This window comes from Hyaena hyaena, unplaced genomic scaffold (assembly GCF_003009895.1).
Source record: "Hyaena hyaena isolate Hyena2069 unplaced genomic scaffold, ASM300989v1 scaffold_238, whole genome shotgun sequence".
Classification (NCBI taxonomy): domain Eukaryota; kingdom Metazoa; phylum Chordata; class Mammalia; order Carnivora; family Hyaenidae; genus Hyaena; species Hyaena hyaena.
This window is the reverse complement of record NW_024080870.1, coordinates 488,955-762,617: the sequence shown is the minus strand read 5'-3', so window position 1 is coordinate 762,617 and position 273,663 is coordinate 488,955. Positions and strand designations below refer to the sequence as shown.

General features: G+C 53.2%; 7 protein-coding genes and 2 non-coding genes across 28 annotated transcripts; 4 read left to right on the top strand and 5 right to left on the bottom strand.

Moving 5' to 3' along the window:
* Positions 1-33,537: 33,537 nt before the first annotated feature.
* TRNAQ-UUG lies at positions 33,538-33,622 on the top strand. The gene has a single exon. It is a non-coding gene; the product is annotated as a tRNA-Gln (tRNA).
* An 8,328-nt stretch (positions 33,623-41,950) lies between these two features.
* On the bottom strand, positions 41,951-42,881 carry LOC120239825 (spidroin-2-like). Its single transcript, XM_039244337.1, has 2 exons — positions 42,827-42,881; positions 41,951-42,624 (listed from the first exon to the last, which is right to left on the bottom strand). The coding sequence occupies exons 1-2, from the start codon at positions 42,879-42,881 to the stop codon at positions 41,951-41,953; spliced, it is 729 nt and encodes a 242-aa protein (XP_039100268.1).
* USP7 (ubiquitin specific peptidase 7) lies at positions 42,830-104,166 on the top strand. 3 transcript variants are annotated; one of them, XM_039244340.1, is made up of 31 exons: positions 42,830-42,964; positions 73,909-74,013; positions 79,473-79,671; positions 81,502-81,640; positions 82,528-82,616; positions 84,569-84,677; positions 85,509-85,639; positions 86,029-86,083; positions 87,123-87,203; positions 87,304-87,394; positions 89,861-89,943; positions 92,139-92,248; positions 93,181-93,337; positions 94,318-94,462; positions 94,655-94,785; positions 95,451-95,585; positions 95,994-96,095; positions 96,245-96,350; positions 97,066-97,158; positions 97,256-97,323; positions 97,611-97,711; positions 98,371-98,524; positions 99,258-99,325; positions 99,775-99,883; positions 99,973-100,050; positions 100,763-100,863; positions 101,889-101,988; positions 102,401-102,520; positions 102,627-102,698; positions 102,846-102,936; positions 103,233-104,166. In XM_039244340.1, the coding sequence occupies exons 1-31, from the start codon at positions 42,880-42,882 to the stop codon at positions 103,337-103,339; spliced, it is 3,315 nt and encodes a 1,104-aa protein (XP_039100271.1). In that variant the 5' UTR covers positions 42,830-42,879; the 3' UTR covers positions 103,340-104,166. The 3 variants fall into 3 exon arrangements, with proteins under 3 accessions (XP_039100271.1, XP_039100270.1, XP_039100272.1); XM_039244339.1 differs by lacking the exon at positions 42,830-42,964 and adding an exon at positions 69,195-69,266; XM_039244341.1 differs by lacking the exon at positions 42,830-42,964 and adding an exon at positions 74,774-74,949 and having other exon boundaries at positions 73,963-74,013.
* A 4,016-nt stretch (positions 104,167-108,182) lies between these two features.
* On the bottom strand, positions 108,183-112,680 carry LITAFD (LITAF domain containing). Of its 6 annotated transcripts, none has more exons than XM_039244374.1 (5): positions 112,326-112,680; positions 112,082-112,126; positions 110,661-110,750; positions 109,534-109,678; positions 108,183-109,448 (listed from the first exon to the last, which is right to left on the bottom strand). In XM_039244374.1, exons 1-5 carry the CDS (start codon positions 112,507-112,509, stop codon positions 109,103-109,105), a joined length of 810 nt encoding a protein of 269 aa, XP_039100305.1. In that variant the 5' UTR covers positions 112,510-112,680; the 3' UTR covers positions 108,183-109,102. The 6 variants fall into 6 exon arrangements, 5 of the variants coding, with proteins under 5 accessions (XP_039100305.1, XP_039100306.1, XP_039100308.1 ...); XR_005530523.1 differs by adding an exon at positions 109,967-110,163 and having other exon boundaries at positions 109,303-109,441; positions 112,082-112,672; XM_039244378.1 differs by having other exon boundaries at positions 109,303-109,441; positions 112,326-112,669.
* A 9,524-nt stretch (positions 112,681-122,204) lies between these two features.
* CARHSP1 (calcium regulated heat stable protein 1) lies at positions 122,205-132,326 on the top strand. Of its 3 annotated transcripts, none has more exons than XM_039244371.1 (4): positions 122,205-122,255; positions 129,425-129,589; positions 130,277-130,399; positions 131,910-132,326. In XM_039244371.1, the coding sequence occupies exons 2-4, from the start codon at positions 129,432-129,434 to the stop codon at positions 132,070-132,072; spliced, it is 444 nt and encodes a 147-aa protein (XP_039100302.1). In that variant the 5' UTR covers positions 122,205-122,255; positions 129,425-129,431; the 3' UTR covers positions 132,073-132,326. The 3 variants fall into 3 exon arrangements, with proteins under 3 accessions (XP_039100302.1, XP_039100301.1, XP_039100303.1); XM_039244370.1 differs by lacking the exon at positions 122,205-122,255 and adding an exon at positions 127,949-127,987; XM_039244372.1 differs by lacking the exon at positions 122,205-122,255 and adding an exon at positions 127,993-128,043.
* Positions 132,327-135,633: 3,307 nt separating this feature from the next.
* Positions 135,634-165,704, bottom strand: PMM2 (phosphomannomutase 2). Of its 3 annotated transcripts, none has more exons than XR_005530517.1 (9): positions 165,590-165,704; positions 158,624-158,735; positions 155,748-155,824; positions 154,978-155,069; positions 151,939-152,038; positions 151,734-151,809; positions 150,529-150,644; positions 139,485-139,754; positions 136,725-136,809 (listed from the first exon to the last, which is right to left on the bottom strand). XR_005530517.1 is itself a non-coding variant. In XM_039244324.1 (9 exons), the coding sequence occupies exons 1-8, from the start codon at positions 165,653-165,655 to the stop codon at positions 146,549-146,551; spliced, it is 723 nt and encodes a 240-aa protein (XP_039100255.1). In that variant the 5' UTR covers positions 165,656-165,704; the 3' UTR covers positions 146,386-146,514; positions 146,547-146,548. The 3 variants fall into 3 exon arrangements, 2 of the variants coding, with proteins under 2 accessions (XP_039100254.1, XP_039100255.1); XM_039244324.1 differs by lacking the exons at positions 136,725-136,809; positions 139,485-139,754 and adding exons at positions 146,386-146,514; positions 146,547-146,632; XM_039244323.1 differs by lacking the exon at positions 139,485-139,754 and having other exon boundaries at positions 135,634-136,809.
* Positions 165,705-165,838: 134 nt separating this feature from the next.
* TMEM186 (transmembrane protein 186) lies at positions 165,839-171,968 on the top strand. 9 transcript variants are annotated; one of them, XM_039244363.1, is made up of 5 exons: positions 165,839-165,924; positions 166,207-166,492; positions 168,233-168,462; positions 169,105-169,234; positions 169,685-171,968. In XM_039244363.1, exons 4-5 carry the CDS (start codon positions 169,220-169,222, stop codon positions 170,348-170,350), a joined length of 681 nt encoding a protein of 226 aa, XP_039100294.1. In that variant the 5' UTR covers positions 165,839-165,924; positions 166,207-166,492; positions 168,233-168,462; positions 169,105-169,219; the 3' UTR covers positions 170,351-171,968. The 9 variants fall into 9 exon arrangements, 8 of the variants coding, with proteins under 8 accessions (XP_039100294.1, XP_039100299.1, XP_039100297.1 ...); XM_039244369.1 differs by lacking the exon at positions 165,839-165,924 and having other exon boundaries at positions 165,932-166,492; positions 169,685-170,296; positions 171,215-171,968; XM_039244365.1 differs by lacking the exon at positions 166,207-166,492 and having other exon boundaries at positions 165,910-165,924.
* A 6,113-nt stretch (positions 171,969-178,081) lies between these two features.
* Positions 178,082-265,141, bottom strand: ABAT (4-aminobutyrate aminotransferase). Its single transcript, XM_039244352.1, has 16 exons — positions 265,023-265,141; positions 219,846-219,958; positions 209,799-209,896; positions 207,437-207,466; positions 205,777-205,894; positions 202,447-202,496; positions 194,699-194,779; positions 193,987-194,079; positions 193,464-193,526; positions 190,848-190,911; positions 190,269-190,417; positions 188,441-188,578; positions 187,506-187,673; positions 186,141-186,287; positions 182,083-182,194; positions 178,082-181,012 (listed from the first exon to the last, which is right to left on the bottom strand). Exons 2-16 carry the CDS (start codon positions 219,913-219,915, stop codon positions 180,891-180,893), a joined length of 1,503 nt encoding a protein of 500 aa, XP_039100283.1. The 5' UTR covers positions 219,916-219,958; positions 265,023-265,141; the 3' UTR covers positions 178,082-180,890.
* On the bottom strand, positions 197,746-197,830 carry TRNAK-UUU. The gene is given in 2 exon segments: positions 197,746-197,782; positions 197,794-197,830. It is a non-coding gene; the product is annotated as a tRNA-Lys (tRNA).
* Positions 265,142-273,663: the final 8,522 nt, after the last annotated feature.

Sequence of the window (273,663 nt, the reverse complement as noted above, 5' to 3'; positions counted from 1 at the left end):
AAAAAAAAAAAAAAAAGACTGTGTATACCTCCACCCCTACACACATACACACAACTTTTGAAATAGCAGGTTGGAATGGGATCTGTCCTTTGCAACCAGAAGAGTGCTCATCATTATAGTGTATGATAGTTACCAAAATTCATCCTTTTTTACCCGCTCTGTGAAAATGGATCTGGGCCCTTTAAAACTTTTCTTCCTGGGGCGCCTGGGGAGGTCAGCCTCTTAAGCGTCCACATCTGATCAGGTCATGATCCCGGTTTGTGAGTTCCAGCCCCACGTCTGGTTCTTTGCTGTCAGCGCAGAGCCCACTTCTGATCTTCTATGCGCCCTCCCCCACCCCCACCCCCTCTCCGTTCTCTCTCTCAAAAATAAATAAACATTAAAAAAAAAAAAAAGAAGGAAAAAAAGAAACCTTTTTTCCTGTGCCGGCAGGCACTGAAGCTTTGTCAGTAGAGGGCGCCAGAGAGAGACGGTTCAGGAGGAAAGCGCTTTCCTTCCTGGCGCCTTGTGCTTACCTGGCAGGCGCTTGGAGTGGGTCTAGACGTTTCTCCAGGGCCCCCGCTCCCCCAGTGCCTGCCTCCTGCTGCACATGCAGCGTTACCCCAGAGTCCACTTCCTTCGGTGCGGGCCGTTCTCCAGGCCCGTGCGGTGCAGGGTGGGCAGCAGTGCCTGGAGGCGGCCAGCTTCCCCCTGACTCCTTCCCCCGCGCCCCGCAGATGGTTTCGTAGAGCATCCCAGGGAGCAGATTTCCAGCAAGTTCCAGAGGCGACACCTCGCCAACGAGGTCTGGGTGCTGCTGACTCTGGCGGCAGAGGGACTCTTCTTTGGAAATTCAGTCTCATCCCCAGCGTCCAACCCATCCTTACACCAGTCGCCCATGGCAGTTATTAATTCTTTATATCACACTTTCACTGTTTAATTGCCTAATGGCTTCCCTGTCCTGGTTGGGCCGGGACTTACACACACCTCAAGTGGCAAGAGAGAGGTGGGTTTTTTTGTTTTTTTTTTAACCTTCTAATTCAAACACTGTTATGGTGATTGCATTTTTAGATCATTTTATTTTATTATTTTTTAATGTTTTTATTTATTTTTGAGATAGAGCACAAGCGGGGGAGGGGCAGAGAGAGAGGGAGACACAGAATCCGAAGCAGGCTCCAGGCCCTGAGCTGCCAGCACAGAGACCAACTTGAGGCTCAGACCCCCGAACTGCAAGGTCATGACCTGAGCCAAAGTCAGGCACTTAAGGAACCAAGCCATTCAGGCACCCCTATTTTATTTTATTATTTTATTTTATTTTATTTTATTTTTTTAATGTTTTATTTATTTCTAGGAGACAGATAGAGAGACAGCGTGAGCAGGGGAGGGTCAGAGAGATAGGGAGTTACAGACTGAAACAGGCTCCAGGCTCTGAGCTGGCAGTCAGCACAGAGCCCGACGTGGGGCTTGAACCCACGAACTGCGAGATCATGACCTAAGTGAAAGTCAGACGCCTAACCAACTAAGCACCCAGGCGCCCCTATTTTACTTTATTTTATTTTATCTTATCTTATCTTATTTTATCTTATCTTATTTTATTTTATTTTATTTTATTTTATGTTTATTGATTCATTGAGAGAGAGAGCACGCGCATGCACGAGCAGGGGAGAGAAAGAGGGAGAGAGACAGAATCCCAAATGGGCTCCACACTGTCAGCACAGAGCTTGACGTGGGGCTTTAAGTCATGAACTGTGAAATAATGACCTAAGCCGAAACCAAGAGCCTAACGCTCAACCGGCTGAGCCACCCAGGTGCCCCTCCCCTTTGCCATTTTGAAGGCTGTTAGGTGGCACTGGTTAAGAGTGCAGGCTGTGGACTGGGAAGCATGTGATTTGTCTCAGCTCTGCCACTTACCGTGTGTGTGATCAGGGACAAGCCACTTAACCTCTGAAGACCCTGGTTCTCTCACCTGCACAATGACGGTGCTAAGAGCCCCCGTTTCCCAGAGGTGTTGCTCACGCATGCAAAGCCCTCAAAAAATGTTAGTTGCTATTATATGTTCTAATGCAAATTGGGATGGGGGGTTGAAGAAGTCCAATGGGAAGGGTGCAGGGAATGTGGGGGTAGCAGTCCAAGGGAGGTGATGAGTAGCTGACCTTGGGATAAGGAGGGGCAGAGAAAGGGAGACCTCAGTGGGCTGGGATAACGGAATAGGGCAGCATGGAGGAGGTGACGCTCAGGCTGGGCCAGGAAGGAGAAGAGAGACTGGGAGAGAGCTCACCAGAATGGACAAAGAGACAGGCTCAGAGAGAGGTGACCAGTTGTGGCTGAGATCTCGCATTGGAGACTTAGTGGACAGTCTCACATAGCCTCTGTATAAAAACTATCAAAATTTTATTTCCTCTTAATGCTAAGGTTTTGAAATCCAGTGTGGATTGAATGTTCACAGCACACCTCAGTTTGGACTGGCCCCCGCCCCTCTTCAAGTTCTCAGTGGCCGTATGTGACTGGTAGCTTTCATGTTGGACAGCCCCACTCTGGACGATGACAGAGCCAGTGAGAAAGGCCGCAAAGAGCATTTTAAGCTGTGGAAATCAGACTGAGGACAAAGGGTCAGGTTGAAAAAGATTGGGTCTGAGTTAATATAATTCTTTGTTAGACAGAATCTTCACCAAACATAGGATTGGCCGGGGGGTGGAGGGGTGGCATGCTTTAATATTTCGAAAGTTCTCTGATGCCATACAGATAGCCATTTCCCCCCTAGTAAGCTCAATGCCAACGGCCACCATAATCAGACTTTCTACATCCAAGTCTTTGTTCTGTTTTGCATTGCTGTGTGGCCTTGGCAAATCACTTAATTTCTCTGTTTCAGGTTGTTTTTTTTTTCCATCCCTAAAGGGTAGAAGATAACAATAGAACAATTCAGAGGTTGTTTCAAGGAGCATTAATGTTAGGCACTCAGAACCCTGCTGGGCCTATGGTAAGTACCCTTGCACCCTGGCTATAGACTTAAAACTGTTTTCAGCTCCTACGTTACTGACCTGCGAGAAGAAACAAGTTGGAGATGAGCCTGTCTCCAGCCGGGTTTACTGAGCTTCAGACAGGAGAGGGGAGAGGGAGGTGAATGTTCCAAGACTGTACTTCATTTAAAGTCATAACATAAGGAAGTGGGTGGCAGTGCCAATAGAAAAGCAGACTGGAAAAAGGTAGCCAACAAGTAAAATAAATCAGGAGATAAATGGATATAGAAAAAGAACGGCCATTACTTTTTGCTGCCCTGCTGCGCCCCAAGGTTTGGAAACTCTGTGTCTCCAGGAGCGAGGCTGGTTTTGCAAAGAAGTGAGGCAGCCTGAGCGTGACCGTAGGGTGTTGGTGAGGTCTGTGGCAGCAAGTTTCTCAGCTCGGCCTACTGAAGTCGGTACTAAAATGCGTTACTTACTTTCTTTAACCTCGTGGGTAAGAGCATGTATCTCACGTGATTCCACTTGGGAACTGGGGCGGATTGCTTAAACCCCCTGTGCTTCAGTTTCCTCATCTGTTAAATGGGGATACTAGTAACAGTTTACAAAGGTGAATCACTTCGGACAATAGCTGACACCTAGGCGTTCAACAAGTATTGGCTACCATTATTATTGTCGTTGATGATGTCATTGGTGCAGAAACGGGGGCATTGGAGCAGGATGTTCAAGCTAATCTTCAAACTGGTATGATGAAAGGCATTAGTATGGAAATCAGACAGACCCAGGTCTCCAACTGACTAGTGGAGTGATTCATTTGCGTTGCATAATATCTCTGAGTGCACCTTCCTCACATATAAAACGAAGGTAAGTCAACCAGATGTTTTGAGGGGAAAGAACACAAATTTGAATCGACGGCAAGAAAATGCATCATTTCACATAGCAAAGAGCGCAGTGGTGGGGTGTCCTCGAGGCGTGGCTAATCCAAAAACTGAATCTGATTCTCAAAAACCCAGAAGCTTTCCTTACCTATCCAGACATCGCCTTCAGACTGGGTTGAGTTTCTTTTGTGGTCACTAGGTGGCCTCTGGCGTCTTGTGGTAATTGAGGGAATATGCCTTGAGGGTAATTGAGGGACTACTGAGCAATGGATAGCCCCCCACTCCCACCTCCGTAATGGAATACAATTCCTTCTTTTCACTGTAATTGGTCTCATACCTACCCCTTGACTGAGAATCCCTTCAATTGGGAAGTGCCTGAAACTGATTGGCTTAGGCCTGGATTCCTGAACCAATCACAGGCAGGGAAATAGGATTTCCAAGTTTAGACCAATCAGAGTCCACCTCTGGAGATGGGGGCGAGGCTTCAGTCACCTGGGCTGCAGGCAGTTCTGGATTTCAAGAAAATCAAGACTGGCTGTAGAGTAGGTAATCAGCAGTAAACCCCCTCCCCTCCCAACCTCCCAGGATTATCAAGATTAAATAAGGAAAGGTCTTTACAGCACTAAGCATAGTGCCTCACACTTACTATTAAGCTTATCTGTGTTGTTAGTGGGAGCTGAGTTGAGTGCACAGAACTGCTAAGTTGGTTTCCAAGAGAGAGAACAGAGAGAGTACAGGCAGGATTGATTTCTATACTTATATATCAATCTCTCTTTATATCAATCTATCTAAATCTATATATAACTATATAGTTAAAAGAGAAAGAGCATAAATATTCTTAGCCATTTGCCAGCTGTCAAGTGCCCCGTAGACAGACAGAGACGAATGCAGTGATGAGGCAGGTCTTGCACGTGATCTGGAATAACATCGGGGGAAAGAAGTGACAGGTACAGACAGATTAAAGGACTGATCCTCAGTGGATGAAAACAGGTGCCTTGATGTGAGGTTCATGAAACATGAGTTTTGGGGCACTTGTTTATGTCCTAGTAAATTTTTTTTGTTTCAAAGGTTTTGCTCACATGTCTTTCATTAGATCAAGGGTCAGCAAACTATAGCTCTTGGGGAAAGTCTGGCTTGCTGTTCATTTCCTAGTGGTTTTATAGTCATAGTTAAACTGTATTTTCCTTCCTTCCTTCCTTTCCTTCGTTCTTTCTTAACTTCTACACTCAGCATGGGACTTGAACTCACAACCCTGAGATAAAGAGTCAAGTGCTCTACTGACTGAGCCAGCCAGGCACTCCTAACCTGTTTTTTCCGTAAGGAGGACCTCTCCAAAATCACATCAACTAGATCCCCCACAAAATGTAACTTTCTCCTTTGAGTGCAAACCCAAACCCAAAGATCTTAGCTAGAAGGCAAGCTGATGGGTGAAAGTCACGTGGAATTTTAGAGATGGCTAAGTGATTTTCCTCTCTCTTTCTCTCTCTGTTCTGTGAGTTGCTGCCCGGCTTTATTTTGCGAGGATATTCTCTCCATGTAGCGGAAATGATGACCTGTGGTGGCTTCAGACTCTCAGGTTGGCAGCCTTTCAGAAGGAGAACTTTTGCTTCCCAATATGTTCGGATCAGGCTTAGAGAAGGGGCGCCTGGCTGGCTCAGTTGGAAGAGCATGTGACTCTTGATCTCTGGGTGATGGGTTCGAGCTCCACACTGAGTGTAGCATTTACTTTAAAACTAAATAAATATTGGGTGCCTGGGTGGTGCAGTTGGTTGAGTGTCCGACTTCAGCTTAGTTCATGATCTCACAGTCCGTGAGTTCAAGCCCCGTGTCAGGCTCTGTGCTGACAGCTCAGAGCCTGGAGCCTGCTTGGGATTCTGTGTCTCCCTCTCTCTCTGACCCTCCCCTGCTCATGCTGTCTCTCTCTCTGAAATAAATAAACATTAAAAATATAAATATAAATAAATAAAATCTGAGGAAAAAAATCCCAGAGAAGTTTCTGATTGGCCCAGCATGGGTCACATGCCTACGTTGTGAGCCAATCCAGTGGCCAGGGGAATGGGCTCCTCTGGCCATCCCAGGATCACATGAAGTTCTCTGAGAGGAGCTTGGAGGAAGGGAACGTTAGATTTACACGAAGTAACCTTGTATTTGCACAGTAGATCAATCAGTTCTATGAAATCACAGGCCTGATATAAAATAATCACACCCCACACGCCCGGGCGTTTTACAGGTGGAGGGAGAAAGCACCGTGTTTCCCGTGATGCCCGATGGGACTCATCGTCCTGGGCTCTGTGACCCGGCACAAATGGGAAGGACCTGGTGTCAGACTGTTTAGCAGACTCTCTGGGGGCTCCTCAAAAGCATTTTGTTTAACATACCCACGGAGGCTTCTCCTTGCGGAAGCTACTACCTTCCCGGCTGCCAGAGCCGCTTTCCGAGAATAGCTACGGTTCAGGGGGTGGAGGTGGCTAAATCCTCATCCGTCGTCTGCAAAGAATCAAACGTCACTTTCTATCACGACCTCCAGGGGCGCTGGCGCCCCCTTTGTACCCCGAGTATAGTCTGAACCTCATCTCCCGGGGGTGTTTGGCCAAAGAGTCTCTGGGTCAACCCAGGAGAATGTCAGCCATAACCACAAGGTTCCTCCTTTGTTAGAAGTCTGCTGGGGCTGGAATGCAGGAGCTGAAGAAAAGCCGGGGGTGGGGGGGGGTGGTTCTTACTATAAAGATACGGAGCATCTTGCAGAACGTCACGGCCCCAGGAGGGTCCAGAAATGGAAACCCATCAGAAATGCAGACTGGATTTGCATTTCAGGGAGCCTCTTGGCTCTGTTTCTCACTGCAGGTTGGATTTATTTTTCTTCCTCTCTCCATCCTCACTTCCTCTGCTCCTAGACCACTCCAGGGGCTGTGGCAGCTCTGAGCTCAGTCCTGGCCACATGGCGTCTTTCTCTTTCTCTCCTTCTCTGTGGACTTGTAAAACATACAGGGTGGCCATGGATGGTTAAGCAGGTTCTGCACTATACAAGGACCCCTGAGCTAGGAGGCCCTCCTCTACATGTCAAGCCATGTGCACAGGGCTCCAGGGCACATCCACCCACAGGGAAGTCCTTCCTCTAGCCCAGTAAAGTTGTCGTATGGGTTCGTGGCACCCAGAGTGAACTGTGGACTCCTCCTCCAACCACAGCCCTTGACCCCCTTGCTCTCTCCCAGCTCCTTGCAGCTTGGTTAGGATTGGCGATCAAGGTGTCAAAGGGTAAGGGTTGCTGGAGCCAGATCTTGCTTGGAATCTGAGTCTTGGGGCCTTACTTGCCCAGCAGTGGTGGCTGCAGAGACTGATCGTGCCTCCTGGATCCTGAAGGCCGCCCTGATCCCTGCTGAGGTCTGCGTTGTTCACCTTTTTCTCTGATTGTCTGATGTCTCATTTCTCCTTCCAACAAATGCCTATTTTTTGCTTCAGATCTTCACAGTAAAGTCGTATGCTGCTTATAACCAAAGAATCACAACCTGTAACACCAACGACAACAGACAGATTTGAGCCCTTTCTGTGTGCCAGGCACCCTTCAAAGGCTTTTTGTGTAGATTCCTTACAACAACCCCGTGAGGCAGGTACTACTGTAATCATCCCCATTTCACAGCTGGGAAAGCCGAGGCTGAGCACAGTGCTCAAAGGGATCACCCAAGTATTAAGGAGCAGAGCTTGGAGTCTGATGTGCAGTCAAATGAGTCAGATGTACAACCCTAGTCCAGTGAGTGGGACAGGGGGCAGACCACCCAAACACAGCTGCCAGAGACTCTTTGCTAAGCGTGAGGGGCGTCGTGAGATGAGCCCCTAGTGATGTTCCCAGTTCCCTCTTTCTGGGCACAGTGGGATGGCACTCGCTGCCCCTTGCTGCACTGCACGTGTAAGGCTCTGTGATTAGGCTGGCCAGGGAGTCGTGTGTGAAAGTGACCGTGTTCTCTCCCGTTCTCTCTGGCACCGCATCCCACCATGTTAGCCTGAGTCACCACGAGGAACAGAGTCTCTGACACCTAGCAATGGACGTGTCACAGGAGCAAGAAGTAAACTTTTGTTGTCTGAGGCCATTGGGTCATTGGGCCTGAGGGTCATTTGTTACTGCAGTGGAAGTCAACCAATCCTGACTGATACAGTTCAAGGAGTCACCTTCAATATATATATATAATATATATATATATATAATTTTTAAAAGTTTATTTATTTTGAGAGAGAGAGAGTGTGAGGGGGGAGAAGAGAGAGAGTGAGCAAGCACACACACAAGCAGGAGAGGGTCAGAGAGAAAGGGAATCCCAAGCAGGTTCCGCGTTGTCAATGCAGAGCCCGACGTGGGGCTCGATCTCACCAACTTAGAGATTTTGACCTGAGCTAAGAGTCAGACGTTTAACCAACTGAGCCACCAGGCGCCCCATGTTTTCTGTTTTCTACGGCCACTGTAGCGCATTGCCAAAAACATCACGGCTTAAACAACTCAAAATCATTACAGGACAGCTCCGCGGTTGCAAGTCTGTGTGGGCCTCGTAAGATGAAGTTGTCAGCAGGGCTGTGTGCCTTTCCAGAGGCTCCAGAGAATCTCTTTTCTTGCCCTCCTCAGCTTCTCTAAGACGCTACCATATTCCTTAGCCCCTGGCCTCCTTCCGCCTTTCGGCAAAGTCAGCCACAGCTGCCCAAGTGGCTTCCACCACATCCATCCTTGGGTCTGGTCCTCTGCCTCCATCTTCCTTCTAATGTTTTATTTATTTATTTATTTATTTATTTATTTATTTATTTTTTTTTTTTGAGAGAGAGAGAGAGAGAGAGGCAGCATGAACAGGGGAGGGTCAGAGAGAGAGGGAGACACAGAATCCGAAGCAGGCTCCAGGTTCTGAGCTGGCTGTCTTCACAGAGCCCGATGTGGGGCTCGAACCCATAAGCAGTGAGATCATGACCTGAGCTGAAGTCAGACGCTCAAAGGACTGAGCCACCCAGGCACCCCTCCACCTTCCTTCTAAGAACTGAGACTGCATTGGTCTCACCCAGGTCATTCAGGTCTCTAATCCTCATTTTGTTTTATTGTTATTATTTTTTTTTACCTAGGTTCCACACCCAATGTGAGGCTAGAACTCATGACCATGAGATCTACAGTAGCATGCTTGACGACTGAGCCAGCCAGGTGCCCCCTAATCCCTAATTTTAAAAAATTTGTTAACGTTTATTTATTTTTGAAAGACAGAGCCTGAGCAGGGGAGGGGCAAAGAGAGAGGGAGACACAGAATCAGAAGCAGGTTCCAGGCTCCGAGCTGTCAGCACAGAGCCTGATGCAGGGCTCAAACTCAGGAATTTCGAGATCATGACCTGAACTGAAGTCAGATGCTTAACTGACTGAGCCACCCAGGTGCCATGTCCATCCCTGTTTCTTTTTTCTTTCTTTCTTTTTAATTTATTTCTAGGAGAGAGAGAGAGAGACAGCGTGAGCAGGGGAGGGTCAGAGAGAGAGGGAGTCACAAACTCTGAAACAGGCTCCAGACTCTGAGCTGGCAGTCAGCACAGAGCCCAACACGGGGCCCGAACCCACGAACCGCGAGACCATGACCTGAGCGAAAGTCGGACGCTTAACCGACTAAGCCACCCAGGCGCCCCATCCCTGTTTCAGTCATCAGATTAGGAGCTTCAATTCCCCGTCCCATGTAAAGGAGCATATTTGCAGGTTCCGTCCTGGGGATAAAGATATGGACCCCTTTGAGGGCTCACGATCCTGCTCACCACGGCCCCTTGTGAGAAAGTCACTAGCTGCGACCACTGTGCCTCAGGTGTCCTCGTTTCTATCAGTGTTGGGGAGACCGGACTCTGTTGATGGCCCGAGCTGCCCTGCCCACAGAAGGCGTGTGGCTTTCCCAAACTGGAAGCCAGGAAAACAAGTGTCTCTCTGAGATGCCTCTGACCTCTGACTGGGCCACCAGCCCGCCATCCCGGGGTCTCCACTCTCTTCCAACTCAGGCCAACGGGACCTCCGTGTCTGAGCGTTTACGGCAATAAAACCCACCTTATTCCGGGTGGCACCGTGCTGGAGACAAACCGAGTGCTTTTTGGATCCAAACTGTGGCCCCGGCCACCCCAGCCCCGCACAGAGACTTTGCAGCCTGTTCCTTTGCTGCTGTGGCCTTGGGATTGAAGGGACGTCTGACAGATGCTTCTGTCGCCACAGGAGAGTAAGACAAGTGGGGTCTCGGCGCCAGCCCTCTGCCCTGAGAAACGTCTCCCTGGGGGTGCCCGCACTTCCTGTGAGTGGTGCACGCTGGGAGCTGCCACCGCTCAGGGCGCCTAGGCCCTCAGACAGCCCAGAGTTCAAACCCTCCCTCTGCCTCTTACTAGCCGGGGTGACTTTGCTTAGCTTATTTTATTTCCTCCTCTCAAAAAACGGAGATGATAATTATAGCACGTCTCCGGGAGTGTTGCGAGGGTAAAAATGCAAATGTGGATGCAAATGACATGTAGATTTGCCTAGTAGATCCTGAATAAATGTTTGCTCTTGCTTTTACTATTATCTCGATAGGAGCCCATGCATTCTCTAGACCCAGGCGATCCCGTCGGCTGGTGTAAACATGAATAAAGACGGAGGAAGTTTAGAGCTTGTTTAGTTATCTCTATTCAAAATAAAAATGCCAAAAAAAAATACAATAAAAATCTGCACCGTTTTCCTACGTTTCCCTAGCCGTGGTCCAAAAACCACATCTGTCAGCGTCATTGTGTGCATGTCTGTGTGTGTGTGTCTGGCTGGGGTGGGGACCGGTGGAAATGGCAAGTGCCCAGGCCTCAGCCCAGCCTGACCAAACATGGGACCTAGGAATCTGCATTAAAAGGAAAAAAAAAAACCGCCCAGGGACGGCTGGGGTCTCAGTCAGTTAGGCAGCTGACTCTTGGTTTCTGCGCAAGTCACGATCCCGCGGTTTGTGAGATCGAGCCCCACAGCGGGCTCTGTGCTGACAGCTCAGAGCCTGCTTGGGATTCTCTCTCTCTCCTTCTCTCTCTCTCTCTCTCTCTGCCCCTCCTCCTCTCTCTCTCTCAAAAGAAATAAACTTAAAAAAAAAAAAAAAGAACTAGGCTCTTCTTAAATGCCTCTTCAAAAAAAACACAAACTGCCCAGACATTCTCAGGCTTACTAAATTGAAACACTGCTCTCTCTTCGCAGAGAACCTCAGTGGGGGGAGGAGAGTTACAGCTCATCGCCTGGGATGTCACGAGCGGCTGGGGAACTGGACACACCTGCTCCTTCCTCAGGACGCTGCTGCCCCGGCCGCTCCGGTGACAGGCGTGCAGGGGGACGCCGAGCCCCCCCACCCCCTGCCTGCCCGCGTCAGGACTGAACAGGGGCTTCCCGGCTTGCACTCCAGCAGCTCAGCGTGGCGGGGTCACAGCCGGCCCCTCAGGGTCCCGGGGAAAAGGCCCTGTGACCTGTCACCACCCTAACAAGGTGACGGCTGCGGTGTAAGAGCCCAGGCCAAGGGAAGGCAGGAGAAGGGAGGAGGCACCTGTCCATCCACCTGGCTTCCGGCGAGCAGGGCTGAATCACCTCCAGGTGGCACCTGGACCGAGCAGAAACCACTGCTTCTCCCCCGCCCCGCCGTTTTCACTTGGGAAACTTTAATTCCTTGCCCTTCCCTGCATCTGGGAAAACACCTGAGGCCCTGGCTTGGCCTGAGCTTGGCACTGCACGGAGCTCAGGAGTGGCGATACTGCAGCCAGGATCAACCCCTGGCTCTGCTGTGTGACCTTAGGCAAGTTAACGCACCGCTCTGTTTCCTTGATTTCTTCGTCTGTAAAATGGGGATCATGGAGCCTACCCCACTGGGTTGGGGTGAGGATTGAATGAGTTAATGAGTGTGAATGTCAAGTGCTTGCTGCCGGTGATTCAGCAAGTGAGAAGTAAGTGTTCTTGGTACCCTTGTCAGTACTGCTAATAATAAGTATGTGTTTCTGTTTTGTTTTGTTTTTTCGGGGTTTGTTTGTTTGTTTTGAGAGAGAGAGCACACGTGCGCAAGCAGGGGAGAGGGCCGAGAGGGTAGTAAGCGTGTTTGAAGAGCACTTCTCCACCCCCTGAGCCTGTGCGGAAAGCTTTAGGTACATGACACGATCTGTATAAAGACCCAATAGGTTCTGGGGGCGCCGGCCGGCTCAGTCCATAGACCATGTGACCCATGATCTCAGGGTTGTGAATTTGAGCCCCATGTTGACTGTAGAGATTAGTTACACATACACAGGGGCATCTGGGTGACTCAGAAGGTTAAGCATACGACTCTTGGACTCTTGACTTCAGCTCAGATCATGATCTCGCAGTTTGTGGGTTCAAGCCCCAAGGCAGGCTCTGTGCTGATGGTGCAGAGCCTGCTTGGGATTCTCTGTCTCCCTCTCATTCTCAAAATAAATAAATTTAAAAAAAAGAAAAACCTGGGGCGCCTGGGTGGCTCAGTCGGTGAAGCGTCCGACTTCGGCTCAGGTAGTGAGCCCGCGGTTTGTGGGTTTGAGCCCCACATCGGGCTCTGTGCTGACAGCTTGGAGCCTGGAGCCTGCTTCGGATTCTGTGTCTCCCTCTCTCTTGCCCCTTCCTCACTTGTGCATGTGCTCTCTCTCTCAAAAAGAAACACTTAAAAACTTTTTTAAAAACTTAAGAAACCGTAACAATAAATTCGGGAAATGCCCAACAGTGGTGATGGGTGCACAACATTGTGAAAGTTTTCGTTGCCACCAGATAGTGACTTGTGCTCTTGAAATGATTAAAATGATAAATCCGATGTTATGTCTCCTTTGCCACATAGGCACACGCACTGGGCATGAGGCAGACAGGGAAACTAGACGTGCGCGCTCGTTGTCCTCGGGGCCTTTGTGATAACACCCACATTGCCAATGAGAGAAACTGAGGCTCAGAGACACGTGTGCTGGCCCAGGCTCGCAGAGCTGAGAATGGCTCAGGCTGCCTCGTACTCCAGTGCACCTGACACTGTCAAGCCCCCTCATTCAATCTGTTCGTCATTGTGTTCTTTTCTTCAAGAAACACAAGCTGCCCCCTGCTGTGGGCCAGGTCCTGTCCCCGGTGCAGCAGACAGTAAGAGACAGATGTGGAACACTCACACACATGCGTGTACATTTCCAACCCAGACAAGTGCTGAGAAGGAGGGGTGATACCCAATTCCAGTTGGTCACGTGACTTTGGAGTTTGGGGACAGCACTCCGGACGAAGTGACAGTCAGGACCTGAGACTGGAGTAGGAGTCCCGGAGCAGAGGTCGGAAGGGAACATTCTTGGTGGAGGAAGCAGCCACTCGTGCAAAGGCCCTGTGTCCTCTGTGGCCAGGACAGGGTGGAGGAGATGGAAGAAGCCAGGGGTGTGAGGAATGCAGAGGCCAGGTGACACATGCAGGCTGTCCCCTGGGAAGTCTTGCCTTTGTCCTAAAGAGTAACAGAAGCTTTTAAAAGGGTTTGAAACCAGGGAACATCATGACCCAGTTCGCCCCTGGAAAGCCCACCTTTCCCCAGCCTGGACACCCCACTGGAAGCAACGAGGGATCCCAGCAGTCTGCCGGCTCCCGACAAGACCCCACACACACCCTCACCCCCAGCACACACACTGCCTCCCCCTCCCCTGTACCCCTCTCCAGAGACTCCTGCTCCCTCGGGAAGCCACGGATCTCCCTCTCAGCTTCCCTCTCTCCACCTACCGGAATGCAAGCTCCTCAAAGCCGAGGACATTTCTGTCCACAGTGTCCCCAGCACACAAAACAGGGCCTGGCGTCTGGTAGGCGCTCAATAAACAGACACTCAGTTGTTGGCTGAAGTCCTAACGTCACCCTGCAGATCGGAGGGTACGGGCACGTCTGGCGGGGGGGGGGGGGCAGCTGGGAATCTACCGGAGTCGACTGGGAGTCTGGAGGGGTGATGCTGCTCGGACCCTGAGCTGCAGAGACTCAGGAACATTCAGATATGACTGGGAGCTTCCCTAGGAGGCTTCCGAGGGTCACGGTGGTCAGGAAGAGAAGAGCACGTTTCCTTCTTGGAGGAAAGACGGCCCAAGGTCAAGCTGGGTGTGGGGGCGGCCCTGATTAGAAACCTAGTCCAAGCTCTGCTCTGAGACCCCGTCCTGGCCCTGCCCCTGCTAGTGCTTCTTGGGGTCTTCCGTGCCTTCTCTGTCGAGCTGCAAAGCACAGCTTATAAGTCAAGCCCTCAAAGAAGTTATTTATTTTTTGAGAGCGAGAGAAAGAGAGAGAGAGAGTGTATGTGGGGTAGGGCAGAGAGAGAGGGAGACACAGAATCTGAAACAGGCTCCAGGCTCTGAACTATTAGCACCGTGCCTGATGTGGGGCTCGAACCCATGAGCTGAAGTCAGACACTTAACTGACTGAGCCACCCAGGTGCCCCGTGTTTATTTATTTTTGAGAGAGAGCAGGAGTTGGGGAGGGGTAGAGACACACACAGGGAATGTGAATCAGCCTCGAGGCTCTGAGCTGTCAGCACTGAGCCCCAGGCGGGGCTCGAACTCACAAACAGCAAGATCATGCCCTGAGCCCAAGTCAGACTCTTAACCGACTGAGCCCCCCAGGTGCCCTTCACGAGTGTTGAAGTGCACAACACTATGCCTTTAACTACAGCAGATCTCCAGAACTTGCTTGTAGTTCGAGCCAAGTTCAAGGTGGGAATAATGGATTCTTCGGTGGGGGCGAGGGCAGGGCGTCGTCACTGGGGAGGGCTTCAGGAGAGGGGTGGTTTAGAACAAGACCCTGGAAAGTGACTGGGATTTTTCTTCATGCCAGTGATGGGGAGACTGTCAGAAGAGAGGTGGGGTGCGGCGGACAGCAGAGGACCTGCGGGGGCCCCGGGCAGCAGCGTGGGGGGGGTGGGGTTCACAGGGAACAGCAGTCTGTCTCAGCAGCGGGTCCTTATTATACTTATTATAATAAGTACAATGGAGTACTTACTACTCCAGTGGCTACATATGTAACTTATGGTGATGCCTGCGACAGCTGTCACACATCCACATGAGAAGGGTTTTATTTTTTAACTTTATGGAGACGTCATTTACATACCATGAAACCAAGTTCAATCGTTTTTCAGTATGTTTACACAATGGTGCGGCCATTGCTACGGTTAGAACCTTCCCCTCACTCTGAAATGATCCTTGGGGCCCTTGCGCAGTGAGTCCCGTTCCGTCCAGCAGCCCCGGCAACCTTGTGCCCAAGTTCCGTCTCTGTGCATTCCCACATGCTGGACATTTCGTACACACGGACTCCTACAACCCTGGTGTCCTGCGTCTGGCTTCCATCACTAAGGATCATGTTTTCAAGATTCATCCGTATTGTGTCGAGTATGGGTACTCAGTTCCTTTTTAGGGCTGTATAATATTCCACTGTACGGGTGGGCTATGGTTGTTTTTTAAGTTTTTTGGTTTTTTTTTTACAAGTAGTTTATTCTTAAGTTGGTTTCCGTATAAATTTTTTAAGTTTATTTATTTATTTTTGAGAGAGAGAGAGAGAGAGAGAGCTGAAGAGGGGCAGAGAGAAAGAGAGGGAGAGAAAATATCCCAAGCAGCCTCTGTGCTGTCAGCGTAAAGCCTGGTGTGGGGCTTGAACCCACGAGCAGTGAGATCATGGCATGAGCCAAAACCAAGAGTCAGATGCTTAACCGACCGGGCCACCCAGGCGCCCCTGGATGGACTGTGTGTTATTTATTCATTCACCAGCCCATGTACATTTAATTACTTCCGGGGTTTGGCCATTGGAAATAGCGCTGTGAGAGCTAGTTCCCTGTACTCTGTGTCACCGTATGTTTTCACTGCTTTTGTGTTTAAAAAAATTTTTTTTAACTGTTTATTTATTTTTGAGAGACAGAGACAGAGCACAAGTGGGGGAGGGGCAGAGACAGGGAGACACAGAATCTGAAGCAGGCTCCAGGCTCTGAGCTGTCAGCACAGAGCCCGACGCGGGGCTCGAACCCATGAACTGCGAGATCATGACCTGAGCCGAAGTCAGACGCTTAGCCAACCGAGCCACCCAGGAGCCCATTTTCATTTCTTTTGGGTAGATACCTAGGAGTGGAATGGCTGGTTGTATGGTAAAGTAACACTTGTTATTTAAATATCCAACTCGTGATCTCGGCTCAGGTCATGGGGCTCTGTGTGGACAGTGCAGAGCCTGCTCGGGATTTTCTCTTTCTGCCCCTCCCCTATGCTCTCTCTCTTTCTCTCTCTTTCTCTCTCTCTCTCTCTCTCAAAATAAATTTAAAAAACAGTAAAAAAGAAAAGAAAAAAGTAGAAACTGCCCATACTGTTTGAGAAGGGCCTTTTTTAAAATAAGCCCTATGTGAGACTTGTACTCATGACCCTGAGATCAAGAGTCACATGCTTACTGACTGAGCCAGCCAGGCACACAGAGAAGTGTTTCTTTAAGAAGGTGCAGAGTGTCGGGGCGCCTGGGTTAAGTGTCCGACTTCGGCTCAGGTCATGACCTCACAGTTTGTGGGTTCGAGCCCCGTGTCGGGCTCTGTGCTGACAGCTCAGAGCCTGGAGCCTGCTTCAGATTCTGTGTCTCCCCTCTCTCTCTGACCCTCCCCTGCTCACGCTGCCTCTCTCTCTCTCTCAGAAATAAATAAAACATTAAAAAAAAAATAGTCTAGGGGTGCCTGTGTGTTGCAGTCAGTTAAGCGTCTGACTCTTGATCTCAGCTCAAGTCACGACCTCACAGTTTGTGGGTTCGAGCCCCGCATCGGGCTCTGTGCTGAGGTTGCAGAGCCAGCTTGGGATTCTGTCTCTCCTTCTTCTGACCCTCCCCCGCTTGTGCTCTCTCTCTCTCAAAATAAATAAAATAAATTAAAAAAAAAAAAGAATAGTCTCAGGAACCATTGAGAAAAGTGATCAACGTTTGCAAAAAGCCTCCTCTGCAGTGTTCTCTTGTGCGGAAATCGGGTTTCTGAGTTGTGAGGGGGCACACCCTACACCCTACCACGCGCACACCTTGCTCAGCCTGTACGTTTGCTGTTTAACATGTACGAGCATTTTTCATGTTTTGCATGGAATATATAAGTTGGTCAGAAGGGATTTTTTTTTCCCCCTGGATTGGTAGTTTGGACTGAAATGGGGTAATCGTGACAATTTCTCTCTGCCCCTCACCCCACCCTGTCTATTAATGGAACGATTATTAACACAGAGGCATTGGTGTTGTCCACACACATACAATTACGGTGGCAGCTAGCCAAGCTGGGTGGCGGCTGAGAGCTTCTCGAGTCTGTACCCACGGTAATTAATTATTGCAGGTCCTGATTTTGGTAGGTGCCCAGAAAGTGTCTGTAGAATGACTGTATGACTGTGACAAGTGTGGGAATTTAGCCCTTCAGAGTGCTGATGTTCAACATTCGCTGAAACCACCCTGTGTATCAGGCACTGTGCTCGCTCCCAGGGGACCCCCCCAAGCTAGTGGGGAGCAGACAAGGCCTTGTGTTCAAAAATCATTAAGAATTTCAAGATGGCGGGGCACCTGGGTGGCTTGGTCAACTGAGCGTCTGACTCTTGATCTCGGCTCAGGTCATGATCTCACGGTTTGTGGGTTTGAGCCCGACATTGAGCACTGTGCTGACAGTGTGGAGCCTGCTTTGGATTCTCTCTCTCCCTCTCTCTCTCCGCCTACCCCACCTCCGCTTGCTCGCTCTGTCTTAAAATAAATAAACAAGGCACTTGGGTGGCTCAGTCGGTTAAGCATCTGACTGTTGGTTTTCAGTTTGGGTCATGAGCTCACAGTTGATGAGATGGAGCCCAGGTGGGCTCTTTGCTGATGGGGCGGAGCCTGCTTGGGATTCTCTCTCTCTGCCCCTCCCTCACTGGGTTCTCTCTCAAAATAAATAAACATTAAAAAAAAAAAATTCAAGATAGCAACGGCAGAGCATTAACCCAGAGTGAAGCTCTTGTGAGCGCAAACGCATGTGCAGACTGTAAGCCCAGAAGGCAGCCTTGCACGGAGATGTATATATGCATGGCAAATTTTCTCAAAGGATACACCAAATATTGTTAATACTGTGTGAAAGGGGTCAGATGATATTACTTCTGTGTGCAAAAGTTTGGGGTTGATATGATGCGTTACTCAGAGTCATAGCCAATGTCCTGACCACAGTCTGTAAACCTCCCATAATCCCTAGCTCTTTTTTTTAATGTGTTTTTTATTTATTTCTGAGAGAGAGAGACAGCATGAGCAGGGGAGGGTCAGAGAGAGAGGGAGAACACAGGATCTGAAATAAGCTCCAGGCTCTGAGCTGTCAGCACAGAGGCCAATGCGGGGCTCGAACCCACGAACCATGAGATCATGACCTGAGCCAAAGTCGGACGCTCAACCGACCGAACCACACAGGCGCCCCCCATAATCCCTAGCTCTTGACTCTCACCTGCTCTTCTCCTCCTTGCCCTCTCCACTCATCTGCTATGCTTCCTTGTTGTTTTTTTCCAGTTAACCTTCCATAATCCTGCCTCAGGGCCTTTGCACTTGCTATCCTTCTCCCCGTAGCCTGCTGACTAACTCTCTTTGTGCAAAGGTCACCTCCACAAAAGCATTTCCTACCTGGTCTGGTTAAAGCTGCCATTTCCTCCAAAAACTGCACGTAACCCTCAAACTCCCTAGACCCCTAATTTCCTTTCTTTTTTCTCCATAGACCTATTACCTTCTAATAGACTTAATAATTGACTTGTATAATTGCCCCCCACTTGACATGAGGGCAGGGATTTGTAAGAGTATTTGTCTTTTTAAAATCTCTACTATAGCCCAAGTGCCTATAAGAGCACCTGGCGTATAACAGGTGCTCAATAACTGTTCAGTGAGGGAAGGAAGACAGACTTCCTCTGTACAGGCAGGCAGGTTAGGCCTTTGAGTTAAATGCCATGACTGGTCCCTGTTTTACATGTGAAGAGACGGAGGCTTATCAGGGAGGGCACTGTGAGGGCAGCTCTGTTAATCACCATTTGTATGTATTGGGTATAACCTTGGGCCTGTAAGGGAAGCTTTCGTTTTCCTTTCTGTACTCTCTCAATTTGGATTTTTCACCATGGTCCATGTTTTTTCTATTTAAGAGGGGGAAAAGTACTATGATTATGTCGAGGAGTCGTACTCAAGACTGTGTTTTTGATTTTCAAGAACTGCCATTGATTTTATAGGGCAGTGTCTTGGCACGCAGGAGGTGCCCAATAAGTGTTTGTAATATGGATGGGGATATATTGGAAGGTCCACAGAGGGAGAAGATGAGACGAGACATCTTTATTTTATTTTATTTTATTTAGAAAAATTTTAATGTTTATTTTTTCTTGAGAGAGGGGGAGAGAGAGTGAGCAGGGGAGGGGCAGAGAGAGAGGGAGAGACACAGAATCTGAAGCAGGCTCCAGGCTCTGAGCTGTCAGCGCAGAGCCCGATGCAGGGCTCGAACTTACCAGCAGGGAGATCACGACCTGAGCCCAAGTCAGATGCTTAACCGACTGAGCCACCCAGGCGCCCCGAGAGATCTTTAAGAACAGCATTGGAGGGGCACCTGGTTGGCGCAGTCGGTTGAGCGTCTGACTTGATTTTGGCTCAGATTATGAGCTCACGGTTGGTGAGTTTGAGCCCCGCCTTGGGCTCTGCACTGATGGCTCAGACTGCTTCAGATTCTGTCTCTCCTCCTCTCTGCCCCTCCCCAGCTGGTGCTCTCTCTCTCAAAATAAACTTAAAAAAAAAAAAAAAAAGAACAGCGCTGGCAACGAATGAAGTCTATTCTTGAACATGCATTGGATAACAGCACGTACAAACGTAGCCTGTCCTCATTATTTGTGGATTCTGTAGTTGTGCCTTCGCTCACTGAAATTAGTAACCTCCCAAATCCATGCTCACGTGCTTTTGGGAGGCCATCCCTGGACAGGGCAGGGCCGCAAAGTAACAGAGTCGCCCCAGAGGCACGTTTAGAGCTGATGTTGAACGAGGCTGTGACATTGTGCCCCCTGCTTCCGCCGTTGTGGTCGTCACGTGTCCTTTCCGTGGTCTGTTTAGCACCACTGTTTTTGCGTTTTTGTGCTTCTTGTTGACTCTTGCACTTTCTGTGGATTTTGCTATGGAGAACGGCCCGCAGCACGGAGGGGCTGCCCGGGTGCTGCTAAGCGCAAGGAGGCTGTGATGTGCCTCACAGAGAAAATTCGGGTGTCACGTAAGCTCCGCTCAGCCACAGGTCGCAGGGCCGCTGCCCCTGAATACGATGTTCACGACTCTGCAATGTGTGTAAGTAAGGTGTCCTTGAACACAAACACACATAACACAAGGTTGTGTACTGATTGGGAAACGTGACCCAAGGCTTGCGGGAACCAGCTCCTCTGTTTTCCCTCGGAGCAACTGTTCAGCCTTCATTAGCCCAGTGTCCGTGGTGACCTTATAGAACGCGGCTACGGGGGACCCGGAGAATGACTTTACACGCAGTACAGTGTGCTGACCGGAAGGGTACTGACTGATGGCCTTGACCTATGGACGCATCCTCTAAGCACCGAGCAGACCAACACCGACTAACAGAACTTTCCCAGCCCCCCCGCAAAGCTTCCCCCGTGGCCTCCCCAGGTACCACCTATTCCCCATCCATGGGAACTGTATACCAAGCTTGCCACGGATTAGTTTTCCCTCTTCTTGGATTCCACGTAAATAGAGTCTCATGCGCTTGTGAGAGTCATTCATGTTTTTGTGTGTCTCAGGGACTTATTCTTTTTCATTGCTGTAGGGTATTCCATTGTATGACTGTGGTATAGCCAATGTAACCATTCCTCTGTCGATGTCCCTTGGGTCGTTTCTAGTTTTGTTATTATTAGGATATCTTGTTATTTAAAAAAGAATAATGTGGGGCGCCGGGGGGGCTCAGTTGGTTAAGTCTCCAACTCTTGGTTTCAGCTCAGGTCATGATGTCACTGGTTCATGGGTTTGAGACCCTCGTCAGGCTTTGCACTGATAATGCAGAACCTGCTTGGGATTCTCTCTCTCCCTCTCTCTCTGCCCTTCCCTAGCTTGTGGGCACGCTGTCTCTCTCTCAACATAAATAAATAAACTTAAAAAAAAAATAAAAAAGAATGATGCATTCATAGATAATATGTTCCCAAAACATATTGCTAAAACATTCCTAAATGTTCATGTAACAACCTACTAAGGATTTCTGCAAAATAGAAAGCATTTACAATCAGCTGATTATTACTTAAAAAAAAAATGGAGCGACTGGCTGGCTCACTGTGAGTAGAGCATGTGACTCTTGATCTTGGGGTTGTGAGTTCAAGCCGCATATTGAGTGTGGAGCCTACTTAAAAAAATAAAAATAAAAATAAACAAAATCACTGCATTAATGCACATTAATGAACTCAGTGGAGTGATGTGATGTATGCACGGATATTATACAGCACGTGTGACATGCAATCACGTTATGATGTTATGTTAAATTATGTTTCCTTCAACCATGCAGAGAACCTGTACTGTAATGCAATTAAACAATGGAAAAATATGTTAAAGGTTATAAAGATATTATCTAAATGGGCATGATTCATTAGCCCTAAGGTACATGGCCAAAGTCAATACTTGGACCCGTTAAGGGCTAAGTCTGCAGGGAAAAAATGGATAAGGTGAAGCATAGAATATTTATTTATTTATTATTATTTTTTTAAAGTCAAGTTTCTTTTTTTTTTAATGTTTTTTATTTATTTCTGAGAGAGAGAGAGGCAGTGTGAGCAGGCGAGGGTCAGAGAGAGAGGGAGACACAGAATCTGAAGCAGGCTCCAGGCTCTGAGCTGTCAGCACAGAGTCCGACGTGGGGCTTGAACCCACAAACTGTGAGATCATGACCTGAGCTGAAGTCGGACGCTTAACTGACTGAGCCACCCGGGCGCCCCTTATCTATTTATTTTTATAATTTTTTTAATGTTTAATTTATTCTTAAGAGAGAGAGAGACAGAGCAGGAGTGGGTGAGGGGCAGAGCGAGGGGCGGACACAGAATCTGAAGCAGGCTCCAGGCTCTGACCTGTCAGCACAGAGCCCGATGTGGGGCTCAGACTCACAAGCCGCGAGATCATGACCTGAGCGGAAGTCGGATGCTTAACCGACTGAGCCACCCAGGCACCCAAATCTATTTATTTAGTTTTAAAGTAGGCTCCAAGCTCAGCATAGAGCTCAATGTGGGGTTTAAACTCCCCACCCTGAGATCTAGAAACAAACAATGTTTAAATGTCAGGCAATTATTTGCAGCACAGCCAAATTCATTCATTCTATCCATCCGTCCATTCATCTAACAAAGTGCTCTAGTGAATGCAGTAGCTCCCCCTTATTTGTGATTTCACTTTTCGCGATCGTTGACCTATGGTCAACCTTGGTCCTGAAACAGATGATCCTACTTCTTTTTTTTTCTCTCTTTCTTTCTCTCTCTCTCTCTTTCTTTCTTTCTTTCTTTTTTACAAATAGTTTGTCAAATTAGTTTCCACATAACACTCAGTGCTCATCCCCACAAGTGCCCTCCTCCATGCCCATCCCCCCCTCCCCCCCCACTACATCAGTCCTCAGTTTTTGTCAGCATTCAAGAGTCTCTCATGGTTTGCCTCTCTCCCTTTCCCCCACCATTTCCTCCCTTCTTCTCCCCCTTGTTCCTCCGTCAAGTTCCTCCTAATCCTCCTATACGTGCAAACATATGATATTTGTCCTTCTCTGCCTGACTTATTTCGCTCAGCATAACACCCTCAAGGTCCATCCATGTGATTACACATGGCCAGATGTCATTGTTTCTCATTGCCATGGAGTATTCCATGGTATAGATAAACCACATCTTCTTGATCCATTCATCTGTTGATGGACACTTAGGCTCTTTCCATGTTTTAGCTATTGTGGAGAGTGCTGCTATGAACATTGGGGTACATGTGCTCCTATGCCTCAGCATTTCTGTATCCCTTGGGTAAATTCCTAGCAGTGCTATTGCTGGGTCATAGGGGAGTTCTATTGTTAGTTTCCTGAGGAACCTCCACACTGTTTTCCAGAGGGGCTGTACCAGTTTACATTCCCACCAACAGTGTAGGAGGGTGCCCGTTTCTCCACATCCTCGCCAGCATCTAGAGTTCTCTGATTTGCTCATTTTAGCCACTCTGACTGGCGTGAGGTGGTATCTCAGTGTGGTTTTGATTTGTATTTCCCTGATGAGGAGGGATGCTGAGCATCGTTTCATGTGTCTGTTGGCCATCTGGATGTCCTCTTTGGAGAAGTGTCTGTTCATGTCTTCTGCCCATTTCTTCACTGGGTTGTTTGTTTTTCGGGCGTGTAGTTTGGTGAGTTCCTTATAGATTCTGGATATTAACCCTTTATCTGATATGTCATTTGCAACTATCTTTTCCCATTCCGTTGGTTGCCTATTAGTTTTCTGGGTTGTTTCCTTGGCTGTGCAGAAGCTTTTAATCTTGATGAGGTCCCAATCGTTTATTTTTGCTCTTGATTCCCTTGCTTTGGGGGATGTGTCAAGTAAGAAGTTGCTGCGGTGGAGGTCAAGGAGGTTGTTTCCTGCTTTCTCCTCTAGGGTGTTGATAGTTTCCTGTCTCACGTTCAGGTCCTTGATCCATTTTGAGTTTATTTTTGTGCATGGTGTGAGAAAATGATCTAGTTTCATTCTTCTGCATGTTGCTGTCCAGTTCTCCCAGCACCCAGATGATCCTACTTCTAAAGTAGGGTCAAAAGTCCACAGTAGCTAACACCACATCACGGCGCCTACCTCCTTCACCTCACTTCATCTCCTCACGTAGGCTTTTTATCATCTCACACATCAGCACAAGATGGGAGTGTACAATGAGGTATTTTGAAAGAGAGAGAGAGATTACACTCACATAGCTTTTATTACAATATTTAGCATATTATTATAACTATTCTTTTTTATCATTGTTGTTGTTAATCTCTGCCTGTGCCTAATTTAGAAATTAAAATATTTTCTAGGGGCGCCTGGGTGTCTTAGCCAGTTAAGCATCCGACTTCGGCTCAGGTCATGATCTTACAGTTCGTGGGTTCGAGCCCCGCGTTGGGCTCTGTGCTGATAGTTCAGAGCCTGGAGCCTGTTTCAGATTCTGTGTCTCCCTCTCTCTCTGACCCTCCCCTGCTCACGCTGTCTCTCTCTCTTTCTCAGAAATAAATATAACATTTAAAAAATAAATAAATAAAATCTTTTCTAAATTTTATTTATTTATTTTGAGAGAGCACTGGGGAGGGGCTGAGAGAGGGAGACAGAGAGAGAGAGAATCCCATGCAGGCTCTGCACTGTCAGCACAGAACCCCACACAGGGCTCAAACCCGTAACCAGGAGATCATGACCTGAGCCGAAATCAAGAGTTGGACGCTTAACCGACAGAGGCACCTAGGCATCCCTATAATTTTTTTTTAATATTTATTTATTTTTGTGTGTGTGAGAGAGAGAGAGAGAGCACAGCAGGGCGAGGAGGTTCGGAAAGAGGGGGACAGAGGATCTGAAGCAGGCTCTGTGCTAACAGCAGAGAGCCCCAGGGGGCTGGCACTCAAAAATCGCAATGACCTGGGCCAAAGTCGGATGCTCAGCCGACTGAGCCACCCAGGTGCACCTAAATTAAGTTTTATCATGGGTATTGTGGGGGCCCCTGGCTAGCTCAGTCTTGAAGCATGAGACTTTTGAACTTGGGGTCTTGAGTTCAAACCCCATCTTTGCATAGAGATTACTTAAAAATACAATGTTAAAAGTTAAGCATACCATAGGTATGTGTGTATAGGAAAAAATAGTGTAAGATTCCGGATGATCCACATTCCAGGCATCCACTGGGGGGGATCTTGGGATCTGTCCCCCTGCATAAGGGGGAGCAGGCGCCACTCTATTTGGAATGAAAAGTCCTAACATGAGGGGGTTTCCACTTTGTTTCAAGAAGAGGTGAAAGGGCGCCTGGCTGGCTCAGAGGATGGCCTTCAATTCTCGATCTCCAGGTTCGAGCCCCACTTTGCCGGTAGGGATTATTTAAGTGAACACATCTTAAAAAGAAACGGCGGAGCCTTCTCAATTACTTTAGAATAGGAAGCTCGTTGGTTCTGGAACTACGCCTTAGGGAAACCTTTAGGTTATGCAAATGAAGCAAGGATTCCGGCCCCTGCCTTTAGACCTGCCTGTGGGGGAGGGGAGGGGGTCGCTGGGAGCGGGGCTATAAAAGACTGGAGATTGGGCAGAAGAGGATCAGATCTCTTTTCCTTCTGAGTTGGGTCCTCGTCAGTGGGCGCAGAACGGTAAGCGGGGCCCCAGAGCCCCAGGCCTCAAGAGATCCAGCAAGCAGTCAAGGCCACGTCGGAAGCCGATGCCTGCGCAGGGCTGTAAGCCTGGCGGGAGGCGCAGAGCCGGGTCTCTCCCACGGTGGTCCCTCCCCAGATGCCTGCGGGAGCTCCCTCCTCACGTCCCCAGCACCAGCTTCCAATGCAGGTTGTTCCTGACTAGCTTTAGCTGGAGGGAAAACAGCAGAAAACAAGGTATGTGTTTTGTTTCTGTTTGGCTTCAGAATCCTGTTTTCCAACTCTGTTGCTGGTCCCTGAGAAAAAGCTGTAGATTTCAGGGGCGCGGAGTAGGGTCTTGCCGTTGGGTGGCTTTGCCTTCCTTAGCCGGTTCCTCTCTTCTGCGGAGGGTTTGAGGCATGCAAGCCTGTGATTTGCAAATGCACGTTTGACCTCTCCCTTTGCAGTTTGAGCCTGAGTTCCCTTCTCGTGCCTTTGGCGTCGCTCCTTTGGAAGCTGATTGGATTGACCAAAAAGGAGTTGCGACCTTCAGTAACTAGCAGAAGGATGGATTGGGGGCAGAGGCCAGAGGCCGGGTGGAGACCAAAGAAGGGGAAGCCGTTAATAAGGTCGAACCAGAAAAATTGGCGACAGGGCTCCTACAAGAACCCACGCTCCACCTCGGCGCAGATGCACAAGCGTAGTCGTCATTTCCCCTGAAAATCCCTTAAGTCACCTTTGTCATCTTTTAAAATCCAATTCTCTTCTAGAGTAGGAACGGATCACCCTTACAAGTACTGCTCAACTGACCATTGTATTTAGAAATGTCATGACATCCCTCCCTTCCGAAAACAGCCCCCCCAACAATAAAACCCTTCAAATCTGGGAATCACATCAGCCCAGAAGTGGAACTTTGTAAGTTAGCATTAAAATGTTGGACATTTGTTCTGGCTCCATTGACTTGCAAGGTGCTTTCCCTCCCCCTCCCCTTACCCCCTGTTCCTTTGCGGTTGAGAGCTTCCTGCTACTTAGGTTTTTGCGGTTCCCTGTGCAGAGGATGCCCTTGCTTGCTCGGAGCTGCCGGAGCACCCCCACCCTTGGGCAGCGCATGGATCCGGAGAGGCTTGGGTGCGCCTCCAGGGCGTGCGGGGCGCTAGGCGGCCGGGAGCAGGGGGCGTGGCGGCCGGGAGCAGGGGGCGTGGCGCCCCGGAGCAGGGGGCGTGGCTTCGCCAGCATGGGTGGGCTGCGGCCCGCCGCCGCAGTGTCTGACGTTCAGGCTCCCAGAAACCTGCTAATGAAATGCATCGGTTTCTTCCTTCGGGCGATATTTGAGTCTTTCTTGCGGATTCTACTTGGAACCGATAAGGGCAGTTCCTACCTCTTGGAGGATACATTTCTATGGAGCAGACAGACATTTTTTTTTTTTTTTAAATCTACATTAAGGAAACATTTCAACTCAGTACACTTATTGAGCACCTATGTGTGCTTGGCCCTGGAGATAGGGGACAGATGAAGCAAATGGGGCCCTGCTGGTTTGAGAAATTCACATTGAGCAGAAGAAAGACATTAAGCACACAATAACACATGTTAACTCATCAACGCTTTTAATCAGAACGGCCATACACAGATGGCTACCTTTGCAGCTTTGGGGAAGGAGCGGTGTGAGGGGCAGTGGTGGGGGGCGAGCGGGATCCCTCAGAAAGTGGAGGGATCCACGTGGGGCAAAAGTTGTTAGAAGGAAGAGAATGGCATTTGGGGGCAAGGCATGGAGGCCAGAGGCAGTTCCAGATTCTAGAGGTGGAAAGGCAGGCGGGGAGGGGCCAGAACAAACAAGGCCAGATCTAGAAAGTGCTTAAGAAAGGGAATTACTCCGTCAAATTCCATTTTTAAAGGATGACTCTGGCTGCCGCTGCGGAGGAATGGGAGCATCAGGGCAGGCCAGGGGGTGCCCTCAGGAAACTTGCCCTCACCCATCAAGGATGGAGGGGACGGTATTTGTTCAGTTAGGAGTTATTAGGAGGTAGAAGAGAGTTACTACTGGGAAGGGAGAGGGGTGCCTGGGTGGCTCAGTCAGTTGGGCGTCCGACTTCGGCTCAGGTCAAGATTTCAGGGTTCGTGGGTTCCAGCCCCGCATTGGGCTCTGTGCTGACTGGTCAGAGCTTAGAGCCTGCTTCGAATTCTGTGTCTCCCTCTCTCTCTGACCCTCCCCTACTCATGCTGTCTCTCTCTCTCTCTCTCTCTCAAAAATAAATAAAACATTAAAAAAAAAACAAAAAACAAGTGGGAAGGGAGAGGGAAAAAACATGATGACAGTCTTGGGCCTTGTCCAGCCTGGAAGAATGGGCTTCATAGAGGAGGCAGCCACGAAATAAGGACATGGTATCGAGTACTGAGAACTGGGCAGGCACAGTGCTGATCACTCAATTCCCATAAGTCTCACAGGGACCCTCTTCTAAGACAGGGATGCTAAGGAACTTTTAGTGATGATGGAAATGATCTTTTTATTATTGTTATTGTTAAAGTCAGCTCTAGGCCCAACATGGGGCTCGAACTAAGGGCCGTGTCTCATTCTCCATCAACTGAACCAGGAAGACACCCCTGGAAACAGTCTTTACCTGGGCGTCCCCAAGCAGGAGCCACCACCCCACTTGTAGCTGGGTCTTTGAAATGTAAATAGTGTTATCCAGGAATTGAACTTCTAATTTAATTTACTTTTAATTAATTTAAGTTAAAAAATATTGATGCTTGATTTTGTTACTGGAAAACTTGTAAGTGCATTTGGAACAATTTGGATAGCGGCTCTACTTTTTGAAAAACTTCTAGGGGCACCTGGCTGGCCCAGTCAGTAGAGCATCGACTTTTGATCTCAGGGTCATGAGATCAAGCCCCACATTGGGCATGGAGCCTACTTAAACATTTTTATTTTTTATTATTATTACTTTCTATAATTTATTTATTTTTTATAATTTACATCCACATTAGTTAGCACAATGACTTCAGGAGTAGATTTGTTAAGCCTCTTACCCATTTAGCCCATACTCCCCCCCCCCAACCCCTCCATAACTCTCTCTTCTCCATATTTAAGAATCTCTTAAGTTTTGTTCCCCTCCCTGTTTTTATATTATTTTTGCTTCCCTTCCCTTATGTTCATTTGTTCTGTGTCTTAAAGTCCTCATATGAATGAAGTCATAGGATATTTGTCTTTCTCCGTCTAATTTATATGCTTAGCATGATGCCCTCTAGTTCCATTCACGTAGTTGCAAATGGCAAGATTACATTCTTTTTGATGGCTGAGTGATACTTCTCTGTATATATACACCACATCTTCTTTATCCATTCATCCATCGATGGACACTTAGGCTCTTTCCATACTTTGGCTATTGTTGATAGCACTGCTGTGACCATTGAGGTGCATGTGTCCCTGTGAAACAGCACACCTGTATCCCTTGGATAAATACCTAGTAGTGCAATTGCTGGGTTATAGGATAGCTCTATCTTTAATTTTTTGAGGAACCTCCATACTGTTTTCCAGAGCAGCTGCACCAGTTTGCATTCCCACCAGAGGTGCAAAAGAGATCCTCTTTCCCGCATCCTTACCAACATACGTTGTTGCCTGAGTTGTTAATGTTAGCCATCCTGACAGGTGTGAGGTGGTATCTCATTGTGGTTTTGATTTGATTTCCCTGATGATGAGTGAGGTTGAGCATCGTTTCATGTGTCTGTTGGCCATCTGGATGTCTTCCTTGGAGAAGTGTCTTTTCCTATCTTCTGCTCATTTCTTCACTGGATTATTTGTGTTTTGGGTGTTGAGTTTGATAAGTTCTCTATAGATTTTGGATTCTAAACCTTTATCTGATATGTCATTCACAAATATCTTCTCCCATTCCGTCAGTTGCCTTTTAGTTTTGCTGATTGTTTCCTTTGCTGTGCAGGAGCTTTTTATTTTGATGAGGTCCCAGTAGTTCATTTCTGCTTTGGTTTCTCTTGCCTCCAGAAACGTGTTGAGTAAGAAGCTGCTGCAGCCAAGGTCAAAAAGGTTTTTGCCTGCTTTCTCCTCTAGGATTTTGATGGCTTCCTGTCTTACATTTAGGTCTTTCATCCATTTTGAGTTTATCTTTGTGTATGGTGTAAGAAAGTGGTTCAGGTTCCTTTTTCTGCATGCTGCTGTCCAGTTTTCCCAGCACCACTTACTGAAGAGACTTTCTTAATTCCATTGGATACTCTCTCCTGCTTTGTCAAAGATGAGTTGGCCATATGTTTGTGGGTCCATTTCTGGTTTCTATTCTGTTCCATTGATCTGAGTGCCTGTTTCTGTGCCATATTTTTTATTTTTTTAATGTTTATTTATTTATTTTATTATTATTATTATTTTAATGTTTTACTTATTTCTAGGAGAGAGAGAGACAGCGTGAGCAGGGGAGGGTCGGAGAGAGACGGAGTCACAGACTGAAACAGGCTCCAGGCTCCGAGCTGGCAGTCAGCACAGAGCCCGACGCGGGGCTCGAACCCACGAACCGCGAGATCATGACCTAAGTGAAAGTCGGACGCTTAACTGACTAAGCCACCCAGGCACCCCAGTTTATTTATTTTTGAGAGAGAGAGAGAGAGAACATGAGCGGGGGAGGGGCAGAGAGGGAGACACAGAATCCGAAGCAGGCTCCAGGGTCTAAGCTGTCAGTACAGAGCAAGATGTGGGGCTCAAACTAATGAATGGGCCGAGAGATCATGACCTGGGCCGAAATCGAATGTTTAATCGACTGAACCATCCAGGCATCCCCTTTCAAAATATTTTGTAATAAAAAATTTACATATTGTCTTCAAAAGGATTTGAAAAATTTATTGACGCTATTTAAATAGCTCGTGATGACATTTCGACTCTACTTTTTCAAAAGTAAGTTTGATGAAATCTAGATGCAGATCAAATACTTCCAAAGACATGTAACATCTATGTTGAGATATGCTGTGAGTGTGAAATATATACCAGATTTCAGAGACTTAGAAAAAAATAAGGGGCACTTGGCTGGCTGAGAGGATTATGTGACTCTTGATTTCTTGGGTATAGAGATTACTTAAATTAATAAGACTTTAAAAAAGAAAAAAATGAGGGGTACCTGGGTAGCTCAGTGGGTTAAGCGTCTGACTCTTGATTTCAGCTCAGGTCATGATTTCACGGTTCATGAGATGGAGTGACCTGCATCCAGCTCCATTTAGGGTGTGGAGCCTGCTTGAGAGTCTCTTCCTTTCTCTCTCTCTCTGCCCCTCCTCCACTTGTGCTCTGAATCTCTCAAAAAGAAAAATTTAAAAAAAGGTAACATAAAATGTCTCATTGATAACTTTTTATATCAAGTACCTATTGAAATGATAATATTTGGGATATAGCTAGGTTAAATTAGGGTATATTATTAAATTAATATCACCAGTTCTATTTTTACATATATTTTTTTTTAAGATTTTATTTTTAAGTACTTTCTACAGTCAATGTAGAAAATTGAGGAAAAAAAGAAAAAGCCCAACTCACTTTCCACCTTCACTGCCTTGAATATAATGACATACAAAGATGTGGTGTTGAATTGCTAAAACAAGTCAGAGTTGAGAAGTTAACGAAGATGTTCTGTCATAAATGGTTATGTTTGGGTTAATGACCAACTTAATAGGTGTTCCAAAAATATTTACTGCATTACTTGATTTAAAATACTCCGTGGTGCCTGGCTGGCTCAGTCGGTAGAGTATCTGACTTTGGATCCAGTCATGATCTTGCCGGTCCTGAGTTTGAGCCTCAAGTCGGGCTCTGTGCTGACAGCTCAGAGCCCGGAGCCTGCTTCAGAGTCTGTGTGTGTGTGTGTGTGTGTATCTCTGCCCCTCCCCCACTCACACTCTGTGTTTCTCTCTCAAAAATAAACACTGAAACGTTTTTTTTTTAATAAAAAAATAAAATAAAATCCTCCAGAATTGGGGCTCCTGGCTGGCTTAGTAGGTAGAGCGTGTGCTACTCTTGATCTCGAGCCGCACATTGGGAATGAGCCTACTTAGAAACAAAACCCAAACCTCCGGAATTAACAGTCACTCTCCTCAGGAATCAGGACAGTTCCATTTATTTATTTATTTATTTATTTGCGAAGTTTTTTAAAAAAAGTTTATTTATTTTGAGAGAGAGGGAGAGCATGGAAAGGGCAGAGAGAAGCGGGGGGAGAGAGAGACAGAGAGAGAGAGAGAGAGAAAGAGAGAAGAGAAAGGGAGAATTTCGAATCTCCAGCAAGCACTGCACCATCAGCCCGGAGCCCTATTTGGGCCTCAAATCCACGAACCATGAAATCATGACCTGAGCCAAAGTCCAACGCCTAACCGACTGAACCAGCAGGTGTCCCTTCAAGTTTTATTTATTTTAAGAGAGAGAGAGAGCAGGGGGAAGGGCAGAGAGAGGGAGAGAGAGTGAATCCCAAGCAGGCTCTGTGCTGATGGTGCACAGAGCCTGACGCGGGCCGCTGGGGCTCACAGGGCTTAATCCCACGAACTGTAAGATCATAACTAGAGCCAAAATCAAGAGCTGGACATTTTTTTTTTTAATATTTTTATTTATTTCTAGAAGAGAGAGAGAGACAGCGTGAGCAGGGGAGGTTTAGAGAGAGAGGGAGTCACAGACTGAAATAGGCTCCAGGCTCTGAGCTGTCAGCACAGAGCCCGACGCGGGGCTCGAACCCACGAACCGCGAGATCATGACCCAAGCGAAAGTCGGACGCTTAACCGACTAAGCCACCCAGGCGCCCCTCAAGAGCTGGACATTTAAACGACTGAGCCACCCAGGTACCCCAGGGCAGTATCATTTATATTTGGCCCAGTGAATTAGGGGCATCTCGCCGGTTCAGTCGTTAGTCCCGGGGATTCTTGACCTTAGGGGTTGTGAGTTCGAGCCCCACATTGGGCTTAGAGATTCCTTAAAAATAAAATCTTTAAAAAAATTAAAAATGAGTAAAAAAAAATTAAAAAAGAGTAAAGAAATAAACTTAACAGTAGATTGAATGCAAAATCTGAAGCAGAGCAAGAGTGACAATGCAGATTAATTAATACATATTTGTATTCTTTTTCCTCTTCTCTTGAGTCTACTCTTAGAAATATCTAAGAATGTAATTCCATAGTGTTAGTTTTATTTTACCACTGCTTTCTTTTTGTTTTGTTACTTCAAGCTAATAGCAGCATTAACCTCTGAATAAATAAGTAAACAAAGTGGTTACACTGGGGCTCCGCTAAAAGGTCACTCTTTTTAGGACCTCAGTTTTTCTAACGTTTATTTTTGAGAGAGAGTACGTGGAGGAAGGGCAGAGAGAGAGGGAGACAGGATTCAAAGCTGTCTGCACTGAAAGCAAAGAGCGGGGGGCGCCTGGGTGGCTTAGTCGGTTAAGTGTCTGACTTTCGCTTAGGTCATGATCTCGCGGTTCGTGGGTTCGAGCCCCGCGTCGGGCTCTGTGCTGACTGCCAGCTCGGAGCCTGGAGCCTGTTTCAGTCTGTGACTCCCTCTCTCTCCGACCCTCCCCTGCTCACGCTGTCTCTCTCTCTCCTAGAAACTAAAAAAAAAAAAAAAAAATTAGTTGAAAGCAAAGAGCGGGATGCAGGGCTCAAACTTACTAACTGTGAGATCATGACCTGAGCTGAATTCAGATGCTTAATGGACTGAGTCACCCATGCGCCCCATACTGCCTCAGTTTTTCTTATTGTGAGAAAAAGTATCTAAATAACACCCAATCCTGGGGCCTTTGGATGGTTCAGTCTGTAAAGCGTGTGACTTTTTTTCTTAAGTATTTTTTATGTTTATTTCTTTTTGAGAGAGTGAGAGGGGGAGGAGCAGAGAGAGGGGGACAGGGGAGCCAAAGTGGGCTCTGTGCTGACTGCAGAGAGCCTGATGCCGGGCTCGAACTCCCGAACCACCAGATCACCACCTGAACCAAAGTTGGATGCTTAACTGACTCAGCCACCCAGGTGTCCCTAGAGCATGTGACTCTTGACCTCAGGGTTATGAGTTCAAGCCCCATGTCGGGAGTGGAGCCTACTTAAAAAATAATAAACTAAAATCCTGAAAAATAGGGCTGCACGACTTCGGATCAGGTCACGATCTCAACAGTTCGTGGGTTCGAGCCCCACGTCGGGCTCTGTGCTGACAGCTAGCTCAGAGACTGGAGACTGCTTCAGATTCTGTGTCTCCCTCTCTCTCTGACTGTCCCCTGCTCACGCTGTCTCTGTCTCTCTCAAAAATAAAGCATTTAAAATAAAATAAAATAAAATAAAGTCCTGAAATATAAATTACACCCAATCCTAAAACACATTGTTCTTTGACATTTAAAAATGTTGTTGCTTCTAAAAGAAACTCAAAAGGCTCTCACAAATTGCAGATAATTGAATTACAGACAAGAATTCCGTTGATACTTTGGTAGACATGGTGAGGAGCGGCAGATTTTTTGTGAACAAAAATTACTTTCTAGGGGTGCCTGGGTGGCTCAGTCGGTTAGGCATCTGACTTTGGCTCAGGTCATGATCTCAACGTTCGTGGGTTCGAGCCCCACCTCGGGCTCTCTGCTGACAGCTCAGAGCCTAGAGCCTGTCTTCGGATTCTGTGTCTCCCTCTCTCTCTGACCCTCCCCTGCTCACACTGTCTCTCTGACTCAAAATAAATAAATAAATAAATAAATAAATAGAATTACTTTCTAAAGAAATGTGTCAATTTGTAAGAAATTGGCATGGGGTATTGTCTTTCTGTATTAAGTCGTTTGGGGTTCTGGGTTATTAAAACAAGAAAGCCAGGGAAAACACTCAACAGTGTGCCTGGCACCCAGTAAGTGCTTAATAAATGTCCTCTGTTCCTTGTGTGTAATTTTCTTTCCTGCAAAGGGATCTGGATGTTTTCAAGCCTGTTGGTTGCCCTTAGAACCCGAGACTGAAACTCTTTCCCTATCAACTGTGATATCAAATGCCATTATTTTAATTAATTTAAATTCCCTGAGTCCCCATCTGGTAGATAAAACCCAGTTGCTGTTTGCAGCAGTCACCGAACTCTTCCTGTGGTACAAGAAGTCGGCCTGGAAGGGGTTGCCGGCACGCGCACTGCTCAACTTGGAAAACTCTACGAAACGAACAGCAGTGCGGCCGGGTCCTCTATGCTGGTTAAGTGTCCAGAGAAACGGGAGGAAGGGTTCCAGGGAAGGCCCTTCCGGCTGGAAGGAGGAGCCCCAGTCTCCCGGGACAAGGGACCCACCTTGCTTTCTTGTGGCAACATTTCTTTTTTCGTTTTTAAATGTTTTTTTCGGGGCGCCTGGGTGGCTTAGTCGGTTGGGCGTCCGACTTTCGCTTAGGTCATGGTCTCGCGGTTCGTGGGTTCGAGCCCCGCGTCGGGCTCTGTGCTGACTGCCGGCTCGGAGCCTGGAGCCTGTTTCGGTCTGTGACTCCCTCTCTCTCTGACCCTCCTCTGCTCACACTGTCTCTCTCTCTCTCCTAGAAATAAATAAAAACATTTAAAAAAAAAATAAATGTTTTTTTCATCTTTTGAGAGACAGGGAGACAGAGAGACTGTGAGCGGGGGAGGGGCAGACAGAGAGGGAGAATCCGAAGCAGGCTCCAGGCTCTGAGGCTCGAACCCATGAAAGGGAGATCATGACCTGAGCGGAAGTCAGATGCTCAACCGACTGAGCCCCCGGGCCCCATAATGTGTGTTTACTTTTGAGAGCAAGGGAAGGTGCGACCCAGGGAGGGCCAGAGAGAGAGGGAGACAAGGATCTGAAGCCGGCTCTGTGCTGATAGTAACGAGCCAGACATGCGGCTCGAACTCACAAACTCTGAGACCATGACCTGAGCGGAAGTCAGACACTCAACCGAGCGAGGCACCCTGGCGCCCCAGTGCATTTTACTGTGAACACGTAGATATTCTCCACCCTCATTTCCAAATGTCTTTGTGAAAAATAACTTAATTTTCCAGGTCAGCAATTTATTTTTAGAGTTATTAGTAGAAACGTGCATTGAGTCACTGACTAACGCAGTGGCAATGCCGGAGGCGTTTTTGGCTGTCACAGAACGGGCTGGAGACGCTTCTGGCACCTTTGCAGCCGGCAGGGCTGTTGGAGTCTCTTTCCACCTCCTCATAGCAATGCCTCAGTTTCCTCTTCCGTACAGTGAAAACATTCATGCTTTCTACCAGAAACCAAGGCATGGCATATTGGTTAGACATAAGCTCTGGAATGAGAGAATACCCTACTTCAAATCTTATTATTTTGTGTAGTGGAGTAAAATACGTATAGCAAAACTTACCACTGGTGGCATTGGGTACATTCAAGTTATGTAATTATTACTACTCAGTTTCCGGGACATTTTTATTACTCTGAAAGGAAACCCTATAGCCATGAAGCAGCCATGCCCCCCTCCCCCCTCCCCAGCCTCTGTCACCTGCTAATCTGTTTTCTGGCTCTATGGATTTTTCTACTCCGGGTATTTCACACAGATGGAATGATGGAGAATGTGGCCTTTCGTGTAAGATTTTATTTGATTTGATTTAATAATGATTTATTTTTGAGAGAGAGCGCGCAAGCAGGGGAGAGGCAGAGAGAGAGGGGACAGAAGATCTGAAGCTGGCTCTGCTCTGAAAGCAGCGAGCCCAATGCAGGGCTCGAACTCACAAACTGTGAGATCATGACCTGAGCCACAGTCGGATGCTCAACCCACTGAGCCACCCGGGCGCGCCAAGATTTTATTTTATTATTATTATTTTTTAAATATTTTTATTTATTTCTAGGAGAGAGAGAGACAGCGTGAGCAGGGGAGGGTCAGAGAGAGAGGGAGTCACAGACTGAAACAGGCTCCAGGCTCTGAGCTGGCAGTCAGCACAGAGCCCGACGCGGGGCTCGAACCCACGAACCGCGAGATCATGACCTAAGCGAAAGTCGGACGCTCAACCGACTAAGCCACCCAGGCGCCCATTTTTATTTTATTTTTCAGAGAGAGAGAGAGACAGAGCACAACCTGGGGAGGGGCAGAGAGAGAGGGAGACAAGGATCTGAAGCCGGCTCTGTGCTGATAGTAACGAGCCAGACATGCGGCTCGAACTCACAAACTGTGAGATCATGACCTGAGCCACAGTCGGATGCTCAACCCACTGAGCCACCCGGGCGCGCCAAGATTTTATTTTATTATTATTATTTTTTAAATATTTTTATTTATTTCTAGGAGAGAGAGAGACAGCGTGAGCAGGGGAGGGTCAGAGAGAGAGGGAGTCACAGACTGAAACAGGCTCCAGGCTCTGAGCTGGCAGTCAGCACAGAGCCCGACGCGGGGCTCGAACCCACGAACCGCGAGATCATGACCTAAGCGAAAGTCGGACGCTCAACCGACTAAGCCACCCAGGCGCCCCGCCAAGATTTTATTTTTAAATAATCTCTACGGGTAACGTGGGCCTCAAAGTTACAACTGCGGGGGCGCCTGGGTGGCTCAGTCGGTTAAACATCAGACTTCAGCTCAGGTCATGATCTCGCAGTTAGTGGGTTTGAGCCCCATGTCGGGCTGTGTGCTGACAGCTCAGAGCCTGGGGCCTGCTTTGGATTCTGTGTCTCCCTCTCTCTCTGCCCACACTCTCTCTTTCTCTCTCTGAAAAATAAACAGTAAATATTAGCAATGATTATTGCTCTTACCTGGTTGTGAGGGTTAAGTAAGAGAGTTAAGTTAGAGCGAGTTCCCTGGCTCTGTGAGGAGGTAGATATTTGGTTTACAATCAGAGGTGAGACAACTCCGTCAAGAATGTATCTAATGTGATGAACCTGTAGATTAGTATTGGCCAAATGAAAACCCAGAGGGCCACCTAGGTGGCTTAATCGGTCAAGCATCTGACTTCGGCTCAGGTCATGATCTCGCTGTTTGTGAGTTCGAGCCTCGAGTTGGGCTCTGTGCTGACAGCTCAGAGCCTGGAGCCTGCTTCAGATACTGTGTCTCCCTCTCTCTCTGCCCACACTCTCTCTGAAAAATAAACATTAAAAAGAAAAAGAAAACAGAGCCGTTGCCTTTTAAAAGCAAAGGATTTTCTTGTCTCTTGAGTGGCTCAAGCAGTTAAGCGTCCAACTCTTGATTTTGGCTCAGGTCATGGTTCAAGCCCCGAGGCAGGCTCTGTGAATTAGGCTGCTTGAGATTTTCTCTGCCTTTCCTTCTCTCTTTCTCACTCTCAAAATGAATAAACAATTAAAAAAAAAAAACAAAAAAACAAGGAAAAGAAACTGACTGAAGATTTTGCATGATTCTAAACCAGTTTGGGGGAAAGATGGCCCGTGTCTGTTTTCCAGCTGATGTGGATAAGAAAGTGTAATGTGGATAAGAAAGTGTAAATGCACTTATGAGGTTAAGGGGTCCATGATTACATTTGGGGATTTACATCAGGGATATAAAGTCAGTCTCTTATTAATATTTTTCTCTTTGGTCGTATGGAGCCAGATTGCTTGGGTTCACATTTGGCCTTCCCTTTCACTAGCAGTGTGACCTTGAGCTCGTTACTTAATCTGGAAACTACCTCAGTGACCACAGCTGTAAAATAGGGGTACGGCACCTGCCTTATATAGGGTTGATGTGACAGTAGAACGGTTAACATGTGGGATGCTTTTTAAACAGTTTCTGGCTCACAGTAAGTGCTCTTTATTTTATTTTTAAATTTTTGTTTATTTATTTTTTGAGAGAGAGAGAGAGAGGGAGGGAGGGAGGCCCCCCACTGTCACCGCAGAGCCTGATGCGGGGCTCAAACCCATGAACTGTGAGATCATGAGCCAAAGTCAGGAGTCGGATGCTTAAAATTCTGAGCCACCCAAGTGCCCCAGTAAGTATTCTTTAACTGAGTTTGTTTTTTCTCCCCCCAGGTCACCTATTTGAAAATGTCTCTTTATTCCATATTCTTACCCTTTTAAGAGAGTCTGACCAACAGGAGAAGTTAACAGTTTGATTAATTTTCCTACAGACAGATGAACCAATGAAATACAAATTTAAGAAAAGGAAAAGAAAGAACCGATGTTTGCTCAGGCTCTCACCGCCTCTTATCACTGGGGCGTTGTTTGGAGTCAGCCTGTCATACTGAAGCCAAAACATCTGTGGGAGCTCTTTTTCAAAAAATAAAAACAAGACCCTAAAATCTACATGCACACGTGCCCAGCTTGTTATCAGCACTCACTCTAGCAAAGAGCTTGCATTATTAACATTTTGCCTCGGCCCAGGGAAGCCTTGGTCACCTGACTGTTTTAGGCAGCCCAGTCTCGGGCACACAGTAGGTAGTCAGCCTATCCAGTTTGGAGTGAAAGCTGGGTGGAGAACGGGGGGGCTGGGGTCTCATGTCTGCCCTTGCCCTTCTAATAACTCTCTCGCCACCTTTGGACCATGAAGTGTTTAAGTAAGGTTTTCTTATTTCGTTTGATTTCCAAAGGCCCCTTTAGGTAGAAACTGTCTTCCTTATCTCCCTGGTAAGAACGCTGAGTTCAAAGAGGTCAAGGCATCTAGCTTCCCAAGTTCAACTTTGCAGAACCTCTCCTGTGGAACCTAGGTCATTTGATTCTGACTCTCTAAAGCCCCTCACCCTCCCAAATGCCTCCTAGCTTTAGGACCTTGGCTTTCTCTCTCTCTTTTTTAATGTTTTTATTTTATTTTATTAAATATTTTTATTTATTTCTAGGAGAGAGAGAGAGAGAGAGAGACAGCGTGAGCAGGGGAGGGTCAGAGAGAGAGGGAGACACAGACTCTGAAATAGGCTCCAGGCTCTGAGCTGGCAGTCAGCACAGAGCCTGACGCGGGGCTCGAACCCACGAACCGCGAGATCATGACCTAAGCGAAAGTCGGACGCTTAACCGACTAAGCCACCCAGGCGCCCATTTTTATTTTATTTTTCAGAGAGAGAGAGAGACAGAGCACAACCTGGGGAGGGGCAGAGAGAGGGAGAGAGTTAGAGACACAGAATTTGACGTGGGGCTCAAACTCACGATCTGCGAGATCATGACCTGGGCCGAAGTCCTACACTCAACCGCTCAACCCTCAACCTCAACTCTCAGCCGACTGAGCCACCCAGGCGTCCCCGGCCTTATCCCTTTTAAGCTCAGACCCTCCTCACTAACCCTGTGGCTATGGGGTTATATCATCTTTCCAGACAGGATCATCTAAGAATTTAGTGATCCTGAAAAATTAAAAGCTCCTGTTAATCCCTTTTTTTCCCCCCTCTGACACTTCCATCAAATCATTTTAGACCCTGGCCCACGTAGCTGCCAGGTAGATAAATATTTCAGTTGGTAAGAAGAAAAACCAACCGGCTGTTTATGCCAAGTCATGGCTCTGGCCCTGGGAGGAGCAAAAATATGTTTTGCTCCGAGAGTAATGATAGGACGGCCCTGCCCTGCACCTTCTGACTCTACCTAGTGACAAGTCAGCTGCTCCAGCAGTTCCTGTCTCCCGGTTTGTCGTCTTTCTTAGGTCCCCGGTTTCCGAACCAGGGTATGGAGGGGGGTGGGAAATGAAAACTGGCAATGATTAGAAATGGCGCCCTCATAAGTCACATTGCCCTTTGCTGCTCTAGGTCCCTCGGAGGCATCTTGGCATTCAACCTCCCGGGAAGCAGGCATCACTCAGCCGAGTGGTGTCTTCTGCAGTCTGCTCTCCACGCCCCTTCTGTGAGCAAATGGGCTTTACAGCTAATGCAGACATGCTTCCACCAGGCCTAGACGCAAACAGGCTAGCAGCGGCCCTGGAGCAACTGAGTCTGGGCCTTCGCAGGCCTCACAGGGCACTCGTATGGCTTTTATGAGCAGCTGAGGCGGCCCAGAAGTGAGCCCACCCCCGCCCCCCACCGTTGCTACTCCTAGGTGAAAGGTAAGGGCAAGGCGGGAAAGAGCAAAGAAGTTCAGGAATTGAATCCGGACAAAAAGCCTTTAAAGCAAGTAGGCAGTCTTTTGTATCCCAGACAAACCCTTGGTCCTGGCAATTAGTAAACAAGAGCTGAGGTGATACCATTCAGTCAGTCTTTATCAAGCATCTACTATGTACCAGGCACCGGGCTAGGTGCGGAGGATACAGCTGTGAAGTTTCTTCCCTTCGAGATGCTTCTGGGACTGGCGAGGCAGATATTATTTGTATGCATTCATGTTTATTAGCGTATCATACATGACCACAAACTCAGAGGCTTAAAACAACATCCCTTCCCCTCCCAGCCAATTGCAGCCTATCAGCCAGTCCAGCCAGTTCAACCTGTCCACACAAGTTCACCTGTTCTTTTCTCTTTCTCTCCGGGTCCACTAGACCTGTCCAGCTCATCTCCATCTCTCCTCTAGACTGTGATCAGCCTCCATTCTGGTGTTCCTTAAAAATTTTTTTTTAGTTTTACCGCCATATGATTTGTGTTATCATACAATTCACCCACTTAGAGTGTACAATTCAGTAGTTTTTAGCGTATTCGCACCATTAGCACAATCAAATTTTAGGATATTTTCAGAACCTCCCAAAAGAACCCCCTCGCCCAGGAGCCATCACTGCTCAAAGCCGGAACCCCTCGGTCCCTAATCTACCTTCTGTCTCTATAGATTGATTTGCCTGCTCTGGACGTGTCATGTAACGGGAATCATCCACTCTGTGGTCTTCTGTGTCTGGCTTCTTTCACTCAGCGCAGTGTTTTTAAGGTGTATCCACGTGGCAGCGCATTTCAGTGCCTCATTCTTTTTAATTGCCAACTAGTATTTCATGGGGGTGGGTATACGACGTTTATTCGCCATTTACTCCTCATTTATTTCCCAGGTTGGTTGTGAACCCGGCCCTAAAGATAAGGTTGGGTGGTGTGGAACCAGGTAGGCACTGTGCATAGCTCTCTGCCATCCCCCCTGCCCCCTCCCCCCAGGTCCTTTCTGCCCTCCCCCAAGGCTGTGGAGAGCTGGAGGGGAGGATTCCTTTGCATCTGAGAACGAATCATTAGCATTTGTGAGAATTTGTGTGAATAACAACACCTCTTGGGGATGGGGTGGGGGGAGACCCAGGGACTGGGACCGATTCTTGCTGAAGTCACTCCTTCCTTCTCATTTGCTGCCTTCCTTGGTCTAGCGAGAAATTCCGCTGGTGGGAAACCTTGGAGTATATGAAATGCTTGGGGGGGGGGGAGTCACATGTGAATCATGCATCCATTTAACAAATATTTATTGAGTCCTTGCAATGTCCCACACACGTGGGACACCACAGAGAACAAAACGTTCTTTTAGGACCACAACTAAACTGGAGAAAACTGGAGAAAAATGCAGGGAAAGGAGACAGGGAGCTGGAAAGTGGGGCGGGAATCACAATTTCCTGGCCATTTTAGGGCAAAATTATATTCTCCCTTGAGACGGTCACTTAGATGGGGACAGATGTGTACAGATGGATGTCCTTTTTGACTACTGTTCACCTGCGCTGTCTCGGTTACCGTAGAAAGGCCGAGACGCTACTCACCAGTCTGGGCTGATGTGAGGCGAACGGGTTAATGCCAAATGAAGGGCTCTTTGGGTCAGTTTCTGAGGGGCCAGACTTTCCTGGTTTGCCTACAGTGAGAAGGGAAGTTCTCCCACGTAGGGTACGGGTGCGTATACGACAGCTCGGTTAAGGGTGGGGGGTAATCCTACTACTACTACTACTACTACTACTACTACTGCTACTACTACTACTGACCACAGGCACTGGTGGTTCGCGTCGCCCCCGGCTCTGTCCCGGGCCCTGTTTTAAGCAGCCCGGTCAGCTACACGCCCAAGGTCACACGGCTCGGCCGAGGGCCCCAGGGTCTTGGGGGTGGGGGTGGGGGTGGGGGCAGGCCCCCGCGCTGGGCCGGGCTCCGGGCTCTCACCCCTCAGGGTCGGGGAGCCGTGGGGACCGCACCGGCGCGCCCCGGGACTCAGGGGCAGGCACCCGGGCCAGGGCCGGCTGGCGCTGGGGACGTGGGGGACACGCGGGCCGCGGTGCGGCCGGAGCGGGAGCCGGAGCCCGGCGGGCGGGCCGAGGCGGCGGCGGCGGCGGCGGCGGCGGGCGGGCCGCTCCCTGCTCCGCCCCCTCTGCTCCGCCCTCCTGCTCCCGCTCCGCCCTCCTGCTCGGCGCCCGCCCGCCCGCTCCCTGCGCCTCCCGCCCGCTCTCCGCTCTCTCGCTCGCTCGCTCTCGGGCCCCCCATGCGGATGTGACATTTCACGCCGCCGCCATTTTGAGAGCGAGCCGAGCCGAGCCGCCGGGCGCCGCGTCCGCTGCCGGAGCCCCGACGACGACGCCGAGGAGGCGGAGGCCGCAGCGCCCCGAGCGCGGCCGGCCAGTCGCCCGCCCGCGCCGCCGCCGCTCCCGCCGGCTCCAGGCTCCGGAGGCCCGCCGCGGCCGGCCAGGCCTCCCGCCCGCCGCGCCCGGCCCGAGGCGGGGCTGACTCCGCGGCCCCCGCCCGGCCGCCCTCCGCCCCCGGCCGGCCCGCGGCCCCGCAGCCCCGGCCCCGGCTCCGGCGGCGGGAGGCGGGCCCCGCGGCGGCGGCGGCGGCGGCGGCCGCAGCGAGCGACGAGGCCGCCCGGCCCGGCCCGCCGGCCGCCCGCCCGCCTCGGCGCCGAGATTGGGCGAATCGCGAGCAAGTACGTGCGCGTCTCCCTGCCGCCGCCGCCGCCGCCGCCGCCGCCCGCCGCGGGCCGCCCCGGGGCCGCCGCCGCCGCCGACGACGCGCGGGAGGAGGAGGAGGAGGCCGCCCCGCCGCCGCCGCCGCCGCCGCCGCCCCGGCTCGCCGCCGCCGCCGCCGCCCGCCCGCCGGGCCCGCAGCCCGGGCTCCCGGCCGCAGGCGAGGCCCAGGCCGCGGCCGACATGAACCACCAGCAGCAGCAGCAGCAGCAGCAGCAGAAAGCGGGCGAGCAGCAGCTGAGCGAGCCCGAGGACATGGAGATGGAAGGTGAGGCCCGCGGGCCGGCCGCGGCGGGGCCGGGGGCCGCCTTCCATTGTGGCCGGGGGGGAGCCGCGGGAGCCACGCGAGGGGCTCGCCATCTTTAAGCAGGCCCCGGCGGCCGCGGGCCTGGGCCTGGCCGGGCCGGGCGAGGCTGCACCGTCATGCCGGGCCCGTGCGCGCGGGGGGCGGCCGGCGGCCCCCTGCCCGGCTCATTGTCCGGGGCGCCTCCTGGCACAAAGCGCCCGGGGCCCGGGCTTGTGAATGCGGGCGCCCCGGCCGCCCGAGGGACGCAGGCGTGCTCCGGGCTGCTGGCGGCCAAAGGGTCGGGAGCCGGGCTCCGGGGGCCCGCCTCGCCCGGCCCGGTTCCGGCCGGCGAGCTCTGGGAGCGCCCGCACCTGCTCGCGTGCGCTCCCCCGGAGCGCCCACCGGGGCTGCGAGGCGCTCCCCGGGATCGCGCCAAGTCGGCCCTTCCTAGCGCCGGGCTTCATTTTGGAACACCTGCGAGGGAGGCACATGGTCTCCGCCTTTGGACCGGCCCCGAGTTCTGAGGCGGGCGTTCTTCGTTTCTACTTACCTGTTTGGGCGGCGGGTGGGGGTGGGGAGAGTTTGGTTACCTGACTGTGTGCGGTGCAGCCAGCATCCGGCCAGGTGTGTGTTTGCAGCCGCGCCACGGCCCCGCCGCACATGGCTACCTACAGCCGAACCAAACCCGACTTCAGGAGGAACTTAATTTTCCGCCCTTCTGGCAGCGGTTTCCCCCAGGTACTTCGAGATACGGGGTCTTGGTCGTAAAGGTTTGATGTCAGGAGCCTTTGGCTTACAGAGCTGGACCGAGTTGGCCATTGGAAGGCATCTCTTAAGTTCTCGTGGCCCCAAGTACTTCAAAGGGCAAAGTCAAAGTAGTCTGAAAAGGCAGCTTTCTTAACCTGCCTTGAAGGGGTCAGAGCGTCAGGAGCCAAGAAGGGGTACCTGAATGAACGGAGCACCGAACGTTCTTATTTTGCTTTTAGCTGGCCGTCTCGGATTGCGTAAATGAATGGAACCTTGCTCAGGAAGCTGAGGCAAAGCCCCGCGTTTGTCCTGTGGGGTGGCCACATGTGTGGGGCGCTGCATGCCACCCTGGTTGGTGGGAACACTTACCCATGGCTGGTAGTCCCCAGTGAATAACTTACTGCCCGTAATTGGATGTTCACTGAAAAAAATGGCTTGCCAGATTGCAAAAGGCAAGGCTGTGGAAATGCCTGCAGAGAGCACTTCCCAGGGGCCCTTAACAATGGGCAGTCATGGGGGACAGGAGAGCACAGTCCACGCCAAGGACCGGCCTACGTATTTCCTTTAGCCTCAGCAAGGGGGTAGCTTCACGAAGCTTTTGGCACGTGTGGTTAAACCAGCTAGCTGCAGGAAAGTGTCGCTGAGACAATTTTGGGTATTCCTTTTATGCCACATAACAAAAAGGGTTGCACTTCGGTCCCCTCCCCTTTTTTGGGGGGGGGGGATAGTACTCCATGAAGCCAAAAATCCCAACAGTGCTAGCATACTGATTTCCCGTATATGTCGTCTTACCACTCGTCAAGTGTTTTTAAATACCAGTGAGAAGCAATAAAGATAGACATCACCAAAGGGCCTATTTATGATACAGAACGATGTCTTTGGGGAAATAATCAGGCCCTGAGTTCCAAGGACTTTTCTGTAAGATTGGAGAGTGGTGGGAGAATTTTCAGGAATCCACGCGTCCTTCCCGGACTACTTCCTTTTCTCAGGGAGTTTTATTTTCATATCAAAGTTTGCCTTGGAAAGGTCACCCCTAAAATCGTTACTCTGTGAATTCACTGGAATCTCAAAATTGGATGGCGAAGGTTGTGGTTATTAAGGCTGATACCTTAAACTTAAGAAACTTGTTTCTTTTGAGTGGGCCTCTGTCCCAGATTCATTATCCGGAAGGTACCTCCTCTCTTGGGATTGTCAACTCCTTGTGAGCACCCCCAGGTGTGTGGTTTAGAAATCTGCCTGCGTCTTCGGCATTTTATCTCAGCCTATATTAGCCATCCCACTCCTTAAAATGTGATGCTGGGTGTAGATAGTGTAGTGTAGGATCAGGAAGACTGAAAGAACGCTTTCTACTAAAAAGCCAGCAGGGTGGGATTTAGTGACTCTCATCTCCAGCTGGCTTCAGGCACAAGGTTGTGAGAGTGCCTTGAACGTGCTTAGTGCCTTTGACCTGAGTCCAGTAGAGTAGGCAGCTGGTAGCTGTCAGGGTTCTGATCAGCGAGAGGAAGGGAACGCTTTGTCAATGGGGAGCATCTTACTCGCCCTTCCTGGGCAGGGAGGTTTCGAAGGAGCTTGGGAGACTGGTTTGGTTGGTTGGTCTTTACTATCAACAGGTCAGTGTTCGTTTGCTCTCTTTCTCGCTCCACTTTATTGGGATTGCATTTGCTTGTGACGGAACTCTGCGCGGTCCTTGCATATCCGCTGGAGAGTAATAATGCTCAGGAGTCGTTATTTTAAAAATGACTTGGCCCTGAGCAGTTGGGAAAGTTCAGTAGGGTAGAGGGCAGAGATGGGGGACATGCCGGCAGGTCGCTGGGGTCGCACCACATGCCTCCTGGAAGGCCCGAAGCAGTTGATCACACGCGTTTCAAGGGGGGAGGCACCCACAGTGGCGTTATTAGGTCTGGCCAGGAAGGAATTTGCTTAGCAGTTTATTCATTGTCTAACTCAGAGGCCATGTGGGCGGGGGCTGCTGAGGAAGGGGTGACTCGCACAGGCCTCTGCCCCCGGAGTGCTTGGACAGGTGATGATCTGCTCTGTGTTATGCCTTGTCCGGTCAACAGGAAGTTTCCCCAAGGCCCTTGCTTCTGCCCCATAGACGGCCAGCACAAACGTAAATACCCTGCTGTTTATTCCCTGGTTTCTCTGCCCCCGTGAGCAGTCTCTGTTGCAGAGTGTGATCTCTGAGACTAACGGGGGCAGACAGTTCTGTTTGACTTGTGTACAGCACTCAGACCACTGCCATCGGGACACCAAGCTGGGAACAAATCGACGAGTCATCTGCAGTTTTTGCAAAAAATTGATTGATCATTGACTTCTGTGGTTTTTTTTGGGGTGGGGGGCGCAGCCCTGGTGGATTTCTTTTTCTTTCAGACTTGCTTGGGGAGGTGGAGTTTCGAGTTACTCTTGCACTAAGGCAGGTTTGGGAGTGGAAAGGGAGTTTTCCTTGCACACACACACCCAGATAAACCAAATGTGCACATTTTCTTCTATCTACAATGCAAGTTGCCTTTTCAGATAGCACTGTAACAAGACAAAAGTCATGGGAAATGGTAGTTTTCCCTCGCATTAGCCTTGGTTGGTAAAAGAACTGCGAAGCTACAAAATGAAAATCAACTTAAAGAACCCAGAAGAAATATAGAGAAAAATTAGGCCAAACGTGGAAATGTCTGACTCTGAGCCTGGCAGGTTTTATGGGATCAGAAGTGCCTCCTCCCCACCGGCATCGGCCCTCCTGATTTTCTCAGGCTGCTGATCTTGATGATCTGGGAACAAGTAAAAGATCGATAACAGCAAATGTGGGAAGAAAGTGAGTACTTTCCTCCTTGGTTTATATATTTTTTTGTACCCGGTTTGGTGGAACAGGAGAAAGGGGCCCCTGAGTTCCAGCCCCTCGTGGTGGGCAGTGCGGTGGCCTGAGCACAGGCTTCCGGCCAGGCCTGAGTTTGAGTGTGGACTTTGCCATTTAATTGTTGTGTGACCTCAGACACATTGCTTAAGCTCTGGTGCCTCAGTTTTCCTGCACCCTCGGAAAGGAGGTCAGTCCTATCCCGCGAGGTAATGGTGATGGTGGAGGCACGAAGCACTTGTAAAGTGCCGCGCAGGGAACTGGGCATGTGGATGTTCGGTCCGTGGGCTTCCCGTGACGGCCGAGCCTTGCACGGGAGGAAGTGATCGACTGAGGACCAGAACGCGGTCCTGCGGGGATTCTGTCCTAACGTGGACTGGGAAGAAAACATGACCAGCCTCGATCTAAGCGTTATGGAAGGCTGGGCTTGACATGCCTAAAAAGGTACTTAAGGCTAATGGTATGATATTTTAAGAGATATTAAGTGGATAATAGGGGACATGAGTGGACCCAGGGCTGAGACACGGGCACTGAAGTGTGCTCGGCTCGGTAGCCCTCTGATAAGAGTATTCTTCTGGTTCTGGGAAAAGTTTTAGAGCATCTGATGATGAATTCGAGGTTGAGAGTCAGGTCACCGAGTCTCCAGACTTTGGGAGTTGGCCTTGAATTCTTCTCTCCGGACCCCCACATCCTGTTACCACGCCCTTCTGGTTGCCCAGCCGCCACCCTAAACGAGGCCCCTGTTGCCTCATGCTGGGGCTTTGCAACAGCCTTCTTGCCTGCCTCCACTGCCGGCCTTCCCGAACCTGACACGGCTCATGCAGCTCTGGAAATAGGCTGCCCGCAGGACTGCTCGGCCCCATCGCTGCCCTGCTTAAGGGGGTGCAGGTGTGCTGCCTTCCCTGTCTCTGGGAAGTCGCACCATTCGGTCTTGGCCCTCAGGGTCCTCAGGATTGGCCTTAGTCTCCTTTGTGCTTTGGGGTCCGAGCACACATAGGCTGGCGCTTCCTGGGGTGCAGCCTGGCTTTGGGGCCTTGCCTAGACAGCGATGGCTTCTCCTTCTGGAATGCACACGGAACAGGTACCCCAGGACAGTGGTTCAGCACCTGTTTCCACGCCACCTTCTCCCTAAACCTTTCTGCTTGCCTCGGCCGTCTGGCTTGCACTGGAGTCTGGCGGACCGTGTGGTCGGCCCTGGCGTACCCCTCTCTTCCTCGATGCTGGATTGTTTGTGTGGAAGGTGACCCTCTTCTGTTCCTTTCTTGTGAAATGGACTTGTGGGGGCTACTCGTTCAGGAAATGGCCATTCTAAGGCTAAATGGCGGAACAGGAGACGGTGGCTGGCTGGCAAGGTGGTGTGTGAAAGAGAAAGCCGCAGCCATAAACCCGTGTTGCTTTGATAGCTGCTAATTCAGTTTTATTGCTTGTAACGTAAGTTGTTTCTAATGGCATTTTTGATCCTTTTGGAAGGAGGAGCTCATTTCTGTTTTCCAGACCAGGGCGTTGATGGACCTTTATAAATGACTGACGGTTTCTTCTGAGTATTTTATAATGTGTTTTTGTTATTCTTTCTGGGTTTTTGGATGAGTAGTATGTACCTGGGTATTTCTGTGTGATTTCCAGGGCAAAGGGAATCTTACTCTGGAGACCAAGAATTGTAACGAGGTATTTCTTGACACGTACTCTGACAGAGTTGACTGTTCAATGTCACCTGATTCGTGAACTTGTCCTGAACTAATTTGGACTTAAGAAAGTTGGAGGAAGCAGGACTTTAAGTGTCATGCGCAGGCAAGAAAGTCAGTTATGCCATTTTTCTAGTAAGTTAACACATGCCTTGGCTAAGGAGAGGTCAGACGTGTTGAAATTCTCTTGAAGAGAAGCAGGTCTCCTGAGGGTTGGTGAATTAGACCTTGGAAGTTGGGGATGGGGGTAATGAGAAAGTCAGGAAATACAGGGACCTGGGCAAGAGCTGAATGCTTCTAGAACTTGGGGACAACGGGGCTGAGTGGAAGTTGAGCAGGAGACGGGGGAGGGAGAGGCCGAGGGCTGCGCCCTGAGAAGTGGTGTCACCGCACGCACGTTGTTGGGGTGATGAGCTGGGGATGGAAGACCTCCAGGGCCTTCCCTCGCCCCTGTGCTTGTAGCCAGCTCGATAGGGACAGAGATGCCCGTGTCCCGTAGCGGAGACCAGGTTACGGGAGACCAGGTTACGTGACTGAGGGAGCTTTAGCTCCCCCAGTGTTGGAAACGTGAGTCGGGAGCATGGAGTTGGAGTCTCAAGGTGGTGGTCAATCCTTTTTTTTTTGGTCGTGTGTGGGGGAGGGGGGTCATCAAGAGCATAAAAGCTGTGGAGAAGGAGTTTCCCTTGTGTGACCACACGGTTCTGTGTGCTTCTGCCTGGCATAGAACGTTCAGAGCCTGGGTCCTCTGGTTTTGATTCCTTGCCAGTGACTAAATTGGTTTCCCTGACATCCTGCTACTGGCGGGGCAGTGTGTGGTACGGGGTGCTGGTCCTCAGCATGCATCCACCTGGGGAAGGCCTTGCTCGCACAGTAAGTTGCCAAACTGGCCTCTGGTTTGGAAATCGGTTGTATGAGTTTATGAGGTTGACCTGTATTGCAGAGTGTGATACGCCCCAGGGCGTAGCCGCAGGTGTCTCGGTGGAACTGTAAGCTTTCCTGGCCACCCCCCTGCCACTCGATTCATGGTACTTTCAGAAGGAATTGACGGGGGCTTTTCCAAGGGAAACCGTGTGCTGCGGCTCTGATGTGCCGGCCGAGCAAACCTGTCACGGCAGGGTCCCTTAGAAAAAGGCTTTTGGGCCACGTACCTGGAGTTGCAAGTATATTTCATCAATGCGACTTTGGGGAATACGTTCTATTTCAAGGCTCTTAATTGACCCTGTGCAGTGGCTGTCGTAAAACAAGTACGTGTAACACTTAACTGTTCGTGTGGTTATGCAGCCTCGCTTCTCTTAGTGTCGGGTAGGTAATTGTGAAGTGCCTAGTTTAGATCACCTTGGAGGAGACATGATTCAAAGAAACTGTAAGTGAAGTGGTTAAAAACATTCCTCAGTCCATAGTGCTGTTTTGTCACCATCATGGACACTGGTCAGAATTGTCCCCAAGGATTCTCAGCCTTTCTGTCTTCTGTGTTGAGTGTGTAAATATTAAGAGGGCGCATAAATAGGGTGGAAATGCCTGACTTGCAGAGCCCTCGGCAGCAGCCGGGGGAGGCTGCTGTGGCCCCTCTGTTGAGCCCCCAGCCTTTGGGCTGACTCTCCCACCCAGCGCTGGGAGCGGTGGTGGCTCAGGGGCCGCGTGTCCTGGGCTGGGTTGGAGCGGTGCGCTGCCCTGGCCGGGATTCCTCATTTCTCTGAGGCACTCCAGGTCACCCGCCGGTTCTCGTGAACACAGGGAGGCCGTGCTCCTGCTTTAGTTTAGACCCGTCTGTCTCCAGAAATGCACTTGTTTCCACATGGGTGGAGAGGGAGATGCCCCGTGGGTGTAAGGACCTGTGCATTACGGTGGCCACAAGCCCTGCGATTTTAGGTTTAAAATAAAGTTGGGGTGGCTGGCAGGAACAGTTAGTGGAGTATGCAGCTCTTGATCTAGGGGTCTTGAGTTCGAGCTCCACATTGGGTGTAAAGTTTACAGTAAGAAAATGAGGGGCGTCTGGGTGGCTCACTTGGCTGAGTGACTTCGGCTCAGGCTGTGATCTCAAAGTTTGTGGGTTCAAGCCCTGCGTCAGGCTCTATGCTGACAGTTCATAGCCTGGAGCCTGCTTTGGATTCTGTGTCTCCTTCTGCATCTACCCCTCCCCTGCTTGTGCTTGCTTTCTCTCAAAAATAAACAAATGTTAAAAAATGGAAAAAAATTTAAATTAATCCCATTCCTTAACTGACTAGCCACATTAAACATATTTTTAATTAGAAAACATTAAAAAAATACTTTTTAATTAAAAAAAAAAAAGAAGGCCACCCAGGTACCCTTGACTAGCCCCATGTCAAATGTTGAGTAGCCACCCATGGCTGGTGGCCCCCATGTTGGCACCGCACGTACAGGGCACTTCTGGCAGTGGCAGAAAGTGTCGGTGGCCAGCGCTGGCCTAAATGATCTGGTTGGATCCTCGGCTGGTGGTGCTCTGGAAGCACTGGTTTCACAGAGAATGCTGGGAAACTGCAGTGTGTCCTGGGGAAGCTCAGTGAAAATGAATAAAATAGTTCTTGGGCAACACTGTAGAGCCAGCGTCCCCAGTTACTTGTGGTGAAGAACCACGTATTTTTCTTTAATTTCTAGTCCATTGTGGACAATTTCTAGACTGCATACTGTAGACATACAGCGCAGACAAGCTGTTTCAGTGAAATACAGTAAACCTACAAAATACAAGCCTGAGTTTATCATTATATTCAACAATTACAGTTAACTGTTGAAATCGGTCATTAGAACAAACATGCATACGAAGAAAAAATTTCAGAAACTGTTTATGTTCATTGAAAGCGGGTGTAGAGACCATTAGTGTAAAGAAACCCTATTTCATTTGTAACTCTGCCGTTCCGCTGTGGCGACCACACACAATTTTGTGTGAAATAGCAATTCCCCACGTCCACAGCCTCCGTGCACACTTGGAGGAATGCACGAGTAGTTTTTAAAGTAACAAATGAGTGGGGCGCCTGGGTGGCTTAGTCAGTTAAGCGTCCGACTTTCGCTTAGGTCATGATCTCGCGGTTCGTGGGTTCAGGCCCCGCGTCGGGCTCTGTGCTGACAGCCAGCTCAGAGTCTGGAGCCTGTTTCCAAATCTGTGTCTCCCTCTCTCTCTGACCCTCCCCTGCTCACGCTGTCTCTCTCTCTCTCTCTCTCCTAGAAATAAATAAAACATTAAAAAAAAATAAAGTAACAAATGATCTCGCTTCTGCTGCTCACGGATCCCGACCATTTCTCTCTTTTGCTAACACTCCTGGAGTCCAGTGCTGCAGAGGTACACTGATGAGAATGGGGGAGATGTTTTTTAATGTTTATTTTTGAGATAGAGGGTGAGAGGGACAGTGAGAACGGAAGACACAGAATCCGAAGCAGGCTCCAGGCTCTGCACTGTCGGCACAGAGCCCGATGTGGGGCTTGAACTCCCAAACCGTGAGATCATGACCTGAGCTGAAGTCAGATGCTTAACTGGCTGAGCCTCTCAGGGGCCCCAAGAATGGGGGAGATTTTTGAAGTGATTTACTACAATTTATCTGTGGATGGCTTCAGCTGTCCGCTGTAAGCTCAGACTAAATTCTCTTTCGTTCAAAGAAGTAGAGTGGGGGCTATATCTCCTTTGGGGTTGCAGTGAACAAATGAGCTCTGAAATCTCACAGGGTGTGACTGGTCCCGTGTGACAGGCCTCGCCAGCCTGACAGCAGCTGGACTGGCCCATGCTTGCGTGCTGAGGGGAGGTCACATCGCTGGAAAGTTCCTGTGCTCGTTAGGTCCGCACAGGGGCTCCTGTTGGCCGGCTCTGCGCAGGGCTTCTCATTTGTCGCCCTGTCCTCTCTGCCTTCTTGTGTGGCTTCCACAGGGACCAGGGATTGAGGCTGCACCCTTGTGGCGGCAGAGCCGACCCGCTGTGGCGCTCACAGCCTGGTGTGCGGCGCTTCCGTTCACCAGACGTTTCGGAGCCCCGCCCATCTGCGGCGGCCCCCACGGCCCGAGTGCAGGTGCCTGGTGCCCACGGCCGGGGGCGCCGTGAGCGGCTCTGTGGGGGCAGTGGAGGAGGGGCCGCGCCTCGTTGTGGGGGTGGGTCAGCCGAGGCTTTCCCGAGGGGGCGCACGGCCGGCCTTGAGAAGGGGCACTGGTGGTCGGAGGCGGATGTCCACTAGCAGGGCAGGGTTGGTTGGACCCCGGCCTTCGAGTCTGTGTCAGAGGTTTAGGGTCTGTGGCCGGTGGAACAGTGGCCCCCAGAGATGTCCATGTCCTAATTCCCGGAGCCAGAGACTGTTACCACCTTATACGGCAAAGGTGAGTAAGGGTCCCTGATGGGGACAGTAACCACTGCTACCCAGGTGGGCCCGGTGTATCCGCAAGGGTCCTGAGGTGGCCATGCGGGCAGTGTGAGGTGGGAAGGCCATTGCTGGTTCTGAGGACCGAAAGGGGAGCCAAGGAATGGGGGAGGTCTCTAGAAGCTGGAAGAGGCAAGAAAATTGATTTCTCGGGGCACCTGGGTGGCTCAGTTGGTTAAGCGTCTGATTTCAGCTCAGGTCATGATCTCATGGTCTGTGACTCCCGAGCCCTGCGTCTGGCACTGTGCTGACAGCTCAGAGCCTCTGACCTGCTTCAGATTCTGTGTCTCCCTCTCTCCTTCTCTCACCCCGTCACGCTCTGTCTCTGAAAAATGAATAAACTTTAAAAAAAAAATAATAGATTTCTCTCCTGGAGCCCTGCCGACACCTTGGTTTTAGCCCAAGGAGCCTCGTCTTCAGACTTGTAATGTGCAGACCGGTCAGAGGATGAGTGTGCCGTTAGCCACTAGGTTTGTAGTGATCTGTCCGGCAGCCGCAGAAAACCATCGCGGACCCAGGGAAGTGGGGGAGAAGCAGCTGTGTGCCCGGGGTTTGTAGCTGGCATCGAACCTGTAGAGGGGTTGGAGAAGCTCGGTGAGTGCAGGGCTGCCCACCCTCCCTGAGGACCCCTCGCTGTGCTGGAGGCCACAGGATGGGAGGGCTCTCCGAGATGGCTGTGTCGTCACCGCTGCTTCATAGCACAGCAGAGCAAGGCACTGAGTTGCTCCGGGTCGGTGATGGGATTTGAACCCATGCAGTATGGCTTCACAGCTGTGTGCGATTTGTGCGATTCAACCCCGTTGATCATAAAAGACGTGGCTACTGCTTCTTAGCTGAGACGCCTCGGCTGCCTTCTCCCACGTGTCTTGCCCCGCAACCCTAAGTGGTGTGTTGCAGCCGGTCTTCCCGGCTGAAGGTTTTGTGTGGTTCACCACACGCTTTGAATATAGAAAGTAGCTCACTGCCAGAATTGGCTGGGGTCACACATACAGTTCAGCAAGTGGCTGTGGAGCCTGAGAGCACGCAGAGCAGAATAGCATGTGCGTTTAAAGGCAGCTGCCTCTCTCCTTGTGAGAATGAGGAGCAGAATCGCCGAGAAGTAACTGAATCAGGTACTCCGTTCCACGGTAGGCTGAGACCCCTAGCTGGAGTGAGTCATCCCTGCAGCAAACCATCTGGGACTCTGGGCATATGGGGGGATGAGAGGCTGAGAAGGCAGGGGCTTAGGACGTAAACATACTGCATTTCTGTCTCTGATTCTGTGGAGCTGGGTCCCAGAGCCCCAGATTGCTTTTCCTTTTTTTTTTTTTTTTTTAGTGATTTCTTAAAAGTTTTTTGTTCTTTATTTTTGTTTAAAAATTTTTTTTAATGTTTTTTTTTTCTTCTTCTAATGTTTTATTTACTTCTGGGGGAGAGAGAGACAGCATGAACAGGAGAGGGTCAGAGAAAGAGGGAGACACAGAATTGGAAACAGGCTCTAGGCTCTGAGCCAGCTGTCAGCACAGAGCCCGATGCAGGGCTCGAACCCATGAACTGTGAGATCGTGACCTGAGCCGAAGTCGGATGCTTAACCGACTGAGTCACCCAAGCGCCCCTTTCATTTATTATTGAGAGAGAGAGAGAGGACAAGCTGGGGAGAGGCAGAGAGAGGGAGACACAGAATCTGAGGCTGACTCCAGGCTCTGAGCTGTTAGCACAGGGCCACACGCTGGACTCAAACCCACAGACTGATGAGGGATCGTGACCTGAACCAAAGTCAGACACTTAACCAACAGAGCCACCCAGGTGCCCCCCACTTTAATGTTTAGTTAGTTTTGAGATGCAGAGTGCCAGCAGAGAGAGAGAGAGGGAGAGGGAGACAGAGGATCTGAAGTAGACTCTGTGCTGACAGCAGTGAGCCCAGTGTGGGGCTCGAACTCATGAACTGTGAGATCATGATCTGAGCTGATGTCAGACACTCAACCAGGTGAGCCACCCAGGCACCCCAGAGCCCCAGATTCCTTAACAAGGCTGGGGCTGAAAGAAACAGGGTGACCTAAGAGGCCACCCGCCTTGCCTCATTAGCTGCCAGCTAGCCGTGTGGCATTGTTTTTGTTGCATATTTTGAATATTTTCCTTTTGAGTCTCTTCCCCTGACAGGGAATTTGAAGAAAAAAAAAGTACACACACGCACACACACATATATATATTAGGCAGCTTTGGGGATCATGTTTAGTTTGGAAAGTGATTGTAGGAGTCAGCAACTATAGAAACCCTTATGCAGCTTGATGCTAGCCTTTGCCTATTAAGTAACTAATTGAGGAGAGCTTACATCTGCTCACACAGCGCAGCACAGAACGTTGCATTGTGTGAGCACAGGATCTTTCATTCCTATAATTTCCTCAAAGCATTTTTGGACCTCACATCAGATGGGATGATGTTATTCATTGCGCACAGCATAGATTTAGGATATTTCTTGGTCATCATTTGCACTTGAGTTTCTGCAAGGAAGAAGTAGGAAGACAGAGATACGAGTTCTGGCCTCAGGGGAGGTGGATGGCCCTTGAGGTGACTAGTTGAGCGTCACGGTGTGTGGTGCCGGCCTCACAGCCTCCGAATCTCAGACACAGCAGTGCACGCTAACCACCCACGGGTGGTCATCTTGCTGGCAAGCTGGGCTCCAGGTCCGTGGGGTGATGTGAGAAGCATGGTCCCTGCTGCTTTAAGTCTTCAAGATGGTTCAGTTGGTTGTTAATTACCTGGGAGTGAATATGGGCAAGTGGAGACCTGGTACTGCAAATCCCAACGCTTTAGGGCTGTTATTTAAAATCTAATGCCTGGGGGCATCTGGGGGCTCAGTCGATTGAACATCCGACTTCCGCTCAGGTCATGATCTCACGGTCTGTGGGTTGGAGCCCTGCGTCGGGCTCTGTGCTGACAGCTCAGAGCTGGGAGCCTGCTTCAGATTCTGTGTCTCCCTCTCTCTTCTCCTCCCTTCCTTGTGCTCTGTCTCTCACTGCTTCTCAAAAATAAATAAACATTAAAAAAATTTTTTTTAATCTGATGCCTGTTTTGATGAAGTTAGGTCCAGTCATTTTTTTGAATTGAAGTTTATTTATTTTTGAGAGAGCGTGAAGCTGAATAACTTGAGTTGAAGTTGGGTGCTTAACAAACTGAGCCACCCAGGTGCCCTGGTCCAGTCTTTTTTGAAGGCTTATTTTTCTTGAAATACCGTTTTCGTTTGGGGACTGTTCTCAGAAGGCATTAGGTCGTGTAATTGTGCTTTAGAGCAGAAAGTGTCTGTCATGCCCCCGCTCTACCAAGGGGTGAAGAGATCTAGATATGCGCTGACCAGTGTTGTAGCCAGTAGTCACTCATGGCCGAGTAGATTTACGCTAAAAAAAAATTAAGTTAAATTAAACATTCAGTTCCTTAGTCTCACTAGCTGTCTTTCAAGGGCTTCATAGCCACCTCGCATGGGCCATGGCTTTGGTTTTGGACAGCCCAGATATCTATGGAGCCCCTCCACTGGCGCGGAAAATTCCCTTGGATGCTCTAGACCCAGCTTGCAGACTGGGTTTTAGCTCTGCCTCTCGAGCGCGCGCTGCCTTGAACTGGATTGGCTAGAATAATGGAAAGCCGAGCATTTTCTTCTGTAATGACTTAGGAAGAGGGTTCCCCAAACCGGCCCAGCATAGTGCACGCTTGCTGGTAACCTTGCAGTCACTGTGCAGGCAAGGTGGGTGGGGGTGGTTTCTCAAAGGTGAAGAGGCGCTAAGACATCTTTGCCTAAGGAGAGTCTGCGGGATGTGGATAGGCCCTGTGAGCACAGAATTCGTGCAGGATGGAAATGCCACAAGAGGTGAGGAGATAGGGCTCTGGAGGCGGAGAAGGGAAGGGTTACATCTACATCATGCGGGGAAGCAGTGAGGTCTGGTGCAGTGGTGTGGAGAGTGGGCTGTGATGGGTGGCTTTTAGGGTTTGAGTTCCAGGGGATTTGATGTGAGAGCCAGAGGCAAGGCTTCAAGTAGATGAAAAAAGAGGCACCTTTGTGCTTCCCAGATATGTTCTTTGTGGTATAATTAACACGCCTTGTGGTGTTTCTTTGCTTTTCTCCCCATCAGACTTGAGTTCAGAGGAGCAGGGAAGAGCCTGGGTCATTTTCTGCGCCTCCACCTGCAGTTTCTCTCCCATGAAGTACAGATAATCAGGTGCACTGCGTTTTTGTATTTTAGTTTCAGTCAGATGGGAACACGGCACAATGTTTAATGCTAACTCTTAATTTCCCCTGCTTTGGTAACAGTTATAGAGGGTTAGATTTGCACCTGCACTTTTGTAAGTCTGTTTGATAAAACATGTTAGTCACCGTGATTTGAACAAAATTTTAATGTTTGTTTATTTTTGAGAGAGAGAGAGAGAACTAGCAGGGGAGGGGCAGAGAGAGGGAGATACAGTCAGCTCAGGTCATGATCTTGCAACGTATGGTGACATGTAATCCACATACATCGCAGTTCACTCATTTAAAACGTACAGTTCAGTAGGTTTTAGTATATTCTCAGTTTTGTAACCCTCAACACAATCAAATTTGAAGTTAATTTTGAAAGACAGAGACAGCGAGCGAGGGAGGGGCAGAGAGAGAGAGAGAGGGAGAGAGATAATCCCAAGCAGGCTCCACGCTGTCAGCACAGAGGCGGATGTGGGGCTTGAACTCCCAAACCGTGTGATCATGACCTGAGCTGAAGGTGGATCCCCAGCTGAGGGAGACACTCCAGCACCCCCAGATTTGGAACATTTTCATGACTCCGAAACGAAGTCCTGTACTCATTAGGGACACTCCCCGTCTCCCTACACTAGGCAGCCATCTGGCCCCTCGGTCTTCACATTTGCCCCTTCTGAGCATTTCGTATAAATGGAATCCTGCAGCGTGTGTGGGCTTTTGTGTGCAGCCTCTTGCACCGTGTATCTCATCTTCAAGGCTTCTTCATATGGTAGACGACCAGTGCTCTGTCGATGGGACCTCACAGCAATTTCTGTTGGGTCAGGAGGGTGTGTGGGCTCCCGTGTGTGATCCTGTCACCTGTGGTCGGTTTTATTCAGTATGTTTAAAAACTTTTTTTTCTTTTAGTGTTTGCTTATTTTTGAGTGTGCGTGGGCGAGAGAGAGAGAGAGAGAGAGAGAGAGACTGTATGATCAGGGGAGGGGCAGGGAGAGGGAGACAGAATCTGGAGCAGGCTCCAGGCCCCGAGCTGTCACCGCAGAGCCTGACACAAGGCTTGAGCCCACGAACTGTAAGATCATGACCTGAGCCGAATTCTGACGCTTAATCAACTGAGCCACCTGGGCGCCCTTCCTCAGTGTGTTTTAAAGGGACTTGGAACCTTTTCGGGCTTATGCATGTGCTTCCCTACTAAACCCAACGAACTGGGCGGTGCAGGGTGGGCTTGTCTGTCATCTGAGGGTGCGGTTAGAGCAGCAGTGTTGCTGAGGGCTGGATTGCATTTTCCCGTGGGCAGCTGTGGGCGCTGCTGACAGTCTGGCGACGTGGATCAGGCTGGAGTCCATCGGCCGAGGGAGGTTGAGTGGGAAGCGGGGTGAACGGGGCCGAGCTGGACCCATACTCCCGTGGGCCTCTCACCGTGTCCAGGTGCCGGAAAGGCCTGGAAGGCGGAGAAACCCCCAGGCAGCAAGTAGTGTGGCTCCCTGACTGCCGCCTTCCAAGCTGGGGGAGCCGTGGCTCCTGGGTGGGAGCTCTGCACAGTAGGGCCACCGCGCACCGCACAGGTCCACCCCTCGCTCTGCTCTGCAGTCTGTCAAACTCATGCTGTCAGGATCCTGTGACACTTTTAAAATTGACGAGAACCCACGAGAGCTTTAAGTAGGTGGGTTGTGTCTGTCATTATTTGCCATATTAGAAATGAAACCTACGATCCGTCTTCGTACTCATTTAAGAAGAATAAACCAGTACGTGGTAACATGAACAACATGTGTTTTACAGGAAATAAATATTTTCCCAAACAAAAAAATTTAATGAGGAATGGCATTATTTTTATATTTTTACAAATGTCCTTATTGTCTGGCTTAATAGAAGACAGCTGGGTTCTGCATCCTCCCTGTTGTCTCGGCTTCTGCTTTCTGTCCCTTGCAGTGTACCATGGCGGAAACAAAACCCAGGCCCACAGAGGCTCTCGTTAATACAGGGGACAGTAGGTTAACAGCCTGTTTAGATAATCGTGCCAGTTCTTTGATACGGCACCAAATTTGGTAGCTTCGTGAAGTTGATTGCAGTATGCCAGTTTGAACTCCTACGAGTCGCTTTTCTCTTACATTAAAATTCACTGGTCTGTCTTGTACTTTGAATGGACCTGTTCTTTACCATTCGGCGCTCATTTGGAAAATACTGATTCACGGAGTTGTCCAGATCTTCTAAATGTTGACACATCTCATTGTGCAGCTTCATTTTAAAACATTGAGTGTAGGGGGCGCCTGGGTGGCTAAGTTGGTTAGGTGGCTAACGTTGGTTCGGGTTATGATCTTGCAGTTTGTGGGTACGAGCCCCGCGTAGGGCTCTGTGCTGACAGCTCAGAGCCTGGAGCCTGCTTCAGATTCTGTGTCTCCCTCTCTCTCTGCCCCTCCCCTGCTCATGCTCTATCTCTCTCTCTCAAAAATAAAAAAAACCCAAAACATTAAAAAATATTAATTAAACATTAAGTGTAAACGCATAAAACGTCACATTCATGTTTTATGCCCTTGTGCCCTGCTGTCACCTAATTGGGAAGAGGGTTGTCCTTACGGTTCTAGAAAGCTCACCCAGACCAAGAAGGCAGGGACTTCTGCTGGGTATGAAAAGTCTTAATACTTTGTGGCAGGGTGGGTGAGGAAGGTGGGGCGGTAACTAGGACAGTGGGGTGGCTGCCTCGTGTCCATGAGCTAATGCCGTGGGGCCGGAGCAGGCAGGGCCGGCGCTGTTGGGGGTGGGCCCCCCTGCAATGAAGAAGCACCGGGACTGGGGAGTGAACCCCAGAACTGCTTTCCCCCCACTTAAAGGTGTGTACAGGATGATCCTGTTAAGATAAACAGCAGATTTCCTGGGAGTTCAAGGAGGTAGCACTTAAGCCAAAAATAACTTGTGATCTTGGTTATTTTCTTTCCTAATCATAATGGCCACTATTCCACTTGTTAATATTTATTGTTTTACATTGTCCAATAGCTTGTGTGGAACAGTTGGAACTCTGGGAAGCAGTCTGGATTTAAACATTGCTTGTAAAGCCATACACCTTGCAGACCTTGTTAATGTGCTTCGATTTATTGGCGTGCAGTTTGTGCGAGTTACTAACCCAGTGTTTGAGTAGATAGATGCTTTCTTTCAGTTCCCTCTGACCCCCCCTCTTCCCTGGCTCCTTCCCATCTGCAGCTCCCTCTCCCCCTAGAAGAACAGTTTTGATGCAGACATTTGTGTCCTGCTGTGTACAAGACCATCTGAAGGTCTTGGGGGAAAGAAGATTCAGACCCTCCATCTTCTCTGTAAAGTCTTTTAGTTCTCTTTTCCCTAAGAGCTCAAAGATCTGAAACCGTATATCAAGGGAGAATTTAGAGAGTCAGTAAATTATTTCTTCTCTCTGCCCTATCAGTGATTTTTTTTCCTTTTTTTAAATTACTATAAAGTAAAATTGACTGTGTGTGTGTGTGTGTGTGTGTGTGTGTGTGTAGGGAGGGTTCTGCGAATTGAACACCTGTATAGATTTGTGTCACCACCGCCCCAGTCAGCATGCAGAATCGTTCCCTCATTCCACGACCCCACTCTGGTTTTTCCTGTGTAGTCACATCTTCCACCTGATGGGACCCCTGGCCACCACTGTTGTGTCCTCAGTCCCGTACTGGCTTGTCATTTTGCAGATGTCATGTAAATGGAATCACACAGCATGTAACCTTTCAGACAGCTTCTTTCTTCAGTGTAGCATCCAGGTCGGGTGTGTCAGCGCTTCATTTCTTTCAGTTGCCGAGCAGTTTTCCCGGTGTGGACGAACCACACCGCTCTCCCCCTGCAGGACACCTGGATGCCTCCAGCGTTTGGCGGTTATGAATGAAGCCACTCTAAATACTAGTGGCGGGTATCATGTGGACTGCGGTTGTCCTCTCTAGAGTAAGACACAGTTGTTGGGCCTCGTGGCACAGTGTGCGTAACCTCGCAGGAAGCTCTTACCCACACTGCTGTGCGTTCTGCGTCCCAACGCCAGTGTGCGGCGAGCCGGCTGACCCACGTCCTTGCCGGCACTTGGAACTGTCAGTGTTTTAGGTTTTAGCCATCCTAATGGGGCACAGTAGTATCTCATCGTGGCTTTAATTTGCCGGCGCCTACGAGCCGACGGTCAAACAACTTTCCGTGTGTTTATTTGCCATCCCTGCATCCTTTTGGAAGTGTGTGTTCAAGTACGGGTTGTTTACTGCTGGCGAATGTTGAGAGCTCTTTATGTATTTGGGACACAAGTCCTTTGTCAAAAAGGCAACTTGCACACACATTTTCTCCTAATCTGTTGTCTTTTCTCTTCGTGGCATCTTTCTGGAGCAAAACCTTTTAGTTTTATTGAAGTCTTATTTGTCAAAATGTTCTTTTATGAATTCTTTGCCGCACACTATGTGTTTTCTTCTCAGAGTCTTACAGTATTAAACTCTATATTTAAGGTCCATTATGAGTTAAGTTTTGTGTAAGGTGTGGGGTTGAGGTTCCTTGTTTTAGCCTGCGGATGTCCAGTTGTTCCCTTTACCGTTCGTTGTAAAGACTGTCCCTCTTCCGTTGACACCTTTCTCAAAAATAGTAACATTTGTGTGGGGGTCTCTTTCTGGGCTCTCCAGTTCCATCCATCTGTGCCCGCATCTCTTTGCTAATACAACACTATGATTACTTTGGTTGTCATGTTGATTGCTGAACATAGAGATGGGTTTGTGGAGAACTGACATCTTGAGTAGGAGTCTTTCAGTCCATGGACATGGTATGCCTCCAGTTCCAATGACCTAACTTCTTGAATATTCAGGTTTCACAGGGCATGTTGCTTGTGCATAGCAGATGGTCATGGTCTCTACTGGTTTGTAGACTGAAGTGCCACCCTCCTTTTTTTTAAAACAAAACCAGATTTTCTTTGTTATTCTCTGAGAAACTAGTCTTCCTCCCAGGAACTTGTTTATCTATTTATTTAGTTGAGAGAGAGAGGGTTGGGGAGGGGTAGAGAGTCAGGGAGACGGAATCCCAAGCAGGCTCTGCTCTGGATTAACCTGATGAACCGTGAGATCATGACCCGAGCCGAAATTAGGAGTCAGTTGCTTGGGCGCCTGGGTGGCTCAGTCGGTTAAGCGGCTGACTTCGGTTAAGCGTCTGACTTCTCCTCAGGTAATGATCTCACAGTTTATGGGTTCAAGCCCCACGTCGGGCTCAGTGCTGACACCTCAGAGCCTGGAGCCTGCTTCAGATTCTGTGTCCCCCTCGCTCTCTGACCCTCCCCTGCTCACCCTGTCTCTCTCGCTCAGAAATAAATTTTTTAAAAAAATTAAGAGTCAGATGCTTAACCACCTGAGCCATCCAGGTGTCCCCCTCCCCAGAAATTAAACAATTTCTGTGGCCACTAGTGTTTTAAAGGGTCTTGAACGTGGCTGTTCCTTGATAGCCCTGGTGGGACCCCTCAAAAGGAAGATGAAGATGTGATAAGTGGTGGTCTGCCTGCACCAACTTGTAAAAGAAATCAAACAATTTAGTCTTTCTGTTCTATGTTGTTATTAATTTATTATTATTTTTTAAGTTCGCTGTACACTTAACATGGGGCTTAAATTAATGACCCCAAGATGAAGAGTTGCATGCTTAACCAAGCGACCCAGCCAGGTGCCCTTCTAAGTTGCTGTTGGTGGTTTTATTCAAATAAATGAACCCATTTGACATTGGTTGTGTTTGACTGCTTTTTAAAGTTTTAAATAGCACAATTAGGAGTTTGCTTAAAGTCTCTCCTCTATGTCTGAACAGCCCCAGCCCCTAGACTGCCTTCGTTTTTTTTAACCAGTTCTTAAGGAAAACCCAGACGATGCTTAAGAAGATGCTGCCATTCGCCAAGGTGTAAACAACATCCGGGACTCCATTCCCTCCTGACTCCAGATGCACGATTGGTGCATCGTCTTTTTCCTTCTCTGGTGCATCTTCCAAGGACTCTTGGACTGGTGTCCTGCCTTAGGAAGTATTTGAGCTGTACCTTTTGCATCATGGTTTGCTTGGCTGTGTGCGTGTGCCTCTTGTGTTTTTACTTTTGTGATGAGGTAATACTTACTCTCGGAACCACTCAGACAACACGGATGCAGGGAAAAGGGGCTCCGTTCCTTTTGAAGTGAACGTGTACATAATGTAGGTGGGTCTCCGTCCCAGGTAACGCACACGCAGCCTTGCTCATTCTGTAAGGACGTCTGGTGACTCAGTGATTCCACCTGACGGGCATCCCCCTCACGACGGTTTTACTGTCTTTAAAACTACATGACTGCAGAGTGGACTTCACGCACCAGTCAGTTTTGTAGATCATTGAACATTTAAAACACCAAAATGTTGAATATTCTTTTTAGAGGGATCCTGCAGAAAGCGGAACAGTTCTGCTCCAGCTGGTGTGACTCAGTGGTCCAGTGTGCACACCGCTGACTGTGCAGAGCCCTCCGAGACCGTTGTGATTTGTGGAGCTGTTTTGTCTCCGCGCACAGTGGCCCGTTTCTGTTCATTTCTTGTCTGTCTTTTTATATCCGGCTTTATTGAGCTCTGATTCGCCTTGCAAGTCACTCATTTACACTGTGCAGTTCAGTGGCTCTTAGTGGATTTACAGCTGTGCACCATCACTTCACTCGGTTTGGGAAGATTCTTTCGCCACAGAGAAGCCCCCTTGCTCTTAAGCTGAGACCCCTCCAACCTTCCCATCGGCCCAGCTCCAGGCAGACACTGAGCAGCGTTCTATAGATTTGCCCTTTCTGGACACCTCGTATAAATAGAGCCGCACGCTGTGTGGTCCTTGGTAGTAATGACATTTCTGTCGCTTTTAACGTCCCTGTGGAAAATGGTGCTTGGGTGTAAAACAGTCGCTGAGGAGATCTGCGGGCATGGATGCTGGTTTTTTTGGGAATAGATTCCTAGGAGTGACATTTGACTCAAAGGGTATTTGGCGTTTTGGTTTTAATAAATACAACCTTTGGGTTGGACAGTCAGCTATTCATTTGACACCACTCGCTTTGTGAGACCCATGACACCGAGGGGCATTTCTGGTATTTTCCACCGAGACACTGGTAGATGGAAAATGGTATCGTGTTAGTGAGGGAAGTCAAACGTGTGTATTAGCGTTTGTGTTTTTTATGAATTTCTTCTCTGTGGTAGCTGGATTGTTTCTTCTGACTTTTAGAAACCGTGTGTATTCTGGATTTTACTCCTTTGGCTGTTGTGTGAGGCAAATACTTCCTGCCGCCCCTGCCCTGTGGCCTCCAGGCAGCGCGGCCTCTGCCGGGACCTCCTTTTCTTTCTGCGGGTGGCCTGCGCTATACCCATTGGCAGATCATGCTGTTCCTTGCTTTCTGTGGGACAAGACCGTGCGTGTGACAGCAACACAGGCGTAATTCTGAGCCGCTCGGCGATGCAGATCGCAGGCCCCTCCCAGTGCCAGCCAGCACTCCCCGGTCAGCAGAGTGTGGGACCGGATTGGCAGTTAGGGCCACACTCTAGGGAACGGGTGGTTTTTACATAATCAAACTAACCTGCGAGTCCCAAAAGAATATTTCTATTTAAGGCACACCAATTTATATGTGGCCCTCTTTGGGGCTTTTATTTTCAGACAGCTAATTTAAATCAGGATTAGTCCAGAGTGTGGAGCTGACGGTCAGCTCTCAACATGGTGAGTGGTCACTCTTAACCTTCAGGCTCGGCGACTTAGAAGCTGTGTGGGCACTGGTCGTGGCCCGGCAACGGCAGAGGACCAGAGAAGGCCCTGGTCAGTAGGCCAGGACTGCCGTCTGGAAGTGGGCTCCCAGCCAGCCTCCTGGGGGCTGGGTACAGCCACACTGTGTATAAAAGCAGAGCGCTTTGCAGTTGGGGGTATTGATGAAGCCGCAGTTTCATTGTTAACAGTACCGCCCGCCCGGCGGGCCAGCCCCGAGGGGCAAGCTAGTAAAAACCAGCAAGCAAACCTGACCACCTCATCCGCGTCCTCGGTGGCGGCGTGGCACAGGAGCTTCTGATGGAACCCCCCTGCCTGTGGTGGGACTGACAGGCTCAACCTCCAGGCAGCAGCGCTGGCCTGAGCACCGGGCCAAGCACTGGGTTGAGTGGCGGGAACCGTCTGGTGATGTCGCAGGGGCCTGCCCAGCCGAGAACATTTGTGAAAGATTCAGAATCCTTATCAGAGCCTTCGGGGCCCTCCTTGGCCTTGGCCCTGCCTTCCTCCCTTGCGTACTGCCGTTGTCCCTGTTTGCTCTATCCAGAGTGTGCTGCTCTGGGAGGTCTGACAGCCCGGCTCCTTTTTCCATGTGTGGTCTCGACACATGTCGCCCCTTCCTGGAGGGCTGGTGGTCCTGCGGCTTCGTCGCTGTACTCGGGTCCCCCCTGTTGGAATTCTCCCGTCTTGTCTGTTCCTTCAGGAAAGTGGGGGTCGCCTGAGTGGCTCAGTCGGTTAAGCGTCTGACTTCGGCTCAGGTCATGATCTCACCGTTTGTGGGTTCGGGCCCCACGTCAGGCTCTGCGCTGACAGCTAGCTCAGAGCCTGTTTCGGATTCTGTGTCTCCCTCTCTCTCTGACCCTCCCCTTCTCATGCTGTCTCTCTCTCAGAAATAAATAAAACATTTAAAAAAAAAGTGAGCACCAGGAGCCCGGGGGCTTATCTCTATGCTCCCTCCTGAAGCCCACGGCCCTGCCCGCGCTTGGCACTGTGAGACACTTGATAAGCAGGTGGGCTCACTGGCTGCTGGTTCCGCCCAGCCCCGCGGGAAATGCATGCCTTTACCTCCCCAGCTCTTCCCACGTTCAGCAAAGAAATAATTAAAATTTGGTCTTAGTTAGTAGTTACTGTAATTGCAGGCATACAGGGCCAGAAACTGCTTCTGAGAGGCTTCCCTCAGGCACAGAGAGCCACAGGAAAGCCTCTGTTTCCTCACAGCCCCCAGGCGTGTGGTCTTTGTAAGCGGGGAGGTGAGCCTGGAAAACAGGCAGGCAGTGTTCCTGGTCAGTACCCACTTCGTCCGCTCTGGCTCTGAGTCCTGGAAGAGAGGAGGCTGGTTGCGGCTGCAGAGTTATGGGGAGCTACCATCCTCACCTTATTGTCTCCTTGGGAGATCGTCAACCCCTGTGGCCTTCAGGTTGTGTTCACGGCCTGGAGATGGTCCGTGGTCCTGCCTGATGCCCAGCCTTGTCTTAGAAGAATCTTCCACAGAGCTTGGCGTTCACTCCATGGCGGCCAAGGCCTTCTGCCGTGCTGTGTGTTTGCCAGGACCCTTTCCCAGCTCTCAGGGGTTCTGGTTTCTTAGGGAGTAAGCCATCTCACCACCTGGAGTCCTGGATGTCCTTGGAGCACCAGCCTCCCCAGTACCTACATAGGGGGCTGGTCAGAACTGCCCACCTCCACCTCCACTTGCTGGGTCCCACAGAGCAGTCAGCGGCTCCGGCTCCTGGACTGCCCCCGTGCATAGCCAGCCTCAGCAGCTGCACTCTGTCTCTTTTGTGCTGAGCGCATCCTGTGTCTCACTGTTCGGTTATCAGCTGTCATTTTGCTCCTCCGGGTGAGCTTAGAGCTAGGTCCTGTACATTAGGATTTAGGCTGTGGACCAGGACATCGAGACATCAATTGTGGGTGAATTCTGCAAAGCAAGAGTGAAGGAGCCACGTCTCAGAGTTGGAAGAGCCCTCGGGAACAGCGCGTGGACGTTGTGGAGGATGCGGGTCATCTGATCTATTGCTGGGCATTACTTGGCAGTGTGTGGGTCTTAGTGTGTCTATGTGCCTGGTGGTCACGTAGACCTATGCCTTCAAGGGAGCGGGACTGGGATGAATGTGTTGCTAATAGCCATTGGAAAGTGCTTGGCTTCTGACTTGGGGGGAGGAATCCGGCAAGTTTGAGAAAGATGACCTGGTGATAAAATCTCAGCCCAGCAAAAATCATAGTACAGACTGGAGGCAGTCCTTGTCGCGAGTGGTTGGATAAATCAGGACACGGTGTGGTGCTATTGGGAATTAAATTCACATGCCTATTTACGTTTACTGACTTGGGGCGGCTCTAGTTCATTCATGTCATGTGAGTACAATTTTGTGTTCATGAGAAAAAGTTCATGCACATTGTTGCACATGCATGTATGGGGACATTGAGGAAGGGGACGCACAGGACACTGGCTTCCTTCATGTTAGGAGAGGAGTGGAGGGGGTGCCTGGGGGGCTCAGTTGGCTAAACCGCCAACTTCAGCGCAGGTCATGATCTCCCCGTTCATGGGTTCGAGCCCCATGTCAGGCTCTGTGCTGCCAGCTCAGAGCCTGGAGCCTGCTTCAGATTCTGTGTCTCCCCCTCTCTCTGACCCTGCCCTGCTCACAGTCTCTCTCTCTCTCTCTCTCTCTCTCTCTCTCTCTCTCTCCTCTCTCTCAAAAATAAACAAACATTAAGAAACAAAATTAGGAGGGGAGTGGAGGAATCCTTACTTGCCCATATTCGTCTCTACTGCTTGCCTTGCTCCTGCTGGCATTTCATTGTTTCAAATCCAAAAGTAAAAATAAATCATAGAACGAGGACCTGCACAGAAGTGCTTATAGCAGCTTTATTTCTAATAGCCTCAAATTGGAAACAGCCCAGCTGTTTGCAGGTCAGATGGTACGTCCCTGCCGTGTAGTCCTACTTGGTAATAGAGAAACCAGTTATTGACCTGAGCCTCCAGGGAATTACGCTGAGCGCTGAGCGGCAAAAGGTGTTCAGAAGCCTGCGTGCCACGCCCATTCATATCACATTCCTGAAATGATACAGTTATGGGGCGGAGGGTCGTTCTTGCTGGGGGTTACCGGAAGGGCGTGGCCATAAAAGGGCAACCCAAGGGTCCATGTGTCAGAACTGTTCAGTGGAAGTGGATCTCTATTATTTCTTTTTTATTAAAAATTTTTTGGATGTTTATTTTTGAGAGAGAGAGAGGGAGGGAGGGAGAGAGACAGTGTGAGTGGAGGAGGGGCAGAGAGAGAGAGAGGATTGGAAGAGGGCTCCCTTGCTGACAGCAGAGAGCCCAGTGCGGGGCTTGACCTCATGAACCATGAGATCATAATCTGAGTCAAAATTGGCCATTTAAATGACTGAGCCACCCAGTCCCCCCGGATCTTTATTACTTTTTATAGTAATTGTGACTCTATAATCTCACAGTATGTTTAATAAAGAATGAAATCAGCCTGATCTAATAGAAATTTGCAGGAATACAGGTCATGTTGAGAGTAGCATATAAAGCATATAAAGAAATTCAGCCTTCCCATAGCGTTGGGTCTTGCGTCACTCAGGACCTCTTCCTTCTTTATTTCTTCCTGTCTGGTGCCTCTGGGCTCATGTTGGGGCTCCATTGAACTTGTACTTTGTCTAAGGGGTGAGCATTTCTCCTTGAGGATAGACCATGTGGGCAGACCTCGTCTTGTGGAGGAAAAGCAGAGAATGTGGACAGGGCTCCCTGGTGGTGGTGCCCCTCACATCCAGCTGTAACCCTAAGCTGGTGGGTCCATCGTTAGAGGGGACTTGTGGTCATCACCTGAGAATATTTTCTCTGGGCCCAGCAGTCAGTAGGGGGCCAGGAAATGGGAGTTACAGATTCATGAAACACTTGAGGCCGCCTTTATTTTTATTTGTTTTTTAAAAGTTTATTTCTTTTGAGAGACAGAGTGTGCATGTGCAGGCGTGGGAGAGGGGGAGAGAGAATCCCAAGCAGGCTCCAGTTTGAGCGAGGAGCCCAACTTGGTGCACGATCCCACCATGACCATGACTTGAGCTAAGTCAGGAGTCGGGTGCTCAACCCACAGAGCCACCCATGTGCCCTCGAAGCAAACTTCAGATCCCGTTTCCTCTACTGGTCCTGCCCCAGCGCTGACCCACGCTCTCTTTCAGGCTGCCTTTTTCTATAATTGTGTGAGAATCGTAGCTATGCTGGTGTGGGTGCTTCATGCTGAAATTTCCCACATAACGTGTTTACTCTCAGTTATATTCCTTGCTTCTTAGGTTTAAAGGTCTTCTGTTTGGTCTGTTTTTGAGTAAACGTTTACTTTTGCATTAATTGTAGATTTACAGAAAAGCTGTAGTTTGTGTCCTGTGTGCCCATATTCCCCTCAGCCAGTTCCCCCCACTGTTAGTAACTCACACCAGCACCTAAAGAACTAGGAACCAAACTCCTGACTTCCTTCTTCCCATTAACACCGTCTTTCTGTTTCTGGGTCTCGTTACATTTTGGAAGTGATTATCTAAATTGATGAGGTTGCCCGAGCATGTTCCTTGCCCTAAACCCAAGAATGGGGGTGGGGGGGGAGGGGCTTTGAAAAAAAAGAATGTTGAGGTGGAGCTCCTAGAGATTCTATGCAGTCACTCTGATGTGGACAGGAGAGCCCGCCCCGCTCCAGCCCCAGCGGACTCTGCTGCTGGGTCATGCGGACATGGCGGGGAACCACAAGCTGGGACCAGAAGGTGACTTGGGAGCTCAGATGGGGGTCTTGAGAGGCTGATGGAGTTCTAGAACCAGGATCAGCGTTTCTAAACTGTCCTTCTGAAATACATTTGGGATTGCTGGTTAAGAAATGAGTGTGCAGGGGCACCTGGGTGGCCCAGTCGGTTGAGTGTCTGACTTCAGCTCAGGTCATGATCTCGCGGTTTGTGGGTTTGAGCCCCACATCCGATTCTGTGTAGGCAGCTCAGAGCCTGGAGCCTATTTCAGATTCTGTGTCTCCCTCTCTCTCTCTCTGCCCCTCCCCCACTCATGCTCTGTCTCTCTCTCTCTTTCAAAAATAAATAAAAACTATGTAAAAAAGAAATGAGTATGCAGAAAGATACCAGTGTTCTAATTTACCATGGTAACCTCTGCTTCATCTAATATTCTTTAAAATGAGTTCAGTGTCAGGAGAGGAGATGAGGGGAGGTGGCTTTTGGCTTGGAATTTCAGGTGAACCGGTGGAGTTGGGAGTTGAGACCGTGTAGCACTCCTTATATTCTGGCCTTGTAACTGCGCTTTGGTTTTGCTCAGTGGGTTGTATCACTAGTGGGGAAGTTTGAGAAGGACTTCGGGCCTGAGTGGAGACTGGATCTGAGGTGTGGCTCCATCCTTGTGGCCCACGCACCACGTGTGGGCAGTATACACCTCTTAGTTGGCAGGCTGTGAGGTCTTACTGTGGTGCACGCCCCCGCCCCCTCTGGCCTTTTTGGGAGAGGTTTGAGTAATTTTTGTGAAGTTACAGAAAATGTCAAAGACAACACATTGAAATTCTGCTTTGTTATTTCATCCAGGAGTAAGATTCAGGTGCTGAGTTAGCACCGCGTCATTTCCATAGCAATTGGCCAGTGTTCTTTGTTGAGCCTTTCTGTGTTATGACCTCACAAGTGGTAGTCTATGGGAAGGGAAGCTGAGGACAAGCACGGCCTCCTCAGGAGGAGGGGGAGATACATAGGCTTCATAACCAGCCAGGCGAGGCTTTTGCGTGTTTCTAGTTTCGAGAAAAGGCATTTTGTGTCCCTTCATCTCTATATACGTATATATCAAAATCGTGCCTTGGGTGCTTACCACAGGGTTTCGCCTCACAAGTAATGGAAATGATCTTTGGCTGTACTTGAGTTTCATAAATGCATTTTGGAATGATAACTTCTCCCCACAGATACTTGGCACATTTGGGACATTTTGTCTATTTGAGGCATTACGTATTGTCATCGGTGCTTGCCACATGTCCCAATCTTATTTGAGACCATTGTAATGAGAGTTGACACATATGGGAAAATGCCAACTCGATGGGACGTAAAGTTCAGGAACAGGATCACTTTATATGCAGCCATACATAGATACAACACCCCAATCTTTTTTTTTTTTTTTTAAATATTTTTATCTATTTATTTCTAGGAGAGAGAGAGACAGTGTGAGCAGGGGAGGGTCAGAGAGAGAGGGAGACACAGACTCGGAAACAGGCTCCAGGCTCTGAGCTGGCAGTCAGCACAAAGCCCGACACGGGGATCGAACCCACGAACTGCGAGATCATGACCTAAGCGAAAGTCGGACGCTTAACCGACTAAGCCACCCAGGCGCCCCCACAACACCCCAATCTTAAACTGCTTTGATGATAACGAAGGCAGACTTACTACTATTTAAGATATTTCTGGAAGCCTAATACAGAGTTTTTGTGGGCTTCAGGTGCTTTCACCATTGAATTCAGGTCCAGGGATTTACTGTGTCTTAATTAAATTTTTAATCCTCTTGTTGAACTCACTCATTTATGAGGAGCTTTTTTTAACTGGATATTCAGTCCCTTAGGAGCTAGACTTGAGTTGCCAACTTTTTCGACCAAGGCCCAGTGGCAGTTGTTTGGGAGCTTTATGGGGCCTGTTGTTGGTCAAATTTGTCATGTACGTGGTGGACCAACCAGGGACTAGCCACTGGCCTAGACCAGCACCTCCATGCTTGTGGAGGGTGGAAAGGAGCAAATGAGTCAGCCCAGCACACACGTGTAACTTGGTGTGCGAAACGGTGAGGTACTGCTCAGGAGAGCCTGGTTCCAAAGTCGAACTCTGTTTACTTTGCCTTTAGGGTCCTATGGCAGAGAAATCCCATCATATTAACACTAGGGTCCCTCGTTTATAAATTACTAGCCTTTTGTCATTGGTTGCATTGTGGTTAATCTTGCTTCTGCAAAACTGTGACCCGGATTATTTATTTTCCCGTCTTACACAGTAAAGTACTGTGGAGGTGAGCCATGGATTTTTTGACTTGATCTTGATTTTCATTATTCCAGTAACTTGTGGTGAGAAAGTATTCTAAATCAAGTCACCAAAATCCTTAAAGATACCTTGTTTCAGCTATAATCTGAATTTGGTTGGAGCTCAGAAGCTTTGGGTTATGAATCAGTTTTTGAATTCTGTGACCTGCAGTAGTGCAGGCTGCTTACATTTACATGCCATTCTGGTTTTCAGGTGTGATGCTCTGTTTTGTATACAGAGATTATTTATTTTTGCTTTCATGCATTAAAAATCATCTTTTAGGGGTGCCTGGGTGGCTCAGTTGGTGAAGAGTCCGACTTTGGCTGAGGTCACAATCTCACAGTTCATGGGTTCAAGCCCCACGTCAGGCTCTGTGCTGACAGCGCGGAGCCTGCTTCAGATTCTGTCTCCCTCCCTCTCTGTCTGCCCCTCCTGCTTGTGCTATGTCTGTCTGTCTGTCTGACTCTCTCTCGCTCTAAAATAAGTAAATATTTAAAAAACCCATATTATAAGGCCATTGTAGTAAGTTAAAATAGCAGGCATATGTGGAGCTAATTATTGTAGGATTGATAGCGCGTTTGTGTGGTGAGTGTGTGTGTGTGTACAGCCCGCTGCTGCTGCTCCTGCAGGGCCTCTGCTTTGTGTGTCCCTCCAGTGTTTGTCATGGGAGGGGAATGAGAGTTTATCTGTTCTTGTTCCAGCAGACTGTCTCTTTTATAACTGAGGCTGTGTGTGATGATACCTACTGCTTGGCATCTTTAATTTTTTTTAGCTTAACATAGCTTAGAGAACTTTCCATTTAGGTACATTGAGAACCTTTAAAAGAAAACTGCATAATGTTTCTATCAGTGGGATGTGCTAGAATTTATTTCATAGGCCTTCATAGGGGTTTTTCCTCAAAGTATTTTTAATGGCGGTTTGATGTTAATTTAGGAGGATAAATGTGGGATGAAAGACTTTTCAAAGTACCTGGTTTTTCGTGTTGCTTTTTAAGCACATATGTTTTAAGAGTTTATTAGACTTTGAGCTAAGTAAGCAAGAGCAAAAAGAATTTGTCCTTCTCCCCCACCTGCCCCAGGTTTTTGTCAGGGTGTGGTGGACGAGACCAGTTTAAAAATGTATATATGTTTGTTTTAAAAAATACCTTTAGCACAATTGTTAATTGTGTGTGCTGATAGTTAATAAAAGAGTATCAGGATTGAAGTGATAATAAATTTGGGTGGTAACATGTGTTTCCTGGCCTCCCAGGATTCCGAAGGTGTGTTTTGTGATGTGTAAGGGGAGAAGCATCGTTTATATTCCGGGATTATTTGAGATATGTTATCGGATACTTGGGGGTTTGGGAGAGTGTCTGGAGGGGACGGCGAGGGTGCTGTCCATGGTGCTGAATCATACTGCCCGCTGATCCGAATGGGGGAGATGTGTCGCCGGACTAGGACACAATTAAGTAGCTCTTTTCAAAACCACACCTCCTGTTTGTAGCTAAGACTGCTGATTTTGATAAGAATGTGTACAGCAACATAGGGCAGCCCGCGGTAGTTGCATTGGGCCGTTCTGACATGTGAAAGAGGGAGAGGGTTTGCATGTGAAGTATGACCCTTTTGGCCAGTGGAGGCTATTTAAATCCCACATCTTGACATAGTGGTTTTTCCTTTTAAGTCAAGGGCCTATATCAAAGTAAGAAGATTGTTTTTCAGTGGTGATGAGAATGTTACATTTGGCATTTACACCTTATATTTGCCACTACTTGCTTCAAAGTCATGCATCCATGCCTTCCTTTGGTTATGTGTAGATGTTTGTCAAGCCAGATTTCAGCAAGCATTCAGAATGACAAACGTTTTTATGTGTTTCTCAATCCCTTCCAGACTCTTTACGAACGCCAGTCCTTCTAAGGACCCCCTTTCACACTCCCTCCCCCCCACTCCCCCAACTTCCAGTTCCTCCACTTGTGGTTTTTGTGTGGACTTATAGTTTAATTGTTACAGTAACTGGCTAATGACACTCTGAGGCCCACAATTTGATGTTTCAAAGAATTGACATGTGGTAGAACATTCCAGTGCGCACTGCTGTGTATATATTTAGCAAGCTCAACAGTGTTTTCTCTGGGGTTGAGTTTTAATGAGTGGGAAGCCTATTTCAAAATACTGCAGATGGAACAAATGTGGGGTAGTGAACGCATCCCATTTAGCATTTTGAAAGCACCGAAAGTTCATATGTATTTAGTAAACATACAAGTAAATACCTTTTGGGTTAGAGCATGTTTATTATGATAGATTTGGAACATATTAGTGACTGGCAAATGTGTACAATATGTTTTTATTTAATCCAAGATTTGAGGGTAAAACCCATGGAATTTCTTTTGTTTTCTTTAAAGCTGGAGATACAGATGATCCACCAAGAATTACTCAAAACCCGGTAATCAACGGGAATGTAGCCATGAGCGATGGGCACAACAACACAGAGGAGGACATGGAGGATGGTGAGTACATGTGGTTCGTTTGCTTGCGTTGGACAGGAACGGTCAGAAACACAAGTGGATGTGCTGAGCAGGTCTTCCTTGAGTACTTCTGAGTTTCTTAGGAGTAGCTAGTTTTCAGGAGGTTTGTATCTGAGGAAGATTGAGGAGCCTGTTTTGGTTTTGAATTTTAAGATTGCCTACAAATTTCAGGGTAAGTTGGTTCTCCTCAGCCTAGGTGAGAAGGTTGAAATACAGAAGTTTGTAATAGATGGGTATTTACTGAGGCCTGCCATTCCCCGCCACTGTTAGTGTTCAGAGAAAGTGTATCTTAGCGTACTTTACTCTCCTTTCCTTTTCGTTTGCAGCAAGATACTTCTAGACATTGGAACTTGGCTTTCCATTGCACTCTCACTGTAGTGTGTAGATCAGTTGTCTGTAGCTGATAATCCCTCCCTGCTCCCAGTAGGTGTGAAAGCAGAATCAAGCTTTGGGCTTCAGTCTCCCACACTAACTTTCGGTCTGTATCTTCTATGCAAAAAGTGTGTGCATATGTGTATGCATGGACATTTTGTGCCCGGGAAATCCATTTCTTGCGAGGCTATTTCTTTTTTATAATGGATCAGATATGTGACCTGTACATTTACTCGCAAGGTCGAAATTGTGAGACGGTAGCAGCCAGTGTCCCTGTATGCAGAGTCCCCGGGATCTTGCAGTGTAATATGAAACCATGTTCTGTCAAAAGCATGTCCATCAATCCTCATGAGGGTTGTGTCCTTCCCAGGGGAGTAACGGGGCAGTTGAAAGAAACCGTCAGTCACGGGCTGCACCACCAGAAGGACTGCTGTTCAGACCTCCTGCCAAAAGTTCAGCCTCCATGAGAAACTGCAGCCGTAGTTGAGAGTTCTCTCACAGTGCGGTTTACCCCCTGGCAGCTGGCTGAGGCAATATCTGAGGAAGGTAAAGAGGCGTGGTCTGAACCCCGCTGCTTTGTTACCTGTGGAGTGCGCTTTCCACCGTAGATCAAGGGCAACGGTGTGGGTGTGGTCTCTTCGGTTGCTGGGCTCTTGGTTTAATTTCAGACACTTGAGAGGCCGAAAGTGCTCCAGCAAGTGCAGTTGGGAAGGTGTGTCCAGGCCCGATGTGCCAGGTGTGAGTTAGAGACAGAAGCAGAGCAGTAACCGGTTCGCCCCAGGCGAACAGCTCCCCAGCTAGTTCCACAGGACAATTCTAAATGAGTATTTCCGTGCGTGTTTTTTGGGGAGGGTTTGGGAGGAGGTGCAGATGTAGATAAAGGGCAGGGTTTCTCGACCTTGGTACTGGTGCCTTTTTGAGCGGATCATTCTTAGTTGTGGGGGCGATCCTCCGTGTGACAGGATGTCACTGCCATCCCACCCTTAATCCTCGCTCCTCATAGCCCCAACAACCAGAAGTGTGTCTGCGTTGCTAGATGTCTCCGGGGGTCCAGAAGGCCTCGTTGGAGAACGATTGTTAGGAGATCGTAATGCACATGAAACCCCTTTTCCTTTTGAGGCAAATTTTACTAAATTAGTTAGTAGTAAAAATAATGGTGCCAAACCATGGAAACCAAGAGTGGAAATACTCCTGTGGCGAGTTACCGAGAGGGAACATTGCAGGAGAAAGCAGAGTGGCCTTCAGTAGCGCTGTCTTCCCGGTTGGGTATTCGAGGTGTCTTTTGAAAGGTCCAGGATAAGAGGGTGAAAAGATTGTGTGGCTTTAACGGTAAAGGGAGGGAGGGAGATGGTTCTGGTTCTAGTAGCAGAGGCCTTAGTGTGGGGCAGCATTTCCGCAGTCGTGATGTGTCGTGAAACCCTCTTCTGCAGGATATTAGCATGTGGTGAGAGGTGCCGAGTCCAGGAAGTTCCAGGGGTGCTGGGCCGAGCAAAGGCCTGTGTCGCAGAGCCCCTCTGGGCTGTTAGCACCCTGACCCCTTTGTCCAGAAGAGTTGTTTTGTTAATGATTCCCCAGGACTGAACTTTAGCACCCCCTTTCCTGAATCTCCTAACATCGTACAGTGGGGCACACAGTCTGGGAAATGCTGGAGTAGAGTAACCTCCTGGGCAGAGGGCCTTCTCGGGAAGGGAGTTCATTGGCTGACGGCACAGATGGACAGGTGTTTGGTTAGGACAGAGAGCATTTAAAAATCCTGTTAGGGGCGCCTGGCCGGCTTAGCAGAATGTTCAACACTCGATCTCGGGGTTGTGGGTTCAAGCCCCACGTTGGCTGCAGAGATTACTTCAAAAGTAAATCTTAAAAAAATCCTGTTAACGTGGAATTATGAACCATAATTAGAATCATGTTCTGGTTGCACCTCCCTGCTGTACTTTGATTTTAGTTTCTTACTCCGGTTTCCTTAGATGACCACGGGACGTTTGAGAACAAATGCAGCCCCTGCAGGTAGAGATTGTTGGTACCCGTGAAACAGAAGTAATTTCTGGGTATTCACTGGGACTTGGCAAAGAATGAAAAGTTGAGGTTTGATAAAATGACCACAAGGGTGCCATTCGGGGACTCTGTGGGCCAGGCTTCTGATTTAAACAGAGCAGAACGCAGTGCTCCTCTACCTTTCTCATGCAGTTGCACCCCAGGCCTCTGCCTGTGAAGATAAGCTTGGGGTGTGAAGGGGTGTGGCCAGCTTCGGTGCTAGCCAGTGCTGCTCTGTGCTCTGTGAGGCGCGGGCGGAGGCGATGGCCTCCCCGGGTTTCGGGCCCAGGAGGTGTGGTGACGCAGGGGGCAGGGGCGCTGAGGCAGGTCCCAGAGTCCCAGATGAAACCTGAATTCTGCAGGATGTGGGCCCCCCTCCAGATTCCAAAGTATACTGCTTTGCACGTGTTTTTAATTGTGAAGCGACTATAGACCCAGGAAGGTTGGGAGAATAGGCTGTCTGAGTACCTTTCACCTGTCTTGTCGGCGAGGACATTTATGTCGCTGTAATTGCTCATGGGACTGTCAGCAGGCCAGGCCTTCCTGCCCAAGACAGGTTTCCAGTCTGTTCTGCTTTTCTGTAGACCCTCCTGCCCTGCCCTTTTGGCCTAGAGTGTAATTTTTCAATTATTCAATTGGTTATGAAGGGTTGAGAACCACAGGGCAACCTTTTTATCCTCCTGAAGTTTCCTAGCACATTTCAGAAGCGAGTCTGTCCTAAGGGGTTGCCTTCACTGTGAGGCGGACTCTCCTCGCATCTGGGGTATAAATGCACGCGTGAGCTGTGCTCCGTGAGGCCGGCCGGGCCCCTGGCCGCTCTGCCCCTGAAGGAAGGGCTTGCCATCTTGCAGTCTCAGTGCTGCGTGGAGTTCTGGGTGGTTCTGTTTCCTATTTAAGATCAATTTTATAATTGGGCAAAAGTTTGGGACAGAAAAAGCATTTAAGATATATTTCAATTTTGTATAAAAATCGAATCCTACAATGAGTTGAATTGTTTCTGAAAACAAATAAGTGAGTTAGAAGAGAGGCAGGACTTTGTGACGTTGAACTCCTTAGGTCCCCTGAGTGAGTGCCCTGTGGTGACTTTTATTTGGTTGATTGCACTTCTTTGGTCCCCGTAAAGTGGCCAGTTTTATTGGGCTCTGCCTCGGGGGGCAGTGTTAAACTTGAGGATGTGGCATTTTACAGACCAGGGGCAAGGTCACCGTTGCGGGCACATAGGTCGTGGGTACCGAAACCAGCTGTGGTTGTTCTGCCAGACACCTCAGATAAGAAAAACCACATAACCCAGAGAGCCCGTTTTCCTCATCTGTGAGGTGGGACTTCTAGAACGCCTGCCCTTGCTTACCTCACAGGATTTAAATGCTGCTCATTTGAGGCTATGAAATAGTGGCCCACTCTTTCCCTAAGCCATTAGAACACACTCCTTGGCTTTTTGGTACTTTGGTCTTCGAGAAAGGATTAAGGTTATACCTGCTACTTGAAGAAGCCGGAGGAAATACTGCATCTCTCAGACGCCCCCCCCCCCCCCGCCCCACAGCCGCCCTTCCTCCTGGAGGGCCTCTTCGGTCTGCCAAGCAGGGCTGTGTGTAGCAGAACAGGTGTAGATGAAGAGTGTCACAAGAAGGTATCAGTGCTATAAGTGTCGCACTTCCTCTCGGTTCTTATTCTTTGGTAAAGAATACTACCCTCTCATGCGGATTGATGGACATGTTTTCTTAAGAACACGTGCAGACAGTCACAAACGCAAGCAGTCTGTGTCCCCTGAGCACTCGGTTGTCCTAGAGGCCTGGAGATGGAAGGATGGAGGAAGGTGGCGTGTCATCCTTCCCAACATGCTCTTCCCCGGGCCTGAGAGTCTCCTCTGGTGCGTCAGAAGCCTGGGGGACAGGGACTCCAAAGCAGCCCCCAAGGCCAAACCAGAAAAAGCCTTCTATACACCTTTGACTGCCCTGTAGACCAGCAGTGGCTCTTCAGAGTGTGGCCCTGGGCCCCCTGCCAGTCTGTGAACTGCGCCCCGTCTCCAGCCAGACAGGCACTCGTTCAGCAGTGTGGCTTTGCTGTGGCAGCTTTCTGAGGTTCATTCAAAGTGCCCGGCAGTGAGGGTGACGGGGCAGCGTTAGGGGGGGCTGCCTCCCACGAGTTTGAGAAGCCCGATATGGACACCGTGGGTGGGGTGTGTGTGTGTGTGTGTGTGTGTGTGTGTGTGTGTCAGAGCTCATCAGCAGCCTGAGTCCCTTGTAAATGAACCCTTGGCAAAAGGTGGAATTCTAAAGTGTGACTTGTAATTGAAGGGTCTGCTATGAGGCACTCTTATCGATACATTGCTCTCTATTGGAGGAAACCTTAGTTTCTCACATGGGCCTTCAAGTCTTGTTGAGTAAATGTAATAATTTTTACCATTCATGTTGAGAATACCCAGTGTCTTTCTCTATAAATTATTCCCCTTAGGGAGTCCAGAATGGTATTTCACAAAAGTTTGTGAGCTGATGACGTTAACGTTTATTTTGGGGCTAACTTCTTAGCAGTCTTGTCTCTCAACACAGCTGGAGTGGCTGTTCGTGAGCCTGCAGGTGCAACGCCCCTCCCCCTCCTTTCTCCAGACCAGACCAGACCAGACCCGCCCGAGGCCGCCCTCCTCTTTTCCTCCACTCGCCCTGACCTTGAGCAGGTGTCCCCCGGCCGCCCCGGGCCTTCTCTGCAGAGCCTGTCCACTCACCAGGGAGGACTTGGGAATTTTGAGTCGAGAGTAGAGTAGACGTCCTCACAGGCCCGGCTCTGGAATCTAGGAGGGCAGGCAGGCGCGTGGCGGTGGCCCCCTGGGACTTGCAGTTCACTTGCACACAAATGGTGTGTCCCCTCCCGATTCTAGGCGCCATGCCCTCATTTTCCCAGGAGTTAGGCTCTAGCAGTTAGATCGCGGGTGTGCGGACGGCTCCCCCACGTGGTCGGTTGTCCCGCGCGGGTCCCACGGTTGTTGGCTGTCGTGTGTTCTCACGACGCCTGAGCCCTGTGACTGACATGGCCTTTTCTTGCAGACACGAGTTGGCGCTCCGAGGCAACCTTTCAGTTCACTGTCGAGCGCTTCAGCAGACTGAGTGAGTCGGTCCTTAGCCCTCCGTGTTTTGTGCGAAATCTGCCATGGAAGATTATGGTGATGCCACGCTTTTATCCAGACAGACCACACCAAAAAAGCGTAGGATTCTTTCTCCAGTGCAATGCTGAATCTGACTCCACGTAAGACAGTTTAAATGATGCGATTACGAACCCACAAATAGTTATGCTCCGCGATTGGAGGCCCAATCTGATCGGCCTCTTTGAATTTAAAATTTTGAATTTCCTTGCTACCTCTACAGAGCCCTCTGATTTGACATTACACGAAATACATTTCTCTCTTTAAAACTCACTGGTAGGTACTCTGTCCAAGCTAGAAAAGGTGTATGTTTTTCTTGTGAACAAGAACCTGATGTTCACGTGTTAGACTCTCCCCACCCAGGGAACACGGAGTCAGGGCCCACCTGGACTAGCTGACCACTGGATTACCGGGGCTTAATATCGGCCAGTAAGTGCCTGAGGGGAGAATGGTGCTTCAGGAACATTCCTCGGTCCTGAGGCCTCGGCACTGTTGTGTTGGCAGCTCCCGTGTGTTACTCAGACAGTTTGAATTAAAACATTCTTTGAGGGTTTTACCACAGGGGCCTCCAGCTTATTTTAGGGAAACTGTTTTGTTCTTACAATTTTTAAAAAGAAACTTGTAATGAAATGTCTTCAAGTTAAGAAAGGTCTTTATGGTCCCTTTATTCACATGAAACCAAAGATGAGAGGCTTCACATTTTCTACCTGTTGATTCATCCTCAAAAGTTTGGTTCTTCCCTTAATTAAAAACGGTCACCATTCAGCGTGTATCAGAAGTGTAGTTGACATTGTGTGAAAGGGTCCTGGATCGCTTGGTCACGGTGTCCTTCTCCCCTGTCAAGGAGTCCATGAGAAGGCTGCTTCCTTGGCCCACGTCTGTCCAGGCTCCCTGCCACCCCCGCATTGTGGCCCATTAGACCTCTTCCGGGAAAGCTGGTCCCCAGAGGGCCCTGGCCTTGGCTGTCCAGTCCGGGTTCCAGGGAACACAATCCGTTACATTTTTCTCTTTTACTTGAATGTTTAAGAAGCTCCAGGCCAGTTCTGTGCTGCAGCCCAGGCCCATGTGTAGGCTAGATTTTTGCTTCCCGTGTTCACATTCTGATGTGATTTCTGGTGAGTATGGGGGCGACATGCTAGCCTAGCATACGGCTGTGGCCTGGCAGTAGTTTGGGAGTGCGATGTGCCGCCCGTGCCCAGCACAGGCAGCCTGGGCAGAAGCGCTGGTGCCGACCAAGCCTCTGGAGACGCTGCTCTGAGTGGCTGTCATGCCGCTCCGGGCCCCCAGTGGCCCTCGAAGGGGTGGCGTTCTTCGGTTTTCATACACGGATCCAGAGGTCCTTTTGTGATCTGCCCCCCACATGCCTGCAGCCGGACAGTTGGGCTGGGGCTGGGCGCCCCTCCTCCGCGCTCCTGGGGGTCCCGGGAAGGGGGGGGGGTACCACCTCATTCCCCGCTTGCCTAGTGCCCTTCACACAGCACCCAACCTAGACCCACAGCTTGTCTCCTGCAGACTCTAAAGGCCAGTATCTAAAGTTCAGAAACTATATTCTGTTGTTGATACCAATTGAAAAATAAAACTGACTTAAAAAAAAACTTTTAAAAATTAAAATGAATAAAAGCATGGGTCGGGGCGCCTGGGTGGCTCAGTCGATTGTCCGACCCTTCATCTCCGTTTGGGTCTTGATCTCATGAGTTCAAGCCCTGCTTTGGGCTCTGCATGGAGCTTGATGCCTACTTAAAAAAGACAGCAACCTATGGGTCAAATCATAACACACCGCATGGGGGGCTCCCTGACCCCTTTTAGCTTCCTTCTCCCCACTTCCCCAAATAGAAGAAAGGGGAAAATGTGGGAATTTTCGTGTGCTGGGTTTTGAAACAATGTGTAAACGTCAGTTAAGTGGGTCACCTAAGGCTTAGGTTTTCTTTGACCAGGTCGTGGTCTTGCCACGCACAGGCCGTGCTGAAGATAATAAATTACAGAGATGACGAGAAGTCCTTCAGTCGACGCATCAGCCACTTGTTCTTCCACAAAGAGAATGACTGGGGATTCTCCAACTTTATGGCCTGGAGCGTAAGTAACCGTGTGTTTGCACTGGCTGTCCTGAGCATCGTTCCTTGCTCCCAAGTTCTTCCACTCTGCACACCCTTCTGTTCACAGAACGTTTGCACTATCAGGTGGACAGGCGTCTGTGAAAATGAGTTCTCTCCAGTTGGCAAGGTTGAGGTTTTTTTAAGCAGCTGACAGGGCTCGGGGCTAAGCTCCCTGTTAGACGTCCTTAAGGTGCTTCCTAGCTTTCCTGACAGGCTGAACGGCCTTTAAACGGAGGCCCTTCCTTCCCTGAGCCACGCATGGCTTTGTGAACCCTCATCAGTTCTCCACTTAGTTTACCTTGGGTGCTTTTTGATTAAAAATTATTTTCCAATGTTTATTTTTGAGAGAGAGAGAGAGTGCACGCGAGCCAGCAGGCAGGGGAGGGGGGAGGGGAGACACAGAATCTGAAGCAGGCTCCAGGCTCCAAGCTGTCAGCACAGAGCCCAACACAGGGCTCGAACCCACAAACCTCGAGGTCTTGACCTGAGTTGACATTAGACACTTAACCGACTGAGCCACCCAAGCGCCCCTTTGCTGTTTTTCCAGAAGGTGGAAACCGAGGCACCTTCTCAGGGACGTCCTGCAGGGCGCTCGAGGGCTCTGACGAGCAGGCGCCCACTCCTTCCAGCCTGTGCCCTGGCGCGGCGCTTCCCAGGTGTCCCTGGGAGGAACCAAGCTTCTGCTGGTTTTGTTCAGAGGACCCTATTTAAAACCATTCAAAACACTGCAAAACCAGAAGCACGATTTGGGTATTTGAAAAAGTACTCTTTTCCTCTAATAAGCAGAGCGTGCTGGGTTAATTGTCTCTTTGGAGCAAAGTGAGCTTTCGTGTTCTTATGCAAGTTGGATATTCTTATGTTTTATAGGAAGTGACTGATCCTGAGAAAGGATTTATAGATGATGACAAAGTTACCTTTGAAGTCTTCGTACAGGCGGATGCTCCCCATGGAGTTGCGTAAGTTTTCTTCAGTTGGGTGCTCTTAAGAAATGCCTTTTGTGCTGTAGCGAAAGGAGCATAGCCTGTTGACAGATGCATGTGTGTAACTGATAAGCACCCCCGCCGCCTGTGCCCCTGGCACACACGGGAATTCCGGCCACGTTCCCAGCTTCACGTTGTCCCCTTCACTTGGCACAAGTATTGAGCGTTTTCTGTATGCCGGGCCCTGCTGTGCCCTGGGAGTGTGATTCTGGGTGGCAGGAGGGGGCGGTTGTGGGGGGCGGGTCGTACCAGTTCATAAATAACTGTGGGGGTTGGGGGGGTGCCCTGCCTTTATTGCGAAGAGGGCAGGGGCAAGAGTGGTCTGTGAGGGGCGGCAGGTTGGAGGGTCCGGGGGGTGGAGCCAAGCTGGGAGGACCCGCAGGAGATGTGATCCCTCGGCGCTGGGAGGGCTGTGTGCACAAGCTCGGCCTTGCAGAAAGCATGGGGTTGGGGTGTGAGGAGGTTAAGGGGTTGGGGCAGGGAGGCCGTCAGTAGAGACACGGGCGTGGGGGGCGCCTCCAGAAGGTGTGGGGCCAGAGGGGGTCAGCGGGGCCGCGGGCACCTGGGGCGGGCTTAGCGCAGTCTGGGTAGGACGGGCAGGGGCGCGGGGCGGCCAGGCCCTGGCCCTTCTTGGGCAGCCCGTCAGAGCTTGAGTTGTATTCAGGTATCAAGAGTCAGGGCAAAAACAAGAACTCAGCCTTTTGCATTTATTTTCTTTTCCCATTTTGAAAACCTTCCCCTATGTTTATGGTCAGCTCTTTTTTTTTTAATGTTTTATTTATTTCTACGAGAGAGAGAGAGAGAGAGAGAGAGAGAGCGTGAGCAGGGGAGGGTCAGAGAGAGAGGGAGTCACAGACTGAAACAGGCTCCAGGCTCCGAGCTGGCAGTCAGCACAGAGCCCGACGCGGGGCTCGAACCCACGAACCGCGAGATCATGACCCAAGCGAAAGTTGGACGCTTCACCGACTAAGCCACCCAGGCGCCCCAATGATCAGCTCTTCTTGACTAAAATAGTGGGTTGGGATTTTCAGCCTTAACCGGTCTTGACCTATAGTCTTCCTTATCAAACCCTCCTCAGGCACCACCACCTAAATCCTTATGATTATAGTTGGTGAGATAGCCCAGTATAATTTAGGATTCTTGTGTTTTCTTGCCAATTTTTAACATGATCCACAGACACACACATACTTTGACCAGGCTGTTTGGCACCCAGGAGGTGTGAGCAAGGCCCTGGACTAAGCGTTCATGCCATCCCACGGTGGACAGACAGGATGGGCCGTGGTGGCTTGACTGGCGTTCCCTCGAGCTTCCGGTCCCTGTGGGCAGGGCAAGGGGTGTGCAGTGGGGACCGCTAACTGAGAAAATAGGCACTTTCTCCTCCGAGAAAACCACCAGTGTAGCAGAGTAAAAGGAGAACTAGTTGAGAGGTGTGAGCTAAGTGTGCCCCCGTCCACATGCCTGTCTGCTTGTGTGTGAGTCTGCAGAAAGGGGGGTTTCAGCTGTTTCCCTTTCTTGCTGATTCTGCGTGTGACTTACTGCAAATGCGGGGGACCACACGGGGGTCGGTCTGGTAGAATCCAGCCAGTATCTGTATCTGTACATACAGTAGAGCCGTGGCCGGGGTAGGTGACGGCAGTGCTGCAGTTGGCGGCGTTAAGCTGTGTCTCCGGCGCTGGGTTTGTGCAGCTGGGCGAACCGAGCTCGCGACCGTGCTCAGAACTCCGGGCTCCAGTGCCCCCAGTGGTGCGGGCCTGGCGGCGAGGGCTGTGTGGCCATCGCCCCCTGTGTCAGGATGGCGGGAGACAGTGGTGCACAGCAGTGCAGCAGCCACTCGCCGGCATCTGGCCCAGGTGCTCCGCACACACTGGCAGAAGCAGGGGGCGGGGTGTCCTGTGCGGTTTTCCTTCAACCTCGAACTGATCTTGTAGGTGGGATTCGAAGAAGCACACGGGCTATGTCGGTTTAAAGAATCAGGGAGCGACTTGTTACATGAACAGCCTGCTGCAGACTCTCTTTTTCACAAATCAACTACGAAAGGTAAACGGACGGCACTTCTCTCCCTCGGCCTTCCGCCCCCCCTTGTTCTCCGGGTTGAGGAGGTGATGCAGGTCCTGCGTGCGGACTCTGGCGTGCCTCCCCCGTGCCACAGCGCTGTCCCCGGACAGCTGGTGTGCTTGTGCATATCTTTACGCCCCGGCGTTCAGGCACTTGGGAGGCTAACTTGTGTGATCAGAAGCTTGCTGGCTAACTCATTTTGCTGTTGTTGTTTTTAATATGAAAGCCGTTAGCAACATTTGAAAAGTTTTTTGCATTAAAATTGCATTGCAAAGCCACTGGCTGTGAAGTTGAATTTCACATACAGGTAAAGGTCATTTTCACGAGAGTGCTAATAACAGACACCGCAGACATCCTGAGTCTGGTGTAGGCTAGTCATCGACCAGCTTGCAGGGTACAGGCCACACGGACTCCGGCTTGGGGCGGGCACTGGCCGGTCTGCCGGCTTTTCCTGTTAATGTCGGCACTGTAGTGACCCAGACAGGAAGGTGTCGTCGTGGGGGGTGGGGGCACTTACGTTTCATGACCCCTCTTGTTCACAAGGCAATGTTAAGCTAAAAAGTGTTGTCCAAGAGGGATGAAATAAGAAGTGGTTGCCTTTGAATGGCGGGTTTTAGGTACTTTTTTTAATTCTTTTTTTTTTTACTTTCTCATGCTTTTTACATTGCCTTTAAAGACTTCCATGATCTTTTAAAAAGTTTCTGGAACTATTATGATGAGATCATTAGAAGCCCTACCGAACATCTTAGCCATTGTGATATTAAAAATGATACTTTCACATAAAATTCCAATTTTATTTCTTAATTATTTTAGGCTGTGTACATGATGCCAACAGAAGGCGACGATTCGTCCAAAAGTGTCCCCTTAGCATTACAAAGAGTGTTCTACGAGTTACAGCACAGCGACAAGCCTGTAGGCACCAAAAAGCTAACAAAGTCCTTTGGGTACGTATTGTACTGCCTTCACCTTCTGCGAGGATGGGTGAGTGCGTGCTAGAAGCCTCCAGAGCGAAGTGTAGGCATTGAAGTGCGCCTGAGTGTTTTTATCATGGGGTTTGGTTTGTCCTTTGCGGATATAAAAGGCTTTGTTTTAGAATTGGGCCTGAGAAGTCATTCTCCACTTAACGCACCGCAGGATGTGACGATGTTGGTGTCCTGATAGAGTTCAGTGGATCGTTAAATTAGGGGCCCCTGAAGATAATCGCTTCAGAAGATGAATTTACAAATAATGGCCCATCCTCCAGTTTGCTTTTGAAGTCTTAAGTTGCTGAATTTACTCTCATTTGGAATTTGGAAGTGTAAATAAATACAAATGTTCCCTTTCTCTTTCCAAGGTGGGAAACGTTAGATAGCTTCATGCAGCACGACGTTCAAGAGCTGTGCCGAGTGGTAAGTTCCGCGCGGTAACCGCACCCTCCTTCACGTTCACTGCTGCGCAGCCCTGTCGGAAGGGTGGCAAGTAAAACCCCAGAGTCCGTCATGCCAGTGCGACTCTGACGCGCCCACTGCTGTTCAGGACAGAGCCAGGCCAGGAAGGAGAGGCAGCGTCTGTCTAGGTTACGAGCCAGGGAGAATGAGAACAACATTGTCCTTGGAGAGGGCAGCGTGAGGGGACACCTGAATTTTGTTAGCAGCAGGTAGTGTGGTTTCCCTCTGTCACATCAGTGCAGCCGCCCAAGTCACTGATCCGAGGAAGCGCAGGTCGGCTTGCGCAGGTCGGCTTGCACATCTCTCCTGGCTGCCCTGTTTCGCTGTAGACTTGTGACTCCTGTCATTGCTCCGCAGCGCCCAGACTCGTCCTTTGCACAGAATTTCTAATTGAGGCAGTTCTCTGTGCGGGTGATTCTCCCCCAAATTCACTGAGTCACTAGTGAATTCCCATCCTTCCAGTCGTGACCAAAGGCGCACAGACACACACTCACAGACAGACAGACAGACAGACACGCACACACACAACATGAAACGACTATTCAAGGTGATTGGCTGGGCAAGGTGTGTTTTCTGTTTTGCAGCACTAGCTGGATTGAATCCAGTTCATTAAATATCCATGGACAAACCAGTCAATCCTGTTGACAGGCTCAACCTCATTAATCTCTTGGTGTGGACCAATACGAGTTAAGTTTAGTGCTCAATTTACATGCTTTTCCACAGAGGTAAAATGAATATAAAAAATGCTTCTAAAGGCACTACAGATTACTAATTCATTCCAAAGGCTGTATAGAGGTTAATCTCAACTGTTGCATGTAGATGTTTTTGTAAATATCCAACCGAGGAAGAAGATTTTGTATGTTTTCATAATTGCATGCCGAAGGTCATAATATTTATAGTCTAGAACTTCTTTGACCATTGAAATTTCCTAGTCAAGTTTCAAATTACTGTCTATTAATGAAGTATAACATTTTCTTAAAGTCCAAACTTTCTTTTCCAGTTGCTTGATAATGTGGAAAATAAGATGAAGGGCACGTGTGTGGAAGGCACCATACCTAAACTGTTCAGAGGCAAAATGGTGGTATGTGGTTACCAGCTTTAAAGAATGATTTTCATACGATTTAAGAATGCTAAAATGTTGACAATGAACACTTAAGCTCTCCTGTCTTCCTTATTTGTAGTCCTATATCCAGTGTAAAGAAGTAGACTATCGATCCGACAGAAGAGAAGATTATTATGATATCCAGCTAAGTATAAAAGGAAAGAAAAATAGTAAGTTCTGTGTACATAATGGTGTTGCCTTTTGCTAATTTGTTTTGGTTTCATGCTTCACTGACCCAGGCGATTTTGACTGAAATCTAGCACAGATAGAGACACTTCCCCGTGAACACAGGCTCATGGCCCCACACGGGTCAAGCATCCCTACACCTGCCGCCCAGATGTTGGTCCTTCCCAATCACGGCCTCCCCTTCTCAAAAGAGAACCACTGTTTGGTCTTTTAACAACCCCCACCCCCACCCCCCACCCCCGGTTATCTTGCCTGTTTTAAGTATTTATAGAGATGGGATCATGTAGGCCACTCAGGCTCTGCTTCTCTCCTTTGGCTCATCGTCACATCTGCCCGTCCTGTGTCGTGAGAACTCGATGCTTTCCATTGCTTTACCGTCCCCCGCGTGAGGAGTGTGCCGCAGGTGTTTGGAAACCGTTCTTTCCTTGAGAGGTCTGGGTTTTTAGTGCCCGGCGCTGGGCGTAAGGCTTCCTCCGCCCCGGTGCTGTGCCCCGCTCCGGTACGGACACCTGGGCGTGCACGGTGAGTGTAAAAGGCTCCAGGGTAGGCGTACGTTCAGTGGAGGAGGCTGGCGAGGTTCCCCGAGCAGGCTGTTGCTGTCAGCCCCCCAGCCGTGTGTGACTGTGGCCATTGCCCCGCGTCCACGGCGGGACCCCCGCCAGCAGTTTGGGCGTGCTGCGGGGAGAGCGGGGCCAGCTCGGTGTCTGTGGGTACTTCCCTGGAGGCCAGCGACATGGTCACCTTTCCGGCTGGCAATTTGGCTTTCTTCTGAGCATTCGGGATGGAGTCATAGTAACTTGGGGTCCTTGTTACCAGTTCTGACCCCTGCTAGCTCCAGATCTGTCCCTTGTTGGTTTACTTTGTGCTTCCTTGGGGCTGTTTCCCAGCGTCCTCGCACATCCTGGTGGACACACATCCTGGTGGACGTGTCCCTTCTGATTTCTGTCTTGTTGGGTGTGGACCTTCTTCACCTGTGTTCCGGGGCGCGTTGAAGTTGCTTGAGCACGGGTGGTTCTTGGGAGGCTTGTTTTTGTGCCCTGTCCAGGGGGAGCACAGCCGTGTGTAGGTAGTGCTCCTTGGGTCTAGAAGCGAGGCTGCGCCATTCCAGCGCCGCGGCTGGAGTGAGCACAGGCGTTCCCAGGCTGCCGTGCGCCCTGGGGACTGTATCCCATCCATCAGGCGGTTCTTGCCCCGCCCCCGGGTAAGTCTTCCCCTCAGCCTGCCTGTCACTCCTGGAGGCTCCGGAGCAGCTGCTTCCCTCCTGGGCACTCTGGCTGCGGACGCCTGCCGCCCTGGGCCCTGACTCACAGTGAGCGGGGTTGGTTGAAGGGCTTTTTCACCATCATGGTCGTACGCTGCCTGTTTCCTGGGCCCGAAACCTTCTTTCGGACAGTCTTGGGTCCTTGGTGCAGGAGAGTGTAGCCGGTGCCTGTCCGTCCCGAGGGAGCCAAGGCAGGAGCGGTTCTGAATGCTCTGGGCACCGGCCTGCCCCGTCTCTGAGCTGCTCCCCACTGAGGGGCTCTCCTGTCTTCACTCTGCTGAAGTTGCCACGTGTTTAATGGAATTGCTGAATTTTAGTGAAATCACCGGATTGTTCTTAGCTTTTTGTGTCCTAAGAACATCTGTCCTGAATCCATAAGATAGTCTTTGATCCATTCCGTGTGGACCCTGTGTCTCCAGTGTGCCCGCAGTGGTGGTTCGCAGGTGGTGGGACGTCAGACCGGCGCCCCCCCCTCCCCCACCCCCCGCTGGGTCGCTCGGCACCTTTGTCAGCAGCCAGTTACTCATATTTGTGTGGATGTTTTTCGATTCTTATTTCTGGTCCACTGAGTCTCTCTGGGCAAATTCTACACCCCCCGCCCCCAGGTAGAGTACTCAAAGTGTACATGGTGATTGCTGTGGCCACACCGTGAAAGGAGTGCTCTATCCCAGCGACTGTCTTTGTCACGTCCCTCCTTCATCTGTGTGTGTGCGTGTGCGCGTGTGTTTGTGTGTGTGTCGGCGGGGGGGGAACATTCAGGTGCTGCACTCTTGGCAAACCTCAGTTAGCACGATGTTAGGAGTCCTCATCACTGCGTTCTGCATTAGATTCTTAGTCCTTCCCCTCTGACGGCTGGAAATTTGCACCCTTTGACATTGACCCCACATTCTGCTGTTTCTACATGGTCTTGTAGCTTTTTAAGTCTTTGGGGCAGAGTTTGTACTTTAATGGTACTTGATTTTGGTGAAGCTTTTAAAACATTTTTGACTCCGTGTCATAGCTTGAAATCCCCTGAAGAAGCCATGTTAGTGTTGTTAGGGGTCCAGGCTTTCGGGGAGCGGCGGGGGCTTGGTGGTTGGCCCGGGGCAGGGGCTGGAGCCACCGCTGGCGTCCTCCCTGGCGAGCCTGCACCGTCACCAAGGCCTTAGCGAGGTCATTGGCTGACTTCTCTCTCTATGTCTCCCTCAAGTATTTGAATCATTTGTGGACTACGTGGCTGTGGAGCAGCTAGACGGCGACAATAAATACGATGCCGGGGAGCACGGCTTGCAGGTAATGTGGGAGCGGAAGTCACTGTACCTTCACATCAGCGGCTCGTGTGCAGCCCTCAGAGGATGGAATCCCGAGTGCAGACGTTACATTTGGGAGCTCCGATCGCACGGCTGGTGGGGCTGAGGCGGCGGGTGGCAGGGGGTAGAGGGGCCAGGCTGCCTCTCAGGTATCCTGGCGCCCATTGTTTCCTCACCGCATCCATCCCATACACCCCGCCCCCCCTGCCCCCCATCCGCATGGAGCTTTTCTGCAGCTTCTCCCAGCCGCAGTGGACTTGGTCGCTCAGACTCTGCTTTGGGGGAGGGGGGTGAAGCTCGTTTTGGAAAGGATCAAGACTTGTAGGATGAGGAGTGCATCTCCATCCTTGTTCTGGGAGCACATGCCGTCCCTGCTGGTCTCCCCCAAGGCCCCGCAGGGACCGAAGTTCCTTAGGGACCAGGGACCGGTCAGTCTGAAGTCTGGTGGACAGGCACGGCCTGGGGCGTGATGGGTCGGGCTGGTGGGCGGGGCCAGCAGCGCTCCCTTGGATGCAGCCATCAGGGATCTGTGTTGCTCTCCTAACCCGGACACAGCGGCTCCGCTGGTTGCTGATTTCTCGGACCATCCTGTTTGCCAGGCTTGCTCGTTTACAGCAAGTGCCCTGGTGCCCATGGGCCCACTCTGCAGTGGCCCTCGGATCTGGCCTTCGCCTGTGCAGTCAGGCCACTCAGGGATGTCGCATTGTGGATCAGAAAGTCACGTTGCAAACACGCAACTAGATGTGCTCAGGGAGCGCTCGGTCAGCTCACAAGAATTGCCCTTGTCCACAGTGGGTGTCTTGGGGTCTGGTGATTTCAGAACCACAGTCTCAATGGCCTGTGGTCGAGGGACGTTCTTTGATTCTTTCAAGTTGCAGGAAAACCATGCCATTCCTGTGTGTGGCACAGGCTGCCAGGTTTTCCTTTTCTTCCCAAAGAAACTTTGTCCTGTAAGCGCGCTAATGCCACATCAGAGACCATTGTGGCTTGTCCCAACCGAGTCCCTCTGGGTGGACACAGCCTAGAAGCAAGGTCTGAATTGGAAGTTGAGCTGTGACGAGGGCCCTGGTGGCCTGGTGGTGGCTGAGTTTGCCGCAGTCTTATTTTCGTGAGGACACCCGAGTCAGGCCCTGGAGGGAGGGGGAGGCCTTGTTCAGGGGCGGGTGTGTCCTGCAGCACAGCTCTGCGTTGCTGGTGCCGAGGACAGTCTTGAGAAGTGGGTTGAACTAAGCACTGAGGACGCACTCTGACGCAAAGGTCCTGGAAGTCCAGGGTGACAGAGGCTGGTCTATCTAGTCCTGGTGGCCGGGACTCTGCAGAACCCCGGACCTTACAGCGTCGTGGTCCCAGCCTTCTGCCTCTGTGCAATGATGTCTGTGCTTTCCCATGTTTTCCTTCATGTTTAATGACCATGTGACCTGGCAGCATGGTTAAGCCCTCAGTTATTACCGGAACATGACCCAAAGTAAACCTCGCACACCAGCTGCTGCAGCATCGGCTCAGGTTTCGTTAAAAAGAAAATAAAAGTCTTTATTTTTTATTTTTGAGAGAGAGAGAGAGAGAGAGACAGTGTGAGCAGGGGAGGGTCGGAGAGAGAGGGAGACACAGAATCTGAAATAGGCTCCAGGCTCTGAGCTGTCAGCACAGAGCCTGATGCAGGGCTTGAACCCATGAACTGTGAGATCATGACCTGAGCTGAAGTCAGACACTCAACTGACTGAGCCACCCAGGCAGCCCTATTTTATTTTACTTTTTAATTGCAGTATGGTTGATATGCAGTATCTTATTAGCTTCAGGTGTGTCACGTGAGATTTGTGTACAGACATGAAATGTTCACGACAACATGCCTGGTGGCCATCTGTCCCCACACGGCGTTCTCAGTGTCCCTGACTATATCCCTACGTTGTACTTTGAGTCTGTGACCTATTTATTTTATAACTGGAAGTTGGTACCTCTCAGTCCCCCTCACCTATTCCGTCCCATCCCCTAATCCCTGCCCCCCGAAAACTACCCGTTCTCTACTTTGGGGTCTGTTGCTTAAACAGCATTTTAAAAGCACCCCAGGTGGATACCCGTGAACCCTCTCCTCTCCCCCCATGTCTCGCCGACTGCTGTTGCTGCCCTTGCTCCAAGGACGAAGGAGGCCCAGCTAAACTGCGTTTCTTTTTCAATGTTCAGGAAGCAGAGAAAGGTGTGAAGTTCCTAACTTTGCCGCCAGTGTTACATCTACAGCTGATGAGGTTTATGTATGACCCTCAGACGGACCAAAACATCAAGATCAATGATAGGTAATCTACAGTGGGTGTAAAGTTGAGATCGAATCATCGCCTGACTTTGGGGGTCAGTCTCCGTGCTGTGTTTGTCTTTTTATAATGTCCGTCCATCTCCGATGTAGTTAGCAGTTCCCTCGTGCCTCAGTTTCCGAGAAGCTATAATTTTAAAGGGATCAGTTCAGAGTTTCGGAGGCTGTTCCTCCTGTAGCTCCCTCTCCGGGAACCCGGGCCTTCTGTGCCGTGGCGGATGGACGTCCCGGGGGAGGTGCTTTCTGTTCCCCCCGGGGGAGCTGTTCCCTCAGGAGCGGGACTTGATGTTCCTGTACTGTTTTGTACTCTCTCTGTTGGTCTCGACTTCTGTGATGTGCTGGGATTTTCAAGAAGAGGATGTAGCTGGATGTGTGTCTTCAAAATGCCAGATAAAAAAGAATGACAGTATAATCACCCTTACCTGGTTTAGAATACAGAATTTGTGTCCTGACTGGTTTGAGCACAGGAGAGCGCGCAAAAGGGGACCCGATCTGATTAGTTGCCACCGGCTGGGTCTCTGCCCGCTCATCGTTGCCCGTGACTGAGGAGGCCTACGAGCCGCCCAGCCAGACCTCATACCCTCACACCCGGCAGTGACCCAGCCAGGAGACGCCTGGTGTGAACTTGTCCTGACGCTGGCTCCTGGGTGGCCTCCTCCGTTCAGAAACCTGTTGCGCACCTCTTGGCGTTGTGGGCATTTTCTCACCCCGCCTGAGTCTTGTGCTGCTGTGTCAATAATGTCCCAGCAGATAGGGGCGGCCACACATGGGGTCCGTAGGGCCTCCCGAGCCCGGTTGATCCCTCCGTCTCCACAGCCAGATGAGTCAGTCCGTTAAGAGCGTCTAGCAGTGAAGCCTCCCGATGAAATACATTACATGTCAGTGAAACCTGGATTTCTTTAAAAAATTTTTTTATAGGTTTGAATTCCCAGAACAGTTACCACTCGATGAATTTTTGCAAAAAACAGATCCTAAGGACCCTGCAAATTACATTCTTCATGCAGTCCTGGTTCACAGTGGAGATAATCATGGGGGACATTATGTGGTTTATCTAAACCCCAAAGGGGACGGCAAGGTAAGTGCTGGGCAGGGCCTGGGTCGGATGTCTGGGGGGTAGGACACTGACCCTGCACTCCGCCCCGCCTTTCCCTGTCGCCGCCCAGTGGCCTGGCTAGTGCAGGATCCCACCCTGGGCCCTGATTTGTCTGCGTTCCCTTGCGTGAGTTGCTGATACCTTCACGGGGAACAGGAGATAGTGCTTGCACTTGACGTGTGCGTTTCTGCCGCAGTATTGCCCGTGGGACCTTTATTGTCATATCTAGTGGGAGGCACTTGCTCTTCACTTAAGAAACCCTCATGGCCGGGCCCGGGCAGGGGCCCGTGTGGACTGCACGTTGTTCTGCATGCCTGCTTGTCCGTGCTGTGCGATGCCCCCTCCTGTCTCCCGGTCTTCCCGGGGGGGGTGAGGGTCTCCTTGGGGTCTGTCCTGGACCGTAGGGCCAGTGCAGAGCAGCGGAGGCGGGGCCTGCTACACTCCTGCAGAGGAGGCTTGGAGGGGGGTCCACACAGCAACCGATCATAGCAAAACCTTCCTCTGCAAGAGTTCACGCGATTTAAAGCGCCTCAGTCCGCAGTGAGGAGAGTGGAAGAGAAGCACCGTGTACCACTGCTGACTCCAGGCCCTCATTTGCTGTGATAACATGTCACACGATAGGACATCTGTGTCCCATTAATTTTATAACCACACTGTAAAATTCCAGTTCTACCAGCAGTCAGGTGTCCTCTGCACGATTTTCTCAAATCTGTAGAGTTTTCCTGTCGGAATATTGAATCTGATTTGAAGTGGGCCATGTGAGTCTGTGAACAGAATTGCCGAGGGACAGATGCACGGCTGCCCCAGGCTGCAGGCCCCGGACGCCGGGGTGCTGGCCACTCCCGAGAGGCTGGCCCGAGGCAGCTCCTGGCCCGGCACCTCGGCCCAGGCCACTTGCAGGAAAATGCTGCCTCGTAGGCTCTGAGCCTCTCACCTCTCTCTCTGCCGCATCTTGTTGCCAGTGGTGTAAGTTCGATGACGACGTGGTGTCCAGGTGTACGAAAGAGGAGGCCATCGAGCACAACTACGGGGGCCACGACGATGACCTCTCGGTGCGGCACTGCACCAACGCCTACATGTTGGTTTACATCAGGGAATCGAAGCTGAGTGAGTAGCGCCGCCGGTGCGGCCCCCGTCGCGACCCCCACGGGCAGGCTGGACGGGCGTGCGGTCCGGGTGCGGACTCGCGGTGCCAAGTGACCTCACTTGAACCGGATCTGCCCTGTTGACGGCAGCGCTGCACTGGGACATTCTCGGGAGGGGAACGGAGACCCTAAATGAGGGCCGTTTGTCGTGCAGGCGAGGTGTTACAAGCTGTCACCGACCACGATATCCCTCAGCAGTTGGTGGAACGACTCCAGGAGGAGAAAAGGATCGAGGCTCAGAAGCGGAAGGAGCGGCAGGAAGCGCACCTCTACATGCAAGTGCAGGTGAGCCCCCCGCCCCGGGCAGGCCCTGCGCTCGGCCTCGCCTCCCCGCCTGGGGCCGCCTCCGGGGGTGCTGTGTTCCACTTCCCTGACCGTGTGGGGTGTGTGCTCCAGCCCAGGCTGCGGGCCGGGGTCAGAAGTACTCACACCCCCAGTCGCTGGGTCAGGGGTGGGTGAGCAGCACAGAGGGGTCAGAGAGAAGGGCCTCAGGTGTGCGAGCTCTGGTGGGCGGTGGGAGGTAGCCTCCAGGCCGCAGAGAAGTGTGACTGGCGACGGGGACCGAAAGGAGGGTGGGACTGAGAGGTGAATTTCCGGGTGGCGTTGGTTCGTGGTTCGGGTGTGAACCTTTTAGAGAGTTGATGCTGGGAAAGGCGCTGGCTCACTCATCCTGGCGGGAGGGTGTCCGGAGACCGCCGCCCAGGTGGCTTTCCCGCTGGGGCTCGTGGCTGTGTGGAGATGGACGGGTGGGTCTCTGTTCTGAATAAACGCCCGATTCATCTGTCGTCGTTTTGATCCTTTTCTCCTTGGGTCTTCTGAGGAAGGCTCCTTGGAGCCAAAGACTAGCTGTTTTTAGTATTTTACTGCTTGAGCTCCATTTTGGTTGGCGTGGTCTCATGGCATTTGTGTGTCACCTGGAAACTCTGTTGTGTGGTTTCTTGTGCTTTCAGATAGTTGCAGAGGACCAGTTTTGTGGCCACCAAGGAAACGATATGTATGATGAAGAAAAAGTGAAATACACTGTGTTCAAAGTACTGAAAAACTCCTCACTGGCTGAATTTGTCCAGAACCTCTCCCAGACCATGGTGAGTGCCGGCCATCCTGGGGGTGGGTATTTCGCTCTCCCACGTTTTCCTGCCGTGCCTGGGAGCTGCATGGGGTCGGACCGGCCACCCGAGCCCTGGAATGCTAGTAGCCCTGAAGGGTGAGTCTTGTCCATGTCAGCAGGGAAAGCTGTAACTCTAATCCTAGAATCATCACATTCATTTTTATTTGAGAGAGAGGGAGCACACTTCATGAGAAGGTGGGGAGGGGGCAGGGGAATCAGTGCAGAGCCCCACACGGGACTCAAACTCAGGATCCGGGAGATCATGGCCTGAGCCAAAACCAAGAGTCGGATGCTTAACTGACTGAGCCACGCGAGTGCCCCCACGTGGAATTAACATATGAACTGATTTTGTTTTAATTAATTTAGTTTCCTTTTTCTTCCCCAGGGGTTTCCACAAGATCAAATCCGGTTATGGCCCATGCAGGCAAGAAGCAACGGAACCAAGCGGCCGGCGATGTTAGACAACGAGGCAGACGGCAACAAAACGGTAAGCGTCGTGGGTGCTGCCTGTCCTGACGGGGTGTGCGGGCGGCACGGCTTGTCTGCCTCCAGCCGCTTCGTGAGGGGCGGGCCTGTCCTTCACGCTCACGTGGCTGCTGCCGTGGCCTCAAACCATAGCATCTCTCTTGGAAATAGATGATTGAGCTCAGTGACAATGAAAACCCCTGGACGATATTCCTGGAAACCGTTGATCCCGAGCTGGCTGCCAGTGGAGCCACGTTACCCAAGTTTGACAAAGATCGTAAGTGCCTTTGGAGCGCAAAGCTGGCTCCCTGGCCTGCCTTCTGGACAGAGGGGGTCCGGCGTTCTTGCCTTGCAAAGAAAACTGGTTCCCAAAACGGCCCTTGGCCCCCTTCCGGGTTCATGTTTGTGGGCGAAGCCGGGTAGTCCCGACCGCCCGGTGGTGGCAAGAAGGCAGCGGCCGCGTTGAGTCCTTGTGACCTGCCTTTGTCTCGTGCCTGCCGGGGGCTGGGACAGCACCGAGCTCGTAGGCTCTTCCCTCCAAGGGCTGGGTCTTCAGTAGTGCAGGCTTCACGGCCCATGTGACCTGTGCCGCCCTAAAGTGGCTGCAGAGAATGCGTAGATGGGCAGTTTGGCTGTTGACACAGCGAGTGGGTCATGTTTGCACTCTCTCACTCGGCGGGGTGCTTCTGCAGGCCCTCCCCTCTCCGGCGGAGATGCTCTGTTAGCGTATTTCCTTGGCAACAATGCTCAACCAGCTAGTTATCCCTGTTGTGGAAGTGCGAGACTCCTGATGAGTTCACCGCGCTGGGTCCCAGCCGCACTGCCTCAGATTAGTGTGTCCTGGGGCGGGGGGGGGGGGGTCATCGTCCTCATGTGACATGGCTGCTTTTAGGTGCATTACTGGTCCTTTTCACTTCTCAGCTTACCGTCAATATTTTTAAAACATTGTCCCAAGTAGGAAGACCCTAACAAGCCGTGCATTAACCTTGTAGATGATGTCATGCTATTTTTGAAGATGTATGACCCCAAGACTCGGAGCTTGAATTACTGTGGGCACATCTACACGCCGATATCTTGTAAAATACGTAAGTCCTCGCGCCGACCGCGTGCCGACCGCAGAGCTGGTTTCGTCTGCACGCCGCTGTGACAGCTGCGGATTCTGTGTTTTTCTTGCTCCCGCAGGTGACTTGCTCCCGGTTATGTGTGACAGAGCAGGATTTGTCCAAGATACTAGCCTTATCCTCTATGAGGTTTGCACGGCTTGTTTCTCCGCACCCGGTGCATCCGTGGCGGCTGGGGGGCGGCTAACTGGAGTAGGAAGCATGCAGCCCCGGCGCGTCGGGTGCCGTGAAGCTGAGGGCATGTCCTCACTGACGGTCTGTGATTGCGGCGTCTTTGTGGGCATGAGCACTTCCCCCGCGTTTTCGCTTAAAGAGAATGCGGGGCTGAGGGCGTGTGCGGGAAGGACACGCGGTGCCTGGCCGCGTCGAACACGAGGCAGACGCTGAATTGAATCTGTTCATCTCTTTTTCTCTAGGAAGTTAAACCGAATTTAACAGAGAGAATTCAGGACTATGATGTGTCTCTTGACAAAGCCCTCGATGAACTCATGGACGGTGACATTATAGTGTTCCAGAAGTACGTACTCTATGAAGGGCGTCATCGTCACCGGGTACAAGTGTCCCTAAGCCCTAGAACCAGGGAACAGAATAGTGTCTAGAGCCCACATGACGTCTAGTTTGAGGCAGCTGAGGTCGTTGATGGAAGTTGAGCTTCTCTTGGGTTGCGGACGATGGGCAGCGAACCTCTGCCTCATTCACCGAGTGCTCTTATTTCTGAAGAAACCGTGCTGAGCAGGGTGACTCCTCCCGGGGTGGCAGGCGTCTCTACGGAGCCGCGCGGCAGTTCTTCCTCCCCTTAGCGCCCGAGGGTGCCCAGCGCGCCTGAGCATGAGAGTGGTGGCCTGTCCGCTCTGGTTAGAGAGGAGGCCCTGAGCCTGAGTGCCCGCCCGCGCACCCCCGCACCCCCCCCCCCCCCCCCCCCCCCCCCGTGTGGAAATGGGAGGACACTGTCATTTCTGTACTGAAGGGCGGCGAGCAGGCGCAGGGCACCCCTTCTGTGCTGTCCTGGCCGGGACCGCGGTGGCCGGTACGGGCTGCGGCATCCTTAAAATGCAGGTGGGGATTTCTGTCCACACCTGTTTGTGTCACTGAAGTTTGGGAGTGGATGCCTCCCCCCCCCAGTAGCCCTGGCCTGGACTTTGATTCAGTCTCCCCACTGTTTCTTCCTCCCACTAGGGATGACCCTGAAAATGATAACAGTGAACTGCCCACTGCAAAAGAGTATTTCAGAGACCTCTACCATCGCGTTGATGTCATTTTCTGTGATAAAACAATCCCCAACGATCCCGGATTTGTGGTTACATTATCAAATCGAATGAATTATTTTCAGGTATTTGATAAATGCTCTTTTCCCTTCGTATCCACAGCAGAAAGACCCAAGTTCTTGTTCAAACAGTGCTTGAGGCTAATGGATTTGGTTGCGGAGGGAGGTGGCAGCCCCGTTGTCACTGTTGGAGGAAGCTCCTGATTGAGGGGCCTGGCCTCGGGGCCGCGGCTGTTCTGAACTTACTGCTCACCCCTCCCTGCTCCCCTCCCCCCACAGCCACACCTCCTACACCCCTACATCCACCCACCCTGCTCCCCCACACCCTCCCTGCACCCACCTCAGCATAATTTGTTTCAGAGATGGTAGTTGTAACAGCAGCTTTGCTTCACTTACAGCACTTACTGGAAAATAAACCCGTAGACCTCACCGTTAAAAGTAAAAGACCTTGGGGGCGCCTGGCTGGCTCCGTTGGAAGGAGGAGTGGTTCTTGGTCTCGGGGTCGGGAGCATGAGCCCCGTATTGGGTGTAGACTTTACTCAGAGACATAAACTTCCAAACTAAAAAGGTGGAAAGCCCTGTGACCGCTGCCTGCACCAGTGTCTGCCGCCACGGGGCCCCTGGGGAGGACAGTTGGTGCCTGCTGGGGCAGAGTTTGAGGCCGTGTAAGTTCAGGCTGTTAGTTCATATTTAGGAACGTCAGGTAAATGGTTTCGGTGGTCAGGTTTATAAACAACTCTCAGTTCATTCCCCAAAATGAGACTTCCTTTCTCTCCTGGGGTCCCCCACCTCCTCCCAGGTTGCAAAGACAGTGGCGCAGAGGCTCAACACTGACCCCATGCTGCTCCAGTTTTTCAAGTCTCAAGGGTAAGCCGCACCCACGGGCACTCGCTCTTCAGTCTGTGCCGCGTGGCCCCCGTATCCATGTGAACATCGTGGAAGTCAGTCCCACAAGTAGCTGGCCACGGCCCCTGACATGCCATCTCCTAGTGAGAGAGAGAGAGTGCTGCCTACACGCACATGTGGCCATGCCGCTGCTGGGCGGCCTCACCCAAAGCCAGACTTGCCGTAGATCCGTCGTCGGCACGCCGCGTCCGGCCGGGGCCTTCCCAGGCAGGCCTGTGCGCTCCGCGTCCCCATAGCAGAGCGCCTGCCGGCGGGACGGCGGGGCGCAGGGGGCGTGCGGTGCTCGGGAGACGTACTGAGGGAAGCCCGCGGGCAGCGCCGCTTCCAGAGGCAGGCGGGAGGCCGCGCGCTCACGGCTCTTTGTTTCAGGCGCGTCGACAAGGCATCTGTTGACGTGCTGTTTTGTGCAGTTACAGGGACGGCCCGGGGAACCCTCTTAGACATAATTACGAAGGGACGCTACGAGATCTCCTCCAGTTTTTCAAGCCTCGACAGCCCAAGAAACTGTACTATCAGCAGGTATGAGTTCGAATTCGTGTTACGGGGGTCACGAAGAGAAGGCTTGGGTTTGGTGGAGGCGCATCTGACAGTCTGTCTTTTCTAACTAGCTGAAGATGAAGATCACAGACTTTGAAAACAGACGGAGTTTCAAGTGTATATGGTTGAACAGCCAATTTAGGGAAGAGGTACGTTTTTTTAATGGTGTGAAGCTGTACTTTTATTGGCGTTTGTTTAATGTTTCCACCCGTCTAGCCCTTGAAGACCAACAACAGAAGAAAGGCGTTGGAGGCCCTCAGTCCCCTCCTGCCACCACGGCTGGAGCGGCTCCCATCGGGCACATGTGCCTGGCCGGAGTTTTCTGGAACCCTGTGTGCCTCTGGGCCTCCTCAGGTGGGGTGGGCGCTGGAGTCCGCCGTTACTGAGGCTGGTCCCGCACAGAGGGCAGGTCCCGCCTGCTTGCAGGTGGTGGTTCTAGAGAGTCTGGCCCTGCTTGGACCCCGAGTGTTTCGCCGTTCTGGCTCCACCGGTTTCGAAGGCGCACGCGAGCCCCATGCCATCCACGCTCCTCCGGGTGGGAGTGGCAGGCTGAGGTGGCAGCTCCACCCCTGGGTCCCGTCATGTCCCTGTGCTGGGTCCAGCAGGCCAGGGGGCAGCCTTCTGTGCGTGGTTCCCTGGGGAGCTGTCGTGTGAATGGCTGCCTTTCTGCATCAGCGTCGTTTCTTAAACTCCTCTTGGGGTCGGGAGGGGGCGCTCCCGGGTTTGGGCACGTGGGCAGAATTCACACGTCGGCGATGTGGTGGAAGGTGGAGACGACAGTCAGTCTTCTGCCTTTTGGTCACGTTGTAGCTGACGCTTAGGTTTTCTTCAGAGCATTTGTTTCATCCTGCCCTTTCCTAGGAAATAACACTGTATCCCGACAAGCACGGGTGCGTCCGGGACCTGCTGGAAGAATGTAAAAAGGCTGTCGAGCTCGGGGAGAAGGCGTCGGGGAAACTTAGGCAAGTATTTCCTGAAGCCGCCGGCGGGCTGTGGGGGGCCGTGGTCTCCTGCGGCCGTGTCACCAGGCCACCGGCCCCTGGCACCCATGCTCAGGGCTGCAGCCCGTCTCCTGTGGCGGTTCACAGATCCTTTGTAATGGAGCTGCCCCCTGCCTTTTTTCTTTTGGGAGAAAGAGAGTGGAAGTGAGCGAGGGGCAGAGAGAAAGAAAGAAGTGGGGCTCACACGGGGCTCGTGCTCAACCGATGTGGGACTCGAACTCATGAACTGTGAGATCGTGACCTGAGCCACTATCAGACGATTAACAGCGGAGCCACATTTTCTTCCTTCCCTGTCTCCTGATTAGTACTGAGCTGCAGTAAAAAGTGAGATTCAGGTAGAAAGGCCACCCAGCAAGGAGAGGATGCAAGTAGAACGTCAGCCGCAGCTGCTCTGGGCTGCGTGTGAGGAGTGAGGGCGCTTCTGATCCGGTTAGCCGGTGTTGCGGCCGAAGGCGGAAGCCCCCGATTGACAGCAGTGTTTATTCTGAAATAAACAGAGGTGACCGCTCCTACCACGGGGCCTGACGGGCGCTCACAGGACAAAACAGCCCTTGGGGCTACTTGGTTCACGGAATGTTTGCTGTGTGATATTCATGAATGAATGAGATCTTTATTCTCTGAAGAGTAAGAGAGAAAAAGGGCACAAGTGCGGCCCCGTGTGGAGCCGTTGCCCCGGAGGGTGTGCCCGGTTCCGGGAGACTCCAGCCCTCCCTCTCTGTGCTCACCCGCGGCCGCGAGCCTCCGCCCGGAGGACCCGCGTCGGTCTCTTCTTGAACCACACACTCCTGGGGCCACCGGCGAGCATCCTGTCCCCTGTGCTCCCCAGGGACACCTGCTTTGTACCCCTCGAGCCTAACGAGGAAAGCCAGAGCAAATGTCGCTAGCTTCATAGTAAAGGGTTTCTCTCCAGGAAAACCGCCCATGGGCCCTGCTGGCCGCGGAGCGATGTGGCTCACGCCCCTCCCCCCCGCCCCTGTTTTGTGCAGGCTGCTAGAAATCGTAAGCTACAAGATTATCGGCGTGCACCAAGAAGACGAGCTGTTAGAATGCTTATCTCCAGCGACGAGTAGGACGTTTCGAATAGAGGTAACCGGCCCTCGCGGACGCAGGTCTGCTCAGAGGCTGCCCGCCGCCCAGGGGACAGCTCGGGCTCCGGTGTCCGGAGACCCAGAGTTCCCTCCCAGCGCCAGCGCGTGATCCCTTCCAGTCCCGGGCTCCCCTTGTTCTAAAAAAAAATTTTTTTTAATGTTTTACTTATTTCTGAGAGAGAGGGAGAGAGGGAGACACAGAATCTGAAACGCGCTCTAGGCTCTGAGCTGTCAGCACAGAGCCCACGCGGGGCTTGAACTCACATGAGATCATGACCTGAGCCGAAGTCGGACGCTCAACCGACTGAGCCACCAGGCGCCCCCGGGCTCCCCTCATTCCAGCGAGACCCACACACGGTGTGTGTCTGTGTGGACCGTGCTGTGGGCTCAGCATACCCCCCGCCCCCCAGGAAATCCCCCCGGACCAGGTGGACATAGACAAGGAAAGCGAGATGCTCGTCACGGTGGCACACTTCCACAAGGAGGTGTTCGGGACGTTTGGGATTCCGTTTCTGCTGCGGATCCACCAGGTGAGGCCGCTGGGGGCGGGCCGAGGGCCACAGCACTTGGGGCTTCGCGCCGCGGGTGGGGGCCTGCCGCGGGGGTGTGCGCACACGCGTCCTCTGCCGTCCGCAGGGCGAGCATTTCCGAGAAGTCATGAAGCGGATTCAGAGTCTGCTGGACATCCAGGAGAAGGAGTTCGAGAAGGTAGTGCGGCGGGGCATGTCCCGTGTGGGCAGCACCCCCGTCTCAGCCCTCAGCCCCCCCCCCCCCCCCCCCCCCCCCCCCCCCCGGCCGGTGGTGAGGATTGCAGGCGCCCGGGGCTCACAGGGGACGGGCCTGTCTGTCTTTCAGTTCAAATTTGCCATAGTGATGATGGGCCGACACCAGTACATCAACGAGGATGAGTATGAAGTGAACTTGAAAGACTTTGAGCCCCAACCTGGTAAGAGCCACCCCCGCTACCCCCTAGCCCCCTGGCCCGAATGGTAGGCGGTGCTGGGTTCCAGTTCCTTCTGCAGGGCAGGGAGGCCAGGAGCATGACCCAGGGGTTCCTTTAGCTGCACCTGGGGCTGACTCATCGGTGACCTCTGACGGCACGCTGGGATGGTGGAGGGGGGTGGCCTGTGGGGCTCGGAGCCCCCCTTCCCCGGGAGCCCAGCCCTGGGCTCAGTCACGGGGCCCACTGTTCCAGGGCTTCCCTGCTGTCCGGCCTCAGCCGCGTGTCTCTCTCTCCACCAGGTAACATGTCTCACCCTCGGCCTTGGCTAGGGCTTGACCACTTCAACAAAGCCCCAAAGAGGAGTCGCTACACCTACCTGGAAAAGGCCATTAAAATCCATAACTGACCTCCTCACCCGGTGCGTGCGGGGCGAGGGGCCGTGCGTGGGTGTGTGCCCCTTTTTAACAGCCTAGAACTTTGGTACACGCGCACCATCCGAAGTCTTCAGCAAGAGGATTCGCTGCTGATGTTAATTTTATTTTGTTGAGGCTGTTCCGTTTGGCTTCTCTGTATCTATTGACTGCCCTTTTTGAGCAAAATGAAGGTGTTTTTATAAAGCTTGGATGCCAATGAGAGTTATTTTATGGTAACCACAGCGCAAGGCAACCGCCAGCGTAGCGGGGGAGCAGAGGCGAGGGCCGTGTCTGGCGGGCGGAGGCCCGGGGTCGCGGCAGCAGCCTCCAGCTGGTCTCACGTTCAGGCTCGTCTGCCGTTTCCTTCAGTTCTACTTTCCATGACCTTTTGTGCATCTGTAAAGGCAAAACCGAGAAACTCACAACCTAATAAATAGTGCTCTTTCCTTCACTGCGTGTGCTGTCCCCCTTCCTCGGCCCCCCCCACCCCCACCCCCCGCTGCCTGGGTCCGTCGGCCACTACCGTCCTGCAGCCCGCACAGCCTGGACGCCCCGAGCCTGAGCTCAGTCCCGGCGGGCGGCCCGCTGCTCAGCACAGTGCGGGTGCGGCGTGCGCCGCCTGTCCGCAGGCCCACCCCTCGGGCTCCCCGGTCCGTACGAGCAGGTGAAGCATTCTCCGTAGGATCGCCTCGGAACGGAACCGACGGAACAAGGAAAGGAGAGAGCCTTTTACAAAGAGGGCATGCTCACTAGCGGTCAGTACGCTGTTGACTTTGTATAGAAAAAAAAAAAAAGAAAAAAATGAAATTGTATATTTAATGAGTGAACATGTATAATTCGCCACGGGAGGAGGTGACTTTCGGTTGGGTGCATCTGAGTGACTCCCTGATGTTGATATTCATTGTGTGTAGTTTTATTTCAGTCCCAGCCTTGTTTCCTCTTTTTTTTTTTTTTTCTTTCTTTTCTTTCTTTTTTTCTTTTTCTTTTTCTTTTTTTTTGAGCTAATGCCGGCTGCGTGTCTAGTTTTGAGTGCGGTAAAATAGAATCAGCAAATCACTCTTATTTTTCATCCTTTTCCAGGGTTTTCGTTTGTTTCTGTAGCAGCAGTGTACACCCACTCTTCCTGTATATTGCCTTTTTGCTGGAAAATGTTGTATGTTGAATAAAATTTTCTATAAAAACTCGAAGTCGGTGAGTGGCGAGGAGGTCGAGGGCGGCTTGGGCTCCCCCTGGGGGTCTGCGTGGGACTGCTGCTCTGGGATTGCTCCCGCACCGTCCTGCTGTCCGGGGTTGGGTTTCGCCTCTTCCTGGTCACGGTTAAGCTCCGGCAGCGGAAGGTTTCCCGGGAGGAAACCGGGCCCGAGTCTGAGGACCGTGATGCGGCGGAGCCTGTGGGTGGCCCTGCGGGCATGTCCCATCCAGCGCACGCTCGCGCTCCCGGACTGCCTGGGCTGGTCTCTGCCTCGGAATGGCTTTGTGTGCAGGCTTCCCCGGCCCCGTGCGTGTGTTCACCCCCCACCCCGGGACTTGCCCCCTCCTGCCCTGAGAGAGAGGGTCCGGGCAGGCCCGCGAGGACTTTGACTGTGTGTGTGCCGTGAGCCTGAGGATTGGTCTGTTTTAGGTGTGGCCGTGGGTTGGCTCTAGTCGGGTAGCTTGAACAGGGTTGTCCCTTAAGTTACAAAGTGACCGTGGGGAAGACTGAGGACATGGACCCGCCGCGCCTTTCCCTGTCCCCTCCCTCCCCACTGTAGGGCCCGGCGACTGCGCGCAGAACACTGGTTGTGGGGCACGGGTGGGACCCAGCCTTTCAGACCGCTCACTCTAAGCCCCGAGGACGTCCCCGTCTACTGACGCCGTGAGTCCCCAGAAGGAGGAGTCCCTTGGGAGCTGTAATGTAACGTGACTGAGGCGCAGGACCATCCCACGTGACCCGTCCCCGGGAGTCGTGTGCAGAGAGAAATCGGAGCGCACCAGCGTACGGGGCGTGCCGTTTTCTGAACTGCCGTTCCTGGTGGGCAGGCCTCACCTTCCCGCTGGGGACCCGTCGCCGTCCTCCAGCAGGAGGCGGTGGGTGTCTCCTGCCGCGTGTGCTGCGTGTCGCCCTAGCAGTAAAAAGCGGCGTCTGTGTGCACAGCGCTGGGAGGTGCATCTTGGGTGCGCGACAAAGGGCTGCGGTGAGGCGCCCTGCAGCGGGGTCCCTGGGGTGGGTGGCCCCGACCCGAGCTCCAGGGCCACGTGGTGGGTTCTTGTCTGGGCCTTCCCTGCGTGTCTCTGCTTGTCGGGAGGCGCGCGGTCGTGGTTGGCTCTGGGCTTGCCAAGGGGACGCGTGAGTCAGTTGGGGACGCGGCTCTGGGGCCCCGCGGTGTCGCTGCTGGAGCCTGGAGGCAGCCATGCGTCACACTTGAGCAGATGGATGCAGCCGCGCCCCAGGCACAAGCCGCCGGTCCCTGAGGTTCAGGGGAAAGGAGCCGCGGGGGGAGAAGCTGTGTGAGCACGGCCCCGGGGCCAGGCCGTTCCTGAAAACACACGGAAACCGCGGACACGCACTTCAGACGTCGGCACATCGGGACCACGGGCCCCACGGACTTGCGTGTGGGGCTCAGCCTTTCCCTCCGCCTTGACGTTTCTGTCCTGGCCCAGTCCTGTCCAGGAGCGCCTCCTGCCACGGTGGAAGGTTCTGTCTGCGCGGCCCAGAGCAGTGCTGCAGCCACACGTGGCTGCTGGGCACCCGAGATGCGCCGCAGTGGCTGAGGAAGTGGGTTCGTAATGGATTTGTCATTTTGCTGCGCTGGCCACATGTGGCCAACATCTACCACGTTGGAGGAAGCCGCCCCAAGCCAACGTTCCTCACGTCAGGGGTCGTTACCGTGATTGGCTCACTCGGAGCCTTGACTTAACCTAGAAAACACTAACTAGCAGGCTTTCCTGACCTCTTACTGGATGCGTTTACTGGATGGGAGCAAAGTTACGGACGAAGCGCTTGCCTCGTGCCCCGGCAACGGGAGCCTGTGCAGACCTGTCCTTCCCGCCTTTATCTTGAGTGAGGCTGTGAAGCCAGGCCCACGGGGGGTTTCAGAGTGGTCAGAGCGAGCTGCTCTCACCCGCCGACGGACGGCTGGACCCAGGAGCGGGCCCGTGGGTGCGTGGGTGCCGACGCCATGATCTGGCCGGAGTCGGTGTACGTTCAGATGTGGCCAGACGCCACACCCCAGCCCCCAAGGTGCTCATCTGTCCCCTCGGCCAGCACTAAAGAGCCTGTCCCTTCACTTTGCCAAGTCCACCTGCAGAAATGCGTTCAGGGCTGCATCTGCGGCCCCAGCCGCTTTCAGCCCCTGGCCTTTGGGCTCCCCACACGACCACCGCCCCTCGCCCTCCTCGCCCCTGCGCCCACAGCTCGGCTCGGCCTGGGTGCCCACGTCTTCCCATGGCAGCATGCCCCCCGCCGCACCCCAAGCGCTCCAGGCTGGCAGCAGCAGGCTCACGAAGCCCCACACCCTGCTGCCTGGTCCTGGGGTAAGGCGGGCGGCACCCTGTCCCCTCTCCGGTTGTGGCCGAGCTTGGGGGCAAAAGGAGCTGAGAGAACCGTCAGCCGCTCTTGTAACAACCATCCCCTGCTGCCTCTGGGCCGCCCTGAGTGACCAGGGAACTGCGCACCCTGGCTGGGTTCCGGGCTCCCCCAGGGGAGAGCTGGCCCCTTGACCCACACTCCCTGCTCTGCTCCCTCAGCACCCTGCTTTCCGGGGGTGTCCCAGGCCGGGGTGCCCTCTGAGCCCTGGGCCCTTCTGGCCACACTGCCCAGGTGGCCCTCCTGGAAAGCCGTGCCCTGGGAGAGTGGGGCCGCGGACCCCCCGGCCCAGCCTGACCTCCGGGGAGATCTCGGGACAGTGGGGGTGGGGGGCTCCCGTTCAGTGAGTGGCCCTGGGCCCTGGGGCCACCGGTAGGGAGAGGCGGGGCTCAGCCACACAGACCGCACGCGCTCAGCCCAGTGGTAGTGGAAGGACCACCCTAGGTTTTAACAGAGGTCGGAGAGTCTGGACTTTCGTTGAGTCTGCCAGTTTTTAAGTCCACAAATGACCTTTTCTTCCCTGGGCAGGCAGTCCCAGTCAGAAGGGACTGGGGGTCCGCGAGCCCATGGCTGGGAGCTGGCCGGCGCCGGAGCTCCAGGGTGTCCCGGGGACACCTTTAAAGACCAGTATGGGGTGTGGGGGGCGGGGTGAGCCAGGCCGATGGAGGGGCCCGAACACCGGCACCCGGACACACCGCCGGCAGAGCCTTTGCCACCAGAGGTCCCTGTCCAGGACAGACGCTCCCGTCTGGACCCACCTGGGTGTCTCCGGCAGAAGCAGCGAGGGCCCTGGTGAGCATGGACCCGGGACAGGGCCCTTGAGGCGGCTCCCGCACATGCGCCTGGTTCAGCTCACGCTGGTCTTGGCTTCCTCAGTGGACCAGGCACGCTGGTGACGGCCCCCACGTGGCCTGGGTGCCCCGCACAGGGGCTGAGCTGCCCTGAACCAGAGACTGGCTCGGTCCCGCTGAGGACTGCCCCCGGGTACCAGGGCCTCTGTGTCCCCCCGGGTTCCCCTGGTGCCCCCGCCCTGTCCTGCTATATTACAGATAAGAGACTGGCTTCTGGGTACCAGGTGCCCAGCGTGGGTCAGATTGTGGGTCAGAGGCTTTAGCTGCTTTTCTTTTTTTTTTTTAATTTTTTATTTATTTTTGAGAGAGCAACAGAGCACAAGCAGGAGAGGGGCAGAGAGAGAGGGAGACACAGAATACGAAGCAGCTCCAGGACGTGCTGTCAGCACAGAGGCTGATGCAGGGCTCGAACCCACAAACTGTGAGATCATGACCTGAGCCGGAGTTGGACACTGACCGACTGAGTCCCCAGGCGCCCGGACGCTTCAGCTTTTCACCCTCCGCACTTGCCACGAGGGTCCTTTGAGGTGTTGAAATGAAGGCCCCCTGCCCTGTAGCTTTCCCCAGTTCTCCAGGGCCTCTGGGGTGCGGGCGGGGGGCCAGCTGCCCCAGCATCTTCAGGTCCAGAGAAATCTGTCCCAGCGGGCCATGTGCAGAGGGACTGTCCCCTGACCTTGTGAGGCTTCCGAGAACTTCTCTGCCTGCTGACGACTGCTTGGTAAACTGCTCTACACACACACCCCTTCCCACCTCCTGCCTCCACTGTCTGGAGCAGAGGGGTCCCCCTGCCTGGGCTTCCACATCTATAGGATGGGGGGGGTACACACTGCCCTCCTGGGGACAGTGAGCATCGCAGCAAATTTAGTGCCTATGTATTTACTTAAGTAATCTCTGTACCCAACATGGGGCTCGAACTCACGGCCCTGAGATCAGCACTCTTCTGACCAGGCCAGCCGGGCGCCCGGTTCCCTTTCTCTTCTGTTTCATAATTGTCCTGTGTTCTTCCCCTCTTTTGTAGGAAATTCATTTTAATTGAAAAGATGGGTGAATAACATTCATCCTGTTGTGCAAAATGAAAAATCCCCCCTCGCCCCCCTTTCCTCTCCAGCAGACCCCGTGTAACCCAGGGGCCATCCTGTTCCTCACCAGCTTGGGGCCTTTTAATTTGCCAAATGCCCGTGAGTATGTGAGGCTGCAGATAATGGGGAGTAAGGGTCCCCCCCCCCCGGCCCACCCCCAGCTGGAGGTGCAGAGATGGTTTAGAGATGCTGAAGTTTGAGCTGAGGGCAACGGGCTAGGCGACAGGAGAGGAGAGGTCCTGTGCTGGGGTCCCGCAGGGGTCAGAGCAGCAGGGAGCCTGAGAGGCTGGCGGTGGGGGGACCCTCACCCCCACCCCCCCCAACTCTGCAGGATTCATTCATTTGCCCAGTGCCGGTGGAGCACCTGCTCTGCGCCCGCCCCCACCCCCGAGGGCTGAGTGGTGACCCGGCCCCTCGCTGTGCCAGGAGGTGCCCCGGCAGGACACGTGGGCAGGCGGGGGTCCCGCAGTGGACGTTTATTCGGTGGGCGTTCACAGGAGGTCGTAGCGGAAGAGCTCCTGCCGGCACACGGGGCACGAGTGCTTCACGTCCATCAAGCTCTCCATGCAGAAGGGGAAGAAGCAGCAGCCCAGGAAGCACCTGCAGCCTCGGGGGCAGCGGGGTGTGGGCCAGCGCACCCCCCCAGCAGGCCCCGCCCCACGGACGCCCTGGGCCCCTGCGAGGCCACTCACCCAAACATAAAGAGGCCGGTGCACAGCAGCCAGGTGAGGACCCCTGGGACCGGGGTGGTCACCGTGATGATGTGGTTTCCGCAGTAGGGACACACGGTCTGTACGGGGACGGCAGAGCCCATTCTGGGCATTCTGGAGAGCAGTGCTGGGGGCGGGGAGGGGGGTGCAGCTCAGACCCCGGCCCCTCCTGGCCCCCCCGCAGCCTCTCCCCCAGCTCGGCCTCCGCGCCCCCTTCCCGCCACCTCCTGCTGGACTGCAGGGCTCAGGGGCCTCCTCCGTCAGGACCCAGAGAATTTGGAAACCTCTCTGGGTTTGCGCTGGGCCCCTTCAGTTCAGCAAGCCCCCCAGAATAGCGCGTTCGTCCAGCCCGTTAGGGGTGCTCTCGGTAACAAAGCTCTGACGGCTGCTGAAGACCGAACAAGCGAGAACCTACCAGATGGCATTCGTACAGCGTTTAACCACTGAGGCCACGTCTACAGTGACGGGTGTGTGGACGTGGGGTGGGGGCGGGGGGCCGAGTATGTTGTGAAGAAAAACAGTTCCCAGGAGCTTCAGTGTCCTGGCTGAAGGCTCGGGGTCTGGTCTGCAGCGGCGAGGAGGGGCTTAGGGGCCCCGCAGGCACTGATCCCTCTGGGGTGCGGGGAGAGGGGTGCTGGGATTTGCTTCGGACGGACGGAGCCCCCCGGGGTGCGGAGTTCCTGGTTTGGCAGGGAGCCAGGAAAGCACTGTGGCGAGTCTGCCCTCCGGGAATGTGCACACAGCCGTTGTGACCCTTTGAGACTTTTCAAGCATTCTCCGCTCCTTGACAGGCTTGTGTAAAACCCCCCAGCCCAGGCCCCACCCTGGGTGGAGGCTGCCTTCCCCTTCTCTGGTTGTGGAGTCCAGCCCCTTCCCCCCCCCCCCCCCCCCCCCCCCCCCCCCCCCCCCCCCCTGAGCCCTCACTGTGGACCGGCCCCACCCCCCGCACCACTGAGGTCGTGCTGGAGGGGAGGAGGGACCGGCCAGCCGTTGGGGTCGCACAGCTGGGGGGGGGGCAGCGGAGAAGGACTTCCAGAGGACGTGCTGTGGGGCCGAGTTTGAGGAATGGTCCCTGGGAAAACCAAAGGGGAAGGGACAGAGGTACTCACGCGGGTGAATGGCCGGGGGGCCTGGCATGTATATTGTAGGAGGAGCTCTCGGAGGCGGAGGAGGAGGCGGAGGAGGAGGAAAAGGAGGCTCTTTGGGAGAGAGGAAGGAAACACACCCTTAGACCCAAAGGCTCCTGCGTGCCAGGCGCTGAGCTGACACGGTGGCCAACCTGAGGGTGTCACCCATTTTACAGGAGGGAAAGCCAAGGCCTGGAGGAGTGAATGCCAGGGGTTGTAGAGCGTAGATGGAGCAGCTGAGATTCGAGCGCAGACATTTCTGACCCCGGTTGTGTCCTCCTGTCCTAGGATGTAAGATCTTCCCGGAGGCAGTGCCAGGAAGTTGAGGTATAAAAAGAGCACGGGGCCCATGATCTCTTTAAAAACAAACAAACAAACAAACAAACCAAGCGTTTGTTAACGTGCCGAACTCGGGCGGGCCCAACGTTTTACATAGCTCGCTCCGGTGGTTCTGGTGAAAACGCCAGGGGGTGGCCGAGCGGTGTTACTCCAGTTTTGCAGAAGTGGACAGTAGGCTCAGAGAGGTTACCTACCTTCCGGGAGGTCGCCCAGCAAGCGGGTGTGGGAGCTGAGTGCCGCCCGCCCCAGCACACACCACACACGGTGCCGGCCCCCTGCCTCTGGTCAGGGCCTCTCCAGGGAGGCGGCCTTCGTCTGCTCCTTTCCAGAAGGACGGCCGGGGCCGCAGCCCACTCGCGTTCCTCCCAACCACGGTTCCCCCCTGCCCCGCGGGGGCCTGTCACACCGGGCCCACGCCCGGCCGCCCCCCCTGGAGTCAGGGGCAAGGCTGTCTGGTCGGGGAACTGTGGGATCTGGAAACCCAGCGTGTGGCCTGGGAGGGGCGGAGGAGGGCCTCGTAATCATCATGACTGTGTGGTCAGCGGATGGGCGTCCATGTGTGTCTCTATGAGGCACCGTGGGGACACTTTGCCTGGGAGCTGCCCCTCCCAGGTGCGGGGCCTCGCGGCATCATCGGGGCTGCCTGGGATCCCCCAGCCCCGCGCCTCTTCCCACGCTGGGGGCAGCCAGGGAAGAGGAAGCCCCTCTCCATTCTCTGCCCTGCAGTCTAGACTCCTGGGGACAGGAGAAGATTTCATACCATCCGGTGCCCCCGGAGGCTGATTTTTGTACCCATTTTAAGGTGAGGAAACCAAAGGCCAGAAAAGAAGCGTGTGGCCCGGGGCTGCGCACTGCCCCCCGGACACTCCTGACCCAGCCGAGTTAGCAGCCGTCGGCCCTACACCAACCGCTCTTAGTCCTCTCAGCCATTTTCCAGACGGAAAATGGGTCCAGAGAGATTGGTGACTCGGTCAAGACCTCATCAGCAGGCCCAGGACCCCCCCCCCCGACCCCCCCATCCAGTCTGGGTTGTGTCTGGCCGCTGGGGTGGGGCCAGCTCGTACCTGATCCCGGAGTCATTAGGCTTCTTCCTTGACTTCCCTTTGACACTTTAAGAGGGGATACAGGATGTCGGGAGCCCCACTTGGTCTCCATTGGGTCACACGGTCCCCAGGGGGGTGGGGGACAGCAAGACGTGACAGTGGAGGCTGAATCCAGCTGGGCAAGGGGACCCCCAGTCTCCTCCTGCTTCTCATGGGCCCCAAAGAAAACTGGTCGCCGGGATGGCGGCGGGGAGGGGGCTCTCACCCTGGGGGCGGTTCCATCTTGGTGCCCTGGACATGTTTTGTTCCAGCAACGGTATCCGGGCAGCGTCGGGTTCCAAGCTCTGAGCCGCAGAGCGCTTGCCTGGAGTCCCCATGGCGAGGCCTGGGTGCCCTCCAGCCAGAGTGCCCGCCTCCCTGGCGCCTCCTCCAGGGCCTGGAACAGCCATTGTGACGTGTGTCTTCACAGTGGCCAGGGGCGTGGGCTGTCTGCCCTCCTGCGGGGGGAGGGGGCCTTCTCTGGGCCCTACCTGGGGACCCGTGGGGACCCTTCGGAGGCAGCCCTTCTCCCCCTGTCCTCTTCGGGTCCAGCCGAAACCAGCCCTGGGTTCCCGAGGGCAGGGCCCTGGGGAGCCCTAGAAATCGGAATCGCGGCTTGGAGCGCGCCTGGGGGGCTCACTTGGTTGAACGTCAGACTTTAGCTCAGGTTATGCTCTCACGGTTCGTGGGTTCCGGCCCGCGTCGGGCTCTGTGCTGACAGCTCAGAGCCTGGAGCCCGCTTCGAATGGTGTCTTCCTCTCTCTCTGCCCCTCCCCTGCTCGCACTCTGTCTCTCTCTCAAAAATAAATAAACATTAAAAAAAAAAAAAAGAAATGGTAAGGGATGTATATAATTTCCAAGATGATATAAGGGAGCAATTTTTAAAATTCTTTTTTTTAATGTCTGTTTATTTTTGAGAGACAGAGAGGGAGAGAGAGGGAGCACAAGTTGTGGAGGGGCAGAGAGAGAGGGAGACACAGGATCCGAAGCAGCTCCAGGCTCCAGGCTCCGAGCTGTCAGCACAGAGCCCCATGCGGGGCTTGAACTCCTGAACCGTGAGATCATGACCTCAGCTGAAGTCGGACTCTTAACCGACTGAGCCACCCAGGTGCCCCAAAACAATGTTTTAGAAACTAAAGGTTGATGTTGAAGGAGATGGGGTGGAAACAATTTCTCTCTAAATAAGCCTTTATAGGTTTGACTTTGGAACCATATCATTATTTTCACTAATGTAAAAGAAAGCACGTGCAAAAGAAAAAAGCAACACCGAAAAACGGAAAGCAACGAAAACAAACAAATGTGACTGTATATCAAGAGCCATAAAGGGAAGACATGAAAGGCGGCTTCATCAAAGCACCTGCTCTTCAAAAGCCACCAGAGGGAAGAACAAAGGCTCAGCCAGAGGCAGGAAGATAGCACCGGCATACAGGGGTCCAGATGACAGAAGAGCTCCAACTCAACCGTTTTATTCTATTTTACTTTTTTCATTTTGTGTTTATTGTTGAGAGAGAGAGAGACAGAGAGAGTGAATGGGAGAAGGGCAGAGAGAGAGAGAGAGAGAGAGAGACACAGAATCCGAAGCAGGCTCCATGCTCTGAGCTGTCAGCACAGGGCCTGACGCGAGGCTCGAACCCACGAACAGTGAGATCATGACCTGAGCCGAAGTCGGATGCTTAACCCACTGAGCCACCCAGGCGCCCCATGAACTGCATGCTCTTCTGACTGAGCCAGCCAGGCTCCCCTGCAACTCACTTTTCAATTCATCAAAAGGGAAGAAGGATTGATGGGTTATTAGGTGGATAATAGGAGAAAAGTTTTGCAAAATACAAGTGCAAGATGGAGATGATGAGTATGAGGGTGTTCCCTGCACAATTTTTCAGCCTTTCTATACTTTTGAACATTTTTTTTTACAATAAAATTGGGGAGGGTGTACCAAAAAGTAATTAGATTAAAAGAAAAAAAGAAAAATCTCTAAAAACGGAAAACAAACGAACCTAGGGGCACTTGGGTGGCTCAGCCGGTAAAGTGCCCAACTCTTGATTTCAGCTCAGGTCTTGATCTCATGGTTTGTGAGTTCGAGCCCTGAGTCAGGCTCTGTGCTGGCAGCATGAAGCCACTGGAGATTTTCTCTCTCTCCCTCTCAAAATTAATAAATAAACGTTAAAAAAAATCCAAATGAGTCTAACTTGTATATATCAATTTGGTGGCAAAACTACACAGAGGCTTAGTTAAATGATGTAACCCGGCACTGTAGTATTTATGGGTGAAATTATCCTGAATTGTGCAGTCTGCCCACCCCCGGAATGGGCTGCAGCAGCCCTATATGCTATTCTCCCAGCAAGGCTGATTGAATCAGGTGGAAGCCTGAGCTGGTTTAGCCCAATCATATTTCCTTGTGTAGGACTTTGGAATCGTGGCAAAAAATAGACCGTTGGAGTTTGCTTGAACTGTGGGCATTTAAACCCAGCCGCTGTGGGAGAGCTTTAATCAGCCACGCGGCCAGACAGGTAGAACGGAGCAGGTCACCCTTCTGTGATGGGGATACAAATATACAGGATGATGGGCCTCGCAGGGGAAGATCTGGGACCTTCTAGCATAGGGAGGAATCGAGAGAAGAGTAAGTGCTCACTTAGCATCCGCTTTCTTAACAGAGACGCAAATCTAAGGAGCGCAGACCGCACCGCAGCCGGCCCTGGGCCCCCACAGCGCCACCTGCCGGCCGCAGTTACGCCAGCCGTCGAGCTGGTCGGGTAGGGAATCGGGAGGGAGATTGGGTGTGTGCTCTCAGGCGGCACATCTTCCTTCTGATCAAAATCAGCTTCCTCCGAGGCCCTCAGCACCTCTCAGGATGCCAGCTGTGAGTGTGGCAAACGGGAAATGCCGTCTTGGACGGGCTGGAGTCTGGCACGTAGGCGGGGGTGCACGGCGTTGCCAGGCGCTACTTCATGCCGCATGGACACGGCCGGTTTGCACGTTATTAAAACTGTTTTTCAGCCGATCGCGATCGCGGGGATGGGGTGGGGGGTGGGAAGGGGTCTTGAGAAGCCCCCCCTTAAGTCCCACAACGGTGATGTCTTCACGCACAGCATGTCTGCGGTGGAGGCCCCCCTCCCCCTCCCTGCCCTGCTCTCCCTCTGACCTCCTCTCTCTTGCTCGCTTACCAGTACCTGGGGCGTCCACACCGAAGATTCTTGAAGCCTCCCGTTCGGCGTTCCTGCCTAGGTACCCAGTGCCTTTTCCCCCACTTGGTGACAGCCCACCATCACCTCTTCTCTGCTCGGGGCTGGGGTTGGGGGCCTGTCCCCTGGAGCCTGCCCCCCCCCCCCCCGTATGTATCGGTGTCAGAGATTTGATGCCTGCTGCATCCCCCAGGGCCCGGCATGCAGGAGGTGCTCAATTGGTACAGGTTGAATGTGCGAATGAATGAATGAGTGAATGAATGAAGACGCTCCACCCACCCAGCCCACCCCATCTGGCTTCAGATTCCCTGGATATTCCACCCCAAGACACAGAGGCTGTGTGTGGAGTTGAGGTTGCACATCTCCGGACGGGGTGGGGACAGCCTCCTTCTCAGGAAGGGTGAGGACGGCGGGCCCCCTCACGCAGGGCTGGGATCCAGGCTGAGCGCCCGCACTGGGGCCTCCGAGGGCGAATGAATGAAGGAGCTGAGGGGCCGTGCTCTTGGGCCCCATCATTGCGGCCGCCGCCGCCAGGGGGCAGCACGAGGCTGCGCAAGTCAGCCTGGCTCTCTGGGGCCCTTTAGGGCTCGTGCGGAGCTGGGCAGGGGGAGGCTCTGTGTGTCCCCGAGACCCGGCTGGAGGGAGAGAGGAGCGTGGGGGAGGGCGTGAGGCCACGCGGCAAGGCTGTGCTGCAGCTGGCGTAGACCCGTCTCTGGCACCGAGTCGCAGGGTCCCCACGTGCGGCTCCTGGGGATCTCCCTGGGGTCAGTTCTCCGCTAGACTCAGGGCTCCCAGACGCCGGGTTTTGTTTGTCTGTTTGCCTTTAACCTTTGCATGCCCAGAATAAGGCCTAGCAGAGAGGAGGAAGTGGTTACAGTGTGGGCGCTGTCGCCGGCTGCTGTGTGGCCCTGGGCAGGCGTCTGCACCTCTCTGCAAAATGGGTCTGATAATAATCCTTGCTGCCAGAGTGTTGGGGAAAATTTCACGAGACAGTTTTCCCTTGTTGGCTGGTCCTCCGTGCGCACCTACTTTCTGTTCTGTTCCATCCTGCCCCTGGGCACTTGTGCTTGCTGTTCCTCCCCCCAAATACTCTTCCCGTGGCTTATTGACATCATGACACTCTCAGTTCACAAGCCATTCCTCATGGACCCCTTTTCAGAGCACCCCGCCACCCTCTACATAACCGCCTGGTTCCAATTTTTTTTTTAAATTTTTTAAGTTAAAAAATTATTTATTTTTAAATTTATATCCAACTTAGCATACAGTGCTCTGCTGATTTCAGAAGGAGAATCCAGGGACTCATCCCCTACGTATAACACCCAGTGCTCATCCCAACAGGTGTCATCCTTTATGCCCCTCACCTGCTTAGCCCGTCCCCCCCCCACTACACCCCCTCCAGCGACCCTCAGTGTGTTCTCTGTGTTTACGAGTCCGCCTGATTCATTTTTGGCAACAGTTACCTCGTCCGGGATTAACAGGCTCACGTATTAGTTGACTGGATCATTGTCTCTTGCTCCTAAAATGTCAGCTCTCTGAGAGCAGGGACCTCATCAATTGGGTTCACATTCATCCCCCAGAGCCTACCACGGTCCCCGGGACACAGTACATGCTTAATCGAGATTTGTTGCAGGGATAACGAATGAAAGAAAGAAGTCCGTGTGAAGCCCTTAGCTCTGTGCCTGGCGTACTGAAAGCTGGCAGTGAGCTGGCAATTAGTACTGTTAGCAAGCAAGACAGTAATACACTGAAGAAGCAGAGTCATAAAAGCCGGGGCGGGAGACAGCCATCCTGGGAGGGAGAGGGGCCTGGAGGTTTGGCAGCTGAGGGTCCTGGGAGTGCCCCTATCCCGCCCCCCTGGGGTCCTCTCCTGCTGTGTGACCCTGGGCACTTCACTGCCCGCCTCTGGGCTATGCTATCTTCTTGAGCAATATGGCGTTGCAGCTGGGCTGCTTAAAGGAAAAAGGCACTGGGACTCCCCCACCCTGCTTCCTGCTTCGTGCTCTTCCCAGAAGGGCCAGGAGGTGATGAGGTGACGCGAAAGGAATCCAGAGGAATGACTTGTAACTGTCACTCTTGTGCAAGCATGGGGTGGGGCTCTCCCCCCAGCTCTCCCTCCGCCCTGGCTCCAGAAACCCCCCTCAGCAACCCCCGTCAGCAGCCCGGAGTGCGTCAAATTGGGGTCCCCCCTCGCCTCTCTGGGCTGACTTCCCAGCTGTGCCAGGCTGGGCTCTGGAAGAGTGTGAGGTGCGCCCCAAGCCCGCTGAGCTGAGCCCCAAGCCCCGCTGCCTGCTTGGGCGAGAAAAAGGAAGCGGGGGTCCTCGTGCCCTGGGCACCCACGAAGGTCCTCTCACGGATCAGGGGGCACCCGGATGAAGGAGGGACGAGGTTCCTTCTTCCCTGGTGGCTGCCGCCCACCCCCTATCCTCAGAACTCTGGGACAGAGCTCCCCCTGGAGGCCTGCCTGGAGGAGGGGAGGGGGACTTTCTAGACGGAGAAAGCTCTCAGGGTCTGGAGGAGAGCCCCAGGAGCTGTGTCGTGGGGGGGGGGGGTGTGGTTTTGTACCCTTCCACCTGTGCGTATTTGTGTATTTGAGCTGCTGCCCTTATTTCTTCAGTGTGTGTTTACTGAGCACCTACTATGTGTCGGGTATATAAAACCACGGGAGACGGATAAGGTGCCTGCCCTGGAAACTCACATTTCAGGCAGTACCACATTTGGTTCAGGGTGGGCAGAGGTGGAATGACCAGAAAGAGGCAGCCTGGGAAGATGTGGGGGAAGACTGGTCCCAGCTGAGGGAACAGCATGTGCAAAGGCCCAGAGGTACCCAGTAGGCCTGCAGTGGAGTGAGCAGAGCGTGGGCAGGGAGTGCTGAGATCCAGTGCGTGTCCTGTGAAGCCCCTCAGGGGCTGCTGCACAGAGGGGCAGTGGCTAGAGGCAGACCAAGGACAGGGAAGTGACTCTAGAAAGTGGTGGCCCAAAAGAGACAAAGAGCACCAGACAGGAAGGAGCTGGTGCTGCCTGAGGCCAAGTTCCCATCCCTGCTCCAGCCCAGGGAGCCCCCTCCCAGAGACCCTGAGTGGGGCAACACACCCTAGGGAGGCGACTTCAGTCTAAATGACCTAGGGAATGAGCACCCTGGGGTGTGACATGGCGATGTTCAAATCTTGCCCTGTCCAGGTATTGCTGTGTGATCTCGGGTAAGTTGCATTGCTGACCTGGGCCTTCTTTCCCCACCCATAGATTGGCACAAGAGTTCTGGGCTGTGACGAGGATCACAGAAGTCAAACTGTGCCGGTCCCCAGGGCTGACACCGGTCATGGTGCCCAGTGTGCTGGGCACGTGGTAGGGGCAGAACTGGGTGGCTTTTGTCATTGCCAGTGCGACACCCGGATTTAAACAAGTAGTGTTTTAAAAAGCAAATAATAATAAAATAATAATAACAATAATTCTCTTGGGGCGCCCGGGGGGCTCAGTCAGTTGAGCGTCTGGCTCTTGCTTTTGGCTCAGGTCATGATCTTGCGGCTCATGCGATGGAGCCCCACTCTGGGCTCTGAGCTGACGGCGCTGAGCCTGTTTGGGATTTTCTCTCTTCCTCTCTCTCTGCCCCTCCCCACCCTTGCGCACTTTCTCACTCTCTCTCAAAATAAATTAACAGTTAGGGGCAACTGGGTAGCTCAGTCAGTTAAGCATCTTGATTTCAGATTAGGTGATGATCTCGTGGTGTGTGAGTTTGAGCCTCACCTTGGGCTCTGTGCTGACGGTGTTTGGGATTCTCTCTCCCTCTGCCCCTCCCCCATTCACTCTCTCTCAGAATAAACATTTACAACCAAACGTTAAAACCCAAATTCTCACAACGTGCCAGGCTGTGTGCTAAGCATTCATGCATTCTCTCACTTTAACACGGGAACCTTCTGGCGAGGGGTGCTGACGTCGTTCCCATTTTACAGATGAAAAAACCGAGGAGCCAAGCGGGGGGACCCGCTGAGGGTTAAAGCGCGTGGAGACACCCCATCCTGGGGGCCTCCAGACCTGCCGAGTCCACCCCGGACATATCCACCCCCGTCTTCTCCGTGACAGACGCGCCTCCAACTTGCTGAGCCCCTTGCTGGAGTTTCCTTACTTAAGGTCAGTCTGAAGTGCTGAGCAGAGCACATGAGTCTGGATTTCATTAAAACAGCAACAGGGAGTCACTGAAGGGTTTTGAGCAGGGGCGGGAGGCCCTGGTGGCAAAGACTCTGTGTCCCTGACCAAACTCCAGTCAGGCTCCTCTGAGCCTCTGCTCGCCTGGTGCAGACTTGAACTTCCCACCCTGTCCTTACAGACTCCATTTGGGGCAGAAATGCTGACAAGTGGGTTTAGGCAGAATCCCCTCCCCTCAGTCCTTTTTTTAAAAAATTTTTTGTTTTTAATTTCTAGGGGAGAGGGAGAGAGAGAGACAGCGTGAGCAGGGGAGGGTCAGAGAGAGAGGGAATCACAGACTCTGAAACAGGCTCCAGGCTCTGAGCCGGCAGTCAGCACAGAGCCCGACGCGGGGCTCGAACCCACGAATCGCGAGATCATGACCCAAGCGAAAGTCGGACGCTTCACCGACTAAGCCACCCAGGCGCCCCTCCCTCCCCTCAGTCCTATTAGAGGTCCTCATCCCAGCTTAGCCAGAGCCCCCCCGCCCCAGCAGCTTGGCACTCGGGACCCCTCTCTGTGGCTATGCACCCCTGCTTTTCCTCTCCGCCTTTTGAGCTGAGCTCCACCTCCCTCCCTGAATGCACAACCCCATGGTGGCGGCCCCGGAGTCTGCATACAGTCTCTTACTGCTCCGGCAAGTGTCAGAAATAATTTTTTCTTTAGCAGCAGTTGGGTTTATGATTTCAAAAGCTCATTCTGGCTGCTACGTGGAAAACATGTGAGGCTGCGGACATGAGGGGAGGCACAAGGCGTGGAGGGAAGGAATGGGGGTGGGGGGGCAGATGGGTGGACGTTTATGCTTTGGGGGGAGGCGTCTCCATGTCATCCCTGCTTTTGGACCTTACCTGGCTGCTGTCACTCTTCAAGTGAAGCTCTGTGATTGAGACCCACCCCTTTAGCCCGCTCTGGCTCCTGTGTCCTGGTCCCACCACACTCCTGCCTCAGGGCCTTTTCACATGCTCTAACCTCTCTCAGGAATATCCTTTCCTTTGTCTAGTTAATTCCTGATCTTTCAGAAGATCTCAGGTCTACCAGCACTTTCCAGGGAAGACTCTCCTGGCTTCTCCCACATGAAGGCCGTCCCTGCTGTGGACACAGCTGGACTTTAGAACAGAGCTTATGGGCAACAAATATTTGTCAGATGGCTGGCTAGATAACAGAAAAGTTAGGCCAGATCTTCTCTGCTGCTGGCTCAAGTCTGGCCACCAGGCTAGTGCCACGAGATGGGGGCACGATGGTGGGCTGAGGTCTCGGGCTGCAGGAGGCTCGAGCCACAGCAATTTGGCAGCGAGAACCCTCCACGGGACCTGTGTTCTCTGACGGGGCCAAGGATAGGGCACTCGCTGAGCCCGGGATGCTTATCCAGCCCACCACCTGACACCCCCCTTATCAAGCGGTCTGCCATCCCTCTAGGGGAGGAACCCCCCCCAGGGCGGGAACTGGGTGGGCACTTTTTACTCTGGATGTTCAGGGCCCCCAAAGAGAGCTTGGCATGGACGGCGCCACCAGCGAATGACTACAGACCACGACTGCACCAAACTCAGGTGTGCGATTCTCAGAGGCTGGGGCCCCCGCGGGGTTCAGCGGCTAAGCGTCCAGCGCTTGGTTTTGGTTCAGGTCATGATTTCACGTTCTGGAGTTCGAGCCCCGGATCTGGCTCTGCACGGACAGTGTGGAGCCGGCTTGGGATTCTCCCCGCCCCCACCCCGTCTCTCTGCCCCTCCCCCACTGGTGCTGTCTCTGTCTCTCAAATACACTTGAGAAAATTAAAAAAAAAAAAAAAAAATTCTGTGGTTAGCCGAGAAGGACAAGGCTGCTCCTGCTGCTCTAACCGAACACCAGAGTCTGGGTGGCAGACGCACTGACCTCTCTCGTTTTTGGAGCCTGGGAAGTCCAAGGTCCTGGTGGAAGACCCGCTTCCCGGCTTGGACGGCTGTATTCTTGCTGTGGCCTCAGCGGTCTGCGTGTGGAGCCGGGAAGGAGGGCGAGAGCGCGAGGGGCAAACAGGGCTGGTGGGCTCCAGGAGGGACCCACGGGCCACTTCCAGTCCAGGGACTAGAGGCTTCCCTCGCGTCCCTCGACCAACCTGCGCCAGGGTCCACTTGCAGCGACCGGGCAGGGGGCGGGGTGTGGCCACCTCTCTCTAGGCCTCGGTTTCCTCTCCTGGAAAAGGAGGGTAATGCCAATTATCTGCAGACACAGAGGACTCAGGAGGGAAGGCAAATTAAGAACAAAACAAGAGAACAAATTAACAATTTTCCCTGTTTTTTTTTATTTTTTGCTCCCCCCCCCCCCCTTTCTCTTCCTCCCTTCCGTTCTACCTGTCTTTTTATTGCTTCCCAGCGTTCCGGGAGCTCTTTTCTCCTCTGAAACGGAGGCGCCCCGGGCATTCCGGATTCTGGAGCTGAGGTCGGCAGGGGCCGGGGCGGGGCGGGCCGGGGGGGTTAGGGGAGGGACCTGAACGGGACTTTTCACGGGAGTGTTCCGACCATGAGTGCAGCCCTGGCGGGCATCCTCTCGGCTCCCGCGCGGGACGGGGGGTGGGGGGGCCGCGGGCCCCTCCCGGAGTCAGGCGACCCGCACTCCCGCCAGGGCGGCTCGCGGACACAAAGGTCCCGTCGGGGCTGCCCCTGCGCGCCCCGCCCGCTGGCAGTGCGGCGCCCGTCTCGCCGCCCCATTGGCTGGGAGCCTGTGGGGGCGGGGCCTCCGCGGGCCCGCCCCGCCGACCACGCCCCCTCCCCAGCCAGGCTCCTGCAGTCGGAGTCGAGCCGCTGGCGGATCGGATCGGGTCGCAGGTAGGGAGGTCTCCGGGCCCCCCTGGAGGGGTGTGGCGGGGTGCCCGCCTCGGGGCCCCGGGGGCCGCGGGGACGGGACCTCGGTCTCGTTGCGGCCGCGGCCCGCACTCAGCGCCCTCGTGCGGGGTCTCGCAGGCCGCCGGCAGGGGGCTCCGGGCCGGGTCCCTGGGCCCCCAGGAAATGCCCGGCCGCTGCGGCCTGTTGGGGAAGAGCAGGTTACTGGTCCCCGGGAAGGGGCGGGTGTGTCGGCCGCGGGAGGGGTTGGGGGCGGGCGGCGGGGCCGCGCTCGGGGCGTGCAGGGAAGCCTCCTCCTCGCTTTCGCCTTGGGGCAGGAGCGTGGGGGGCACCCGCGGGGCGCAGGAGGGCGCGCAGACCCCCAGCTGGGCCGCGTGGGGGGGGGCGGCGGGACCCCAGCCCGGGGGGGGGGCGGCGGGGGAGAGCCGCCCTGGCGCCGCGCAATTGGCCGCAGCTGGGGGAGGAGGAGCCGCCGGGCGCTCGGCGAGCGTTTGCGCCCCGATGGGGGGGCCTCTGGGCGGAGCCGAAGAACTTCCCCCGCGCCCACAGGCTCCCCGCTTGCCGCCCGTTTGCAGGCCGGAAGTGCAACGTCGTATTTGGATTTTTTTTTAAAAGGAAGCCCCCGGCCCCCACGTCTGCTGGGGTTGGGAGGGGGTGTGTGTGAGGGGCGGGCGGACTGGGGAGCCGCCGGTGGAGCTGTGCAAAACGGGGGGGCCTCCCGGAGCCTCAGTCTCCCCGTCTCCAGAGCGGTGGTATTAACTTTCCCCTCGTCTAACGGGGTGTGGGGAACGTCGGCTCCCGGCGTGTTTTTTACTTGGCGCTTTTGCTGTTTCTCGGTCTCCGTCTCCAGTCCTTCCCCTCCAGCCCTTTCGCCAAAGGGAACCTGTAGACCCGTCGGTTCAAACCGGCGCCCCGGCTTGAAAGCTCCCGCTCCCGGCCCTATTGTCTAAGTCCCTAACTTGCCCGCTGGGCTTTCTGTTACCTCCCGCCGCCACCTTCCCCAGGGCCTTTGCGCCTGCAAGTCCCCACGGCAGGAATGACCGAGCCCCCGCCCCATGCCTTGAAGTGACCCAGTGCAGCGCCCCCCCCCCCCCGGGCTTCGGCCAGGGCCCCCGCCACCTCCTGCGCTCCTGCTCTCGGGGCGGCCTCGGTGCTGGCCTGTCCTCCCGCCCCCCCCCCCCCAAGTGGCGCCTGACCCCTGAACTGGGTTCTGTAGCGTCGCGGAGCCGAGCCAGACCCAGCGGGTCCCTGGGGTCCTGGGGCGCCGTGGCGGGTGCGCTCCCCGGGGAGGCCGACGGGCTTCCTTTGTGCCGGGGAGTGGCAAAGTCAGGGCTTTTCGTTTGTGTCCCATCAGCAGGGACACGGATGGGAGGGATCATTCTAGATCGCCCCATGCCTGACACTTCCACCATTAGGGACTCAACTATTGTTGGCTGAGGCCTTTGTAGCTGGCACGCCCGCGGCCCGGGGTGCTGCGTGACCGTCCCGTTTGACAAATAAGGAAACTGAGGCATGGAGCGGTGAGGCCTCTCGCCAGGGGTCAGGGGAGCGAAGAGCGGAGTCAAGGCCCGAGGGGATGGGGGCCAGGATGCTCCGGGGGAATACGTGACTTGGGGGTGATGGGGTTCTGGTTAGCAGCCGGGGCGGGCGCAGGGCCCCGGGGGGCGCGGCGCTGGGGGACCTTCTCCGCTGGGCGGGGCCGGGGCTGGCCGAGGCCCTGGGGCGAGAGGGGGCTCCGGGGTGGGGGGTGCTGGGGGGGCCGCCGGTTCTCGGGTTTCCGGCCTCTTTCCGGCACTCTGGGGCCCCCCGGGGGCGGGGGCGGGAGAGCAGTTCCCGGCGGGTCACGGCCTGAGTCTCCGTGGCACCTCCCGCCTTGTTTGTGTTTGTCTCTGCAGCCAGCTCGGCTGGCTCCCTGCGCTCCCCTGCGGCCGCCCCCGTCCCGCCCCTCCCCTGCTGCTCCCTTTCCCTCCCCCTGCCTCCCCCGCCCCTCCCCTGCACCCTCTCCATCCTCTCCCTCCCCCGCGGGAGCCGCTCTCCCGAACAATGGAGGGGAAGGTGGCAGAGGCCGCCTCAGGCCCCCTCCTGGGGCCTCTCTTGCTTCCTGGGACCCCTCTGTGGGGCCTCAGCCGAGCTGACCTGTCTCTGGGGCCGCCAGCCCTCCGTTCCGCCGCGCCGGGCCCGGCTGGGCTGGAGCTCGGGAGGGGAGTCCCCCAGCCTCGGCCTCAGTTTACAAAGGAGGAACCTGGGCGCACTGGAGTTAACCTTGTGACTCATTTAGAACCTCACCCCTTTCCGCCCCCCAGGTTCCCTTTCATCACTCTTGGTTCGGGCCTGGGTCCTGCCACCCACTAGCTGTGCCCACTGGCCGTGAGGGTGGGCAGGACTCAGCCCGCCGCGCCCCTGAACCAGCAGCACCTGCCTCACGGGGGTGGGGTGGGGGGCTCAGGCCCCATCCCGGACCTTCAGGATCAGAGTCTGCATTTTACTCCCTCCCCAGAGGCTGGTGGGAACACTAAAGTGTGGGCACCCCTCTGTGACTTAGTTTCCCCACCTGTAAAATGGGGGTGGTAAAGGCACCTCCCCCTGTGGTGCGCGTGTGGGGGTGGATCTGGGTCGGGTCTGTGCGTCCTGCGGGAGCCTGATGCGGGGTCGCGCTGGTGCGCAGTGGACATCAGGTGAATAGAAGCTCAGCCTCACTGCTGTCCCCTTTCCCCTGACCGTGGCTGGTTCCCCAGTGCCCTGCCCCCGTCCCTCAGTGCCGACTAGTTCGGAGCCGTCGGGGCCCCAGCAGTGGCCTGGCCCTACAGCTGGTGTCTGCCTTCCCCTAGCCGGAAACCCACACGCGGCTCCAGACACCCCAGTTTTCAGCATCAGCTTGGCGTGGTCTGGCTTTGCCAAGAGCCACACTGTGAACGAAGCATCCCACTTGAACCCAGGTCTCCCTGGGGGCTCCCCCACACCTCCACTTTACCACCCTCAGGAGATGTGTGAAAGCTACCAAGAATGGAGCCTTGGGAAATAAACTGCAAGCTCCCTCTCACTAAAGTGTAAATGGCTGAAAACACTGCCAAGGCTCCCCTCCCTGGACTAAGACTGACTCATCCTTGATGTGGTTGGTGGGTTCTTGGGGCAGGAGGGTAGGAGGTGGGGGCTACCTGGGGGTCGGTAGAGTTGTCTGGAGACCCCAGATATGTGGGTGGGTTGAGGGGGGTTGTTGGGAAGGGCGGAGCCTGGTGCCTGGCTGAACTCTGAGACCTACGAGGAGGACTTGCGGGGCCTGTGGAAAATTCCCAGGCTATTTTGGGCTGAGGTCCCCTTCTCCACCCTTTCCTGGGATCGGGCTGTAGGCCTTGCTGACACACCCCTCCCTGAGGGCAGACCGGGTGGGCGTGGCTTCCTGGCTCCCTCACCTCTAGAACTGGATCCCCCTTCCCTGGCTGAGCTGTGTTGAGGACCTGGGGTGGGAGCTGGTGGGGGGGGAGGGGAGCGTGTCCCACCCCCTACCTCCTGAGACCACCTGCTTTGAAAATGCAGCCCCTGATTCACGCCTCCCCTCCCCTGCTTGCTTTCTTCGCCATAACATTTTCATTGTCTGACCTACTGTGTATTTCACTAGTTTACTTACCAGCCCGGGGACCCGGGCAAGTTACTTGACACTTTGTGCCTCAGTTTTCCCATCAGTGAAATGGGGATGAATGAGCTGTGATACGTGAAGTGCTGTGAACACTGCCGGGTCCAGGACACTGTTCTTGTCCTGGCAGCTATGGGTCTCCAGTCCCTGAGCCTCAGCTTCCGGGGGCAGGAAGGTGCTGTCCTGCTTTCCATTTCATGCGCAGAGCTGGGGGCCCAGTAACTGTTGGAAGGGATGCACCTTCATCCTGGTCCTCATCCTGGCCCTCGGTGCTGTAAGTGGCCCGTGTGCTCCTGGAGGGGAGGGGGCAGGCGCGGCCCTCCTGGTACACGGGTGCCGACACACAGGCCGGTGTGTGTGCGCGCAGCACAGTGGCTGTGACATGCCTTGGCTGGGGGGGACATTGGTCCGAGTTTGCTGCAGGCCGGAGGCCCATCCCAGCCTGAGCTGCGGTGCCTGTTGCACACTGCTCGGGGCTGTGGGGAGCTGAGTGTGTGGGCTGCTCGTGGAGGCGCTAGTCACAGGGCTGGCCCTGGCCCCTCCAGCCCCGGGCTGTGCTGGTGGGTGGGGCTGGGCCTGGGACCCTTCTCCCCATCTGTGTCTGGGGCGGGGGGGGGGGGGGGGGGTGCGGCAGCTGCCGGGTTGGCTCCTGGGTGACTGGCTGCCCCCTCCCCCAGCTGTTTTCCCCGTACAGCCGGACTCTGACCCCGCCTCCCCCACACAGAGGCCATTCACTGCTCAATGTGGCCGCTGGGCCCCGGGGGTGGGCTGGCTCCTGGCCGGGGCTGCTCCAGCTGCCCAGCTGCCGGCCTCCAGCTCAGATGGCCCAGCAGAGGCAGGCAGGGTGGTGGCGAAGGTCCCGGGGTCTCCCCGCGCCCCTCCATCCTGGTTTGTAACACTGCCAGGGAGTGTGACTGTCACCACCCCCGCTGGGCCATGCCAGCAGGGGCTCACCGAGGGCACCGCCAGCCGGGGCTCCTGGTTCTGGGCCTGGCTGAGAAGGGAACCCTGCTCGGGGCGCCTGGGCGGCTCAGTAGGTTAAGCATCCGACTCTTGATTTCCGCTCAGGTTGTGATCACACCGTTTGTGGGTTCCAGCCCGGCATCAGGCTCTGTGCTGACAGCATGGAGCCTGCTTGGAATTCTCTCTCCCTCTCCCTCTGCCCCTCCCCTGCTCATGCTCTCCCCTCACTTCAAAATAAGTAAAAATAACGTAAAATAAAAAAGAGTAAAAACTTAAGGATGGACCTCTGCTCTGTGTGGGCCCCAGCCCTGGGCCCTAGGGGCCTGGAGAGTCCCTGTGCGGCCCTCAGGCCCCTCACCCGCCGAGGCGAAGGGAGGCAGACACGCTCGATGTTGCTGATGTGGTCCCCCTCTCCGGTGCCCACCCCGCTGACCCCTTGCTGGCCTGCAGCCACACCTGGGCCAGCTGTTGCCAACCACAGGGCCTTTGCATAGGCTGTTCCCCCCTGCCTAGAAGAGCCTCCCTCTGCTTTTCAAATGGTTGGCTCTTCAAATGGTTGACAGCTGTTCAGGACCCAGCTGTCCCCTCAGTAGAGAATCATGTCCACCCTTGTATTCTTTATCTCCCTGTATATTTCTTACTAGGCCTTCTGCAGATGTGTATTGATCTTATTTACGGATCTATTCGCCTGCTTATTCTCTGACTCCGAACTCGGGCCCTGTGCCACTAGGGCCTGGCACCAGTTAGCTCTTTGTTGAATGACCATACGATGGCAGTTACGGCCATCCTAGCTGGCACACCCTGCGCACCTGTTCTGCATAGATAGTGTGCTGAGTGCTTAGCGCGTATTATTTCATCGCAACTTCATGGCCGTGGTGTGAGGTCAGATGTGCCTGACTCCAGAAGAGGGAAGGAGACTGGATGGGAGAAGGGAGGGCCGTTCCCTGCTTCCCTTGGTGGCCCATCTGCTGTCCTGGGAGGGCCTGGGCAGGGCGCTCCCTTCTCCAGGCCAGCACCTTTCCCAGAACCCCAAGCGCCGGAACATTCCAGGACTCTATGACCTGTCTTGGTGGGTCTGCTGGGGCCCTGACCCCGCCAGCCGAGCAGCCGGGGCCTTTATGAGGTGGGGGCTCCCCGATCCTCCCTGGCGGCGGCTGCAGCTGAGAGAAGGGTCAGGAGGTAGCTATGTCCGTTCCTCCAGGAGGCCGGCCGGCCCTCTCCCTTCCCGCAGGGCAGCAGCACTGAGGCCAGACGGGAGTGTGGGGGCTGAGGGGAGACAGTAGGGGGAGGGGCACAGGGAGAGGTCTGGCCCTTTTGGGGGGGTAACCAGGCCTGTGCTGGGGGGGAGGTTGGGTTGCCAGGGCAGACGGGGCTCTGCTGGGCGATGGAGGTGGAAAGCCCAGGGCTCTGGGGCCACAGAGCCGGTATAAACGAGGGAGGCAGGGCTGGCGATCGGGCTGGGGGCGGGGTCAAGGCTGTCAGAGCTTCGAGGGTTATTTTCCAAGAGTAGTTGGAAGGCTGGGTTGAAAAGTTTTCAGTGTGAAAACCCTGTGGGAGCCCTACCAACCCGTCGCGCTGATTCTGGCCCGCCTGGCTCGGGGTGCCCCGGGAAGTGGGCGTTCGGGGCTCCGCCGCAGCCCTGGCTCGGCCCTGAGCAGGTGCTGGGCGACGCCCACTCGGCCGCCCCACGCTGCCGATGGGGAAATTGGCCCCAGAGACGGGAAAGGACTTCCCCTGCCCCTCTGGCTCCTGAACCCTGCTCACTCCTTCTGGTGACCTTGAGCCAAGGCCGAGTTAGCGCGGGCACCCAGGCCGTCGGTCACGTGTCGGCTGCAGCAGCCACGGTCGTGCTCTGCTAGTTTTGCCATGAGCAGGGTGGCAGCCGGGCCTGACCCCACCTCCCATGCAGGTTAAGGGTCACCGGGTCTGCAGTTCCTCTCGGCCAGGGACCCATGCAGGCTGCACACCGACTGAGCGGCTGGTGGGGACACGGCCTTTGCAGTGTTCCTGCCACGTTGGGTCCCTCAGGCCTGCTGTCCTGGGTGCAAGCTTGTGACAGCCCCTGGGGGGTCCAGACCTGGGGTGGGCGCCTCTCTGGGGTGTATCCAGAGTTCCTTGGAGGAGCGCTGTGTGCTGTGCCCCCCTTGGCCCCCACCTTCCGGAACCACAGTGCCTGGCACTTGGCAGGTCAAGGCTGTTGAGTCGCTGGAGCGTGATCTAGGTAGCTGGCCGTGAAGGGTCCCTGCCCGCCTGTGCTGCCTCCCTTTCACGGGTATTGACTGTGGGCCCCGAGTGTGCTGATGGCTGTGCTGCTTGCTGGGGACATAGAGGGGACGATGGCATCCGCGAGGCCAGCGGGAGCCGAGGAGGTGCCTGACCCCGCGGGGCAAGGTGGGCCCTGTTGCTGGAGGAGGTGATTGCTGTACCAAGTGAGCCTCGCGCCTGTGTTCTCCAGCCGAGAGCAGGGGTCTCCGAGGGGAGACTCAGACACGGGGTGGGCGGCAGCCGGGGCCCCCCCTTGCAGGGCACGGGCCCCTGAGAGCCCCTGGTCTCCTCCCAGGTCAGCCATGTCATCTGAGCCACCTCCGCCGCCACAGCCCCCAACACACCAGGCTTCCGTCGGGCTGCTGGACACCCAGCGGGCCCGAGACCGGTCGCCGTCCCCTCTTCGGGGCAACGTGGTCCCCAGCCCGCTGCCCACCCGCCGGACGAGGACCTTCTCCGCGTGAGTCTCGGGCCAGCCTCCTGCCCGGGTCAGGGTCACTGTATCTGGCCATCTCTGCGACTCAGTGTCCCGGTCTGTCCTATGGGGAGGCTTGGGTTGGGGTAAGGGCTGAAGGACTGGGAAGGCACCCTGTAAACTGGAGGGCACTCCCCCAGGCCTCTTGAGCCGGTGCCAGGCTGGGGCTCTTAAGTAGGAAATCACTGAGGTCTTAAAGCATTGGGTTTTAACCACGCACAAGCGTCTTCCCTTGTGGCACCTCGACTTCCTCAGCTGTAAACTGGGCACAGCAGCAGGCTGGCCACAGTGCTGCGGAGGGCCTGCACGGTGCCTGGGAGCCGCAGATCTTGGGCCCATGTTGTAGAGGCTGTTGCAGTCATTCGTAGCTAGTCTTGGGAGGGATGCTCAGAGAGCTTTTAGTCTAACCCCCTTTCTGGATGGAGAAACTGAGGCCTGGGGTCGTCAGAGAGTCACTCTGACTCTGAGTCTGTCTGAGAGACAGTCTTTGTGAATGGCTCCCAGAGTTGTGCAGTGCACAGCCTGCATGGCTGTCCGTGGTGGCCCTGGCTACTGTCCAGGGCACAGCTTTTGTGGGGACGCTGGGATGAGCTGGGTGTGCCCCAGGGAGAGTGGGTGGCTGTTCTGGAGGGCTGGTGGGGGCCCCTCTCACACTTTCCCCTTGTCTCTCAGGACGGTGCGGGCTTCTCAAGGTCCTGTCTACAAAGGAGTCTGCAAATGCTTCTGCCGATCCAAGGGCCACGGCTTCATTACCCCGGCCGATGGCGGCCCCGACATCTTCCTGCACATTTCCGAGTGAGTCAGGGCTGGTTTGGGCGGTTTGGGGCTGGGCAAGAAGGCAGGGGGAGTGTGTGACTTTGACGGGTGCTGCGTGTGAGGGCGTGAGTTTCTGCCTGTGACCTGTGTGTGACTGTTTGGGGGCGGGCGTGTGGGAGGCTGCAGGTGACAGTGTGTGTGTGTGTGTGTGTGTGTGTGTGTGTGTGTGTGTGTGTGAGAGAGAGAGAGAGAGAGAGAGAGACACTGTTGAGAACTTGTGGATGGGTCTGGTGGACGGGGAGGGGGCGCCCCTGTGAGCTGTGGGAGCTGCATTTGACCTGGAGTCTCATTTCCTGCCCGCCTCGGGGTGGGGGGCGCTCGGTGAGGCTGGGGGCTGCCTGTCCCCTCTGCTCCAGGAAGTGTGGAGCTGGGCCCTTCCTCCTGCCCCTTGCTCGCTGACGGCCTTCCTTCCTGAGTGTCTGGAGACCCTGGGGAGGCCCGGGCGGGGCCCACACATCCGCTGCCATGGGACTGGAAGTCGTCCAGCGGCCCGGCCCCACTGCCTTCTCCAGGCCGCCTTTGGCTACGTGGGGACCGAATCTGGCACCCCCTTGCCCCTGCACCATTCTTTGACGTCTGCACCCCCCAGTCTTGCAGTCCGTGGCAGGCTGAGTCCTATGCCACACGGCAGACCAGGCAATGTATAAAAACCCCAGTTTTGGAAGTGGGGTTCTGTTGCCAATGTCTGTTGTGAGGGGAGAGTTATCCCTCCCTTACCCCTTCGCCCCCCCAGAGTCCTTACACCTCAGGCCTCGTACCGGCTCCCGTACAGGACAGACAGCGGGAAGGTGCTAACGCCATGCATGTGCTGTGTGCATGAATGCGTACGTGGCCGCGTAAAGGTGCCTGCCTCCTTCTGGAGGGATCTGTAGTGGCTTACAGGGATACTCGAGGTGCACCGTGAAAGTAGGTTAGTACAGAAACCACGGGGCTGGGGGCGTGTCAGCAAGATGGGCCTCCGGGGGTGCTGAGCTTCCTGGTGGCCAGGTGGAAGAGTGAAACACCCTTTGCTGGGTGATTCTTCACTCAAGGCAAACCAGTTCCAGGATCTGAAGGGGATTTCCCTCTTGCTGGAGGTGTCCTCAGAGTGGGCACCTCACCAGCGTGGGCGAGATGGTGACTTGTGTCCCATGGAGAGTGGGGTCACAGGGTAGGGACCCTCCTGAACTCGCGTTCAGCACAGAAGGGACTTTCGTGCAGGCCTGCTGGGTGTCTGGGAAGCTGGAGGGCAGAGAGGCACGCAGCCTGGGTTCTGGGGCTCTCCTGGGACCCGGGTGGCTCTCACCCGTGATGCCGACGCCTTGTTCTCTCTCTCTGCCCGGACCGGCTCTCCCTGCTCTGCTGTCCACGGGCCCATGGCGCCCATTTGCCGGACAGTGTGAGGCAGCGCAGGGCAGGAGGGGCAGATGCTCTGATGGTGCGGGCTGGGGTCCTGGGTGCGGCCTGGAGCTGGGCGCCAGCCACTGAGTGCTGTCTCCTTGCCCCGCAGCGTGGAGGGGGAGTACGTCCCCGTGGAAGGCGACGAGGTCACCTATAAGATGTGCTCCATCCCCCCCAAGAACGAGAAGCTGCAGGCCGTGGAGGTGGTCATCACGCATCTGGCCCCGGGCACCAAGCACGAGACTTGGTCTGGCCACGTCGTCAGTTCCTAGGACACGCCGGAAGCGCCCCTTTTCCTGGGCCCGCGGGAGACTCTGGGGTGGAGGAGGAGGCAGAACCAAACTGCAGATGACGATCCACCGCTGGAGACGGGGCTTCAAAGGGGGCAGCGCGGTCCCTTTCGAGCATCTTCCGGAGGAAGGGGTGTGGGGGGCAGGCACGGGGGTGCTCGCGGCCACCAGCACGGCCTCGGACCATTGCAACAGCCTCTCACCATCTGAAAAGCATTAAAAGCATGGAAAAAGGAGGGGCGCCCGCTGGTGGCTGAGTGGATGGTTCAACCCCAGCCTCGGGAGGATTGGGGGGTGGGGGGGTGGGTCAGGTGGCGCTTCTCCAGCCCACAGAGTCCCTCATGCCTCTCCGGGGGCTCAGAATCCCCAGATGCAGCCCGCCCTGGGGCGGATGGGAGGTGCTGCCCATTTCCTGGGGTGAATTCCACGCATACACCCACCTTCGCGTCTCTGCTTGGCCCCGGGCAGAGCAGGCTCTTTTCTCTTGGGTCTGTTCGGTTCGTTCTAGGGGAGCCAGCTTCCCCGGGCAGGGCGGTGGGGAGAGTGGGCGTCTTTGGTGCCTTTTCAGTGTGAAGAGTCCCAGCTGGGCGCCTGGGGAAAGGGGTGCCTGCTGCAGCCCTGAGCCCTCCCATCGGCCACGCCCTGCTCAGCTGAATCCTCTCTCAGGAGCCTGGTCTTCCCCTTCTGCCCTCAATTTAGCAGACATCTCACAGCCCTGGTCGTTTAGGTGGTGGGTCAGGGTCGGCGTGGGAGTGGGAGGGACTTTGTTTAAATTCAGGCCTTGGTTCAGATCCTTCCAGATCAGAGGAGTCGGTCGGTGGTGGCTCGCTTCTCGACAGCCTGGTAAAGTCAAAACTTGGAGAGAAAATGCACCCTTGGTGATGGGGTTTTTCTGAAAACTGGTGTTAAATGCTGAGGGTCTTTTTCTTTTCTTTAATAACCAAGGCTCTCCCCGGGAACCAGCCCTGTGTGCGCTTGGCCGCCGGCGTTTCGAACCTTTGTGGGTATTTTCCGTTAGCAAATGTTTAGGGTTTTCTTTGCGGTGGTTTGGTTTGGCTCTAGTTGTGATTTAAAAATAGGAATAGCTGGATAATAACGTTTGGAAATCTGTGGCTTCTGTGTACTCAAAGGTCCGTTTTGTCAAGAGTTGCAGGGAAGTGAACCTAGTAAAGCTGGCTTGGGGGTCGGGGAGCCTGGGCGGCTCAGTCGGTTAAGCATCCGACGCTTGGCTTCAGCTCAGCTTATGATTTCATGGTTTGTGGGATGGAGCCCCTCGTAGGGATCCACACTGTTGGTGCAGAGCCTGCTTGGGATGCTCTCTCTCGCACGCTCTCTCTCTCTCTCTCTGCCCGTCCCCTACTCTGTCTCTAACTCTCTCAAAAAAAAAAAAAAAAACAAAAAAACATAGCTGGCTTGGGATCCGACCGCGATGCTGCAAACGACGGCGGGGGGCCCACGGGTGCCGGAAGCGGTGAGGCCCTCACGTGTCTCGTGTGTGGAAGGGTTGAAGTCTGGGAATGGCTTCCTTTGGAGGACAGAACTATTTTGCTGACGACCGGTGGGGGCTGGCTGGGAATTTGCAGGCAGGCGTTGGCGGAGCGCGCGCGCAGCCCGGTGCAGACAGCCTTTCCCCGCCCGTGTGCCCCGCCTCCGCCTGCTGCCGGGCCCCCGGCGGCCCCCGGCCCCCAGCCTCGCGTGTTCCCAGCGGTCCTCTGTGCAGACACCGAGTCCCCATTCACAGAAGCTCTGGGAGGGCACCTGATGCCGGTGACGAGCTGGGGTGGCATCCGGGACCCCATCCCTCTCCCCCTCCCTGCGCGTCACCTCGCCCTCAATAAAGTGTGTTGTGTGCAAGGCTGGGTGTTGTGTGTGAGGGCGGAGGCAGGCTTCTCCTTTAAGCCAGCAGGTCGGGCCTCCTCCCAAATGAGGCTGACACGCTGCTTCTCTGGCTGGCTGGTGAAGAAGAGGGATCGTCCCCTCTTCCTTGACGGTCACACTCTCCAGCGCAGGCGGCCCTGCAGTAGAGGCTGGCTTCGTGGAAAGAGACGCTGCGGGCCGTGTCGGTTGTGGCTACGTGCCCTGTCAGTGCATTGGCGTGGCTCCCGCGTGAGCAGGTGCAGGCGGAGCAAGGGTGGGCCCGACCCAGGTGGTTTGGAAGCGGGAGGTGTGAAAGCCCAGGGTCTCCTGGCCCGGGAGCGTGGCGGCAGGTGCGGGGCCCGACGGACGCTGGGCTGTTCTGGGCTGGACTTGGGGTCAGGCTGGGAATCTCGTGCCCAGCCAGCGTCTGTCCCCAAGGGCGGGTGGATCATTTTTATTAGCGCAGAGGTGAATGTGTTCACTGCAGTACGGATTCTCCGAGCATTTTAGGGAAACGGACAGCAGCCCACTGGACTTGTGAAGGCAGAGTTGAAGTGGGCGCTTGTTCACGAGGAGACGTGTCGGAGCGCCACACTCGGCATGGGACGGGGGGGGGTGGGGGTGGGGGTGGGGGTGGGGGCTGGGTGGGGGCTGAGCCTGCGGAGGGCGCCCGGGCCCAGCTCCTAGTGAAGGGCTGAGCGGCGGTGCCAGGGAGCCCAGGGCCTGGCTGCTGGGCCCAGGGGCCGATGGGGCCAAGGTCAAGGAGCGGTTAGGCGGGAGGAAGCAGCGGCTGGAGAGGAAGTGATTCAGGGCCATGGCTGCTTTGCCCGGCTCTGCAAGGTGGGCCCGGCTCTGCCCAGGCGCTGCCTGCCTGCTGGCTGGAGAGACCTCGCAGGGTGCCCTGCGGGTCCTGAGACCCCGTTCCCTCCCTGGAATGCAGAGCGGGCGCCTCACTGCGGCCCCGGGGAGGAGTGGCCCCCCCTTCCCCTCCAGTGGCCCCCAAGTGGGCACTCCTGGCCCCTCCCCCTTCCCCCTCCCTCCCCCGCCCCTCTGTCTCCAGTGGCCCCCAGGTGGTCCCTCCTTGGCCCCTCTCCGTTAGTCCCGGGTGTGCCCTCCCTGGCCCCTCTCCCCCCTCCAGGGGCCCCCTGGATGGGCCCTGCCCTGGGCGCAGTGCCTGCCCTGCAGGGCTCCTGGGGGCTGAGTGAGGTGCTTGAAGTTCCCCACCTGACCGCACACAGGCTGGGGTGAACCAGTCAGTCACAGAGGGTCACAGCACAGCCAGGACTTGAGTCCGGGCAGCGAGGTGCACCCGTTGTTCTGACTTTGTGTCCCCGCTGCAGGAGGGAGGGGTGGAGGCAGTGCAGAGGGAGGTGAGACGGGTGCAGCCTGCTGGCCTCAGGGCCCCCGGGCAGGGTCTTCAGTTAGAAAAGCCAGGACGAGGGTGAGGAAGACTCCACTCCCTTTGCTGTAACAAGTCAAGGAAAGTTACGGGGAGTCGCGGCTCCCTACCCCACGGGCAGGACGGTGACGAAGGCCATGTGCCACCCGGACACACACAACCCTGTCGCGGCAGAAACCCCAGGAGCCAGAGTGTCCCAAACGGTGGCTTTCCTGCCCGAACCCGACAGGATAACACAGCCGATCGTCTGACGAAACAGAGGAGAAAAAGGTCATCCGAATGAGAAATAGGAAACAATAAAATCACTTTAATTTGCTATTTCTCTTTGTGAAAGGTCATTACAGTATCATTTGCAAAATGCAACCACAAAAGGTACGGCGGGGTGGCGGCGACCTGGGAGCCACGGACCCAGGCCTCCCTGTCTGTGGTCACACAGGCAGGCTGCCTGCCACCTGACCCCATGGAGACAGGCCTCGGGGCCCCCCGAAGGCTTGGGGGAGCCAGCTTCCGCGGAGATGAAAGCACCCAGGCGGGGCGCAGAGGCCGGGCCGTGGACTGGGGTGCATTGAGGGTCTGTGGTCCCAGCGCACCCAGATGCTAAAGTGACGTGGGTGCCGCCTCCCGGGAAGGCCCTGTGCGGCCGGGCCCGAAGCGGGGGCAGGGGTGGGGGGGATCGCAGGCCCGACCACTGTGCTGCTCCCACCCTCAAGTCACTGGGGTGGGATTGGGGTTTCGCGAGAAGATCCAGGGGGTCATGATCCAGGCTCTCCCGTGATCGCTGAGAATCTGAAGGGGAGTAAGGCCCTTGGGGAGCCGGCCAGGTGCAGGGTGGGGGGGAGTGGAACCCTCCGCCCCCCCCCCCTTCCTGCACTGGAAGGTCAGAGAAGCGGCAGCCTCCCGAGTGTAGTGAAGTCCGTCCCCTGAGTTCCACAGCAGCTGAGGTGCGAAGCCCTGGGGGTCAGGGGTCACTGAGCGGCCACCGCAGGGTTCAGAGCACCCCCAAGGTGGCCCTCGGGCAGGAGCTGCTCCCAGAGGGGACTGGAGTGGCTGTAAACATCTCGTCCTTTCTCACCACCAAATCCCCCCGCAGCACTGACACGGGCCCAGTCCGCAGGGGTCCAGTCGTTAACGCCTGTAGTCACGTTTTTCAGTCAGGAGGGGAGGTCAGGGCACCTCTGTCCTTTCTGAATCCTCCTACAACGATGGGGAAGCGTCCCCGGAAAACCGTATGTTCCGCGATTGCACATCCGGAGGGGCTGAGACTCGGGAGCTCCCGGCAGGGCCGGGGTGCGGGGGCACGGGGGGGGGGGGGGGGGAGGGCCTGTCGGCGGGACCTCCGCCCGCCCTCGGGGGAGGGGCCGCTAGGAGAACAGCTCTTCACAGATCCTGCGGGTGTCCTCGGGCGCTGCCACCGTGTAGCCCACGGTCCTCGGGTCAGTGAAGATCTCGTGGTCATTCCCGCCCTGCAAAGACACGAAGGAGATGTGGCGCCGCCCGGTGGCCCCGGGAAACGAGGGCCGGGCCGTGCTGGCGGCGGTCACGCGGGTTCCCAGGACAGCAACCGCACGAGCACCGCCCTGACCCAGAAAGGGCTTATCGCCTCCTGAACTCCGTCTAGCCTGGAACGTGCCAATCAGCCTTTGGAAGGAATCCCGACGCTCTCGGGAGGAAGGTTCGACGCCTATTTTTCCGTAAAGCAAGTTCGGGTGATGGCACACTGTCCGCCATCATTTGCCTGAACTGCGCCCAAGCCTTCCCTTGGGTCACAAGGGCGCACAGCCCACGCTGTCCCCGAGCTGACAGCAGCCACAGGTGACTGCTGAGCACTTGGTGGCACGTGGCCAGGGTGACAGAGAAACTGAGTTTATGTGATTTTGATGTGTTTACATTTCAACAGTGCCTGTGGCTGCCGTGTGAGCCAGGGCGGGGTGCAGATCCGTGGCGCCGCTGCCTCGGAGGCCGCCTGGATTGCCCCATCTGCTGGAACGGGGCGGGGCGGGCGTGCTGTCACTGGGTCAGCAGCTGCCCCGTGGCTCCTGGGGGCTCTAGGCGTCTACACACATCTTCACCTGGGGCGCCGCTAGGAGTCGAGAGCCAGGCTGCAGGGGTCCCGTGCTGTGCACGCCCCCCCCCCCCCCCCCCCCAGCAGAACAAACCAGGCTTCCAGCCGCCCCAGCCCCCACCCTGAGCTGCAGGAAAGCCCCGGCTTTTGTTGTCCTGCAAATTCCTGCATTTTCCTCACGAGATAGGATGGTCTACCTCAAAACCTTGGAAAAATCCATTAGTTTATACTGTGATGAGAATAACTGCAGAGAAAACATGGCTTTTTCTCATAAAGATTCTGTAGAGAAATGTGACATCCACTTTAAAGGACTCAGGGACGCAGAGATGCCTACCGCGCTCTTGCCCCGGAGGGGCCGCGGCGGGGCCCATGGTGCGCCAGGCGGGGGGCACGTGAGGCTAGGGGCCTGGAGCCGCCGCAGGGACGGTCCCTGCCCAGGGCCCCCAGGGACCTGTGGGGTCTAGCGCCGCCTCACACGTGTGTGTGCTGTCAAGGGCTCTGGGTCATTCTGGCCGGCGTCACAGGCAGCCCGTGCTAACCAAGCCGGTTCACGGGATTCCTAGGACTGAAGTCGGTCGGACTCCTCTCAGGACCAGGGCGGTGGGTAAAACCGAGCACAGTGACCCCAACTAATCAGGCACAGAGTCGTGCGCTACCGTCCAGAAAACCCAAACCTCTGTGGGACCCTCACCCAGGAGGAGACCCTGCTCACGCCTGAACCCAACGGGCCTGGGGGGCACAGCTGGGGGCGGGGGGGGGGGTCCAGGACGGAGGCTGCAGGGCAGGGAAAGGAGGGGAGGGGAACCGGGGTGACAGGGAGGCGCCCGGGAGCAGCGGCCTGAAGGAAGTGAGGGGATGAGCCAAGTCCGGAAGGCGGCTCTGTGGCCTGTGGCCCACCAGGCGGTGGAGACGATTTTCCGTGAAGCCCCCGGAAAGCTGCAACCCTGGGGACACGATCCTCTCGCGGAGACCGGACGGGAGATGAGGGTGCAGGCAGGGTTCGAGGGCACGCGCGGCCGCCTGAGGCAGCGGCTGCTGGAGCGGGCAGCGTTTGCAGCTGCCACGCCGGGGCCTCCCGGGAGACCACGTCCACGCAGGGAAGCACGTGTGCTTGGCAGATGCCTAATTCGGACTCTTCCAGGGCCCTGCTGGGGGGGTGGGGACGGGTCTGTGCAGCGGGAAGACGCCAGCCCCTCAGCCCGGCCGTCGTGGCTCAGCGAAGCGGCAGGAGCTTCTGCGGCACCAATTCCTCTCCTGCTGGGGGACTGGGCAGGCTCTTCTGTGAGTTGGGGCGTGGGGGGGGGGGGCACCGAGCTTGCAAACGGAGTCAGAGGGAGGTCGGGAGAAGCAGGAGGGAGACTCTGAGCTAGTGAGCTAGAATTCCTCTAGAATTAGGCGTCAGGGGCGCCTGGGTGGCACACTAGGTTAAGCGACTGACCAGCTCCTGTCATAATCTCATGGTTCATGAGTTTGAGTCCTGCATCGGGCTCTGAGCTGACAGTGTGGAGGCTGCTTGGGATTTTCTCTCCTCTCTGCCTCTCCCCCATTCATACTTTCTCTCTCTCAAAATGAGTATTAAAAAAAAAAAGGGGGGCTCCAGAGGAGGGGAAATGGCAAACGCAGGGATCTGAACCAGGTTACAGGTCACTAGGTTCCTGCTGGGGCAGCCCAGCCTCCCCCAAGCTCCAGAAGGGGGACTGTTTCTGAGAGAAGACAGAGGAACAAAGCCAGAAGCGATGAATACGATGAATAGGAGGGCAGATCGTGTTACCAGACAGCCCAAAACGGAGGTTGCATCTCCCGTGTCAACAGTCTGTTAATATTTAAATCCCGACCAGGCCAAGGTTGGAGGATGAAACAGAAAAGCAGAAGGCAGTTCTGCCCCGCCCGGTGGAGTCCAGTCTCCAAGCCCCCCAGCCCGTTTCTGCACACGCCGCTGCTGGGCGGACGTGGGGCGTCGTCGCTGGGGCCGCAGGACGGAACTAGAGCGTCCAAGGCCACGGGCCCCGGTCCGCAGGCGGCTGCGTGCGCACGCTACGTGTTCCCGTACCTCGGGTCAGTTTACCGAGCTTGTACCTGAGTTCCAGGTGCCACGGGCACAAAGGCTCTGCTCTCAGAGACCCGCGGCGGCCGTGCTCCCAGGCTGGGGTGACCGTCACTGCGGGCGCTTCACCTGTACCTCCAGGGCCGCGGGGCCGCGGCGAGGGAAGCCAGATGGACGCGAGTGCACACTCTGTGACCGGTATGTGGCTGCTTTCTCCAGGGGTGAGGATTAGCTGGGACGGGGCAGTCATAGCTTTCACGTGAACTTGAAAAAATGTACCTCAGATGACTGACTCCTTTTTCCTGCCACAGAGTCAACAGTTAAGCTTAAAAGGGAAAAAAAAAAAGCTTGGCCCCATGGTCACGGTGACTTGCAAACAATTAGGGGACTGCCACGTATGTTAGGTTGTCATCTGAGGTTTAGAACCCGGTGGCTAACCCCAGCTTGGGGTGTGGTGGGAAGCAGGCTCGCTGTGCCAACGCCCCCGGGGCGACCCTCGGGGTCCCCTCAGGGCTGCAGCACAGCCCCTCCCCCCCCAACGGGACTGACGGCTGTGCCGGGCTGGGCACAGAAGGGCCGCAGGAGGTGCGGCCTCTGCCAACCCCAGTGGCCGCATCAGGGGCCACACGCGAGGGGCCTGGTCCCGTGTCCCCTGGCCCAGAAGAGCCACAGCAGGGGCTGCTGCTCGTCCAGGGCTCACCCACCCGAGGCTCTGCTCCCAGGGGCCCCGGGACCATGGACTCTGTGGTCCAGAAGGCAGGCAGGTCAGCAGGGATCCCAACACGTCCGCACCCACGGTGCCCCCGCCCAGGGTCCTGCTTCCTGTCCTCCTCTGGGGTCCAACTGGTCAGACCTCGGGGCGCAGCGGTCTTCCTGGGGGCGCCGCCAGGAGCGAGGGGCCCTCCCCGTGCCACCCCAGGCCTGCCACAAGCCACACGGGATTTCGCACTGAAACACGAGCAGCAGGGCAGGGCTGCGCGCACCACACATCCTGTGCCCTCACCGGCCCTCCGGCATCTTGAGCGCCCTGGAGATGCCAGGCGTGGTGAGGGCGTCCAGGTCACGCCATGCTGTCCGAAGCCTGCCCAGGAACTGAGGTTCACCGGTTCGTAGGCATCACGCACCCGCAGGCCCCTGTGGCTCAGAGCAAGGTCAGGCCGGCTGGGCACCCCGCTGGCTGCCTCCTCTGCTCGGAGGCACACAGTCCCTGCCTTTCCCGAACCGCCCCGGGCGAGCCACCCTCCCTCAGAGCCTCCCTCTCCTCCCACGGGGCTTAAGGGCACCGGCTCATGGACACAGACGTGTGTGCTCACGACACGACACTGTGCAGGCAGCAGGGGCCAGACTCGGGTCCCCTGGGTTTCAAAGCCCCACCGCCTGGTCCCCCGGCTGCTTAGATCAGAGGCAGGTCTTCTGAGGCGATGCGGGAGGGGGCGAGGGAGGCTGTGGGGGGCCGCCGCTCGCCCCGCGTCCGTCCGTCCCTGCCCGGCTCCCGGAGGGATGGAGGAGAAACGTCAGTGCCCGGCCCAGGGTCTGACATGGAAAAGGGCTTTAGAAACTAACGGCAAACAAAGATTTGTTTTCTTCCTTTTCAGTTTGGTGTGTTAAAGCTTTATTTTTCGACAGCCCATCCGCGTAGCTGAGAATTTAAGAACAGCTCATGGTCACAGGGGTAAGAGCTCTCTCCTTGCCCCCGCCCCTCAGGAGGTCTGTGATCTGCGTTTCGGGGTGTCCTCTGATAGTCCCTTTAAGGGCTCAAAAGCAAATGTGGGCAGAGGGCTACCCCCTCTTCGGACAAAACTATCACACGTTACTTGCTCTGTTCTGTACTCCGCTTGGCTCCCGGTAACAATCCCAGAGAGGGGTTTACACCAGCTATTTTCACAGGGTCCCCGCACCCCCGACCCCGCCACTGCACGTGCACCCCTCAGGCGCAGACACCTAAATCACCGGGTGGACTTGCCCAGCCACAAAGGTGTAAGTATTAGAAGGTTTCCATGTTCCAAGGGCCTTGAAGCCAGGAGTTGGGAAGCCGGCCAAAGCTGTCTCACCTGGGAGTGTGGAAAGGAGGGGTGGGGGGTGGGGGCACAGCCCTGGGAAAGCCATGCAGGCCAGTGCGGGGGACCGATCTCTGGGCCCCCAGCCATCCCTTTCCCTGCGGCAAACCATGGCGCTCCAGGCTGGGCCGGGGCCTCAAGCCTGCCCTTTAGCTGCATTTTAACAGATCCTGGGTGTTGTGGCCTGTGGGCAGGAGGGCGGGCGCCCCAGGGCAGATGAGATGGGGCCAAGCAGGGGACAACATAGTCCCCCCCCCCCCCCCCCCCCCGCGGAGAGAGGCTGACAGGCGGCAGATGGCACACGCTGGGGGAGGGGGCGGTTGGCCTCGGCTCCGGGGTGCCCCCGCCGCGGGCTGCCTCTCCTAGGGGGAGGGGGCGGAGAACACCCCCCCCCCCCCCCGCCCTGGCTCTCTGGGGCCGCTCCAGGCAGGGAAGGCAGGGAGGGGGCTCTGTGGGACCCCAGCCCCCAGTGGGCGGAGGTGGCTGAGAGGCAGGCCTCCAAGCCTGTGGTGCTGGGCAGGGAGATGGCTTTGTACAGACAGCTCTCCGCTCAGGTGCCATCTCCCTAGAGGCCAGCACAAAGGTCTGCCTTAATAGAAAGCAGCTTTCAAAACCTCTGTCACAGAATTTGAGAAGTTGAGGGCCGGTACTTAGATTGCTCTGTGCCTGAAGTTTCAAGAACTGGTGCGCTGTTTAAAGGTTCAGATGCCTGACTGTCCGTGCCCATTTCCAGGAAGCCGCTGACACCGGCACAGGGCAGACAATGGGGGAGAATGTCCCCACGGCCTCGGCCACGGCAGTGGCCACAGCCCCGGTGCCTGTGCTGAGGACGGGGTAGATGAAGCACGCCTTCCTGCCAGAGGGTCACACAGCCCCCAGGGGACCGTATCCACACAGAGGAAAGGCTGGGAGGCCGGTCAGCGGGTAAGTCACAGGGACGTACACTTTATCCCTCAGCCTTCTTCATTTCTTTTTCTTTCATTTTTTTAAAATCTTCATTCACTTTTGAGCGGGGCAGAGACAGAGGGAGACAACGAATCCAAAGCAGGCTCTGAGCTGTCAGCACAGAGCCCGACAAATATCCCACAAATCGCAGGATTGTGACCTGAGCTAAAGTCAGACGATCAACTGCCTGAGCCACCCAGGCACCCTGATCTTTTGTTTTTGTTTTAAAGTTTATTTTGAAAGAAAGAAAGCGCATGTGCAAATGAGGGGGCGCGAAGAGAGAGGGATAGAGAGAATGCTAAGCAAGCTCTGTGCTGTCAGGGAGGAGACCGACAGCGTGCTTGATCCCACAAACTGTGAGATCACAACCTGAGCCTAAATCAAGGGTCAGATGCTCAACCCAGTGAGCGGCCCAGGAGCCCCCGCACTTTCTCTAATGCTCCACGGGGATGGGACGTTACGCAAGCATCCAGGGGAAGGCAGGTGAGGTGGAGCCGGCGCGCACGGCTGAGGCGTGCTCACACAGCAGCTGGCCGGACGAAGCAGCCTGCAGGAGGCGCTCTGTGCTCGCTCACGGCCCACCTTCCGGCAGCACGGCCCACATGCTGTGGGTGGCTGCTCCACAGCCGCTCGCTGCAGGGGCACCCTGCCCACCAAGACCCCAAGGGCAGTTTCAGGAGCCTGCTTTTTCTACACACGTATACTCAGGGACATTTTCAGAGCCTGCACCCAGAGCCTGTCACCAAAAGGACCAGCTGTAAGCCACGCGACGTCACTGAGAACCGGGCTGATGGGCACCATGCTGCCAGGGAGCCAGCAGAGACCCTCAGGTGCCCTGACGGAGGGACGGCTTACTGGGCTGGAAGCCACCTGCCTGAAGATCAGGAAGTCTGTTCCAGTGCCACCGGCTCTGTCACTAGCTGTGTGGCATTGGGCCAAGGCCCTTACCCTTTCTGAGTCCCAGTTTCATCATTTAGGAAGACGGACGTGTGACTGTGCGGCCCCAGAGTCCCTCACGCTGGAGGACTGGATGGGGGGCCTTGCTGAAGGCAGGTAGGTCCGTCCCAGAAAAACCTTGGCAGAGCAGCAAGGATTCTGGACCCGAGACCACAGGGATCAAACCTCCACGTGATGCACCTGCTGGGTGCGAGATGGCCAGGGCCCGGAACGGGGCCTCTGATGGCAAGGGGACTCCCATCACTGGGTGGCATTTGACAGCGTGACAGGGATTGAAGGGGAGGTGTCTGGAGAGGGCCCGGTGTGGGAAATGACCCGAGGAGTCCCCCAGGCTTATACCAACGGGTCACCAAGGCATAAAGAAGTATGAAACTACAGCATGCTCACACCCCAGTGTGGGTAAACAAGATTAGGACCCCAGGATCGAGGGGGAGGGTGCAAAGGTATAGGAGGTAAGCAAGATTAGGCACTGAGGGCGTAAAGCGCCCCCCAACTTAGTACTACAGCAGAAAGCTGCTCTCACGGGAAGGAAGGCCATTAGGTAAGCATTAGGTAAATGGGGCCACAGCCCCCTGCACTGCGCTGCGGTGCAGCCGCCCACAGAGGGGGTGATCGACAAAAGAAAAGGTGCCTTGTTAACCCTGAAGTCATTTGCCCGAACCGTCCCATCCCCTGGGCTCGCTGAGATAAACAGAGGTGGTGCCTCACGTCGGCCGTAAACACCCTTCCGCCCGGCGTCAGGATTCTATTTTGTATTAACCCAAACCCCTAAACCCCAAATATCTTCAAGACCCCCTTCCCCTCATGTCCAGCACCACGTTTGTAAGTCTCTGATCCTAATAAAAACGGGGCAAGGACCCTTATGTGGGGCTCTTGTCTTTTCCCAGACATTAGCCATGTCTCTATTTTAATCGAGTCCACGCTCTCCCTGGCCGAGAGCGAGCTTCAGACCCAGAGTCTGCAACAGCCGGTGACCCTACGTGACGGAAGGAAAGGGGACCGCAGGACGCCGCGGTGAAGGAGCTCCGGGAAGGAAACGCGCCGGGTACAGCCTCTACCTGACAAGGTAAGGGGACTCGCCGCAGCGGAACCCGTGGAGAGAAATCGCTGCAAGTTCCCTGGCTCCCTGCCCGGCCGCTGAGCAGAGCTGCCACATTCAAATTCTTCAGTCACTGGGAAGGAGACACAGCAGGGGCGACTGTGAAGTCGGAGGCTCCTCAGGTTATGGGCTGTCCTGCTGAACTGCTTTGGTTCGCAGAACAAGGAACTTAGGATCTTAACGTGTGGGATCGAGTAGAAGAAACCCGGAAGACCAGGCACTGTGAAGCGGCTAGTGTCCCCCCGTGAGGTAACCCTCCCCTGGTCCATCGTCCACACTGCCCTTGAGTTCTGACGGTGCATGTGAAGATTCAGGGTTACCTGAGGAGGAGAAACCTCAGTCCCCCTATAATCAGGCTGTGCCTCTGCTGCCTTTACAGCCAGAGGATACCCCTCCCCCTCAAAGGGTGGGATGACATCCAGCCTCAAAACCTCACCGACCGGCCCTCATGAAGTCCTCACCCCAGTGCAGAAGGACATTAAAAAAGCGCCCAAGGCCGGTGAACTGCAGCTGTGGCCTGCTGTCAGGCAGAGTGGACAGTATGTCCAGGAAAGGCGGCCCGTGCACACAGTGAAAGTACAGACAGCAGGTCAGCTCCACGGCCTTCACCGCCCTTGTGCGATGGGTGTTGGGGAAACTCTCTGTGGCACTTACTGCCCGTGTGCCCGGAACGCTGTCGCTGCGCCAGAGTTTCAGGGCGCTTGCGTGGCTCGTGCTGTGCAGGACTTGACAGCTGCCTGGCAGGGGGCAGTATTCCCAACCGCGGCCCCAACTCCTCATCGCTGTCAGTAAAACAATTCGCTAAGACCCTGCGGTGTTTTACGCAGGCCTCCCTAACAGAGGGATTCTAACGGTCTCTCCCTGTTTCTCCCTCTACCCTCCGACCATCTCTGGCTAGTGTACTCTGGGATAGAGACTTTAAGGAGTATTCCCCCAAGGAGCTGCCGAAACTCCTTTTGTTTCAGGGAACTTCCCTGTCCTCTCGGGCCGACAAAGGCTGCCTGATTCCACTAGTGGAAAACCAAACCAAACTCAAATCCGTATCTGCTCCTGCGTCTGAGCCGATGGGCTTTAGGACCACGTGAACTCTTTCTCTGTCCCCTGCGCTTCGGCCTGCCTTCAGGGGCCCCTCACCTTTCCCACCCTCCATTCCCCCTCTAGTTTCTAAGCTGCCTGGGGTGCCGCCTTCTTCTCTGGTGGCACCTGGTCCTCCTCCCCACACTGTCAAAGGTGAAGAACACCTCCTTAAACTTCCAATTCCCTCACTGGTTCCACCGGAAAACATTCAGGGGACCCACATGAACTATGACTAAGTTCTACAACTTTATTCTACTAAGGTTTACGTGTTCTCTCTGCTCCAGTCTATTAGCCAATGGCCGCCCGATGGCTGAAAGTGATGGTTAGCTCTGCCCACAGTTCACAGGCAACTGTTAAGACAGCTCTCAGGGCCTGTGGGGACCTAAAACTTGAACGTTTTGCTTAAATGATAAATTGACTTGTGTTCTTTGGACGTTCAGGCCTCTTCCGAATCAAGTGGGACCTGAAGGCTTGCTTACTAAACGCAGGCTTATGCTTCTGACTTCTTCTAAAATAAATACATAAATTAACTAAGAATATTTAAATCCATGCTTTATGCTGAATGGATTCATGAGTCTACCACCTATAAAATTTTCTAACGTAACAGACCATTCACAATTGGTTACTGCTTAGTCTTCACTGGAGACTAAGGTTTCTAAGAGTTAAAATTCTACTAAATGTAGTTAAAACAGTTAAAAATTTTTAAAAAGCAACTATGTAGGAAATAAGGAGATATAAAAAAAGAAGTAATGGAAATATATTTTTGTTGAAGGTAAAAATAAGTAATTTTGTCCTAAATGAGACTGGTTATTTAGAAAAAAAAATGGCTTGGGACAAGATCTAAACGCCAAGAAAAACTGTAGAAGGTTCATGAAGAAAAATCTTTAAAAGGAAATTTTATGTGTGGTCAGGACAGACTGGGGTTAAAATAAATGGATTTTAAAAGTACACAGCGTTAAGATTAAAATTCTTCCTCCTTTGATCCAAAGGCTGGGAAAATGATGCCAATACTCGGTGCCGCTCCAAATCCCGCAGTTGTTTGTTCCTGTTTAGCAGAGGGACGGACGATACGTGAAGGGCTTTTACTAAGATACATGGGAGCCAACTGACTAAACTTAGCCCACCGTACACCACAAGTGGATATCCACATGGCGGAAACGTATTTATGTGGGCACTGCTGAAAAAGACGGGAACAGATCTCAACTCTGGCCCTTTAGCCCCCTGCCTCAACGGCCAAGGATCAGCATGCAAGTTACTACTGGGCCAAAATAACGAGTGCATCCTACGACAACCACAGAGAAAACACATTTTTGTTAACGGTAAAAAATAAATAAATGAATATAATTTTAACAAAAAAGGTAAAACAACAGAACCACACACCCTTTTAAGTTGTTTTACTTAAGCTTGGGTGAAATTACCCACTCCTTATAATCCACAAGGCCAATCAATTGTAAAATGAGCATATATTACGTTAAAAAAATGTTAAAAAAGCAAAAAGGGGGAGATACCCCTGCCTATCTGCATTAGAACCTCAGCTCTTTCTTGATGTGCTATATTTACTCTTAACTTTAAAAATCTTAATCCTCACGGACCAACTGCAGCTGAGTGACATTCTTCAAAATAAGATAAACCCTCTCACCCTATGGTGCTGTGCAAAACCCCTGAAAGGGGGTCTTCACGGACTGGGCCCACTAAACTTCTCACCTGGGGTCAAGAATATGCTTGTATTCTTTCAGGTTCCGGCCTTCTGTGGATTCCCTCTCTCGTGTGGTAAAGCCTTCCTTACCCCGGCACCCGTAGGACTCCTTCTCATGAACCAGACCTTCCAGAGAATGACTGAACAGCCACTGGCCCCCGTTTTCAAGATGGAAGAAGCCTCTTCACGGACGCCTCATCCTGAAGTCACTCCACAAACGTAAGTCACTGCCCTGATACAGCATGGGGAAGCCTTAAACGCCTGTCTAGCCAGGCCGGCATCCTTACAACACAGTGATTTCACATACACCCCTAATTCACATCTGACGGCCGTGATTTCGGTCTTCAGAATGTGTAACCGTGATTCTACTCCTTGCCCTCATTTGTCCAGGCCAAGCTCAATATTCACACTGGGCTCATCTCCTCAACCCACCTGTATCTGATAGCCTAAGACTCCTAGGCAGGGATATTGCAATTAGCAATAATGACAGAGCTCACGGAAGGAGCCGGTTTTAACCTCCCTTCCAAACGGAACAAGAGCATTGGTGTTATAGGCCGAGACCTCAGTGGTGGCTTCCTCCAGGACCTCCTATGAGTGTTACGAAACTTTAACAACTTCTCTGCTTGTCTCCCACTAAAAATCAACCGGCTTTTACATGTACAGCCCAACACCTCTACAAGGCAATCTTACCTTTTTCTCAGCCACAAGCTTAAAACAAGCATATCTCGTAGTCCTAATGTTACAGCTTGCTCTAGTCTCAAATATTCAGAGCACCCCTGGGCCATTGTTCCCTGGACAACCTGTTAGGGAGAGACTGAGCACAATCTTCACTGGAGTATTTCTGATGGGGCTTCTAAAGGACATCTTGAGACAAAATATTCTAATAAGACCATATCCTTCAACCGGTTTAGTAGAGAGAATAGTTTTTGAAAAGATGGAGGCTTGTCTGGCTCTTTGATTTCTGCACATAAAGGGAAATTAAAAGGACCATGACTTGTTAATCTCTGGCAGCTAGGTCTTTCCTTCTTCACTCTATCAGCCATGGTGAAATTTCTGTAAAACGCCCTGCGAACCCAACCTGGGCCTCCCGGCACCACAAGCAATTTGCGTCCTTCTCCCTACGCTCTCTTTCTACCTCCACCTTACAGCTCCAACAATTAGGAAATGATTATTACAGCTCCACTCCCCAGGGCTGGTTTATGTCCTGCTAAGTAAGGATAACATCACCCAAATAACCATCTCCTCCTTATTGGTACTTAGCGCATCCCAGCCTGGGCTCCTCTTAACAGCTCCGAGCCCTAAGTGCATCCATCAGGACTGGGTGTGCATTCCACACTTATCCGACACTGGCCCTCTGCTGCGAGGCAGAAGAGAGGTGTTGGCCTGTTAGCCATGGGCATCCTCGCAGCAGCAGGCGCTATTGCTGCCGCCACTGCAGCCAGGGTTAGCCTGCATCATACTACCAGACGGCTCATGTCCTTAATGAATTTATGGCCAGCACTACCAAAGAATTTATACCCAGACTTCCATGGATAAACAAGTCTTGGCCTGCCTTGAGGCTCTTGAGGCTGCAGTGGAATTTACTGGAAAGAGAGTGGAGGCCCTGTTCCTCCACCCAAACTGCCCTATGACCCTCACTATCAGCAGGTCTGCATGACTGGCATCCCTTACAATCACTGCCAGGCTTGGGATGCTGTCCAGAGACACCTGGACACTTCCTTCCTACCCCTCTGACAATACAGAAAATTTAGACATGACTTTGCTCCAATAGCTACTAAATGCAGAGAATCAGCTTAATAATACATGGGCTGATTCTTGGGAAGTGTGGCGTGTCCTGAATCCTTTCTCAAGGCCAGTACCCATCTCAAATTCTGGATAAAAGCGGAATGCTTTTACTATGCTTCTTTTTATGTCTTTGCAGAATCACCCTTCGGACCATCCAAAAGCAAAAGAAGGACCAGGAGCCTGACATGACAGTCCTCGAACACAAAACTAGAAGAATCAAGAAAAACAAAAAGGGGGAACTGTAGGGAATGAGCTGAGGAGTCCCCCAGGCTTATACCAACGGGTCACCAAGGCATAAAGAAGTATGAAACCACAGCATGCTCACACCCCAGTGTGGGTAAACAAGATTAGGACCCCAGGATCGAGGGGGAGGGTGCAAAGGTATAGGAGGTAAGCAAGATTAGGCACTGAGGGCGTAAAGTGCCCTCCAACTTAGTACTACAGCAGAAAGCTGCTCTCACGGGAAGGAAGGCCATTAGGTAAGCATTAGGTAAATGGGGCCACAGCCCCCTGCACTGCGCCGAAGCCGCCCAGAGAGGGGGTGATCGACAAAAGAAAAGGTGCCTTGTTAACCTGACGTTATTTGCCTGTCCCATCCCCTGGGCTCGCTGAGATAAACAGAGGTGGTGCCTCATGTCCGCCGTAAACACCCTTCCCCCCGACTGCCCGATGACAGGATTCTGTTTTGTATTAACCCAAACCCCTAACCCTGAATATCTTCAAGACCCTCTTTCCGTCACATACACGAGTTACTGTTCACAGATTCATAGTCTCTTTGTGCACGTCCAGCACGTTTATAAGCCTCTGATTCTAATAAAAACGGGGTAAGGACCCTTATGTGGGGCTTTTGTCTTTTCCTGGACATTAGCCATCTCTCTATTTTAATCTGCGTGTGCTTTCTCCCGGCTGAGTGAGAACTTTAGATATGACAGCCCGGGGCCTCAACACTTCGCCAACCACCTGGGGGCCCACCTGTGCTGCCGTCGTGGCGGCTCTGGAGAAACCCTTCTCCGTGCTGGCCTTTGACCTGGCTCTGCTCCCGGTCCTGATTTAGATTCAGTCCAGACCCAGGATTTCCCACAGCTCCAGGTGGCGCTCGGACCCTGTGTGTGTGACGTCCAGCTCGAAACCGTCCCTCGCACGGTCTCTCGAATTTCAGACACACGTGACTCCCTGTCTTCCTACCAGCCAGGACTCCTGTGCTCAACTCACATCGCACGCCCCGGGGGGAAGCGCAGTGGAGCCGTGCCCAAGCCCAGGGCTGTGACGTGCCGACCGCGGCAGTGGCTCTAGAAGGTGCGTGCAACGGGCAATGCTGAACTCACAACAGCTCAATTTCTGCCTCGGCTGAGCCGTCCGGTGTCAGAGCACGAAGGTGAAGGGAAAAAGCATGTTTGTCCGCTTCCCCTTTTCCAGCCCAAACTGAACAATCGAACTCCAGAAAACACTTGTGTACTCACTGGCATGGTTTTGTCTCCGAAGAAGTAGATGGTTTTGTAGCCATCTTTTTCCACGTGTCCCAGGCAGTACCTCTTGTCCCATCCGTCAGGGAAGACGTCAATGCTGATCTGGCCCCCTGCAGGGCCAGGAACACAGAAGCTAAAGGTGGGAAGGAGGCGAGGGACCCGGCCCTGAAAAGAATGTGCCGCTTACCCAGCAGCAACTGGACGGCTGAGGTTGATTTTTAATAGCCTCGTTTGCTACTTATGCTCCTTAGGGACAGGTTCTAGAAATGAATGTGACATGTGTCTCCCCAAGACGATTTCACCTGGGATGTAAAAGCGTGACAAAATGCCAGCTCAGACCGAGGCAGGCCTCTGTGTTCACGCGTTTCGCCAAGCGTGCGGTCAATCTGCAGCACGCTGGCCAGGAGTCTGGTCCCCGATTCGCTCAGCTGGGCCCGCCCCTGGGGGACAACACCCAGAAGCAGGCTGCGTGTGGCTCATCTCGCAGGAGGAAGAAAAAGCGCGGGGAAGGGGACCTGCAGGCAGTGTTCAGGGGCAAGGACCACCCCGCCAGAGCTCTGTGGGGGGTGAACACCTCACAGTTCAAGGCTGAAGAATCTACCCCTTCATCTGACAGACATAAGCCCTTTGCAATTCCAGTTTTCCACAGCTGTACCCTTAGACAAGCTCGTAAAACGAGGGGCTTTAAGTAATGACTCATGAGCACAAGGGAAATCATTGGCTTAGAGCATCTGATGGGCGTATCCTACCAAAAACCAAGGCCGAGACACGTGCACCACAGAAAGAACTCTACGTCAGACACCAGAAGAGTCTGCACGACAGCCTCCTGGTGTAGAGAAAACCTGCCTGAGCTCAGCCAAGTCCCCTTTCCATGCAGGGCCTTGGTTTCTCGATTTGTAAAACCACACCTACTGACTGCCAAGGTTCCCTGATGCCAAAACATCACCAGGTTCCGGAGTCTACCCAGCCTCGGGCCAGGAGGAAGGGTCCTGCTGCGTGAGAATTCAGAACCCTCCCAGCAGCCTGGGCAGGTCTCCGGGAGGGCTGACCGCATAGCAGGGTTTCCCCGTCCAAGGACTGCTCCCCAAATCCTCCTGCCCACCTGCAAACTGGCCACAGTTCAATTTCAAGAGTGCGCTGGCCCAAGGCAATCCCGTGACTAACCACCCACTCCTGAAGCCCGTCCGCGCCCACGGTACCTATGGAGAACGTGATGCCTTTTCCCGAAAACTCCTTCTGCAGATCTGCTACGAACTTCTGTCTTATGTTTTCTTTCTGGAAAAAAAAACAAAAACAAACCAGATACGGATCATCTCACTGCAGTTTAGAGAGCACCCTTCAACCACTGGCCATGCGGCAGCACATCTTCTCTTCATCAGCCCACGTGGTGTCAGGGGGACTCACTTTATCGAGTTCGTGAAACTCAATGCGCTCTTCTTGGCTGCAGCTTCTTCCAATGGGGGACACATTTAACATCCCATTTCGGAACTCGATGAAAGTGCCTCTGGGGAGGAGACAGGCCCCGACACGTTATTTATGTGGGCAACGCTACGGGTGGATACTCAGGGTAAGACCCAGGCCTGTGCTCAGCTACGTGGCAGCCGTGGGCCACAGGCGGCCACTGAGCCCAGAGCTGTGGCCAATCCCACGGAGACTAGATTTCAAAGATGCAGAATGTCCCCATCATTCGAAATGTTTTATTCTGATCATACATTAAGATGATTATGTTCCAGGGGCGCCTGGGTGGCTCAGTCGGTTAAGTGTCCGACTTCAGCTCAGGTCATGATCTCACGGTTCATGGGTTCGAGCCCCGCATCAGGCTCTGTGCTGACTGCCAGCTCAGAGCCTGAAGCCTGTTTCAGATTCTGTATCTCCCTCTCTCTCTGACCCTCCCCTGCTCACACTGTCTCTCTCGCTCTCTCAGAAATAAATAAAACATTAAAAAAAATGATTATGTTCTGGATATACTGGGCTAAGTAAAACGTGATGAAAATTAATTTCATTTGTTCCTTTCTGCTTTTTTTTTTTAATACGGCTACAGAAAACTTAAAAAATTGCACATGTGGCTCACCTGATGTCTGTTGGGCAGTGAACTTTACTGTTAATAAAGAACTATGAAAAGGATTAACAACTCTAAGGCCCCCCAGGAGTCTGGAAATTCATGTGTCAGACACCTTTGCTGGCAACACGTTGAGTGCACTGACGTGACCAAGCAAAGCTCTGGGAAGAGGCTCCGAGAATGGCCTGCTGAGCCTCCGCAATCACTGGGGAAGCACAGGGCACCTGTGGCCAACTGCTGTTAAGTGGTGGCTGTGACCACGGAAAATGAGAACAGAGTTACACTTTTTTAGTCACTCTGAATGAAGATATTTACCAAAAACCCCATTTCCCCCACCATGTCCCTAGTTTCCATCTCAAGATAGTTTCTTAAAAACTCAAATACCTTGTGAGCTTTTTTTAAAAGCTCACAATTCCACCTTAAGAATAAATAGCTCTTTAGTAACGGTAAAACTCATTGTCCAACAGAAACCACATGATCTCGAGCCACCAGCCACCTGTAACTCCCGGGGACATGTGCCCAGCGTTGAGCGGAGGGCTGCTTCAAGGCCAGTGTTGCCTACTGCGACACCGTGTGACCTGGGGCGCCTCTCGGAGCCTCACAGAGGGGCTGAGGTGGTTCCGGCTACCTCTACAGGGTCTTGAGAAATCAGATGTCCCAGTTCTTACAGTTGGGAAGCAATGAATGCTTGTCAGGTCAAGTCGACGGGGCAAAATCCCATCGCTGCATCCTCTCCCAGCTGTGCTCAGAGTGCACAGAAGGTGGCAAATGACCTAACAAGACACGCGCATCTGAGATGCTTCCTGACACGCCCCCCCCCTCCCCGCCCCCGGGACGTCCCGGAGCTGGTACAGACCAGCCCTGCGCCCGTACCTGCCACATGTACCCTGGTGATGGTTCCCACGGGTCACTAGGACTGTGGTCCTAAATGTCGAAGAGCTCACTGAGTTTTCCCCACCAGCATCTCAAGGACACAGTAGCCCCCTCTCATTCCCATGGGAGGGAGGCTGATGCATCTGAGAAAGGCTTCTGTTCTCAAAAGCCAGGATTACGGCACTTTATCGGGTGTTCGATTCCTCCCTGAAGGTCTGGACTCCTCTTTAGTCCTACTGCACCCGCGTGACCCCCGGGGGGCAGGGCGGGGAGGGGCAGACAGGGAAATGGAGGGAAAAGACAGGAGGGCAGTGCTGATGGGAAACGGGAAATATGGGCAAATGCTGATCAACGCGGTCTCAGGTCTGCCCCCGAATCCGGGGGGACCTCCTGGGACTGAAGGACAGCTCTGCACATGGGTCTCCCTCTAGGACAGGATCACGCCTTATCCTTCCCTCCCTCCTTCTTTCTTTCATTCCATTCATTCATTCAAAGCCTCCCTTAATGCTTAACCCAGAGTAAAGCCTAAACTGCCCTGGGGTATGTTATATTTGCACTTTCGACCGTGAAGAATTTCCACCACACATAAAAACACCAAGGGCAGGATAACAAAGCCCCATGAGCCATTACCCAGCCACGGCCAGGACAGCCCTGGGCCCAGCCTGTCTCGTCCGTAGCCCCTTCTGTGAGATGTGAACAGGAAGCCCCTTTGTGGAGGTGTTGGGCGGGGGCACTGGTTAAACGGGGTCTGTGGCTTTGAGCAGTCTCAAAAGCGCGTATCCTGAAATTCAGCTGCTGTTTAAACAAACAGTTTCTCTCCCTCATCATCAAGGTGTTACATGTTAAGGGCAGACCAAGAAGAAAATGGAACATAAATCCAAGAAAACACCCGTAACCTCACCAAGAAACAGTCCCTGTTAGCCTATGGGGTTGTTTTCTGCCAGTGTTTTAACTGTGGGCATGAAACGACATTAGTTAGTATTACTGAAAAATGGGAACGGAGATGAGTACAGTATCTAGAGCGAGAGGTTAGTCCCCAAATCAAACGCTTACGGAGGTCAGAAAAAGGAGGGAAGGAGTCTGGGAAAGACTGGGGGTGCGGGTGGGGGAGTGCAGCTCAGCTGGCTGCTGCCACCCGGGAACGGTCACAGAGGCCACAGGCCTCAGACACTACAGAAGCTGAAGTGCAGGCACTTTACCACGTGAACTCAGGCTTCCAAATGATAGCAAGTGATCAGACTTTAGTTCACGCCATGGGCCGGGCAAACGCTGCCTCCAGGTGACTCCCGGGGCCGGGCGCTATTTCACAGGCCTTCTGCACAGCCTCGGAAAGCACCTAGTGCCAGATTTCCACCGTGTGGACACGCCGCCATTTACGTCCTCACTCTTCTGCGGGACAGCGTCTAGCAGTTGCCTTCTAAGCACAGGTCAGGGGACTAGAGTGGGTGCCAAGCAGCCCACTGGCACTGGTCCAGGCTCCGGCTCAGCCTCTCTGCTGAGAGCAAACCCACCTCTTCTTCGGGAGCTTAATTTTCGCAATGTAGCTCAGGCAGTAGTTGATTAAGTCTTGGATCAGGGCCTCACCCAGGTGACCTTGAATATTCTAGATAAAGAAAATATGGGGGTTACTTGATTCAGTGACTGGCATTTTCAAAATAACTTTAGAGTAAAACCAGGTCTTTACCACCACTGGGTGAAGGTCACTAGGCTGATGTGGTGGCCAGGGTGACACACCCCACCGTCTGTTCCCTCCTCTCCCTAGTGCAAATCAGCAAACCATGAAAGCCTTTAATTAAAGCATTTTCTGTTTCATGACTCAACATTTTTGAACTCATTACCTTTCAAATGCTTCAAAGAAGTTCCAAAGATTATATTATTGCTGCTTTTATTCAATTAAAACATCCACAGATGCCGACAGAAAATACAGTTGTTCCACTTAGGCTTCTTTTACATCTGAATAGAATGATCTTATTACAAATAAGAGCTACACGCTACCTCTTTACAATGCTGATGGCCTGCCGGCCTTGGTCTCCGCTATCGCTAACAGAAATATTCGATTAACCATCCTTAAAAAACAATTACAAAAATGTAGTTAACAATTTGGAATATATGAGAGTCGCATGGTTCAACGTTCAAGATACAAAAAATACGGGGTGGAGATTCATCCCTTCCCCTGTGCCGCACCCCCAGATACACCTCGCCAGAAGCACTCAACGTTAAACAGCTTTTTAGAAAACACTTTAACAATAGTAGGTCGCTGTCTGGGTATTCAAGAACGCACCTGTTTACACAAGAGTTTCCCATCTTTGTACGCTACCAGGCCATTCTCTGGAAACACATAATCGTATTTTTCAACAACTGCAACAGAAACAAAAGAAAACTTAGGATGCAATGAACCAAAGTCTGTGTTTCTTTTTTTTTTTTTTTTTTAATGTTTATTTCTTTTGAGAGAAGGCACTCGCATGTACAGGGGAGGGACAGAGAGAGAATCCCAAGAAGGCTCCACGCTATCAGTGCAGAGGCTGAAGACGGACTCAAACTTACAAATGGTGAGATCATGACCTGAGCCGAAGCCAAGAGTCAGATGCTCAACTGACTGAGCCACCCAGGTGCCACCTCTTTTTTTTTTTTTTAAATAAAGTAGGGTTCATGCCCAGTGTGGAGCCCAATGTGGGGCTTGAACTCACAACCCTGAGATCAAGACCTGAGCTGAGATTAAGAGCAGCATGCTTAACTGACTGAGACACCCAGAAGCCCCTCTATTTCTTGATTAACACCATCACCAGTAAGATTGCTGAACTCCAGAAAGAACTGTAAAAGAATATCTCATCTAGGGGCACCTGGGTGGCTCAGTCAGTTAAGCGTCTGACTTCAGCTCAGGTCATGATCTCATGGTCAGTGAGTTTGAGCCCTGCATCCGGCTCTGTGCTGACAGCTCAGAGCCTGGAGCCTGCTTCAGATTCTGTGTCTTCTTCTCTTTCTGCCCCTCCCGCACTCATGCTTTGTCTCTCAAAAATGAATGTTAAAAAAAAAAAAAAGAATATCTTGTCTTAACAGGTTGGGCGAGTGGGGAAAAAGGTCCTCAAATTTTTCTTTTTTTAAAAGACTCTCAAATACAAACATAAAAGACGGGGGCCAGACCAGAGATTGGAGCTTTGGTGGTGGGTCTTCTCACATCTCTGCCTTTAGCCCTCTCTATGATTAGGGAAGATGGATGTCAACAACAGCCCCCAAGCCTTTCTGAGGATCCGTATCACCAGGGCAGCACTAAACATGTGCAGATTCCCAAAATCTGTTCACATTAATTTATTTAAAGTTTATTTATTTGAGAGAGAGAGAGAGAGAGAGAGAGAAGCATGAAACTGCTGGGCAGAGAGAGAGGAAGACAATCAAAACCAAGCAGGCTCTGTGCTGATAGGAGGGCTTGATCCCACAAAGATCCACTAAGATCATGACCTAGGCAGAAATCAAGAGTTGGACATTGAACTGACTGAACCTCCCAGGCGCCCCAGCTCTCAGGCTTTCTGAATCCAAATATGCAAGGTATAAGCTAAAAACTACATTAAACAATTTTATTTAAAAATATATTTTAATGTTTTATTTATTTCTGAGAGAGACAGCGTGAACAGGGAAGGGTCAGAGAGGGAGGGAGACACAGAATCTGAAGCAGGCTCCAGGCTCTGAGCTAGCTGTAGCACAGAGCCCAATGCGGGGCTCAAACACACAAACTGTGATATGACCTGAGCCGAAGTCAGACGCCCAACCGACTGAGCCACCCAGGCACCCATACATTTTTTTTTTTAAAGGTCTTTGGATGATTCTTACAAGCAGTCAGATTTGGAGACCGCGCACACAAATCTAAACAGGCCCTCAAACTTTAGGGGCTTGTGAAAATGCAGATTCTCAGGTACCATGTGTTGGGCAGGGCCCTCACATCCACATTTTAACAAGTTCACCAGCGATTCTGATATGGCCAAGTCTCCAACTTTCCCCAGCTTGTAAGTGTTTTGATTCTGTTGCTTTGACTCAGTCTGAAATATACACAGTGCCCCAGCCTGACACAAAACCTCTCCGAATTCGGCCAGAGGCAGAAAGGGCCATCAGGGCCAGGTAACCGGATTTCTGTGCCCCATTCTGTTGTTTACAGCCTTTCTAAGCAGGGCGTCTACAAGGAAATTAAGTAGCAGCAGAACGGAGTTTTAAAGAGAACGCACAGATTACATTTACAGTGACTGACCCTGCAACGCAGCTTACACAGATTTGGACTGTAAGGTACCACAGCTAAAATGCTGATTCTCAACTGGGGGTGATTTTTGCTCCCTCGATGACATTTGGCAATGTCTGGAGACGTTTCTGGTTGTCACACTGGGGGTAGAGGGGTTACTGGCATCAAGGGGGTACCCAATGCTGCTTAACGCCCTATAAGCACAGGACGGCCCGACAACAGAGAAGGACCTGGCCCCAAAGGCCAACAGTGTCCCAGGTGATCAAGTCACATGGCTCTCCGCCCTCCATTTCTTATGGGCCAGGCACCCTAGACACACCAGGGCCACAAGATGAATAATCCATGTCCTGGTCTTCGAGAAAAATCAGACAAGTGGGCAGCTTCCAAGGAGCAGGGAGGGCGGGCCGTGCGTCAGGCCGTCCGGGGGAGCGACTCAAACACAATCGCAGGCCCCGGGACGATCGCAGGTCCCAGGACGGAGGCTGCAGTGCAGGGCCCGTGCTCCAGAGTCCTGCTCCATCAGCAGGGGAGGAGCCCCGGTGACTCGGGATCAGGGAACTCTGGGAAACGCCGCGTTAGGGCAACGGCGAAGTGCCCACACCCAGGGGGCACCTCAACACCCAGGTGAGAAGACGGTCAGGAGACAGGGCTTGAGCGGAGCTCGGAGAGTGGACAGGGACAACGTGAAGTGTTCTGGGCAGTGACAGACACTCACAGTTCGAGGGAAATGGCCTGTGTGTCTGAGTACCGAGAGGTCCACCACCACCTCCAGAAATTTACTTACAGGGTTAAAAACAGGAAAGAGAAAGCAGAGAGAAGGACCCTCCCAACAAGGAAGAAGGCCTGACTATGGGAGAAGGCTGGCTCGGGACTCAATTTCCTCCTGTGAAGTTAATTTTTTACCGAACGCAACTAGCAATGCAGGTTATTACCATCACTTCCCAGCTGCTCCTGCACTTTCTCAAAGTCGGACCCGCCCACCACTCCAATTTTGATCTTCCGCCTCAGGTTTTGGAGAAAGTCGTCCATTTCCTTGGTGATTTTCTACATTTCAAAAAGGAAAATAAAAAATCATGAGTCATTTAGTGATGATGAGACAAAAAACTGCAAGAGTGATGCAACCCTTACCTTCATACAAACCTATTCAGGCTCTAGGTCTGTAGACAAGTCCAAGTACATCACCTTTTTACCAGAAAAAAATGCGTCAACCTGTACTTATTTTTACCTAGTTTAAAACACACAATATATAAACAGCTGGTGTGTGCTGTTCTAGCTCATCCTGTCTGCATTTATATACCTGTTTACATGCAGAAAAAGAAATAGGCCTTGTTTTTGGAAACATGAGTGGACTCATTCTGCATCTTGTGCAATGATTTTTTTTTTTTTTTTAGCATTAAGTGGTGATCTTTACGTGTCAATGGACACAGACTAGTGCATCTCTTGCAAATGCTATCCTCTGCTCTACTTATGGACTTAAGTTGATTTTAACACAAAATAACGCAATCAGATTAAAGAGAGCATCGAGAATTGATTTGTTATAATCATACAAAACCAAAGGAAAAACAAAAGCCACAAGAGTCGGATCATTAGATTTTTTAAATCTCTCCTAAAAGGCTCCTATCTATCAATAGTGGTCATAACGATATAATTTTATTCTGGTTAAATTCCAAACTGTGCACTAATTCAAAAGAAATTATGAAGTCACATGAAAAGATATCCCTGTGTTAAGACAAATCACAATTCATTTTTAAAAGTTAAATTGTTATCTGTAGCAATCTGAACTGTACATTCACATAGTTATTTTTATTTATTTATGTTTTTAAGTAAACTCTGCCCCCAAGTGGAGCTTGAACTCATGACCCCGAGAGTAAGAGTTGCATGCTCTACTGACTAAGCCAGCCAGGCACCCCTCACAGTTCTAGCTTTAGAAACGAAGTTAGCAGTACACAAACAATGAAGCAACAGAAAGAGAAATCAAGGAATTGATCCCATTTACAACTGCACCAAAATCCATAAAATACCTAGGAATAAATCTAACCAAAGGGGTACAAAATCTATACACTGAATACTATAGAAAGCTTATGAAAGAAATTGAAGAAGACACACAAAAAAATGGAAAAATATCCCATGCTCCTGGATTGGAAGAACAAATATTATTGAAATGTCAATACTACCCAAAGCAATCTACATGTTCAAAGCAATCCCTATCATAACAACACCAGCATTCTTCACAGAACTAGAACAATCCTCAAATTTGTATGGAACTAGAAAAGACCCCAAATAGCCAAAGCAATCTTTAAAAAAACCAAAGCAGGAGGCATCACAATCCCGGACTTCAAGCTATATTACAAAGCTGTAATCATCAACACAGTATGATATGGGTACAAAACAGACACTCAGGTGAGTGGAACAGAATAGAGAACCCAGAAAGGGACCACAAACTCATCTTTGACAAAGCAAGAAAGAATATCCAAGGGAATAAAGACAGTCTCTTCAGCAAGTGGTGCTGGGAAAACTGGACAGCGGCATGCAGAAAAATGAACCTGGAACACTTTCTTATACCAGACACAAAGATAAACTCAAAATGGATGAAAGACCTAAATGTAAGACAAGAAGCCATCAAAATCCTCAAGGGGAAAGCAGGCAAAAACCTCTTTGGCCTTGGCCGCACCAACTTCTTACTTAACACATCTCCGGAGGGAAGGGAAACAAAAGCAGAAATGAACTACTGGGACCTCATCAAAATAAAAAACTCCTGCACAGTGAAGGAAACAATCAGCAAAACTAAAAGGCAAGGGGCAGAATAGGAGATATTTTGCAAACCACATTTCAGATAAAGGGTTAGTATCCAAAATCTACAGAGAACTTATCAAACTCAGTACCCAAAAAACAAATAATCCAGTGAAGAAATGGGCACTTCTCTTTTTTAAGAAAAAAAAAAAAATTAAACATTTCTATTTATTTTTGAGAGACAGAGCATGAACAGGGGAGGGTCAGAGAGAGAGGGAGACACAGAATCTGAATCAGGCTGCAGGCTCCGAGCTGTCAGCACAGAGCCGGACGCGGGGCATGAACTCACAAACCGTGCGATCATGACCTGAGCCAAAGTCAGCCGCTTAACCGACTGAGCCACCCAGGCGACCCTGGGGCTTCTCCAAAGAAGACATCCAGATGGCCAACAGACACATAAAACGATGCTCAACATCCCTCATCATCAGGGAAATACAAATCAAAACCACAATGAGATACCACCTCACACCTGTCAGAATGGCTACAACTAACAACTCAGGCAACAACAGCTGCTGGCAAGGATGCAGAGAGAGAGGATCTCTTTTGCACCTCTGGCAGGAATGCAAACGGGTGCAGCCACTCTGGAACACAGTATGGAGGCTCCTCAAAAAATGAAAAATAGAACTACCCTACAACCCAGCAACTGCACTACTAGGTATTTATCCAAGGGATACAGGTGTGCTGTTTTGAAGGGACAAATGCACCCCAAGGTTTACAGCAGTGCTATCAACAAAGTAGGGGAAGAGCCCAAATGTCCACTGACTGATGAATGGAAAAAGAAGAGGTGGTATGTAGATGTGTACATATGTGTGTGTACACACACACACACACACACATACACACAATGGAGTATTACTTGGCAATCAAAAAGAATGAAACCTTGCCATCTGCAACTACATGGATAGAATGAGAGGATGTTATGCTAAGTGAAATTAGTCAGAGAAAGACAAATACAGAACTTCACTCATATGAGGACTTTAAGACACAGATGAACATAAGGGAAGGGAAGCTAAAATAATATAAAACCGGGGAGGGGGACAAATGTAAGAGACTCTTATATGGAGAACAAACAGAGGGTTACTGGAGGGGTTGTGGGAGGGGCATTAAGGAATTGACTCCTGAAATTACTGTTGCACTATATGCTAACTTGGATGTAAATTTAAAAAATAAAAATTAAATTAAAAAAATGAAGTTAGCAGAAATTAAAAACAAAGCAAAACAAAACACACCGGTTTAGAGTAATCCACACATAGGATTAATAAAATTGTACAGAGGGCTTATAACAGAGTCTTTTCTCTGTTATATCTTCAGGGTAATCTTGACACGGAACAAAAAACGTAGAGCTGTACTGCTGGCCTCTGTGAGTCAGTGATTATGAAAATGGGTCCCGGGGCCCCCCAAGTGGCTTAGTTCCACCTGACATCAGAATGGCAGGAAGTGGGGAGGACTCCTGACGTCAAAACGGGAGGAAATGGGGAAGACTCCCTGGATTGCAAAATACTAAAAAATGCAATACTTCCGGGGCACTTCGGTGGTTCAGTCGGTTAAGTGTCTGACTTCAGCTCAGGTCATATTCTCGAGGTTGGTGGGTTCAAGCCCCATGGCGGGCTCTGTGCTGACAGCTTGGAGCCTGGAGCCTGCTTCGGATTCTGTGTCTCCCTCTCTCTTTGCCCCTCCCCTGCTCATGCTTTGTCTCTCAAAAATAAATAAATGTTAAATTTTTAAAAATGCAATACTTCCATCTTTAAACAGAGGCCGGAAGCTGCAATTTATCTGATCTGAACCCCTGTGCACAGTGATGTGCTCCAAGGTACTGTGGTCATCAGACATGTGTCTGCAATGTGAACGGGTTGTAGAAGGCGCTCTTCTCCCTTCCAAGTGGCAGCAAATACTTTTTGAACAGGAAATAAGACCCAGCTGCTGGTGACCACAACAGAGCATCTCAACTACCCATCGTAGGAGAGATCTTTAGCGCAAAATAATCACACAGCAAAGCTGCTGTGATGTCTGCAAGTAACTCTTGTGTCGACAATGACAAGACACAAGCATTCTTTATAAATCACCCTGGACAGAATAAACAGAGAAAGATCCAAAAGCATGACATTAAGGTCAAAGCCTGTTAAAAATTCATCTTCTGAACAAACCAATCACAAGAGACTTTTCTGGGGACAGTAAGGGAAAACTGACAGGAATAAAGAAGAGTCAGCAAAACAGGGCGCAGGGGCCAGCACTGATCCACTGCCGAGTTCTGCACAGCACGCCAGCAACACCACCATATCCGTTGTCTGTGTAGCGTCTGTGGCTGCCACAACACCCTCCGCTAGTTGTGACAGGTCACACGGCCCACAGAGTCTCAACGGCTTCCCACCTGGCCGTGTACGGAAGAGCGTTTGCTAACTGCTACACTGGGGCATTAAATAAGTAAGAGGAGGGGACCGGTGGTAATTTTTGGAGGTGTGACGATGACCCCTGGGGTGACCACAGGTGTCCTCAAGAGACGCAGGCTCAAATACTTAGGGGTGAAGTACCAGGATGACTCTGGCTTAGGGAGTGGTACAGTGCAGAATAAAAAAGTAGAGAGGGGCACCTGGGTGGCTCAGTCGGTTAGGCGTCTGACTTCGGCTCAGGTCATGATCTCACAGTTTGTGGGTTTGAGCCCCGCATCAGGCTCTGTGCTGACAGCCCAGAGCCTGGAGCCTGCTTTGGATTCTGTGTCTCCCTCTCTCTCTGCTCATCCCCCTCGTCTCTCTCTCTCTCTCTCCCTCTCTCTCTCGTAAATAAATAAAACATTTAAAATTTAAGAAAAAAAAAGCAGAGAGTTAATGTCAATCATTGCTGAATTTAAGTGGTGGGAATACGGCTGTATACGTTTTTCGGTGGTTCTGGGGTCTGAACGTTTTAAGACGCAGAGCGGGGAACACTTCACACAGGCGTGTGCCTCCCTTCTTTTCACACACTTTTAAGTCTCAGCTGTTCTCTCTTTTTTAATCTAAAAATTTTCTTTAAGTTTACTTATTTATTTAGAGACAGCCTGAGTGAGGGAGGGGCAGAGAGAGGGGATCCCAAGCAGTCTCTGCACCATTAGCACAAAGCCTGATGCAGGGCTCGAACTCATGAAAACTGTGAGATCATGACCGGGGCTGAAACCAAGTCAGATGCTTAACTGACTGAGCCACCCAGGTGCCCTCAACTGCTTTTAGATGGCATGGCATTTCTTAGGAAAGAATTCAGCACAAGAAGATCCCACTCAAATGGTGATATGGGCAAAGCTCTGGACTCCACCCTAACTAGATTCACCTGTTTACAGCATAGTGTGCTTTAGCAGCTGCAACATAACCCATTCGGCTTCCAGACTGTAATGTGCTTATCAGTGTTTGTACTGAGGAAGGGAAAGGTTGTATAATGAATAGATCTGTTGCTAAAGTATTTTTATTTTTACCTGGAGCACCCAGCACATAGAAATAATGTTCGTTCAAATTAAGACTTTTTTTTCAGTGTTAAGGAAACTTAGCAAACAACACTAGCCCAGAGACTTGTACCAGATTTGCTGTGTGAAATCGAGATCATGGTTGCACTGAATCTCAGGGTCCTTATATTTGAAATAACAAAAATTATCCTACTTGGGGGGGGGGGGGGCGCGCCTGGGTGATTCAGTCAGTGGGGTGTCTGACTGTTGATTTCAGCTCAGATCAGGATCCCTGAGGGTTGAGTTGTGGGATTGAGCCCCTATCAGGTTCCGCACTGAGCATGGAGGTTGCTTAAGATTCTTTCTCTTTCCCTCTGCCCCTCTCCCTGGCTCGTGTTCTCTAAAACAAACAAACAAACAAACCAAAAAACAACAACAAAAAAACCCAAACCACAAACAAATCCTACTTGGGATGAAAGAGGAAGAACAGTTGAGAGGGAAAGGTTGTAAAAAGGTTTGGAATGTGAACCGCAGACCATTACAGCCAATGGGCCAAATGGAGCAGCTGTTTTTGTTTATAACAAATCAATAAAGTTTTATCGGAACACAGCCAAGCTGGTCTACATATGGTCTATGGCTAATTCTGCATTAGAATCGAATAGTTACTGCAGACTATGTGGTTGGCAAAAACCGAAAGTCTTGCTATCCGACCCTTTACAAACAATGAATTGCTGACTCTGGCTCTGGGCAACCAAGAGCCTTTAGCAGTCTACAGGTGTGTGAATCGGCGTCAAAAGGAGCCTCTGAAGAACTTGGCAGTTGAGTATCACCACTAGATACTCTGAACCTGTGGCTCAGGAAGGCGAAATGATGTATCTAAAAATCACACGCACTTCATGTGGGAATCCGGAGCACACCACTGCCACCACCTGGCCAAAACCAAGAAGGCAGGGACAGAATGTGAAGATACTGAGGTCACTTGGGCCCCCGGCTCAGGTCTGAAGGGCTGTTGTTCAGCGACCAGTCTGTGCAAGGAGGAGGTCACGGTGAGCTTCAAAAAGCAAAAAGCTGGGGGTCCTTGATTACTCCCACTGGAGAAGGGGGTGGGGAGGGGAGGGGTGGGGTGCTAGGATTTACTCTGACGGAACCCAGCCTACCGTACCCAAGGTATTTTAACGAAGGTGTTCGATTTCATTCGACCCTCACCGACACCATATGGAACTGGGAACGCCCCCATTTAAACCACTCAGGGGCTAAGTGACCTGCTCAAGGTCAGACAGCTGTCAAGAGGGTAAGGTTGAGACTCTATTAGGTCTGTTTGACCTGGAAACGTATGTTTTCATATTAGGCTGCAAGATGCGGCTCACAGGTGACATGGCTGAGGAGGGAACATAGCTGGGAGGAGGGCTGAGCTGGGGTTCAAATCCAGGGCAAGCGGTAAGAGTCCCAAATTGCGTTTTCCAAGCCCATACAAGTTTTTGGCTTTCAAGGGTCTCATCTCTCCGAGCACCGTGGGGTCTAGAGGAGCTGTTTCGGGTTTCCGTTTCATCCCCACAAGGCACCCAGAACGGAGTTCAGACCTGCCGAGGGGGTAGGCGGTCCTCAGTCGCCCCTCCACCCGCACCCTGGGCGGTCGTCGGCCTCGAATGTGAGCAGCAGGCGGCTCTGCCCCGCCGCCGCCAGCCCGCCGGGCGCCGCCTACCTGTCGCGGGGCCGTCAGGGTCCCGTCCACGTCGAAGAGGCAGAGCGCTGGGTCCGACGCCGCCATACCGCCGGTTTCCACCCGCACTCGACCAGACTCGTTGGCAACCAGGAACTCGACCCGGAACTTCCGGGCGCGGCCCCCGTGCCACAGGGCACGCTGGGAGAAGGCGGAGCCACCGCCACGTGCCTGGGACTAGCGGCGGGGAGTCTTTCGGAACCACAAATCCCAGGATGCAATGCGCCCGCGCGCCGTCCTACTACGGCCGGGCAGGCGCTCTTAGAGGTTCCGGGGGCAGAGGGGATTCTCTTCTGGCGGCAGGCAGCCTGGCCATGGTAAGAAGGCGGCTGGCGGGAAGCGCGGGAGCTGAAGCGCCTCCGGGGTCGTGGGCAAGGTTAGGCAGGCAGGCGGATTTCTCGGGCTCAGATTTGGAGAATCCGCGGTAGGGAGCTCCGACCTGGGTTAAGGCTTGCTGTGCCGCGCCTTTCTGCGCTCGGGTCACGTGGGCCGACAGTAGCCGTAACGCACAGGGTACTACTCTCCTCCGTGCGTCAGAGCCCTCGGGTCCATTAGATCCGTTTGAGGACTTTGAAACTATTATCTCCTTTGGTATGCAGTGAACCCCCATTGTGAAACGGAGAGAAACTGAGGCCCAGAGAAGTGGAGTAACTTACCTAAGGAGCCGCAGCTAGTGACTGCTCCCCAAGCCCAAAGCATCTTCCACTGCCCTACTCAAGGTGTAGAACCGTGCACCTAATAAAAACCTTGTGCTGGGGGTTCGCGCCTCCCGTCGCCGCCTCCTTTGGTCTTCCCCGTCCCCCAAACCGGGCTAAGAAATCAGCGGTTCCCTTCAGCACCGGAGATGGTGCTTTGACCTTCACAGAGAACTGGGAAGTTATTATGGTAGGTATTGCAAGGATTTGTTACCCTTTAGGACATTTGCTGTTTAGCGTCCTGCTGGGGAAAATGTTCACATAGCCTTATGTATTCAGTGCCCAACCCAGAGTTGGTCGTCCCTAGGTATTGACTGAATGAGTGAAGGCTGAGCCGCTTTTCTTGTACCTCTTTGAACGGCCTGAAGGAATGAGGATCAGTTTGAGGGTCAGACTCTGCCCCACTCACTGGAGGTGTGTCTTTGGGTATGTTTGTAGCCTTCCCTGGGTGGCAGAGTGGACGTATAGTTGACCCTTGAACAATGTGGGTTTGAACTGTGTGGGTCCGCTTACGTGCAGATTTAAAAATAAATATGTTGTGAAATTTTTTGGAGATTTGCAACAATTTGAAAAAGCCGGCAGAGAACTGCATAGCCTGGGTATACTGAAAAAAAAAGATATGTCATGAACGCATCAGATATATGTCGATGCTAGTGTATTATTTACTTCCGTAAGTATACACAAGTTTGTTACAAAAAAGTTTATCAAAATGCACATGCTTCCAGATTGTACATGGCATCATCCATAGTCTAGAGAAATGGAAACAAAGATGCAGTATTAAATCATAACTGCAGAAAATTAACTACAGTACATACTGCACTCCTGTAAAAATATCAGAGCCACTTCCTGTTGCCATTGAGGTGAGCTCAAGCATTGTGATTTCTGCACTTAAAACTATGTTGCTAATCCTCTTTTGGGATCAGTTCCTCACTCATAAATTTCGAATGGCCGTAAAAAGTGACGCAGTGGTTCTCGCGTATTTTTCATCATGTTTAGTGGAATACTGTAAACCTTGAGTAACACCATGGGACCCATACAAAATGCCACTGGGGATTCTAGAAGCGCTCCCAAGAAGCAAAGAAAAGTCATGACGTTACAAGAAAAAGTCGAATTGCTTGACATGTACCGTAGATTAAGGTCTGCAGCAGCAGTGACCTGTCATTTCGAGATCAATGAATCTGGAGTAAGGACCATCGAAAAAAAGGAAAAGGAAGTCCGTGAAGCCGTCGCGGCAGCTATGCCAGCAGGCGCGAGAACACTGCCCTGTTTGCAAGACAGCTTTTTGTCTCGTATTGAAAACGTGGCTTTTATGTGGGTGCAGGATTGCTATAAGAAAGGCATATCTATAGATTCTAACACGATTCGAGAAAAAGCAAAGTCGTTATATGACAACTTACAGCAAAAGGAAGGCGAAGGGTCTAAAGCTGGAGAATTTAGTGCCAGCAAAGGATGGTTTGATAATTTCAGAAAGAGGTTTGGCTTAAAAACTGTCAAGATAGCAGGGCAAGCAGCCTCCGTTGACCAGGAGGCAGGAGATGAGTTCCCACCACAGGTGCCCAGAGTCACCACGCTGGAGGAATTCACAGAGGGTGACGTGACGGAGGCGAGAGCTTCCCGGCCGGTGCCAGACGAAGAAGATGTGGAAGAGGCGGTGCCGGAAAACAAGCTGACATTAGACAACCTGGCGGAAGGGTTTCGATTATTCAGGACGGCTTTTGACTTCTTTCACAACACGGACCCTTCCGTGATACGAGCACTGAGACTAAAGCAAGTGGTGGAAGAAGGGCTGGTACTATATAGAAACATTTTTAGAGAGTTGAAAGGGCAGACAGAAATTACAGTGTGTTTCCAGGAAGTTATACCGGGTGTGCCTGCCCCGCCTGCCTCCCCTGAGACCTTGAGACCAGCCTGTCCTCTGCCTCATCCGCAGCCTCCTCGGAGTAAAGATGACAAGGACGAAGACCACGTCCATGAACTAATACTAAATAGTCTTCATGCCGTACAGTTAAACTGACCTGTTGTGCACGTGAGTGTCTCCGTGTGAAAATCTGATAACGGCAGGCACTGTGTCAGACTGCATTGTCGCCTGGGCATTAATCGGGCAGAACATCATGTGCAAGACTTGCCTGGAAGCGGAGAGCCTATCCTTAGAGGCCTAAGGTGGGTGATAATTTAATATAAAGTCAATGATGGGTCTTCTTACTGTTTTGCAACTTTTCTTTCAAAGAATTACAAAGAGTTAGGGTCCAGTATGCTCCCCTCTCCTAATTGGAGAGACTGCCTATCACCCTATCATCACAGCGAAGTGGTTTTTTAAAAAAAGCAATAACGGGGGCGCCTGGGTGGCTTAGTCGGTTAAGCGTCCGACTTTCGCTTAGGTCATGATCTCGCGGTTCGTGGGTTCGTGCCCCGCGTTGGGCTCTGTGCTGACTGCCAGCTCGGAGCCTGGAGCCTGTTTCGGTCTGTGACTCCCTCTCTCTCTGACCCTCCCCTGCTCACGCTGTCTCTCTCTCTCTCTCTCTCCTAGAAATAAAAAAAAAAAAAACATTAAAAAAAGCAGTAACGTTTCCAATACTGTATTATGAATCCCACTGTAATACTGTGTGCCATAAAAATTTTATAGCCAGCCATTCGTCAGCACAGAGGCGAGGGCCCCTGTGCAACAGTGGCATTGGTGACACCAGGTTACGCTAGGCTACCATAAAACAGTCCTGTCACTACTTCTTGGTTACCAGTCCTTGAATCACCCTACGTATAAATAAATAGGAATCTCCCTTATTATGTTTCTGTTTTTGTGTCTAGCGTTGGTGATAGGTAACAAAACGCCTGTTGGTGTTTCGCATCCTATAAGCAGTATCTATGTAGGGACTGAGAGACGATTCCTCTTGTGAACGACGTAAATGTGACGGTCTGGGTAATGCAGCACGGCCCTGTAAGTGTATTTTCTCTTACAGTTTTCATAATCATGCTCTTTTTTCTAGCTGACTTTGCTATAAGCACACAGCGTATGTACATGTAATGTACAAAACGTGTGTTAATCGACTGTTATCGGTAAGGCTCCTGGTCAGCCGCAGGCTATGTTAGTAGTTAGGTTTTTGAGGAGTCAGAAGCTACCTGTGGAGTTTTGACTGCACGGGGGTGGCTGTCCCTCACCCCTGCATTGTTCAAGGGTCAACTGCAGTGGCGCCTGTCTTGCACCGCTTGTGTGAAGGTCACATGAGTTAAAGTTAAAGCATCTGGCCGTCTCTTTCCCTGTGTCTCTGGCAGTAACGGCAACTGCGCAGGGGTGGCCGGAGCTTCAGGGTGAGATGCCGTGCAAACGTGTGTCGTGTGATTAGCGCAGCTGAGTTCCTGAGAGCAGTGTCTCCTGTCTCCCTTCCAGGCTGCCCTCCTCCGAGCTGTGTCTCGGCTGCCCGGCCCGGCCGCGTGGAGAAGACCTGTGTGCGGGCTGTGGTGCCACCGGGGCACCGGGCAGGATCCAGGGAGGTGGGCAGGGAGCAGGTGCCCCGCCCCGAAGGAGAAAGCGGCCGGCGCGGAGACTGAGAACTTCCAGATGGTCTACCGGTTTGACGCCATCAGAGCCTTCGGGTACCTGTCTCGGCTGAAGGTGGCTCAGACGGTGCTCACGGTGCTGGCCCTCCCGCCCGGCTGCTACTGGTACTCGCAGGGCTTCGTGACCCTCGGCTCCCTGTGCCTTGCAGGCGGGGTGGCTAGCTTCGCCCTGGCCATGCTCTGCTGGATGAGCTATTTCTTCCGGAGGCTGGTGGGCATCCTGTATGTGAACGAGGCGGGCACTGTGCTGCGGGTGGCCCACCTGACCTTCTGGGGCTGGCGGCAGGACACGGACTGGCCCGTGGCCAGTGTGATCCCCATGACGGAAACCCAGGACCGGGCCCAGGAGCTGTTTGTACGAATCCAGCAGTACAGCGGGAAGCAGACCTTCTATCTCACCCTTCGCTACGGACGCATCGTGGACAGAGAGCGGTTCACGCAGGTGTTTGGGGCGCTGGACGTCCAGCAGGAAGACCGAGGGTGCGGGCGAGGCTGAGGAAGGGGGTCCGGGGGCTGGAGACTCTGGCAGGCCTCTGGGCACTTGTCCTTCGGGATGCGAAAAGTCACACGGCAGAGGCCAGTCATCGGGTTTCGGAAAGGGGGTCTTAGTACAGATTCATGCTGCGTTTGGGGGACATTCGGGCAGATACGGCCGGTTCTTGGAGGAGGCTGTGTTGGGTCCGCCCGGGCAGGGCCGTGAGGTGGGAAGGCAGGGAGGGGCGGCAGGGGGAGCACAGGACTTGGGAGTGAGCGGGCTTGGGTGCGGTCAGCTCCCGGCTCTCTGTCCTGGAGTCCCCGAGCCTCTCCGAACCTTGGCTTTCACGTCTGAGAAAGGGAAGAGTCCTGCCTGTCTCCTGAGACGGGTGTGAGAGTAGACGGTGAATGTCAAGGTCAGTACGAAGACGAGGGTGTGCTGCAAACCGTGCTGGCAGTCAGTAGGGTTGACCCGAGCCCTGTGCCGCCCCCCTGGGGGACCCCGCAGTGGGAAGAAGCCTAGACAGAGGTGGGCCGTGTGACCTCGCCGGGAGGGTGCCGGCCAGGCAAGCGCAGCGCCTCTGCCAGGATTGTGCTCACCACGCAGACACCTGGGGCCCTGCTGGAAGGCTCTGTGGTGGATAAAACCAGGCACGCTGTGTTCTGGCGTGTTCTTCTATGAGCTAAAGCTAGTTCTATGCGCTGCCCTTCCTTGGAATTAGTAATAGATGTTTGTTCAACAACCCGTAACAATAAAGAGGAAGACGTGATCGTTAACAGTTGCACTCAGAAATCAGCGACTAACTGTCGTATGTGGGGACTGCCAGTCTTTTTTTATTGTGGTAAAATACACATAATGTAAATTGATTCTTTTGGCCATTTTTAGATGTGCACTTGAGTGGTATCAAGTAGGCCTGCAAGATCGTGCAAGTATCACGTGTGCCCATTTCCAGAACGTTCTCATCATCCCAAGGAGAAAGTCTGTACCCGTTAAAACAGTCACTTCCCAGCTCCCCGCCCTCCGGCCTTGTGACCACTCATCTGCCTTCTGTCTCCGTGGATTTGAAACGGAATCACACACTGTGGGTTTGTGTCTGGCTTCTTCCACCTGACATGACGTGTCCAGGGGGCGTCCGTGCTGGAGTGTGTGCGCACGCTTCCTTCCTTTCCGTGGCTGGATGATGTGTGTACAGACCACGGTTTGCTTATCTGTCCGTCGATGGACATTTTGATAGTTTCCACCTTTTGGCTGCTGGGAATAGCGCTGCCGTCCGCGCTGCTGCTCCTAAATCCGAGTCTCTTCTTTTGGGGATGTGCTGAGAGGCGGAATCGCTGGGTCTTAGGGTGACTGTGTGCGCACATTTTTGAGGAACTGCCAGACTTTTCCACAGCGGCCACATACTTTTTTATCTGTCTCAGCCGTGCACAAGGATTCCAGCTTCTCCACGTCGGTCTTTTGGATGATAGCCCTCCTGATGGGTGTGAGGTGGTAACTTACCATGCTTCCAGGCTTTTCTAAAAACAGATGTTATCCTGTACCTGGAATTGGTTTTTTTTTCTTTTTGCTTCATGTAACACATAACCATCTTACTTGTAAACACATTAAAAATATTCTGTCATAAAAAAACCTCATTACCTTGTGAGATGCCTGATGTTAACTGACCTTGTAATCATTTTGCAGTATATACATGCGTAAATCATTATGTTGTACATCCTAAGCTGATACTATGTTACACGTCAATTCTATGTCGGTAAAATTGGGGAAGGTTATTTTTGAAGGAGAGACAGACAGGGCTCCCCTCCCACCCCCTCCTCTCTTCGGCAGGTAACGTAGCTCTTGGTTTCCTGCCATACTGTTCCCTCAGCTGCTTACCAGCTCCTTCAAAGACTGTGAAGCCCTTTCCCCAAAGACAGTCTTTGCCTATAAAATGGCTCAAGCAGTATTGATGATTTGACTTTGACCTCATTAAAGAATTAACTCCAATAGCCCCTGGTGTTGGTCTAGTGGTAACCTCACCCCCTGAGATTCTAGTTCTGTCTGGGGTGGGTCCCCAGAATCCTGAGTGCTTGACAGGCTCGAAGCCAATTCTGAAATGCGGCCAGGCTGGAAGTTTACTCTATTTCAATCTGTTTCTGAACTAGACTCTAGTAGACAGAAAAGACCAGAGAACTCCTCTGGGGACACTGTTTCCTGGACCCCACTCCCCCCCCTTAAAGAACAGGTTCTCAGCTCTGGCTTCGTGTGCAGAATCACCTGGGGAGCTTATCAAAAATACTGCTGCCCAGGCAGAGAAGGACAAATCCCATATGTTTTGCACGTACAGGAGGATTAGGAGGAACTTCACGGAGGACCGTGGGGAAGAAGAAGGGGGGGAAATGGTGGGGGAGAGGGAGGGAGGCAAACCACGAGAGACTCTTGAATGCTGAGAACAGACTAAAGACTGATGGGTGTGGGGGGGAGGGGGGCATGGAGGAGGGCACTTGTGGGGATGAGCACTGGGTGTTATATGGAAACCAACTTAACAATAAACTTTGTAAAATAAATAAAGACAAGTATCAGAACACACACGCGTGCGCACACACACACATACAAAATATTGCTGCCCAGGCCCACGACCAGGCATTGCCATTGCCAGAGTGATTCTTGCATGTAGCCTGGGTTGACAGTCTCTGCCCCATGTCACCACACCGGGGGACCCCCGTCCTCACCAGCATGAGAGCCTCCCTTCCGACGTGTCTGCTCACACGGTACCAGCAGAGGGCACACAGCAAATGCATCATCCGTGCCTTTGTTCCCTGCCCGCCCAGGGGCTCCCGCGGCACCCAGAGGGCCGTCCCTGGGAGCCACCCAAACTCCCCAATCGACACCAGCAACACAACACCAACAAAGCCCATGCTCGGTCCCTGCTGATTCCGGTACATGCTGCGGGTTTGAATCCTTATGCTTCCCCGGTAATTCCAGGGCACCTCGACTTTTGAGAATCCCTGCCTGGGATCTACCCTTCCCAGAAGCTGTGCAGCAGATGATAAACCAGTTTCTCAGAAAACGCGAGCCGTCTTTAGGTCCGGGTGATGGATAGATCGGTGATTCCCCCACTTTGACAACAGATCCAAAACAATAATCTAATGGAAATACCGAAGCAGACATACGAAGACAGTCTCCGCATGTTTCTAACAGCAAAACAAACAGCAACAACAAACTGAAACAGTTTTTTTTAAAAATGTTTATTTACTTTTGAGAGAGAGGCATAGCACGAGAGGGGGGGAGGGGCAGAGAGGGAGGGAGACACAATCCAAAGCAGGCTCGAGGCTTCCAGCTGTCAGCACAGAGCCTGACCTGGGGCTCAAACTCACAAACTGTGAGATCATGGCCCGAGCCAAAGTCAGACACTTAACCAACTGAGTCACCCAGGTGCCCCTAAACAGTTTTCATTAGTAGACAACACGGTTGAATAAATGTCCATAGAACTATACTAGGGATATTGCATGGCCCTTAAAAAGAATGAGCTTGAACTGTATCTGCTGATGTGGAAAGGTAACCATAGCAACCGCAACCAGGAGAAAAAGCAAGTCAGAGAACCAGTAGAGTTTTGTGTGGTCTTGGGTTTGTGAAAACCACGTGCACTCCCAAGTTCAGAGTGGTTACCTCTGGGAAGAGGGTCGAGGGTGAGGGTGTGGGCCGAACGGAGGGAAGGCGTCCACCTCCAACTTTATGACCTTCTAATACTGTTTTTAAGATTTCACAGTGGGGGCGCCTGGGTGGCTCAGTCGGTTGAGCGTCCGACTTCGGCTCAGGTCATGATCTCACAGTTCGTGGGTTTGAGCCCCATGTCAGGCTCTGTGCCAACAGCTAGCTCAGAGTCTGGAGCCTGCTTCAGATTCTGTATCTCCCTCTCTGTCTGACCCTCCCCTGCTCACACTGCCTCTCTCTCTCTCTCTCAGAAAGAAATAAAACATTAAAAAAAAAAAATAAAACAGGAAATGATTTTAAAAAAAAAAAAGGATTTCACAGTGAACATGCCTCTTACAACGTGAAAAATGCTGTAAATAGCACGAGATCTCTCAGGTCAGCTCTCACGGTGAATCCACGGTGAATTCCCACGCTGGCCTTAGAAGCTGGACCGGCATTAGGAACCGTCGCGCCATGGAGGGCGTCGGTGATGTGGCCATGCTGGCCCCTCTAGAGTGCTTTTCCTGGCTGTCCGCGGAGACCCGCCTGCATGCTCTGGGCCGCGCAGAATTTAGGTGCATGCCCTGGGCCGCGCAGATGGGGTGGTCTGTACCACGTCCATGTGTACCCATCCCCCCAATTCCTATGTTGAAGCCCTAACCCCCAATGTGATGGTGTTTGGAGATGGAGCCTTTGGGAGGTGATTAGGGTCCCCGTGGTGTGATGGGGGCCTGTAGGAATGAAGACGCTCTGTGTGTGTGTGCCCCAAGGAAGGCCGAAGACCTGACGAGGGTCCCCACCAACCGATCGTGGCCCTGCAGCCTCCAGAAGTGTGAGAAGTCTGTGTTTAATGTTTAAGCTGCCCAGTCTCTGCTTGCTGGGGAGATCATCAACAAGGCAAGGCTGCCACTGGCCCTCAGGCTGGTCTGGGGCAACCGGAGGCTCCTCACCCCTTCCCTGTCCTTGGAATGTAGGTCCTACTCGGCTTCTCTGTTTCCGGAAGCTCCCAAGGACCTTGAGATAGTGATGTGGGGTTGGGACCACGTGCACGGCAGACATGCCCACTTAGGGCCTCTATATAAACTCGTCCGACTTAGGCAGCTGGGTGTGGACACCTCATCTGGCAGCCATCCGAGTCAAGTCCCCTTGCTTAGTAATCATGCCACCTGCCCACTGGACTGAACTCCTCTCTCTCCAGCCTCTCTCTGCCCTCTGTGTATGGCACCAGTCTCGGTCTGCACCCAGGGAGCTCGAAAGTGGGTTGGAAGCCAGCAGTGGTATTCTGTCAAAGGCCCCTGGGCAGACTGAGACGTGGTCCCCCAGACCACGGGGAGGTCAACTGTAGCTGGGGACATTTGCGGTACGCACAGCTGGGAGCTGGTGACCACAGATGAGACTTCCATGTCGCGGGGCCAGGTATCTACCATTCAGTGACCATGTCGAATGCATTCCCCAGAGCTGATTTGGGGGGCTTTAGCTGCTTGGAGGGGTGGGGACAGCGGGGGGGGGGTGGTGGTAAATTGCTCAGATGGCTAGGGCTGGGGCTTTCCTTTTACTGCTGCTCTGTGACTTCAGGACTTGTGAGTCCCTAGAAGGAAAGTAATAGGGTCCCTCTGAACCCCAGGCAGAGTCCAACTTTTATGACTTTGTTTTGATCCTGTGGCATTCAACTATAAAATCCTGCCTGATTAATCAGGCAGGGCCCGTACCACCTGGCCATGTTTGTACCAACTCTGGTGACAAAACATCCATCTTACTGATTAACCGTCGAGATATACTCCAGGACTCCGTGGGGAAGTGGGTTTACTGCCTAGGACGGGACCGGTGAAGCTGTGAGGCTGACAGAAGTGCGTCACGGCGTGGGAGCTTACGGGGGGTGCCGGTGCCCTGGGCAGTTAGAGAACTGAGGGGGTTGAGACGATTGACTTACTCCTGGATACACCTAAAATAGTGCTTGGTCCAGGAAAGCACTTGGTACGTGCTAGGCTAGCAGGCTAGCATTGCTGTTAGCAAGCTCATCTTGCAGAGGAGGCTCAGAGAGGTGACGGGACTTACTCGAGGCCACCCAGCTAGAAAGCGGCAGAGTTAGGTCACACCACTGCCGTATCCTGCCTCCCCAGCGTGGAAGGAGAACAGAAAATAGGAAATAGTGACTGGCTTTACTTATTTTTATTTTTGAGAGAGAGACAGAGAGAGAGAGAGAATGAGAACAAGCAGGGGAGAGGGGCACAGGGAGAGAGAGAAAGAATCCCAAGCAGGCTCCACGCCCAGTGCAGAGCCTGACACGGGGCTCCATCCCACGACCCTCAGTTCACGACTTGAACCAAAATCAAGAGTCAGACGCTCAACCAACAGAGCCACTCAGGGGCCCCACAGTGACTGTTTGTAACTAGGGGTATGTGACCTGGAGGTTTTGGTGCCTTCCGATCACCCACTCTAAGAAGGTACGTTAAGAGCTCATGCTGATGCCGACCAGGGGAGACTGCCTGTCCCAGACTGACAGTCGGCCTGGCTGTGAGAAAGGTCCTGGGGTGGAGCACAGCCCCTGCCTTCACCCAATCCCAAGCTGACTGCGCACACACATCAGTTTATACACTAATGTGTCGTCTCTCCTACGTCTGTGTTTCAAACCCTGGCTCCCAAGCTGTGTGGTCTGGGGCAGGTTCCCCTGACCTCTCTGAGCTTGTTTCCTCATCTTAAAGGTGGGCACACACAGGGCGCCTGGGGGGCTCGGTTGGCTAAGCGTTCGTTCGACTTTGGCTCAGGTCATGATCTCACAGTCATGGGTTTGAGCTCTGCATTGGGCTCTGTGCTGACAGCTCAGAACCTGGAGCCTGCTTCTATGTCTCCCTCTCTATGTGTCCCTCCACCACTCACACTCTCTCTGTCTCAAAAATTATTAAAAAAAGAAAAAAGTAGACACACAAATACACAGCTCATAGGTTCATCATGAAAATTATACAGCACATGTAGCCTCTGCTTGCATACAGAAGATGGTCAACAAACAATAATTGTTACTATATGTGATTATTAAAAACATTTTTTTAATGTTTATTTTTGAGAGACAGAGAGAGACAGAGTGCGAGTGGGGGAGGGGCAGAGACAGAGGGAGACACAGAATCTGAAGCAGGTTCCAGCCTCTGAGCTGTCAGCACAGAAGCAGACACGGGGCTCAAACTCAACAAACCATGAGATCAAGACCTGACCCGAAACCAAGAATCGGACACTGAACTGACTGGCCCACCACCCTGGCGCCCCTAAAAATCACGTGTAATAGTAAACCCTGCCTTCCACGATCATCTCATAGACACCGGGAACGTCCAAGGAGGGAGGGGCGTGGGAAACCATGCATTTTGCAGGTGAGAGAAGGCAGAGCCACACGGGGCCGCTGACAGACGCAGGAGCCCACGGTCCCCGTCCAGGTTGGGTCTTGGACACTCCTGACTGGCGTCTCGGTCTCTCCGACCCTCACGCGAGCACTCGGCGTGTGGAGCCTGCGGTGCCTGCGCCCCTGCATGGACACCCCGAGCCTCTCAGCACGGCCCCAAGGTCGTCGGGGGCCCATCCCTGCTCGTTTCTTCAGTCTGTGGCTCTCGCCGTCCCTCTCTGACCCACGCTGCGGCTGCCTGCCCTCACCTGCCTCGGTGCCCCCGGAACTGGGGTGCCTTCCGTCCTGCCTCTGAGTGGCTGGTGCAGTTCCTGCTGGACTTTGAAGAGGAAACTCGGGGACCCAACTTCCACCCCAGCTCGGGGCCCGCCCTTTGTGCGTTGGCGGCACCCAGGGTCTGCCCGTGTTGCGGTCCCTGCGCTGGGCTGCTGTCACCTCTGCCCCACGGAAGGTGAGCCGGGCATAAGGGCTGCGGCTCGTCCCTCCCTGTGCCCCCGTCACACGGTAAGTCCTTCATGACGTCTGGTGAAAATCATGGCCTCACAGTGCGCCCTGAATCCAGGCCGACTTGTGTAGGTAGAGCATAAGCCCCGGCAAGACCTCCCTAAGAGGTATACAGTAGGTGCTTACTGTGTGCCTGTCAAGTATTTAATGAAGCTGTTTCCAAACCCAAAAAGGACACATTCACTCTGATGTTTCCATTATAAATTTTTTTTTTAAATTTAAGAACGCTGATTAACACAGGAAACAGATTTAATTTCACGAAATTGTGCGTACGGTCATTATCAGTTACATCGTGACACATTAACTTCTCTATCATTATTGGCACTGTCAACAGAATACTGTAAACAAGATGTGGATGCGTAAGTGGGCGATGCTCCCTAGCTATGGTTGTCTACCATGAGCTGATATATGTGTACGTTTATTTATATATATGTATAGAGATAGGTATAGGTACACAAGATGTTTTAATGTGCACAATTTTGCATGGTCACTGTCAGTAAAAATTATAAAAAAACATTTATAATAAAAGTGAGGATGTGCTCAGACTTGCTATTACAGGACCTTGTCTTCTGTAAAACACTTGCTAGAGATCGTCACTAAAGTCTACAGCACTGATGGCAGATGGATTCATTCCCAGGCCGTCGGCCACAGACGCACTCCGCGGGCCCAGCCCCGGACAGCAACCTGCCGGCAGGGCTCCCCATTTTTACGCACCTCTCCCTAGCTTCTACCATCTTGAGCCCTGCTGAGTGTCTTCTTCCTTGAAATTCTTCCAGCTAGATGCCCCCACCCCGAAGAGACGATGCCTCAGAACTCCTAACGTGCCCTGAGCCAACAGGAACGTGTTGCTAAATGGCTTAAAGAGTTTCATGAGAAGTAACTTCCCTTGGTAAGGAGTGAGTAAGTCTGGAAACGACTTCCCTGACAAAACGACTTCATTTCTCCACGACTGCCCCGTGGGAGAGAACAAAATGTCTCTGGGCATTGACTCCACCGAGAGTGCCCAGGTTCTGGGTCGTGCCTGGCTCGGAGGCCTTTGGGGCTTCAGGAACCTTACTATTTGCACCCAGTGTGAAAGTTCTCCAGAGAAAGCATCCTTACGCCAATAAATGAATTATGGTTTGGTTTGCATCTGGCTTGTTGAGCAAGGTCTTGAATCTTGGGATAGTGGGGATGTGGATCCCCAGTGAAAGTTGCGAGACTGTGGACTGATGTGTCTGTCCTTGAGCGCACTGTTCCCTTTTCTGTGACACTCTTCCTCGCCTTGACTGCTTGGAGAACTCTTGCTCGTTCTGCAAAACCCTGCTTGAATGTCCCTTCCCCCTGAAGCCTCCCGCCCCCGATGGGCACTCCCTCTGATTTCCCGGCACAGTGCCTGCCCCTCTGCTTTGACTGCTGGTTAAGAGTCTGTTGTCCCGGATGACATGTGAGTCCCTCGAGAGCAGGGACCACGCTGTATTTCCCCCTGTGTTGCTAGTGCTTCACACCGGGCCTGGGGTGGGGACGTGGGGGCAGCTCCATGAAGGAGTGACCAGATAAACAGACGAGTATGCAGATGAGCCACACGCGGCAAGAGAGAGAGGCAGATGCCTCCATTTTGCTGGTGGAGCAAACAGCCTGACACGCAACACGAAACCAAGAAAACCAACCGTTTTGAGTTCTTTGGCCGATTAGTTATTGAAAGAGCAAAGTGCGGAACGGGGAACCTTGACAGGCGCGTGTCCTGCGACAGGCAGCCGGGGTGGCAGGGGGGCGGGGGGAAGAGCAGCACAGCTGCGGGACAGCCAGAGGCTCTCCTTAGGGGCACCTGAAGTCCAATCAGTCCCAAGAACGCCTGGCCTCCAGAAGAGGCCCCGTGGCCTCGGCCACAGGCCAACGAAGCCCTGAACTATCACCCGCCCAGCAGTCTGCACGCTCTTTTGCGTTAGGAGAGGCTCTCATCCGGAAGCCGCCCTGAATGAGCGGGAGCTCTGGCGCCTGGCGTTCGCCATGCTTTTCCCTCGAGAAGAAACTGCCTGTGATGGAGTCCCCGCCAGGGCCGCTCAGAAGCGGGGCGGGGGTGGGACAGAGGAAGCTAGAGAGAGAGCCCCTGGGTGAGGGGTCCGCAGGCCGGACCCCAGATGTCCCGGAGGGGACAGGAGGAGGGGGGCTCTGCGGCTCCTGGGAGACGCGCTTGTGCTTCTGACCTTCTGGCTCCCGTGTGTCCCCTTCGATGCTCAGGCAGCAGTCCCGCCCGCCCCGCCCCGGCCAGACGTCTGGGTTCACTTTAACAGGGGACAGAGCGTGGGGAACACAAGGTTGGTGAGTAAGAAGGGCCAGTGATGCCGGCACAGAGATTCTCCGAGGCAACGGCCCGTCAAGGACAGGACTCACAATTCAGAGGGTCCCTGCGCTGAGCAGGGGGCCCCGGTCATAAGGAGGCCACAGGACCCCTCCCCACACCGCAGCTCACTGCTAATGTCCTCCCTCTCCTGCCCTCGTTGATCTGTCCTGTCCTTCACCGAACTGTGCGTGGGACCTGGTCCGGGAGCAGCAGGGCCGGGCGGGACGGGAGAGCATGTCTGCACGGGGTGGGGGGCTCAGCATCCTCAGTCACAGAATATGGCACTTGAGAGGGACCGGAGCCAAGAAGTCCCGGGGCCAGCTGTCATTTCCCTTGCCTGGCTTCCAAAGAAACAGCTGGGGTCAAGGTGGGCAGATATACGGCCAGAACCTCATGGCCGTGCCCGAGACTACGTCCAGGGCTCAAGCAGAATTTCTGGGCTTACACCAATGTGCATCATCGGCTCCGCAGGGAGGAGAATCAAAGCCAGCGCCTCCCACCCACCCCCTCCCCCTGTCCCCCACCCCAAGCCACCACAAACATCCCCTTCCCGCAAAGAACCCTTCAGGTTGCGCATTCGCCTCTGATCCTTTAAGTGAAAACATGAATTAGGCAAACTAATCGATTTGACAACTGTTGAGATCGGGCTGTCTCAGAGCGCGGTGGAGATGGCTTCTTTACTTGAAGTCGGCTAAGATGTCGCTGAAGATATTGAGGAACAGGTGCGCGTGGTGGTCCCTGAAGACCAGAGTGGGGCGGAACCGGATGGATTTGTCCCCGCAGCCTCCCAGCACCACGCCTGAAAGCGGACGCAGGAGGGCCGTCAGCCGCCTGGGCTCAGAGCCGCACGCGCGCACACGCGGGGTGTCTTCCGTCTGTCCATCTGTCCTTCCACACCCCCCTTCTCTCCCTCCCTCCCACCTCCAACTCCTGCTCTGCTGACCCTGAACGGGGCCCACTGGGATCCGAGTCCAGAGGCAAAGCCCCTGCCTTCCAGGAGCTGGTGGCGGGGCCAGGGGGGAGGGAAGCGAAGGGGTGAGTGGCACAGGTGCAGGGGGGCAGCGCGTGCGCAGGGCAGGCTGTCCCCCGGGAACAACGGACCTGCTGACCTCCAAGGGCGCCCTGGCCAAGGTCTCACCGCGCCTCCGAAACTCTGCTTGTCACTGAGAAGAGCGGGCGCGTCACCCCTTCCCCTCGGGGATCCTGGCACGGAGCAGTGCCTGCCACACATCAGCCCTCTGCGCGCCCCACTTCACGGCACCGAGCCTCTCCCCACGGCTCCCAGGAAGCAGCCCGGCCTCTCGCCCGCGTTCCACGGTCAACACAAGGTGCACCCGGCAGCCCCTCCTCACACTTCTCTCCAGAGGCTTCCGTGCCTCTTGGCTCCATCCTTCCCTCCACCCAAATGCCCCTCGCCACCTTCACCTGGCCAACCGCTGCTCACGTGGCCAGACTTCAGGTAAGAATGCCTTTTCCCCAAGGAAGCCTCCCCCGATTTCCTCGTCTCGACCCCTCCCCCAGCGATTCCATCCTTATCCCTTTCCCTCCCTCCCAGGGTGCACAAGTGCAGCCGATGGCTTGTGACATGCTGCGTTCCACGTCCCCTTCCTGGCACAGCAGGAGCGCCGTGAAGGAGGGGCCCCATGCTCTAGATGATGCTCCTGATTATTCTCTCCTGTGTCACTGCCGCTCACCTTCTCACTGAACATCTATCGAGTGAATAAATGCATAAGGAAATCCCACTGCCCACGCTCTCGCTCTCTCAAGAAGGAGCACTCGGACCGGACGGTCTCCAGTCCCCTGCCGACCCCTGCCCTGCAGCGCCCGCACCAGGTGAGTGGTGCTCCTGATGGGGCTCGGCCTCCTTACCTTTGTTTCTGGCCAGTGAAACGAGCTTATTCCGTATGGACTCGTCCGGAGTGTCAAAGGAGCAAAAGGTGCCTCGTCCTCTCACCCTGCTGATGAACTGGGGGTACCGGGCCTGCAGCGGGGGAACAGGGCGGCATCAGCCCGTCACCCGCGCAGCAGCTGGGGGGTCCCTCAAATGCTCCCCAGGGTCTGGCCTTCGGGCCTTTGCAGGGGTGCCCAGGACGGCCACGGGGTCACAGGCTTGGGCTCTGGAGACCTCCAGTCCTGGGTTCAAAGCCTGCTCTGCCTCTTTTGCCTTGGACACCCATGGGCCAGTCACGTAAGGGGCCCCAGCCTCAGTTTCCTCTTCTGCAAACTGAAGGATGTGAATGCTACTGCCCCCCAGGGGCCACGGTGGGGATTTACTGAGAGGAGATCCCAGCGTAAAGTGCAGGGCCTCGCACCGGGCAGGTGCTCAGGACACATCAGTCATCTTATCAGTGCATTTCTAGAAAAGCGGTGGTTCTTCTAGAAGCAGCTCAGCCTCACTGCAGGGTCTAAGGGTGGGAGCTGTCTTGGGCTGAGCAGTGCCCCCTCCCCGAATTCAGGTCAACCTGGACCGTGCAAAGAGAACCTTACTTTGGAATAGAGTTTGCTGATGCAATTAGGTTAAAAGGACGTCATGCTGGCCTAGGGTGGGCTCTAACTCCAAGGACTTGCGTCCTTATAAGAGTGAAATCTGGGCAGAGACACAGGCACCCAGGGGAACAGTGGGGGCAGAGGCTGGAATGGGGCACCCGTGGTCCCAAGGACGCAAGGCCTGCGGGCCACCAGGAGCTGGGACAGAGACGTGGCATGGGCTCTCCCCTGCCCAAGCCTCCAGCCAGTCAGCATGCACACTGCTCTCTTGATCTCACACCTGTGGTCTCCAGAATGGTAAGAAAATGAATTCTTTTTTTTCCTTTGAGAGAGAGACACACAGAGCAAGCAGGGGAGGGGCAGAGAGAGAGGGAGACCCAGAAACCAAAAGACGCTCCTGGCTCTGCGTTGTCAGCACAGAGTCCGATGCAGGGCTCGAACTCCTGTGAGATCATGACCTGAGCCAAAGTTAGACGCCAAAGCGAGCGGGCCACCCACGTGTCCAGAGAATGAATTCTTGACTTAGACCACCCAGTTTGTGCTCGTGTGCTCCAGAAGCCTGAGGAAGTAACACGGTCACTTGGCGTGGAAGAGCTTGGTCCTTCCCTGCTCCATTGTTCATGCAGAGGACAATGACCAGGGCTTGGATGAGCCCAAGTGACTCCAGGGCAGTGGGGGCAGAGCTGGGGGGCAAATGTCATCTCGCTGCAGCCCCGTGGTAGAGAGTGGACACAGAGCCACATTCCGGTGGCAACAGAGGCCCATCTATGTGCCACTCGTGGACTTGAATCCTACTCCACCAGCGGAGAAGGGACTACTTGAGATGTGCAGGTGGGGAAACTGAGGCTCAGAAGTCGCTCCAGCACTCCCTCTGCTTGTTCTGGCCCCTGCTGGGTGCTGGGAGCCAGCACTCGGAACACGCTCCTCTCTTCCAGCCGAGTGTGGTCTCTGGGGACGAGGTCTCATCTGTTCAGACGCCTGGACACACGCACACATGCGCGCGTGTCTAGTGGCCGCTGGCTTGATTAATCGGTGTGGGACGTGGAGCTCCTCCCTCCCCTCCACACGGGGGAGCCTCGACTGTTGCCCCATCCCTGCAGGCGCTCTTCTCTTTCACCCACTCTTTTCGGGTATTCTGTAACCCCAACTCCCCCTTGCCTGTGGCTTTGTGAGGCCTTGCTAGGGACCCGACGGTCTCCATCCCTTTACATGGGCCAGTGGGGCTGCCACGGGTTGGCTCTGGGATGCTCTGGGATGTCTTCGCAGAACCCTTACCGTGGCACCGTCTTGCATCTTGAAACCTCTTGGGTAACACCATGCACCCCCCTCTTCAAAGCAGGGGACTCTGAAGTTGCCTGGCCCTCCAGCACCCGTGCTCATGACTCAGGATGGGTGGCAGTAACTGGGACATTTAAGAGACCTACAGAGAAAACACCTCCGGCGCTCTAGCAGCCCTGGGCCTTGCTGTGCCGGGGCAGTCACAGGGGCACACGTCCACGCCTGCCGTGTATACCTGGACCCCGCCCAGCTGCCAGCTTAAGTCTGAATCCAGCCCAAGAGAAGAGAAAAGAACTCCACGCAGAACCCCTGCACCACACCCACTGGAAGGCCTCAGCTGTTCGAGCAGCCACATGTGACCCCTGCAGTGTCTCTGCAGTCAGGCGGAACCGGGGTTAAAGCCTGGCCTCCTGGCTGCTGCTCACCGCCACCCCCCTCCCCGGGTTTCCCTTTTCTCATCCGGAAAATGAGGATAAATATAATTTCTCGGCCTTTTGGCTAAGATCAAGTGCAGAAAATGAGGATAATTAGGTTTTCCTAATTTCAAACTGTTGTGAGCTAGGGGTGCCAGAAAAAATACAGGACACCCAGTTAAATCTGAATTTCAGATCAACAATCTATAATTTAGTATAAGTATGTCCCAAATGGCACATGGGATATACTTATACTTAAAAAAAAGTCTGTTGCTGTTTTTCAAATTTAGCTGGGAGTCCTGTTCAGATTCGTTAAATCTGACATCCCTGCCTTGGGGTGTGGAGGTGGGGTCCCCAGAGCTCCTGCCACTGCCCTGTGTCTGGAACCAAGTCCTGTGCCTGCCGCTCCCTCGCCCCCCTCGGGCCTCAGACTGAGCAAGTTCTCAATTAATGGAAATAATGATTATTACTAGGTTCCTGATTACATCAGACAGGAAAACGCTGGCAAAGAACATAGACTCTGAAGTCCACCAGAATCAGGTGCCTACCCCAGGGCTGCCTTATGGAAGCTACTGGACAAACATAACGGCTCATGCCTCAGATGCCTCGTCTGCAAAACTGGAACATCAAGGGGTATCGCTCACAGCATCCCTGCCAGACTTAACCCGAGTGTATGACAGGTCCTGTTACAGGCAGGGCATACATACAGCAGGCACTCAATAATTGGAAGCTGTCACTACTGCCAACCGACCCTCCTTCACCGCCCCCGCTGCCGCCACCCCTTGGTGGCTCTGCTCAGGTCACGGGTGACTAGATCCTCCGGATCCCTGGCAGAGGGGCTCCTTGTGACCAGCCATCTGGAGGTCCTCCAACTCCTGGGCTGGACGGGCCAGTCCCGCAAGCACCGTGGCTCCGGGCAGCCCACGCCCTGTCCGAGAGAGTCATGCGTGCACGTGGGTTGGGGTGGGGGGGTGGGCGGGGTCAGGCAGTATACATATGAAGACAACTGGTTATAACAGAGAGCTGTGCCGTCCCATGCGGGATCTGCACGTGGCCTGAGATGGGGCCAGTCCGAGTGGAGACGCACTGTAAGTGTGAGATACAGGCTGCATTTCAGGTCTTCGTATAACAGGGAATATGGGGGCGCCTGTGCTGAGTGTCCGACTTCGGCTCAGGTCAAGATCTCACGGTTCCTGAGTTTGAGCCCCGCACTGGGCTCTGTGCTGACAGCTCAGACCTGGAGCCTGCTTCAGATTCTGTCTTCCTCTCTCTCTGCCCCTCCCCTGCTCACACTCTGCCTCTCTCTCTCTCTCTCTCAAAAATAAAGATACATTTAAAACAATTTTAAGAGGCAAGGAATATAAAAACCCACATGACCTATCTCCTCTATTGGTGACAGGCTGAAACCGTACTATGACTAGAGTGGGTTAAAGTAAACCCCATCACTACAGCTTGGCCTCCCGTCTCAGTCTCGCTGCTACAACACTGAAAATCCCTTCTGAGGCCGGCATGTCTCCCACTGCACAGGGCTGCTGCGTGGTAAGTATGTGGAGGGCAGGACCCACGAGGGAGGGGGGCCACAGGGCGAGGGGGGGCGTGTCGGGAGGCTTCTCAGAGGACGGATGTGGGGACCTGGCTGGCGTCAGCTGTTCAGGAACCGGGGATGGGGGTGGGGTAGACCCCAGGGAACAGGCTCAGATGTTGCGCTGGGGGAGGGGGGGGGCCCAGGGTGGGGGCGGGGAGGGGCACCTGGAGGTCCAGCAGCCCCGTCAGCAGGGCCTTCCCGGCGTGGGCGGCGTTGTTCAGCAGGTCCTCCCGCTTGATGACGTTGATGACCTCGGCCAGCAGCAGGTTCTTGGACGGGTCCCCCAGCCAGGTGTTGAAGATCCGGTACGGCTGGAAGGGGGCATGAGGTGTCAGCAGGGCTGGCACGCAGGCTCACCCTGAGGGGCCCGCTCCACCCAGTCACACCCCGTCCCCCCTTAGGAGGAGAGGAACTAACCCGGTGGGGCCCCCCCCAGGGCCAGGGAGGGTCCCACAAGCAATCGTGGCTCATTGCATTCTTTCCAGAACAGCAACCCCACGGCCAGGCACTCCCGTCAGGGAGGCCAAGCGGCTCCGTGCCGGGGACGGTCCCTCAGTCCCAGGGAACCCGAGTCGGTTGGCTCTGAACTTCCTCGAGTTATAGAGGGACAGCCGTGGTTCTGAGAGCTTAAGTGACCCGTCCTGGGAAAGTACAGCCCGTAGGTGGAGGAGTCAGGAGTGGACTGAGGGTAGTCTGACCCACAAGGGCCACCTGATTTATCCCTCTGTGAATTTTCGGGGTGTCAGTGCAGCCAACTAAAACACACTTCCCAGCTCCCCTTGCAGACAGGAGTGGCCATCTGACCAGATCTTCATCAAAGTGTTAGAAATGGAAATGTGGGATTTCTGGAAAAGCTGCTTTATAAAGACAAGAAAGTAGCCACTGTGTCCTTCCCTCTTTTTTTCCTTCCTACTGCCTAGAATTGATATGTGATGGCTGGAGCTCCAGCAGTGATTTTTGGATCATGAGGCAATCTTGAGGGTAGAAACGACATGCAGGATTGGCAGAAGAAAGGATCCTGGGGCCCTGGTAAGAGTGTGTGTGTACCCCTATGTATATCTGGCAGTACAGTTTGGGGGTCTAGAGCATGGGCTCCAGGTTTGAGCTTTGTCACCTAACAGGCTGTGTGACCTTAAGACCTTGCCTAGCCTCTCTGTACATGATTCTTCATTAGTAAACTAGAAGAGAAAAATAATACCGACTTGGTTAGACTGTGGTAAGGAAAACAAGCACGTGAGGATACTAAGAATGGGGCCAGGCGCAGAGCAAGCGCTCAGTCCGCAGCAGCAGCGATGCAGAGTGTGTGTGTGTGTGTGCACACTGCGTGTGCACGCAGAAGTCAGGAGGCTGACAGTGAGCTGCTAGCCAGTCGTGCCGCAGAGGCAGCTGGGCGACCATTGCCGCCGGCTGATTACACTGGTAAAAACAGTGTCAGGAGCCCTCTGTGGCCCGTCAGGTGTCCACTCAGCTCCTGGTTTGGAGAAGGAAGTGGTCCTGAGCGAGGAGTGGAGGGCGGGGCTGCTACTCACGGCATTGGGCCTGAACTCCTCCTTGTGGAAGTAGCCTCCAGTCATCATCTTCTTGCTGAAGGTCATCACGTCCGCTGGGTCAGCCAAGCCCCAGTGCTCGTGGGCCCAGAACTTGCCAGTGCAGCCCCCTCCGGTCTGGACCTCGTCCACCAGGAAGGCACAGCCGTGCTGCCCAGGAAGGGAGAGAAGAGGGAAATCAACACCCGGCGCCGCCAACCAGCCCGGACCTGTGAGCCAAGCCCCTGTTCCCGGGCTGTGCGAAGCGAAACCAGGCAGCTCTGCTGGGGGCGGGTCTGAGGTCTGAACTTGGACTTGTCCTCAGACTGCTGAGCGGGAACAGAACCCTGACGTCAAGTACGCCCTGAACCCCAAAGCACAGCGACACCGCATCTGGCTCCGGGCCTGGAGCCGGCGAGCTGACTCCCTTGCTGGCTGGCTGTCCAAGCAGAGGCCAAGACGCGCCCTCCAGGCTGCGCTGCCCTGCCTGCCTGCCGGCTCTGCCCGCGCCGACTGCTAGCTCCTGAGCTCTGTGCCGAGAGCAGCCAGTCTTGCTGGCTGCACGTGCCAGTTCCGTGTGCACGACGTTAAAATAGGCACACGGCAGTAACACAATGGCTGCTCACTTGGTACCTGCTGGGCACGGCTGAGAGATGAGGCGGGGCCTCTAGAGAGAAAAGGGAGGAGGCTGAGGCCTTCCCACTTCCCAGGCATCTCTGGCCCAGACGCTGCCGGGTGGAGGTGGCTTCCGCAGCGAGTTTTGGGGAAAAAAATCCCTCCCTTGCTCCCTCCCTACTTTTTAACGCCTCTACCCGGGAGGCCGCCAGGCAGCCTCTGGCCACCTGGATGCGTACAGGGACCCCACGGCTAACCTCTGCTCTGGGAAAACAAACTGGAAGCAGCCCCAGCCCCATCCAGCCCGGGCCCCGTGCACTCACCTTCCTGGAGATGTCTCTCAGCTTCCGGAAGAAGTCGTCAGACGCGTGGTTGTCTCCGCCCTCAGACTGGATGGGCTCCACGATGATCCCAGCCACCGTCTTCTTCTTTTTCCGGTATTTCACGATCAGGTCCTCCACCTGCATTCCCGGGAGGGTGGGGGTGAGGGGGACGTCAGTGTGGCTGGTGGAAGCTCTAGAGAGGCGTCCGCAGATGGGGATGTGGGTTCCGCAACCCCCCGAAACGATGCTGAGTACACGTTCGTGTGCACTCCGGGAATGACTGTGGCGTCCACTTGCGGCCACATGTGTGAGCGTGCCGCTGTGCCTGGGGGACAGAAGCTAAGGACTCGGGTCACAGAAGGGCTGAATGAGACCGCGCAGCACGGGTCCGGCCTGCAGGGCCGCGGAGCTCTGCCGTGTGGTACTGCCATCGCTCCTACATCGTTCGTGTGATGTTACTGTTGGTGGGAGCGTCCCTTCTGTGCAGAATCTGTGACCTGTATTTGTTTAAATATCTGTGGCAAAACTCACTTACTGTGATAGGGATCCAATATCGGTTGTGTCACCAAGCGGGGTGGGGGTCGTGGGTTGACTCTCAGATTGACCAGAGGGAACTTTCTGAAGTGAAAAGATGCCCTTGATCGGAGTGGTGTGATGTGAGTGTATTTACTTGTTAAAAGTTTTTGAACTAGATGCTAAAATGAGTACACTTGGTGGTAGATAAGTGATATGTTAATGAATCGAATGAAAAATAATTAACTGAACGGTGACAGAATAATCAGAAAAGCACCTTTAAAAAACGTTTATTTTTGAGAGAGAGAGAATGTGAGCAGGGAAGGGGCAGAGAGAGGGAGACATAGAATCTGAAGCAGGCTCCAGGCTTTGAGCTGTCAGCACAGAGCCTGACATGGGGCTTGAGCCCACGAACCGTGAGATCATGACCTGAGCCGAAGTCGGACGCTAAACCGACTGAGCCACCCAGGTGCCCCGAGCATCTGACTCTAGATCTCATCTCAGGTCATGATCTCGCGGTTTGTGAGATCGAGGCTCACGCTGGGCCACAGAGCACAGAGCCGGCTTGGGATTCTCTCTCTCCACCCCCCTCTCTGCTCCTTCCCTCAAAATAAATATATGTTAAAAAAATAAAATGGTAGTAAGATTAATTTTACCCACTTCTTTTCACTTTTCAAAAACGTGATTTCTAGATGCGCTGCAGTCACATGTGTGGCGTGTGGCTCCGCATCCCCAGCGCACGGGGCTGCACCAGGCTCCCCGGGGCGCTAGCCAGGGACTGACTGCAAAGCAGCCTCACTGGAGCTCAAACTCCAAACCTGCGGAGTTTCCGGTTTCTCTTCCCCAGCAACGGAATCCTTCCAGTGTCTAGCATGGAACCCCAATATTTGGCCCTGATCGAAGGAGGGGTGCTAGGTGTGTCAGAGGCCCGGCAGCAGGGGCTCCGGGTCCTCAGTCCTTGCTGCCCCCACTACTGCCCCCAGGGAGCCCGAGGACTTGGGAGGAGACGGAGAAGTGGGGGACAACAGGGTCCTGTGGACGCACTTTTCCTACGGGCTGTGCCATATGCTCCGGGCTTGCCCCCAAGGAACCTTCCACACAGACATCGGTACCACAGGTGGGGTGACGGATGCCGGGTGGAAAAATCAAGGTGTCCCAGTACCTTTCCTCAAGTGCCTCTCTGTTCCTACGTCCCTCCCAGGGAGCACCACATGGGTCCCGCGCACTCTGTGCTGTCCCCTGGGGCTGGGCCCGGGGGTGGGGGGCGGTGAGGGCACGGAGACAGGAAGCGGAAGTCTGCAGGGCCCGCTGCTACCTCTTCCAGACAGCGAGCCTCTTCTTGTTGGTTCTCGTTCACAAACTCTTCCAGGGGGTATTTCAGCCGCGGGAACGGCGCAACGGGCCAGTCGAAGGACGGGATGTCGATCTTGTGAATAGCTTTGGAGTGTGTGGTGGCCAGGCATCCTAGGGGAGGAGGAGGAGGAACAGTCTTTGGAACGGAGATCACGGGCAATTCCGGCCACGTCTAGCAACGCCCAGGGAAGCCCGCTGCCTGCGGCTCCTGTAACATCGTGAAGCTGCAGCCTCATGTGAGCCTGTGTGTGCACGTGCGCATGCGTGTGCACCCTTTGCTTTCTGATTCATCACAGATGAAGCACAGGCTTTGAAGGCACGGAATCCTGGCTCTGCCCCTGGGTGGCCTTAGAATGTTCCTTCCTTGCTGGGCCTCCCTTTCTGTGTCTGCAGAGCAGGACTAACCCCCCCTCCCCCCACCCCGAACTGTGGAGTCGGTGAGACGCTATGTGGCAAAGTGCCAAGGTGAAGATCCAAGACCGCCTACTGTCATTGCTCTGACTCTAACAGCCACCTCGGGGTCACACCGTCCCCTCCTTACCCAGGGTCCTCCCGTGGAATGCGCCCATGAAGGAGAGGATGCTGTACTCGGGGCAGCCGGGGGCCTAGGACCAAGAGACAGTGGTCACATCAGTCACCGCTGTGAGGGCTGGGGAGCTGTACAGTTGTCCCCATGCACCCAGAGGAGCACAGAAGTCCATCAGAAGAACCGGAGTCCCTTCTCACGGACAAGTTGCAAACCAGGTCCAGAGAGGCCAGCCCACAGACGTTCGGTTTTGTCAATAAAGTAAAAATTCTTTTGAACCTTTTTTGCTTAAATTTTAAGTAGGCTCCACACCCAACACGAGGCCTGAACTGACAACCCTGAGATCAAGAGTTTACATGTTCTGCTGACGGAGCCAACCAGGAACTCCAGTAAATTTTTTAAAAATTTAATTTCTTTATGTGTATATATTTTTCTTGAGAGTGAGAGAGAGCACAGGAATGCGAGCAGGGGAGAGTGGGGGAGAGAGAGAGGAGAGAATCCCAAGCAGGCTCCATACTCCGTGCAGGGCCAGACTCAAGGCTTGATATCATAAACCGTGAGATTGTGACCTGAGCTGAAATCAAGAGCTGGACGCTCAACTGACTGAGCCACCCAGGTGCCCCCCAACTTTTTAAATCAAGAGATTTCAAAGAAGGATCTAAACTTCTGGCTTCTCACAAATTCCATATCATTTGGGCCCGTTTTCTTCCCGTGGCAACAGCAGGTGGCCAAGCACGGAGGCTGGGCAAGCGCACTGCCCCAGGGCCCGACACCTGCCTTCTGCCTTGACGTCACCTGCCCGGCTGCTGCGGCTGTTGAGTTGTCAGCCCCTGTCTACGGGCTCTGCAAACTCCCGCCGCCAGACCGCCCTGGCGTCCCCCGCTCCCGGCGGGCCGGGTGCCTGTCGGGGCAAGAGGCGGACGGCCGTCTCGCCGGACATGCTCCGGGGCTTTGGAAGGGGTCTGGGGGGCAGGGGCCGGGCGGCCTCCCTGGGCTCAGCAGGGACGCAGGGACTCCCCAGCGAATGGCACGGCTGCAGTATTTCCTGACCCTCCACCTGGCCTGGGAAGGAGACTGGTTTTCAGCTGCTTCAGGCCGACTACCGCGGACACCACCGCAGAGCCAACCAGGGCGCCCAGAGCCTGTTTTCTCAGGCTGGCTGATCTCCTCTGGGTCCCTGAGACCCTCCGGGAGCACCAGGAACCCCCCCCCCCCACCCAGCAAACGCTCGAATACCCTCCTGTCATATTCCTTGTTTGTCCCCGAATGCAGCCACTAAAACGTGAGGAAAGGGGTTTAAAAGTGTTGATGGAGTAGAATGTCCATGGGTATCAGATGAGAAAGAGAAAGGGCACCATCCAGTGTTTTTAAAGATGGCCAGAAGAAGAAAATAATTACGTTTCCGCAGGTGTGTATGTATACAGAGAAAGGGCTGGGTAGATGTGCCCGCAAGAGGCGGATTAGGAACAGAAACATTTAAGGAAGCATGAAAAAAACCAATCTTCCCACCCAGAGGCTAGCCCTGTAAACATGTGAGGGTTCCTTCCAGTGATCTCCTGCGCATTTATTCACATGGATGACAGCACAGCAACCGTGCAATTTACATTCCACCGTTTTCACTAAGTTACAGCATGTGTCTGCCCAGACCAAGAACCCTTTGTGACTATTTTTGAAGAATACCGTGGACGTATGCAGGGGAATGGAGTTCTGTGTCTCTCGATTTTTTTTTTAAGCAGCAGACATTTCTGTCCAAATCGTAAGTTGGGGGGGTGGCTCGCTGAATGGGGGAGGACAGGTCTGCTCTGGTTGAAGTGCGCTGGCCAGCTTGGGATGTACCCATCTCGACCCCTTGCCTCCAGTACTGGGCTCCTTGCTGCCTCTGTGAACTGCTAGGGTTCCATTTGGAACCCCTACATTTAAGTTCTCTTTCTCTGTTGCTGGTTATATAGGTGGGTTTCTAATCTTTTCTGGTTATCATGACTATAAACACCAGTGGGGTGAACACCCTTGTACATACCTTTGTGTTGACATTTTAGATTATTCTAGAGAATGCACTAAAGGCTCCTTAGTCAAAGTCAGGCAGGTGTCCTGGGAAACTGATGATGGTCAGGGGGGACTCCCCTCAGCCCATGCCCCTCGGTATGGACAGACGTCTGTGTCCTTCCCCGTGTGAGGCCCTCTCCCCCTCGCCCCCAGTGTGATGATGTTTGGAAGAGAAGCCTCTGGGAGGTGATGAGGGTTGGATGAGGTCATAGGGTGGGGCTCCTGTGATGGGATCAGTGTCCTTATAGGAAGAGACCCCAGAGTGCCTGCTCGCTCGCACGCTCTCCCCCCCACCCCCGCCCCCAGAAGTGTGAGGACACAATGAGAAGGCAACATCTAGAAGCCAGGTTTCTGTCCCAGGGAACCAAATTGACCTTGACCTTGGACCCCAGCCTCCCGAACTGTGAGGAAATACATGCCTGTCATGTGAGGCGCCCAGTCTGGGTGCGGAATTTGGTTACAGGCACCGAGCTGCTACGATACCTCCTATTTGAGAAGGCCAGGGCCAGCCAGGGCCAGCCGGAGGGGCTGTGGAAGCTCTCCCCCACCCCCAACCACGGCCAAGACCCAAGGGCCCGCTGCACTCACCTGGTTGATCATGCATGTCTCCAGTTCCTCTTTGGAGAAACCCGTCTGGCCCCTTTCCTTGCTCTGACCAAACAGAACAGACAAAAGCTAATTGACGCTCTGGGGGACGAGGGGTTTCCACTCTGCACCCAGACCCCTCCCCCCAAGTGATTTCTCAAGGCTGACCAGAGACGCCCACCGTTCCACTTAGGGTACTAATGCATGAGATTGTTCGTCACGCTTGTGGCAAAATAAGTAGATGGATACGCAGGTGTGTTATTACTTTGGAACAACCAAGAGCTTCTAGGGTGGGGTCTGTGAGGCCGAGGAGAACCCGTGTGGTCGCATCTGGTAACTTGCTCTCTGCACCGCACCCCAGGGGGCATCTGGAGAGCCCTGTCCAGGCGGTGACCCTCTCTGGATTTTGACGGTGACCAGGCAGGGTGAACGGTTGGACGAGGGGTGCGTGTGTGGCTAGGAGCTGGGGCGGGGGGCCCTGTGCACTCCTGTGTGTGTGTGCACTTGCTCACACCCCAAACCTCACCCGGTACCACATGAAGATGGTCTTAAAGGCATTTTCATTGGAGCAGGAGCCGCAGGACATGGTCATGAGCTGGGACATTCCTTTGGGAGCCACCTGCAGGGAGGGAAACAGCCGTGGGCTCATGGGCTCGCTCCGTCTGGACTCCCGCTGGCCGGAGCTGGGCCTTTGTAGGGGGTATAGTCTGGGCTGGGGGAGGCTGGAGAGGGGGCACCGGGAATGTCTCCCAGAGCAGTGGGACTGAGGAGAGCGGACGGGGCTCTTGCAGGGGGTGGAGGAGAAGCCAGGAAGGCCCCAGGGCTGGAGGGGATGGAGAAGAACAGTCCAGACTGTCTTCCCCGGTGCAGCCGTCGTCCCCTGAGATGCCCATGTTTTATGGGTGGGAAGTTGAGATTCAGAAGGACTTGAATCGTCATAACAACTAAAACCGAACCGTCGGAGAGGGCTGAATCACATGCAAAGCTCCTATCGTGGAACAAATACTCATTTCCCCTGGTTCCTTTGTTCCTGCGCACAAGGAGCCCCTTTCCTTCGAAAGGAACACTGAAAATGCTCTTCAGGAGAGAAACAGCACAAGAGCAAGACCGAGCGAGACACATGACATCCTGAATCTTTAGGGATCTCGGGCCTCTCCTCTCCGCCTGCTGGCATGGCCTCCCCAAGATCAGCACTACCCTCCCGCAGTGGGGGGGGGGGGTGTCCTCTGGGGACTCACCGAGAGCAAGGACTCCCGGAGCTTCTCCACAAAGTTCTCCGGAGGAAGGATTCCCAGGGCAGGTCTGTTGATGAAAGTGCTCTGCAACAGGCAGGAGACAGAGGGTGACTTCCCTGACCCGCTCCCTGCCGACCACAGACCAACCAGGCTTTTCACAGCAGGTGTTTTCATAGGGGCTCAAGGTGTGTCCTAGGGGCCAGGATTGGCCCACCTCCCTGCGCTTTCCCGAGACTCCCTGGGCTTGCTCTGGGTGTAAAAGGCCCGTGACATTTCTTGGTCGTGGTATTGCCCTAGTTATAGAAGATCCTACCACTGTGGGAAGCGGGGGGGGGGGGGGGGGGGGCACACGTCATACCGTTTTTTGCAACTTCCTGTGAATTAGAATTCAGTTAGAATTTTATAATTACAATCTCATTTTATCATGAAAGTATATCGATCATTTTAACAATCCATCGTCGTCATGGCTAAAAAACAAAAAGTGGACCATGGGAGGAACAGGTGAGGGAGCAGAGCACACCCGGTCACAGCTGGACGGAACCAAGTTTTGCTCCGGGAGCAGAAAGCGGGGCAGTGTCTTACATCGTCGAACTCACACACACACACACACACACACACACACACACACACACATCACTCGGCAATTCCATGCCAAGGTATTTACCTACGTGAAATGGAAGCGCACATCCGCACAAAGCCATGAATGTACATGCATGTTTACAGTGGGTTTTCTTCTTATTTGGCCCAAACTTGAAACAACCCACACATCCCTCTGCCGGGGGAAAGATAAGTAAACTGTCCCTGCGTACCATGGAACACCATGCAGCGACAGACACGAACAATCTACCAATGCACACTGTAACAAGGAGCACAGAAGAGTCTCAAGGCCACGGCGCTGAGTGAAAGCGCCCAGAGCCAGTTACACACTGGGAGCGCCTGGGTCGGTTAAGCCTCCCACTTGGGCTCAGGTCATGATCTCATGGTTTGAGAGTCCAAGCCTCACATCAGGCTCTGTGCTGACAGCTCAGAGCCTGGAGCCTGCTTCGGATTCTGTGTCTCCCTCTCTCCCTGCCCCTCCCCTGCTTGCGCCCTGTCTCTCTCTCAAAAAATAAAAATAAAACGTTAAAAAGAAAAAGAAGAGAGTTACACACTGTATGGTCCTCTTCGTAGGACATTCTACAAAAGACAAAAACCACAGGGACAGATAACAGCTCATGGTTGCCAGAGGCTGGGATGAGACTGAGTGCAAATGGGCTTAGGGGAATGTCTGGGTGATGAATTGCTCTGTTTGGATTTTTTAAAATTGTGGTTAAAAGAAAAAACAGGTAACATAAAATTTACCATCTTAATCATTTCTTCTTTTTTTTTTAAGTTTATTTTTGAGAGAGAGAAAGAATAAGCAAGGGAAGGGCAGAGAGAGAAGGAAACAGAGAATCCCAAGCAGGGTCCGCACTGTCAGAGCAGAGCCTAAAGCAGGGCTTGAACCCATGAACTGTGAAGCCAGGACCTAAGCCCAAATCAAGAGTCAGATGTTCAACTGACTGAGCCTCTAGGCACCCCAACATCTTAATAATTTCTTTTTTATTTAAGTTTTAAATTTATTTTTGAGAGACAGAGAATGAACAGGGGAGGGACAGAGAGAGAGGGAGACACAGAATCTGAAGTAGGCACCAGGCTCCGAGCTGTCAGGACAGAGCCCGATGCAGGGCTTGAACTCAAGGAACCTTGAGATCACGATCTGAGCGGGTGTGGGACGCCCAACCAACTCAGCTGCCCAGGCGCCCCCCATCTTAACCATTTATAAGCATACAGTTCAGTAGTGTTAAGGATATTGTGCACCATCCATCCATCTCCAGAACTTTGTCGTCTTTCAAAACTCACATTCTGTCTCCATTAACCACTAAGTCCCCATTCCCTCCTTCCCCAAGCCCTGGCAACCACCCTCTACCTCTCTGGCTCTGTGAGTCTCACAACTCTGGGTCCCTCACAAAAGTGAAATCACACAGCGTTTTCCCTTTGGTGACCGGCTTCTCTCCCTGAGCGTCATGTCCTCAGGGTTCATCCGTGTTGTAGCACGGCTCAGAATTCCCTTCCTTTATAGGAGCTCAGTAATATTCCATTGCATGCATAGACCACACTTCGTTTATCCAGCCACTCTGGTTTCTTCCCCTTCCCGGGAACGGAACTGTGCTGCTGTGAACGCGGGTGTCCAGGTGTGCCTGCATTTTGGCAGTGACTACATGACTGTGTGTTTGGTGAAAGCCACAGAGCTATACAGCACGGAGGATGCGTTTTATTGCATGTGAATTATACTTGAAAAACATGGGGAGAAAGGGCATTAAGGGGCAGCGGTGGCCCTGGAATTTGTACCAGAGCAGGGCTCAGGAGAGTGATCTGATCAAGGAGCCGACTGCAGCCCTCCAGGAGCGGAATGGGCTGAGCGTGAGAAAAGCAGTGTTAGAAAGATCGGCTGACTCCCTACCTGTTGATGTTTTTATTGTAATTTTGATAGATGTGGGTCCAGAGATGTATTTCCCTCTGCAAGGAAATCAACAGTGAAGCCTGATTCCAAACGGACACACTTCCTTCTGGTAACCTGAAAGTGAGGGGGGCGCAGTGGCCATGGAGGTGAATCTGTCCGGTGGCCAAGGACCAGTCAGCCCTGCCCTGTCACTTGGGAGCAGGAACACGGACCAAGGGAGCCAGGGCCTCCAAATTTGAAAAGAAAAGGGAAATGAAAGTCGGGGAGGGTCAGAGAGAGAGGGAGAGAGAGAATCCCACACAAGCTCAGTGCTGTCAGATCAGAGCCTGACGTGGGGCTCGATCCCAAGGAACTGCGAGATCATGACCCGAGCTGAAGTCAAGAGTCAGACACTTAACCGACTGAGCCCCCCAGGTGCTCCTGAAATAGTGTTTTTTAAATTTTTTAAATGTTTTTATTTATTTCTAGGAGAGAGAGAGAGAGACAGCGTGAGCAGGGGAGGGTCAGAGAGAGAGGGAGTCACAGACTCTGAAACAGGCTCCAGGCTCTGAGCTGGCAGGCAACACAGAGCCTGACGCGGGGCTTGAACCCACGAACCACAAGATCATGACCTAAGCAAAAGTCTGACGCTTAACCAACTAAGCCACCCAGGCATCCCCGAAATGGTGTTTTTTAAAAAAGGTTCCAGGTGTACATCAGGGGTCACTCTTGGTGTAGTACATCCTAGGGGTTTTCACAAATAGATAATGACATGTGTCCATCTCTCTAGAAAAGACACAGATGGGAGCACAGATGGGTAAGACTAGAGCCGTCTTCCCCCTCAAGGTCCAGAGTGCCCTGGGCAGGGGCCAGGGAGGGTCTGGGAGGGGTCTGCACAGTGGTAAACGGGGAAGGTCACCACTGGGTTCGGTTGTGAGAGTGGACTGTGCTAAATGCAACGTGGCATCCTGGACTGGGTCCGGGAACCAGACAGTGGACATTATTGGGAATGCAGGGAAATCTGAGTGGGGTCTGTATCACACAACATGCTCGTGTTAATGCCTTAGTTTTGACAAAGCTGCTGTGGGCGGGGGGTGAGCACTAGGTGAACTTGGGGAAAGACAGGTGGGAGGTGTCTCTGCACCTGGTGCGTAAATCTGAAACTAACCCACAGCTGAATCACCCCTTCAAAAGGTGATGGGGGCTACTGACTGGGCCTGGGGACTGCTTGGGGACCTCTCTTCCAGTCACAGTCAGTGCACTAAACCCTGTGCCAATCCGAACAGCCCCATCACTGCATCGGGAAGCCCCAGAACGCGTCCTCCTTGGTGGCTTTCGGATTTGCCTTGGGCTGCTAGGAACTGAGGCGGATTCATGTTGCTTTTTCTGCTTTGTGACCACCTGGGTGAGTCTAGGGTAGGTAGCTGGGGAAGGTAACCCTCCTGGCTGTACAACTGGGGAAACTGAGGACCAGAGAGGTCAAGTGACCTGCCCCGAGTCACACAGAGAAGGAAGGGGCAGATGCATGGCTCACATCAGGCTTGCTGACTTCAGATTCCATCCTCTGCCAGGCACTGCAGGCAGCCGCCTCCCCCCGAAGCTGTGATGATGGACAGGAGTCTGGGTGCGACCCAGAGACCTTGGCTGGCTTCTAGGGGCCTTTGCGTGCATCTCCTTTGGCCCCGAGCTGTGAGTGGGGCTCCTAAGAAATCTAGCACACCGTGAGATCAGGGTCGAGGCGAACTGCCATCACCAGTAGCGGGGGAAGCGGCTGACGGAGGGGACGGCCGGGACGGCTGGCTGGCAGCTTGACTGCCTATCTGGGACTGGGAAAGATGTGGGGGTGGTGTTCCTGTTCGACAAAGCGTGACATTAAGAACAGAAGATATCTGGGACACCGGGTAGCGGAATCCAATGAGGACAGGTTTCTAGAATCTTTGCTGTCAGGCTCAGCAGTCCTGAAGTGCTATGCAAAGAGGACAGGCTTTGGTTTAAGTGGCTGTGCAACCTGGAGCAAGTCACTTAACCTCTCTGGTCTTCAGAGTCCTTATCTGCCCAAGTGGGGCCTCCTCCCTCACGGTGACAGCCTGTGTCTTACCTGACCAGGTCCGGGCTCCCCGGTGTCAGGGATGTCAGACTGCACCCACCACTCAGTGCAATGACTGCACTGATCATCGTACAGATAAATGATCATGTGCAAACTGTGGGCGGTGTGACAAGTGATGTAAGAAATTGTAACTGGAGCCCAGAAGTTGGATCCAGGGGCTGGGGCTTTATTTTTTGCAGCCACGTCAAGTGATTAGGCTACAGTGTGAAGATGGTGTGGTTGGGGGACAAAGGGGTTGATAAGCCCCTTCACAGGACCTCCACAGAGGCTACTGCCCTACACTGGCAAAGTGCCATCATCACCGAGTAAGTACACCTTCAGCCATGAATTTGGAAGACCCAACATGCTGGCCAGTGGTCCCCCAACCTGATGCCCAGGGTGCACCCCACTTCTCTGAGACCGTGCCGGGGGGCTCCTTTCCCTTGCCCAAGCCCACGCTTCTGCAGCAGAACTGCAGTCCGTCAGCATGGGCCGTGGTCCCGATGGATCCAGACCATGGCCTCACCAGCACCCAGAACGGTGCCTGGCACTCGGTAGGTATTCAACCAATAAATCGATGACTCAACACACGGCGAGAAATGAGGTTGAAGCAGCAGGAGCCAGACCACGAAGGGCTCTGCGTCTTTAGTGGGGGCGTGGGGGGCACTCTGGGTGCAGTGGGTACCGTTTGTAGGGGTGAGCATGGGCCTGATGGGGTGGGGGGGGCCGGTGCACAGAGGCCGCTGGGGTGACGCAAGGTCAGGGCGGTCCCGGCAGGGTGACAGGTAAGAGGCGGGTGGGAGGAAGGGGAGGATGAAGCGGCTCCCAGGTTCCTGGCAGACACAGGTGGGGGCAGGGCGTCCCCTGAAATCAGAGTCCCCGAAGTCACATGTTTTCGGGGACGATTCTGCCTCCGGAGGCAGCTGACACCGCAAATGTGTGTGACATGTTTGTTGACACATTTTCCCAGCACCAACTGCCGAGGCATCTGGGATCCGCACAACGTTTCGAAACAAAGCCAGGCTCCGAACTTAAACACACCCGCAGAGCCTCCCCACCGGCGTCAGGCACCTTCGGCGGGCGCATTTGGGGGGGCCTTCGGAGGGAAGCCTGGGGGGGCCTTCAGGGGGAGCTTGGGGGGCCTCCTGAGCGGGGGGGGGCTTCAGATGGGGACGCCCATTTCCGCTCCCGCAGCTCCTGAACTTGTGCGTCCCCAAGCCCCTCCCCTGGCGGGAAAAGTGGTTCTTCCCTGTTCCTTTCCACTCTGCCAGTTAAAAGGGACTTTAAGCTCCGGGAGTGGGTTCCCAACGCTCCTGCCCCCCATCCCCGCCTATCTTAGATTCCTCTTTTTAGGAGTCACGGCCCCTGTGACACGCAAGCCCCTCGGGGACACCTGGCGTGGGCGAGGACGCGCAGCATCAGAAGTCCCACGCTGTGCAGCGAGGGCCCGGCCGGCAGGAGGCGCTGAAGCCGCCCGCGTGTGCACGGCCACGGGCAGCCCGGCGGCTGGGCCTCCTGTCCCGTGGCCATGCACGCACGTGTTTTCCGGAGCACACGTGCTCCCACGTTCTGGAAGGACACGACCCAAGGGCCCGTCGGCAGCTGGATGAGGCGGTTACCTGCAGCGCATGCGCACACGGAAGGCCCGGAAGCCGTGCGATCGCCTGGTCTGCGGCCACACACGCCCGGCAGGCGGGCTTTGCGGGAAACACGCCGGGCGCGGTAAGGGCCATGCCCGCTACGGCTCCACGTCCGCGGGTGAAGAACGGAGGAAACGCACGTCTGCCGTTGGACGTCAGGGGAACGGCAACCGGAGAGGGCGGCGCGGTGTGGGGAGACCAGGTGCAATTCGTGCATTCCCACCAGGGGCGGAAACCGCTCCGCCCACCCCACCCCCACCCCGTGGTGTGGGAGGCACAGCGCCTACACGGTTCGTGTCTACCGCATGGCAGAGGGGTGCCGTGGATGCCACGCCTGCTGGTCCTGGGACCAGGAATTTGCAGTTGAGATTAAGGTTCTTGATCAGCTCGGATACGGAGAGCGTTCTGGATTTTCTGGGCGGGCTGAGTGCAACCACATGAGCCCTCTGCGAAGAGCAGACACGGGAGGAAGGCGGAGAGGAAGGACTCGAGGCCGGAGGGACCACGCAGAAACCACGGGAGTGAGGTGCCCACAACCTGCAAAAGCAGATTCTGCCCCCGAGCCTCGGCGAAGAGCTGACGTGAGACCCTGTGCAGAGCGCGCCAGACCCCTGGCCCACAAAACCCGGGCGAGATTCCCGGGCGGTGGTGTAAGCCTCTAAGCTGGCGGTAATTTGCCACGGCAGTAATAGACGTGACCGGCATTAAAAACTGTGTAAAGGTGGGAGCAATGAAGAAAATCGTGTCTAAAAAGGCTCCTGAAGGAAGTAATAAGGAATTGAGACGATTCACTGAGCAGTGCGCTGGGGGGAATGTGCGTCTCTGCAACTGTTAGATCCAGTGTGGCTGCTCAAGGGCTTCCTGCCCCTCTCCTGCGTCTGCTGGCCTCGGGGCCCCTCCACACACACTCCCCCTCCCCGGGGCATGTGGTAATGTCTGCAGACGGGGTTTGCTTATCACAGCTGAAGAGGTGATGCTCCTGGCATGGAGGGCACGACCAGTGCACAGGACGGCCCCCCGCAGAGCACCACCTCTGCAACCGGCACCACTGCCGAGGCCGACATCAGCCCGCGTGGTCCCTAAAACTGCACGCCGTCAGGCCCCTGGCTTGGCTGTGGCCACGCTGTCCTCTGGCTCCTCAGCCTCGAAGCTCCTCTCCCACCCACTCCCCTCCCCTGCAGGCGTCTCGGCTCAAAGGTCATTTCCCTGGAACCCTTCCCTGCCCCTCCCCGGCCCCCTCAATTCCCCAAACCCCCCAGCTCCTGTGGGTTTTACTCGCAGCACCTCCTCCTGCTGTGTGACCTTGGACAAAGGTCTCTGTGCCTCAGCGTCCTCTGTAGGATGGGGATGACAGTGGGACCTGCCTCACAGACTTGTCAACACTACAGCTGTGAAGTGGTGAACGCGGCGTTTGGCGCCTATTTCACTCTTCCAAGTGCCTAGAGTATCGTATGTGCTTAATAATAACCATTTGTGGAATGAATGAGTGAGTGAATGGGGTATTTCCCAAGGCTCCCCAGTGACCCTCTGGACCTCCGTCAACATCGCAGAACCCGGGACTCACCGCATTTTGAGGCTGTTGGACCAGCTTCAGGAGAGCGGGGTGGCTGTAGCCTGCGGAGATGGGGAGGGGCACGGTTAGGGTCTTGGTTACAGGCCTGCCCAGGGTCTCTGCGCCCCTCCCCCATACCCTGCCCCTCCCTTCACATGGGGCCTTGTTATCTCTTGGAGACAAGACCCACTCCTGGGGTCCACCCAGACCTCCGGACTCAGAATCACTCAGGCTGCCGCCGGAAACCTTCAGCAAATCTCTTGTCAGTCCTGAAGCCCGGGTGTGAGCCCCACCCGGCTAGAGCCCCTGGCGGTGAAGGCAAGGTTAAGGCACATTCGGGGCCAGGGCTGGGAGTGCTTCCCTGGGCCGGTGTGATGAACCACGGCCCTCACCTTCTTCCCAGTGGCGTTGAATCGCAACACCCGTTTGCTCTGGAACTGAGCCGGTCAGTGATGCAGTCTGCAACCCTGGGACCCGCCCCACCCCTTTGGACGTTTGCTGCTTCCCGGAGCCCTGCTGCCTCAATTGCCCAGCACGGCAGGGCTTAGGATACCCTTTGACTCAGCAGCTGCCCTGCTATGAATCTGCCCTCTGCACGCATACATAGACCAGCACACGCATCTTGACAGTGACGCTCTGATATCTCCAGGCTCAAAAGCAACCTAACACGCACCAGGAGCCCTGAACGAAGAGAAAGCCTGCCTCGCACAGCAGATGCTCGGTCAGCGGAGGCCTTTATCGGAAAGGAAGGAAATGCACCGGGGCCAGAGCGCCCCAGCCTCAGAGCCTGTGCTTCTAGTTTCTGTTCCTCGTTCCCATGCTGGCCATGACTCCCGCAGGGCGGCCAGGTCTGAGTGGGTGCAGGCACGGAGGTCAGAGACCGGACTGGAAGACCCTTCAAGGCAGGGGCCACATGTGCCGCTCAGCGGACTCCAGGTGAACAAACGCATGACATGGAGATCTGGGGCACGGGCGAGAGCCCAGAACCTTCTCAACAGGAGAGAGAGACCTATTTTCTTTAAACCAATTCACTTTCTAGTTTGAATATACTTACTCTGAAAGGAGAGAGGCCCGCCCGAGGCTCTGGGCCTGGGGCCTCTGCTCAGTCCCGGCAGAGGAAGCCAGTGAGCCCAGAGGGGAGGGGAGGCCCCGGCACCACCCAGCCACCCAGGGCAGACCTTCTCCTCGGCAGCATCACAGAGTGAAGGGACTTGAAGAGCCTGTAGTTTCACTCTGTGCTTGGAGGAGGGTGGGCTGGGGCGGGGTGGGGGGTGGTGACCTGGGCTCCCAGGGGACAGAGCTGTGAGCTGCCTCTGCCCTGGCAGCTGCTGGGCCCTTGGCTGCAAGGTGTCTATTAGTCAAGGTAGTCAAGGAAGGAGGCTTCTGCGGGGTTTTTCCAACCACATTGTGGCCAGAGGCCTTTCAGACTCTGCTGCCTCAGTAGATAAGCCAGTTCCAGGGCAATCTTATTAAGCCACACATGCAGCCTGTCTTGGTGGCTGCAGGAGAGATGAGAGCAAAGCCAGTCTGTCTGGATCAGGGAAATCCACGCCTGGGCTTTCAAAGCTGTGGGACCTCCGCATTGCAGGGCAGGGCAGGGCAGGGGTGTCCTCTGGGAGGCAGCTATCACAGGAGGCAGAGACTGTTTGGTTCAAACCCTCGGGCTCCCTGGACACGCTGGAGAAACCCCGTGGCCTCTAGAAACCCGGCCCCGTGGCTAAGGTGGAGACAATGATGAAAGACCTGGTATTATAGGCGCTTAGCAGCGTGCCTGGCACAGTTACTAGTTAGAAAAACCCATCTGGAAGACTAGAAATAGGGGAGGAAAATGTTTCCCACCTTGTGCCGGCCTGATCCCCCAGGACCCTGTGCATTGGGTGGCCGGCTGGAGAAGTGAGGGAGGCCCTCGGGGGCTCGGGAGGCCGGGAAGATGGGGAGTCAGCTGGGAAGAGGATGGCCTGCAGCGCGTGGCCGTTACGTGGCAGAGCCAGGACCTGACCCTGAGAACTGCAGGCCAGGCCCTTCCAGTGCGACACAGAACACGGACAGGGTTGTGCAAATCACAGAACCCCGGACGCCCTCGCAGGCCAAAGCACTTCTGAATGACAGGCTTCCCAAAAAGAATGAGTCACCATAGCATCTAATCGCATCTTAATGGGAAATAAATAGGGGCTGGCATCACACACGAAGGGGCAGGCTTCACCAGACGAGAGGCTCAGCCCACAGACCACTGAGCACAGCAGAGACCTGCGTGTGTGACAGTCAGCCCTATCCGCCCCACATGTGCCGCACTCTCCTCCAGCAGCGAGCCAGAGGTGACCCTGGTGAGGCAGACGCTGCCGGTGCCCCTCCCTGCTCACTTTGACTGGGCAGCCACCCCTCTCCCAGCTGCCCTCCTGGGGGTCAGGAATGGCTCCAGTCTCCTTTTTCTCTGGAAATCTTTCCTTGGTGAATGGAGGCCCCTTTGCCCAAAAGATGAGCCAGGCCCTTCCTGCTGGCAGCTAATGGGCAATGACTGGGTACAAAAAGGTCAGCCTCTTTGGCACAGTCTGGGGTCAAATCTGGGTGCAATTCATGCTCCAGAGGCCACCCCCTCTCCCCTACTGTGGGATCAGGCAGTGGCTAGTCTCTGGCTGAAACCTCATCCTTCTTAGCCTTTCTCTCTCTCCCTGGTCTCCTGAGAGTGTGCCCTTAATAAGCGACTTGCACAGAGCGCCTGCCTCAGGCTCTTCTTCCAAGAGACCTAACCTAAGACAGCGGACCTTGGAGGCTGTGGTCCCGCAGACCTGGGTTCATGTCCTGGCCGTGCCTCCCCTGCAAGCTGCATCAATCTCTTCTCGGAGCTTTGCTTATCTATCAACAAAATGGGGGTATTAATACATATTCACCCTGCAGAGTTTCGAGGAAGAGTAAATGAGAGAAGACATCTGAAGTCCCTATAACAGGGGCGCCTGGGTGGCTTAGTCTTAAGGTTAAGCGTCTGACTTTCGCTTAGGTCATGATCTCACGGTTTGTGGGTTCGAGCCCCGTGCTGGGCTCTGTGCTGACTGCCAGCTCAGAGCCTGGAGCCTGTTTCAGTCTGTGACTCCCTCTCTCTCTGACCCTCCCCTGTTCACGCTGTCTCTCTCTTCTAGAAATAAATAAAACATTAAAAAAAAAATTAAAAAAAATAAAGTCCCTGTAACAGACTCTCTACCCATGACTTGTTCTTTTTCTCTGCCCTTGAGGGAAGTGTCTGGCAACACACAGGGATGTGCCTTCTGGAGGGAGCAACGAAAGTCGGGACAGCTATGACTAATGGAGAGCAGAGGTACATCCGAGGGCGGGCTTCCCAGCTCTTACCTATGGGGACAGAGGAAATCTGGGAGTAAAGGTCCAACATCCGATTGCCATCCACATCGACCAGGTATTTGCCTCGGCTCTCTTCGTAATTGCAGAAAAAATGCACAGCATCTGCATTCTTGGGGAAAGTAGAGACTGACTTAGGTTCGCTACAATCCCCTAGATTCCCCACCTTTCGGGATGAAGCTTTAACTGGGGAGGTAAGCCATGTTTTACCCATTCTGTGGTCACACAGAAGGTATCTTTCGTTGCTTACATGAATGGTTTGCTTTATAATGGTTTATTAAGCTGTGAATTAGCATGAATTTTTCTGTATGTGTTTTATATATCACAACAACGAAAGATTCAGATATAAATCCGAAGAAGATTCATGTTAAGATGTCACGGTAAACATTAGAGCAACCACGAAGAAAACTAAAAAATAAATAGCAACTGTGAAAGAAATGAAAATGATACACTAGAAGATATCCACTTAATGAAAAAAAAAAAAGTAAAAGAGGAACAAAAAATATGAGATACATAGAGAACAAAAGGTAAAATGGAAGATGTAAACACAACCATATAGATAATAACATTACCTGTGTGCACATGAAACAACCAATAAAAAATCAGAAACTGTCAGACTGGATAAAAAGATACAATTATATGCTGTCTACACAAGACATACTTTTGATTCAAGGATACAAATATGTAGAAAATAAAAGGATAGAGAAAGGTACATGACTCTCACAGCAATCCTAAGAAAGCTGAAATGGTTTATATTAATCAAACAAAATCAAGTGTAAAACAAAGAAACAAAAATACTTCTGGAGGTGAAGTCCACTAAGAAGATATAACAATTATAAACATGTAAGCACCCAATAACAGAGCCCCACATTACATGAAGCAAAAATGGCAGCATGGAAGAAAAATGTAGTTATAAGAGAATAGCTGGCAAGTTTAATAATATTTGGCTTTTGATAGTGGATAGCACAATCAGGCAGAGGATTACAAAGGACAGGGCACCTGGGTGGCTCAAACAGTTAAGCATCTGACTTCAGCTCAGATCATGATCTCGTGGTTCATGGGTTTGAGCCCTGAATCAGGCTCATGCTGACAGCTTGGAGCCTGAAGCCTGCTTCAGATTCCGTGTCTCCCTCTCTCCCTGCCCCTCCCAGCTCTCTGTCTCTCTGTCTGTCTCTCAAAAATAAATAAACATTTAAAAAATTAAAAAAAAGAGAAGATTAACAAGGAAGTAGGACTAGAACAACACTCTCAACCAATAGATCCCACAGACACTTTGACGGGACACTCCACTCAATAGTGGTAGAGTACATGTTGTCCTCAAGTGCCTGGCGAACATCTTCCAAGATAGACCATTTAAAAGCCTCAGTGAAAGGATGGTATTCACACAAAATATGTTTTCCAACCACAACAGAATGAAATTGGAAATGAGTAACAGAAAGAAGTTTGGGAAGCTCACCAAAAAGTGGAAATTAAACACGACATAAATAACAAATGAGTCAAAGAAGAAATCACAAGGGAAATTAGAAGGGGAAAAAAAAAAGGTTTAGACCAAAGTCAGTTGCATTTTTTTTAAGAGCCAGCACAGAGGAAGTGTGTCCCTCAGCTAAGTCATAACTGAAGCGTGGAGGGAAGGCTCTAGCCCATCCTCACTTACCTGAATCATATTCAGCTGTTTCATTAACTCCTGCAGGGAAGAATAACAAAGCATTAGAGCAAGGACACACTCTTGCCGAACTAGCTTCAAGTCTTTCATGTCTTCCCAGGTCTTGGGGCGTCCCCTCCGCGCCACTTACACCAATAACTTCACAGTCAATTAGCCAATAATATTATAAATATTTAAAAAATTGATTAATATAAATAATTGGTTGGAGACTATTCCTGCCAGTCACATTACCAGGATGGCAGGGATTTAGCAAGTTAGAAAATAATAATAAAATAAAATAAATTATTTAACAACAACAAAAATTTAAGTGAAAGGGGTTTATCTACTGCTCATAAAAGCATAGGTTCCCCTTGTATTTGGCGGGGGAGGCTTTAACACCCCATTAGAAAAAATAAAATCAACTGAAATTAGAAACTTGCACATCAAAGTACCATTCGTAATTATAATCTAAACCCTCCATTACCCAGATGTACATATAGAAACTGGGAATTATAAATTGGGAATTGGGACCTAGTTGCTTTGCTCTCACACGTATTTAATTTCTAAAAATAATCCAGCCTAAAATCAACTTTAGCAATTAGTGTCGTAAAATGATACAGTTCCACATAAAAGTAGAAACCAATAGTAATGACAAGAATATAAAAAATTATTCTAGGTATTTCTCCACTATGAAATGAAAATCCGCCCCTCCCCCATAGAAATATGCATGAAAAAGTCTCTCCTTTTGTTAGCAAAACACCATCAAAATAACTACAATGACTTGCATTAGTACAAAGATTTCTGGATTTATAAAGTAATTGCAATGACAAAAGGCCTCTTTTTTTTAAACAGGAGAAAAGCATACAAATTTAAGTTTTACATGATGTGGGAGTCTTCATAAGGAAATGAAGACCTGAAGAAACAAGTTAGACACTTGTTAGAATACTGGTTAGAAACTAACATTTTTATGCTAGTTTTGATAAAGAATGGGAAGTCACATAGAAATACAGTAGGTTAAGGAGTATGTGGTAATTATATTAAGTCCTGCCATCTTCTAAAAAAACCATTTCTGTTTATTGCTGGAATATATAGATGCTGAATGCCTTTTGTGCCCACAATATTGCTAAACTCTTATGTTCATCTCAGTAAGTTGTGTATATATTCTTTTGAATTTTTAAAAATTTTTAAATTCTTTTATTCTTAAGTTAGTTAACATACAGTGTAGTCTTGGCTTCAGCAGTAGAACCCAGTGATTCTGCTCCTACATAGGACACCCGATGCTCATCCCCAAAAGTGGCCTCCTTAATGTCCATTACCCATTTACCCATCCCCTCCCACCCCCCTCCAGCAACCCTCAGCTTGTTCTCTGTATTTAAGAGTCTCTTGTCGTTTGCCTCCCTCTCTGTTTTTATCTTATTTTTCAAAAAGGGGTTTCTTCTGATAGTAAAAAAAAAAAAAAAAAAAGTGACACTGTGGATAAAATCTGTGGAGAAAAAAGCTGATTTGTATTAAAAAGGTTTACACTTATTTTTTAGGTGCGAACATTAGACACAGTACCACACAGAGCAACACAGAGTCAAGGTTAGTCAGCCTCCTGAAGTGTGTAATATGCAGGTTCTGTAGCAACTTTGAAAAGCCCCAGCCTCCCCTCATCAGACACATCCTGGGCCCCTTCCGTCTCACATGATAACATCTATTCCAGGGATTCGGAGCTATCCCCCCCGTGTCTCACATACCATGTCCTATCACCCTGCACGCCTCTCTCTACCTGGTCTACAACAGAATGCACTCCTTCGGTGAACTCTTTTTATCCTTCAAGGTCAAGATCAAGGGCCTTTGCTTCCTTGCCCTGTGCCCTCTAGCACTGCCATCTGCCTTGCTTTGGCCAACAGAATGAGGTAGGAGTGATGGCAGACCAGTGTGGAGCCTAGACATCACGTGCTCACCTCTGCCATCACCATGAGGACGACCCCAGCCGAGCTTGCTGAAGGACGAGAGACATAGGGAGCGGAGCCACGTCACTGCAGTGACCAAGACAAGCTTATCCTGCATCAACCAGTGGCCAGTCATCCCCCAGGCTTGTAGATGGGCCCAACAGAGCTGCCTGGCTAACTCCCAGTTAACCCTCGATGCATTAGCAAGCTACTGAGGTATTGTGCTTGTTTGTTACACAGCATTATCGTAACAACAAATAATGAATACATCTCCTCTGAGAAGCTTTCTTTGACTTCTTATGGCAGAATGTCCTGGAACTCTAGTGGTAAGCTCTCTGAAAGCAACTAAGAATATAGGTCTTTAAGCTCAGCTGTGTTCTTGCCTCATGGACCCCTTTCACGCTGTTCTTAAGAACACCACTCAAGTGTGCTCAACTCACCCGAGATCTAGGCCCTGGGACTTCTGTCTTCATCAGGGGCCCATCATAATCAAATTCAACGTCGACTTTGGCTGCGGCCTGACTGATGTGTCTGGAGCCTGCAGTAAAGAAAGAAGATGAGAATCCCTGGAGACGGTAGATATGAGAATTCTGCCCCAACAGGTGCCCAATGTCCCCAATGGAGGCTGTGCCAGGACCTCAATCCCATCCGAGCCAGACCACCCCCAAACACAGAGTCTGGCCAGACCTGGGCCCCAACAAAACAGTGAAGATTCTAAAAAACAGGAAAGCCCAGTGTTAGTGAGGTTGTAGGCAAATAGGCATGCTCGTGTCCTGCTGGTGTGAGTACCAGCTAATGCTGCCTTCCTACTCCTTTCGACTGAGGAATCTCATTTCAGGATTCATCCTAAGAGAATAATGGGGCCAGTACACAAAAAATGTAGATTTAAATATTCATCCTCGTAATGTCTTTTAACAAAGAGAGAAAGCAGTGGAGGGCAGCTAAACAGAACAAGACAGATTCCACCATTTCATGGACAAAGGAATATTATGCATCTGTTCATAGTACCGACGTGGGTGGTTTAAATATTTACAGACATGGAAAGATGGCCATGGCATTAGCATTACAAAAGTTATCCAAATTTGTTAAAATTTAATCCATGTCCAAATGTATATCCAAAAGTACCAGAGTTTCTCAGCCTTGGCACCACCGGCATTTTGGGGCAGATAATGCTCTGTGTCCTGTGTCCTGGAGGATGTTTGGCGGTACCCCACCCACTGGATGCCAGCATCACCTCCCTTGAGTTGTGCCCCTAGTTGTGACATTTGGGAATCACATGGGGTAAATGATCAAATGGCTAAATACAGGTTGTCCCCACTTACAGATGCTTTTAACCAAAAAAAAAAGTTTGGGGCACAAGTCACTTGGTGGAGATCCATTTCACACTCGTGCATGGTAATAAATGTCAGGAGGGGAGTTCCCAGGCTAGACCCGCAAGGCTTCTGAGCTCAGCATGTTGCTGAAGTGAAGGGCAGCCTCAATCCCAAGTCTTTTTTTAAAAATTTAAAAAATAATTTTTAACGTTTATTCATTTTTGAGAGACAGAGCATGAGCAGGGGGGAGGGTCAGAGAGAGGGAGACACAGAATCTGAAGCAGGCTCCAGGCTCTGAGCTGTCAGCAGAGCCCGACATGGGGCTCGAACCCATGAACTGTGAGATCATGACCTGAGCCGACGTTGGACGCCTAACCAACTGAGCCACCCAGGTGCCCCCCAAATTTTTTAATTTTAAGTTTACTTATTTATTTTGAGAGAGACAGAGGCACAAATGGGAGAGGGACAGAGGGAGAGAGAGAATTCCAACCAGGCTCTGAGCTGCCAGGGCAGAGCTCGATGTGGGGCTCAATCCCATGAATGTTGAGATCATGACCTGAGCCAAAACCAAGAGTCGGGCGCTTAACTCACTGAGCCACCCAGGCACCCCCCCCCCCAAGTCTTGATCCCTGACTGAAAGACAGCTGTGGTGAACCCATGGTAAGTGTGGGGTGACTGACCGTCAGCACCCCCAGAGATCCCTTCAATGTCTTTGCTTGTCTTCGGCGTTCCCAGAACACATGTGGTAGCCGGGAAATGTCCCTTCCTCCTTCTTGCCGTGCATGCATTAGACTAGGGAGTCACTAGACACTTCGTACTTTTGTTCCCGTTAGGTAGGAGAGGAAACCACCGAGAGAAGCCAAGAACCATTCTAGGATCTGTCTCTCCCTCCCTCCCTCTCTCTCACCCTCATTCTCCCGCTCTCTCTCTCTCTCTCACACTCACACTCACACACACACACACACACACACACACAGCTTGCCAAACTATGTGAAGCCATGATATTAAAGAACATATTTAAATGCATTCTTAATTTTCCATAATGGCTTTGGATATCAAAGAGGGTTTTTGTAACACAATGGAGCCCTGTGAACATCAAGTCCAGTTAAAATCCAATGCTACCCTTCATTTTGGAGCACGAGGCAGCCGGCTTTTATTGTCTTCTGTTTGATCTGAAAATGAAAAGGGAGTCCCTACAGAGTCGGTTCCATTAGCAGAGAGCTAGAAGGTCGTGGAACATACTGATGACTTCTTGTTTACATTAAGCTGTTTACTGCTTCCTTGGCCAGAACTCAGGGCTACGGGTCCAGGCCGATTCCAGCTAGACCTGCATAACACAGGGATGCGTGTTTGGATAAAAACAGTTCTTAACTCGTGCTGATCCTGCTTTGTTTCTGGTAAGTGTGTGGGGGGGGTGGGGGGGGCAAATTCAAAGCGTGAAAGCTGTCCTCCAGTGAGGACACCTAAGTCCTCTCTTCCTTCTCCAGAAAGTGTCCTGGCGCCGCGCTGCGGCAGTCAGATGTCCTGGGGTCTGCAAGGTGGAAACGCCAGCCCTGGACACAGGTCCCAGTGGGAGCTGCGCCTGAAAGGGTCTCCGGGGAATGACAGGGCTGAGTGGGGTCGCGCGGAGCTACAGTATAGGGATGCCAAGACTGCGGGCAGACGCAGGGAGGGGCGGGGAGGGAGGGCGAGAACCCGTCCCTGGGAATTGGGGGTGCTCAGGCACGAGGCGGGGTGGCTAGGCGTCAGGCAGGCAGGTCTGCATTGAGAGCTGCCTCGGGTCCTTCCATGTGCCAAGTCTTCGAGGGTGTGGCCGGAAGAGGGCCCAGGGCCTCTGGGCAGAGGTCCTGGAAGCCACAGCCGGGTACGCTGGCCACCATGCTATCGAACAAGGGGAGGTGGGGGCAGCAAACACGGGTGCAGCCCCTGCTGTGTGCTAGGCAGGCAAATTCCCATCTCCTGTTTCAGTTCCTCCGCAGCCCTCTCGAGAGATGGTTCGCAGGTTACAGATGAGGAGCAGAGAGGTTAAGCGACCTTCTCAAGGTCACACAGCTAGTGAACTGCGGAGCTAGGATTTGAACGCAGGTCCAATACTTTTGCTTTTCCTGCAATATCTCCACTTTGACTTCTTGTAGAGGAAAATAACCAAACACCAACACAAAGATGTTCTCTTAGTGATGATATATACTGCCATGAGCCGCAAGAGAAAAGAGCACGAGTTAAACTCCCTGGGATCGCTTCCGTCAAGTCACGTGAGCAGAGGTGTTCCTTCATCGGGCATTTAGGGTGAGCGTGTCAGGCAGCGTCCTGAGCACTTCACGTGGATCGCCTCACCTAAGCTTCAATCCCCTCTGGGAGGTAGATGTTACGATTGCTCCCATGTTACGGAAGAAGACACTGAAGCCCAGAAAGGTCACCTAATCTGCATGGTCACACAGCTAGTAAGCGCTAGGCTGAAAATTCGTCCACCTGACCTCTCCCTTCCCAGAGACCGGGCGTGTAACAGATGCTGCCCTTCGGGTCACCTAGTGCCCGTCTTTGAAATGAAACGTTTTCAGCAAAACAGCTTTCCTAGAGGCGCAAAGAAGCAAAGAGAGTCTGAATTAACAGTGACCCACCCAGCATTTTCATTCGTGAACGACACAACACAGCCAGAAGAGCCGCACGGTGGGGAAGTGCAGCCCGGCCCTCTGCCTCTGCGAACCCGATGCGATGCCGGCCACCCTTGCGGCCTCACCAAACTAGAGTCAATGTTTAACTCCAAGCTGTAAAAACAGCCATCAAATGTTTTTAACATTCTCTTGATCTTTATACTGAGAGTAATAAATGAAGGCCTTTTGCCCAAACAGGAAGGGCTCCGTATGTGAGCCTGGCCAAAGTCAAGGTCAAGTTCAATCGGAGTTGTGTGCTTTGCTCTTTCTTTTAAGAAATCTTCCCCTCCCCAAGTGTCCACCTCATTTATTTTTTTTAACCAATTAAGATCTACCTCTTTCATAAACATCTGGAGAATACTAGTAGCCTAAATTACTATATTCCATGCTGTCCCAGAGAAGTATCGTTCTGTAGAATCTGTGTAAGTCTGACAGACCTCCAGGAAGAACCTGCAGTGTAACGTGTCGTCCCCTACAGGAGCCCAGACTCACGCTGGCGGCACACCTGGCTGGAAACTCTTCCCGGGACGGGAGGCCAGCAGCTCCCCGGCTCGGTTTTGTGTTATCCTCAGCACGTCATTCAGCCTCTTTCGATCCTTTCCCAGCGGCGAGAAGAGCATCACACTTCTGCCAGGGACGTTGCAGGGTTTGAACGTTGGGATGCGTGTGGTCGGCAAACACACGAATGGTGGTTTTGAGTAATTTGAAATGATTTTGAAATGCCAAATATCAGAGAGTAACCGTGCCGCAGACAGTGGGAATTCTGCAGCAGATTTAGCTTCGCAGTCTGAACACTGGCATCCTGTCAGCCGGGAGAGATCACACTCTTACGGATGGGTGTGCACACGGTCAAGTCTTCGTGTCCTCCATAAGCCTGCAGTCGCTGGTGGGAGTTTGACTCACAGACAGGACACAGTTCTCCAGGCACGTGGTCACCACTGCTTTTCCCAGGAGACTTACTACAGATCGTGAGTGTGACTTTCACAGATCCACACACGGCCACCAGCACGGACGCCGAGGGCACATGGGCTGACAGCCGCTGAGCACAAGGTCATTCACCCCCTTCACGCAAAGCACGGTTTGCTGGGGCCTCTGGAGTCCCTGGAGGGGGAGGAATCCATTGCGTGCATTTAATGCTACAGAACAAGAGACCCAACCATGAGCACCTTTGGGGCACCTTCCTCGGCTGTGGCAAGATGGCTGACAGCCTCAGGCTGCGGCATTCAAAGATCTCAAGTCGTGGGGTGCCTGGCTGGCTCCACAGGTTGAGTATCCGACTCTCAATCATGGCTCAGGTCATGGTCTCACGGTTCGTGCGATCAACCCCTGCATCGGGCTCTGTGCTGAGCGTGGAGCCTGCGTGGGGTTCTCTCTCTCCCTCTCTCCCTCTCCCTCTCTCTCTCTCTCTCTCTCTCTCTCTCTCTCTCTCTCTCCCCCTCTTCCTCTGTGTCTACCCCGGCTGTGTGCATGCATGCTCTTTCTCTCTCAAATGGTAAAAAAAAAAAAAAAAAAAGATCTTGAGTCATTTACTGTCCTTTCTTTGAAGGTGACCACGGCACCATGTGCCCATCCTGCAGAGAGGATTCGCCGTCTAGAGGGAAGGCAGAGAACCCGCTCTTGCAGCCGGGGGCCGCTGCACACACTTGACGGTGTAGCAGCGGATGGTGTGGCCAGTCCCTTCGGAGATACGGCCAGTGCACTTCCGACTCGCCAGCTACGAGCTCGGCCAGTTTTCTCTGCTGAACAGGTAAGTTCGCGAGTATGTGCACTGCATTCACTGTGCTCGGGGCCCCTCAAAGCCCCTTTTGGGGGCTCATCATCCTCATCCCCTGGCTCTGAGGACAGCTGTGAAGAGCTCCTTGATCCCTTCGTGAAGGAGGTCACGGTGTGAGTTTCTGCCACCCATCCAGGGGCACCATCTTACAGCGACTGCCGACCTCACGGGCAGGGCTAACTCCATCACACCCCGAACGAGAAGTTCTGATGGGCTTCGCTCTGTGGGGTCTCAAACGTCCTTTCCGGAATGGCTGTTTGGTTCCTCCCGTCCCAGATCCAGAAGAATCCATGGCCACTCCTTGAAACCGAGGGTTGAAACTGCTAGGACTTCTCGCCTCTGACACCCTTGTTCTGGGCCACCTCCCACGTGAGGGCTGTGACTCCTCCCGCTTCGGCTGGCTTTCCCGTTTTTACTTTCCTTGCAGGTTTAGGGTAAACACACCCGGTTCCATGTCACTGTTCTCAGGATGGTGGGCAGCCCACAGGGCCTTCTTCCGGCTTCTCCTCCTCATTTCCCCTCCTTCCGGCAGCTGTCAGAGCGGGTTCTGCCTGCTGTCTGGCCAGCTGGGGGGTGGGGTCCTTCTCCAAGGGGGTGTCCCATTCAAACGCCAATCTTGGAAGACGCGCTGTTGCCTTTGGGTGGCTCTTCACCTTTTTTATTTACATTCGGGGGGGGGCCTGTTGGGAGGAGGGGGCTTTCCCCCTGTTCCTGGTATTTCCTCGCTCCGAGCAGAACTTCGGTCCTCGGCTAGGCTCCTGGAGACCTTCTGTCAGCTCAAGAAGGACAGTGTCGCGGTGACGGCCGGATGAGCTGGACAACGGTCCCTGTTCTCCCTGTGAGCCTGCAGTAGTTCCTCGCATTGCAGGCCACGACTCACGACACAGCGTCCCCGTTCTGGTCCGTTCAGGAGACGGGGCTCCTCGGAGGGAGACTCGGGTGGGTGACGGTGGAGACACAGGGGACGGCGGTCCATCTCTAGCGGCTCTTCGTTTCCTTCTAATACCCCGGTGGTCCTTCTGCTCAGCACCACCGGTGTCTGCACCTGCCAGGCTGTAGACGGATGCGGCTGAGGATGCACTTGGCAATAAAGGGTTTCCTTCTCCATTATTCTCCTGGGTGCTCTGGTTCTCCGAAGGGCGTGGGACACTCCAGGCCGTTCAGGACGTTCCTGGCATCGCAGGTCTGGTACGGCCAGAGGGGATTGTGCGCTGTCGCCTGTGAGTGGCAACGTTCCAGCCCTTTCTTTCACCTGCTCTCAGGGAGGCAGCACCCCACCGATGTTTTTCAGAACATGTTCCTTGAGGAAGATATCAGTAGTCTCACCACTGACCTTGCAGTCTCCCAGTCTTTGTGCTCTGTTTGCCGATATAAGATTATCAGGGGCGCCTGGGTGGCTCAGTCGGTTAAGCGTCCGACTTCGGCTCAGGTCATGATCTCACGGTTCATGGGTTCGAGCCCCGCGTCGGGCTCTGTGCTGACAGCCAGCTAAGAGCCTGGAGCCTGTTTCAGATTCTGTGTCTCCCTCCCTCTCTGACCCTGCCCTGCTCATGCTGTCTCTCTCTCTCTCTCAGAAATAAATAAAACATTAACAAATTAAAACAAAAAAGATTATCAATGACTGTAGGGGAGGGGCACAAAACAGTGCCACTGGGAGCATTGTCTGAGCCACGAGCTGCCGTGTCTGAGGGTCCACAGCGATCCGATGGGTGGAGATACCACACAAATACCTAAATACCGTGGGAGCGGAGGTGGGCTGAAGCACCCTCCCGCTCTCCCTCCTTCCGGGGAACGCAGGTGCCAGGCTGTGAGCCGCTCTGTGGAGATGTCCGTGTGGCACCAAATCCAATCAGCACCGTGGGAGTGAGCCTGGAAGCAGATCCCCCGGCTTCCATGGTGAGCCTCCGAATGAGGCCACAGCCCTGGCTGACAGCTCAGCCGTACCCTCATGGAAGACCAGAGCACACAGCTACGCTGCCTGCAGACTCCTAATCCACGGGAACCGTGACATAGTAAATGTGCATTATTTTACCTGGCACAGTTAGGGCTATGTGTTACATGGCGATAAATAACGAATACAGTGGTTAAGGTTGCAAGTTTGGGGGCCAGCCTGGTTTCGCTCAAAGCCGGGTTCACCCACCTGCTAGCACCGAGGTTCTGAGAAAGTTACATACTTTCTCTTTGTCTCTGCTTTCCTCTCCCAGGGAACTAAACGGATTAAAGATTAGATACCATTTTAAAACTATTTCATCGGGGCACATGGGTGGCTCAGTCGGTTAAGCACCCGACTCTTGATCTCAGCTCAGGTCTTGACTCAGGGTCATGAGTTCAAGCCCTATATTGGGCTCCACACTGGGTGTGGAGCCTATTAAAAGAAAAACACACAAAAATCTACTTCCTTATTGCTACTTGCCCATCAGCAGTGTATGAACACACAGGTTCCTGTATTTTTGCCAACACCGTGGTTTAGTATTAAAAACTCCTATCTACCAACCTACCTACCTGTCTGTCTACCTACCTACCTACCCACCTACCTACCTACTGACCATCTCTCTATTGTATTAGATATGTCAGGCTGATAGGCTAGAGGAAAGATCTCACTGTATGGTTCTCTAAATCTGGCACAAGTGTGCCCAAAAAAAGATACTACTCTGGCCAAGAAAATGCAGACCTGGTAATTCTGATTTAGTCATTTCCGTCTTTTTTTTTTTCCTTATTCATGCTTTGTAAATATAAACGAAGGGCTTTCCATGAATTGTTCCTTCTTTTTTAAAAAAGTATTTATTTTTTGAGAGCAGACATGTCTGCCGAGAGAATCAGAGGGTCCAGGTGGCCCTGAACTGTTCCTTCTGGTCCGAGACACGTGCGAGGCAGGACGCTCCTGGCACTGTCCTCGCTCTCCTGAGGAGACCCACTTTCCTGATGAGAAACGGAGGCTCAGAGTTCTGCCCCCTGGCCAGGCTCCCTGGGTAGAATGTGGCCCAGGCATAGGGGCCTTGATTCACGGCTCTTCCCTAGTGGTCTCCCTGGGAAGGCGCAGATGCCCTTGAGAATGACCCGCAGAGGCAGGGCCGCGTGCACCAGCGGCCGGGAGCCCCAGGGGGCCACGCCCTCAGCACCACAGCACCCTCTGCACCCAGCGGGTGCTCAGCATTACCGCTTATGGACGACTCTCTCTCCCGCTAGGAGCACACCACTCGGGCATCAGCGATCTGCTTTGGGTTTACTTTTAAGGTAACAGTGGGTAAGCGTTAACATGCTTCTCTTACAATTGAATAAAATAAAATAAAACAGAACCTCAAGCCTACTAACTCCTCGAGGCTATCAGGGTCAAGAACAACAAAGGAAGACAGACACGGTCACAGACTGGATGATACCGGGTAGCTGGGACCCAGAGCTCACTGCGGGACTCGGGCTGGATCCTGGGGCAGAAAGAGGCACTGAGGGAAAAACTGGTAAAATCCACAGAGAGGCCTGGAGTTCGGGTAGCTATAATCTACAAGGTCAGCTTCTCCGTTTTTGACGAGAGCATCCTAGTGAGGGAAGGTGTTAGCCGGGGGGCGCTGGGGCATATGGGATTTGTAATATCCTAGCACCTTCTCTGTACTCGTAAAATCAACCCAAGGTAAAAGGCATATTTTAATATTTTGGTGTTTTTTAAAAATTTTATATTTGAGAGAGAGAGAGCGAGCAAGCAGGGGAGGGGCAGAGAGAGAGGGAGACAGAATCTGAAGCAGGCTCCAGGCTCTGAGCTGTCAGCACACAGCCCAATTCGGGGCTTGAACTCACGAACCATGAGATCGTGACCTGAGCTAAAGTCAGGCGCTTAACCAACTGAGCCACGCAGGGCCCTTAAAAGGTTTATTTTAAAATACAACCTGCTAATAGCCCTGCGTCTGTGGGAAGGCATCCCCACCTAGGATATAAACCCCAGCATTCAAGATGCAGACCAAGGTCAAGGGCAGCACTTTGCCTTCAGGAGGCAGACGAGAGCAACAAAGGGACACCAAGACGACAAAGACGGGGCTCTGAGAGAGCTGGGACAGACGTCGGGGGCGGGGGGGGCGTGCAGGGTGCCCACAGGAGGCCACGGCCAGCCCGTGTCTCCCAGAGCCCCGAGGAGGGGCGTGGAGGAGGCATGACAGCCCGGCATCTGCAGGCAGACTGACCTGCATTCAAGCGGCCATGTGACTTTGCTTCTGAGCCTCAGCTTTCTCCTCTGTAAAATGGGCTTCATGCGTGCCTTCCTTGTGGAAGGGAGGCTGGCCCGGCTAAGCTGCCTGAACTCAGAGAGGCAGGGAGAAACAGAAGCCCCACAGAGACGCGGCCAGCAGGGTGGGCGCTGCCGCAGGTGGGTGCGGGTCAGCAGAGGTGAGGGAGAGGGCAGCCCTGGGAGGCACACCTGGCCTTGAGGTCAGTCACAAGGACGTTTGTAGCCTTTCCGTTTCCCGGCGACAGGCTCAGCTGTGTTTCCCCCGACAGTCCCTGTGAGGACAGCCCGGACCCTCCTGGCTGCTGGGGCCACCACCTCCAGGCCACCCAGAGCTGTCCACGCAGGGACAGGAGCACGTGGCGGAGACGGGGGATGGGGCGGTGATGGGGACAGGTTTAGTGTGTGTGTGCGGGCAGGGGGAGGGACAGACCCCCGAAGCGCTGGCCGCCTGGTCCCTTTACCCGCCAGGGCTCTCCCCGCCAGTCGGGATGGCGTTTCCCATCAGGACCAGTTCTTGCCAAGACCCCCGGGCTTACTGGGCGCGAGCAGGCGGTAGTTGTGTTGGAAGGTGCAGGCCAGCCGCCGGCTGAGCAACATGAACGCCATGATCCTCCGCTTTAGGAACAGAGGCTCCGGGCGCACTTCCACCCTGAAAGAAAACAGAGGTGCAGGGTCAGGCCGGCCAAGGGCTCATCCCTGCTGCGAGAACCCCACTCCCTGAGACCCCACGTCATGGAGAAGGTTCTCCTGACATCACACCCTCTGCTTTCGGGCCGAATACACACTGGGGGCACCTGGCCGGCTCAGGCAGAACAGCATGTGACCCTCCGTCTCTGGGCCTGCGTCCGGGACCCACCGTTGGGTGCTGAGATGACTGAAATAAAAATCTGCTCACAGGTGTTTTTGGAGGACCCTGACCACACCCCAGGCAGGCCCATTATACATGTTTCCTATATGGAAAACTGGAGAAAGGGGACAGAGCTGGCTTGAGAGCCCTCTCTGTAGGCGAGCTGACAAGCTCAGTGGGTCATCCCCTCCCCCCTGCCCCCCTCCGGGGACAAGCAAGCCCAGGCCGTGAGATGGGGGGGGAGGCTCAGATGGAGGAGGATTCAGAGCAGCTGGGAGCCCCCTGCCCCATCCCCTCACAGAACACTGGTCCCCTGGGGCTATCTGGGAACCCTGGGACCCAGTGCCATACCCGGTGGTCTGTTTTGGGGATCATCGGCGTGACCAACTGTCTGGAGTTTGCTGGAGATGGAGGGGGCTCCCGGGATGCCGGGCTTTGTTTCAAAACCCAGGGAGTGAGGTTCTCAGCCCCCATGCTACCAGTCTGTTGATTCCCTCCAGACCCACTCCCCCCCACCAAGCCCCGCGCTCCCTGGCCAGAACTGCTAGTTGCCCTTTGCACTGTGGGCCTGGAGCACCACCCCCAACTCTGTTTTCCTTTAACACCTCTCCACACCCCATCCCCAGGCCACCATTCACATGTGCTCCCTCTGCATCTTTTGGTTTGTGGGTCTTCTGGCTAAATCCCTGCTGTGTGACCTGGAGTGTGTATTTTCTGTTTTGTGTGGGACCTCAGGACGGTGATGGAGCCCTTCGCTTCTCACTGCTCATGGACCCCGTTTCCTTTCCGTGGCTGCACGCTGCTCTAGGCTCTGCGTGCGGCACTATTTGTTATTGTTAGGATGCTCTGTGGTCCCCTTTTTACAGACGAGGAAAGTGAGGCACAGAGAGGTTAAGAGTGGGTCTGTAGACAGACTGGTGTGACCCCAGAGTCACTGAGTCACGGGTGTCCCTCATTCAGTCTGCAACAAAGCCCCAGCTCGATGGCAGCGCGGAGGAAGTACCAGCTGGAAGTGACGGGCAGGCCTTGCAGCAGGGGTGAGGAAACATGTGGGCATCTGGCGCTGGGTGACCGGCTGGCAGGACCCCCACCCAGGGCCCCCAGAGCTAATGGGGGTCGGGCTGTAGTATTAGAGACAAAGACTGAACAGAGGAGGTGGGCGGATGGCACTGGCTGGAACACACCCATTCTGTGGGCATGCACGGTGTACCTACTACGTGCGGGCCCCCAGTGGGCACTGGGCACGGGGCGCCGGGGTCGGTCAGGTGAAGCGCTTGCCTTGTGACCATTATCACAGCCTGAGAACTTACATGTGCTGTGGACACCGCCCTGTCTCACCCCCAGGACCCCGGGAGGTACTTTTTGGGGTGTCTGTTCCGCACATGCCTCCCCGCTCTCAGAAACCTCCCCCTCCGTCTGCAGGGGAGCAGACCTGGCGGCCACATCCATGCCGTGTGACCGACTGGACCAGGATAGGCCAGCGTCCTGGGAGCAGTGAGGTCGGCCGCCTTTCCCACCATGAGGGCAGCGGGCACGCAGACTGGGTCTTTCACGTGCCATGGGGGCCGCAACGGCAAGACAGGACGTAGGCCCTGGACGCCGGGGCTCCCTGGCTCCATCTCAAGCCCGGAGCCCAGCTTGCCCATGTGTCCAGCACTCGCTGCTGAACAGCGCGGGGCGAAGTGAGTTCCCCTCTCCCTGGGGGTGAGCGGGTGTGGCGGGGGGGGGGCAGGAACATCAGGCTCATCCATGTCCCCCTCCCAAATGGAGTTGGAAGGAAACATCAGCACTGAGGGAGAAGTGAAGGACTTTGTTCCCGTCGGGAACAAAGTCCGGAAGAAAGATGCCACCCCCTCCCACTGCCTCTTCCTCCTCTTTCTTCTCCTTAGCTTGCTCAAGTATCCAGATTTGTGTCGCTTGCACACAGAGGCCGGCCAACAGCACGGTTAGAGTATCAGACTGCTGCGCCCCAGATCGGATCGTGCTGATGGCCCCTCCTCTTCATCACTGCAGGGGGCGCTGAGCCTGCAGCGTGGCTAAGGGTAAAGCGTTGTCTCCTGGGGGTGGATCTGGGGTGCCTCCGGGGTGGCAGTGACAGTAGTCTGAGGGGGCTGGGGGGACTGAAGGGTACCGCACTCCCTTCCACGTGCCCAACCATCCAGGAGGGAGGGTGTCTCCGCATTTCAGAGGCGAGGGCACGGAGGCCAGGAGGGGTTAGGTACTTGGCCTTGGTTTCAGGAACGCCTGGGACAGTCTGACCCCGAAGGTCTCGCTTTTTTACTCGTTCCAGCTTCAATTAATTCGGGGAATAACAACACCAGCCAGCAGATCCTGGGCTTGATGAATACGAAGGGTCTACTGCAGAGGAAATTTTTGTTGCTTTTCACAGGAGGAAATGTTACGGAGGAAAGCACGGCCATGGGCCATGCGACCAGACCAGACGTTAACTGAGAAACCATTCTTTCCTTGATCACTCAACGGACGTTTTTTCTTTGTATCTATTCTGGCATGCCCAGCTCACAGGGAGCCTGTGAATTTAGCAGCAAGGGAACCATGTAGAAAGAGCAGTTACTGTCTCTCATTCAAAGCCATTTGTCTCAGACCGGAGTACTTAAGACTCCACACAACCCCATTTCCATTAAACACGTGTTTGAAAAGGCGAGAAATCTCGGAGAACTCACGTATTAACATTTGAATGCTCTGCCAAAGTAGGAGTCACACCTGCAGCACTTTCAATTACAAAATGTCATGGGGGAATACGTGGCGGTGACATTTCGGTGGCCTGCAGTTGGGAGTGACCTTATAACAGAAACCTGACCTCCGTCAGACAGGAATTCTCAGCACATACGCCTCCAACAATCACAAGAGGTGGTGTCACGCGCTCACCCTCTCCAGCCCATTAACTCAATCAACAGCAATTAATTAGGCGCCTGTTATAGGCAAGGCACTGCATTATGTAAGTCCTGAGACGGATAAGAGGCTCCTCTCTTTCTGAAACTCATGATTTAGTGGCGGGGGGAGGACAGGAGAATTTAATGTACTGGGCTGCTTCCCCCTTCGTGTCGATACATCCTTAAAATAACCCGGCGAGATACGTATATAAAAATTTTCCAATTCACTGTCAACAAGTAATTCTGCATAAGCTGGGGTGAAATCACGTTTGCCCGTAAGAACAAGGTGCTGTGGGAACGGGGACGGGGTGGGGGGCATCGCGATGCCAGTGAGGGGGTCACCGGAGTTGCACCCTCAAAAGGGAGCAGATTCGCAGCAGCCACGGAGGAAAGGGGAGGGAAGGCCTGAGCAAATGCTCCGGCGTGAGGAGACGTGGAACGGGTGAGGGCCCGGTGCCCAGGGAGGGGGGCAGGGACACCAGAGCACAGAGTGCTGGGAGAGAAGGTGAGGCGCTGGGTGGCCTGGAGACCCCCACCGTGGGGGAGGAGGCCCAGCTCTCCTGTCTTATTCAGGAGGGCCCTGCTCAGCCAGGTCCCGGAGTTGGGGGGGGAGGGGGCGGGAACAAGCACTCAGCTTGTCAGTGCGATGCAGCATCACCGTGAACTGAGTGGGGGGCTCCCCAGCACGTCAGAGGGCACCTACTGGGGTGAAGGATGAGAGGGAGGGGGCCAGAGACCAGCTCCCACACCTCCAGTCTTTAAGAGGGGTTCCGGGGTGCCTGGGTGGTTCAGTTGTCTGACTCTTGATTTCAGCTCAGGTCACCATCTCATGGTTCATGAGTTTGAGCCCTGCATCGGGCTCTGTGCTGACAGCACAGAACCTGCTTGGGATTCTCTCTCTCTGCCCCTTCTCTGCTCTCTCTCAAAAAAAAAAAAAAAAAAAAAAGATGGATATCTGGGTGGCTCAGTGGGTTAGCATCTGACTTCAGCTCAGGTCATGATCTCAGTTTGTGAGTTGGAATCCTGCCTCGGGCTCTGACAGCTCGGAGGCTGGAGCCTGCTTCTGATTCTGTGTCTCCCTCTCTCTCTATCCCTCCCCTGCTCTCACTCTGTCTCTTACTCAAAAATAAAATTTAAAAAAAATAATAAATAAACTTAACTTAGCCTACGGTTCAGCAGTTCCAGTCCTAAGCATACAGCCCGGAGCGTGGAAAGCAGGAGCTCGAACAAATACGCCTAGGAGCACATCAACAACAGCAGCACTATTCACAAGGGCCCACGTGAGCCCCCGCAGCCGAATGGGGAAGCCAGACGGGGTGCAGCCCCAGCACGGGGTCCCCCTCCACCAGCATGACGTGCTGACGCAAGAGGCCGCATGCCGACCGCACGGGTCTGGCGCTTCTCAATCAGGTACATCGAAAGGGAGAGAAAGTGGATCAGTGGAAGCCAGAACTGGGGAGAGGGGGCAGTGTGGCTTCTGCCCCGGGGTCATGAGACGGGTCTGGAGCTGGTGGAGACGCTGCCTAACACGGCGAGTGTGCCAAAAGGCCGCGGATGGTTCACTTACACTGGTTAACAGGTAATCTTGTTATATGAGTTAGACCTCTGTTAAAAAAAAAAAATGAAAGCAAACAGAATTAGGGAGCCGGCTGTCCCCTTTTACAGGAGGGGACGAGACCAGGTCTTGCATGCTGAGGTCACGCGGGCGTGCATCTGAATTCCTGCCTCTGCTACAGCTTGTCATTCACCCGGTCACTTTGGTCACTCACTCAGCAGGCATCTCCGCGCCCTGTGACACGCCAGGCGCGGCGTGTGGCTGCTGGGGACGGGCCGGTGACCCACACCCCGCTGTGACAGCTGAGCCATGTCTGTCGTGTACGTTCTGACAGATGCGACACATACGTGTGCTCTGTCTGCAGCCGGGGCTACAGATGAAAAACTTGTTGTCTTTTTGGTTTGGTTTTTGTTGAGAGAGAGAGAGAGAGAGAGAGAGAGAGAGAGAGAGAGAGATCACAAGCGGGGGAGGGGCGGAGAGAGAGGGAGAAGGAGAGAGAGAATCCCAAGCAGGCTCCGCACCATCAGCGCAGAGCCCAGCTTGGGGCTCAAACCCACAGACCGGGTGAGATAGTGACCCGAGTGGAAATCCAGAGTCCGAGGCTCCTCCGAGTGGGCCACCCAGGGGCCCCGAAGCTCGCCGTCTTAATGCAGCTAAGAGGGTAAAGCTCGGGAAAACGCTCTGAGCCGCAGGGTCCTTATCTGCAGGGCGGGAGAGCCGTGCCTCTCTTCCTGGTAACGCAGCTGATGGGAACAGCCTGGCAGATCACAGGCTCCTGACACACCTCCAATTCCTCAGTCTCTGACTTGCCCCTCTTTGTTCTCTGCTGATGATGCAGTCCTGCAGTCTACAGCTCGATGACCTGATGTCCAGGGAAGCTTCTGGGGTCACTGAGGACAGGGGGCCGGCAGATAGGCAGACTTGCCCTGGGGGCTCCATCAGGAGCCTCTCCGATGCCTGCGGTCACAGGGGAAGGCTCCCTGGCCCTGCCGGTGACAGCAGGGAGCTGGGGGCCCTCCCTGCGGGGGTTCTTGCTCAAGGGCAAATCCCTGAATCGCTCTGCACCAGCCATAGGGCCCTCCTGGACTGGAGCGCCCAGCTCGGTGTTCTCTGGGCTTCCTCTCCTGCTTTCCTCCCATCCTTTTCTACTTAGTCCCCCACCCTGCTAGGGACAGTCCGTCTCACATCGCTCTCCGGCCTGGAACAGTCCAATCCCACTTAGGAACGTGTGAGCCCAAGAGAGGGGATCAGGCCTTTCTTGCCCTTCGCGGTATCCAGAGCTTAGCACACTTGTCCAGTCAACCTATGCAGCAAGGAACTCAACACTTCTGAGCTGTGGGACAGGGGCGGCCACACCTGCCTTTTAAGGCGCATCTGAGGACTCATACAGTGAGTGGAGGGGTCCCTGGAGGCTCAGTCGGTTAAGCATCCAACCTTGGCTCAGGTCATGATCTCGTGGGTTCAAGCCTCACGTCGGGCTCTGTGCTGACAGCTCAGAGCCTGGAGCCTGCTTCAGATTCTGTGTCTCCCTCTCTCTCTGCCCCTCCCCCGCTCATGCTCTGTTTCTCTCCCTCGAAAATAAATAAAACAATAAAAAAAACCCTAAAAATATGAAATGAGTGAGCGGGTCTGAAATTTGTGTGAAAACAATTCCACAATAATATTCCTCCCCACCAAGTCTGAAGTCCTCATGTACATGACTGTCCATCATAGCTCTTGTTTGGCTCCAGAACCAAAGACACGTCCCTCCCCTGGCCTCAGTTTCCCCACATGCTGGGTCACATAGTTTCCAAGGCCCCTTCGGCCCATCTGACAGCCACACGGCCGAGAACCCAGGGCCAGAACTCCTCGCTGCAACGCTCCTGACCCCCTCGTCCTGCCCAGAGGCGGCGTGAGCACTACGTCCACCTTGCGGCCGGGGGGGGGGGGGGCGCAATCTGCACCACGGGAGACAGACAGCAGTGGGGGTTAAGGCAGGCATCCCACAGGGACGTCCCTCCTTGATGTGATCAGAACTGAAAGAGGAATTTAAAACCGCCGTCAGCTGAACAGAACAGGAACTGTCAGAGTGCGAGGTGAGGGAGGGAGGTGACTTCTGTTTCGGGCAAGCGGACATTTGCAAGAAGTGCTGTTTCTTACTGTTGCCTCCGAGGAAATAATTTGCAGACCCTGGTGCTATAGACAGTGAGCCCTCCGGGCCCACCCACCTGTCCCCATCCCATTTCCTCTCATTAAAATGCTAATTAGTTCTCTGGCTCCCTCTTCTCTGCCTCTGCATCTGGAGGGTAGGATGGGATGGGGAGAGGTTCCCCCATTGATTGTTCAAATCAATGGGGGAACAGGAACACAGGGAAAGGGCAAAAAAAAAAAAAAAGAAAAAAGAAAAAGAAAAAAAAAAGCAGCTCTGGAGGGGGAATAAAATCACTTAAGCAGTGGCTGCTGGTTCATGCTCACCTACTCCATGCGAAGTCGCTTCCGTATGTAATTCAGCCACCTGCATGACGGAGGGCTCAGAGGCTGGCGGGCTTCTCCCGGGTCTCAGACCTCAAGGTCACAGTCCTTCTCCGCTCATGAGAACCTCAGGGAGCACAGCGCCTATACCGGGCTCCACCCAGCACAACTAAACCAGGTCTCCCGGGTGTGAGGGTGTCACCTGGGCACAGGGAAGCCCCCTGAGCGAGGCTGGGAACCACTGTCATAAGAGGTGGTTGGTGGACCCTGCACTTGACCCATGTCTGCACGATCCCCGTGTCTCTGGAAACGGACGGTTTCTGACTTCGAGAGTCAAATGCCTCAGAAATACATACAGGGATAAAGAAGCTCGTGGTGGCCGTGTGGAGACGTGGCTGTCCAGGCACTGAATGGGGAATCAGATTCTCTGACCTGCTGTGTGACCTCGGGCATGTTAAGCAACCTCTCTGTGCCTCATTTTCCTCCTCTGTAGAACGGGGATAACACCATTTGAACTGAACCCGTGGGCCAGCAGAGTGTGAACTGAGACCTGAGACTTGGGCCCCTGCTGTACCCCCAGTCCCAGAGCAGCACTGGCTGCATATAATCATTGAATAAATAGTTGGCGCCCCATAAACGCCCTGATCATGGTGTCTCACCCCCCTTTCCACTAAGTCGCCTTGCGGGCCCTGTGAACACGAAACCTTTGTGTGCGTCATTGGCTAGAAAAGGGCCCCCAGCCCACTCTGGGGCCCCCAATCGTGCTCTCTCCCTCACCCTATCTGCTCTCGGGGCCAAGACAAAAGTGCAGGCACAGGCCACTCCTTTCCTGTCCGCAGCCACAGCTGTCGGCTTCTTTGCAGACTCGGGGGGACACAATGACACACTTAGCCAAGCGCCTCTGTTGTCAAGGCCAAGGGTCGCCATGGCAACCAACAAAGCCAGAGCCCTGGGTCTGCTAGCGGGGCCTCATTCGTGGGGCCGTGATGGACGGCACTGGGACGGAAGGCTCTCTCTCGGACCTGGTCTCCTCTTCCAGCGCCAGCTCCTGCAGCCCCCCCCCCCCCCCCGCGGTGTGCACCCCAGCCCTCGCTCCCTGCACGCTGCACGTGTGACTGCCTAGAACCTGCCTCCCGGGCGTCACACACTCATCAGCAACTTGTACGACGGGAGGGCGATACCATTCTCGGAAACGGGCTAGTGTTGACTCTTGCAAAAGACAGAGGGGGTGGCTGAGAGTCCTGTGAGCCACACACTGGGTCCAGGTGCAACATATACTAGCTCGGTGACTCTGGACAAGCTGTGTGACTCATCGGGGCCTCAGTTTCCTCAGCTGCTAAATGGGAAGAATGGAATCTACCCACGAAGTCATGAGGCACTCAGTTTGATGAGGGCCGACATGACTGCACCCCATCTTCTCGGCGTCCAAAGGACCCTCTCACCAGCAGGGAAGGTTAGTTCCACGGCCTGAAGTGCTAGTTCGAGCTGTCTGCACGGGCGCTGGGCCTGCTAGGGGCCTGCACTTCCAGGCCCACGAGAGAGAAGCTGGCTGGGCCCCAGCCTCTCCCGCACTGCTCACGCCCGTGCCCCGGAGCCCGCCCACCTGCCCAGCCCGCCAGCCTCCGCCAGGGAGGAGGAGGGGGACTCGGATCACAAGTGCAGGAGGCAGGTAGCCCTCGGCCTGTGAACGGAGCGGGGGTGGGGGGGGGGTGGGGAATCACGGACAAGGCTTCACCTCCAAGCCCTCCCTCCGGATGCGGAAGACGCAGAGCCTTCGTTCTGGAGGCAGCTCGGGTCGGCAGGAGGTCTGCAAGCGGGTGAGCTGGTTTTGTATCTCTGAGCCTGCGAAGGGTTAGGACTGAAGGACCTGAATCTGGTCGGAAGGGATGCTCGCGCTCACACGGAAGCCACCACCGCGGGTCAAAGCCGGAAAAGGCCCAGCCTTCAAAATCTGTTCCGTTCCACGAACACTAAGGCCCCAGACGCCATGCGGAACAAGGATGCGTGTCCCGCTTTGTCCTCGGGACTGTCCCGTCCTGTGGGAGGACCAGCAACAGACAAATGAGGTCAGCGCTGTGCACAGGAAACAAAGCATCGTGAGGACTCCCGGAACTGCTGAGGCCCCGGGAGATAACAATGGGGCCGTTTCTTTCCCTCCAGGTCCGCAGGGCGGGCGGCTGGAAGACACTGCTGGTCACCGGAGTTGGAGAGCCTCTGACAGTGTTCCCACCGTCCCCTGGGGACGTCTTCACTCTCGGTAATTTAGAGGATCCTTCTGCGTGGTGCATGCGGGGATCCGCTACAGTTCAGGAAAGGAACGCCTCCTGGGTCGAGGCTCACCACCTGCCTCGCCTGGTCCTGGGAGGCCAGTAGTGCTCTTCCCATTTTTCAGGGGAGGAGGAGGCTCAGAGAGGTTTTGCCCCTTGCGCAAGGGCACACAGCTGAAGACGACGGAGCTGGGGGAGAACCGGGCTGTCTCAGCCTGGAGGCCGAGCCCTGGCCACCTTAGCAGGCTGGTGGCTTCTCTCCTCACCCAGAAATCCCATCAGACGACGCGGGCTGATAAAGATACTTTTTTACAGGAACCAAGAACTTCAAACCAACAGTTAACGGCTGTCTGTAGCCTTCTCGAGGACTCTCATGTTTTCGCTACACGCTCATTGGTGGGGGCCTCCGATTGCCCTAAGTGACAGGTCCAGCCTCAGGCCACACTCGGCCCTTCCCTATGCCCAGACACTTGTCCCTGCCGTCCCTTCCGGGGCGATGCAATGGGAGGTCCTTTCAGTGGACAACCTGGAATCCTCAGGGCCCCTTAGTATGTAGGACCACAGCTCCCAAGAATGGAGAAGGCTTGCTGAGCGACTGATTGACTGATCAGGCTTTCTGCCCAGTGTGGAGCCCAATGTGGGGCTTGAACTCTCAACCCCGGGATCAGAACCTGAGCGGAGATCAAGAGTCGGATGCTTAACCCACTGAGCCACCCGGGTGCCCTGGCTTGCTGAGCTTGTAAAGTATCAATTTGTGAAAAAGAGTTTGTCTACTTTTTCTTGTTTCCTCACTTTTCTGGCAAACTCTTGAAACATTTTTGGTGCAGGTGAGCCAGGGGAGGGCAGGTCCAAGGATTCAGTAATGAAAAAGCACCCGATTCATCACTTTCTGGAAGAACTATTCCAGCCACGCAGGTGGGCTCACCCCTGGCTTTTGATGTAGCCACAGTAGCCGTCGCTCACGTGACAGGGCTGAACAAGGCGGGCTTCAGGGTGGCACTGTGCGTGGACTTCCAAAGTCCTCATACCCGCCCTCCCTCCCCACCTGGGCCCTCGTTTTTCTGAGATAGAACACATGATCTGTTCACTTAGGGATGCCTGGCGTCTTCCCAAGGGGCCCGGAGGCCAGCCGGTGGGAGCCGGCACCCACACAGCTGGCGGAGCCTTCTTTAGCTCATTAGCCATAGGAGTGGGGGCCCCGGAGGGGAAGCACAGCTGGGCTTCTGAGGCCAGAAAAGGGTCCCTTTCGTCCCCACCCAAACACACACACACAACCCAACTGTTTTCCCTATGTGCTGTCCACACAGAGCCAAATATCCGGAGCGAACAAAACTGGGGTATAACTTATCCGGGGCTGGCACTTTCGAAGGCACGGAAAACCATCCAGGTGTCCACAAACGCCCTGGCTCTCTGATTCTCATCAGCAGGAGTCTCCGCCTTCCTTCTCGTTGAGAAAAACACCTCCGTTTATGACTTTTTGATACCTCTAGGGGAAAACCGTCTCGCTAAGTTAAAGAAGCAAATCTCTACAATGATACTCCTTGCGGCATACACACACCCTGGCCGTCCTCCAGGGGAGAAGACAAGCGTTGTGGGAACAGGTGAAGGCTTGGATGGAACCATTGTACTGTTTCGCATAGCAAAGCGACCCAGATGCTCTCTTGCTTGAACATTCCCTGGCTCCCCGCAACCCCCCAGGATAAAGCGCCGCTGCCTGGCTGGGCACAGGGTCCCCCCTCCCCAGCACCTGTCTTTCCTCCCCCTCCCTTCCCTGGTGACACTGACCTGCACTCAATCTGCTCTTTCCTGTTCCGGGTCATCACCCACATGCTAGTGTCTGTTGAAATGTCCTTTCTGCCCCCCACCTCCTGTCTACATTCCCCTAACTGTGGCACACTTTTTTGTAGTGCACCTCTGGCCACTTCCACCAGGAAGCCTTCCTGATTCATCACTTCAGGGTTAGATGCCACTCATCTGTAATTTCTCCAGCACCTTTTTCTTTTAATGAAAATTTTTTCAAACACTCAGGATGAACGTGGCTGTAGCCATCACCTCGTTTCAACAACTGCCAGCACCTGCCAATGTTATCCATATTCTTTCCCTGCTCACTTGTAATGTGACAATCCCTGTCTCTCCCCTTAGCCTGTGAAATAAATTCATTCATTCATTCATTCATTCATTCACGGATTCACTGTCAGGCATTTTCTGATCGCCTACTACCTGAAGACACAATGCTGAACCCGGGTGGGGGAAGGTGAAACCAGACAGCAGTCTCTGCACTCTGTTCCAGTGGAAGGAACAGACAACAGATAAGACAATTTCACACTGTGATGAGGATCGTCAGTGTAACTTGATGGGAAGCAACTGACCCCCAGCACCAGCGCCACGTCACACAGAGAAAGCTCTGTGAGCATGTGCTGCACCCACGGAGGTGAATGCCCCGACCACGGGGTCCCACTGGGGCAGCCCACGTTCTGTGGTCGCTATGGCAAGGGGGACAGGAGGGGCACCAAGGTGACTGAGGATCCCTCCACTTGCTCAGAACTGAGACCACTCCCCTCCACAGCTGGCTCCCAGCTTAGCTTTTCAAGCATGCAAGCATCCAGCTCACAACACCAAGGAGCCACAGGAGAATTTATACACACTGCCTGTCTCGGTTCTGTCTTGATCACTCTGAGGAGCTATATCATCAGGGCGGGGAAAGTCCCAGGTTATGATCTCATGGTTTGTGGGTTTGAGCCCCGTGTCGGGTTCTATGCTGACAGCTCTTTCTGTGTGAGACTGGGGCCTGCTTCAGATTCTGTCTCCCTCTCTCTCTGTCCCTCCTCTGCTGACGCTCTTTCTCTCTCTCAAAAATAAATTAAAAAAAAATTTTTTTTAACAGTGGGGAAAGAAACACAAGAGGCTGGTTCATCTGGTGTGCACTGTGGAGACTCGGTGCACTGGGCCTGTCCTTCACACAGCTCATGAGCCACAGAGCCTGGCTGCAAACCCAGGTCTGGGGGACTCTGCCATTCACTCTGCCGCGAGGGCTGTTTGGCGTCCTGGCACAGAGAAGGTAAGCACAGGGCCCGGGCTCACCCCACAGAGAAGGGCTGATTGGGCTTTTAATCCCGGAGTTAGCTCTTCGGATCCCTGTTCAGTGTTCCTGGGCCCACCGTGCTGCCTTGAAAATCTATTTAGGCCACTGGACAAACTCTCTGGGTATAAAAGTCAGTATCTTGGGGCATTTTAAGAAGGAAAGGAAAAGAAGAAAAGGCTGGCCAGCAGCAGTGACCCCACCAGAGGGAGGTGCCTGATGGATTTTGGGGGGGATGGAGACATGGGTCTAAGTGAGAGCATGAGGGCTGGAGTCTGGTTTAAAAAGTCTGGAGGGGCGCCTGGGTGGCTCAGTCGGTTAACCATCCAACTTCGGCTCAGGTCATGACCTCACAGTTCGTGGGTTCGAGCCCCACGTTGGGCTCTGTGCTGACAGCCAGCTCAGAGCCTGGAGCCTGCTTCGGATTCTGTATCTCCCTCTCTCTCTGACCCTCCCCTGCTCATGCTATCTTTCTCACTCTCTCTCAGAAGTAAATAAAACATGAAAAAAATAAATTAAAAAAATTAAAAGCCTGGAAGTTGGGGTGTCTGGGTGGCTCAGTTAGTTAAGTGTCTGACTCTTGACTTGAGCACAGTTCGTGAATTTGGGCCCCGCGTCAGGCATGGAGTCTGCTTCAGAATCCCTGTCTCCCTCTCTCTGTCCCTCCCCTACTCATTCTCTCCTCCCCCCCCTGAAAAATAAATGAAGATTTTTTTTTTTTTTTTAAGCATAGAAATTGATTCCCTGGGCTGTCATCTCTTGACCTGGTTTGGTTTACAGTCCTGACAGGGAACCTGGCCGAAGTCAGTGCTGTCCGACAGAAATACAAAGCAAGCCCCAGATGCAACCCACAGAGGTTGCGTTACTTTCTAGTGGTCAGATTAAAAAAGCAAAAACAGTAGAAACTGACTGGCTATGGGGCGCCTGGGTGGCTTAGTCGGTTAAGCGTCCGACTTTCGCTTAGGTCATGATCTCGCGGTTCGTGGGTTCGAGCCCCACGTCGGGCTCTGTGCTGACTGCCAGCTCAGAGCCTGGAGCCTGTTTCAGTCTGTGACTCCCTCTCTCTCTGACCCTCCCCTGCTCATGCTGTTTCTCTCTCTCTCCTAGAAATAAATAAAACATTAAAAAAAAATTAAAAAAAAAAAAAGAAACTGACTGGCTGGCTCAGTCAATGGAGGATGTGACTTGATCTCAGGATTGTGAGTTCGAGCTCTGCCTTGGGTGTGGAGATTACTTAAAATTGAAATCTAAAAAAAGAAAAAGTAAAACCAGGTGTAATATAATGTATCCTATTTAAACCTATCATCTAAAAATAGAATCATCTTAATGTGTAATCAATATGATTATTAATAAGGTATTTTACATTCCTTTTCTTTCCTGCCGGAAAGAAACATTCCTTCAAACGCCGGTATAAATTTCTCATACTCAGAGCACATCTCTACTGGGACTAGATCCCCATCTCAGGTGCTTGGCTGTCACATGTGCGGAGCGGCCCCTGTACTGGGTGGTGCAGGCTGACGACACACGGTGACAAGGCTGGAATGCGCCTGACGTACTGTATGTACCCGGGCCGGCAACATGGAGTTTAGTCTAAGAGCTGTTCCCATAGGGCTCTGATAAAAAGCCTGTGCAGGCAGAATCGGCTGGGTGATTTGTGGGACCCAGTGCAAAGATGAATATTCAAAGCCCCTTGTAAAGAAATGATTAAGAATTTTTCAGGGCGCCTGGGTGGCTCAGTCAGTTAAAGCGTCCGACTTCAGCTCAGGTCATGATCACACAGTTCATGGGTTCAAGCCCCACGTTGGGATCTGTGCTGACAGCTCAGAGCCTGGAGCCTGTGTCAGATTCTGTATGTCACTCTCTCTGACCCTCCCCTGCTCACACTATTTCTCTCTCTCTCAGAAGTAATAAAAAACATTAAAAAAAGAAAAAAAAAGAATTTCAAGATGATGGAGCACCCGAGCAGCCCAGTCCGTTAAGCATCAGCTTCGGCTCAGGTCATGATCTCACAGTTCATGAGTTCACGGCCCACATCAGGCTCTGTGCTGATGGTGCAGAACCTGCTTGGGATTTTCTCTCTCTTCCTTCTCTCTCTGCTCCTCCCCTGGTCTTTCTTTGTGTCTCTCAAAATGAATTAATAAACTTAAAAAAAAAAAAAAGAATTTCAAGATGTAGCAGTAGGGCATCGAGCCAAGAGTGGGGCAGGGCTCTTCGGAGCACAGCCCCTGTGTGACCACCTGGGCCACAAGCCCACGAAGCCAGTCCTGGGTGCAGGAGAGAAGGACCCTTCAGGCACACTCCTCGAAGGGCTCCAGGATGACACTCACAAGGGTAACCAGCAACAGCAACACTGCCCATCACCAGCCTGGGGCCAGACCCTGTGCGACGCTCTTTATGGAGGATACAACGACTGTAATTTTCAGAACAATCTCTATTGTCGTTACTATTATCATCCACTCTTCACAGCAACAATAACAGAAGGACGTGCCATGTACCCTCAGTACAAATGATTGGAAACACAGGTATTTCACGTTCGGGTACTTGATCATTGATGTAATGCTATTATCTAAGAGACAGCCTATGGGACGCCTGGGGGGCTCAGTGAGTTGAACGTCCGACTTCCGCTCAGGTCAGGATCTCATGGTTCGTGGGTTCGAGCCCCGCGTTGGGCTCTGTGCTGACAGCCAGCTCAAAGCCTGGAGCCTGCTTCCGATTCTGTGTCTCCCTCTCTCTCTACCCCTCCCCTGCTCATGCTGTGTTTCTCTTTGTCTCAAAAATAAACTATAAAAAATTTTAAAAAAGAGAAAGACAGCCTATATTCAAATCTGCTCACTTGTTCCCAGAGTGTCTTTCGTGGCTGTTCTTTGCATCCCAGGAGCCACCCTGGGACCCTCCTGCATCTGCTCCCATGACTCCTCCGTCTCCTAACCTGCAACCATATCTCAGCCTTTCTGCCTTTTATGACCTGGACGCCGTAAGATGCTCTGCATGTACTTTGTCTTACTCAATATTTTCCTCGAAGTCCTCATAAAGTGTAGCTCACAGGCAAATGGGACAAGGTCCATAGGGTGTGTGATGCCAGAGGTACAAGGTATTCGGGGACAGGGAGAGGAGGGCCTTCAGCATCAGCTCTACTCGACTGAGTTAACTGACGATTTCCTAGACACAGTGACAGAGGATGCTGGAAGGCGAAGGCTCTGGCAGGTGGACCGAGGTGGTGCAGACAGAGGCCAAGGCTTGGGAGTGGGGGCGGGGGGGGGGGGCGGCAGAGTGCCCCTGCACTTCCGGAGGCCGTGCCATTCTCTGGACCTGTCCTCTCCCCCGAGGTCCCCCAGGCGTGCCCAGCCTACCGCTAGCATCCACCCAGAGAAACAGGCCGCCAGGTCCCCCCAGAGTTCGGGGTCAGGCGAAGCACAAAGGACCCCCTTTTGGGGCAGGTGCGGCTGCCAGGCAAGTCCTCAGGATTCCCACATCTTGTCCTGCAAGTGAAATTACACTTTCTAAACCTGCTTCCCTTTCGCCACCTCTTGGGGCGTGAAAACACTCAAGATGAACTTGTAATTGACCACAGAAGTGAAAGATGCGAGGTGGGAGTCACCATCCGAAGTTTCCTCGGACCGGCTCTTGGCATGAACGAGACATTCTCCCTGCCAAGTCTGGTCTCCTGGAGGGCAAAGCAAGGTGCCCCCGATGGCAACCCCATGAGCCTTCCACTCTCGACTCTGTTGTGCATGTGTGGGTGCTGGTTTAACCCTCAGAATGCAAAGGGAGGATTTATTTTAGCGCTTGAGCAAAAGTACTTTTTCAAGGTGACCCTCACCTCATTTCCTGGGGACAGAAGGCCAATGCATGTACAAGTGATTCTGCCAGCCTGCCTACAGAAGCAAATCCGTTACCTGTTATTTTCACGTCGTTTTTGTTTATTTTGTTCCCACTTTAAAGGGGCTCATCCCGCTGAGCTCCCTAGGCCAAGCATTCTTGAAAAATCCGTCATGTACATTTGCATGTCCTTCAGACCAAAAGCCACACACAGGCACACTCGCACACATATGCATGGGCACACACGTGTGCACACACACTTGCACACCCAGCACCACAGAAAATAGCCACTGACACAAGCTGAGACACACCTCCACATACCGGTAGATATGTGCAGATAAGTATCGCGCACGCACACACACAGACACACGTCTGCACTCACAGCGCCTGGCAGTCGGGGTCCTGCAGCAAGCCCGGCTCCTGCTTAAAACGCCTCCTCTATGCCACTTTGCAGGGTCCCAGGGATGGGACGGGCGGATTCATCCTATGAGATGCCTCCAGACACCAGCTCCTCCGGAGGACAGAGGACGCTCCGGACTTCCAGGCGGTCCCCAGAACATGGGCTCAGATTCCGGGGGGGGGNCGTCTGCACTCACAGCGCCTGGCAGTCGGGGTCCTGCAGCAAGCCCGGCTCCTGCTTAAAACGCCTCCTCTATGCCACTTTGCAGGGTCCCAGGGAGACACATGGAGGGTTCATCCTATGGGAAGGGCCGTGGGGACACTGTTTCTTCTCTATGGCTTCTCACCATCCCATCCCTTGTACTCTCCTAGACGGTGGGGTCGTTGGGGGGGGGGGGTGGGGGGTGGAGGGAAGGAGGGGGAGGGTGCCTCACAAGCAAAGCGGATTTGGGCAAAGGATGCTCTCAGCGGGTCCCCAGCAAGTGCTGGAGGCAGGGGGGCGGGGGAGGGGGGAGTGGAGGGAACGAGTGAGAGGCTGAGAGGCGGCTTCACAAAGAGGTTTGCAGATAGAGACAGACAGAGACAGAAAGGAAAAGATCCTCAAAGAAACAAAGACGGAGACGCGGAAACAAACAAACAAACAAGAGAGAAACACACAGAGAAAAATAGAACAGGGCCTTTTAAAAAAGACTAAGCCCAGCTCAGTTTAGACCGGAAGGATGAGCCACCTGACCTGGGACTTTCAGAACCGGGCTCTCTGCCCTCCACCCCCTTCTCCTTCCTGGAGCCTCTTCCTAGATTTTTCTCGCATAGGCTCCCGGGACCCCCGGAGTACAAAGCAGTGATCCAAGGCTTCGGATCCTAACCGACACCCCGCCCCCCAGCACTCCATTGGGGCAGGCCCAGCAGACCCCGCCTCTGGCGTGGCCACAGCCGGGAAGGGGCTCCGAGGGGCACCGGGGCTTCTCCTAGACCTCGGGGGCCCGCGGGGCGGCTCCGGCTCTGACAGCCCACCTGACCCTCTCTCGGGTAGGGGGTTCGGGGCACTGGCCACTCTGGCCCCTCCAGTATAGCCCAAGCTGGGGTCAATGCCTGTCCACAGGGGGCCAGAAGAGGCGGTGGGGACGGGGGCGAGATGGGGAGGGAGGGGCGGGGGAGGAGAGACACAGAGCTGTCGGTCACGTGCTGCTCCGCAGTTGCCATGACGACAGCAAGGGGGCGGGGGCACCCGGACCCGAGGCTGCAGGAAACACGTTGGTTCTAAATCACCGCGACAGCACTTCAGCTGAGCTATTACGCTGTTGCCGTGGCAACCACCGGGATCGAATCGCAGAGGAAATCTATAATTATTACACGCCAGATACCAACGAACTTGGCGCAGTAATCAGCTCATTAGGGCAATTCAACGTTAAGTTTGGGAGGGGGAGACGCCGGCCCCCAGCCCCCAACTCTGGGAAGAATAAGGCCCGGCCACAGATGGGGCCCAGAAGGTGCTCCTGGCCAAGCGAGGGATGAATGTTCAGTGAAGCCGCCTGGAACTGCCGACATTCGACCACTGGACAACATTCTCCATGAATTTCCTGTGCGAATTTCCAACACACAGGAAAGTTGAATTTGACAGTGAATACCTGCATTCGGACTCCACCCCTCGGCTCCTGATGATGCCACTTTACCAATCTCACTTTATCACACTCTACCCCGCAATCCATCCATTGATCCTCTCCATTTTCTGATGCAGTTCAAAGTAAACTGCAGACATCACGATGTACCTTTCCCCCCTCAAGTACTCAAGCCTGCCTAAAATTAAGCGTTTTGTTATTTTTGAACAAAGAGAGCAATTTCAAATGGTTCAGTTTAAAGTCTAGAGGTCTGTGATCCATCTGCCCATCTGTCCATCCATCCACCCACCCACCCATCCATCTTTTCTTCCATCCGCCCATCCACCTGTCCGTCCGTCTGTCCATCCATCCATCCACCCACTCACTCATCCGTCCATGCAGTCCAGGGAGATCTCACGCGCGCTCATGATTTCCACAAATGATTCAACATCCCTGAATCTTCCTCCCTAGGCCAGTATAAACACCCCCAATAGGATGTCCTGCATATTAAAAAACACTTTTTATGTTTATTTTTCAGAGAAAGACAAGCGCTAAAGGGGGTGGGGCAGAGAGAGAGACACAGAATCTGAAGACAGGCTCCAGGCTCTGAGCTGTCAGCACAGAACTCAATGCGGGGTTCCAACTCACAAACTATGAGATCACAACTGGAGCCAAAGTCGGATGCTTCACCACCTGAACCACCCAGGCACCCCCAAATCTCCAAACTTCTAAATGCAGTAATCACTCTTTCCCAGCATCACTGTGCTTGAAGGAATTTGTCTCACTGATATGAACAAAAAGCAACCTAGATATCCATCCGTGGGAACTGGCTGAATACATTTTGGTGTATCTGTGACACACGATCACTTTGGCCGATAGAAAGAATGAGGTAGCGCTTTCCGTACCGACGAGAGAAAGTGCTGGACGTCTTAAGTTATGGCAAGTCGCAAAGCAGCATGTGAGGTGAACTCTCCCCAGTGTCCCCAGCAGCCCGTACATCTGGGCATCAGGCTGGTCTGAGATGTAACTGGGTGTGCCTGTGTGACCACAGAGCGTGGCTTTGTGAGCTCTCCCTATTCTCTGCCTCAGGCCACAGCACCGCTCCCCACCAGGCCGGAGAACAAGAGGCCCAGGGCGCCTTTCCCGCCTTTCAAGTCGGCCTCTATGGCAGGTGAGGGGGCCCTGCGGCTGCCATCCAACGGAGGGAAGTGAAACTGAAGCCCGCTTCTGGGAAACCGCACATTGCAGGAAAGCACAGGGCTGGCAGGGGAGCATCTGGGGCCAGTTCCTGCTCAGACATCCAAGGGCTCTTGTGCCTCCATCTCTCCAGCTCTGCCAGGGGCTGACGGTGCCTCCCAGGGTCGTTCTGAAGGTCAGAGGGGGCGATGGAGGTGCCAACGTCATCTTGCTGGACAAGGTAGACCAGGGTCAACTCAGCCACCCCGGAATACTAAGCACCCCCAGCACCTGTTACAAAAGCTATAACCTTTGTTTCCGTCTGAGCACCTTTCTCGGGTGCCTGGGGCAGAGGTAAGCACTTCACATATATGATTTCATTGAAGCCTCAAAACAATTCTTTGTGGTGGGGATGTCTGCTCCCACTTTGCAGATGAGAAAACTGAGGTGCACAGAGGTTAAGGGACTTCCCTAGTAGCACACAGATCATGGCGCTACCCAGATAAGCCCCTAAATCTTTATGGCTGGAAAGTCCACGCTTTTCCCATTTTTTAAAAAATATCTTTATTTATTTCTAGGAGAGAGAGAGACAGCGTGAGCAGGGGAGGGGCAGAGAGAGAGGGAGATACAGACTCTGAAATAGGCTCCAGGGTCTGAGCTGGCAGTCAGCACAGAGCCCGCCGCGAGGCTCGAACCCACGAACCGCGAGATCATGACCTAAGTGAAAGTCTGACGCTTAACCGACTAAGCCACCCAGGCGCCCCTACGCTTTTCCCATTTGTTAATCGTTCCTACTTCTTAAATCATACCTCTAGACCAGCACTGTCGAAAAGAAATACAAATGTGAGTCTTAGAAGCAGTAAAATCCTCCAGTGGTCATGTTATAAAAAAGGGGGAACAGATGAAATTAATATTAGTTGTATGTTCTATTTAACCTGATGTATCCAAAATATCATCATTCCAGCAACTAACATGAGAACTAAGTAATGAAATTTTAGTATTTCCTTTTTGGTCAAACTACATCTTTGAAATCCCACGTGTATTCTATTAGTTGTTATTTAGAATACAAGGTGTTTTTTTTTTTCATTTTATTTTATATTTAAAAATTTAAATCCAAGTTAGTTAACATATAGTGTAATAATGATTTCGGGAATAGAATTTAGTGATTCATCACTTACACAGAACACCCAGGGCTCATCCCAACACGTGCCCTCCTTAATGTCTATCGCCCATTTAGCCCGTCTCCCACAGAACACCTCGCCAGCAACCCTCAGTTTGTTCTCTGTATGGAAGAGTCTCTTACGGTTTGTCTCCAAAGGTTTTTTGTTTTTTTTAAGTTTATTTATTTATTTTGAGAGAGACAGAGAGAGAGAGAGCAGGAGAGGGGCAGAGAGGAAGAGGGAGAATCCTAAGCAGACTCCGCACTAACAGCACAGAGTCTTGACCGTGAGATCATGACCTGAGCCGAAATCAAGAGTCAGATGCTCAACGAACCGAGCCACCCGGGCGCCCCTGAAATTCCATGTGTATTTTACGCTTACAGCACATGTCCGTGCAGACTAGCCACGTTTGGGGTGGTCAGAAGCCACGTGTGGCTTACTGGAGAATACAGCTTGGCTTACAGATAACCTGGAATGAGTCCAAATGGCCATCATTTAGTGAGTACCTGCCCTGTGCCTGGCCCTGTTCTAACTACTTCCACATACGTTAAGTCCGCTTATTCTCACGACTCTGGGAAGCGGTGCTCTTACGAGCTACCGGGGAGGAAGCATGAAGCTCAGGTAGTTTGGGTACCATCCCCAAGATCGTGGAGCTCACTAGCTAGTGAGGAGCCGGGGCTTGAACCAAAGTCCCTCCAGAAACCTAGCCCCTCACGTGGCCGCCCATGGATGCCAAATATCCTATTACAACACGTCAGTCACATGGGTCTGTGAAAATTAAACTCCTGAGAAGACGATTTGACCTGTGGCACCTAATTTTAAACAATCTGATTAATCAATACATGAGATCGTGTAAGCATCAACTAAAAAGGATACAGCTCACTCTGAACTTTGCACCAGCATGGGACCTTAAGAATAAACCAGACAGGGGCACCTGAGTGCCTCAGTCGGTGAAGCGTCCGACTTTGGCTCAGGTCAGGATCTCACCGTTTGTGGGTTCGAGCCCCGCGTCGGGCTCTGTGCTGACAGCCAGCTCAGAGCCTGGAGCCTGTTTCGGATTCTGTGTCTCCCTCTCTCTCTCTGACCCTCCCCTGGTCACGCTGTCTCTCTCTGTCATAAATAAATAAAAACACTTAAAAAATTAAAAAAAAAAAAAAGAATAAACCAGACAACGAATGCCCCCTCCAGAGTGCCTTCTTTGGCCCCAGCGGGGTGTGGATTAGAGGGACCAGCCAAGTCCGGCCACTACTCACTTCGAGCGGCTCCCTGTCAGACACAGTGGTGGCTTCGCTCCTTCATGGGCTCCCCTGGGGAGGCCAGCTGGCTCTCACGTGCCCCTCCCGTTCAGGCCAAATCCGACCTGACCTGTGGCATGCAAGACTTGGCACTGTCTCACTGGAGATGGAGACGGTGGTGGTGACTTTGTGGCTGGTCCTGAGATGATCCTGGCCAAGCCCCAGGAGATACACGCCCCAGAGCTGCCAGCATCCCTCGATCCAGCCTGCTTTTGGGTCCAGAGCACGGCTGCTGCCTCAGAAACGCAGGCTTCACTCCTGCCCCTTGCAAACTGGCATAAAAGCCGGCCACGCTTCAGTGCTGACTTCTTGAACATGACCAGCACTACCTGGTCAGGATGAAACCAGACAAGGGAGGAAGAAAGGGAACCCAGATTTGCCTCTCAAATAGGTCTCTGATTTATCTGTTTCTCTCCCTCATTTCCGCTGCCTCCTTCAGGCCATCAAGGTCATCTACTGCCAGGACAGTCCCCTTCCTGCTCCCACACCCTTGGCTTGTCACTTCTCAGCTCAACGTTGGTTCCCAGGCTTTCATGACATTCTGCGACACTGCCGAAGCAATCCCTGACTCTGATTCCTAGAAAGCACAGAGCTCCGTGGCCTCAGGGCCTTTGCATGGGCTATTCTTGCTGCCTAGACTGTTTCCTTGACTCCTGCTCGGCCAACTTCCACGCATGCCTCAGATCTCAAATATCCTATGTTATCTCCTCAGAGAAGCTTTTTTATTAACCTCATGAAAAGAAAAGCATCCACTAATTTCTCAGAGTGGTCTGTGTTATGGTTTCTTTTCATGTAACCACAGTTTCCATGTGTATATTTGTATGTCATCTGAATACACACCTTCCATGCCATTCCCCACTGCCCAGAGATGTGGTGCATCCCCAGCAGCCATTACAGTGCCCGGAACACATGACGGGCACGGTCAGTGTCTCCTGAATGAATTCTTACTATCCCTGTCTTACAGATAAGAGACCTAAGAGACCAGAGGGCTTGGAAGAAAAGAAACTTCCCCAAACGACACAACTATTTTTTTTAAAGTTATCGACATCCTACTCTGTGCAAAGTCCTAACCCAAAGGGGCTCCACCAGGGAATGTGAGCAAATGGGTAGTATACAGTTGTACTCAAGCAACAGCATTATTCGCCCCAGGAACTATGAAGCCTCTCTTAACTGCTTTGTGAGATGGAGGGTGTGTGTTAGGTATGGAGTCAATTTCCTTTCTTTGGAACCATGCCCAGAAGGAAAAACCCAAGGACCAACCAGGAGTTACCTTAATGCCTTTCTGATCTCCCGTGCTGAGCATCGGATCGTCACCCCTGGCTCTCCAAACAGACCCCACTCAAGGAGCATCTGAACCTAGCCTTTTTGGAAAAGGATGTAGCCACAAGAAATCAAGAGATACTAAAAAATTTAACTGCAAATAATTCCACCTCCAGAAATTTAGCTAATGCAGGTAATCCTGAATGAAGGACCAGTGCTGCCTTGGAGACGGCACAGGAGTATAATTTACAAGAGTGTACAACTCAAAACAATGTCGATAAACCCACAGTAGAAGATCCCTCACGTAAGTTGTGATGTGATTGCTTAATTATTTCCCGGAAACTACAAAAAGGCAGGGAAATTATTTTCGAAGCAACGCAACGAGAGAGAAGGGACCATGAACTCCCACGGGCAATCTGGCTATAATCTTGTTGAGGTGCAAAAGCAAACCCATAAACTAATACGGGGTAAGCAAGGCTGAAAGAAAGACATGGATTTTCTGTTCAATACTTTTTTGTATTTTCCGGATCACTGTAATGATGTGTTACTGTTGGTTTATTCAAATGTTTGGAGAAAAGACATTGCTCTGGCTTTCTCCAACAACATACAGGGAGAAAGTATATCAGGGGTGGGTGCAGCCTCAGTCAAGGGCAGCCGACTGCGTCTAGACGTTTAATTATAGAAAAACAACTGCTGAATAATTTGACATGACATTAACACAGAGCCTAGAGGCAGTCGAAAATTGATCCGTGTTCAGTTTGGTTTCCAAAGGTGTAGAAAGAGGAGATGAGCCTCCAAATGGGCTATAAAAAAGTACATTAGTGTCCTGGCACTGAACCAGGTGAAACTGGGTTCCAATCCCCAGGTGGAAATGCTCAGCTGGAAAAAGTGGGTCAACACGGGGGCAGGGAGTTTAGTCCACACAGAGTGGGACTCGTCCGCTCACCCCCAGACGGTCGGCTCCAGCTCGGAGTCTGGGGGTCTGGCCTGGGGTCCGCCGAAGGCCTGGGGAAGGGATGCTCTTCGCCCTGCGATTCAGACTCGAGGATGGGGTCTACAGGCTCTGTCCGGCTGCCTGAGTTTGCAAAATGAACGTCTTCTGGAACACACGATCATTTGCGGCCACGGGGCTGCCTTTAAGGGCTCCGCGCCGTCCGGCCCTTTGCAGACACGTGGCTGACCTTCGATCCAGGCACCTGCCGCCTCGAAGCCACAGATCCGTCCCATCTTCCTGATGACAAACTGGCGGTCCACGTCGCTCCCTTCCACAGAGTCCCGTTTGTCGAGGGGGCACGTGCACACTGCGGCTTTCCGGCAGCGGACACTGTCTCCTTTTTCTGCCAACACCTCGGCAGCACCGGAGCAGCACATTCCTCCAGGCTCGGCACCTGCAGGCCGCCCAGCTTTGCTGTATCTGCCACTGTTTTTGAGACCCTTCCCCTTGAAATGATCTCGCACTTGAACAGAAATAAATTTAAGTGATTTTACATCATCCTTCTGTCCAGAAAGCAGTAGATCACTTGCCGTGGCAGCAGGGACCTGTAGAAATTACGCAACGGCCACAGAGCTGGGCTGGTCCATGGCACGGGGGTTCAGGGGTCCGCACGAGGCTCCAGGCGCCCCACCCTTCCACCCCCGCCTGCTTCCCATCGAACCCGTCAGCAAGCCTGTTGGCTTCACCTTGGAAACGGATCCAGAATCCGCCCAGTTCTCCCAACTCCCACTTGCCACTCACGCCCAAGCTCCCAGGCGCCCCCCGCGGCCTCCCGACCGGAAGCCAGACACAGAAGGACAGGGCATGATCCACTTCAAAGAAATATCTGCACCAGGCAAAGTCGCAGAGACGGGAAGCAGGTTTACGGGTACTAGTTGCTGGAGGTCTAGCGTTCACTGGCTGCACGATTTCTGTTTGTGGAGACGGAGAGGTTTTCGGACCAGGTGGTGGTGAGGGTTGCCCAGCACCGTGTGTGTAATTCATGACGCTGACTCGTACACTGACAGACGGCGAATTTTGTTACATATATGTGACCACGATTTAAGAACGTTGATAATGTCACACGCCCAAACCCGCTGAACTGTACGCTTTTGAAGGGGTGAACTGCAGGGTGTGGGAATTGTATCACCGCAGAGCTGGTCCAAACACCAGGGCGTGGGGACAGTGACATGGTGCTGGTCCAGGCAGGGCCTCTGCCTGCCTGCCTGGGACTACAGATCACCTGCAGACACTCAAGCCGTGAGAAGCCCAGGCCACGGGAGAGAGCAGTCAGGAGCACCGCGGGGCCAGGCCTGGGGGTGAGGAAGCCACCTGGGATGTGTCGCCCGGCTGAGCCTTCAGATGATTCCAGCCCCAGGTGCACCCGGCCCAGCCCTGCACGAGAGACACCCCCCTACCCCCCAGCCAACAGGGCCAGCTGAGGCCAGCCACCCCACAGAAGTGCGGGAGATGACGGTCCCTCGTTGTCTGAAGCCTCTAAGTTTTCAAGGCTCATGCTGTGGGAGCCTTGTGGTGGAGGGAGAGCCCTCGGGGGGCCGCTGCCACAGCAAGGAAACGACGCAAGCTCTGCATCAAACATGGTCTCTTCCGGTCTCTGCCCGTTTGCTCTGGCAGGTCACCGGAAGCCAATGTCCTTACACAAGGGTCCTACCTGCGTTACCAGGCGGCTCTAAGGACAGATCCGGTCTCTGGCTGAGCCGCTGCCGGCCCAATACCACCTCCCGCCCCCCGCCCCGCACTCTCCTCTCTCAGCAAACTATGATGGGGCATGTTTTCGAGGCCAGGGGCCCAGGGGGCAGAGCTACTGGGGAACGAGAACTGTGAGCTCAGCGGCTTTCTGTCTTCCCTCTGGCGGCAGGAACACGGCGCCTTCGGAGGGCGCACAGCCCTGCGGGCCTAACTTTGGAGTTCTGGCTTCCAACACCTTGAGACAGTAAACCCCTGCCGTTTAAAGCCACCTGTCTGCGGTACGTCGTTACATCAGCCCCGAGAAACGAGGTGTTATCTCTACAAATGTTTCCAACAGGCACGTCGGGGAGGCTCCCTTTTCATCACCGGCAGTCTCCAAACTGTCGTGTCCTCCACCTAAACACGCACTCGCAGGGGGAGCGGGGCGCAGGCTCACACGTGTGCCACACGGGCTCGGGTCTGCACCCAGGCACCGGCTGACTCCAGACAGTTCCAGGACGACCTCTCTTTCCGTCTCTACCCAAATCCAAGCCACCTCTGCCCCAGGCGCCCCCATGTGTAATCCACTGTCCCGGGGCCACCGGAGGGACCAGGCTCACTCTCCCAAACCTGCACCACGCGCCTGCCGTGCCCCACCCCCCATCTCTGAATGGCCAGCGCCTTCTTCGGCTCAGACTTCACCTCCCCCAGAAAGGCCTTCCTGGACGCCCCCTACGCCACGTCACCCAGAGTTACCGTCGTCACGGCTGCTCGCTCTCCTCTCATTTGTCCCTGGATGCCGCTGTATTCCCGCGCTGGAACTCAAGCCCCTCCCCAGTCTCGTTCACCTCGGTCTCACAGTGAGTGTGCCGCATAAGTTACGTGTGGAATGTTGCTGAGTCCTTCGGATGTGGACCCGTCGGGGGATGGGAGTGGTGAGCTGACTTCATATAGAAACCTAACGTCAGCAAATGATTGTTCAGTCTGGATGGGCAGGTGTCGGGTTGATAACTAAGAAAGCGCCTTGCCCTGGAATGGGTTCCGCTGCAGAGCCGGATATCCTTTCTGGGATGCAGGAGGGGGGCTTCGAGTATCAGGGAAGGGGCTTGGTTACACTGGACCAGCCTACTGGTTACAGGTTCTGAGATCCTGTGCCTGTTTGATTGCCCGCTCTCCTGGGGCCACCGCTCTGCCCCGAGAGACAGCAGGTAATTGATGTCCCCAGGGGCAAGTGGCTGCACCAACAGCCGCTGTGCCTGAGCTCACTGCAAGTGCTATTCGTTCCAGACACAGCCTCCCTCCATCTCAAGCCAGACTTGTTCCCAGTTCTCAGATGGGGAAGCTGAGGCTAGGAGAAGTTGAGGCAAAACCCACCCCCACCCTTGTAGCAATAAGTGTCAGCTGGGACTTGAACCCGCGTCTGTCGGCTGCCTCGCTTTCCTGCAGCAAGAGGAGCATGGTGCCAGGGGGCGGATCTACAGAGCCAGAGACGCGCAACCTTTACAACCACGTGGCTCCTGCAGAAAGTGAAAACTACAGCAAGGTGCCTCCTGCGAACGCAGCCAGTTCGGTCTTTTAACAGAGTCTCTGCGGAGTGCCCCCCCTTTCCCAAAGGAGGAATATGTGCGCTCGGCAACTTTCTCCCGAAGCCATGTGGCACGATGGGCCACTCTTATTTCCGAAGGACGTCCCCCAGCAGAGCTTGAGGACCCTCAGAACAAAGAGCCCTGGTTGCAAGGCTGGCTGCCGGTGGCCCCGTCCCAGCGGCTCCGTCCCAGCGGCTCGGGCTCAGCTCAGGCGTGGGCGGAACACGGCCTGCAGGGCCCTGTGTTCCTGCGAAAAGCGACGGGAACAGGAGGCGGCGGGGGCAGGGATGGGGGGGTTGGGGAAGCAGGGAGCACAGAGCTGTGTCCCCAAACTGCAACTCAGGATGTGGTGGCCTGACTCGCCTTTCTTCTCCTTCTCTGCCTGGGGGCTCCTGCCTGGCCGAGGCACAACGCCAGATTCCCAAGTTACTCCGGGGCTGCCTCGGCCTCTGGAGCACACCTGTCACGGCCAGGTCCAACTGGCCGTTCCGCCAGAACACAAGCCCCTCTTTCAGCAAAGTGGAGGCAGCGACTGGGGATCTGAAATTTAAAACTTTAATTAGCTCTTACAAAACGGGCTCCATTTCTTGAGGGTCCTTGACAACCAAAAATCTCACGTGGATTCCAGTATCAGGCCCATTCTCCAGATGAGGAAACTGAGGCTCAGAGTCACGTCACTTCCCAACACACATCGACAGAAGGCACCTGCTGAGTCACCCCAGATCCTATAGGGTCTAAAACTGCATCAGTGTATGGGTACCGGTGCCTGGGCACAAAGCTCTGTGAATAAAGCAAATCAATTCAATTTAAAGAAATAATGGCAATGATAATGCTGGTGTCCACCGAGCAATTACTCGGTCAGCAATCTTCTGAGGGTCTCCATGCATGATCTCATTTAATCCCCACAGCGACCACCGAGGAAGATACGATGGTTACGCCCATCTTACAGGGGAGGCGCAGAGAGGGTAATCGGCGTGCTCTGGGTTTCACTGCTGGGAAGCAGCTGCCCTGGGATTGGAACTTGTGGACAAGAATTTAGGTGGTGCTCGGGGGAGCAGGCAAAGGAGCTGCGTCCAGGCATTTACTAGACATCATAGCCGAGCGGTCACGTCACCGTTGTCTCTCTATCCGTGGCAGATTTCAGGGGACAGTCACCACATCCGCAGAGTAGTGTCCTCACCCCTCCCCACTCCTTGAGCTCCAGATGTGCCCGGGGAATCGGCTACTCAGGTACCCTGAGATGGTGTCACCTTCCTTCCGCTTTTAACTGTCACCCTTGTGAGGGCGGAAATCGTTGTTGTTTGACGACGTATGAGGTGGATGCACATAAAACACAAGAAATCTGAGTGTGATGGGAGGATGGCATCAAGAGCCAGTTTCTGGCTGTGACTATCGGTTAACGAGATGTAAGCCCTGGGGGGAACTGGGTGAAAGGCACACGGAATCTATTATTTCTTACGTGAGAATCCAAGATGATCTCAAAACAAAAAGCGTACTGGGGAGAAAAAAAACGGGAAAGATGAAACAAAAGAAATCCTTCTGAGCAAATTCACGAAGTAAATATACACAGAACCCTGTCAAGAGCTTCTGAAAACGTTAATCCAGATAATGTATTCATGTATTCACTCAACCAACACTGGCCACATGTTCACTTTGTGCCAAGTCCTGGGACGATCCCGGGGACACGGAAGGGACATAGGAGGCCTGTCCTCAAGGGATTCACAGTTTGGTGCTGGAGACAGAGAAATGGAGAATTAGAGCAGACAGGGTAAAGCCCCGGGAGACGGAGAGCCCGTGGACGCTGGTGAATGACGGGGACCTGCCCCAAGCCAGAGGCGGCTGCCCCTCTGGGTCAGACTGTCCCTGAACCTTTGATCACTCAAGAAGGAAATTTCAAAATTTCAACCGTGTAAAATCTTGGGCAGGTTACTTGGGCACTCTGTGCCTCAGTTTCCACGTCTGTAAGATGTTGATGAGACCAGGACCTACCTGGGGGCTGGACAGTAATCCATATAAAGCATCAGTGACGGCGAGGGCCATGCACTACCTCCGTACACACCCCGGGCCCTGCCCGTGGCTCTGCTCACTCACACCGGGAGCAGAACGCAGAGAGGGGTCCCCGCGGCCCCCAGCCAGCCTTAGCAGGACGTCCCTGCACCCGGACGGGAACATGCCTCATTTTACAGCCTTGTCCAGTTAAAGATTACCAGTCCAGGAAAACTTCAGTCACGGCCCGTGTCTCCTGCGACAGAAGTCTGGCTCCTGCTGGGGCCCGCACCGGGCTCTCCCCAGCTGCGGCGGGGAAGGTGCCCATCCCGCTGGGCAGGGCGGCCCGGCCGCTGCACACAGGGCACGCTTGCTCCCTCCCTCCAGCTAGGTGTGCACACGGCTCCCAGAAGGAGGGTACCAATACGATGTGGCAGGTACTTAGGGGTTCGGGGCCTGCAGGGGATATTTCTCAACTTGTCCATCAACACAAGGGACGAGGGTGCACCGCTGGAAACACCCTGGAATGCGGGATCAGAACGGCGAGTGTTAAAATCTCCGCGGAGCTCAGCGTCACGGGGCTCGCTGCCCCCTCCTCGCTGACATTACCTAGAGCTTCTACCGGCTCCCTACGCAGAGCCCCCGCCCTAGTGGGAGAAAGACCCAGAAACCCTGTGAGAAGCAATCGCCAGGGGCGAGGCGCTGGAGAGAGATGTGCCCCCCCGACAGAAACGCCCTCGGATGAGTCTAGAAAGGGTATGGGAAGGGCGTGCCCCTTACTCAGGGTCTCTCAGCCTCAGCACTCCCGACTTTGTGGGCCAGATCACCCTTCGCCATGTGTGGCTGGGCTGCCCTGTCCACTGGGGGATGGTTAGCAGCATCCCCGGCGGCAGCGCTTCCATGCCAACCCCCCACCCCGCCCCAGCTGTGACGAGCCAACATGGCTGACCTTGCCAAATGTCCTCTGGCATGGGGGGAGGGGTACGGCACAGTCACCCCTGTGGAAATCCCCTCCTCTCACTTATTTATTTATTTAGAGAGGGAGAGCAGGCAGGGGAGGGGCAGAGAGAGAATCCCAAGCAGGCTCCGCGCGGACGAACCTTGAGCTCATGACCGGAGCTGGGATCAAGAGCGGGGCGCTCACCGGGCAGAGGCCCCCAGGCGCCTGGAACCCCCTGCCCCAAACACGCACAAAGAAGGACGCAGGTCATCCCGGCCAAGGCGATGCAGCACCACGTGGGCGCAAGCCCACCGACAAAGCAGTTCTGGTGACGCTGTCCCCGAGCCGGTTCCTGCACTTGGTCGGGGGGGTTGGGGCGGGCTGGTGCAAGCTTTGGGAGGGCTCTACCTCCACGAAATAGGGTCATCCGGGGGTTCCAGAGAGGGTGCTCACAGCGAACTGCCCGCCCAGCACAGAGTAGATGCTGGGGACGCAGGGTGTGCACGAATGCCGGGGGCACCGTCTGCCAGAGGCAGGGACTCATGACAATCTGCACCCCCTGACACCTGGCACCGCACAGGGGAAAGCCAGTCTGTATTGAAAACCTACACCGTCTTCTCCGGGCTCCGAGACCTTCCCGAAGCTCCCGGCTTCCTCATTCTCTTGCCAACAAAGTCCTGCCTCGGAAACCCGCAAGGAACACAGCAGGTGACTGGGTTCACGAAAACAACATCAATCTTGTGGGCTCGGCCTGGATCTGCTGTCCTGAAACAGGGATGGGCCGATTCTGCAAAAACCCAGCAGACACACCTCTTCATTAAAAGCTTCACAATTACTCTAGTTAGAGCAGAAAGAACCAGAACCCCACACTGGCTACCAAGAGAAAACACTGGTGTCCAGAGCAGGATCAGGGGTCTTGGGCTTAGGTACGCATCAGGGCAGCCCCGGGCATGGAGCTGGGGATGGTCAGGAATCCGGACTCAGAACAGTGTTGCAATTATGCAGGTGAGTTTCCTCACCAGTCTGACCCACTCCTTATTTTGAAAAGAAAAGGAAAGTACCACTCAGGTTTAAGAAATTAAATGGTGGGGAGGGGGGGGCACCTGGGTGGCTTAGTCGGTTAAGCATCCAACTTTGGCTCAGGTCATGATCTCACAGTTTGTGGGTTTGAGCCCCACGTCGGGCTCTGTGCTGACAGCTTAGAGCCTGGAGCCTGTTTTAGATTCCGTGTCTCCCTCTCTCTCTGACCCTTCCCTGCTCACGCTGTCTCTATCTCTCTCTCAAAAATAAATAAAACATTAAAAAAAAAAAAGAAATTAAATTTGGGAGCACCTGGGTGGCTCAGTCAGTTGAGCGTCTGACTTTGACTCAGGTCATGATCTCTAAGTTCCTGAGTTCGAGCCCCGCATGGGGCTCACTGCTGTCAGCACAGAGCCTGGAGCCTGCTTCGGATCCTCTGCTCCCTTCTCTCTGCCCCTCCCTGTTTGTGCTCGCCCTCTTTCTCTCTCTCTCAAAAATAAATACTCAAAAAAAGAGAGAAATTAAGTTGACAGAGAGCTGGAAATGGTCACGTTTGTCCCTCGGAAGCTGTGTGGCCTTAGGCAAGTGACTTGAGCTCTCTGACTTTTGTCATCTGTGGAGTGAGGCCAGCAGCGCCCCTCAGGGTGACGATGACGAGCAGGGAGAAGAATGGCAGCCCACAGCGGCGGCGGGCACCGGGCGCGCCCCGCAGGGCCCAGCAGGCAGGACGTGGCTCCAGGCTGGGGCAGAAGGAAGGGCTCCAGACCTGACAGTGCTGGTGGGACCCGGGCAGCCGGGCGCAGAGGGGCCGTCGCTTCCAAGGCTGGCAACACCGCGAGGCCCGGCGCACGGTGCGGCGGGATGCGGCTAACGGCACTGCGGTGTCACTCTGGAGGTGGCTGTGCTACTGCTTCCTGCAAAGAAGCAACCCCGGGTGTGCTCAAAGCGCTCCCGGAACTGCTCTTTATCTGGAAGATTCAAGGGGACCCTTGTTATTTGCTCAGGATAATTGTTCTTGGTACATAAAAACCAGCCCTTGAACACAGTTCAAAGGCCTGGAGGCCTGGCCCTGCTCAGGGTTCTAATCTCCATGCATATCACCTGCCCCGCCCTCTGCGTCCTGCCACTTGGATCTGGTGTCTGTCCTGTGCAGGCTTCTGCCTCAGGGCCTTTGTAGATGCTGTTCCCACTACCCCCAAATGCTTTTCCTTTGGTTTTGCTTCCTTAAATCCTATTCCACTCAAGATGCACCTCCTCCAGGAAGCCTTCCCTGACCCTGTCCCAGCAGATCAAATCCCTCTCTTCACACACTCTTGGACCCACAGGCCTCTCTCCCTTACATGGCACCTCTGTTTGCACAATTACTTTGTTCATGTCTGGGTGCTTACAAGGCCGGAAAACTCTTTAAGCTGTATTTATACTTAAGATCACATTCCTTGGGGCACCTGGGTGGCTTAGTCGGTTGAGCATCCGACTTCAGCTCAGGTCATCAGCTCATGGTTTGTGAGTTCAAGTCCCACATCAGGCTCACTGCTGTCAGCACAGAGTCTGTTTCGGATCCTGTCTCCATTTCTCCCTGTGCCTCCCGCCCACCCCCAATAAATAAACGTTAAAAAGAAATCAGATCCCTAACATCACACTGTCTGGCCCTACACTGGGCTCTGAATACATTTTTGTTAAACTGTTGGAAGTGCTGACTGGTAAATCTCTTCAGAGGGCAATCCGGCCAGTTCTTTTTTTTTAAAAATTTTTTTTAATGTTTTATTTATTTCTAGGAGAGAGAGAGAGAGAGAGAGACAGCGGGAGCAGGGGAGGGTCAGAGAGAGAGGGAGACACAGACTGAAACAGGCTCCAGGCTCTGAGCTGGCAGTCAGCACAGAGCCCGACGCGGGGCTCGAACCCACGAACCGCGAGATCATGACCTAAGCGAGAATCGGACGCTTAACCGACTAAGCCACCCGGGCGCCCCCTTTTTTTTTTCTTTTTTAATGTTTTGCAATCCGGCCAGTTCTATCATTCTCTAAGGCCACTGTGGTTAAGACAACGTGGTGTGCGGGTAAAGACAATGACACCAAGGCAGCAGAGAATAGAGAACGGGAGAATAGAGCTACGCTCGTGTAGAACACCTGGTTTCCGACAAAGGGGCAGTGACATTGGGTCAATTACATTATCCCTGTGGAAAGAAAAATTCACCATGATCCTCCCTAATGCAATATATAAGAATCAACCCTGGGTGGTAGTAGATGCAGATCTGAAAGGTAAAACGTGAAAGCTTTTCGGGGATAAGAGGGGAGCACTATGGATGACCCCGAGTTTCTGAAACAGGACACAGAAAGCATTAACCGTGAAGGAATGTGGGTTATACAGAAATTAAAAATTCCAATCATCAAAAGTCACCTCTGAAAATGAAAATCACACCACAGGGTAGGAGATGTTTGCAATACCTATGGCTGCCAAAGGGATCATTACCAAGCATGACAAAAACTCCTCCAAAGCAGTAAAAGAAAAAAAAAAAAAGACAATTCAAAAGAAAAATGGACAAGAGAGCTGAACAGGCACTTCAGAAACAGCAAATCCAAATGACCAAGAAACACATAGAAGAGATGACCAAATTCAGTAAGTAGGAACATTTCTTTTTAAAGTTTTTTTTTTAATTTTATTTATTTATTTATTTATTTATTTTTAAAATGTTCTTTAATGTTTATTTATTTTTGAGAGAGAGAGACAGAGTGCGAGCAGGGGAGGGGCTGAGAGAGGGAGACACAGGATCTGAAGACAGGCTCCAGGCTCTGAGCTGGCAGCACAGAGCCCCACACGGGGCTCGAACCCACGAACCATGAGATCAGGACCCGAGCTGAAGTTGGATGCTTAACTGACTGAGTCACTCAGGCGTCCCAGTAAGTAGGGAAGTTTTAAAAACCGCTACGCGCACCCTGGACTACTGGCCAACAATGGAAACAAATGGACGAGGCTACAGGGCATGGACAGATCGCGGGTGTCGTGGCGTGCAAAAGAAGCTAGGCACCACGGAACACGATGGAAAAAACCAGGCGAAACTAATCTGCCACGAAGGACGTGTTCTCGGGTAGGACAAATGCAACCAGAGAAAAGCTGGGAAAGGCTCGGGGGGCGGGGGGGCCGTAAGGGGCACCGTGGGGGCGGGATCGCAGTCAAGAAGGGCACCAGGAGCCTGCTCTTCCTGGCTCTCGGTGGGCTACTTGCTGACCTGGTTCTTGGTCATATGACCGCTGATTTCATGAAAAAAGACTGTTCTTTTTTGTTTGGGGTTTGCTTCTGTACATAAAATGCTTTCCAAAGTATTTGGAAAACACACACACACACACACACACACACACACACACACACACACATTTTGACGTAGCACTTCCACTCCTAGGAATTTATCCTACGGAAATACGTGCACATGTGTGAAATGACTATGTGCACAGATGTCCTGACAGCCTCCCCTGTGACGGCAAGATGTTGGAAACAACCCCGAGGCCCACTGGGAGGGGCTGGTCGGATAGATTAAGTGCCCTACACCACAGAATATTCTGGAGCCATGAAAAGAGGTAAGAAGAGCTCTCTGTGATATATTAAGGATAAAGAACAAAGTGCAGAACGGTGACCACTTTTAAAATACAGAGCTGGGGCGCCTGGGTGGCTTAGTCGGTTAAGCGTCTGACTTTCGCTTAGGTCATGGTCTCGCGGTTCGTGGGTTCGGGCCCCGCGTCGGGCTCTGTGCTGACTGCCTGCTCAGAGCCTGGAGCCTGTTTCAGTCTGTGACTCCCTCTCTCTCTGACCCTCCCCTGCTCACGCTGTCTCTCTCTCTCTCCTAGAAATAAATAAAAAATAAATAAAATAAAAACTAAAATAAAATACGGAGCTGCCTCTAGGGAGAGGAAGGGGCCCAGGAGATGCGATGGGGGAGGGAAATTTACTTTTCTCTGTAAACTGAGTTGTATTGTTGGAGTATTTTACATGCACTACTTTGCCTATTGGGAAAATAAATTAATTATCACTTAAAAACAGAATAAGCACACCCAGGGGCGCCTGGGTGGCTCAGTCAGTTGAGCATCTGACTTCAACTCAGGTCACGATCTCAGGGTTTGTGGGTTCGAGCCCCGCATCGGGCTCTGTGCTGACAGTGGGGGCAGACTGGGCAGAGGAAGGCATGGGAAGGGAGGGACGCGGGATTTTGATTCACTGACCCTTGGAGGTCCCCAGTGAATCATGTTTGAAGACGGGTTTTGTAGCCAGGCAGGTCTCGATCAAGTCCAGTTTCTGGCTCTTCTTACCCCTGACCTTGGCCAAGAGATTTTAAAACTCTGATTCTGCCTTTATGCACACAAGAGGACCTTACCATCTGGGCTACTGAGAGCGTTAAGGGAGATCATCCCGGGGCGCCTGGGTGGCTTAGTCGGTTAAGCGTCCGACTTTCACTTGGGTCATGATCTCCCAGTTCGTGGGTTCGAGCCCCGCATCGGGCTCTGTGCTGACTGCCAGCTCAGAGCCTGGAGGCTGTTTCAGAGTCTGTGACTCCCTCTCTCTCTGACCCTCCCCTGCTCACGCTGTCTCTCTCTCTCTCTCTCTCTCTCTCTCCTAGAAATAAATAAAAACATTTTAAAAAATTAAAATTAAAAAAAAAAAAGGGAGATCATCCCAACGGAGCCTGTGTCTGGCAGGTAGAAAGCACTCAGCCGCGTTCATCCTTATCCTCCTCCCCAGCAACACCAACGTGTCCCAAGATGTGGTATCCTTGCTGCATTTTACAGATAAGGAAACTGAGGCCCAGACGTCACAATCTCCAGGGCCCTGAGCAAGCCGGCGCGATACAGCTGCTTTATGCAGGCCATCGGGGGGGGGGTGCGGGGCGGGAGCATGCGGCCGAAAGAGATTAATCACCGCAAATAATCCGAGTTGTCTGTGGCCAGGGGCTGCTGAAGGAAGCGCTTTGGACTTTCTCTGCCCACGGTGGGTCTTATTCAGCATTTCTGACTTTTTAATTCTGCTTTCTCATTGGCCACAGCAGCTGTTCCTCCCAAACTGCAGGTCAAGGGATAAGACATTATGACTACCATCGACTGATAAGTAAGCGGAGGTCAGAGAGCGAGGGGAGGAGAGGGCGAGGGCGGGGCGAGGAACAGGGACGACACACCCAGGCGCATCCACTTGGCGCCTCCGAGCCTGTGAGCCCGGGTCTCTCTGTCGGCACGCCGCTGTTACCTGGAGGGCCAGGGCGGTCCCCAATCCTCTCTAGGCCTCACTGCCCACCTCGGCAACCTTACCGGCCTTCCCTGCAGGGTTCCCGTGAGCAGTGACATGAGCAAACACGCAGAAAACCCTTAGAACCACCCCAGCACCCGCTGGATTCTCGGCAAATGTGAGCCGCCCACTATTCATGGGCGACTGGTGGTCATTAGGTGGGCAGAGACGAGGCTGAAACCCTGTTCCACGGTCCTCCGAACGTTTCCTCTCGTCCCTCTAGCTTCTCATTACCCTGACAGCCTAGATCCGAGTCCCTCCTGGACCCTGTTCCCGGGTCAGAATGCCCAAGTCCCAATGCAGCTCTTCTGTGAGCCCTGCTCCTGGCCCCGGGGGAGGACTGTGCACTTATGCCTGGGGCAGGACGCCAGGCACGCAGACCTGCAGGCGGGCAGTAATGTGCACAAGTGCTCCAGCATGTGCTCATTTCCAGCCTGTCCCCAGAAGGGCGCTCAGTCTGCAAAGCCAGCAGAGAGCTATTTACAGCTCTGGGCGAGGAGACGGGAGGCAGGCTCTGTTCCCACTCAGAATGGCCCTCTGCGGTGGCTTGCTCTTTTGGCTGTTTCTAAGAGGCTGTTTGGCCAACCTTGCCCCAGAAGAGCTCTGAGGTCCTAAAAGCTTTTGCTTGAAGGCCAGCTAACTGCCCCAAGGGTTGTCTGGTCCCCTTAGAGAGCTCGTGCTCAAAGGCAAGTGGGAGAAGGCGTCCCTGGACTCCCCCAGGAGAGCTGCCAGCGGGTTCTAAACATCAAGAAGCAGGAGGCCCGTCAAAACCATGGACAGCTCTAGCCGCTCAACTAGCACTCTAGGTCGGAGCTGGACAACTGGTCCACTGGCCTGTTTTTATAAATAAAGTTTTATTAGAACATAGATTCCTCCCATTCGCTATGTTGTCTATGGCTGCTGGACTGTAAGTATCCGGCCCGCAAAGTCTCAAGTATCAGCTATCTGCCCCTTTACAGAAGAATCTGCCAAGCCTTACTCTAGGCGATGTCCCCATCACCTCATCTTTTAACAGGCTTCTCTGAGCCACTTATAGTTGGGGGTCTGCTCTCCACCCAACTTCCAGAAGGATCTTTCTCCGGTGCTAATCAAATTAGCTCACATCCTTGTTTAACATCCTTCCGTGGTTCCCTACTGGTGTCTGGGTCAAGCCACTCATTATCATGGGTCACCTGGATGTCCATGATCTCTCTGGCCCTCCCACAGCTTCCCCCTCTCCTCACTCACCCGTGCTGTGCTCCACCAAAGACCTCCCCCATTCTCTGACCATGGGTTTTATGGGGGGGAAAAACTGTGCCTCAATGGAATATTATGCATTATCTGTATAGTACAAACTTTCAGGCTATCTGATTCTACCCCTGTTCATTATCTTTGAGTTATTTTTCCCAATGCTTTGTAAGTTGAAGGAAATGGATATACAAGCAAATTCTGTTTTGTCCAATCATTTCCCCCTCCATTTGCAATTCATTTCAGTATTCCTTTCCTCCACATACATAGTTGTGCTTTAGTCGACTTTGCCTTTGAACCAGTTCTAATATCTGCCTGGCTTCCTCACTGATTGAGCTTAATATAGTCTTGAACAAGTGCTCCCTTTTGCATCTGCACAGGACTCATGGTTTTACCCCTTTTTTTTTTCCCCTGAAGATTTTCTTTTGACAGTTTTCCACGAGGTCTCTGAGCTTCTGTTCATGTTCTCTCTGTCAAGAACATCTTTCCTGCCTTTTCCTCCTGAAACTTTTTTCCCAGCAGCTCCAGGGTTTCTCTGAGTTCCAGCCTCTATGTGCCCGCAGCACCTCCTCCCCACCCCCAGGGGTGCATCTCGCTGAACAGTAGTCGTTCTGGGTCTGTCTCCCCACAGCCAGCCTAGAGGATCCTCTGGTGTGAGCAGGTGGGTCTCTGTCTCTCCCTCATCACACACATGCACACGCCTAGTACTGCACAGGACACATGGAAGTAGTACAATAAACAGACACATTAATGAATGAACAAATGTCAGACTGCCCCCCTAGACAGAAGCCACTGAGTGTGACACCTTGTTCTCTTGGCTCGATACCATACACGTGACGCCGGAGCCGGGCTTCTGCTAAGTACCCAATAAATACTTGCTGAGCAAATGAAAGAATACCATGTACGTTCTGGTTTTTGGCCTGCTTCTTAAGTAATCTCCCATTTCTCCACTTTGGAAGAGCAGAGCCGGCAGCTTCAGGCCACTACCCTCCCACCTGGTGCTTCCCCGTATCAGCACCTTTCATGCTAAGCCTCTCTGGGTACTCTTCCCCAATTTTCATTTTGCTTCACCTTCATCATGTGACCTTGAGCGAGGCACTGCCCCCCAGGGCCACTGTTTTCCCCTGCGCCAAGCCATCAGTTCAGACATTCCAAGAGAGTGCGTAAGGCAAAGACACGACTGGCCGATAATGCTGGAATGATGTTCTGGTCCAGACACCACTTACCCTGTAACAGATGCGCCAGTGTAACTCATCAGCCACGGGAAGCAGGGCTTACCTTCTGAGATGTCCTAGCGCAAGCTTCCCAAACTTGAATGTGACCATGAATCCCACCTCCTCCCTCCCCCACCGACTGCCAACCTGGGATGTTGTTAAATGTAGATTTGCATTCTGTAGGCCTGTGTGGGGCCCAAGAGTCTGCATTTCCTTTTTTAATTTTTTTAAATGTTTATTTTTGAGAGAGACAGAGTGCAAGCAAGGGAAGGGCAGAGAGAGAGGGAGACACAGAATCTGAAGCAGGCTCCAGGCTCTGAGCTGTGAGCACAGAGCTTAACTCGGGGGTCAAACTCACAAACTCTGAGATCGTGACCTGAGCGGAAGTCAGATGCTCAACCGAATGAGCCACCTGGGCGCCCCAAAAATCTGTATTCTAATGAGCACGCTGCTGCCGCGCTGCTGCTGGGTGCTGTACCATCTTCCAGTAGCAAGGTGCTAGGTCACAATGGGTCGTAGCTTTGAAGAAATTCTCCGTTTGGCCAAGGTGCAGACTTCCAGCACGCTGCCAATAGTGGAAGGCAATACACGTGAGCACCTAATGGGAGGTGTTGGGGGTTAAGTCTACAGACCCCTGAGAACGGACAGGTTGGCAAGTGGTGGGGGCAGCGCGGTCTGTGCAGGGCTCTCAGAGAACAAGGAAACCAGGCTGGGAGTCTTCTGCCAGCACAGCGATTCTACTGAATCATCAAGTCTAGTGATTGGGGCCAACCAACCTATGCCAAAATGTGAGAACCACTGTGCTAGGTGGAAAGGGGGTGGGGGTGAGGCGGGTAGAACGTTCCAGTTTGAAGAACAGTATTCTGGTTTCCCATAGGAGAATTTTGGGCATGTGTCTGAGCTTTGTAAATTGCATTCATTTATTCATCCATCCATTCACACACTCCTCCATCAATGTATCCAACCAACAAGCGGTCGGGTCCAAGCATCCATGCACCCGTCCACTCACCCACCCAACATCCAGCAAGCATGTCCTGAAATGCCCACCATGAAAAGGCACAAGAGTTATGACTCAAATTGCAGATATACAGACGTGTCTTAGCCTCTAACCCGGTGATTCTCAACCAGGGAGAACAAGTTGGTCCCCATGAGACATTTGGCAATGTCCAGAGACAATTTTGGTTGTCACACTGGGGGTGGAAGTGCTACTAGCATCTAGTGGGTTAGAGGCCAGAGATGACACTAAGCATCCTACCACACACAGAACAGGCCCCCCACCCCACCCCAGGAAAGTTAATAGTGTTGAGGTTGAGAAGCTTTGCTCTAGATTGTGAGCCCTCGTGAGCAGTAACTGTATCGTAGGCACCTGGATGTCCCATGGTCACAAGACGGTGCCCCACCCACAGGAGCTGAGCAGATGTTCCCATGCAAGAGGAAAAATGGCAACACAAAAATCCATTCATGTCTGTAACGTGCTCTTAAAACTCAACCACAAAAAGACAACTCAGTTCAAAAATGAGCAAGGGACTTGAATAGGCATTTCTCCAGAGAAAAATCTACAAATGGTCAACAAGCACATCCTTAGCCATTAGGGAAATGCAAATCAAAACCCCAATGAGGTATCGCTTCACACCTGCTGGAACGGCGGTAATAGTGATGATAATAGTAATAATAATAATAATTGGAAAACAACAAGCGTTGGTAAGGATGTGGAAGAACTGGACCCCTTGCACACTGCTGGTGTGAACAGTAAAGTTCCTCACAGTTCCTCCAAAGGTTAAACGAAGAATTTCCATGTGACTGATCATATGACTGAGCAGTTCACTCAGGGGCCGATAGCCAAAAGAACTGAAACCAAAACTTGTCTAAACCAAAACTTGTACATACATGTTCTTAGAAGCAGAAAAGGCCAAAGATGGGGAAATGAAATCCTAAGGGGTCCACTGGTCACAGCCTGAGGCCATCGTGCTGGTAGGAACCCAATCCAGATGCATTCAGTCCAACCCAAGGGCCCACTGGGGTTTTTAGGAGTTTTCCCCAACACCCCACCCCCACCCCCCGCCCTAGAGATTCAGCCTGGGGTCTGGGGCCTGGGGAGGGAAGGCCTCAGATTCCTGTCTCCAGAACACTGAGGCTCCAGAATTCTGAATTTCAGCAGCTGGAAGTGCTGGTGTGAGCACTTTCCCCAGAGGGAGGGATGAGTCCAGGCAGGAATGTGTCTCCCCCTGGGGACGGGGGGGGGGGGGGGGGGGGTGCGATCCTCTAGCGGCAGGGTACAGGCAAAGGGCCCCAGCCTGGGCTTCAATATGGAGTCCCAAGCCCACATTTCCTGGCTGAGACCCAGAGCAGGTCTGTCAACCTCTGTGTGCTGCGCTTTGCTCATTTTTATTCTTGTGTCCGTCTACCTGTGTGCACGACTGAATGTTTCTAGAAGAAGGGGGGCTGGGCCAAAGGGCATGCAGTTTGGGTTCTGGAAGAGACCGCCAGACGACCTTCCAAAGAAGGGTCCAGAACCAGGTTATTTCTGAAATTGTTGCTGGCACGAACATTTCTTTGACCTCTAGGGGAAGGGAGTAATGCCCTTAGACAAGCCGTTTAACCTCGGTGAGACTTGGTTTTGCTCATCTGTACAATGGGAGGCCTAGAGCAATGCACATGAAGGTGCTCTGGAGGTAGCAAAGTGCTGTTTAAAAATTTTTTAATGTTTATTTTTTTTTGAGACAGAGAGAGAGCGAGTGGGAAAGGGGCAGAGAAAGAGGGAAACACAGAATCCGAAGCAGGCTCCAGGCTCTGAGCTGTCAGCACAGAGCCCGATGCGGGGCTCAAACTCGTGAACCGTGAGATCATGACCTGAGCCAAAGTCGGACACTCAACCGACTGAGCCCCCCAGACGCCCCTGCAAAGTATTATTTAATGTGAAGAACTGAGATTGTCATTAACACTGGGAAGCTCAGTGGCTGGACACCACCCCCTCCATCGTGCAGAAGGCAGAGCAAGGAGCCCAGCGAGCAAGGAGAAGGAATCTGTCTTCTTTTTTTTTTTTTTTTAATGTTTTTATTTATTTCTAGGAGAGAGAGAGACAGACAGCGTGAGCAGGGGAGGATCAGAGAGAGAGAGGGAGTCACAGACTGAAACAGGCTCCAGGCTCCGAGCCGGCAGTCAGCACAGAGCCGGATGTGGGGCTCGAACCCATGAACCGCGAGATGATCCAAGCTAAAGTCAGACGCTCAACCAACTAAGCCACCCAGGCGCCCCAGAAGGAATCTGTCTTAAGTCAAGCATCAAGGGTATGCAAGACCCATGTGGCAGCGGGAGGGGTGGGCATGATTCTGCCCCCCAGTGGGCATCTGGCAGTGCTTGGAGACACTTCATTTGGCACAACTAGAGAGGTTTCTACCAGCATCTAGTAGCTGGGGGCGGGGGGGGGGGGTAAGAATGATGCTAAACCCCCTCAGTGCACAGGATGGCCCCAATACCGAGAATTATTCCACCCCCAGGGTCAGCACTGCCGACATGAGAAGGGCTGCTCTGCTCTGCCTTCTCGCCTGATGCCTACCCCCCCAACCACCTCATTCAGAAATAAGGAAACTGAGGCTCAGAGAGAGAACGACTTGCCCAAGTTTCCCCCACCAGCAGGAGGCAGGAGTCAACTCTCTGCCGCACCTGACTTTATGGTCTGCTGTCCTAAAACACAAAGGTTTTATGACTTTGCCCCTGAAATCACAGTTGTTGCTTCCACCCATTTGTAGTAGCAGCTATGCACATTATGAGGATTAACTCATTTTATGCAGATATAAGATTAATAATCTGCTCAAGATCCCACCCCAAGGGGCAGATATGGGTTCTAGGCCCAGATAAGAGGGGTACAGAGGCCAATCTCTTGACCTCTATGCATGCCAGTTCCCCTTCATGCCCTGAACTTTCACCTTGGCACCTTGTACCTGGCTCCCTGCTCTAAATGGGAGCATAATAGCCAACCCCTTAGCTGGAGGCCCACCTCAAGATGCTCCCCCCCATTTGCAGGGACCTGGTGGCTGTGGCCCCACTGGGTGGCTCACAGGGGCTGCTGCCAGTTTCAGTTTCTGCCCCATCCGGTGGCAGGAAAAGCAGCCATGCTCTGAGAGGGACAGCAGACCGCTGCAGGGTGGGCTCAGTACCAAGATCACACGGGGTGAGCATTGAAGCGCAGACCCCCAGGAATGGCTTCTACAGGGTGGCCTGTGGGGGTGGGGGAATGCTGAGTTCCAGCTCTGCCCCTTCCCAGCTGCATGACATTCTCAGAGCCTCTGCGTCTCCTCTGACAAGCGGAGGGGTCAATGCCAGGAGGCCCAGCGCTAAATGTGAGGCCCTGAGCCCCTGTCCTGGACCCCAGCACCCCACAACCCCTGGAGGGACTATGGCCGGCTTTCCCACCCACTGGCCGGATGACCTTGAGCCAGGGTCTTCCCCTCTTTATGCCTCTGTTTGCTCAAATGTCAAGTGAGGGAGCAGATCTTTCATCAAGAAGTCCTTTGGGGTTTGGGGATCCAGGCCTGCCTCTCCCCAGGGCTGACCTCTTTGGGCATCCAGAGCACACGTTTCTCCATACCCCATATCCCGCATGCAGCTCCAAAGAGTAAGGCAAGCCTCCTTGCCTTTCTCTTTCCTGTCCTCCACCCTGGCCTCCCAGAGAAGAGCTGTTTCCAGCCGCTCAAGTCACCAACATCCTCACCCTTGGCCCAAGAATGGCAACAATGTCTCCAGCCCAAGTGCAGCATTTACCTCCTCTGGCCAAGTGCCGGGAATTCCACTGATCAGTGCCCACTGGAGCTAGGGGGGAGGGGGGCCCCGGGGAGCAAGCTGGGACCCCTTCTCTGCATCTGACACTCCCTTCTCTGGGGAGCCTGGACTGCCTCAGGGGAGAGTATCCTGAACACCAGCCCTTTGTGTGGGGGCTGGGGGGTCCCGGGGGGGTCTTGCTGCCTTGGGGGCCATCTCTGTTGTCAGAGTCTAGAGGGTACTAGAAAGGCCCCTAGGCTCAGGGTCCCGGCTTTAAGGGTTTCGTTCTTACTAAATATCCTCTGGTCCTATCTCTAGCCAGGGTGGGAGAGGGGAGGTGGGATGGAAACAAGAGGGGCAGTGAGGTGTGGGGGTACAGTCGGGGAAGGACTAGGTTTGGGAGAGGCAGGGAGAGTGGGTACAGGGAGTTAATGAGAGGGGATTGGCTTGAAAGGGTTGGAGGGAGATGGAGTCAGGTGGGTGGCTTGGCCCAGATGGGTGGCCAGCCCCTTGTCCTGCTTCTGAGTATGAAAGGCCCTGGCCTTGCATCTGATGGAGGGAGAGGGTACCTCCCCCAAAATGCCTGTACTGTGGTGGTGTGTGTGGCAACTGTGTCTTTGTCATGGGTGGGAAGGGGGGTCATGGGCCCCTTGGGGGAGGGGGAGGGAACCCTCCACATCCCAAAGCAAATCTCAGAGTCCAGTTTGGTGGTGGGGTACGCAGGGCGGTCCCTGTTGGGTGTGAGGCCGACATGCTGAGTCTCTGCCCTCGGATTTCCTTGTCTTAAGGAGGGGCTTCTTTCCCAGGACATTTGGAGGGGGTTCATTTTCCACGGAGGGAGGGTCCTCTTATCTACCAGCTGAGAAGACCCTCATCATTCCGAAGCGAGGGTGGAAGAAGAGATCCAAACTTAGTTTCCAAGGGAGGCGGAAGGTGCATCCGTCCCCGAAGAGATGAGAGGGGCCCTAGTTATGCGTGGAGGCAGGACCCCACTTTCGGGGGGGTGCACATTCCATTCCAAGGGGGTAAGTCGGGGAGGGGAAGCCTGGGGCCCGGAGGAAGAGCTCGTTTCTGATGGCAACTGGAAGCTATTTTGCTCTCTGGGAGGTGAGAGACCCCCTGTTTTTAGAGGGAGGGGACCCGCGTCTCGGGAGGATGAGGGCCCCGTTTCTGGGAGAAGACGCCCCGTCTTTGCTCCCTGGGGGCAAGGCCATCTCGGTGGACGGGCCTCCCCACGCGACCCGGCGCCGGCCCTTACCTCCAGGCCCCGGCTCCGGTCTGCGGGCTCCGGTCTGCGGACTCCGACGTGCGGGCGCCGACCTGAGGCTCCTGCGCTCCGGGCTCCGGGTGCGTCGGGTCTGCCCCACTTCCCCCAGCGACTCGCCGGGTTTCCTGGCTCCGCCGAGCCGCGCTGGCCAATCAGCGCTGCCGGCCCCGGCCCTCGCTCGCGCCGCAGCCAATAAGCGCGCCCGCCACGGGCCACCGCCCCCGGGGGGGAGGGGGAAGGCAAGGCGGGGGCAGAGTCCGGCCTTCGGGGGCGGGGGCGGGGGCGGGGCGGGGGCCTGGAGGAGGGACCCCGAGGGCCGGGAGCCAGGGCCGGGACTGCGGAGGAGGAGGCTGAGGAACCCCACCAGGCCGGAGGGGAGCCTACCGAGTGGGGGGTGGGGTGGGTGGAGGGCGCGTTTCTATAAGGGGGCGGCTCGATAGGTTGATTTAGCCGAGACCTTAATTACCTCCTGTCCCTTTCCCTGCGTCCAGGGGTCTGTGGGTGAGTGTACCTGCCCCCCCCCCCCCCCCGCGCCCTGGCTCTGGAACCCTGCATCCGGAGTCAGATCCGTAAGACGCCCTGCTCCTCTCGGCCTGGCAGTGCGCACTCTGGGCCCCCCCCCCGCCCCGGTCAGCCCCCGGCCGCCACCCCACCTATCCGACCCCCATTTCCTCAACAGTAAACGAAGACAGTGAGGTAGTACCTCCTTCAAGGCTGTAAATGAGACTGTAGAGGTGATGAAGGTGCTCTTACACAAATTAAAACGCCATATGAAAGCTAGGTAATACTAACGTGTGAATGACTGCCCGGTAGGTTTCTAAAGGTATTTGGAAAGAGGATTGATTCATTCATTCACTCATTCATTCACTCATTCTTTCTTTCACTCGTTCATTCGGTGGTAGAGTCAAAGACGCAGAAACCGCCCATCAGAACAAAATGAGATCTCCGAGTGCTCATGATGATTGAGTGGAAATTCCAGACCCTAAAAGGCCAAGAAAGAATACAGCTTGGTTTTCCCTACCCATCCTGGTCAATAAGTACTTCCCTAGTCTGCTGGTATCTTACAGAAACCTGAGGTCCCTCCTGTCTGCCTTCCAGCAATCGAAGCTGCCCTATCTCTGGTTAGGCAAGGAAGACTGTGTTCCTAGAAATTAAGGAGCTAAGATAAATATAAAACAAACAACCAAGTAAATAAAAAACAACCAAGAAACCCCTACCTGGCCTCTAGTATGGTCTATGACCACAGGGACCAAAAAGAAACAATAAATAAGAATCATTCAAAAGAACAGACAGAACATTGATCTCAGGTTCTGCTGAAGTTAAGAGAGGTTTGCCAATCTGTTTGGTATATTAATCCTGCCACCTTGCTTGCAGAACTTTGTGAGGCCTGGGTTATAAATCCAGCAATTTTTCCTTAGAACCTAAGCCATGCAGATAATGTGCTTTATTGCCCCTAACTCACCCAAAGAAATAAAATGGCCAATAAACATGGGAGGAAATAAAGCTTGTCAAAGAAAGGCAAGTTAAAGTTAGAGACAGAAAAATTTCATCTACCAAAATGGCCTAACTTTCATTATCATAACCACTATTATTTGTGCGGGTTTCAAGGAAGTAGCCAATCTCATGAATTGCTGATGGGACTATAAACGATCAAAGCCTTCTTGGGGAGAAACTGGGTATTTCCATTAAAAACATTTTTCAAATGGACTTACTCTTTGACCAAGAAATTAAACCCCCATGAGTTTATCCTAAACAACAAATGGTACAAAGGCTTAGTGATAAAGCGGTTTACTATCATTTTGTTTATTGTGGCAAAAAACTGGAAACGAATGTACAGCTATAAAGACTCTAACGGAGTATCCGTTGCATGAACAGAATACCTCTGATAAAACATAAGTATTGAGTATTTGAATGGTATGAAAATGCCATCTCAAAATATTAAGTGAACAAAGATATTCACCAATGAAGTATTATCCTGTATTTGCTAAGTCTACATAAATAGATGTGGATAGATCAGTGCTATCCAACAGAACCTTCTGTTATGGGTAGAAATGTTGTGTCTGTGCTGTCCAACATGGTAGCCACTAGCTGGACATAGGTATTGAAGTCTTCATGTGTGCTGGTTGATGGAGAAACTGAAATGGACATTTTATCTAATTTTTGTTTCAGGTCTATAGTCATATGTGGCTACTGGCTAGCACATTGGAGAGCACCAGTATGGACAGACAGAGAAGTAGAAAAAATAAATGCCCATTACTATAAATAGTTATAGCTGTATGTTGAAATTATAGATGATTCCAAGTTTACTTTACTTGCATGTCACTAACGTATAATTATTTTATATCTACTTCTCCTATACTAAGAAAAAATATTTAAAATGAAAAAAAAAAAAGGAAAGGTTAAAGCAAATGTAGCCTAGCCCACCATCTGTTTAGTATGACTTGCGAGCTATGATATAATATTGGTTTTACATTTTATTTTATTTATTTTTAAAATGCTTATTTCTTTATTTTGAGAGACAGCGAGAGACAGTGCGTGCATGAGCCAGGGAAGGCGGAGGGAGAGTGAGAGAGAACCCCAAGCAGGCTCCACAGTCAGTGCAGAGCCCAAAGCAAGGGCTCAATCCCATGACTGTGAGATCATGAACTGAGCAGAAATCAAGAGTCGGATGCTTAACCGACTGAGCTACCCAGGCGCCCAGGGTTTTAGATTTTAAAAACTGGAAAAATTCAAAAGAAAAATAATATTTTCTTTCACATGAAAATGACATGAAATTCAAATCTCACGGTGCATAAATAAAGTTTTACTGGAACACAGTGATCCCCCCTCACCTAAGCATCATCTTTGTGCTATAGCACAGAGCTGAGTAGTTCTGACAGAGACCGTGGGGCTTGCAAAGTCAAACATATTTACCGCCTGACCCTTTTTTTAGAAAAAGTTTGCCAAACTTTCTGGTTGAGGAGGGTGTGAGAGGGATATTTACAGCCAGGTGCTTTGCAAGCTGATTCTCAAGTAGCTTCATTGTGATACTTGTGAAGGAAACTGTCAGCATGCGGAGAAGGCCTTTCTCACATTTGCTCCCCTTGCATTTTCCACAGCCCCAAGCAGCGGGCCTCTTCCGGGGGATGCTGGGGAAGTTTTCCAGAGGCTGGCTGAGGCCCAGGGTGGAGCTCCTTCCAGGAAAGCACCTCTGAGCAGGGAAATGAGGGCAATGGGGCATGAAGCTCTCAGGGCTCTAGCAGTCTGAGCAGGAAAGGCCCTTAGAGACCAGCCACCCATTGTAGAGAGGGGGAAACTGAGGTCAAGGGACATGGATGAACTTGCCCGGAGCCAGATTAGAATGCGTGCCTTATTTCTTAGGTCTGTGCTTTCCACAGTCCCTGCTCACAAAATAGTACAGGGATATCACAGAGGGCATTTGGGTGTGAGGAAAAGGGGACCAGCCCGGGACTTGGTGGTGAATTCCAGTTCTACTTCCCAATGGCCGTGTGACATTGGGACAAGTTATTTACCCTTTCTTGGCCTCTATGTTCTCACTTATGAATTAAAGCGACTACCACAACACCCACATGTGAAAGAATACAGTTGGACTCTTATCTTACACCATACACAAAAATTAACTCATTATGGATCAAAGACCTAAATATAAGTCTTAATACCATAAAACTCTTAGAAGAAAACACAGAGTTAAATCTTCATGACTTAGGATTTGGCAATGGTTTCTGAAATATGACACCAAAGGCATACGGAAAAAAGAAAAGAAAAAAACTAGATAAATTGGAATTCATCAAACTCAAAGGTGTTTTTTTTGTACATCAAAGGACATGATCGAGAGAGTGAGAAGACAGTCCATAGAATGGGAGAAAACATTTGCAAATCATGTATCAGAAAAGAGTCTAGGATCCAGAATATATAAAGAGTTCTTACAACCCAACAACCAAAAGGCAAACAACCCGATTCAAATGACACATGTGGCCAGGGTGTGGAGACACTGCAACCCTCACACACCGCTGGGAGGAATGTGGAACGGCGCGGCCACTGTGGAAAACAGTCTGGCAGCTCCTCAGGAAGTCAAACGTGGTCACCCTGTGACCCGGCAATTCCACTGCTAGGTAGATACCCAAACAAACTGAAGACAGGTATTCAAACAAAAGCTTGCATATGAATATTCACAGCAGCACTACTTACAATGGCCAAAACATGGAAGCAAAGCGAAAGTCCACCAACTGATGAATGGATGGGCAAACTGGGGTGTGTCCATACAGTGGAGTATTCCTCAGTCCTACAAAGGAATGAAGTACTGTAGGCACCTGACTCAAGGTGGGTGAATCCCGAAAACAAAAGACCACGTGCTGTATGGGTCCATCCATAAGAAATATCCAGAATAGGGAAGCCCACAGAGACAGAAAGCGGTGAGTGGTTGCCAGGTGCCAGGGATGGAACAAATAGGAGTGACTGCTTCATGGGTATGGGGCTCCATTTGGGGTGCGGACAATGTTCTGGAACAGAGGGGGGTGATGGGTGACCAGCGCGGTGAATGCGCTTCGTGCCACTGTAAAATGGTAAATGCGTATTTTACCGCGAGAAGAAGAAGGTCCGTAGCACGTAGGTCCCCCTTTGGGGCAAACGTTAGGGTGTGCATTGCTGGTCCCTGGTGGACATCCACACCCTGGAAGCTGTTATTATTAGCAGCTTCACCAAGCGACTCGCCCAATTGTGCGAGGTTGGCCCAGAGCTCACTCATTCCCTCGTTTAGTAACTTATCTGTTCATTTAGTCAGTCAACAAACATGCATTTAGCACCTAACCTGTGCCCGGCGCTGAGCTGTTCCAGGCCTTGGGGGTTTGAGGCCCCATGTCCACGGAGCTCCCATTCTGGTGCTGGGAGACGGAGCATAAGAGGCAAACATGAACCAAGGAAACAAATTTTTGACAATAAGAGCTTGGAGATACATCAAGTCCCTTGGAGCGAGGACGTCAGCCGTGGTGGCCAGGGTGGGGGGGTGGGGTCATGTGTGTGGAGGACGTGACATGTGTGTGGAGGCCTGAATGCTAAGAGGGGCGCCTGGGTGGGACTTCCCTGCACTCATTCCCAGGCACCAGCCTCCTCCAAGACCCAGGTGCTGCCTCTGGCTTTCCACTACCTACCCGACCCCGACCTGTAAGGTGGGTGTGTCACGCCAGCTGCTGCATCTGACACGTCGCAGATGTGTCACAGCTTTGTTCTACTGTCATTGCCGTGACTGGGCGCTTCAGAGCTGCCAGCCCCAAAGAAACACAACAGTGTGATTCTCTTTCTAGCTCAGGACACACCAGAAATGACAGGGGAACCGTGTTGTCCCCCACTGCCACTCCCACGCCCTGGAGGGCTGCCCGGAGGCAATAAATACAGAGCCAGCCCCCTAACCACGGGCAGCTCTCCTGCTCAAAACGTCACTGGTGCTGAGGCTGAGGAACCCTGTGCTGGAAGCATGTACACAGTTTCAGCACCATGGAAGGTGCTCGGCACAGTCTAGGTCCCTTCTTCCTGCACTCATATTCGCCCCAATTCTGCTTGCCAGTACGTGCGAGGGCGTTGCAGGGGCCAGGCGGAAGAACGTGGCTCCCCGCTCATCCCCACCGCTGGAGAAGACAGCTAAGCATTTATGTCTTATCTGAGATCTTTGAGGACTTTGTTGGCATGTCTGACATTTATGGCATTTCTGAGATCTCTGAGGACAGTAGCTGGCACACGGCAGGTGCTCTATAATACTGATCTGTTTCACTGTGTGCAAAGGACAGTGTCAAGCCGGATGCTGAGCGCGGTGCTGACCCCTCTCACCCCTCCCTGGGGGGCCCCTGGGAGCTGTCCATCAACTCCCTGCTGAACCTTCACCAAACCCAAGTCAAACTCTTTCTCCAGGGCCAGAGAATCCTAAGTCCTTACTCCTCCCCGTCCTTCCCTCTCCTCCCTACAGACAGAAGACGAAAACCAGGAGACAGAGCCATGGAGCTGTTAGTCCTCAAACTCTGGAGATCCTGTTGTGACAACGAGGAGGAATCCCAGAAGATGAGGCTGACGATAATGCCGGAGGGCTGGGCTCTCACGCCTGTGAAACGGGAGCATGTCCGTACAGCCTGCAGCAGGGTGTGTGGCTTCAACAGGTCCTTCACGAAGATCAGCTATTATCATGAACGTTATCAAAGTCCTCACTCCCACAGTTTGGGCCTTTCCAGAAACAGATCCTGAGACAAGGACAGAGTGCTCCTGGGGAGTGACCCAGGGTAAGGTGACCGCGGTGGGCAGCGGGGGTGACGTCCCGCTGGGGAGTGCTGGGGGCTGGCCAGGTAGGACACTCACTTCAGAGTCACCCCACAGAGGGGTGGGGGGGGGCTGGGCATTTATACACCAACGACTACCAATCACTGGTCAGGGACTGCCCTCCCAGGTGCCAGCTCCCCAGCGCTTCTGGCTCACCCCTTTTGGGCTGGGCAGGCTGAGGTGGCCGTAGAGAGCCCTGGGGCGGGGGGTGGGGGAGGCAGGCGAGCATAAATAGAGAACGCTGGGCTGGGCATCGGCGGGGGGGCGGTGCTGTTCCCCACCGCCCCTGTCATCAACGCCGCTGCTGACCGCTGCTAAGGTCTTTTCCTTACTTGTTTCTTCCCCTTTAAAAAGGCTTTGGAACAGGTCCACAGCAAAACTGAGGAAGAGAGAGAGAAGTCTCCCATGCACCCACCCCCTGCGCCCACACGTGCACAGCCTCCCCTCTATGAACATCCCCACCAGAGGGGACGTTTGTTATAACCTATGAACTTCACGGAAACATCAGCACCCGCTGTCCGTGGTTTGCACGGGGTTCGCTCCCGGTGCTGTGTGCTCGCAGGTTTGGACAGATGTACGGTGACACGTGTCCATGATGACAGCTTCATACGGTGTCATCTCACTGCCCCCCAAAGCCCCTGTGCTCTGCCTGCTCGCCCTCTCTCCCCTTAGCCCCCTGAAACCACTGATCTTTTTTACTGTCTCCGTAGTCCTGACTTTTCTGGAATCATCCAGTTTGTAGCTTTTTCAGATCGGCTTCTTTCACTTAGCGATATGTGTATGAGGGTCCCCCGCGGCTTGTCATCGTCACGGCTGGGGAGCTCGTTCTTTTTTAAGCACCGAATCTATTCCAGGGTGTAGATATGCCACCGTTTGTTCACCCATCCATCTAGTGAGGACATCCTGACGGCTCCCAACTCCGGGCAGGTAGGAAGAGAGTTGCTGTGGGGTGCCTGGCGGGAGGCACGCCAATGCTCAGTTGCATGTGACTCTTGATCTCAGGGTTGTGAGTTTGAGCCCCATGTTGGGGGTGGAGGTTACTTAAAAATAAACTCCTTAAAAAAAAGAGAGAGAGAAAGAGACTAGATGGACGCCTGGGTGGCTCAGTTGGTTAAACATCTGACTCCTGATTTCAGTTCAGGTCATGATTTCACAGTTCCTGAGATCAAGGTCCACTTTGGGCTCTGCACTGACAGTGAGAAGCCTGCTTGGGATTCTCTCTCTCTCTCTCTCTCTCTCTCCCCCCCCCCCCACGCCCCTGCCCAGCTCTCTCTCAAAAAAACAAATAAACTTAAAAAAAGAGACTGGAGCTGCTGTACACACGTGCGTGCAGACCTTGTGTGGACGTCAGTTTCCAACTCATTCGGGTACAGGCGCGGGGCAGCCGCCGCCGGGCGGAGCGCAGGGCGGTGCGGGTGTGGCGCTGGAAGGCACTGCAGGCTGTAACACGGGCCGGGCCGCTCGGCCGGCCACCAGCCACGAAGCAGACTTCCTGCTGCTCCACATTCAGAGTTTGGTGCGGTCGCTGCTCCAGGTCTGGGGGGGGGTTCTTCCTCTGCCTCCCTTTCCTCCTCATCTGCTGTCATCCCTGGCGGCTGCTAAGCTTCTAAATGGCCGTTGTCCGAGCTCTCGCAGCCTGGACTCGCCTCTTCCACGGCACTCACAGCCTCTCGGTCACGACTCCGAGGGGACTCAGGCCCTCAGTCGCTCCTCCTGTCGGGTCTCCTGCGCCTACTGAAACTGCTGGCCCACTGCTCGCTCTGTGCCGGGCACCGGCTGTTAAGTGGTCTGTACCAGGGGTGTCTCCTCTGGCCCTGGGCCTGACCCGTCATGGGTGGGGGGCGGCGCAGGGGGGCCAGGCACAGCACCCAGCACAGAGCAGGGCTCGGTGTGTGCTTTACTGAAACGATGAGAGACAATGGTCTCCTTTTATTTTTCTGTCTTTCCAAACTGAACACCCCGCAAAGATCCCAGGCTTTGCGGGAACTAGACAGTTGTTTCACTGGTATTTCAAAGGCCTTTCCCACAGAAAAGGCCTTCCTGAGAACAGATCCCGGGCTCCCTGGGGGTTTGCAGGCATGAAGCCCGTGCCAATGCTCAGTCTCCTGCTGAATGAGAGGTGGCAGGTGGAGGAGCTCGACCAGAATGTTCCAGGCCCTCGTGCTGGCTCCCGGGAGCAGCTCCTGAGGCGGATTCACCGGGTTCCAGTCCCAGGCCTCCCCGCCCCCTGCCTTCAGACCCTCTGACCTCAGCTTTCTTTTTATTTTTTTAATTTTTCTTAAACGTTTTATTTATTTCTAGGAAAGAGAGAGACAGAGACAGCGTGAGCAGG

Excerpts from the sequence above, each read along its gene's own strand:
- USP7 (XM_039244340.1), top strand. The coding sequence starts at position 42,880 with ATGAACCACCAGCAGCAGCAGCAGCAGCAGCAGCAGAAAGCGGGCGAG. Across the intron at positions 82,617-84,568 it reads GATGCTCCCCATGGAGTTGC|GTGGGATTCGAAGAAGCACA; the intron begins GTAAGTTTTCTT and ends CTGATCTTGTAG. Across the intron at positions 100,864-101,888 it reads AAGGCGTCGGGGAAACTTAG|GCTGCTAGAAATCGTAAGCT; the intron begins GCAAGTATTTCC and ends TGTTTTGTGCAG.
- LOC120239825 (XM_039244337.1), bottom strand. The coding sequence starts at position 42,881 with ATGTCGGCCGCGGCCTGGGCCTCGCCTGCGGCCGGGAGCCCGGGCTGC. Across the intron at positions 42,625-42,826 it reads GAGCCCGGGCTGCGGGCCCG|GCGGGCGGGCGGCCGGCGGG; the intron begins GCGGGCGGGCGG and ends CTCGGCGCCGAG.
- LITAFD (XM_039244374.1), bottom strand. The coding sequence starts at position 112,509 with ATGGCTGTTCCAGGCCCTGGAGGAGGCGCCAGGGAGGCGGGCACTCTG. Across the intron at positions 112,127-112,325 it reads AAGATGGAACCGCCCCCAGG|TGTCAAAGGGAAGTCAAGGA; the intron begins GTGAGAGCCCCC and ends CCCCTCTTAAAG. Across the intron at positions 110,751-112,081 it reads CCTAATGACTCCGGGATCAG|AGCCTCCTTTTCCTCCTCCT; the intron begins GTACGAGCTGGC and ends TCTCTCCCAAAG.
- CARHSP1 (XM_039244370.1), top strand. Across the intron at positions 129,590-130,276 it reads CGGACGAGGACCTTCTCCGC|GACGGTGCGGGCTTCTCAAG; the intron begins GTGAGTCTCGGG and ends CTTGTCTCTCAG. Across the intron at positions 130,400-131,909 it reads ATCTTCCTGCACATTTCCGA|CGTGGAGGGGGAGTACGTCC; the intron begins GTGAGTCAGGGC and ends CTTGCCCCGCAG.
- PMM2 (XM_039244323.1), bottom strand. The coding sequence starts at position 165,655 with ATGGCGGCGTCGGACCCAGCGCTCTGCCTCTTCGACGTGGACGGGACC. Across the intron at positions 155,825-158,623 it reads GGAGCAGCTGGGAAGTGATG|TTGTTGAAAAATACGATTAT; the intron begins GTAATAACCTGC and ends TTTCTGTTGCAG. Across the intron at positions 151,810-151,938 it reads AGTTTCACGAACTCGATAAA|AAAGAAAACATAAGACAGAA; the intron begins GTGAGTCCCCCT and ends TTTTTTTTCCAG.
- ABAT (XM_039244352.1), bottom strand. The coding sequence starts at position 219,915 with ATGGCGTTCATGTTGCTCAGCCGGCGGCTGGCCTGCACCTTCCAACAC. Across the intron at positions 205,895-207,436 it reads AACAGCTGAATATGATTCAG|AATGCAGATGCTGTGCATTT; the intron begins GTAAGTGAGGAT and ends ACTTTCCCCAAG. Across the intron at positions 190,418-190,847 it reads ATTCCACGGGAGGACCCTGG|GATGCCTGGCCACCACACAC; the intron begins GTAAGGAGGGGA and ends CTCCTCCCCTAG.